The sequence below is a fragment of the Urocitellus parryii genome, chromosome 11, assembly GCF_045843805.1.
Source record: "Urocitellus parryii isolate mUroPar1 chromosome 11, mUroPar1.hap1, whole genome shotgun sequence".
NCBI classification, from domain to species: Eukaryota; Metazoa; Chordata; class Mammalia; order Rodentia; family Sciuridae; genus Urocitellus; species Urocitellus parryii.
In genome coordinates, this window is record NC_135541.1 from 101,853,709 (window position 1) to 102,082,034 (window position 228,326).

Sequence of the window (228,326 nt, forward strand, 5' to 3'; positions counted from 1 at the left end):
CATGTAACAACAAATCCCATCATTATGTACAACTATAATGCACCAATAAAAAAAATGGAAGAGGGGCTGGGGATGTGGCTCAAGTGGTGGCGCGCTCGCCTGGCATGCGTGCGGCCCAGGTTCGATCCTCAGCACCACATACAAACAAAGATGTTGTGTCCACCGAAAACTAACTAACTAAATAAATAAATATTAAAAAATTCTCTCTTAAAAAAAAATGGAAGAGAAAAAAATGAAGCATGAAAGACATGAGTTAAGACCTTGGCTGTCCTCAAACACTGCCCTCAGCGCATAGACTAAATGTAGTTTATAAAGATACATAATAGATAAATAAGTGCAGCAAAGACAAGGAAGCAACAGAGCACAGCCTGGACTGAGGATGAATCACAGAATATGAACACCTACCCCTGGAACAAACTGGTAGAACTTATTCAACTCTGGTTGCTTCTGATTCCACAAAAACTGAGATGGCACCTGGGTCTGTCTTTTTTCTCACAAAGTCAGATGATTCTGGTGGGCAAAAGTGAGACCCGCTTCTCTAAAATGGCCATTATTAAAATAAAAAAAAGTTACACAGTCACAGCCTGGAATTATATTAAGAGCTCAAAAGAAAAGAACGATTTTCTTAAAGTCACACAGGAATTTTGTCAAACACATTAGGTTAAAGCCAGGATTACATTAGTTTCATAAGTTATATATAAGGTATGATATCCTGAATACCATCATTTAAAAAACTGCAGATATGTTTTATGCAGGAGTTTTTTATTAAAGGAAAACTCATTTATCAAAGATGGCATGCCAAACCACAATAATGTAAAAATAAGTGTTTATTGTGTACACAGTGTTTCTTAGACTCTGTAAGCTTTATCAGCTATTCCATTTTTAAAACTGCTTTTAACAGCTATCTACCGCATTCTGATTTTCTTAAAAGCTTGCTACTTCAGACCCTAATTTCAATAACAAATATTGGCTAGTTAATAAAATAAACCTTGTTTCTCCTGTGGTGATAAACTGGCCTTCAATTTGCTTTAATAAAGTCTTCCCTGAACTTCTGTAATCAACAGCAGTAGCATGTTGCTTTGCTGTCAAAGTAGATTTCATCCCCAAATGGATATCTGTAATGAAAGAATACAAAGATGAAATTGTAAATATTTTTTTTTAAAGTATTCCAAGTTTGGATTGATTGAAAGCAGTCAGGAGTGCAAGCACTTACAGTCTATAACCGGAGGTATTCACTTCTCTTCAGAATCAGATCACACTCACCAATCAGGTCTACTCCCCAGAGAGGACTACTTTTTATGCATAGATGTTCATAAATCTATTTGAAACTGCAGGTATTCTTTCACTACTTCACTTGTTACATGCTTGCTATGTTTTTTATTTTTGGCAATGCTAAGGATCAAACCCAGGGCATTATGTATAGTAGTCAAGTGCTCTACCACTGAGCTACAGCCCCACCCTCCTGTGTTAATATAAAATTCTTTTTGTATTTTCTTGCCAAAAAAAAAAAAAAAGACTCCTTTCTGACCATTAGTACTAAAGATGCTTATAATGTTATCTAGAAAATATTAATATATAAAATTAAATTGTTTCATGCAATTTAATTTTTAACATTTTTAGGAGCCAAAAATGGGGTATTCTGCATTTCATGTAAAATTTATAGACTTCTTTGAATATATCTTTTTTCCTGAAATAAATTTTAAGATTTTTTTTTCCTGACTTACCATTTTTGGAAAGCAGCTGAATATAACTTACATGAATATGGTTAAAACAATGAATAGCTGAATATTTGGGAAAACAGAGACATGGACACACTTTATGAACAGCTTTTTAGAAAGATTTAAAATGAAGAATGCTTTTTAAAATCAAGAAAACTAATTTTAGATGTTGACTGAAAAAAATGTTAATTTGAAATGTTGCTTAAAAACAAAATGTTGACTGACCTATCTGTGGTTAAGGAAAACACCCTATTCTACTTATCATAGTGCTCTCCTCTATGTAGAGATCTGTAAAAAATTAGAAATTCATACAACCAAGACAATATGGTTTGCTATAAAATAAACAGACTAGTGTATTATCTAAGAGTGACAAATGCTGGGATTATGAATAAGGAAAATAGGTCTTATAAAGCTTATGTACTTCATTTGGTAGGAAAAGAATAAAGCCATTCTCAAAGACTGCTAATGGTATAAAACTGAGCTTACTGATACAGCGAGCTATGTTATCTAAATTCCCCTGACAATCTTCAGCTCTGTCTTAGTGAAGCATAAAGTCAAAGGTGTGAGGAGGAAGCAGGCCCAGTACTAGGTATAGGAGGGATGAACTCACAAAGTCATACTCATCTGTGGGTGACTTAGAGAAAAACTGAGGTATCAGTAGGACTGACGTTGTTCATGCATACTCTGAGGCTGCATTAAGATGCTGGAGTGCAAAAAGGGTGAACATAAGTGGACTTCCCTTAAAAATAATCTTTTAAAGAACCTATTATATTGGAAACTCTAATGCAGAACTAATAAATTCTGCCAACAAAGTAATATTACAGAATTTCCACTCGGCCACATACACTTTAGTTAGCAGGTTCCTATAAATTCCTAAAACTCTTAAGATTTCTCAATGTCCCCTAAGTCAGTCACCTTAATTATCTAGCACATACTCTTAGCTATAACATTCATTTAAAAATGTAAATTCTATGAGCCCCTGTCCCAAAATTAACACTTCAAAACTTTGTGAGATCTATCTTAACATCAAATAGACGTGGATGAAATTAAACAGAAGTTTATATACATGAATGTGTTTGTTAATTCTGATTGTCACTAAATGTATGAATGATTACATTGGCACTTTTGTTATAATCATCAGAATACTCAGGTGGGAAGAGTTAAGAGCATACTTTACAAAATTCAAGACTTCAGAGCTGTGACCTGTGTCTGTGATTCTCTAGCCACACAGGCTGCCAGAGGGATCCTTTCCACATGCTTCAATCGCAGTTCTTTCTGGGCCATGTGTGCCACCTTCTTGGGGGCTATCTTCAGCTCCAGTCTTCAGCTGAGGCTTGGACACTGCAGGTGAGTCTTCTACAGTCTCTGATACCTCTTGGCCAGACACAGACTTAGCAGAATGACTGCTTCCTGTCAGAGTGCTTTCTCCTGGGATTCCACCAGTTTCTTTTGGCTTTGTATCCAAAATAGGTGATTTATGCTGTAAAGTACCATAGAATCACATTTTAACTATTTAATTAATATAATGTGAAGTTTTAGTAACCAAACATACCAAACAAGTTCTTACTTACAAACGTGGTTTCAGAGCTGAATTCTAATAATATAAAGGTTAAGTAAGCCTCACAGACTGGAAGACTGACATTTATAGGAGTCAAGAGAATTGGTCACCAGTATTGCTAACTCTTCTTATCTGATGAGAATCATTCATTCTAAAATATTTACTGAGCATGTATTAAGTTCTAGGTGCTAGAGATACAGTCAGAATAAGATACTGCTCACAAAAACTGTTCTTACTAGAATTTACCTTTAGGTTAGGGAGAGAATCGGGCAACAAATTAAAAGTATATTATGAGAAATTAGCTATGTGCTAGAAGTGAGGTAGGACAGTAGACTGCAGTTTAAATTTAGATGTTAAGCAGCATGTACAAGGACTTGAGGTTAAAGGAACAGTCAGGAGCTCTTGCGGCTAAGATAGTGTTGAGCATGGAAGGAGAACTGATAACCAGTGTGGCTGTGCACTTGGGGCAGGGCAGGGAGGCCCCTATGCCACTGGGGTAACTGGCTTTCCCTTTAAGTGAGAGGGAATGTCACTGAAGACTTCATTAACTATAAAAGCTGGAAGGAGCATCTTAGGTTTTCTAAATTCATGTAGATATGTATATTTTTATAAAGACCCCTATGGCAAAAGAGATTACAATTTTCTAGTTTCTACTTGGCTTAAAGCTCTCTCAAAGTTTACAACTACAACTTAAACTTTACAAATAACAGTATCAATCCCTTTCTCAAAGAAATGGAAATGTCCTTTTAAATAACTAATAACAATCACCATTCTGCAGACCAAAAAAAAATGTCTAGCCAGCCACCGAAATCAAAGAGTTGGAAAAGTAAGCCTTTTGATTCCTCCCCAGCCTGTTCTTCCACCAGCCAGGCCTTCAGAGCTCTATTGCCAGTTCCCTAGTGCTCTAAGAGGCCTTCTCTTTGATCTCTTCAAAGGCAGAAACTTCAGTCATGCTCACTTGTTGGTTTCCTATGAATTTTCTTATGAACTACCATCTGTCCTAATAAACTACCACTAAATAGTATTTAAGGTAAAAAATAAATCTTATTTATTCTGAGGAAGCTGGACTAATTTACGACCAAAAAAAGGAAGAGAAAGTGACTAATTATATCACTAATGCTATAATTTATAACAACGAAGGGTAAAAACACTACATCAAAAGCTCTATAAGAAGCATTTATGCCTAATATGAAGGGACAGCAAAATAAACAATCACTGACTTACACTGGGTACCACCTCAGGATGCTCTTGTGCCTCTGTGTCTGGTAAATCAAACGCCCGGAGCACTTCAGGGCTCTTGTTGTCAGTCTGAAATCTCAAGTCAACATCTCTCTCTCTCAAAACATCTCTTCTACACTCATATGTTTTGTCATAAGGGCCTTTCTCAATGGAGCCAGCTTGGCCCCTATAATAGAAATCTCCATCACCTGCTGCTCCACCAGGATGTCTATAATCAATTTCCTTCTGCCATCTTCTATCACTTGGATGAAGTGCTCTCGGAGGTTCTCTCTCAGGACCACCTAAATGTCTCAGTACATCAACTGATTTTCCAACACCATAGCAAAAACTCTGTAAGGAAAAGAAATAAATTTTCCTGAGAACCTGATGACTGACTAATGAAGTTATGAGCTATTTTATTCAGGATGCTAACAAAATAATCTAACATTTATAGACAAACATTCATTTCATGTTTTTATTACAGACCTCTTCTTTGTTACAGGCCAGATTAGCCAATAAAATTTCATGAATCATTCAACATTAAGCAGAAATTTTAATCAGCTAGATACATTCTGATTGAATTTGTATCCTACAAGGACAAATTCAGGCCTATAATTTTAAAGAAAGTTCTATTTATCTGATAACTGCTCATGTGTCCATATTCAAATCTGTCACATGACATATGCTGAAAAATATTTAAAATTGTATGTCACTATGTAAACACTCTCTTGTAGGTTTAACATTTACAAATACAAACTCGACACCTAAAATTCAAAAGATTTTGATTTTCATTCCATGAGCAAAACTAGACAGTAGTTTGCAAAGTGTGGCACTTCCTCAGACTTTTTCCAGGGGATCTGTGAAATCAAAACTTTTCATAATAAAAGGACATCATTTGTCTTTTCACTGTTCTCTCATGAATGTACAGTGAAGTCTTCTAGAGGAAATAAAATTGAGATAACTCACAGGATGTGGGCTTGTATTTTTTAAATTTCTCAATTTTATTTCCTAATAAAGGAAATATCAATAAACATAACCCTATAAACAGGAGCTTTTTTCTCATCTTCCGCCTTTAAAAAAACGCAAAAGGAGTCCGAGAACAAAGAATGTGAAAAATCTCTCTACTGGACCTACACTACTATTTGAAGATAGAAGCAATGAAAGTCAGTATAACTTTTCTCAGGGAGCAGATGAAAGAACAAGGAATGATGCAGCTTTTCTCACAGTTTCAGTTGTAGAAACTAAATTACTACTACGGAATTAATGTCTCCTAACTAAACCACACCTATAACCCAAGGAATCCTATAATCACAAGGAAAAAACAAAACCAAAAGAAACAATTTCAAATTGAATATAGCATAGTAAATTTTGTGTCCTTAGGAATAAGAATTTCCCATGGCACTTCTGAACTCTTTTTTTTGTTCTATGTGATAAATGCATTTTGGAGGACAGTGGCTGAAAATCAACCACCAAAAAAAACGAACAGACTGGATGAATGACAAGCAATAAACAAGTGCTCTTAGATTCCCCCAAACTGTTTTCCAGTACACCCGCTTTTTCCACATTCCTAATTTTGTTGCAAGCCCAACGCTCTTCCTTTCTCAATGCTGCAAAAACTCAGACTGAAATAGGCGGCTCCCTTTCTCAAAGAGGAAATAATCAATTTCCTGTATACTAATTCAGACTTTAAAAAACAAAATTAAAGAGGTTCTTATTCTAAGTCACTGCTATGACATTTATAAACCAGAAAACCACTTCCTTGATTAGGGGAATATACATGAAATATAAATAAATATGTATTTAAAAATCACCTCTGATACTATTAAGCATGACTTAGCCTGATTTACATCAAGGATACCTAATAATTTTATAATTACCTTTTTTTCTGCAAATCCTGTTAAATACCAATAGTGCTAACATACTAACCAGGACAGCCAATGTCATAATTATCAGCACAGGAATCTGAAGTATCACTGGAATTTCCTTCATGAGCGCTTTAATAAATTCACCAGTTCCTTTTCCAATGTGTTTTAATGGCTCTGTCACAAAGTTGGTGAATGTAACTGCCAATGCCTAAAATAAAAGATAAAAGCAATAAATTAACCTTTTTCTCAGAGGAATGAGACACATACAATAAGCCAAAATTTACTGTGTACTAAGGCTGACGTTATGTAAATTAAAATGCTGTTATATCCCACCTTTTATTTAATATTTATTTTTTGTAGTTGTACACAATAACTTTATTTATTTTTTGTGGTGCTAATCGAACCCAGGGCCTTGCATGTGCAAGGCGAGTGCTCTACCACTGAGCCATAACCCCAGCCCCATATCCCGCCTTTAATGTGAAAATTACTATGTAATTGGAGTTTTTTTCAAGAACAAAGGCTTATTAACAAGAATGACTAAAAAATACAAATTTTTATAAATATAAGGGATTTTGACATACTTTGTACAAGTAATCTTTACAAAATATATTCTATACCTTTGTTGGTGGAACCAACCAAATAGGGTTGACTAATAAGATCTCATAGTATTTTTGGCATGAGTCATCCTTATAGGTCCATGAACTTCTAAACCATTCTATTTAGAGAAACAGACAAACACTAAATCACTAAAATAAATGAGCAGTTGCATTCCATTCACAAATATTTTGGTTTTGACCCTCCTTGCCCATCAACCAGTCAATGTTCAATTATTTTAAATTGTAAACAAATACCCTATAATACTCATTTAAATTTTTTCATCTTATATCCAAAATCATATTAAGAAATCCATTCAAATTACACAAGTCTTATGGAGACAAAAAATTATACTTTATAAAATTTCTAAAAGGTAAATAACTAGATGGTTTTTATATATACAAATAAGTTCAAGTAATATTAAAGAAGTCTGAATAAGATGATGGACTGTATCAAAGTCAATATCCTGGCTCTGATATTGGATCAGATAATGTTACCATTGGGAGAAAATGGGTAAGGGGTACACAGGCTTTAGTCCTTACAACTACTTGTGAATCTACAATTATCTCAATAAGATTTCAATTTAAAAAGTCAGTTTTTGCTGTTTTTACAAAATAAAACAGAATATTAGTTTTCCCAAAGCAATCTTAGATACACTTGGAAATGAGTCTGCCCTGGAGAAGGCATTTTCTTATCTCCTAAAGCAAGTAAAAGCAATTGAATTGGTTTAGATAACAACATTTTGTTATCTAAACATTAACTGTGGAACCCACTGGTAGAATCTACTGAGATTCTATTCTCTGTCAGTCTTTATGGATTTGCACTTACAAAGTGCCTTTGAACATTAAACCACTCCAAATGCTAGCTATAGACACCTAAAGGTGGTCAACATGATAAGTGAGAGTGTTTAGAAAAATCTGTAAGAATATACTTAATATCAGTAAAGCTTTAATATAAGATTTTGTAAGTCAATATAAGGAGGTTAGAGCTAAGATGGATATTAGTTTATATATACATTCATTCACTTATTCAACAGACTTCTGTTGAAAACCACCTCTGTTGAGGACCTAGAAAGTACTAGACACTGTGCTAAGGACAAGGGGATTTAGTGAACATAAGATCCTTCAGTTTAATGAAGGAAGTCAGATAATATCAGAGCTAACATATATACAATTTCTATTCCTTCCCTGTGACCTATTACATGAGTCCCAAAGTCACTAGATTTAAACCTAAAACCCTCTTGAATGTTTTTTTTGGTATTAAAGATTCAGTCACAGAAAGCCTTCTCTGACTTTTCATCATTTTCATTGTGATGTTTAGTATTTTCCTCTCATTCCCAGAAATTCTATTCAAAATAGGGACAAATGAACAAATACCATACCCCAGAGACTTCCAGTCCAATCCATCTTCTCTGTACACGCATTGTTTGATGGCGCCATCTTGGCAACTTCAGCCTGATGCTGTGCAAAAGCTACCTGAGCAACACCAAAGGGAACCATGAAAGTGAGTGCTATGCTTCCACACCCAATAAACCTTGGTTCAAGGTGTCTTCAACATTCTAAACCAGACTGTTAAAATTTTCTTAATAGGAAAAAAAAATGTTATTTTAAACAACAGCCATTTTCAGCTCATGGAAAAGCAGTCTTAATAAGCAAGGATAAAGAACTATAGCTAGTAGGAATGTAGTTCACTGGATAACACTTGCATAGCATGCTCAAGACCCTGGGTTTGATCCCAGTACTATAAAATTAAAAAAAAAAAAACACATTAAAAAACGTTAAGAAAAAAAAAAGATACCATTGCCTTCTTTGTATGTAAACATGAAGGAAAAAAACTTTATTAAAAAAAAACCTTTACTTAAAAAGATTGTTTTCCCATGCTTGTAATCCCAGTGGGCTCAGGAGGCTGAGGCAGGAGGATCACAAGTTCAAAGCCAGCCTTAGCAACTTAGCGAGGCCCTCCACAACTCAGCAAGACCCTGTCTCTAAATATAATATAAAAAAGGGCTGGGCATGTGGCTCAGTGGTTGAGTGCCCCTGGGTTCAATCCCTGGTACCAAAAGAAAAAAAGTTTTAAAAATTAGTTCAAAAATATTTCATGCCATGTCTGAAAATAAAGCTATCCAAACTAAAAGATTACATCTCCTGTTCTTTTATATTTCATGATAAAATAGTATTTTACTTTAAGGAATTTGATCATCTGCAAATTTTGTTATCTGTGGGGTGTTACAGACCCAACCCCCCACAGATACCTAGATACAGCTGTAGAACTTTCACAAATCAAAACCCATGGGAAATCACTGAAACAATAATACTAAACTCAACAATCTTTCTTGGTACTTAATTTGTAAAAAATTAGTCCTTGGTATTTAATTTATAAATAATTAGTTCTAGATGCTACAGAAATTAGAACAGTTAAGGCAATATATCACATGATTTGATTAGGCTAATTCACTAGAAGTACCTGTTTACCTGACTGATTCTTCCAGAAAGCTCTAAACTTTCCTCCAGTGATTATGCTATTTAAAAAAAAAATTTTTTTTTAGTTGAAGATGGACACAGTACCTTTATTTTATTTATTTATCTTTACGTGGTGCTGAGGATCGAACCTGGTGCTTCACACACAAAATGAGAGCTCTAGAACTGGGGATGTGGCTCAAGCAGTAGCACGCTCGCCTGGCATTCATGGGGCGCAGGGTTCGATCCTCAGCACCACATAAAAATAAAACAAAGATGTTGTGTCCACTGAAAAAAGATGAGAGCTCTACCACTAAGCCACAACCCCAGCCCAATTATGCTGTTTTGATAGCCACAGTAGTGGTTCTTTTAAATTTATATAAATAGTATAATTCCAATTTTGGAATACTATTAAAATTTGAAACAGGATTGGAAATACCTGAAAATATTGAGAGGTTATTTTTAATTCACCTATAATTGTATATACTTATGAATAATTTATCTTTGTATTTTCTAAATTTTCTACCATGAACATTCTGAATACCATTTTCTAATACATAGTTTTTAGTTGTAGTTGGACACAATACCTTTATTTCATTTATTTATTTTTATGTGGTGCTGAGAATCGAACCCAACACCTTGCATGTGCTAGGCAAGTGCTCTACTGCTGAACCACAGCCCCAGCCCCTGAATACTATTTTTATATTCAGAAAATAACCTAACTTTTTACAAATCATGATATTTTGGTATCATTTCTAACAAAGAATAAAAGGATTTACTCCAAATTACCTATATAAGAGTTTTTAAAATATGTTCACCTAGTTCTGTGCTGCTTACTTCTCCAGATGCTACCCAACAGTAACTGGGTTTTCAAAATCAAGACTTTACTTTTTCTGCACTAACCCATCAAGGACCTTCCAAAAAAATAATAAATGCCTAAGAATTGCCAATATAATTCCTCCTCCCATGGCTGACCAGGTCCAATCATTGCCTTTATCCCACATCTGAGGCAAGACTGCTCAAAGTGAATTACATTATGAATTTACACCGAAAAATGTTTAAACTCTCCGCCTATTTAATACCTTATATAAGTACATCCAATTCCATCCCAAACTCAAGAGAAAACTGATGAAAAAAACACGTTTCAATTGGGTATACCAACGCACACGAGTCCACAGCTCAGTAGCTACTAATACCACGATGCAGAGCAGACACAGAAGTACCTTAAAAAAGAGGAAGTGGAAATCAGAATCTGCCAAGCTGTCTTCCCCACCAGAAAATGCTAATATCAGTAAAAGCAAAAGACTTGGACTCAAAAATCACAAAATCCTATGTACAATTTTGGTGCTTGTTCATTTTCTGCAGCATGAGTGGCTAAGTATAGGTACTTCACATAATTACAGTGGCATTTTGAAGGTAATTTTAAAAAGGAAATGTAATTACATCACCCTAAATTCCATCTTACCATGAATACATTATATGGATCCACTCCAAAGGAATCTTCAAATCGCCACTTCCATGTTTCAAAATCATGAAACTTAAAATTAATTAAAATATCACTTAATGCATCATCCAGCGCTCCTGGTTTCCATTCCTCCCCACTGAGAAACTTCTGTATTTCTAATAAGGTTTGTCTCTTAAGGATAATCTCAGCATCATAATGCATGTCATCTTTGTTTTCATCAGGCTGAATTAAACATACCAAAAAAAAATATGAGAATTTTACTATTATATAATATTATTACAGTGCAACTTTAAGATGAATATCAATTTGGAACTAAACTTATAATCAATTTACTTTGATTCCTATCACGCCAAAAAAAACTATAGTGTGCAATATTTCACATATATAAGAAAATAATATCCACTTGTCTGACTCCAAGCCAACAAAAAACAAATATATGTGTAAACTATTTAAAAATTACAGAACTCTAAGTAAAAAAAAATACTATGAATTTTATTAAAGTGCAGTTGATTCTTGTTACCTGCAGTACTTATGTTCTAAAAAGTCACCTTAAACACTAATCAATAATTAATGAACCACTACTCCTATAAGAAATACAGGGCTAGGTGCAAACCTGTGGTCAAAACATTTTCATCAACCAATAAAATATGTTATAAAACTTTGTTTTAGGGCTGGGGATGTGGCTCAAGCGGTAGCGCGCTCGCCTGGCATGCGTGTGGCCTGGGTTCAATCCTCAGCACCACATACCAACAAAGATGTTGTGTCCGCGGAGAACTAAAAAATAAATATTAAAAAAATTCTCTCTCTCTCTCTCCTCTCTCACTCTCTCTTAAAAAAAAAAAAAACTTTGTTTTATATGTTTCTGTGAAACCTCTTTTAGTAAATACTACTGGATCATTACCACTGAACACAGTCAACACTCTAACTCACACCTGAAGGAAACCTCTCCAACATTTTCTCTGTAAGGCATATCACAGCCTTCTTGCATTTAGAAACACTAGACAGCACTTTGACATTATTTTTGAGAGTACATTTTAAACAACAAAATTAACCCTCCATATAGCCATAAGAAGTGCAAAAATTATAGCAAAAAACAGACTACACTAAATATGGGAAGAAAAAAGACAGTGGTTTGCAGTATGAGCGCTAACTTTTGTTGCCTTGTCACCTCAGTTGGGAACGAGCATAACAGACTTCTTGCTACTCTGCACATGTCCAAGAATGATCACAAAAACACCTCAAGTACTGATTTGGGGGTCACACATTTTAGTGAATAGGTAAATTAATAAATATGAAATCTGCAAATAATGAGGATTGACTGTCTTATAATTCAGTTTATGACTTTCCATTTGTTGACAATTATCAGACAGCTTAAAATTTACAATAGTTCAATAAGATAAATAAAAGGGATCTCAAAAAGTAGAAAAATAATAGGTTTCCCTGAATATTTATCACTATATTAATGTGAATTCAGCTTAGCAAAATCACTGTGAACAACATTTTACATTCATTAACCAATTATAATACATACTAGAGTTTGGATGCTAAATGCCTCTCTAAGGGTCCATGTGTGGAGGCTTGGTCTCTGGGGTAAATATAGGGAGAGGGTAGTATCTTTAGGAGGTGGGGCCTAGTGGGAGGAAGTTAGATCACTGGAGATATATCCTTGATGGGGCTTGTGGGACTTGGCCCCTTCCTCTTTCCTTTGCTTTCTGGACATGAGGTGACAGTTTACTTCACCACACTCTCCCAGTCATTATCATCTGGAACATCCACCAGAGCCCCAAATCAATAGATCTATTAGAACCTTCAAAACTATAAGCCAAAATAAATCCTTTCTCTTTATAAGCCAATTATCTTAGATATTTTATAATAAAAATAGAAAGCTAACAATAAGAGCAAATTCCCTTTTCTTTTACAAGAGTAAATACAGATAATAAAAAGTAAATATAAAAAAACCAAATGACATACTATCACAAATCATCAGAAAGTATGAAAAAGCTATCACTAGTTAAAATTAACATTTTTTTAAAATTAGGAACCTAGTATTTCCAAGTATCTCCATCTTAGGTATTTTTTGGCTCCATTTGTTTTCTCATTCTAGGCTGTTCCATAGGAATGAGAATGGTTGCTCTTACACTTCCAAAATAAGGTTTTTAAATTATTCATCTAGTATTCTTTCCCTCTTAACCATTCCTGACTAAACCAGGAGGACAGTGTCTGTCAAGTTTGGTTAGTCTGTCCTATGTTGAAGCAAGAACCCTACATTTTTAGGTGTCTGCCAGTGACCACTTCTGGTGGTTGGAGATGATGGTCAGGCCAAAATAAAAGTCTGACCTACAACTTTCCAGACCAATTCTGATGGTATACACAGTAGGGAAAAATGTCTATGTGCTTGAAATTTAGGCTTGTAAGTGATATAAAAGAATTAAGTTTTGTTGATGTTTTCACTCCTCATTATAATTTGAATATAAGATGCCCCCCAAAAACACCTGTGTTAGTGCAGGATTATTAGGAGATATAGTGATTAGATTGTGAGAGCTGTACTCTAATGGGTGCATTGCAGTTTGAATGGACTGAGTGGTAACTGTGGGCAAGTAGATGTGGTTGGAGAAGGCAGGTCACTGGGTGCATGCCCTGGAAAAGTTAATCTCCCCAACTGCCACTTCTCCTCTCTGCTTCCCAGCTGCCATGAGCTGGATAGCTTTCCTCTGCAGTGCCCTTCTGCCTCACCTCAGGACCACCAGCTGACCATGAATTGAACCTCTGAAATTGTCAGCACAAATAAATTTTTTCTCAACTAAGATGTTGTTCTCTGGTATTTTGGTCACAGCAATGAAAAGTGACATACTCTCCAAAGTAAAAAACAGTGACTCTAAAAACTGGAAATTTCTGGCTGAGGGTGTAGTTCAATGGCAACTCACTTGCCTTGCATGCACAAGGCCTTGCATTCAATCCCCACCACCACCACCACCAAACACAAACAGTAAAAATCTTAACACTACAAATAATATGTGCATGCGCATGATACACAATTTTACAAAGAAATACCTACTACCGTAAATATCAAGGAAAAAAACTACTTAAAATAGATTTTTTATTTCCTCAATATATCTTACATTACTTCACTAAGAAAGCAGGGAAATGGTAGAAAACATTAAGTGGGTCTCTCCACCTCTCACCTCAACTGGTGATACAACAGAGCAGAGTTAGGAAATCCTTATGAGCTCAAAGAAAAATAAAAGTGGTTCTGCACAGCTTACATTCCACCAAACCACTACAAAGCAGGAGTGTACTTTTAATTTTCTTAACAGTTTCTGAGAAAAGGTGAGTGAGGTCTTTATATTTTATGAAATAAATAACATGTCTACTATGCTGAATTAGTAGTATCACACCATCAAATACTCACAAGTCCAAGCTTTCCAGCTTCAATTAAAATCTTATTTAAGTATCTCCTAAAGACAGGATTGCTTTGACTTTCATAGTCTTCCCTCTTTTTCTTTTCACACTCATCAATCTGTAATCATACAATAAATTCAATATTAGCACTAAAATTTAACCTAAGGGTCAAGTTACTAGCCTGGAGATACCATCAAAATCCAAGGAGCTCATTATTTTTATCAAATTTGTATTAATTAGCTGCATTACAGTATAGAGATTGCCTACTTCCTGTGGGCTCTCTTTACAAATGGCAGTAAGCAACAAAGGCACTTTTTTGCTGCCTTTCAGCAATTTTAAAAGCTGAAGATTATGGAATAAGGAAGCAGAGACCCACAAGCACAGTATCTGTACCAATCCACCTCTTTCTAATGTCAAAGAAATGATTTAATGAGAGAGAAGGAAGGAGCAGAGGTAGGAATACATACAAACATATAGATAAAGTGAGTGAGTGAGTAGGAGGGGATAAAGAGACACAAAGAGAGAAACAGGATGAAGCCAAATGAAATGAAGGACATAGCAAAAAATTTACCGAATATACTGGTCAGCAAGTGACCATCCCCATCCTACTACATGAGATATGAAGGAGACAGAAATCACGGCTTTTCCAGGGTATTCTATACATGTCAACCCTTTAATACATAATTCTTCATTAGAACGGACTTCTAAATTTAGCTTAACATCACCACAGTGGATAAGTTGCTGAATGAGGGTAGTGGATATTTTACATTTAACTTTGATAACCAATTTATGTTTTTTAACTGAATGTGGACCATGAGTTCAATAGCTTCCGTTGATAAACTTAATAACTGAGCAACACACACAGAGTTAGGATAGAAATCATGTGGCAGTTTCATTTGCTTTCAAGGCAAGGTTCATAAGCCATTTTATTTTTTAGATCTTAACTTGTTTTTTGCTTAACAAAAACTCAATGGAGTTTGGACTATAGCTTAGTGTTTGAATGTCTGCCTAGCATGCACAAGGCCTTGGGTTTGATCCCCAATTCTACAAAACAAAAACAAAAATAACAAGGACAAAGACTTTATCAATGGTATTTTTACAATGTTTGAGACAAACTCACAAACAATGGAATCAAAATTTTCTTTAAAAAGGAATTTGCATTTCTTATAGTGCAACCAAGCTAGCTTACCACACCACAAAACATACCTAAACTGAAGCAAATTTTATCCAAGCAGCATTCAGAAGAGGCAATATTCACACTTGATAAGAACCACACCAGGTATTTATAGGTCTAAACTGTGATAAATCTGGATCTCAATTAACAAATGCCCCTCAAGCTGGAAACTGTACTCTAGCTCCTCCCTGTTCCTTATTTCCCTTTTACCAACATTTATCTACTTTACCTCATAAGTTTCACACTTGTCTCATCTCTTCACCCTTGTCAATGTAGCATTCTGAGTCTTCAGCAAACCCCCATGATCTCACAACCACCTTCTCCTTCTCCATCTCCATTCCAAGCCCTCTCCACACTGCCAGCTGTTCACTCTGCCTACACAACCAACAGAGGATGGTTCCCACAGCAAATAATGTATACACTCAAACTCCTTAACAATCTTCTTTTCTTTTGTATAAACCCCACTTCAAAAATAAAATCAAATAAACACCACTTCAGAAAGAATAGCTACCCTACACTAAATTATAACAAAATATAACAAAAAAATTTTTAAATTTTTACTCTGAGTAGTTGATTAAATCTATTAATATGTTTGATCAATTCTTGGGCTCACCATTGTTTTTATTCATACCTTTTCTTACTATAGTCAAACTTCTTTAACATTTGTAGTCCATGGGTTATAAATTATTTCAATCTTTTTATGTCTGAAGAAATCTGTATTAGTTTTCTAGGGTTGCCATAACAAAGTATATATTTTTTTTTCTTTGCATTTCTTAGAGTAACTCTCTCATTTATAAAATAGTAATAGGCCAGTTTCTACAACTGTTACATCTGTTGTGCATCTACTATGACTTACCACTATGACAGGTGAAACAGAATTAAGATGGATAAAATGCATTCCTAGTGCCAACAAGTTTATAGTTTGGTGAAGAAATAATTACAACATTATAAATGTTACAATAAAAATTCAATAATACTATTAGAAAAACCAAGACTAAAGGAAAATCTCATACACACAAATTGAAGAGCATTAAAAAAAAACCACGAGAAACACAGGAAAATAGTGACAATAAAAATAATATAAAATTCATGAATAGGAAAAAAATCTAACCTTATGAGTTAAATAATCGAGTCTGCGATAACATTCTGACATTTCATCAGCATATGACAAGTCAGGACTGATGTCCTTTTTTTCTGACATACTATTTTTCACCACCTAAAACCAAGTAGAAAGAGATTTTATTTATAATTCAGTTGTACAAAAAACCTTCATTTAGTGAAGACTAAAATTTTTACTTCATCGTGACTTTGTTCCTCATATTCTTTATTTGTATTGAACTACCAAAAAAGTAAAAGTCTCAAATGTACATACTAAGAACTAAAATCAAATTGGCTTGTTGCTTAATGGGCTTTACAAAAATTTTTTTCAAATTCAAAACAGAAATAAGGTGGGTTTGAAATAATCTTAGATTAAGAGTATGAGGAAGATATTCTGCATGGCTATTAATCATTGATACCCACCTCTAATGGGTCTGTGCAAAACAGCAATAAAAGGGGGCTGGGGATATAGCTCAGTTGGTAGAGTGCTTGTCTCATGTGCACAAGGCCCTGGGTTCAATCCCCAGCACCTCCAAAAAAAAAAAAACAGCAATAAAAGTAGACTATTTCCATCACAGCGCACACACACTTTTTTCATACCTGAGATTTTCTCATTGTTCCTGAAGCAGCATCATAGTTAAGCATGTCTGTAGGGTCAATCCAGTCGTCATCATGAGCATAACCAGTTATCAGCAACAGACATTCACAAAAGAGCAAAGGATACAGCATCTTGTATAAGACTAAAAAAAAAAAAAACTTGTAAAAAAAGATGTAATGAATATAATTATTTTAAAAGTAAATTGTTTTGTAATAAAAGCTACTTCTTTTTAATGTTTAAGATAACATTTTCTGGGGACTGGGGTTGTGGCTCAGTGGTAGAGCGCTCACCTAGCACATGTGACACGCTGGATTGGATCCTCAGCACCACATAAAAATAAATAAATAAAATAAAGGTATTGTGTCCAATTACCAACTAAATATATATATATATATATATATATATATTTTTTTTTTTTTTTTTAAAAAGATAACATTTTCTGGATAGTAACCAAGGAAAGTACAAACATTCTCATTGGGATAAGAAAATAGATATTTTCCATATGGCCCAGCAGTTCCACTCCTAGTAAATACCCAAGAGAAATGAAAAAAAAGAAAAGCCACATTTTCAAGATAGCCAAAAAGTGGAAACAATGGGGCTGGGGATGTGGCTCAAGTGGTAGCACGCTCGCCTGGCATGCGTGCGGCCCGGGGTTCGATCCTCAGCATCACATACAAACAAAGATGTTGTGTCCGCCGAAAACTAAAAAATAAATATTAAAATTCTTTAAAAAAAAAAAAAAGTGGAAACAACACAAACTTCCAGCAACCTGAATGGGTAAATAAAATGAGGAAGAACCATTCGGTAGAATATTGTTTAACTATAAAAAGAAATGAAGTACTTCAATATGATTGAACAATATGCTACAATATGATTGAACCTTGAAAATGTCATGCTATATAAAAACCAGTCATAAAACCACATATTATATAATTCCATTTGTACAAAATGTCCAGAATAGGCAATTACATAGTGACAAAAAGTAGATTAATGGTTGCTTTGTTTTGCAGTGCTGGGGATCCAACTCAGGTGTCACAAGTGCTAGACAATGCTTGACAATGTAACTCTACCACTGAGCAACATCCCCAACCCCAAGAGTAGAAAAATGTGTGCAGAAAGAAACGGTATAAGCAATGAAAAATGTTTTAACATTATGGTGATAGTTGGACATACCTGAATATACTGAAACAACCAACTGAATGATAGGTTTAGAAGGCTAGAGAACACTTATTCTATGGAATGAAGTGTTGCCCAATTTTAGAATAAAAAATAAAGCCTATTAAATGAGTGAACTTTCCTTGGTTACTATTCAGAAAACGTTATCTTAAACATTAACTTAACTTACACAGCTCAAAACAGTTGCTAAAAAGTAAACCAAACCTCTCTCCCCAATTTTTTAAACAAATGATAAGTATGAAATAACCAGCCTCACCTAAGTCTCTGCATAAACAAATAATTTAAACAGTATCTCCTCTGTTTAATACTTTCCAGTAATCATCAGCCACATGTGCCTATAGAACAACTGAAATGTAGCTAGTGTGAATGAAGAACTGAATTTTTCATTTTCATTTTAATTGCCACATTATATTAGACACTGAAGATACAGAACATTTCCATCAGCAAATAAAATTCTATTGGACAGTCTATATATCTGCTCTATGTAAGGTAAGGAACCCCAAGATAAGAAAGGCGTGGGCCCTGGCCATGAACAGCTTATAGACTAGTTATAAAAATAAAAGTAATGCTAGTATGAATTAAATACGCTCCTTTAAATAAAATAAACAAAAAAAACAATAAAATCTTGTTTATTCTTTTAGCATAAAAAAAAATGAATGAAATTATCCCTTTGTTGCCCTGGTTTTTCCATTAGCACAGGTGTTCTCAACAATGGTTATACACTGGAATCACCTGAGGAGCTTCTAAAACTCCTAATGTTCTAGTCACATCCCAGACTAATTAAATAAGAATCTCTCAGGCTGGAGTCATACAACAAAATAAATCTTGAGACATATTTAAAACCCAAAAAGTGGGCTAGGGATGTAGCTCAGTAGGTAGAGTGCTTTCCAAGCAGGCATAAGGCCCTGGGTTCAATCCCTAGCACCAGAAAAACAAAAAATGATATAAAATCCAAAAAGTAAAATTATAAGCCATTTTCACACTAATATTCATTTCAAACCATATAGAAAATAGGATATATTATTCTTTAAAAATTTTCTATTTTTCATATTTTTCATAGGTTTTTAACTCAGAAACAAAAAATAAAATATAAAAATTAAAAATGTTTACAAATTAGAAAAATTTAACAAACATTTCTTAAATAATATGAACAGTGTGCCTGGGTTAGAGGAAGGTAAAAAAATGAATAAAAATAAAGGAAACAAGATCTCTTTCTAGAGTTTAAAATCAAGCAGAGGTAAGGCAGGAACAATGGCACACATCTGTAATCCCAGCAGCTGGGGAGGCTGAGGCAGAAGGATTGAGAGTTCAAAGCCAGCCTCAGAAATGGGGAGGTGCTAAACAACTCAGTGAGACCCTTCTCTAAAAAAAAATACAAAATAGGGCTGGGGATGTGGCTCAGTGGTCCAATGTCCCCGAGTTTAATCCCTGGCACACACACTCCCCTCCCCCCAAAATCTAGTAGATATTTTCATGACTACCCATAAAAAGCCAGGCAAGTATAAGTTATTATAGTCCAGTATAAAGTTCTGAGCCTTAAAGGACTGGGAGAATTTTTACAGAAAAAGATGAAGGCAGAATAGCTTTAGTGAAAACAAGATAGAGTAGGGAGCCTGCAGTAATCCTGCAATCCCAGTTGTAGCAGGAGGATCACCAAATTCAAGCCTCAGCAACTTAACAAGAATCTGTCTGAAAATAAAAACATAAAAAAAAAAAAAGGACTGGAGCTGTAGCTCTGTAATAAAACACTCCTGGGTTCAATCCCCAGTACTATCTACTAAAAAAAAAAAAAAAAAAAAGGAAAGCCAGAAGAACCCACTAGAATTTGCTGGAAATTCAAGATTCTCTCCTGCCAGAATCCCATGGTCCCTAATTTAAGGCTGGAAGTTCTTTTTTTAAAAAAATATTTATTTTTTAGTTATCGGCAGACACAATATCTTTGTATGTGGTGCTGAGGATGGAACCCAGGCTGCACGCATGCCAGGCGAGGGCGCTACCGCTTGAGCCACATCCCCAGCCCAATAGGCTGGAAATTCTTGACAAATATTACAATTCAGCTCACACTTCCCCCCATGAAAGCTGCATCTAAACCCACTGAGGAACTTGTTAAAAGAGAGAGAGAGAGAGAGAGAGAGACAGAGAGACAGAGACTCTGATTCAGTAACACTGAGATGGGTTTGAGATTCTACATTTCTAACAAGCTTCTGGTGATGCCACAGATCAGATGCTGACAGATCACTGTGAATAGCAAAGTATTCAACAAAAGTTGGTTTAGTTTAATGATGGCACATGTGACTTTCCATGGCTCCTTCCCTGCCTCCATTTTTACCATCTGCCTCAGGTTTTGGTATTAATATAAAAAGTATATACAAGTACAATATTACAAGTAGGTAATATTTTGTTAGTATCTGATACATACATTAATTCATTTAATCCTCTATAAAACTCTGGGAAGTATTTCCTACCATCTTCATTTTATGGATTAGGAAAACACATAATTTGCCCAAAGTCACAGGGCTAGTTAAGTAGTCAGGACAAAAATGCTAGTGACCCTAAAAGGGTTTGTTTCTCAGAGAGGTTAGGATCTTGGGGTGGAGTGGAGGAACTGTTGGATCCACATTTCTACATTCCAGAAAACTTTAGGGCCAGCTTTAACAGGAGCCACTAGACTGAAGAGCTACAAGGAAAGCCAGTCACCGAGGGGAAATCTGCACAAGTCTTTAATTTCAACGAGTTTACAGGTGTAATGGGAAAGGCAGGGCCAACTTGGGTATTTCCCAAGTACAGGCAAATTCTGTAATAGCCTAGAAATATCAAGGTATTAAAATCTGGGGGTTGCAATTCACTTCGCGTGTTTTAGTTCCTTGGACTCAGGGCTCTCAAACTTGAGAAGTTGTCTTTCAAAGAAGTTTCCAAACGACGACGAAGCCAGTCTGGGGACCGCGCTTTCATAATCACTGCCAGAGAAAACTTGAATTGCTCTTCACCACCCATAAACATTCAGGCTTATAGCATCTTTAAATTTTTATTCACACTTGAGAGTCTTAAGATATTGACTACAACTAAATCCCCACTATTCTGCAGACAGTGTTGGTTCCAATTGTGCTTCAAGCTTCCAGGAAAACAAACAAACAAAAAAAAACCGACGCCAACAACGTCCGCTCGGGTCTCGCTGTGCACTGGGCCGGTGCCTTCTGCCTAGGCCGCCCAGCCCTCCCGAGGAGCCGGAGAGGGAGATGAGGCACCCCGCTGGCCCGGGAGGTGACAGGCAGGCACTCGCCCAGCCGGGCCCACCCGGAGCTCGGAAGTCACCCCCAGGTCCCAAAGGCGCAGCGGAGGGCGAGGGGCCCCGCCCCGGGGGATGCCTGCGGCCTCCCGGGCGTCCACGCAGCGAGCCCGCAGGACCCGCTAGGAGGAACCCGCAGCCCCACCGGCCGTACAGACATACCCGACCGCGGGGACTCACGTCCCGGGAATCCCACCTGCCTCTCCAGCTTGACACCACCTGCCAGGCCAGCGAGGGAACGAGGCTAACCTTCCCCGCCGCTAAGGGCTTCCGCGCGCCTCCTCATCGACTCACTCGGCCGGCGACTGGGCGTCCCTCCCGCGCGCGCCGCTGATTGGCCCCGCCGAGGGGGCGGGGCGGGCCTCTGCGCTTTGATTTTAGGCCAGGACTTGGCTTTTACCTAGTCCCTTCAACAGATGAAATCCTGCCTGGAAACCCGACATCGAAAACGGATTCGAAGCGTATATTCTTACTATTAGCTTTTTAAAAAATAAGTTCGAATGTATAACATTTGCAATAAAACCGTAAATCAAGTTTGAATGAATATATATATATATATATATATATATATATATATATATATTTGTAATGGGGGATAATAAATGATGATAGTTGTGAGACAAGTGGGAGGTTTGGAAATAAGTTTTGCCTTGAACTGCTGGCTTCACAACATCGGGAAACTCTCCAAAGAGGAGATGACGAGTTTTGAACAAAAAGTGTGTTAAAATCTGGTATGTAATTCACTACCTTTGCACATTGCTTACTATTATAATTTTTTAAATCAAAATTCACATAAAATTTATCGTCTTGGCCATTTTTAAGGGTACAGTTCAGTGGCACTAAGTATATTCACAGTTAACCCAGCCATCAACACCATCCTTCAGAACTCTTTTCATCTTGCAAAACCAACCATGTACCTGTTGTACCCATTCCTCCCTTTCCCCAAACCCTGGAAACCATCATTCTTTGTCTCTATAAATCTAACTACTCTAGGTATCTCATATAAGTGGAATCATACAGTGTTTGTCTTTGTGACTATCTTATTTCACTTAGCATAAATGTTCTCAAGATTCAAACCAGGTTGTAACATATCAGAATTTTCTTTTTTAAGGCTAAATAATATTCTATGCTATGTATATATCACACTTGTATTAGGGTTCTTCAGAGGAACAGAACCAATAGAATGCATATATGAGAGGGAAGTTATTAGACTGGCTTACACAATCAGAGGTTGGATAGTCCCACAATGGCTATTTGCAGTCTGGATAGTCAAGTAAATCAGTAGTTGCTGTTCAGTCCAAAAAGCTCAGAAGCTTCAAAACAAAAGGGACCAAAGATTCAGACTCTGTCTAAGGCTGCCTGGAAGCTCCCTAGAGTTCCCAGTGCAAATCCACACTCAAAGGCTGAAGAACCTGGAAACTGATGTCTGTGATGGCAATAATAAAAAACACAGATACAAGAAGTGTTAAATGTGCATACAAATGTGAGCTCCACCCCTAGCCCCAACATCTTCCACCCCGCCTTTTTTTCCTTCCCTCAGGGATCCCAGCCTACTGATGGTACCATCCACATTCAGGGCCGATTTTCCTATTGGCTGACCTATTTGTTAATCCTCTCTGGAAATACCCTCACAGACAAACCCAGACGTTTACTTTACCAATTTTCCAAAAGTCTTTCAGTCAAGTTCACAACCAAGATTAATAATCACTCAGTTTATCAATTCATCTGCTGATGAACACTTGAGTTTCTTTCACCTTCTGGCAATTGTGGAATTATGCTGCTGTGAACAAGGGTGTATACACAAGTATCTCTTCATTTCCCTGCTTTCAATTCTTTTGGAGTATATACTAAGAAGTGGAATTGCTGGATCATATGGTAATTCTATTTTTAGTTTTTTGAGGAACTACCGCATGGTTTTCCAGAGAGATTGCACCATTTTACATTCCCAGCTGTAAGGGTTTCAATTTCTCCACATCGTCATTGACACTTTTTTTTTTTTTAAGAGAGAGAGAGAGAGAGAGAGTTTTAAATATTTATTTATTTTTTTTTTAGTTCTCGGGGGACACAACATCTTTGTTGGTATGTGGTGCTGAGGATCTAACCCAGTGCCTCCCGAGTGCTAGGTGAGTGTTCTATCCTAAGCCACAACCCCAGTCCGACACTTTTTCTTGATAGCAGGGGTTTTGATTTGCATCTTATGACTAGTGATGTTGAACTTTTTTTTTTTTTTAGATGGGGGTCTTGCTATGTTGTCCAGATTGGCATTGAATTCTTGGGGCTGTCTTCTGAGAATACGGTGTGCACCCATGTCCAACAGGATCTTTTCATGTTTATTGGCCAGTTTATAGATTGATAGATCTTCTTTGGAGAAATCTATTAAAGTCTTTTACTCTTTTTTTAAAAATTTATTATTATTATTATTATTATTATTGGTACTGGCGATTGAACTCAGGGGCACTCAACCACTGAGCCACATCCCCAGCCTAATTTTTGTATTTTATTTAGAGACAGAGTCTCACTGAGTTGCTTAATGCCTCCCCAAATTGCTGAGGCTGGCTTTGAGCTCGTGACCCTCCTGCCTCCCCCTCCAAAGTCGCTGGGATTACAGGCACACGCCACTGTGCCTGGCCCCTTTGCTCATTTAAAAAAAAAAAAAATTGTAGTTGTAAATGGACAGAATGCTTTTATTTTTACGTGAACATGGATGGAGGATGGAACAGTGCCTCACGCATGCTAGGCAAGCGCTCTGCCATTGAGCTACAGCCCCAGCCCCCTTTGCTTATTTTTAATCATTAAAAATCTTTTGGAGGGCTGGGATTGTGGCTCAGCGGTGGAGTGCTCACCTAGCAAGTTGGGGGGGGGGTGGTGGTGGGACACCCGGGTTGGATTCTCAGCACCACATAAAAATAAAGGCATTGTGTTGTGTCCATCTACACCTAAATATATTATATATATATATATATATATATATATATATATATATATATATATATATATTATATTTAAAAAAATCTTTTGGAGTGTATGGAAAAATGGATCAATGCAGAACAGGAGATGGGCTATTGTATCCATGGAGGTGTCCCACTCAGGTCTCCCTTCAGGAGAACCAGCAGCAGGGAGCAGAGCTGACTGACAGTTGACATATTTTGGACTGTAATGTGTTCATGCTAGGCAATACTTGCCTTGGGATGCTCCCACACAATGACTGTTAAGAACTAGCCTATTTATGAACAAAAGAAGATTCCTTTCAATGTCAATTTTTCTTTTAGGAATTTCCTCTTGGCTTGGTACAAAGGAAAATGGAAACACCAAACCCTAGGTATCTCAAAGTCAATTGATAATGGGTCTAATTCATCTATGTTATGTATCAACTTTTATATATCATGGTGAGAAAATTCTGTATTCCTTGAATGTAATTATTTTGATTTCCTGAGATGCATTTTCACTTGGCTTTGGACAAAATCATTTGATGTTCATAAAGAACAACAAAACTAAGTTTGATTTGGAAAAAAAAAGAAGCGGTATTATACTTCCTTGGCTTTTGTTAAAAATAAAACAAATTCAAATTTTTAAAAATTATCCTTTATCCTAGTTTTAAACAACACAAATGACTAGTTATAGTACCTAACATGTGTAAAATTAAGCATAAAAAGGAAATGAGACTGGCCCTATTTTCAGAATTCCCCTTTATGTTTGCTTAAAATTAAGAAAAACTCTACCTATTGAATACCCAAAAGCTAATTAGATTTCATTTCTTTCTATGTTGAAGTACAAATTCAACATATTCAGAGTCACAATTAGAATTTATACATTTTACTAAACTTTTATTGGTTAAAATTCACAATATACTCAGAGTAGAAAGTTCTCTAAATCTTGTGTAACACAGAAGAGACACACAAAAGTTATGCTCTTTCCAAGAGTTAAAAAGTTCTAATTAGTAGAAGAACTTCAGAAATAAATATAAGAAATTGATTATGGGGTTTATCTATTCATCCAGTGGACCCACTTCCTTCCAAGTAAACGGGAAAAATAACATTCTGAATTGAAAAACACAGACTCTGAGGAACAGAGAAAGCTTTAGGTGTCAAGATGTCTTTATTGAAATAATAGCACAGTTACACTTCTAATACCTTTTCCACTTGTGAACAATAGATTAAAATTGCTTGCTACATACAGTACACAGACAGTTCAATAATTAGAACCAATACAACTGCATTTAAAATAAATAAAATAGCCTATTTAATAATTTAAAGTAAAATTACTGTACAGTATGAAAATAAAGATACATAAATGTTAGAATCTACGATGCTGTAGAAATAAAATCATTATTCTGCATTACTCAAAACAGTGCAATAAAAAAATTCAAATAAGCTTTTGGAGTGCAAAGTTTAAATCCCCATTTTAAATTATCATGCAGACATAGCATTTCAAGCCATGCTATGGTCTATGGCAAAGTTTTTAATTTTTAAGAGGAAAAATGCTAGCCAGCACACTCACTGTACCATCAAGTGCTGCATCACATAACTGCTGCTGCTCTGCTTCTGCAGTACAGTTTAGAAGGGAGGTATCTTGTTGCATTCAAAAAGTTGAAATTAACAAGTTTCTGAAGCAAACACATTTACCTTTTTAGCCTGGATCAAAATTATGTGACAAAATAATAACCATATTCCTGGGTTTAAGAAAAAGGAAAAAACTACACCACATAATGAACTAAGAAGCAGCTTTCCATTCATCTTTAAACTCTGTAGTGATCCTTATGTGAACACAACTGTGTAAGTTTTGAGAGACATAAAATTCTGGTCTCTAAAAGACAAGTGATAAATGGGGCTGTGAGAAGAGCAAAGTAATTTCTGAATACCTATGTTTAAACTGGGTAGAACTCAGCTGCATTTGTATGTAATAATATATTTAAAGTATACTTTAATTTCAATGTGTATATAAAACTGTTATTTAGGCAAAGACCAAGGAATGCATTTAATACTAAACTGTAAACACATTGTCCACCATGACTTGGAGTGCACACCAACAACAAAAGAGCTCTTCCACAGACTTTGGCAAAGAGACTACATATAGCAGGTCACAGCAGCATGAGCCCACATGGAAGACTGAAAGCACTGCAGAATAACACTACCCAACATCTCCTATCAATGGGATACATGGTAATAAGGGGTCTCTTCGTGCTAAACCACTTTCTTAGACAGTCTATATTCTTCAGATTTGTAGTTTTCGTAATTCAGTAGTCTTAGTCTCTGTGCTTTCACTGCATAGACTGATACAGGGTGAACTCTAGCCATTGTAAGTCCAAAGGGTTACAGTTCTGTCTGCAGAGGATGACAGGAAGGAAAGATCCTGGGTGTGCCATCGACACTGAATCACTTTGTCCTTGTGCTCCCCTACCACCATAATAGGAAGCTGCTTAGTGAGGTCCCCTAAATTAAAAAAGAAAAAAAGATACTGATTTATAATGCAAAATAAGTATATACATAATTCTAGGTTCCTGTTACTTTATAATATTATAGTATGAAAGGTATACACAGGGATAAATCACATTAGCAGAATTTTGCAACATACATACAGCAAACCTTTGGTAACAATTGACATAGATGCCATTCTCCAGGATATTCAACCCACTTGACTTCTACCTGACTTTGGTGCCACTCCACCTTGGTTTACTTTGCTGGTTTCTCTTCTCACCCTGAAGTTTGCTGAATCTCAAGGAATCAACCCCATAGATTTCTTTTGTTCCCTCTGTACCTCATTTCCTCTGAAATTTCATATTGTACCTTGGCTATTTATATACTTACAATTCACACCCATTTTATCTCCAACCTTGACTTCTCACTGACCTAAGCTCCAGACTCATATTCAAATAGTGGTTTATCCAAGGCCTCACTTGATTCCTCTGGTCATCTTAAATTCAACTCATCTAAAATCAAACTCTTGCTTTTCTTGCCAAACTGTTCCTTCCCCACCCATTTTCCTCATCTCAACTAATGGCACCATCTGGTTGCTTGTGCCAGAAACCTATGAATCATTAATTTCTTATCCCCTCACTCCTTAAATCTAACCAAACAAATTAAAAATATACCCCAAATTCTGTCAATTCTTACCACCTCCACCTCTCCTATCCTAGTCAAGCCATCATCATCTCTCACCTGAACTATTCCAATAGCCTCCTCACTGACACTTCTACTCTTGCCCTACTTATGATTCACTCAAAATTATCTGAAAATGTAATTCAGATCATATTATTCTTCTATTTAAAATCTTCCAAGGCTTCATGTCATACTTTTTCAACTGCCTCTGGCTCATCAACTGTAACAAGTGTATCATTCTGATGGGGGATGCTACTAATTGGGGAGCCCATGCATATGTGATTAGATGGGAAATCTCTTTATCTTCCTCTTAATTTTGCTATTAACTTAGAAGTACCCTTAAAAATAAAGCCTGATATTTTTTGGCGGGGGTGGGGGTGGGGTACCAGGAATTGAACCCAGGGGCACTTGGCCACTGAGCCCCATCCCAGTCCTATTTTGTATTTTATTTAGAGACAGAGTCTCTTAGGCAGACAGAATCTGCTAAGCATCTCACTGTTGCTGAAGCTGGCTTTGAACTCAAGATCCTCCTGTCTCAGCCTCCAGAGCTACCACACCTAGCTAAAGCCTGATTCTTTTTAAAGCCTGTAAATTCCTGCCTCTGACTTAGTCTTTTGTCTCTTTCTCCCTTAGCTGACTAGTTTCTAGCCACCTTGGATTCTAGCAGTGTCACAACTGTGCCAGGTTTACTCCTACCTTAACATCCTTATACTCATTATGCTCTTCTCCTAGGGTCCTGGCATGACTTGTTCCTTCTCATCATTCAGGTCTTTTGTACAAATGGCATTTCTCTTGAGAGACCGACTCTAATTATCCTATCTAAAACAGCCTTCCCTTTCACACCCCACAGTCACTATCTCCTATCATGCTATAGCTTTTAATAGCACTGAACAATATTTAAAATTACATTGTCTATTGGTTTACTTTTTGTTGACCTCTAAGGTATAAGATCCATCAAGGTGAGAGCCATCTGCCTTCTTCATCTCTCTATCTCTAGCTGGTTCACAATAAATATTTGCTTAAGATTTTAAAAAAATAGGTATGATAATATAATTACAGATTATACAATAATTTTGGCAGGAGGCAGTGGGGATTGAACCCAGGGGTGCTTAACCATTGAGCTACATCCCCAGTCCTTTCAATTTTTTGAGACAAGGTCTTGCTAAACTGCTGGGACTGGCTTTGAAATTAAATCCTCCTGCCTCAGCCCCTGTCGCTGGGAGAAGGGGTGTATACCACCATGCCCAGATAAAATATTTTTTTAAAGAATCTAATAAAAATATATAAGTCTGTCATTTATCTCAGAATGATTCACTGTAATAATTAAAACCATTTAACAAAAATAAGATTATTCACTGTTAATTTGCTGTAACATCTTAATGCAGTCTCAGTAATTTACTTAGTAAATACCATAAAATTAAAATTTAAAATGTTTTATAGTCAATCACTTCAACTACAAAAGAAAGACCTCAAACATAATAGGAGAGACTAAAGACAAAGAGAAATGTTAACTTGAATCACCTTGTAGGTCTGTCACCTTTATTTTCATGTCATAAGAGCCTGTTAGCAAGTAGTGAGCTCCAGGGGAGAATCGAACAGAACGAACGTCACTGGAATGAGGATGATAACTTTGTACCATTCTTCCTCCTCTTATGTCATACAACATGCAGCTAGAATCTTCTTGACCAGTAGCTAAGAGACGACCACTGGGATCTACAGCTACAGATGCCACAGCACTGCCTGTAGAGGAGAGAATAAAAGAGAATAAAATCATGGTATTTGCAGGTAAATGGATGGAGTTGGAGAAGATATTGTTCAGTGAAGTTAGCCAATCTCCAAAAAACCAAATGCCAAATGTTTTCTCTGATATAAGGAGGCTGATTCATAGTGGGTTGGGAAGGGGAGCATAGAAAGAATAGATGAACTCTATAGCAGAGGGGTGGGAGGGGAAGGGAAGGGGCATGGGAGTAGAAAAGACGGTGAAATGAGATGGACATCATTACCTTAAGTACATGTATGAAAACATGAATGTGTGAATATACTTTGTATATAACAAGAGATATGAAAAATTGTACTCAATATGTGTAAAATGAATTGTAATGCATTCCGCTGTCACATATAACAAATTAGAATAAAAAATTTAAAATTTTTTAAAAATCTGAATAAGAAAGTAAAAATACTCTGTAATCCCAATTCTTAGGGTTAATAAATACTAGTGACATCTTTAAAAAAAGTTTCAATGTAGAAAATCAATATACCTAAATTGCAATGTTCACTTAACCATATACTAGTGACTTAATATAGCTTATCAATCCTGTTCACTTGTGGAAAAATCCAAGTAAACACTCAACCAATAAACACTTGTATTCTTTATTAGGGCAAGGGATAAAGCAAGATTCTGTAAGGAATGAGAAAAACCATTTTTGTCATTTGAAAGAACTTCTAGAACAGTGTTATTAATAGCCTTGATGAACAAGGCTAAAGAAACCACTTTTTCTATCCAGTGTTTTCACTGCTGGGTAAGTGTCTATAAATACTCTTATACTCAGTTTGGAGTCTAGTTGTGGTAACAAGAAATTTGATAACAAAATATATTTCAGGACATTAATGTAAGAAATGTCCTAAAGCAACCCATAATTTACTACCAACAGAAAGTAAGTCCAGAGTCTACAGGCTTGAGCCCTAACTGTACCATGTATTCTCAATGGTGGCTGTAACACCTCCGATGGGATACATAATGGTTCTCAGGGGTGAAAAAATTATAAACATTAGCAATGATTTGGGGCCCTCCAAAGCTTAACTTGTAAAAAGAATATTACTCCTTAGTATTTATTTTTCTTGTTAGGAAAAGGAAGTCAATTATAAAAATAAAGCTAAAGAACACTGCTCTAGACTAATGCGGTCTGGGACATAAGTTAAATCATATAAACCATAACAGTATATGTGTATATACACATATAAACACACATAATTTAAAATAATCTTCTCTTGAAATTTTGACAGAAGAAAGGTGATTATGGTGAGCAAGAATTACATGAGAAAATGTTCAGAAGAAAAGTATAAAAAAGGCAGGTAGCTTAGGTGGTCTGGCTCAAGTTCCTTGGTTTAATAAAAGTTAACATAAAAGCTGAGATATAAAAGGTAGGTTAGAAGCCAGGTACAGGGTTTGCACACCTGTAACCTAGCAACTTGGAAGACTGAGGCAGAAGGAGGCCAGACTTGACAATCCTCAGCACCAAAAAAGGAAAATCTACACATAAACAATACAAATTGATTTAATCAAATGTGATATCACTACAAATGAAAAGATGTAGAAATAGAATCTATGTGAAAGAGAGATCATAAGAATTGGAAAAGGACATAAAATCCTCATTATACAAATTAGTGCAACCACTCTAGAAAGCAGTATGGAGATTCCTCAGAAAACTTGGAATGGAACCACCATTTGACCCTGCTATCCCACTCCTTGGTATATACCCAAAGGACTTAAAATCAGCATACTACAGTGACACAGCCACCTCAAGTTTATAGCAGCTCAATTCACAATAGCTAAGCTATGGAACCAACTAAAGGCCCTTCAACAGATGAATAGATTAAGAAAATGTGATACACACACACACACACACACACACACACAATGGAATATTACTCAGTCATAAAGAAGAATGAAATTATGGCATTTGCTGGTAAATGGATGGAACTGGACATTATCATGCTAAGTGAAATAAGTCCATCTCCCAAACCAAAGATGGAATGTTCTAATATGTGAATGCTGACACAAAATAAGGGGGGTAGGGACAAAAGTTCATTGGAGTAGATAAAAGGGAAGGAAGGGAAGGTGGGAAGGGAATAAAAAAGAATGAGACAGAACTTGCCTATGTGCATACATGAATACACGACCAGTGAAAATCCTCATCATGTACATCAGCAAGAATGAGATCCTAATTAGAATAAATTAGACTTCATGTATGTATAATATATCAAAATACACTCAAAAAGAGCAAATTAAAAAGAGAAATCCTCATTATAGGATTCATCATTAAAGAAAGTCGATAAATACCTTAAAAACTATTAATATAAATATAGAAGTTAATAAGAAAAACTGCTAAAAAAGTTAAAAATGAACCCAGCACTGTGGTGCGTGTCTATAGTCCCAGCTACTCAGGAGGCTGAAGTGGGAGGTTCACTTGAGTCCAGGGGGTCTGAGACCAGTCTGAGTGACATAACAAGACCTTGACTCAAAAAGAAAATTTAAAATAGTTGTCTCTAAGAAATGGGAAATGAGGTAGACTGAATGGTAGAAGCCAATTCCTAGAGCAATGACATTTTTAAAAAATAAGCCTTATTGAATTGTTTGGTTCCTGAAACTACTATGTATACAACCAGAGATATAAAAAATTGTGCTCTATAGGTGTAATAAGAATTGTAATGCATTCTGCTATCATATATAAATTAAAAAATTTACATAATAAAAAAAGAAAACATGTAGCTAATAAGATTTTAATCTCTTAATGGCTTTAATTTCTTTTATTAACATTAAGGGGAACTTTAGAAAACAGTCTACATTATGATTTTAAAATCTATCATGACTTTAATAATTTTTAGTAATAATATGGACAAGGAACGAAATCTGAAGTTGAGAAATAAAGTTGATTGAAAATTTTTTTAAAAAAGCAAGATTGCATTATATGCTACCATCTGTGTATGTGTGCGCACATGTGCATGTTTACAGGAGAAGTTATGACACTAAAAAACTTTCTGGATATATATCTACAGAATATTCCTAAAAGAATAAGTAAAATACTGATTTGTTAGAGAAAGAGAAGGAGGAATTGGTATGGAGAGAAAACAGTACACTTTTCAATTTAATTTCTGCCATGTGTATGCCATCTTACAAATCTTTCTAAAGGTCTGAATCCTAAAAGTTCCCTGATAACAGAATAATTTGAGACATGATATTTATTCTCCCTGGGCTTTGGTTTCCTGAACTAAATATTATTTCTACAAATAAGGTAAGCGTTTTGAAACAATTGAAAATAACCAATAAAATACGAAGTATTTACTTCATGATCTTTTCTATTGCAAGGGGGAAGAAGTAGGCTAGTATGATTTACAGTTTCTCATGTAAGTTCATTTAAATTAATGGAAAACCCACCAGTTCCATGGAATGTTGTGCCAACAACACGAACACAGCTTGGTACTCGAAGATCCCAGAATCTCACAGTCTTATCTTGGGAACCCGATGCAATCATCCAGCCACTCCAGGTATAAAGTGCTAAGATATGCCCTATAAAAGATCATGTACTTAGTTATTACTGTAGGAGATTATCTTTCCATAACATGTGCAAAGTTAAGTACTCCTCATCATTGCACAAGTTATTATCTGGTGAATTAAGACTCACTATAGATGTTAAAAATATTTAAACTCAGTAAAATGAACATCAACACTGAATATCAAAACCACACGGAACAAAGTCTTTCTTTAGTGACTCTATTAGTAGAGTAGGCTCTTTCTATATTTTAGGACGTCATAATTAGTACTGAAAACAATTATTATTTGAAATCATGGCAATCTTTCCATTGAGGAAGCATAGGATGTCAGGCATGGTGGCACACACTTAAACACGCAACAACTCAAGAAGTTCATAAGTCCAAGGCTAGCCTGGGCAACTTAGTGAAACCCTGCCTCAAATTAAATTTAAAAGGAGCTATGGATATAACTCAGAGAGCACTTGCCTAGAATGTGCAAGGCCCTGAGTTCAACCCCTGGTCCCACTTCATTCCTGCCACCAAAAAAAAGCAAAGGAACCAGGCACGGTGGCACACATCCGTAATCCCATTGGCTCAGGGGGCTGAGACAGAAGAATCACAAGTTTAAAGCCAGCCTCAGCAAAAGCGAGGTACTAAGCAATTCAGTGAGACCCTGTCTCTAAATAAAATACAAAATAGGGCTGACAATGTTGCTCAGTGGTCAAGTGCTCCAGTACCCGCCCCCAAAAAAGCAAATGAAAAATGTTACTCAGCTTTGGAAGAGACAGAGCTGGGGTCATATTAGTTCTGCCACTTACTATCCTGTGATATGGGGCAAAGCGTCTTACCCTTTCAGCCTCACTTTCTTCAGGTATAAAATAGGGATAAAACTTCCTAAATCCTAAGGTTGTTGTAGGATTAAGTTAAGGAATCATAAGAAAATTACTTAGTACACAGGGAAATAGCAATGTTAGTTATCATTACTGTGTTGTTATCCAAAGTTCACAATTTAAAATTAATATATATATATATATATATACACACATACACATATACATATACATATTATATATATATTAGTTATAAAGGAACACAATACCTTTATTTAATTTATTTATTTATTTTTGTGGTGCAGAGGATTGAACCCAGTGCCTCATGCGTGCTAGGCTAGTGCTGTACCCAAGCCACAACTCCAACCCGCAATTTAAAATTTGAAATAAAAATTTCCTGTCTTAAAAAGATCCATTTTGGGGCTGGGGTTGTGGCTCAGTGGTAGAGCACTCACCTAGCACATGCAAGGCCCTGGGTTCGATCCTTAGCACCACATAAAAATAAATAAATAAAATAAAGGTATGTGTCCAACTACAACAATAAAAATTTTTTTAAATAAATATTTTTTAAAAATACATTTTGATGAAATATACCCTATTACGAAAATGCAGAGAGGAAAAATTGCACATGTTGAACAAAAGGAAAAGCAGCTCTTGAGACTGACAGTACATACCAGTATGTCCACTTAAAGCATGGAGGCCTTGTCCTCTTTGACAATCTGTTGTATAAATGTTACAATCCCCTGCTCCAGCACTTATTAAAATAGCTCCACCACTTTCTGGGCCTTCCATGAATGCCAAGTCTCTAATTGTCCCATCATGCATACTAAATTCCAGATCTGGTCCTGAAACAGCAATAAGAATTTAAAAAAAAAAAGATGCTGCTCAACTTACTTTGAAAACTTGAGATTGCTAATGCCTAAAAACTGGCTAAGAACAATGGGGTACTAGTATGGTTTACATTTTAATATAGGAACTGACATTATAATAAATTTCACTTTACTAAGCAAAGAACCAAGAAATCAAAATACTGATTTAGTTATTATCATGCCTAAAACAGAGCTATAATAGATACTTTTTTGTCTTTTATTCCAAAGAAAAAGAAAACAAAATTTCTAGAAAATATCCATTTACACAATTCTTGCAGTTACCTATAAATTATGTTTCTGATAATCACCTGGCTACCTATAAGAATTTACTAAAAAAAAAAAACCTAATTATTAAACACTTAAATATATTATTATATTCTTAGATTTCATTTGAGACAGTAGATATACAACATAGGGAAAATATAAAGAATACTGGCAAGCTAGCTACTGCTTATATACTTGAGCCCTACCTGTTGCATTACAAGTCTCTGCATTGAAGGGCAACACTTTAACATATTTGTCATTTGATCCTGTTGCTAATAACTGTCCACAAGGACTCCAGGCCACGCAGTAAATGGATCCTTTATGATGTTTATTCCTTTTAAAACGCACCACTGGCTGCTTAGGAGTGTCATGTGCACTGAAAAGAAAAAATTACATTAAGATATTTCAGTTTCTTGCCTGCTAAAATTAATTAATATGTAATAAATTAGTTAATTATGGTTATTCTTGAGGGAGGGAGCCAAGAGTATCAACTAATATGTTATTAACAATTTTAAAAACCATAAAAAATAAAGAGTATTGAAAATCTAAAAGATAAAATTACAAGCCATTATCATACTAATATATCATTTCAGATCACAGAGGGAATAGGATATAAGACTCTTAATCTTCACTTTTTTCTAGGAGTGGTGGCACACACCCATAATCCCAGCAACTTGGAAGAATGAAGCAGGAGGATTGCAAGTTTAGGCCTCAGCAATTTAGCAAGGCCCTAAGCAACTCAGCCAGAGCCTGTCTCAAAATTTAAAAAAAAATATATAAAGAGAGCTAGGCAATCGCAGCTCAGTGGTTAAGCAAACACCCTTGGGTTCAAACCCTGGTACCAAAACAAAACAAAACAAAACAAAACAAAAAAAAACTTAGAACTGCATTTTTCATATTTTTCAAGAATTTTTAATTTGAAACAAAAAAGGATACAAGAAAGCAAATAATGTTTTCAAATTAGAAAAATTCAATAAAGGGGCTGGGGATGTGGCTCAAATGGTAGCGCGCTCGCCTGACATGCGCGGGGTGCTGGGTTCGATCCGCAGCACCACATAAAATAAAATAAAGATGTTGTGTCCACCAAAGGTTGAAAAATAAATATTTAAAAAAAAAAGAAAAATTCAATAAACATTTCTTAAATAACATGAAAAATGTGCTGGGTAAAGGGAAGATGCAGAATGGATTAAAAATAAAGGAGGCAAGATCTCTTTCAGAGTTTAAAATTAGTAGGGGCTGATGTTTTCATAACTACCCATAAATATCTAGGCAAGTATAAGTTGTTACAATCCAGTATAAAGTTTGGGCCTGGGTTGGGGACGTAGCTCAGCGGTAGAATGTTTCCCTAACGTATGAGGATACACTGGGTTCAATCCTTGGCACCACATAAAAATAAGTAAATAAAATAAAGATCCATTGACAACTAAAAAATATTTTTAAAAATAAGATAAAAATAAAGTTTGGGACTAAAGGAATGGGAGAATTTTTATAGAAAAAGATGAAGGCAGAACAGCTTCAGTGAAAATAAAATAAAGCGGGGAAAGTACTGGATGCGTATGCTGCATGGGACAGAGTCGGTAGGGCTAAAAGTGATATAAATGAGGTATTCAAATTCAGGAGATGGAGATGGACAGATATAGTGGATGAGATGCCACAGGTTCAGCCATGGAGGGTACTAAACGCCACACTCCACAAGAAGTTGGCCTTTAATTGTAGCCAAACATTGGTTTAGTAAAGGAATAACTTCTGTACTCCAAAATGCAGACTAATATTATGTACCAAAGATTCTTTAATTAAGTATAATGATAAAAAAATAGGCAAGCCTGGTGGCATTCACCTATAATTTCAGCTACTCCGGATGCTAACACAGGAGGATCACAAATTTGAGGCCAGACTGGTCAATTTAGCAGGACCATCTCAAAATAAAAAAATGAAAATAAGATGTTGTTCAGTGATACAGCACCCCTGGCTTTAATCCCTACTAAAACACACACACACACAGACATGAAATTTTATGTTTCTGGAGATTCGTCCTGAAGAAGGAAAGGGTAAAAACACATTATGTCTAAGATTTGCTTTAAAAAGACTTCAGCAAACAAATAAAAAGGATGAATGACACAATATGACAAAAATCTTAACTATTACGTTTTAGTGTACTAATTTCTCTATTTTTGAGTATATGGGAATTTCCATAACTAATAAAATTTTTCAAAAAACATGAAAGAAGGGGGCTGGGAATGTGGCTCAAGTGGTAGCGCGCTCGCCTGGCATGTGTGAGGCCCGGGTTCGATCCTCAGCACCACATACAAACAAAGATGTTGTGTCCGCCGAAAACTAAAAAATAAATATTAATTCTCTCTCTCTCTCTCCTCTCTCTCTCTCTCTCTTTAAAAAAACATGAAATAATATTGATATATCTTCAATATCTATAAGGTGTTTAATATTGATCTAGAGAAAAAGAGCAGGTCAGAAGATTCTCTTTCAGCTGCACAATTTATTACCAAGTCCTACTGATTCTTTCCTTAAATGGATTTAACTTCAAATCCACCCATTTTACTGCATCTACAGTACTGTCACACCAGCTGTCAACTACAACACCTCCTTTCTCCTAGGGCCTACTCTTTTTGTCATCCAATCCACAGTTAGAGTAATCATCTCAAAATATACTTAGATCACAACACTTGTTCTGCTAGGCAGCTTCCCTCTACACTCAACACAAAATCTCAAATGGCTAGAAAGCTCTGTAAAATGTAGTTTATGTCTATTTCTGTAGCCATATCACACTCTAGGCTCAACAAACTCTAACTGAATTTGTTTCAGTTCCTCAAAAAGTCAAGTTCTTTCTCATCTTGTTCTTTCTGTACTGCTCTCTTTTCCCTTCTCTTTTTATGGCTAGGTCTACTCACCCTCAGATTTCAGCTTTAATGCCTTTCCTTAAAGAGTCCTTTCTCTGACTTGCCAGTCTGTCCCTCACTCCATCCCCATTTAACTTTCTTATAGAACCCTGCAATTTTTCTTCATAATACTATCAACATGTATTCATAAGAGTATTTATCTGCATAATGACCCTCTTCCCAATAAACCACAAGTTCCATGAATTCAATAAACATGTTTGTTTTATGAACAACTAGTTCTGAAGCCTACCTAGCATAGTACCAAGCACATTGGAGCTCAAAACATATTTACCAGATATATTAATTTATTTTCATAAAAGTCAGTTCTTTTACAATCTATGAAACATCTGTGCTGGCATGAAAAACCCAACAATGGGAAATAGTTAACTTAAGATCAGATTAACTCTACACAAATAAGTCTTTGGCTCTGCCTCCATAATTATTGCCTTTTTCTACTCCCTGATCTACAATTCTGCCTTCTCTTTTTTTTTCTCTCTCTCATATTTCTACTTAATGATACAGTGAGCACAAATAAATTTTACTATTCTGTCTTAACATGGGCCCTATTACTTCTTTTCTTTAAATTCAGTCTAAGTCAAAATCATCAAAACCAGAGGGTATAGTGGTACATGCCTGTAAGCTAGCAACTAAGGAGATTCAGGCAGGAAGATACCAAATTCTAGGTCAGCCTGGGCAACTCAGTGAGACCCTGTCTCAAATTTTTTAAAAAAGAGCTGGGGATGAAGTGTAGAGGTAGAGTACCACTAGGTTCAATCCTCAGTACCACCAAAAAAAAAGGGGGGGGGTTCAGACACAGAAATAGCCAACTACTCAAATAAATAAAAACCTGAGATTAAGGATATTTTAGTTCAGTGGTAGCGTGCTTGCATATCATGTGCAAGGCTCTGGGTTAGATTCCCTAGCACAGCAAGTAGGGAAAAAAACCCACTGGTTTTCTTGTCTAAAAAAATGTCTAAAACATGCTATAATATGTATTGTTTTTACAATTAAAAAGGTTTATAGTTTGTTTTGTTAGGGTGCTTTTGTTTTGTTTGGTATGAAAACTACTCCTTTTGTGCCATTCATTTCTCTAACCAGAAAATCCATCAAATAGCTCATGATCTTTATAATGCTAGTTTGTTTTGATAGCAAACATTTTATCAAATAAATGGACAAAAAGAGCAATTAATTGAATAGTAAATAGTTAAATTCAGATTTCTATAAGGTAACATCTAAGCTGTTCGTTTTCTTAGTAACATTAAAGAATTCATTTTACACCTAATAGATAAGGTAATGTATCCTTTTTAAATGATGTGTCTTTAAAGACATATGTCTTATTTTCAAGTCCCATAATCTGTTAAAACAATAGGGTAAAACTATTGTTAGATTGATAAAATGAAATTTGAATTGTTGTAGGTTTAAAACAGTCAAATATGAGCAATTTCATATAGGTTAACCTAAGCCCCTTATAAGCTATCATAAGAAATGTGTATTTTCCCAGTGTGTAGCCAGTCTTACTTTATCTTTGGCAATTTAACTAGAATGTAAGAACTTTTCAGATAAAAAGCAAAATATAAAAATCATGGAAATAAAGAAGACTGGAGTAGTAAATTAATAATGGTCTAATCAAAAGCATTTTATGGAAAAGAAAATACTTTTATTTCCTAAACACTGAAAATCTAAAATAAAGCTTAAATACAAGGAAAGGAAGAAAGAATTGAAACACTACTAAATGGCAATTCTGAAAAAAGGACCAATATAGCTAAGTTAAAAACTAATGCAAGGGGTGGAGATGTAGCTCAGACGTAGAACACTTGCCTAACATGCATGAAGCTCTGGGTTTAATCACCAGCACCACCAAAGAAACCAAAAAACAAAACAAAATGAAAACCTAAGGCAAGAATGACAATACAAACCATCTATTCTTACCTTGGATCAATTACTTCTGGATAGGCACATACTCTCAGAGTTTTTGAATTTGAACCAACAGCATATAAACTACCACCTGGATGAAAAGCCACTGCTCTAACAGCTTGTGTATCTTCTAGAGTATTAATACAAACAAACTGCTTTTTTGATTTGTCATCCTACAGAAAGAATGAATATAAAAGTCATCCTGTGGAAAATATGAATTTGAAAGAATTCACCTTTATCAAATTTTAAATTCATTTGAACTATATTATTCCTGTTTGTTCACTTTGCATTTAATACCTATAATTTTTAAGTGAAAAATTCAAATTAGTCCTAATTTTTCTAGTTTTTGCTAATCATTACTAAATCAAAGTCAGTTCATAAACATTCAAGTTTTTCTTGGTGATCAAGACAAAAGGTAAGATTAAAAATGTATTCCTAGCCAGGTGCAATGGTGCATGCCTATAATCCCAGAAGCTCTGGTGGCTGAGGCAAGAGGATTACAAGTTCAAAGCCAGCCTCAGCAAAAGTGAGGCACTAAGTAATTCAGTGAGACCCTGTCTCTAAATAAAATACAAAATAGGGCTGGGGATGTGGCTCAGTGGTTGAGTGCCCCGGAGTTCAATCCCAGTTACCAACCTCCAGAAAAAAAAATGTATTCCCATATTAAGTTTTCTTTATTGTCAAGGAAAAAAATAGTTCACACATATAGAAATCTAACAGAAATCAGAGAGCATCATTTGTGTTTCTGAAAGTACGAAGGAATCAAGTGTTATGGCACATGCCTGCAAGCCCAGCTACTTAGTAAGCTGAGGCAGGAGGATCACCTGAGTCCTGAAGTTCAAGACCAGAGTGGGCAACATTGTGACTATTATTACTATTATTTCCAACAATGAGTATTTCACTAATTCAAAGTGAAATTGCAAAATGTCCTTTTAAATTATAAAAATGATTTTAATTGGAATGTTTAAGTTTCCTTTTTACTTGAAACTGATAATCTCTCTCCATAGCTCTCTTATAAAGAGGCAAGTTAGAGACATTCTGAATAAAAGCTTTGCAGCTGTTGTTACTGTTATCATTTGAAATCACACTATTACCCTGATTAAGACTGATTGGACCTGGGGACCTCAAGAGAGGGTGAGGTCAACAGACTCAACCAAATCCTGTCTTTGGGAAGTATGAACATCAAGTGCACAAATAAAGTCAATCACTCAACTCTGGTTGTATTCTCAAAGTACTAGGACCATAATAACTACTTAAGAGTTTATGCATCCATGAAACACATTCTCAATGGGGGAAGAGGGGACAAAACGGATATCATACTATGCTTGTCTTATATAACTGAATTCTGTTATACATATGAATTTCACTAAAAATGTTATGTTTTCCATTAATACATGTGCAAGGAATGTATCATTTGCTAAGCGAATAGCATATGGAAGATAAGAAAAAAAATAATGACTAATTTATTAAATGGCCTATAGCATGTAAAACCTTAATTACTATGAGCTGTTTTATAGCAGTAGCTACACATAGATTTTATTTTCTTTCTTTCAAGGTGTTTGAATTTTTAAAAATTTGTGACCATTTATAAAATAGGAGATTTCACATAAAAATCTAATTTCAAGCTTTTCTTGAAAATCAAAAGAACCAGAAACACTAGGATTGTATATTTGTTTGTGCAAGGAACAAACATACCAATGTATTTATCATGAAAATGGCTGAGTTTATTAATCTGTTACCTGTTATACCCTTATAAACATATTCATTGTGACATATCCATACATTTGCATAAAATAATTTGGTCAACATCATTCCCCAGTTAACTCCCTAGTATCTCCTCTCCCACTTCCTCCCTCCCTCTAATCCCCTTCCCTCTATTCTGCTGGTCTCCCTTCCATTTTCATGAAAATCTATGGAATTAAAATTTGAACTAAGGAAAATAGAGAGAAAATATATACTAGTTAGGAAAGAATGTCTGATCCAAATCTAAAAACAGAAATATGAATGAGAAGCCAATGAAGATGCCAATAATATCTCAACAAATAAACAAATAGTACAGAGTCCCAATTCATGTGCCAATTTAAGGTCGCTACTGGCATTAATATGAATACTCCAAAATGTGCTAAGATAACCTCTCCACTTAGTCCACTAACAGCTCAACTATGTTGAGATGAATACCAACATTAACAATAATGAACATTTCTAAAAATGGGTTTCTGTGAAGAGAATTCTTTAGCAATATTTGTAAGTGCATATGAAAAAACAAACCACCTTCCCAAAAGTATTACCTCTTCCCCTCTTGACCTTGATATATTCCCTGAAGAATCTCCAAGAGATGGCTTAATGACCGAATGTTCTGATGAGCTGTAGGAGTAGAAATTCAAATATATTTTACTCAGAATATCAAAACAGAAACTAAATTACCTATCTTTTCAATCTTTGATTTTTCTTTTTAGCAAATGACCTCACTGACCCTATTCAAAGTTCCTCTGTGAAGACATTTATTAAGAAGCTGTGGGTTCAGTAATACCAAGAATAGTTGTATGGTATGAAATGCCATGCTGGAAAGATTAAATCAAGTTCATACATTTTATAGTAAGATGTCAAGTGCCTTTATTCTGTTTAGTTTCAAAATCCTGTCTATAATGTTTAAATCCTACCCTAAGCAGAAACCTGGAGATTGCTCTTCAGGAAAATTACCTGGCCCAAAAGAAAAAAAACTAGCCAAAACTGACAGTTGAGAGTCCCTTAATGAAACAATACTTCTGTTAGTCACTTTTATAAGGCCAAAGATAAACAAATCTACCCATTTTGTAGCCTTTCCTTTCAATAAGCAAAACATGCTTAGCCTTTCAATACTTCACTCATTAAGATAGCCAAAGACTTCCTGAAAATTGAAGGAAGCCTCCTACATAAAAGACACTAAAACAAACAGAAAGGGAACTCAAGAAGAGAGGCAATTCAGAGAACAAGTTAAAACCTATAATTATAATCCTTAGAAAGGTAAGAGGAAATAATGAATCTTGGGAAAAGAGCAAGAGATATTTTTTTAAAAGGGAAATTTTAGAGAATAAGAGCTCTTTGAAATTACAGTATGATAGTAGGAAAAGAAAACAGAAAACAGAGGTGAAAAAAATCACTAATTTATACTTTTTAAATTTCTCTAAATTTTGGTTTCCAGCTTAAGAAAGCAATAAAATGAAGGAAAATAGACTCACTCTGAAGTATATCAGCATGAAGTTTCAGAATATCAGAGAAGAACCTGAAAAATTCCAGAACTGAAAAAGCAATAGGCTCTGAGAAAGGATCAAGAATCAAAATGGCACCAGATTTTTAAATAAGAACGCTAAAATTAGAAGATCCTAAGACAATGCCTTTTAAGATACAGGGTCTCACTGAGGAATTTTTCTACTCTAAAATTTGATACTAACTGATTAAATCGTGTGAAATACAATAAAAATATTTATACATGCAAAGTCTCAGAAACTTCACCTCTAATATATCCATTTCTAGGAAACTACATGAGATCTTGAAAACAGGGGGTCCAATACAGGAAAGAGACAAAGCAATCCCCAGAAAAACGGTGAAGAAAGTTCCAGAATTCACTAAGCCTATATAAAGTGGCCAAGAAAAAATGAATATAAAGTGAGGAACAAATGATCCTGGAGGAATATCTCCCAGGGGGAAAAGTGGAATAAAGAATTTATCTGATACTTTTTGCTATCATAAAAGAAGTTTTATGGTTTTATATTTCTGTCAAAAACATTTGCCGAGTTTAGTGATAAATACTAAGACAACTAAGCATGTGTGCATGCATATTTGTACAACAAATTGGGGTAATTACATTTTCCTGTGCCGTAGGAAAATAAAAAGTTGTATAAAAAGGATATGTAATCATCTTACACTATATGATCCAGTTGTAAGTAACATTCACAAGGTTATGTAATGTTAACACTGAATACTCATTTAAACAAAAGTATGTGTATGTGTGTGTATATATACATAAAAAGAAGGGGTAAACAAAGTGAGTGTGTTGTGGGTGGGAAAAATGATAGGGAAATCAATGGATAATAAAAGCATGCTATTCATAAATGTGAAAATCTATAGCAAATTAAACATACAAATAAGTTGGAAAATGACAGCCTACAGGAAATAGAAATCATGGACAAAGATGCTAAGATAGGGCTTTCTGTTTTATTTTTATTTATTTATTTTTGGTATCAGGGATTGAACCCAAGGATGCTTAATCACTGAACCATGTCCCCAATCCTTTTTTTAAAATTTTGAGACAAGGTCTCACTAAGTTGCTTAGGACTTCATTAAGTTGGTGAGGCTGGCTTTGACCTTGCAATCCTCCTGCCTCCAAATCGCTGGGATGGCAGTCATGTGTCACCACGCCCAGCTCTGTTTTATTTTAAGCCTTGAAGTATTATTTGTCTTTTCAAATCACACATACATATTACATTGATCAAAAAAATGAAAATTTGATACTGGAGAATGATATTGGCCAAATTATGTTGTGCACATGTACAAATATGTAACAACAAATACCAATGTCATGTACAACTATAATGCACCAATAAAAAATATGGAAAGTAAAAATGATTTAAAAATTAAATTAAAATTTAAAATTTGTGGAGTAATCAAAACAAGCATTGGAGAATAATAACAAAGAAGCAAATATTAGATACATGTTCTGAAATAAAAGAAGAGCTTGATACTAATTAGAAGGCCAATTTGTATAAGCATCCATGTGCCCAAAGTAAGTTGTAAATTTTTTTTTTTATTGTTGGTCGTTCAAAACATTACATAGTTCTTAATACATCATATTTCACAGTTTGATTCAAGTGGGTTATGAACTCCCAATTTTACCCCATATATATTGCTGTATCACATCAGTTACCCTTCCATTGATTGACATATTGCCTTTCTAGTGTCTGATGTATTCTGCTGTCTGTCCTATTCTCTACTATCCCCCCTCCCCTCCCCTCCCCTCCCCTTTTCTCTCTCTACCCCTTCTACTGTAAATCATTTCTTCCATTTGTATTATCTTGTCTTACCCCTCCTTTCCTCTTATATGTCATTTTGTATAACCCTGAGGATCGCCTTCCATTTCCATGCGATTTCCCTTCTCACTCCCTTTCCCTCCCATCTCTCATCCCTGTTTAATGTAAATCTTCTTCTCAAGCTCTTCGTCCCTACCCTGTCCTTGTTTACTCCCCTTATATCAAAGGAGTCATTTGGTATTTGTTTTTTAAAGATTGACTAGCTTCACTTAGCATAATCTGCTCTAATGCCATCCATTTCCCTCCAAATTTTATGATTTTGTCATTTTTTAATGCAGAGTAATACTCCATTGTGTATAAATGCCACATTTTTTTTATCCATTCATCTATTGAAGGGCATCTAGGCTGATTCCACAATCTTGCTATCGTGAATTGTGCTGCTATGAACATCGATGTGGCAGCACCCCTGTAGCATGCTCTTTTAAGGTCTTTAGGGAATAGACCGAGAAGGGGCATAGCTGGGTCAAATGGTGGTTCCATTCCCAGCTTTCCAAGAAATCTCCATACTGCTTTCCAAATTGGCTGCACCAATTTGCAGTCCCACCAGCAATGAACAAGAGTGCCCTTTTCCCCGCATCCCCTCCAGCACTTATTGCTGTTTGACTTCCTAATGGCTGCCAATCTTACTGGAGTGAGATGGTATCTTAGGGTAGTTTTGATTTGCATTTCTCTGACTGCTAGCGATGGTGAGCATTTTTTCATGTACTTATTGATTGATTGTATGTCCTCCTCTGAGAAGTATCTGTTCAGGTCATTGGCCCATTTATTGATTGGGTTATTTGTTATCTTATTGTCTAATTTTTTGAGTTCTTTGTATATTCTGGTTATTAGGGCTCTATCTGAAGTGTGTGGAGTAAAGATTTGTTCCCAGGATGTAGGCTCCCTATTTATCTCTCTTATTGTTTCTTTTGCTGAGAAAAAACTTTTTAGTTTGAGTAAGTCCCATTTGTTGATTCTAGTTGTTAACTCTTGCGCTATGGGTGTCCTATTGAGGAATTTGGAGCCCGATCCCACAGTATGTAGATCATAACCAACTTTTTCTTCTATCAGATGCCGTGTCTCTGATTTAATATCAAGCTCCTTGATCCATTTTGAGTTAACTTTTGTGCATGGCGAGAGATAGGGATTCAGATTCATTTTGATGCAAATGGATTTCCAGTTTTCCCAGCACCATTTGTTGAAGATGCTATCCTTCCTCCATTGCATGCTTTTAGCCCCTTTATCAAATATAAGATAGTTGTAGTTTTGTGGGTTGGTTTCTGTGTCCTCTATTCTGTACCATTGGTCAACCCGCCTGTTTTGGTACCAGTACCATGCTGTTTTTGTTACTATTGCTCTGTAGTATAGTTTGAAGTCTGATATCGCTATACCGCCTGATTCACACTTCCTGCTTAGCATTGTTTTTGCTATTCTGAGTCTTTTATTATTCCATATGAATTTCATGATTCTTTTATCTATTTCTACAAGAAATGCTGTTGGGATTTTGATTGGCATTGCATTGAACTTATAGAGAACTTTTGGTAATATCGCCATTTTGATGATGTTAGTTCTGCCTATCCATGAGCAGGGTATATTTTTCCATCTTCTAAGGTCTTCTTCTATATCTATCTTTAGGGTTCTGTAATTTTCATTGTATAAATCTTTCACCTCTTTTGTTAGGTTGATTCCCAAGTATTTTATTTTTGGGGGGGATATTGTGAATGGCGTAGTTGTCCTCATTTCCATTTCAGAGGATTTGTGGCTGATATACAGGAATGCCTTTGATTTATGCGTGTTGATCTTATATCCTGCCACTTTGCTGAATTCATTTATTAGCTCTAATAGCATCTTTGTAGACCCTTTTGGGTCTGCTAGGTATAGAATCATATCATCTGCAAATAGTGATAATTTAAGTTCTTCTTTTCCTATTTTTATGCCTTTAATTTCTTTCATCTGTCTAATTGTTCTGGCCAGTGTTTTGAGGACTATGTTGAACAGAAGTGGTGAGAGAGGGCATCCCTGTCTTGTACCAGATCTTAGAGGGAATGCCTTCAATTTTTCTCCATTCAGAATGATGCTGCCCTGTGGCTTATCATAGATTGCTTTTACAATGTTGAAGTATGATCCAGTTATCCCTAATTTTTCTAGAGTTTTGAACATAAAGGGATGCTGTACTTTGTCGAATGCTTTTTCTGCATCTATCGAGATGATCATATGGTTCTTATTTTTAAGTCTATTGATGTGGTGAATAACATTTATTGATTTCCGTATATTGAACCAGCCTTGCATCCCAGGGATGAATCCTACTTGATCATGGTGTATAGTTTTTTTGATATGTATTTGAATCTGATTCGACAGAATTTTATTGAGGATTTTTGCGTCAAGGTTCATTAGAGATATTGGTCTGTAGTTTTCTTTCTTTGAAGTGTCTTTGTCTGGTTTCAGAATCAGGGTGATGTTGGCCTCGTAGAATGAATTTGGAAGCTCTCCCTCTTTTTCTATTTCCTGAAATAGCTTGAAAAGTATTGGTGTTAGTTCCTCTTTAAAGATTTTGTAAAACTCTGCTGTATACCCATCCGGTCCTGGGCTTTTCTTAGTTGGTAATCTTTTTATGGTTTCTTCTATTTCCTCTATTGTTATTGGTCTGTTTAGGTTGTCTATATCCTCCTGACTCAATCTGGGCAGATCATAAGACTTAAGGAATTTATCTATGCCTTCACTATCTTCTATTTTATTGGAGTATAAGGATTCAAAATAATTTCTGATTATCTTCTGTATTTCTGAAGTGTCTGTTGTGTGTGATATTGCCTTTTTCATCCCGGATGCTAGTAATTTGGGTTCTCTCTCCTCTTCGTTAGCATGGCTAAGGGTCTGTCAATTTTATTTATTTTTTCAAAGAACCAACTTTTAGTTTTGTCAATTTTTTCAATTGTTTCTTTTGTTTCAATTTCATTAATTTCAGCTCTGATTTTAATTATTTCTTGCCTTCTACTTCTTTTGATGTTGTTTTGCTCTTCTTTTTCTAGGATTTTGAGATGAAGTATGAGATCATTTATTTGTTGGTTTTTTCTTTTTTTGAGGAATGAACTCCAAGCAATGAATTTTCCTCTTAGAACTGCTTTCAATGTGTCCCATAGATTCCGATATGTTGTGTCTGTGTTTTCATTTGACTCTAGGAAGTTTTTAATTTCCTCCTTGATGTCTTCTAAAACCCATTGATCATTCAGCAACCTATTGTTCATTCTCCAAGTGATGCTTGATTTTTCCTTCCTTCTTTTATCATTGATTTTCAGTTTCATTCCATTATGATCAGATAAGATGCATGGTATTATCTCTACCCCTCTATATTGTCTAAGAGTTGCCCTGTGACATAATATATGGTCTATTTTTGAGAAGGTTCCATGTGCTGCTGAGAAAAAAGTGTAACTACTTGATGTTGGGTGGTATAGTCTATATATGTCAATTAAGTCTAGGTTGTTGATTGTGTTGTTGAGTTCTATAGTTTCCTTATTTAACTTTTGTTTGGAAGATCTGTCCAGTGGTGAGAGAGGTGTGTTGAAGTCTCCCATGATTATTGTATGGTGGTCTATTAGACTCTTGAACTTGAGAAGAGTTTGCTTGATGAACACAGCTGCACCATTATTTGGGGCATATATATTTATGATTGTTATGTCTTGTTGGTGTATGGTTCCCTTGAGCAGTATGAAGTGTCCTTCTTTATCCCTTTTGATTAACTTTGGCTTGAAATCTATTTTATTAGATATGAGTATGGACACTCCTGCTTGTTTCCGCAGTCCATATGAGTGGTATGATTTTTCCCAACCTTTCACCTTCAGTCTATGTATATCTTTTCCTATCAGATGCGTCTCCTGTAGGCAGCATATTGTTGGGTCTTGTTTTGTGACCCATTCTACTAGCCTGTGTCTCTTAATTGGTGAGTTTAAGCCATTAACATTTAGGGTTATTATTGAGATATGGTTTGTTCTTCTAGCCATATTTGTTTATTGATGTTACTAAACCTGATTTGTTATCCTCTTTGACTGCTTTCCCCCCTTTACTATCCTACCTCCAATTGTTGGTTTTCAATGTTATTTTCCATTTCCTCTTCCTGTAATGTTTTGCCAAGGATTTTTTGAAGAGATGGTTTTCTAGCTGCGAATTCTTTTAACTTTTGTTCATCGTGGAAGGTTTTAATTTCATCTTCTATCCTGAAGCTTAATTTCGCCGGATACACGATTCTTGGTTGGAACCCATTTTCTTTCAGTGTTTGAAATATGTTATTCCAGGATCTTCTAGCTTTCAGAGTCTGTGTTGAGAGATCAGCTATTATCCTGATTGGTTTACCCCTAAATGTAATCTGCTTTCTTTCTCTTGCAGCTTTAAAATTCTCTCCTTATTCTGTATGTTGGACATCTTCATTATAATGTGTCTAGGTGTGGATCTCTTATGATTTTGCACATTCGGCGTTCTGTAGGCTTCTAGGATTTGGGATTCTGTCTCATTCTTCAAGTCTGGGAAGTTTTCTCGTATTATTTCACTGAATAGACTGTTTATTCCTTTGGTATGGAGCTCTGTGCCTTCCTGTATCCCAATGTCTCTTAAATTTGGTCTTTTAATATTGTCCCATAATTCTTGGATGTTCTGCTCATGGTTTCTTAGCAGACTTGCTGAGCTGTCTATGTTCTTTTCCAGTTGAAATACTTTGTCTTCATTGTCTGATGTTCTCTCTTCTAAGTGATCTACTCTGCTGGTAGTATTCTCAATTGAGTTTTTAAGTTGGTTTATTGTTTCCTGCATTTCTAGGATTTTTATTTGTTTGTTTTTTATTACCTCTATCTCCCTGTGAAATTGATCTTTTACTTCCTGGATTTGTTTGTCAATGTGATCTTTCATTGTCTGATTTTGCTGTCTCATGTCTTCCTTGAGACTCCAGATCATCTGAAGCATATATATCCTGAACTCTTTATCTGACATTCCATCTGTTGCAGCTATTACCTCTTCTAAAGTTGAGTTGACCTGCATTGCTTGTGGTCCTTTCTTTCCTTGTCTTTTCATACTGCTCGCGTTTCTTTCTGCTTGGTGCAACTGTTGTGTTTTTTAAATTTACCCCCTATTTATTTATATTGCTCTTGTATAGTTGGGAAGTCTCCCTTGCAGGGCGGGTAGTGACCATGCTCCTCCTCTAAATAGGGTGGTCTGTCTACCACGCTGATCGGTCGCAGGTCTGCCCCCCCTGCGGGCACGGGTGGCGGCTCTGCTCTGCCCCCACTCCAATTGTGGTAACGTAACTACCACGCCCTGGGGTCGTTGGTCCTGATCTGGATGTGGGTGGCGGCTCTGCTGGGTCCCCACTCCAATTGGTGTGACGTGTCTACCACGCTGGCAGGCCTCTAGGCCGGTGGGTCGCAGTTCTGCACAGCCCCCACTCCCAATGGGGGTACCTGACTACCTCTCGAATGGGTCGCTGGGCCCCCTCCGGACCCGGGCGGCGACCCTGCTCCACCCCCACTCCAACCAGTGTGACGCGACTGCCTCAGTGTTACGTGTCCACCACGCTGGCAAGCTACCTGGCCTGTCTTGCCAGTGGGCCGCAGGTCTGCCTGCCCTGCTTGCTCAGATGGCAGCTCTGCACAGCCCCTACTCCAAATGAGGTTACTTGGCTACCGCGCCGCGGGGTCGCTGGTCCTATTCTAGGCGTGGGCGGCTACTCTCGTCAGCCCCAGCTGCATTTGGGGTGTCATGATACCACGCCGGCGGGTCACTTGGCCTGCTCTGGGTGCAGGTGGAAGCTCCACTCTGCCCCCACAGCACCCAGCAGGACCCTGAATGAGAAGGAGTCACCGCTGGTTCCCTAGCCTTGGGCCAAGGCAGCTTAGGTAGCCAGAACCCCGCCTCTCCGATCCCGATACACTCTCCGCTGGGAGCTGGCTCCAGCGAGCGACCCCCACGGGTTCCCCAGCCCCAGGCCAAAACTGTTCCGGGAGTCAGAACCCAGTCGCCCCAAGCTCAGCGCACGCTCCACTTGGAGCTGGTCTCCACCGGCAGTCTCCGCAGTTTCCTCAGACCTGGGCCAGGTTAGCCCCGGGAACCAGAATCCAGCTGCTCAGTGCCTGGCGCACGCCTTGCCAGGCACGAGCCTCTAGGAGTATTCTCCACAAGATCCCCAGTCCCGAGCCTGAGCAAGAAATCTGTCTGCTAGAAGAAGGCAAATACCAGCCTGAAATCACCTGTTCCGTAGCTGAATGAGCTGAGATCAGTAGAACATGGGGATGATTACATCATCTCTCCGAAATGGCGGCTGCTGTCCTCCTCTGTGGTCCGACCGGTGTCTGGAACCAAACTGGACCGCTTCTCTCCTCTGTCTCAAAGCCGGAACTCAGCACTAAGTGCTGCCAATGTACCACTGGCGGGAGCCCCCCGAATCCGTATCGCTGCTCCCCTGCTCCGGCACCTTGCCGCTCCCCAGCGCGCGCCACAGACTCCAGCCGTGGGGCGATCGCCTATCAGGCTATGCGACCCTCCGTGCGGAGAAATGGAGCTCCCACAGCCGAACCTCGCACGATGGAAATCTGTCCACTAGATTCTGGAGCACCTCAATTTCACTGGAAATTCCCAACAAGATAGCCTTCAGCCGATTCACATCGTCTTTCTCCCGCTCAGTGACGCGGCGCACTGGGGTGATGCACTCCCTTCGCCGCCCTAAAAACACTCTGGTGGGAGCCGTAGCCGGGAGTTCCGTGCAGTGGGTCCCTCGCCACTCCTGATTCCCCCGTGCGGGCAGGGCTGTTCGAAGTGCCCGGTGGTCGGGGTGCGTTTGTCCGTTTGCCGTGTGGGCGGGGCCCTTTGCAGAGCCCGGTGGGCGGGAGTTGTTCACAGGAGCGGGGTGGGGGTGGGGGGGTCGTGGTTTGCAGCTCCGAACCGGCTGGGGGGGGTGGGGGGGTGAGGGTGTTGTTTGTAGCGCCAAACCGCCAGAGGCAGTTCACAGACTCAGGCCTGCGGGGCCCAGTCCAGCCGCGGCCGTTTGTATGTTCGCTGCAGTTTGGCGACGGCTGGCGGGATTGTGTCCCTGATCCGCGTTGCTCCGAACCGGCTGGGGGTGGGGTGGGGTGGTGGGAGTGTTGTTCCTAGCGCCAAACCGCCAGAGGCAGTTCACAGACTCAGGCCTGCGGGGCCCAGTCCGTTCGTATGTTCGCTGCAGTTCAGCGGCGGCCGGCGGGATTGTGTCCCTGATCCACATTGCCGAGATTCACTCGCCTGAGACAAACTGACCCCTCACACAGACTTACTAGTTATCGGCAGGTCTCCTTTCAGTGGAATATTGTTAGAAGTTCCTCAGCAGGTCCCATGCAAGTGTATTTATGTGTCTCTCTGATCCCGTTACTGCGGAGGTATAGAAAATGCTGCCTGCTCACCGGCCGCCATGTTGGAACCCCAAGTTGTAAATTTTTAAATGAACCATTCTGAAAGTGTTTACATTAGTAAAACAAAATGTTCCATAACTATTCCCATTGCATAAATTAACACTTGTTTACTAATGATAGCAAAAAAATTTTATGAGTAGTGAGATAATATGCAAAGTCATCAATTGCTACAATTATCAGAGCTGCCAACACTGTCCTCCTGCAATCATTCTACCATCTTATAAAGCATTTTCCTGTGCCCTCAAAGACTGAGAATTTTAAGATTATTTGTAGAAAGATGACACAGGCAAGAAAAATGAAAATAAAGAAGATAAAACCTAAAACTATAGGATCTCTGAGTAAAGATGACTTAAACAGAACTGCATTGGTGGTGGAGAGGAAGCAAAAAGAACACCTGAAGGAAAATCAAGATGACAAAGAATCTTATTCAAAAGTTGGTAGAAAAGGAGACAGAAAAATGAAGGCAGACTAGAAAAAACTGGTGAAGCAGTGAGCTCTAAAACTTTCACTTGTAAGTCTCCAAAAAGAATTCAACTTTCTGTTTCTATTCATTAGTATGAAGTTAGTATTTCCCAGTTTTATAAAGAGAAGCACTTACATTTGGCTTCCACAAGAAGGTGATTCCTCGAGAAAAGGGATGTGATTTGTTGATCCAGGATTACGAGGAGTGCTTGTGTGAATATTTGAAGTATCATGTGTTAATCTCTGGCTAGAGTCTTGAGGTGGTGTAGCAAAACTAGTCACAGAAGAATTATTAGATCCATTAGCTTTGCTCCCGTTACATTGCTGGTTTAGCACTGATACCTCATTACCAAGGCTATCCATTCCAATATTTAATTCACCAAGTTTTTGAATGGACCTGTGAAATCAAAAAATGCGAGTAGTTTTTAATTACATTCATAATGTATCAAAGATTAGAGAAAAGTAAATATATGCACATGTAATTGATGGCAAATTTAGTGTTAAAAATTACTATCAATTTAAGACATAACTAAGGTACTAAAAGAAGATCCAAATTTTCCCAGTGCCACATTGTAAAGGAGATAGGCATAACGGGTATAATTGAGTCCTTAAAAGCACCTTTTACTGGGCATGGTGGCGCACACCTGTAATCCCAGTGGCTCAGGAGGCTAAGGCAGAAGGGATTGAGAGTTCAAAGCCATATTCAGCAAAAAACAGTGAGGCACTAAGCAAATTCAGTGAGACCCTGTCTCTAAATAAAATACAAAATAGGGCTAGGGATGCTGGTCAGTGGCTGAGTGTCCCTGAGTTCAATTTGAATGTCTTAAGCTGGTTCCTTGTCTAGGTACTTTGTTAATCTGCATCCTGTCTACATCACAGGAACTTTGCTTCTCCTCTGTTGATTGTTTTTAATTAAATTTTACTTTTGGACAGAGTGAGGTACCAGTGAATTCCTTTTCTACTGGCAAAATAGTAGAACAGTTCAGTCAAATTAAAGGGGCAACGGAGAAAGATTGATGGGGGCATGATGTGATTCTCCAACACATGATAATATTGTTTTAAATTTATTATAGGAGGTCTAGACTTTAAGTAATTTCAAATGTGCTAAATTTTAAAAAAGAAATTGCAAACAACTGTTTAATAATAAACATGCAGAAAACTGAACTTAAATTGTTTAAATTCTATTTATGATTGTCCTTAAAAAAAAAAAGATAACTTAATTCTGAGGAAGCACAACCCTACCACTATTAGGGTCACAGAACCTTGACACTTCAACTTGTAATTAATTCCCTGCTAAATATCTTTCTTCACAGAAAAATAAATTAGAAAGCCAAACTGCAACCACGCTCTTTTTATTTTCAGTGCTAGGGATGGAACCCAGGTCCTATAAATGATAGGCAAGTACTTTACCACTGAGCTATACCCCCCGACTTTAATGAATATAAAGAAAAATTCTAAAAATCAGAAGTGGCACATAAGAATATTTCTGACAAACTACTGACTTCATCAGAAGTAGTAAGAAAATGATCCCCAGATTGAATGTTCAGAGAAGAATCTTAAAGTCACCCAGGGAGGCTAAGACAGAAGGATCTCGAGTTGAAAGCCAGCCTCAACAAGGGCGAGGTGCTAAGCAACTCAGTGAGACCTTGTCTCTAAAATACAAAATAGGGCTGGGGATGTGGCTCAGTGGTTGAGTGCCCCTGAGTTCAATCCCTGGTACTCCCCCCCCGCACCCAGGAAAAAAAGAATCTTGAAGTCATTAATATAAAACACTCCCTGCATGAAGTTTTGGCGTGAGGATCCATTTCAGGTTCACTAGAGTTGCAAGTCACTCAGAGTATCAAGCAGACTGAACCAAGTGAGGATCTAAGGGTCACCACTGAAGTTGCCTAATCATAATCATGAAAGCCAACATTAATAGGACACTTTCTGTGTGTCAGAAATTGCTCTAAGTACTTTTACATATGTAATTCATTTAATCTCCAACAACCCTCATTCACTTAAATACATATATTCATCATTGATTTTTTTTAATATTTATTTTTTAGTTACAGTTGGACACAATACCTTTATTTCACTTATTTTTATGTGGTGTGGAGGATTGAACCCAGGGTCTCGCATGACCACTGAGCCACACCCCAGCCCTCATCATTGATTTTTAAACATAGACATATGCACATATATCCACATAAATATATTCCTGATTAGCAACAATATATTTTATACTGTTTAGCCAAAAATTATAAGAAAAAAATCATGTAAATATGCTGAATCAAAAAGAATCTATAGGTTTTTTGTTTTTGTTTTCTATTTTTTTGTTTGAGATGGCGTGTTGCTATGTTGCCAGGCCGGCCTCAAACTCCAGGGTTCAAGCCATCCTCTTGCCTCAGTTTCTCAAGTAGCTGGCCCACTACTGTGACCAGCTGAATCTGTAGATTTAAGCACTCATTTTAAGTATAAAAATAATAGCTACCAATATTGTGCTTATAATGTGCTAGGTACTGTTCTAAGCAGTTTACATTTAATCTTCATGGTAAACTTGAGAATTAGATAAGAGAATAGGCAAATAGAAACTAAGTAATTTTTTTCTGGTCCTCAGCTACCCTAGATCAGAGCTGGATCCATTTGGCAATCTGCTTCTAACCTATGGGCTGAACCACCACACTCTTCTCAAGTTGCTTAGGGAAGAAGGACAAAACTAGATGAACCCATAGAATTCTGTGACTGGAAGACATTATGTAACTCTTCATTACTTGAAACACTTAAAAATCCTGAAAAGTTCAAAGTGAATGGAAAGTAGCAGTTAGTGCTTGCTTTAAATAACTTTGAAATAATTCCTTATATTTTAAAAAAGTAATTAGGGCTGGAGTTGTAGCTTGGTGGTAGAGAACTTACCCAGCACATGTGAAGCACTGGGTTTGATCCTCAGTATCACATAAAAATAATAAATAAAATAAAAGTATTTTTAAAAAAAAGTAACTAGGTGTGGGGTTGTGGCTCAGTGGTACAGCACTTGCCTAGCATGTGAGAGGCACTGGATTCGATTCTCAGCACCATATATAAATAAAGAAAACAAACGTCCATCAACAACAACAACAAAAGTAACTAGAAGACCAACCTATTAAGGAATTGCTCAGTAAGATTCTGCTGCTGATCAGGACCATCCTCCTGATTCACACCTCCTTCAAGCAACATTTGTTGGTATATCTGTCGCTGCTGCTCCTTCTGTTCTAAATGCTGTTGATAGCGTAATCTTTGCCTGTAATATTCTTGAAATTGTTCAGTGGAATCTCGAAGCTTAAAAATATTAGAAAAAACAATGATTTGAACATACTATGAATATGTGTCTTCCCTCAGCAGTATCCTCTACAATTGCTGAATAAAAGATTCAACTAAATTTAGCAATTACAAAACACCTAACATCATTGCTCTTTGAAAAAGAATATCCACGAGTCTTAATACTCAAAAGATATTAATTTGTTTTATTCCACAGCAACAGACAATCAAAATGGTTGTCCTTCCTTGACTAACCCAAAATAAAAATGCAAATTAAGGTTATAAGGGACATAGAGTAAGAGAATATGTAGATAAAGAATAAAACGAACTTTTGCATTACTTAAATAAAAGTACATATTGAAGAAATGCATTAATACTTAATAAATACAATCTTAACGTGTTATACATGTTTAATTTAAGCATGTAAATGGTCTAATGGGTTTCTACTGAGAGAAACAAAATTTCCTCCAAAAGTAGGTTTCAAGTGTTCTCTCACAAGGAAGAATAGTGGGCATTAAATTTAGCAGTCTCAATATTCCTACTTAATCCTTCTAAAAAACTTATATAGTACTCAAACTTATATGACTGAGATATTTAATGAATTCAAATATTGGCAAAGAAATACAGCCCTGCCAAGATGAAATCAGTCATATTGTATGGATCATGTGTACTGCGATTATCCTAGAATAAATCGATCATCTCCAAAATTGACCATCACTAACAATAATCTTTTTTTTTTAAAAGAGAGAGAGAGAGAGAGAGAGAGAGAGAGAGAGAGAGAGAATTTTTAAATATTTATTTTTTAGTTATTGGCGGACACAACATCTTTGTTTGTATGTGGTGCTGAGGATCGAACCTTGGCCGCACGCATGCCAGGCGAGCACGCTACCGCTTGAGCCACATCCCCAGCCAACTAACGGTAATCTTAACGAAGAGTTATCTAAAGCCAAAACTGTCTCCCTTTTGGGAGAAACAGAAACAACCCTTCCCTATTTTAATAACTTTAGCAATAACTCTGAGATAAAATTACCCATATGGTCTTAAATTCTTAGTATAGTAAAATATAACAAATGTGTCTTCTTAGTTATTTTAAGTGTATAATTCAATGGCATTAATTACATTCACAATGTTATGCAACCATTATCAATATGTCTAATATTTTTTTATCAGGCCAAACAGAAACTGTAACTATTAAGCTATAACTCCCCATTCTTCCCTCCCCTCAGTCCCTGGTAACCTCTATTCTATTTGACATATTTCATATAAATAGATTTAGACGATATTTTTCATTTGTATCTGCTTATTTCACAAAGCATGAGGTTTTCAAGGTTCAGCCATGTTGTGGCATGTATCAGAACTTTCCTTTTATGGATAAATGATATTCCACCTTAATATATACCACATTTTATCTGTTCCTCTGTGGATGGACAAAAGAATTATTCTCATCTTGGATTACCATGAATAATGCTGTAATGAGCATGGGCATACAAACAAAACAGAGACTGTTCCAGTCTCTGCCCTCAATTTTTCAGAGTATACACCTAGGAGTGGAATCTATATGTATGTATGTATTTTATATCTATTTATTTACTTACTTATTTATGAATTACTGGGGACCAAACCCAGGGCCTTATGCTTGCTAGGCAAACAACTCTACCACTGAGCTACTTCCCCCATCCACTTCAACTGTTTTCCACAGTGTCTGTACCATTTTACATTCCAACCAACAATGTACAAGGATTCAAATTTCTCCACATCCTCACTAGCACATATTTTCCACAGTTTTATTCTGATTTACATTTCCCTAATGATTAATGCCATTAGGTATATTTTTCATGTGCTTACTGGCTATTTGTAATGTATTCTTTGAAGAAATATCTATTCAGGACCTTTGCCTATTTTTAAATTGGGTTGTTTTTTGTTGCTAAGTTGTAGGAGTTCTTTATATACTCTGAATATCAAAGCTTAACAGATACAATTTGTTAATAGTTTTCTCATTCTGTAAATTTTTTTTTCACTTTCTTAACAGTCTACTTTGATGCACAAAAGTTTTTAATTTTGATGAAGTCAAATTTACATTTATTTATTTACTTATTTGGTACTAGAGATTGAACCCAGGATTGTTTAACCACTGAGCTACATCCCTAGGCCTTTTTATTTTTTATCTTGAGAGAGGGTTGTGTTAAGTTGCCTAGAGCCTAAGTTGCTGAGGCTGGCTTTAACTTGCAATCCTGCTGCCTCAGCCTCCCCAGTCACAGGGTTATAGGCATGTGACACTGCCGCCCAGCTATATTTTTACTTTTGTTGTTCACACTTTTCATATCATATTTAAGGATGCATTACAAAATCCCAAGGTCATAAAAATTTATATCTGTTTTTAAGAATTTTATGTTTTAGGGCTGGGGATGTGGCTCAAGCGGTAGCACGCTTGCCTGGCATGCGTGCGGCCCGGGTTCGATCCTCAGCACCACATACAAACAAAAATGTTGTGTCCGATGAAAACTAGAAAATAAATATTAAAAAAATTCTCTCTCTCTCTCCCCCCCCAAAAAACTCTCTCTTTAAATAAAAAAAAAAGAATTTTATGTTTTAGTTCTTACAAGATTCATTTTGAGTTAATTTTTGTAACTTCATTCTTTTACACATAGAAATACAGTTATCTCAGCACCATCTGTTAAACAGACTATTGTATCCCTATTAAATGGACTTGGAATCCTTGCTAAAAACCAGTTGGCCATAAATGAATGAGATTTTTGTACTATGAATTTTATCCTCCTGATCGATATGTCTATTCTCATACAAATACCATAAGACTGTAGCTTTGTACCAAACTTTGAATCATGAAGGGTAAGTCCCACAAGTTTGTTCTTTTTCAAGACTGTTTTGGCTAGGTGCAATGGTTCACACCTGTTCCCCCAGCTACTTACCAGGCTGAAGCAGGAGGATCATAAATTCAAGGCCAGCCTGGATAACATAATAAAACTTGTCCCAAAATAAAATTAAAAAGGGCTAGGCATACAGAACTTTGCCAAACATGTGTGAGCCCTGGGTTTAACCCCAAAGGGGGAAGGGGATTGTTGGTTATTTGGACCCCTTACAATTCAATATGAATTTGAGCATCAAGTTTGTCCTCTATTGAAAAAGAAACTACAGAATTTTTATGAGGAATATATTGTACTTGCAGATTTCACTGGGTATTGAAGTCTTTGATTTGGGGTACTTGGGATTGAACCCAGGAGTGCATTTTTAATGAACTACATCCCAAAATTATTATTATTATTATTATTTTTTGAGATAGGGTCTAAGTTGCTGAGGCTGACCTTGAATTTAAAATCCTGTCTCAGCCTCTCAAATTGCTCGGATTACAGGGATTACCTGTAATCCACTGTACAGTTGGTATTGACATCTTAACAATATTAAATCTTCCTGTCTATGAACATGAGATATCTTAGATCTTCTTAAATAGCTTTCAGCAATGTTTTGTTTCTTTGTTTTTGTGGTACAGGGGATTTAACCCAGGGGTGCTCTACCATTGAACTACAATCCCTGACCTTTTTTATTTTAATTTTTTAAAAATTTGAGACAGGGTCTTGCTAAATTGCCAAGCCTGGCCTTGAACTTGCAATCCACCTATCTTAGCCTTCTAAGTCACTGGGATTATAGGCAGGTGCCACCCATGGCTCAACAGTTTTATAGTTTTCAACATATAGCTCTTTAACCTCTTTGGTTTAATTTATTTCCAAGTATTTTATCTTTTTACATGTTTATATAAATAAATAGCTTGCTTTATTTGCTTTTCAAAAAATTCATAGCTTGTATGTAGAAATATAAATGATTTCTCTGTGTGGATCTTCTACTATGCAACTTTGCTCAATTTATTAGCTTCCTTGCTAATTCCTTAGGATTTTTTTAATATTTATTTTTTAGTTGTAGTTGGACGCTATACCTTTATTTATTTTTATGTGGTGCTGAGGATGGAACCCAGGGCCCCAAACATGCTAGGCGAGTGCTCTACTGCTGAGCTACACCTCAGTCCATCCTTAGGATTTTCGATGTATAGGAACATGTCATCAATGAATAGACATAGTTTTACCTCTTCTTTTCCAGTTTGGATGTGTTTTGTTTCTTTTCCTTGTCTAATTGTTCTGGCTAGAACTTCCAATAATATATTTCCAATAGCAGAGTCAAATAGCAGTGATGAAAGAAGGCACTGTTGTTGTTCCTGATCCTAGTGGGAAAGCCCTCAGTCTTTCACTACTAAGCACGTTAGTTGTATTTCATAAATACCCTTTACCATTCTGAGGAAATTCCCTCTAATCCTGGTTTCTTGAAAGTTTTTTTCATGAGAAAGTGTTGAATTTTGCCAAATACATCAACTGAGATAATCATGTGGCTTTTTTCCTTAATTCTATTAGTATATTACATTGATTTTCTTCAATTAGGATAGAAGATTATTATTTTTTTTTGAGAGAGAGAGAGAGAACTTTTTTAATATTTATTTTTTAGTTTTCGGCAGACACAACATCTTTGTTTGTATGTGGTGCTCTGAGGATCAAACCCGGGCCACATGCATGTGCTACCGCTTGAGCCACATCCCCAGCTCAGAAGATTATTATTGATATGTAAATTTATTTATTTATTTATTTATTTTTGGGTACAGGGGATTGAACTCAGGAGTACTCAACCACTGATCCACACCCCCAGCCCTTTTTTTTAAAAAATATTTTTTTAGTTGTTGATGGACCTTTATTTTTTTTAAATTTATTCATATGTGGTGAGGAGATCAAGCCCATATTATGCAAGCATTGTACCAATGAGCTACAACCCCAGGCCTACCAGTCTTTTTTTTTTTTTTTCCAAAGAATGAGAGAGAGAGAGAGAGAGAGAGAGAGAGAGAGAGAGAGAGAGAGAGAGAATTTTAGTATTTATTTTTAAGTTTTCGGCAGACACAACATCTTTGTTTGTATGTGGTGCTGAGGATTGAACCTGGGCCGCACGCATGCCAGGCGAGCACGCTACCGCTTGAGCCACATCCCCAGCCCCCCAGCCCTTTTTTTGTATTTTATTTAGAGACAGGGTCTCACTGAGTTGCTTAGTGCCTTGCAGTTGCTGCGGCTGGCTTTGAACTCTCGATCCTCCTGCCTCAGCCTCAACTGGATTACAGGTGTGCCCTACTGCACCCAGCTTCTTATGATGTCTTTATCTGTCTTTATGGGAGCCTCATGAAATGAGTTTGAAGTATTTCCTTCTTTTCTAATTTTTTGGAAGAATTTGAGAAATACTGGTGACACACATACATACACAAATGTCCAGCTCTTCCTTAAATGTCTAGTAGAACTTACCAGTAGAGCCATCTGAAATTATATTTTTATCTGTTGGGAGGATTTTAATTACTGATCCATCTCTTTACTAGTTATAGGTATGCTGAAATTTTCTACATTTTTTTTCTCAAACCAGTTTAAGTAATTTAACCATTTCATATAGATTATCTGATTGTTTTATATTAGTCAAAATAATTTATAATTATAATCACTTTTATTATTACATGGTCAGTTGTAATGTACATAGCTTCATTTCTGATTGTAGTTGTCTTCTCTTTTTTCTTCAGTCACTCTAGCTAAAGATTTGTCAGTTTTTTAAATTAATATTTTCAAAGAACTAACTTTTGGTTTTATTGATTCTATCTATGATTTTCTCTGCTTTCGTGTGTGTATATGTGTGTGTGTGTGTATGTGGCTGGGGATTGAACCTAGGGCCTCATGCATGCTAGGCAAACACTACCACTGAGCTACATTCCCAGTCCTCTAACTTCATTCTTAACATTTAATAAAAAAAAAATTATTCAACTTATTAAAATCAATTAACAACTGTTTCTAAGTGGCATGCTGTATAAATTCTCTTCTCAAGCTTGGTGTGGTGGTGCGTGTCTATAACTTCAGTGACTTGGGAGGCTGCTGGGATAGGAGGATCAAAAATTCGAGGCCACCCTCAGCTACTCAGGTAGATCCTGTCTCAAAAAATAAAAAGGGGTGGGAATATAGCTAACTGGTAAAACATCTGTGGGTTCAATCCCCAGTGGCACAAAAAGACAAAAAAAAAGAAATAAAATTCGCTTCAAATACAATTTCTTTTCAAAAACACCAAAGAAAAATAACCTGGAACCTTAGACTTAGGACCATGTCAACAATAAATAGAAATCGTTTTACCTCTTCTTTTCCAATTTGCATGTGTTTGTTTCTTTTCCTTAGACTTAGATAAAAGTATTACTCTGAATTATAAATATTTATTTTTTTGTATATTAGATCTTATTATTGACAGGCACGATAGCCCACAGCATGCAATCCCTGCAACTCAGGCTAAGACAGGAGGATTTGCAAATTCAAGGCCAGCTTTAGCAATTTAGTGAGGTCCTAAGCAATTCAGCAAGACCCTGTCTCAAAATGAATAATTAAAAAGGCTGGGGATATGACCCAGTAGTTAAATGTTCCCCCCCACCCCCGGTTCAATCCCTGGTACCAAATAAATAAATAAATGAGAATAGAAGAGCTGAGGGATGTAACTCAGCGGTAAAGTACCCCTGGGTTCAATTCCTAGTACAAAAAAAAAAAAAATTTAGTAAGTAAAATGTAGAGTATATGCCGTTCAAGTGCAAACTAGTGACATTTAAGGTAAATTCAATTATTTGAGTCCTAAAATATATAAGAATAATAGTGACTACAGTATTTTATATTTTTAATAAATTCATCTGTTAAAAACATTATAAAATACACAATGGAAGCTAAATATACCATACATTCTTTGGGAAGAGGAAAGAAAATGAGCCAATAATATGTCTAGATCTCTCTCTCCTTTTCCCAAATAGCAGAAAATTCTTTTAAAATTTATACAAAGAGAATAATTATTTGGTATAGTAAATATTACCTCAGAAATGATAGTTATTAGGTGTAATAAATATTACCTCATTTTTTTCTTGCTTAGCTGGTCCTGGATTCTGTGCTCCATTTGCAGGCTCTTTTTCTGAAACTGAACTCTGGCCCAAGACTTCACCACTGATAGGTTGCTGTGCCTCTACGGGTGTATCACTTCTTTCCAAAAAGATGCGGAGAGGGCGGGGGGAAACACAGATGGGAGTGAAGAAACATAAATTTTAGAGAAATTTTAATTCTTAAAAAAATGAATATTTAATATAAGTGCATAAAAGATAAATTTTTTATCTTACTTTCTTCCCTTAAGTAAACTACAAAAAAAAAAAAAAAGGATTTTAAAAAAAGAATGTGTTTTTAGGGAGGAATATTTTTCTTTTCTTTTTTAGATAGAGTCTCATTGTGTTGCCCGGCTTGTCTCAAATGCCTAAGCTCAAGTGATCTTTCTGCCTTGGCTTCCTGAGTAACTGGAATGATAGGTGCATACCACTTGCTCTGGATAGAACATGTGTTTAATGAAGGAACCCCACTTCATTACACAAGGAGGATAATCAGTTGTATGGTCTTGGGAAAGTTACTTAGATTCTCTGTGGCTGAACTTCATCTCTAAACTGGATAAGATGGATGATCTAATGCCTATATTCTCTTCATGAAATATAAATCTGTGATTTTATTATCCAAGCACATATTCTTTTCCTAGTCTCTACAAAGTTTTAAAAATTTTATTAAAAGGCTTTCTTTGGTCTATTTATGCTTAACATAAAAACAAAACATATTTTTCATCATAAACTTCAGATGTTAGGTTGTCTCTAATATTCTTCCAAAACATTAACAATCTTGAATTTTCATAGCTACTCTGTTTAAAAATTTTAATACTTCATCTAAGGATGAATACCAGTTATTTACACAGATTACCTATTGGTACAAAGCACCAGAGGAACAACTACAAAAGTAAAATTATCTCTGCCTTCAAGGAATGTGATTTTAAAGTAGTCTCATAATGGCCTATCCAGATGGAAGTATGTAAAACAATCAAAATACAGAGTGGGATTAAGAAATCAAAGCTGGATGAGTCAACAGCACAAAGATGGTCTTTAGATAGGAGCCTGTACTCCTGAGTACCTGAACATACAGACAACACACCTCCAGAAAGACCTGGTAAGAATTTTCATTACCAGACTGTGCTGTAAATTCCTAATGATCATAAGTCCCTTTTTAGGTCTATATAATAGAATTTATAAAGAGTTATTAGTTATAAAGAGGATAATTAATGAATCTTCATAAAGTAACACTTCATTTAATTTTCCAATTTATATATAACATCATCTTACTTAACTTGCATAATAACTGTGGCATAGGTTATAACTCCCACAAATTCAAAAAACAAGTGATTTTTCCAAAAATTGCAAAGCTAGTAAATAGGACTAGAACTTGAACTCAGTCTTCAGACTCTAAATCCAGTGCTAGCTCAAGCTGGAAAACACTTCAATTTTGAGACCATAACATTGAATAGCCAAAGCTTACATATTTCAACTGATTTTCTCTGTTTTGAGTTTATTTCTGTTCAAGTGAAAAGATATCCTTACAAAACACCACCGTTCCCTTAAAACCTTTCTTTGCTGTTTTATTTTCTTGTTTACCATAGTAGTTTAATCATCGTATCCCAGGTATGTAGTCTGGGATACGAACCTGGGATGTGTAGTCTGGGTGTCAGCACATATTAAATCCTCAAAATAATTTTTAAATGGATACTAGCTTCAAACAAATATTAACAAAAGTAACACAAGTAGGAGTCTCTTCATATATCAATTTTAACACAAGTAATCTAATCAAGCTTCCCAATATTTTAAAAATTATACCTTAGTTTTATAAATTAACTTGTTTCAAAGTAAATTTTTATACTTTATCCACAGCACAATAGCTCTCCCACATCATTTCATTAGCAGTACTTCTTACACACTGCCATAACAAGACTATGAGCTCTGAAAGGAAGACATTTATATTTATTGAGCACCACTCATATGCCTCCCCCTCTAGGAGGGGGATTTTTCTCATTTTACAAGTCCACATCCTATTATATAGAGGAAGTATTTGGAGACTCAGAGACTAAGTTTCTTCCCCAAGGTCACACAGCTAAATGGCAGAACTCAAACCCAAGTCTGACTTCAAAGGCCATGTTCTATTCGTTATTCCATACCATTTTTTCCTCATAAATTTCCAATTTCAGGGGCATGACAAATATTCTCTGAATTATTGCTACTATTTAGATGATAACATGAATCACTTTTTTTTTTTTTAAAGATAGAGTGAGAGAGGAGAGAGGGAGAGAGAGAGAGAATTTTTTTTTTTAATATTTATTATTTTTAGTTCTCGGCGGACACAACATCTTTGTTGGTATGTGGTGCTGAGGATCGAACCCGGGCCGCACGCATGCCAGGCAAGCGCGCTACCGCTTGAGCCACATCCCCAGCCCATGAATCACTTTTTGACATGTCACATTTTCTCTTTTTATAATGGTCTGGTAACTTATTACAGTATTACTATCTTTTTTTTTTTTTAAAGAGAGAGTGAGAGAGGAGAGAGAGAGAGAGAGAGAGAGAGAGAGAGAGAGAAGTTTTAATATTTATTTATTTTTTTTTTTTAGTTCTCGGCGGACACAACATCTTTGTTGGTATGTGGTGCTGAAGATTGAACCCGGGCCGCACGCATGCCAGGCAAGCGCGCTACCGCTTGAGCCACATCCCCAGCCCCCAGTATTACTATCTTTATTCAGACATTCCTCCATTTCTACTACTTTCTTTATGTAAGAAATATCACACATATAGTCAGATTTTGCTAGATTTTGGTGCATGCTTTCTCTCTATAAAGACAATCCTACTGATGCAAAAATCCAAACACGTCATTGCTTTTCTGACCAAGAAGCTTCTGTCACTTTAAGTACACAGAAGAATATCAGCAATTCCCTCAGAATTGAAGCCCAGCATTCCAGATGATGCAAGTTTTCTCTAAAAGGGAAGGCAGGACAAGTTTAAAATAATCTCTACAAATACTCAAGCCCCAATTCCTTTAGGATTTAAACAGAATATACAAATATAAAATTATTATCATCCATTTTCATCCCTAAATATCATCTTTATTTTTTTTAACTTTATTTTTTTTTTTTTATTGTGGTGCTGAGTATCAAACCCAGGGCCTTGGGCTGGGGATGTGGCTCAAGCGGTAACGCGCTCGCCTGGCATGCGTGCGGCCCGGGTTCGATCCTCCAGCACCACATACAAACAAAGATGTTGTGTCCGCCAATAACTAAAAAATAAATAAATATTTTTTAAAAAATTAAAAAAAAAAAAACCCAGGGCCTCGCATGTGCTAGGCAAGCACTCTACCACTGAGCTACAATCCCAGCCTCATCTTTATCTTTCAAGTATGAAATACAGAGCAGTAAGTTACCAAATCACCCTGGCAATCAGGAAATCCCTCACTTAACTGATCCTAGGTAGATTACTCCTGCCTTTCTTTAAAAAAAAAAAACATTAGAGAAAGTATCGCAACCCTTTCCTCTACAATTTCACAGCTATTAACAGAAAATGCTTTCCTATATATTTACCCTATATGTCTGATGCCTTACCTAAAGATCTCCACTTGCTCTAATAAAACCTTTTTGTTCCATTGTTCTAGATGTGGAACACCTATAAAAACTTAAATAGAACAACAAATATACCACTTAAGGTACATTTACTATGTTTACCAGAACTGAAAACTTTGGACTTACTGGGTTAAACAAATTCTGAGTCCAGTGCTCCTTTCTCCACAAAGAATGTTGCAACTATCCTATGTAATATAAAAAGATTTTTATGCTCTTTTGTGAAATAAATTTGTTGCAGTCAATACTAGTATTTCCACAGTACTAACACTGGGGTAGAGAAAACCAGTAGTTTCCCAGTAAAAACAAGAAAGAAAGTTTCCTAAACCATGAACTAAATAATTTCTCATCAGGAGATGCTAATTCATGCTAGGTACACTGAGTGGTACCTTTAACATTTCTTTCATATGTATGAAGAATCACTAATAGAAAGGCAAAGGGAAATAATCAAAGAGTTTTATGTAGATAGTTATTCACTACAGTAACACTTACGGTAAACAACCAGATGCTCTACAATAAGAAATCAAGGGTTGGAGGTATAGTTCAGCAAGAGAGTATGCCTAGCATGTGTGTGAGGCCCTGGGTTCCATCCCCAGCACCTCCCCCCAAAAAAAACCAATAAGCAATTGTTATGATGTAGTTTTACAATAGAATACTGCATACTTATTAATCACGGATCTCAAAAATGTTTAACAGGCCAGGTACAGTTGTGCAGCCTATAATCCCAGCAGTTCAGGAGGCTGAAGCAGGAGGATCATGAATTCAAAGCCAGCCTCAGCAATGAGGCACTGAGCAACTCAGTGAGACCCTGTCTCTAAATACAATACAAAACAGTGCCAGGGAATGTGGCTCAGTGGTTGAGTGCCCCTGAGTTCAATCTCCAATACCACTTCCCCAAAAAATGTTTAATAATATTAAAAAAAATTCATGATCTTTCAAATGAAAAAAGAAAATTAAATGAAAACATACATTATATTCCCAATCAAAAAAAAGTATTCATAGAAAAATTTAAAAAGAACTGGTCATGGGCTGGGGATGTGGCTCAAGCGGTAGCGCGCTCGCCTAGCGTGCGTGCAGCCCGGGTTCGATCCTCAGCACCACATACAAACGAAGATGTTATGTCTGCCTAGAACTAAGAAAAAATAAATGTTAAAATTCTCTCTCTGTCCCCCTCTCTCTCTCTCACTCTCTCTTTAAAAAAAAAAAAAAAAAAAAGAACTGGTCATCTAAGTGTAAGACTGTAGAATTTTAATCTCAATACTATTACTTCACTGTAGTTTCCAAATTTTCTTCATAACACATATTGCCTTCATAGCCAGTAAAAGAGTAGGTTGAAAATAAAAATTTTTCTCTTATAAAAATTTTCTCTTCTTTTAATTATCTGAATTTTAAACCCTTTCTAAAGTTGTAAGGACTAACTTTCAAGGGACTTGCACATTAAGAAACACACATGAACAAAAAACAATAACACAGAGATTTCCTAATTTTTATGAATAATTGCTTACCGCTCAGGGGATTCCTCATAAATACTGTGACATTCTGTATTCTCAAGCATGAGACTTCTACTGAGGTTTTGTACCCCTGGATAATGGAAGTTAGCAAAGGAGTGTGACATTGGAGAAGTTTTGTTCCCAAGGTCTGAGATCCTCTTATCATGACTAGTTAGTCCACAAGTGAGGCCATCTAAAGCAGGATTCAGAGAGCGGGTCATATAGGCATCAGCTGATTGAGGTCTTCTCATTGGGGATGATGGATATGGAGAAAGTTTGCTGATGAGAGGAGTCAAAAGATCAGCATATGTAGCTTTTGTAGGTTTCAGAAGTTTGTCAACATGAATATTAAGCATTTTCTGTTCAAAAGCACAAGAAAAGACAGAAGAAGGGAGATTCTGAAGCCATGACAATAAACTTAGATCCAAATCATCACAACCATTACCACATAGAAGGTCGATGCCAAGAAGTACTTCACTTTCTGTAATTTCTTCTCCAGTTGCTTTACTCTGACAAAATTCTACACAGCATTCATAAAGCAGGCCCTTCATCACAAGCTGAAATAAACGATTGTTACTTGCTTTAAAACCAGCCTCACTTAGCTTCCTGTCAGCAGGGATGAATTCTGCAACCATGACACAAGCCTCTTCAAAACAGTGAACTCGTGCAGTGCTAGGATTCCAATCCTTAAACTCAGCATGATTTGTCAGACGAGGCAAAGTCAAAAGTAAACAGAGCTTGCTATAGTCATCTTTAGAGGGACAGTACTCTTCTAGAGCATGTAAACACTGCACAGCTTCTTGCATGGTAAATTCCAACTGTAAAAAAAAATATACAAATTTTAAGTATAAAAAGAGGAAATAGATATATGCATATATATAAAATCACCATAAAAAGTAAAATATGAAATCTGAAAAAGAATATAAAAGATAATTTCTGAGGTAATAGAATACACATACAATTTGTAGATGTGTAACCATTTTCAACTAAGGAAACAAAATGTGTTCACAACAAAAATAAAAAGAATAATTTGACTAATTAGCACATCAAACTTTTATCCATAAATTAGTGCTCTAATTCAGGTTTTAAATTATCATTTTCAGGCGGCTGGGGTGTGGCTCAGCGACAGAGCACTTGCCTCCCACATGTGAGGCACTGTGTTCGATCCTCAGCACCACATAAAAGTAAATAAATAAAGATACCGCATCCATGTATAACTAAAAAATGTTTTAAAAAAATTGTCATTTTCAGATGTATAACTTTTTCAAGGTAAGAAAAACTGAGTTTTTTCAGAAGTGAAAACTAAAGCATGCTAATATTTGCTTGTTTAAAAAGCCTTTTATTTGGCTTATCCAAATAACAAAAGGTAAAATAACCATTTTCTTAGTTCCAACTTGCCTTAGGGCAAATTTGCAAGGGGAAAGAAATCAAACCAGAAAAAGGAAACATTTACACAGTTGATTTACTACAAAAAAATAGTAAAGATAGACTAAAAGGAAGCTTAGCTGAGAGATAAATTATGACAGGTATCTCAGAGCTTACCTAGTCCAGTCTCCCAATCTTAGATATAGGAAAAATTAAGATGGAGATTTAATCAAGGTAATTCAGTTGATTAATGACAAAGACAGAATAAAAGTTAGGTCTCCTTTATGCTATGTCCATGTATGAATATACCACAATGAATCATATATATATGTGTATATATATATAAATATTACATACATGATATATATATATCATTATATATGTAAAATTATAATTTACAATTAAAATCCCACTATTACGTACAGTGGGATAATGTATAATTATAATACACCAATTAATAATGAAAGGTAGCAGAATACAACAGTCACTAATACGGCAGTATGTAAAAATGTGGATGTGTAACCGAGGTGATTCTGCAATCTGTATTTGGGGTAAAAATGGGAGTTCATAACCCACTTGATTCTAATGTATGAAATATGATATGTCAAGAGCTTTGTAATGTTGTGAACAACCAATAAAAAAAAAAAAAAAGAGGTCTCTGGGTTAATGTCTCAGTGTCTCCCCCACACACTTTTAAACATCATTATCTGGCAGATGTTTTTCTATTATACATGAAACTTCCATTTTAATATTGCTTGATCTTTGCTTTGGTCTGAATGTCTGTGTCCCCACCAAATTCATTTCTTGAAATCCTAAACCCCAAGGTGATGATATTAAGAGGGTGGAGTCTTTGAGAAAGGATTAGGCCATGAAGGTTCATCCATTACTGATGAGATTAATATCCTTATAAAAAAAACGACCAAGACTAGGAGTATAACTCTATGATAAAGAAGTACTGAATTCAAGCCCCAGCATTACAAGCAAATTGTTTAAAAAGAGCTAGAGAAACCCCAGGAAGAGCAAGTTAGTCTCTTCAACCATGTGAGAATACAGTTAGAAGGTGCTACCTATAAACCAGAGAGCAAGCCTCAACATATGTTGAACTGCCAGCACCTTGATTTTGGAATTCCCAGCTTCCAGAACTGTGAAAAATAAATTTCTGTTGTACATAAGCCACTCAGTTGACTATATTTTGTTTAGCAGCCCAAGTGGACTAAGACAGTTTAATTCAATGAATGCTTACTGGAACTTGATAAAAGTGTACTTGGCTTGCATGTGACAATACTAATATTAAAACTTCAAATTTTGTTTTTTTCTAGTCAAAATGAATTTAATACTGTTGAATTTAAATAGTGTCTCTCTCTCTCTCTCTCTCTCTCTCTCTCACACACACACACACACACACACACACATACACACACACAAACAACATTTTGAAATACTAAAAAGGCAGAAAAAGGAAGTAAACATAACCAATCCACTTCTATAAAAAGAAAAGAAGTGATGACAAGTTATCAAGTCAAACATCTACTGCTATCTAACTTACCTTAAACAAAAGCTCCTCAACTAGTCAGTTGTTCACATATTATCTTGTCTTAAATCATGGAACACATTTAGAAGCACTACAGATTTAAAGTACAGCATTTGCAAAACAGCAAATCTTGACCCATCCCATCTCATAAATACTTTGAAAACCTGTGATAATAATCTTGTTTTAGTAAATAAAATACTTATGACTGAAAACAAGACTATGGAGCAAACCTTCAGGAATAAAAATCTTACATGCTGGGGTTCATCTTCTGCCGACATTGCATTGTTAACACATAAAGCTTCTAAAAACTTCTGTTTTAGGATAATATAACGAAACCTGTGAAAAATAAAAAATGAAATATTAAAATGATTAAAAAGCTGAATGAAGCAATGTCAAAGACTAGGAAAAAAACAACTCCAGTTTCTGAAGCAAAACAGGCCAAGTTTGATTGATTGATCCATGGATTGATCTCTCTATTGATACATGCACATATGCATATAGTGCTGGAGATCAAATCCAGGACCTCCAGCAGGCTAGGCAACTGCTCTACCACTGGGCTACATCACTAAATTTGATTTAAAGGACAACTTTTTTTCTTTTTTTCAAACAGACTTCTTTGGGGCTGGGGTTGTGGCTCAGCAGTAGAGCACTTGCCTAGCATGTGTGAGGCCCTGGGTTCTATCCTCAGCACCACATAAAAATATATTGTGTCCAACTAAAAAATAAATATACTTTTTAAAAAAACAGACTTCCTTAATTGGGTGCAGTGGCACACTCCTAAAAATCCCAGCTACTTGTGAGGTCATTGAGGGAGGGGCATTGCAAGTTTGAAGCCAGCCTGGGCAACTTAGCAAGACCATGTCTGAAAATAAAAAATTAGAAGGGCTGGGAATATAGCTGAATGGTAGAGTGTACTTGGATTCAATCCTCAAGACCATATATTTTTTTTTAAAGAGACTTCTTTAAAAAATTAATTTACTAATGTCTGATAAGTCAATTTACTTTCAGGCTACCATAAGTAACTTTGACTTCAGAAAATTATTAAAATATTTTACTAAGCTTCTTATCCTCTTGAAGTCATAGTAACAAGTAATCAATTCAACAATGAGAGAAAGGACTTTTAAATCAAATATTAATTCTACACAAAAATCCAGTTTTATGGAAGATGTAAAATGTCACCTAATTAAAAATCAAAGTCCTTTATATTCAAAATGTTGTTTTCTTGAAACATTTCCCTTCATTGTAAATTTTTTAAACTTTATTAATTTTTAAAAATGATAATTATAAATATTTATTATGGTACAGTGTTATGTTTTGACATATGTCTATACTGTAGTAAGAACGAAATCAAGCTTTATTTTCCAGCACCAGAAATGTCTAATTAAAAATGAACCAGAAGGGTAGGAGGAAAAAATAACATTTCTGTAAAGTCACAAGTCACAAGTTTAACTACAAGTCTAAAACTCTTTAACAAGGGGTTTTTAGGGAAGGAAATGAGAAGCACTTTAAAGAAAACGTATTTTGAAGAGTTAAAATAAAAAATAATGAACTTTCATTCTTTCAGCCAGTGTTGTATCAGCAAATATCCAATAAAACAAAACACCTAAGCTGGGTGTGGTGGCACACTCCTGTAATTCCAGTGGCTCTAGAGACTAAGACAGGAGGATCACAAACAAGTTCAAAATCAGCCTCAGCAACTCAGTAAGATCCTGTCTCTAAATAAAAAATATAACATACAAAATAGGGCTGGAGATGTGGCTCAATTGTCGAGTGCTCCTGAGTTCAATCCCTGGTTCCAAAAAACAAAACCCAAAACCCCTGCCTTCAAGAAGAGTTATCTAATAAATTGTATGTATAGGATTCAGCAAGGTATCAAGTCGTGCAAAAAAAAAAAAAATTCTATCAGAGGGTGTACAAAGTAAAAGATGTAAGAACTGATTTTAAAAGGTTATCAGGAGTGTGTTAAGTAAAATAAGAGATGGTGAGATGAATAGTATTCCAAATAAATGAAGGTACAAAATCAAAGAGTTATCAAATAGCACTGTATAAATAGAGAATCAAAAAATTAAAGATTAACTTCAACTACTGGTAGAGTAACTTACACCTTACTAATATTTTTGCAAATAACAGTGCTAAATCCTAGATAAAACACACACACACACAAATGCACAATCTGAATGCATCAGAGAACAAATAAAAACTGGCACAACTAGAGGGAAGTCAGTTCTTGGAAAAATAGAACTTGAAGGAGTATAATTCAAGGGCATAAGGCATTCCAGCTGAAGGCATTCTCTAGTCCTTAAAGAGTAAGCCAGAATTCAAGCAGAAAGCTTCAGTTACACAGGCTTGAGTCAGCAAAAACTTTGGTACTACCAGACCAGATGAAAAGCGAAGAGAATTCTTAAAGGAGGAAGATACAGTAAGAAATACACAAAATTCTACTGTGTAAACTCAGTTGCCCAAACCTTTGGCTATCCCCTAAACTGTTAAGATGAAATGGAGGGCTGGAGCTGTGGCTCAGCAGTAGCGCACTTGCCAGGCATGTGTGAAGCATTGAGTTCGATTCTCAGCACCACATATAAATAAATAAAGACCTATTAACAACTAAAAAAATATTAAAAAAAAAAAAAAAGATGCAATGGAGATGCCAAGTAACAGAAGGATCAAACAGAGAAGACTTCAGCTGGGATCCATGAGAGGAGAGACAGAATTTGCTTTTTGAGGTTAATGATGTGTGTGCATAAAATCAACAATTTTTAACAGAAGGCAAACAGAATTCATTTCTCAAGAATGAATATGCAATGGAAGAACACTTTCACAAAATGACTAATTTTTTTATTAAAAAAGAAAAGATGACTTAGGAAAAAAGGCGATAATTAGAAACGGAGCCTGATATGAACAAAAGTTCATACTAGCAAATAAGAACTACACTAGCAAATATGCAGCTATTATAAATATGTTAAAGGACTTAAACGAAAATATAACAATGGCCAGGCTTGGTGGTGCATGCCTCCCAATGACTTGGGAGGCTGAGACAAAAGGAACATAAATTTGAGGCCAGTATGAGCAGCTTAGTAAGACACTGTCTCAAAATATAAACAAATAAATAAAAAGAGCTGGGCAAGTAGTTCAGTGGATGTAGTTCAATGAATGAACAGACAGAAATATTTCAGCAGAAAAATTATAAAAGAAAAATTTGAAACTGAAAAATATAAAATCGGAAACAAAAAATTCACTATCATCAGATGGCTTAGAGAAGAATGAATCAGCAGGGAGAGGTGACACACACCTGTAATCCCAGTGAGCGGCTCAGGAGGCTGAGGCAGAAGGATCACAAGTTCAAAACCAGCCTCTGCAATTTATTGGGGCCCTAAGCAACTCAATGAAACCTTGTCTCTAAATAAAATATAAAAAAGAGCTGAGGATTGTGGCTCAGTGGTTAAGTGCCTTGGTACAAAAAAAAAAAAAATCAGTGGATATTAAATCAATAAAAAACAATATAAAAACAATTCAGACTAAAGAATACAGATAAAAAAATATTTAAAATAATAAAGGGTTTGGAGATATAGTTCATTGGTAAGAGTGTTGCTTAGCATGTCTGAGACCCTATGTTTAATCCCCAGCATTGTGAAAGAATAAATAAATAAAAGCCTCAGTCCTGTGGGACAAAACTCATTTAAAAACCTACAGATTGGGGTTGGGGTTGTGGCTCAGTGGTAGAGCACTTGCCTAGCACGTGCAGGGCGCTGGGTTCGATCCTCAGCACCACATAAAAATAAAATAATTGTGTCCAACTACAACTAAAACAAAATACTAACAACAACAACAACAACAACAAAAACAACCCTACAAATCCAGAATGGGGTTGTAGCTCAGTGGTAGAGTGCTTGCATAGCATGTGTGAGGGACTGGGTTCAATTCTCAGCACCACATATAAATAAAATAAAGGTCTACTGACAACTAAAAAGAATTGTACAGGTTCAAAAGTTCAGCAAATCCCAAGCAGGAAAAATGCAAAACACATAAACTTTTAAACATAACACAATTAAGTACATAATAATCCAATGATAAAGAGAAAAATGGAGGGAAGGAAGAAAGGAGGAAAAAAAGGAGGAGGAAAGAGGAAAGTAAGGAGGGATGGAGATAAAGATTACAAACAATAAAATGAGAATAAAAAGTACAGTAGACTACTCTTCAGAAACAATGGAGGCCAGGGTATAATAGAAAGACATATTTGAAATCTTTATACTATTATAAAGAAACAGTCCTCATGACCTTTTGCATATGGCCACGGTAGGCTAAGTAGATTTGCATATCAAATTTTCAAATACTTCAAGTACAAGTAACTAGTCCTATAGAAGTACTCTAACTCAATGGGATTAAGTGTACTCTGAGTCTTATTTTAAAATTTTTGTTTTATTGTTTCATTTTTTCATTTTCTACCCCTTTAAGACACTAAAAACTTCAAATGAAATCTTACCTTTTTTTGTCAAATTTTTCCATACATTCCAGAGGCTGAATGAATTGAAGAACTTCATCCCATTGACCATCAAGGATTAGCTGCCTACATAAAAACCCAAAATATTATCAAATTCGTGTTATACTAACAGATAACAGAATAAGTGACAAATTAGCATTAAAATTTCACAAAGCACATAGTGAGATTAACATTTGGTTCTTTAAACACTAAAATAAAACGAACTTTTTCACTTTTTTTGGGGGGGGGGTAATGAGGATTGAACCTAGGGATACTTTACCACTAAGCTACATTCCCAGCCCTTTTTACTTTGAGATATGATATGCTGATTTGCCCAGGATAGCCTGGAACTTATGATCCTTCTCCCTCAGCTTCCCAAATTGCTAGGATTATAGGTATTCACCACCAAGCCTGGCTAGTTCACATTTTCAACAACATATGCTATATGATAAGATCTGTGAATCAGCAGCCATTCTTCATATTAATATATTTGTGGGGGTTTTTTAAATCTTTTTTTTTTAGTTGTTAATGGACCTTTATTTTATTTCTTTATATGCAGTGCTGAGAATCCAAACCAATGCCTCATCCGTGCTAGGCAAGCGCTCTGCCACTGAGCTATAACACCAGCCCTATCTGTGGTTTTTGACCTCTGCAAAAACATGGGACTAAGTTTAAATGTTCCTTTATTTCCCCATTCATCTTACGGTTTTAAGACTAGTGTGCATTAATTAAAGACCAGGAACTGTGGATATGGCTCAGTGGTAGAGTGTTTACTTAGCAAGCATGAAACTCTGGGTTCAGTCCCAGTAACACATAAAAACAATCACCATCACCAGTGTGTAGGCATGTTCTGCTCTCACTAAATCAATGGTTCTCAACTGGGGGGGGTGATTCACCTCTTCCCCTGGGGGCATTTTTGGTTGTCACAACTATTATCTAGTGGGTAGAGATCAAAGATGCTGCTAAACATCTTACAATGCACATGACATCTCCCAAAACAAAGATTTGTCTGGCCCAAATGTTAGTAGTGCCAACATTGTGAAATTCTGCTCCAAATTGTGAATTCCACATCTTTAAGGAACTTGAAACTAAAGGTTAGATTCTGAGAAAAAAAAAACAGCAAAGAGCCCAGGACTACAAAAACAAAACTAAAAGGCAGCAAAGAGTAACAACAAGTTTTGTTCTACTCTAAATGGCCTATGGGAACTTACAAAAGTTACACGACATTATTCTCTCTGTTCTTTTACAATAACAATTTCCCAATTTTTGGATTTTTTATGACAGTAAAATTTAAAAAGGAAGGAGGAATGGGCAGGAGAACCTACACAAGACTGCCAACATTTTATTCTGCAAAGAATGACTATACACAATACACATCATAATCATTTTATAAAGGGATATTTTAATATTATAAAAGCAAAAATACACAATTTCCCAGGCCAGCCCTTCAAGATGAATACATTTAATGAAAAACTTGCTATTTTGGAATCTTTTGCATTTCACTTAAGATCAATAAAACTTCACTGCACACCAATAGGCTCCTGTAGGGTACTTATGAACCACTGTGAAATTTCATAAGTAGCAATATTTGAAAGACAGTCCCCCAACAAAAAACAGTGCCCTAGAACTAATTACTAGCTACATCACTAAACTCCCCGGGGCTGGATGATATTCATAACACAAAATATAGGGAAGCATAATGAGTAATCTATTATAAGTTCTTATAATGAGAAATCTTTTTAGTTTTAAAGTTCTTTTTTGCTGGAGTTAGGAACAGTTCATTTTTTCCAAGAATATGCACTCTTTGTCAAGGATATTGAGTATCATATAAAAATAGAATACATCTCTGCCTGAGAATTTGGGATTTTCTTTTTCCATCCAATTCAAGTGTTTAGCTTTCCATTTTGGCAAACATGTTCATTTTCTTTACCTTGCAATCATTCATCTAAAAATAATGTCCTAAGAAAATAATCCAAGATACAAAAAAAAGTCTCATGCATAAAAGCTGTTCAGTAGAGCATTTAAGAAAGTTGGGTAAAATAATCTAAAATTAGAGGAATCATTAGGAAACTAAGTAAACTGAAATTTTTTAATATATAAATTTGAAACCACAGACAATCCTTGTGATACTAATGGGTGAAGCAGAATTCAAAAATAACAACAAAATTGCTATTATTTTAAAAATATACACAGGAATCATAAGTGCTTCTGGGTGGTAGGGTGACTATTTTTCTATACTTTTAAGGAATATATTTCTACAATGACTATGTTTTATTTTTTCCTATGGTTAAAATAATGGCATTTCAGAAATATTTTCCTTATCTTTCCAGAGTCTGATTTCTTAGTCAAGTATATTTTATGTTGATTCCACAAAAACAATAGACTTGTGACTTTTTTTTAAGTGGTCTGGATCATACCTCTGAAAATACTCTACAGAAAATATTAGTGTTATGTAAATGTTCCAAGATAAAAACATTTTTAAAAATCATACTGACCCATCTTCTGTGATTATAAAGTTCTATCTGTATTATAACATGTTACTTTCTTATTTTTTAATATTTCTTTAAAAGAGCTACAAACCTCAAACTAATAATGAATCATACCTCAGGAAAAGCATATCATCTGAAAATAGGCCATTTATGACTCCACTTTCCTTCTCAAGGGCCAACATACTAATATGAAGTTTCTTTGAATTCAGGAAGTCCAAAATTAGCTTAATGATTTCAACCTCTTTTACATTCACTGTTTCTTCAGCCGTCATGTTGGTAGCCTAAATATTAAACAGAATGAAAATAACAAAAAAGTTAGTCCAACTCTTTATATCTATTTTATCTGCCTAGAAATGAAACATAACAGATTTCCTGAGAATACTTAGTAGAGGCGAAGTAAAATTAATTTATCAAAGCCAACTTAATATTTATATTTATTTTAGTTGTAGATGGGCACAATACCCTTTATTTTATTTATTTTAATGAGATGCTGAGGATCAAACCCAGCGCCTCACACATGCCAGACAAGGGCTCTACCACTGAGCCACAACCCAGTCCCACCTTTTTTTTGTTTGTTGGTTGGTTTGTGGTTCTGGGGGTCAAACTGAACTACATCCCCAGTCCTCAAGTCGTCTTCAATGTGTGACAAAGGTATAGCTATAATTTTGTAAAGTACTTATCTTTGAGAGAAAGACATGGGAATAATTATACATTAAATGATGTAAGGTCACTGATTTGCTCCAAAATAATACAGGACAGTGGGAAGAAATGAAGATGAGGGCTGGGGAAGTAGCTCAGTAGTAGAGTGCTTGCCTTGTATGCATGAGGCTCTGGGTTCAATCCTCAACATCACATAAAAATAAATAAATAAAGATATTGTGTTCATGGGGCTGGGGATGTGGCTCAAGCGGTAGCGCGCTCGCCTGGCATGCGTGCAGCCCAGGTTCAATCCTCAGCACCACATACAAACAAAGATGTTGTGTCTGCTGAAAACTAACTAAGTAACTAACGAAATAAATAAATAAATATTAAAAAAACTCTCTCTGTCTCTCACTCTCACACTCTCTCTAAAAAATAAAAAATAAATTAAAAAAAAGATATTGGGTTCATCTACACCTGAAAAAAAAAAGAAAAGAAAAGAAATGAAGATAAGAACAATAGTAACTATTGAAGTGGGCTGATGGGTAAATGGGATTCATTACATATTTTTTTTACTCTTGTACATAGTTAAAATATTTCATAATAAAAAGTATTTTTAAAAGAGCTGGGGGTGTAGCTTAGTGATTGAGTGCTTGCCTAGCATGCATTTGACCTGGGTTCCATCCTCCTTACTGAAAAAAAAAAAAAAAACTTTAAAAAGTCATTAATAACCAAATCATGTTTAGCTATGTCCTAAATGTATCATTTGAGGTATGCCCTAATATATTAATTTGATAAACACTTAACACTTTTGTGATACGCACTATCCTACACTCTGGAGACACTTTCCTTGTCCTTAAGAAGCATATAGTTGGGGCTGGGGTTGTGGCTCAGCAGTAGAGCGCTCCCCTAGCTTGTGCAGGGCCCTGGGTTCGATTCTCAGCACCACATAAAAATAAACAAAATAAAGGTGTTGTGTCCAACTACAAATAAAAAATAAATATTTTTTTTTTAAAAGAAGCATATAGTCTAGCAGCAACATCTAAATGACTCACATACACTGGAGTCAAACAAAATAAGGCTAAATTAAAATGTACAATTTTATTTATGTTGGCCATCTCAATGATTTTTTTGTGGGGAGGGGCACTGGGGATTGAACCTAAGGGCACTTAACCACTAAACTACATCCCTAGGCCTTTTTGTTTGATTTTGAGACAATGTCTGAATAAGTTGCTTAGGGTCTCACTAAATGCTGAGGCTGGCTTTGAACTTGCAATCCTCCTGCCTCAGCCTCCCCAGTTGCTAGGATTACAGGTATGAGCCCCCACCTCTAGTTTCAATGATATTTTAAAACTTTCTTAAATTCCTTTTAATTCTTATTTATAGATCTACAGTGATATAATCAGCACATAAGTTATAATACCATAAAGATTTATTTAGAATTAGGACTGTGAAGATCATTCAGTCAACCTTCTCATTCTACAGATGAAACCATACAAGTTAAATGGCCCAAACTATTGTTGAAAGGGTAAAGTTTCTAAGCTGGAAAGCTTGAATTAAAATGTAAAAGATTAGGTATTATTAAATTCCTCTGTTACACCCAGATTCCTGAGATAGTTAAGACAATGCCCTACTGGCCATTTAGCCTAGGGCCCTATGCAGTTTGTCACAGGGCCCGAACCAATCAGTTTGAATGTGTACCCTGCTTAGGAGTGACCAATCACCCCCGACTGGCTGGTTCCTGCCAATGAATGTGCTAATCATGTCTCAGAGTTGTTGTTCAGTTTTCCCGCGCCTCAGCCTCATGATGATTTGTTCTGATGTATGCAAAGCCTCCCGCCCTCCCCAAAAAGTGTACTTAAACTCTTCTTGAACCTCTGCTCGGGGCTCTGGGCCGCTCTCCCTTCCTGAGTGAGCCTTGAGCCTCAGCGCTGAATTAGGATCCTCTTCAATAAACTCCCTCCTGCCCATTGCATGAAGCTGGTCTCTTGTGGTCTCTTTCTCCAAGGATTCCCTGGATCCTTACATTGTTTTCAAATGTTAAGACCGGGAGCAATGTAAAAGACTACTTATTATAGTGGACTAGCTGCAAAGAAAACTCATCAGATAAAAAAGGACTATAAGTATTACCTCTTTCACAGGATCAACTTATTTTAACCTACCTCACAAAAACATAAACATACACATAGATTCACAGGTTACTTTTTTTCAAGTTGTTTACTTTTTATCAATTTATTTTTTTATAACAATTATCTAACCAACTAGAATGCTCTCCTTGGATAAGTACAATCTCTCATGAAGAGGTGCTATGTAAACAAGGAAACAAGGGGAAGAACCCTGTAAGACAATTATTTAACTCAAATATTTAATTTCTAAGATAATCCCATTCCACAATAAGGATATATGACTAAGATAATCCCATTCCACAATAAGGATATATCCGACTCAGAAAACAGATAAATCACAAACCTCTTCCCTAAAAACCAGCTGCCCAATTCCGTATGCTTTGGGATTCCTTTGCTTTCTTTTCTCCCACGAGCCCCTGCCGCAGTCTGGCTGGGCACAAAATAACCAAGCCGCCACAAGGCACTTCTAGGTTCAAACAGGAACTCCTTTATTGCCCCAACTCCCCCGCACGCACGCCACCCACTGGCACTTCCAGCAATACCACACACCAACCAGAACTCCCTCCCCCAGCTTTCAGGCTTTCATAAACCAACAGGAACTCTCCAGGAATCCCTGCTGTGCTGTGAGAACTCAAAAGTAGTGAGCTCACACCCAAGGGAGCAGGAGCCACCCTATTCCGGAGCCGCCCTATTGCTGGACAGCAGGGGTCCATATACAACTGAATTGTGTACACAGCCTGTTTCAATCCAGCATCATCCAGTCACTGCAATTATACACAGCTTAATTTAATTGTCATCATCTTAATGGCTCCCTGGCGTCACCTCTCAACCACTCCTTCTGGTAATATGCCAGGTGCCATTCCGACTAGGCTGTGGCTCTCAACAACCCCCCACTTTTTTTTTGTACTGGGAATTAAAGTCAGGGGTACTTTACCACCAAGTGAGTTTGTTTGTTTGTTTGTTTTTGTTTGTTTGAGAGAGGAGGCTTATTTTTTATTTTTTTTTTTTTTTTGGCGGTGTGCTGGGGATTGAACCTAGGACCCTGTGCATACTGGGCAAGCACTCTTCCAACTGAGCTAATATCCTTAGCCCCCTTATTCTTATTTTTGACAACTAAGTTGTGCAGGGCCTAAGTTGCTGAGATTGGTCTCAAACTCCTGCCTTAGCCTTCTGAATTGCTGGGATTACAGCTGTGGGACATTGTGCACAGATTCTCTTTGCTATATTCTAAGTTGATCACTATTCCTTTTATAGACTTTATCCAAAGAGGGTACAACAAAATTAATGAGAGTTCTACTCATTAAATTTTGATCACATTTCTGAACTATCTCCCTGAGATTATTCCTAGAGTACACCAGTTAGCAATTTTAGCACTCTTTCAAACCTTCTGATAAGTCTAACTAACAAAAAAAATAGCTTTTACTAATTTAACTCTCAGAAAAACTATTATTCCATTCCTATAGTAGATCTTAGAGGATACTTCATTACATGATCATGAACCAACAAAATTTAGTGCAAAATTAAACCTACAATTTTCTTTTATTGATACTAGGGACTGAACCCAGGGCACTAACAATGAGCTACAACCCTAACCCTAAAAATAAAATTTTCTAATGTAGTTCAATATAAATACGTTACAGGCTTCATATTCAACATTTAATTTAAATATTAGTCAAAATATTAAGTAATTCTAGAGTGAAATTTACAGCAATAGTCTCATTTTAATTCAAATCAGAAGTTCTGGCCTTGCTATACTGCCCACACTAGCCTTGAACTCCTGCTACAAATGATCCTCCTGCTTTAGCCTCCCAAGAAGCTGGGACTACAGGTACACGCCCCTGTCCCTACATGACTACAAATTGAATGCTGCATTCACTTCTGGTCAATAAATCCTAAAAAAAGAAAACACATTAAAAATATGTTTTACACTGGCTTTACAGAAAATGTATGCTAATTAACTTAGAATTGGTTCAGAGTTTTTAAAAAATCTAATTAAAAAGACAAGTTTTAATTCTATATTGTGAAATTCCCACTGGAAAAGTATGGTATTTTAATCACTCAACTAAGAATTTTTTTTTTAGAACCTTTGTTGTTGCTGGACACAACATCAACATGGACATATGCTTGATAATTATACTAATCATTCTTTTCTAAATCTCCTTGTGTAACTGAAACATTTATAGAGGATCCCAAAATCCTAACTATGTAATTTAGAGATGGTATGTTGTACACATATTTAAACATATGAACATATAATTCATGAATATTTCAAAATTGCCTCAAATTATGCATTGCTGAAAAGTTTGAATTCTTCTCCAATTCGGAAAATTCAATGATAAATACTTTTCCCTCTGCCCCAAAGGGAGCTATGAATCCAGAATATCTAACTCACTCAGGAACTACTAAAATTACTTTTTTCCCTTTAAGATGAGTTCTCACTATGCTGCCTAGGTTTAAATTCCTGGTATCAAGTGATCCTTCTATCTCAGCTCCTAGGACTACAGACATGCCCATTATGCCTGGTCCTAAAATTGTTTTAAAATGAGATATGCACACATAGGACATTTTTCAACTTATGTCAGCTGCACAGTTTGAGATACAAAATCACCAAAGACATGTTCTACCACAGAAGTACAGAATAAGGTATAGCAGTGGAGGCCTGACATTTCAACTAATGAGAAGTTGAGGCAGGAGGATCCCAAGTTCCAGGTTGGCCTGAACAACTTAATGAGAAAACCCCTGTCCTTCTAAATAAAATAAAATAAAATAAGCTAGAGATATATCTCAGTAATACAGTGCTTGCCTGTGTGAGGACAATCCCCTCCCCATTACTAAAAGGGGAAAAAAATATACGAAACAGATGTCTTGTTTACAACTGTTCTAAAGACTTTCAAAAAGATTGAGCTCTAGTCCTTGAATCCAACTGTTTAGTCAAAGTCAACTCTGAAAGCATCTTAGGTAGACCTGCCAGTCCATGGTACATTGTGAACATATTTAACATTATTAAAGAATTCACATAGGGACTATGTAAGGTGTAATCCACTGAAAATGCAAAACAAAATGGGAAAAAAAAATGGGTGTCTCAGTATCTCCACGTTAAATGGAAATTTTTTTAAATCACAAAACATATCTATGGATTGGCTGTCAAAAAGTAAATTTTTATTTATATTCAATACCTGGACTAGGTGACATTAAAAAATAAGTTTTCGTTAAAAATAAGGTATCTGCCTGGGTGCGAGGGAGCACATCTGCAATTCCACTGAATCAGGAGGACTGCAAATTTGAGGCGATCCTCAGCAATTTAGCAAGACCCTAAGCAACTCGGCAAGACCCTAGCTCTAAAAAAAAAAAGAAAAGAAAAAAGAAAGAAAAGAGGGAGCTGGGGTTGTAGCTCAGTGGTAAAGTGCCTCTGGGATCAATCCCCCAGTACCAAAAAATAAAAATAAAGGTATCTGGAAATCAGCTGTAAAGTAGTATTTCAGTATTTAGTACTTAGATATAATTGGCATTCACAGAAACTAAATTCTAGATGGGATCTTATATGAACTCCCAGTGCTGTATCAGTAAAAAAAGATTAGAAGTATGTAGCAAGGGGCAAGAAATAAAATTATTTTTTAGAAATATAAGTTTGTAAAATGTTAACAATAGATAAGAATAAAAAACAAATAATGGGGCTGGGGTTGTGGCTCAGTGGTAGAGCACTGGCCTCAGCACCACATAAAAATAAATAATGGGGCTGGGGTTGTGGCTCAGTGGTAGAGCACTCGCCTCAGCACTACATAAAAATAAAAAAATAAAATAAAGGTATTGTGTCCAACTACAACTAAAAAATAAATATTAAAAAACCAAATAATGGTAGTAAAAATATATTAATTAGGCTTATGTTTCTATATATAGATATGGAAAAAGGTTCATGAAAAAAATATATCAGTGCTACCTTTATAATCAAATATAAATGTTCCTTTGCCTGATGTTTCTTACTAAAAACAGAATGGGAAAGAAGGAAAACAAAGAAGGATAAGAATGATTCAGAAGTATAAGATGAAGGGAATTAGGACACTGTCATTACAAATTTTATGGTCATGAAAAAGGTACTTAATGGCTCTAATTTCTATGATCTGCTTTCAAGTTTAAAATTTGCCTTAATTCAGATTTTAATAATAGGAAGAATATATTCTGGAAGTGGGAATATTAAGTATGGGACAATCAGAAGCCTCATATGTATAATGTCAGTTTAATAAGAAGGAAAAAAATTGATTTGCTTTAGATCATTTAAGCAAACAAAAGAAAATGTCTGCTAATCACCTAACATAACAGGATGTAGCATGTGTCCCTTTCTTACTGTTGTCAGCTGTTCTCTATTCATCCATTATTTTTTAAAATTTTTTAGTTATAGGGGCTGGGGATGTGGCTCAAGCGGTAGCACGCTCGCCTGGCATTCGTGCGGAGCGGGTTCGATCCTCAGCACCACATACCAACAAAGATGTTGTGTCCGCCGAGAACTAAAAAATAAATATTAAAAATTCTCTCTCTCTCTCTCCTCTCTCACTCTCTCTTTAAAAAAAAAATTTAGTTATAGATGGACAGAATGTCTTTATTTTATTTGTTTATTTTTATGTGGTACTGAGGATGGAACCCAGTGCCTCACATATGCTAGGCAAGTGCTCTGCCACTGAGCTACAGACCCTGCACTCATCGATTATTTTTAATTAACCTTCTGGAAATGTAAATGACTTTTGGCTTAGAGAAACAAACTATTTCTAAACCAGGTGCAGCTTTATATAACTATAAACTGAATTCAGTGAACATAAATTATATGCTACATATATATGTATAAGTATTTCTGGAAAAAAAGACATCAAAAATTGGCTGTGGGGCTGGGGATGTGGCTCAAGCGGTAGCGCGCTCGCCTGGCATGCATGCGGCCCAGGTTCGATCCTCAGCACCACATACCAACAAAGATGTTGTGTCCGCCGAAAATTGAAAAATAAATATTAAAAAATTCATTCTCTCTCTCTCTCTCTCTCTCTCTCTCTCTCTCTCTCTCTCTCTCTCTCTCATTCTCTCTCTCACTCTTTCTTTAAAAAAAAAAAAAATTGGTTGTGTCCAAGAAGGAAAATCTAGATAAAGAATAGTAATGGGAGCCGGGAATAATCCCAGCCACTTAGGAGGCTGAGGCAGGAGTTCAAAGCCAGCCTCAGCAGATGAGAGAGGCACTTAGCAACTCAGCAAGACTCTGTCTCTAAATAAAATATAAAATGGTTGGGGTGAGGTCTGGGGCTGGGACTCAGCAGTAGTGCACTTGCCTGGCATGTGTGAGGCACTGGGTTCAATTCTCAGCTTCACATATAAATAAATTAAATAAAGGTCTACCAACAACTAAAAAAAATATTTAAAAGGGAGGGTCGTGATGTGGCTCAGTGGTTAACCACCCCTAGGTTCAATCCCTGGTACACCCCCCCACAAAAATAAATAAATATATATTTTAGATGTGGAAAAAGTTTCATGAAAAAATATATCAGTGCTACCTTTATAATCAAATATAAATCATATATATATGATGACTTTTTTATCATTTACCCCTTTAAAAACTTTTGAATTTTGTATTATGTACAATTTAATATTACCTATTCATAAAATTTAAAAAAAAACAAAACATAAGTAACTAGTTACTTGCAAATTACTGGAAGAAATTAGTAACGTATGTAATGAAGTGATGTTTCAGAATGATTTGTATTTTTTCCATAACCCAACACCTCTTTTCAGAACTGATTTATACATTTTTATCAATCTTTATAAGATTAAAGATTTGTTTTCATGTACACACCAATAAATAAATGTGTGTGTGTGTGTGTGTGTGTGTGTGTGTGTGTGTGTGTGTGTATACACACACAATTTTTTTATTGTTTTGGTACTGGGTATTGAATCTAGAGGGGTTTAACCACTTAGCCATAGCCCCAACCCTTTTTATTTTTTTACTTTGAAGCAGGGTCTCACTAAGTTATTTAGAGACTCACTAAATGATGAGTCTGGCTTTGAACTTCGGTCCTCCTGTCTCAGCCTCCAAAGTCACTTACAGGAAGCCCAGTTGAACCCACAAGTATTTTTAAAACAAACTAAAATTTTATAAGAGAAACAAAACCTAGTTTTTGAATCACACTGCTCAATTCAATCAATTACCCAGAAAAGGTAAAAAAGAAAACTGTCATCTTTGACACTGAACATAAAATGTTAACCTTCCATTCAATTAAACTTGCCACAACTTAAGTCAAGGTGGGGAGGGTAGGAAGGGAAAGAAGGATTAAATACAAATAGAGTTAAATCACCTATAACCATTCAAATGGCACCTTCAAATCAAAACTACCACCACCAAAACAAACACACAAAAAAAACCACCACCAACAACAACAAAAAACCCAGTTGAAAAGTGAACAAAGAATACAAACAATTCACAGAACTACAACCAAAAAAAATTTTTTTAAAGTTCAATCTCAATGATACAGGGTTAAGCATCCCTATTCCAAAAATCTGAAAAACTCCCAATTTCAGTTTTGGATTTTGAAGAATTTTGAATTATCAGATTAGGAATGCTAAATCAGTAAAATCTATGCAAATATTCCAAAATCTAAGTAATTCCAAAATCTTAACTATATTTGGTCCCAAGCATTTCAAATAAGAGTTACTCAATCTATAATACTAAAATAAGGTACTATTTATGGTCTACCAATTTTGCAAAAATCAAATCTGATAAATAAGGCATGGTGGCACATAAGCCTATGATCCCAGGTACTAGGGAGGCTAAGACAGGAGAATTATTTAAGTCCAAGGAGTTCAAAGTCACCTGGACAACACAAGGAGTCTCAAAAAAAAAAAAAAAAAAAAAAAAGATAATATCCAGTATTCAAGAGTTTGGGTAAAATGCCTTTCGTAAACTGTTGTTAGTAATGTAAACTGGGCCAGGCGGGGTAACCCGCACATGCCTGTAATCCCAGTGGCTCAAGAGGCTGAGGCAGGAGAATCCTGAGTTCAAAGCCAGCCTCAACAACTCAGCACAGCCCTAAGCAACTCAGCAAGACCCTGTCTCTAAATACAAAAATATAAAGGGCTGGGGATGTGGATCAATGGCCCAGTATACAAAAAAAAAAAAAAAAGAATGTAAACTAGGATAGACTTTGTATGTGTGTGTGTATTTGTGTGTATGTATGTACACACAAACACACACACAAATACACACACACACAATTTTAGTTATAGGTGAACACAATACTTTTATTTTTATGTATTGCTGAGGATCAAACCCAGTGCCTCACACATGCCAGGTGAGCGCTCAACCACCAAACCACAGCCCTATCCCCCAGAACAAACTTTTTGAGAGAGAATTTGACAGTATGACATTTTTTTTTACCTTTATTTATTTATTTATTTGTTTGTTTGTTTGATCTTGGGGAATCAAACCCAGAGCCTCAAACATGCTAGGCAAGCACCCTACCACTGTACCACAACCCCAGCCCGACAGCATGAAATTTTTACCTATAAAAAATATATGCAGAAGCCCAACATGGTGGCACACGCCTGTAATTCCAGCAACTCAGAAGGCTGAGGCAGGATGATCATGGGTTCAAGTTCAAGACCAGTCTCAGCAATTTAGTGATGACCTAAGCAATTCAGCAAGACCCTGTCTCAAAATAAAAAGTAAAAAAGCTGAGGATTTAGTTCAGTGGTTCAATTCCCTCTGTGAACAGGGCATAGGGGCACTCATCTGTAATCCCAGTAGCTCTGGAGGCTGAGGCAAGAGGATTATTATCACAAGTTCAAAGTTCAGTTTAGGAGGCTCTAAGCAATTTAGGGAGACCATCTAAAAATAAAAAAGGTTGGGGGATATGGCTCAGTGGTTAAATGCCCCTGAGTTCAATCTCTGGTACCAAAAAAAAAAAAAAAAAGACATAAAAACTTTGACTCATGGGGCTGGGATTGTGGCTCAGTGGTAGAGTGCTCGCCTAGCATGTGTGAGGCCCTGGGTTCTATCCTCAGCACCACATAAAAATAAAATAAAGATATTGTGTCCAACTACAAATAAAAATAAATAAATATTTAAAAAAAACTTTGACTCACAAATTCCAATTCTATTTATAGGGAACTTAAATAAGCAAAAAAAAATAAAATAAAAAAGAAATTTTAGAATTACATCTCAAAGTTCCTATTTTATATCTAAGTACCAACTAGAAGAGAATCCAAAAACAAGATTAATTACTATGCTTACAATGCAAAAACACTGGGCACTATTCTCATATCTAATGTTGTTTAATGGATCCTTTCAAACACCAGCCTTCACAAAACATAGTTTCCACATCCCATACCATACTGATCATCCTCCACGGTATATTTGTAAATCTCCCTCTTCAAGCACCTAAAATAGAACACAATACTCAACTGTGGCTGATCTGATCAACAACTATAATAGACTGAAACTAACACTTCTCATAATGTGGACATTTACTATGAACACACCTACAGTTGTTTTATATCATTTGTGGTTTTGCATTTTCCAGAATTTCATTTCCAAAGCTTCCCTTAAAGTTGGGGGGAAAAAAGCAATATAATTCTGTTTTTAAGTTTTCAAAATACCATTAAAAATGTTAAGCCAAAAATGGACATTTAGGCTGTAACTATTCGTTCTATAAAACTTTCTCAAAGATTTTAGTCAGGTTGCACTTTATCAACAAATAACAAGAATCATAAAACGTTGTACTTAACCATAAAAAGACACATTTTTAATTAAATGAGTCAAGTATAAACAGTGTAAAAATTATGTCCTTTTTTCATGTAGTACTCTCTCTATATAAAGTAGAATAGTGACTTGTAAAATGAGATAAATCTCCTAGTAGAGTAGTGAGAAAGTGATTAGTGTTCAATAAATGTAAATTTCTTCCCTTCAAAACTCATAGGCTTGACTAAGTTGGACGATGTGTCAAAAGGACCACTAATGAATGCTATGGGAGAGCTACTGTGCTCTGGATAGCAAATATAAAAATTTACTTTGGAATAAGTTGACTTGTTTTTAAAAATATTTTAGGTGTGATTTTTTAAACATTGGGAAGATCAATTAGACCAATTATGTTAAAAATGATAGGTAAAGAGGAAATTTAAAGATTAAACAGATGGCATGAAAAAACTCCTACTTGTGGTAATACCTGTTTAAAGTTAGTATCCATTTTAAAAATATTTGAGTATTTCTTAGTTTCAACACACCTATGAACACACCTACAGTTACCAAGTACAATGTTTAAGCTACTATGCTAAACAAGAAGTCACAAAAGAAGGTTATAAGGAAGGTGTGAAGTATTTTATAAGGATATCTTTATCCTTGAATAGAAATTCAAAAGGAAAAAAATAGTTAAAATATGTAAGAGTTAGCCATTTAATGTGGTGGTCTCAAAAGTGAAATATCCTTGGATGTGGGCCAGCAGGGGATTTAGAGTCTGAAGACCTGGGTTTGAGTCTTGCATATGAAAATAATGTACATAAAATATAAAGTACAGATTAACAAAAGAGAATTACATATAAAATGCCATTGAAAGTTAGGGGGTCGGTGGAATGTGATGGACATCATTATCCAAAGTACATGTATGAAGACTCAAATTGGGTGTCAACATACTTTATATATAAAGAGATATGAAAAATTGTGGTATGTATGTGTAATAAGAATTGTTATGCAAAAAAGAACATGTATAAAGGCATGAACTGGTGTGAACATACTCTATATACAAAGATATGAAAAATTGTACTCTATATGTGTAATAAGAATTGTAATGTATTCCACTATTGTGTATTTAAAAAAATAAAACTAAAAAGAAAGAAAGTTCTTAAAAAAAAAAAAAAAAGAAAGTTAGGGGGTAACAAGATTTCCTGCTAAGAATGAGTTTAAAGGATTTTTAGTATCCTAATATACAGAGATACATACCACATGCCAGACCTTGTGCTAAAAACTTTCAGATAGTATCTATGTAATTCTTATGACTCTATGATTGTCATTTTATGGATGATTACACTAACACTTAGAGATGTTAGGTATTTGCCTCTGAGGCAATTAAATGCAGAGCCAAGAATGGGATGACGGAATGTATCTGACTGAAATCCTATGACCTCTCTACTATAGCACTCTGACTTTAACAGGGATTAAAAAAGGGGAGGGGACATGATTAGGACTCAAGTGATGTTGAACCTAATATCAGTCAAAGTTTTAAAATTGCAATTCAGTTTATTTCTTGTGCTATGTAATGATATGCCATTCATTAGCTGGATTAGTCCAAGGTAAAGTTTCTTAGACTTTCCTTTGAGGACAGAAGAAACTAAACACATCCCCAGGGAGTTCTTAGCATGAAGTTGCTTTTGAAGTCTCGGAATTTTACTTTAGATTAATGGAATATTGCTTTCTCCATATGATCATTTTGCTTTAAAACAAAAATAATATTTTTACCCAAGTCTTCAAGTGAAACTGATAATTCCATAAATGTGTGCTATGTTATGTGAACAAAGGTTTATCTCTCAGCACAATGTTACATGTTTCTAATGGTCCAAATACTCCAGTTTGAAAACCACAGGTCAACAGGATAAAGTTATTTCTTCATTAGTCAAGAACCAATGATCCACATTCAGGATTATTCAGCACCAAATAAAAATTAGGTCAACTATTGATTACAGCTTTATTTGCAAGAAAGCAATTCTGACCTACATTTAGAAACACCCTTTGCTCCACATCACCACAAAAATAAAGAACCTCTGCCAAATGTTTAGGATGCACCTCAACAGTTCCTGTGAGCCCTTTAAAGTCACTGTAAAAAATTGGGCCCTAGACTTAGACATGTGAAATAGATCATGCAGAAATTTTTTCATTATTCTTGCCAATGCTCCTTCTATTAAAAGGTAATCAATAAGCTGGGTGCAGGGTGAGGAACACCTGTAATCCCAGTTACTCGGGAGGCTGAAATAGGAGGATTGTAAATTCAAGGAAGCCTAGGCAATTTAGCATGACACTGTCTCAAAATTTAAAAATGGGCTAAGGATGTAGCCCAGTACAAGAGTCTTGGGTTCAAACTCCAATACTACAGGGGACAGGTAATTAATCAACAGATGCCTTAAAATTTGTCCAAAGTGTTTTCTAATGCATTGTTATTCAACTTTAGAGCCCATTCACTGACTAAAACAATAATAAGTATTATACCATTTTATAGAACAAGAAACCAGAGTCAATAGTCCAGTAAATAGCTCTTCCAAGATTATAATCAGCAGCAAGAGAATTTTAAATACAGCAACCTGATTTCCAGCTTACTGATCTAAAGAAAACTGCACATATTTTTCATTTATCTTGAAGTGTTTTTCAAACTGCAACATAAAACCTATCAATGGTATCATTCAGTAATTGATAAATTCAATTTCACAAACCCAAAAAAAGACTAAACATAATTATATAATTAGAAATACAGGATACTATTCTTGTCTCTTTTGATACATTCCTAGTACTGGTTTTTGTTTGTTTTGTCCTGGTTCTTGGGTTTGAACCCAGGGCCCCACCAATGCTGGGCAAATGCTCTGTATCCCAGTCCCCTACTACTCCTTTTTATTATAAGAAAACAGGGAGGTGAAAAGGTGGGAAATAAACACAGGTTAAAAATCCCCTCATAATAATAATAGACATCCAAATTCAAATGTTCATTTTTTGGTTTTTTACCTTAATATACTGTTATGGCTTTCTTCCTGTGTTTCCCATAATTGTACCTTAATTTCTTTCCTGTTGGAAACAATCTACATCCTCCAAAAAACTATGGTAAAATAATTTGTAACATCTTCTTCCTAAATAAGACCTAGAGAATGTGCCATATAAAGGGAAAATGGTCTTTTGGGCGGTTTTCCTGCTTAGTAAAATGTCAATGCAACACTTGCCAACACTAGAGACAAAAAAATAAAAAAAATATTCTAACTAGATTTGCCGTGAAAAAAAGATTTATAACATTTTTAAAACCTACATGTTAATTTCTGCGGCACTAACTTTTTAAGCATTCTATGAACTTTACAACAAAGGAAAGAAAATAAGTGAGGATCACAGCCTATGAATCTGGGTGGAACAAAGACTTCTCCTTTCATTATGCAAAGAGAACCAAGTTGCCAAAAAAGCCCCTCTCAGAAACCATGCGTGGTTACCAACAGCACGTCTGGGTATAGAAAAGAAAAAAACCATCTGGTCAAAAGCTCTACCTACCTTCGCCCCCGCCCCTTTTATTAAAGGCCTCGCCCCAGAGCTAGAGCCCCCGTCTTTTTCTCCCCAATACAGGGAAGGCTTAACCCTATGAATTCTACAACCTCCCCTTTCTTTTACGCAGGCGCCCTGAGTACAACCCCCCGTTCCAAATCCAGTCTCTGCACCACTCTGAGACCCCCCAAAGCCTACTCTTACTGACCACTGACGTCAGAAAGACCAAACCCGGCCCCGCTCGGCTGCCCCGTGCAGCCGCCCGGCCCCCAGTACCGCCGCTCCCTCTCCGCCTCCAGGCCAAGGCGTGCCCAGAAAGGGACGCTAGCGCTCCCCTCAGTTCTGGCACCCGCTCCGCAGAGCGGCGAGGAAGGAAGCAGCAGCGCAGTCGGTCTGCTTCCCGCCCCTCAGCAGCAGCGTGGTGGCCACGAACGCTGCGGTCGCTAGCTGCTCGTTCCAGGGCGGGGGGCGTCGCTCTGCCCCTAGAACCGCGCTGGCAATGTGGGAAAGGTGTGGTCCGGGAGCGGCGGCCTCGAATGGAGGCCTGGCAGTTCCCAGGTCCCCATCCTGCAGCGCCGGGGCCTCACCCACGACCCGTCTCCACCCAAGCACCACCCAAACCTACCCAAAGCCCCTTCTCATGGGCCTCGAAAGCTACTCTCTGGGCTGAGGGGTCAGAGCCCAGTCAGCGGGAGACAGGTGGCGACGGGTGACCATGGCAACAGAGGTGTGCAGCGGCCCGCCCCCGCCTCCCGTAGTCTCTCACCTGAGGGCTCCGAGATGAGCCCGCAGAAGTGGCGAAAGGGAACGCAGCTGCGAGGCCGGCGGCTGGGGCCCGAAGCTGCCGGCTCCGGGCTGGGGAAGGAGCGCAAGGGCGGCGGTAAGGGGTTGGCGTCGGTCCTCCCTCCAGCCACCCGCGCGTCAGTCCATCAGTTCGTCAGCCCGTCCTTCTCGCCTCCGCCCCTCCCGGGCCGGCGACCGCCCAGTTCAGTCTTTGGCAGACTGCGGTTGTCAAGCGCTGCTGGAGCCGAACTCCAGCCACAAGCTGCAACCAATCGCAGAGTTTCCCCGAGGCGCCTCAGGACCCCGCGCGGGGCGGCCAGGCAGGTGCCTGCACGGAAGAGAGAGCCGGAGAGGCGGGCCCAGGGGCGGGAAGGGGCGTGCTCAGGGGCGTGCTCAGGGGCAGGAGGGTGGGTCCAGGAGGCGGGGCGGGCCTGGAGGGCGCGCTCCAGCGGGCTTGGGGATTGCAGGAGAGGCCAGTATCTCGGGCACAGACCCATAGCTGGCGGGTGACCCTGTGTCCCGAAATAGCGAGGACAGGGTTATCGTTTCCAAATAGAGATGTCTTGCGCCCAAGGATTGACTCTTAATACTTCTGCCGGATAATTTATTAATAAAAGCAATAAACAAGTCTTACCTCCTCTACTTCTCTGCTTTTCCAGGTTCCACTTCCTCGCTGAAAACTTTAGTAGCTTATTTGCCCCCTTCCTGGTTTCTCATTTTGTGAAATTGATCTGCCTTGAAGAAGTTTTCAGTTAAATGTGTTCACCATTTTTGCCTATGCCTTTATTCTCACTCCGTAAGTGCAGTGATATTCCACAAATATATGTGATGCTCAATCGAGCTGAATCAAATATTCAGGGAGTATAACCACATAGAACCACATCCAAAGGCATCAACATGTAAGAACCTGATCCTCACGAAGTCTGAAAGCCAGAGTGAGCTGGGCCTCCCCCCAAGTGGGAAATGGGGTATAAGATATTATTATTAAGAGAATAATCATCAAAAACATTTCTGGAAAGGAAGAATTTTGTCCAATAAGATAAAAGAAGCCATAGCTTTGAGGGAAAGGATCTAAGAGAAATAAGGGAAAACACAAAATCTTACCTGTAATCAATAGCCCAGTTTGACTAAATCTTCGGAAAAAATCATTATGAACCCTCTCGAATGATGCGTAACAGGCAAATAAATACAAAAATTTAATGTTATTTAGGGTCAGCAACTTAAGGAGGTCTGAGCAATTTAGTGAGATCTTGTCTCTAAATAAAAATAAAGGGAGCTGTGGTTGGTGATCAGTGGTAGAGCGCTTGCCTAGCACATGTGAGGCACTGAGTTTGATCCTCAGCACCACATAAAAATAAAATAAAGATGTTGTGTCCACCGAAAACTAAAAAATAAATTCAAAAAAATTCTCTCTCTCAAAAATAAAGAAAGAAAGAAAGATATTGTGTCTATGTGTAAGTAAAAAAAAAATTAAAAATATAAAAATAAAAAAGGGCTGTAGATATGGCTCAGTGATTAAGTGCCCCTGGGATCAATCCCTGGTACAAAAAGAAAGAAAGCAAACAAAAAGTGTTTTACCCAATGTTTAAATTGAAAAGTGAGCAGATACAATAAATCCTTGAAATTATCTCTCCATTATTGTGCCAGTATAATTCACCTAAGAAACTCCCTCTTAATCTTGACTCTCCAACAATAGCAGTTGCAAAAACAAGCATCATTTAAATACATATATCTTCAGTGAAACCTAGAGATACTCATCAGAGACAATAGACAAAAACATCCAAGCACCTACTAGAAGCAGAGGAGTGCTGGCGGGGGGGGGGGGGGGGGGGGGGGGGGGGGGGGGAAGAACCTGATTTTCTGGTATTGGATTGGGTTTGGCATCCATTAAGCACCAAATGAAGTGCTTTGCCTATGTTCTCATTTAAGCCTCACAATCTCCCTTAAGACACTTGCTAAATAATTCCCATATCAGAGATTAAGGAAAATAAATTGCCCAAGGTCATACAACTAATACACAGCAAGTCAGGATTTTAACCATTCTGACTCTTAAAATCATTTTCTTCCCACTCTACTTCACTGTATCAACTGGAAATCTTAGCTTTAAGAAAACAAATCTGTTTTAAATTTATGGGTTCTTCATCTCACTTTAACAATTCCTCTTTTTTGTTTTGGTTGTCTCTTTAAAGTTCCTCATGACATAAATTTTGTTGAGTAAATCCTCTTTAACATATTTTCTCCTATGAATTTTATATAAATTGGTAATTGAATCTAAAGACTTGATTGCATTCAGGTTCTTTTGGGGGATATAGACTACCGTATAAGATGGAGTCTTCCATTAGGAGGCATGTGGTGGCTGTTTGTTTCTTCCTATAATTTACCAACTACTAAAGATATGTGTGATTTTTAAAAATCAGTTATTATGGGGCTGGGGATGTGGCTCAAGCGGTAGCGTGCTTGCCTGGCATGCGTGCGGCCCGGGTTGGATCCTCAGCACCACATACAAAGATGTTGTGTCCGCCGATAACTAAAAAATAAATATAAAATTCTCTCTCTCTCTCTCTCTCTCTCTCTCTCTCTCTCTAAAAAAAAAAAAAAAAAAATCAGTTATTATTATAGATACACTGTCCAGTATGATAGCCACTAGCTCCTGTGGCTATTGAACATTTGATATGTATCTAACCTGAATCCAGATGTGCTGTAAATATAAAAATACATGTTATGTTTCAAGTACTTAGTACAAAACAGAAGAATGTAAAATTTCAGTAATTTGTTTATAAAGATTACGTTTTAAATGATAATATTTTGGACACATAGGATTAAATAAAACAATTTTTAGGGGCTGTGGCTGTGGCTTAGTGGCAGAGCACTTGCCTAGCATGTGTGAGGCACTGAGTTTGATCCTTAGCACCACATAAAATTAAACAAATAGAATAAAGGCATCTACAACTGCAAAAAAAAAAAATTTTAATTTTAATTAATAAAAATAAATAAATCCTGGGCTGGGGTTGTGGCTCAATGGTAAAACACTTGCTTAGCACGTATGAGGCACTGGGTTTGATCCTCAGCACCACATTAAAAAAATAAATGAATAAAATAAAGTTTAAAAAAACTTTAAAAAAAAGAAAATCTTATTCTGATGAGGTAGGGAAGGTTAGAGGTCTTGTTTATACCCCTTACACTCTAGGACATAGTGTTATATACATCCAATTTTTTAATAAATAATAATCAGCCTTATAAGAAGCAAATATATATCCTTTATATTTGGGGGTGGGGTGGGTAAAAGATAGGAAGGGAAGGAAACAGACACTGAAATATAAGACTTCTGGTACACTGTATCACTTGTACACTGACAAATGCATGGACTGTGTATTTGCTTCCTAATGTAACATCAAGTTTTACTCTACAACCTTAATAGCTAGCTGTTAGCCTACATATCACCTTTCCTTCTATACTCAGCCACACTGGTTAAGAATAGATCTTGTCTTTCACTCTAGTTGCTGCAATAGCAGCAAATTGTTCAGAAAGGACAAGGTTTTCTTAGATGAACTGTCCTTAGATCCCAAGGTACTGTCCCAATCATTCAACAAATATTTGCCAAATGCCTATGCTAGGTCAGAAACTAGGTTGAGTACCATTTAGAAATGCAGGTTCTAACATAACAGAATGATTCATGGTGCCTGTAACTTAAATGCCTGCAGGCTAAGGTGGACCCCTTTCATTAGAACTCTCAAGTGACATTTCTAAAAAAGGGAATTGAAAGTTTTGGTTTTCCCAAAACAGTAGAAAGAAATCCAAGCTAGGAAATCTTCGCTTGAGTTCAGGAGGGTTCACTGGGGATAAGAAACTTGTTTTTAAAAAATCCACTCTTGGGGCTGGGGATGTGGCTCAAGCAGTAGCGCGCTCCTGGCATGCTTGCGTCCTGGTTCGATCCTCAGCACCACACACAAACAAAGATGTTGTGTCTGCTGAAAACTAAAAAAATAAAATATTAAAAAAATATATCTCTCTCTTTAAAAAAAAAAAAAGATACTTCTTTATGAAAACATTCTCTGTCCTATCACCTGGCTTAGACTTTCCTTTCTCCTTTAAAAAAAAAAAAATCCACTCTCATTACTAAAACTTACACATATCAATGAATTTTGGGCTTCAGAGCCAGTAATGTCCCAGATTTGGGGGGAAAAAAAATACCTCCTCTGCTATTTCTCCTTAATAATTAAATGATAATGAAGTAGAATTACCTGTGTCTACCAGGGCTTCTATCTGGACTTGTAGACAAAGCATAAATTATACTTGTGATTAAACCTGGTAGAGAAAAACACATTCTTGTCTCAACATAAAAGAGAAGTTTTTCTCTATGTCAAATAATATCTGACACATAAAGTGTTTTGTTTTGCAAAAAAAAAAAAAAATCTCATTTTAATCAAGTCATTGAAATGTTCTAAATTCACAAAAAAGGAAAATTAAATGTTAGAAATCTTTATATAAATGTATATCTTTAAAATAGATGTTTTACAATAGGTTAGTAGTTTCTAGTAACATGTTTGAGGACATTAGTAGAACTTGCTATGAAGATGAAAGAAATTCACCAAAATTAATTCAGATAGGTGTCTTATAGTAAATTCATATGCTCCTAGCCAGATGTGGTGGCCCATGGCTGAGGAAGGAGGATCACAAGTTTCAGGACAGCCTGGACAACTTAGTGAGACCCTGTCTTGAAATAAAAAAATAAAAAAGGTTGGTGATGAAGCTTAGTGCCCTGAGTTCAACTTTCATATCAAAAGCAAAAGTTTACACCCCCCCAAAACTAAAAAAAAAAATCCCATTTCAGAAAATTTAAGCATAGTATTAGCATTTTACAGATTAGTCAGTAAGTACACTCTTTCCTAAAAAAGTCAGTTCTCTGTAATAGTCATGCAAAGGCAAATAGCAAATGATACGTTAGCAACGGTTCTTCCTAGCCTAAAAGCATACATATTCAGGATATAGCTCAGTAGTAGCACTCTATGCTTGCCTAGCACATGTGAAACTCTTTGAGTTCCACCCCCAGCACCACAAACAAAAAAACACCCAAATATTTAGGGGCTGTTTACCAGACTTTCTGTGCAAATAGTAAAATAGAAATATCAGTACTACAAACAACATGCAGGATTTTGTAAAAAAAGTTCAATTTAGGGGCTGGGTTGTGGCTCAGGGTAGAGCACTTGCCCAGCACGTGCAAGATGCTGGGTTCAATTCTCAGCACCACATAAAAATAAATAAAAGTATTGTGTCCAGCTACAACTAAATAAATAAATAAAATAAGTTCAATTTAAAATGCCTACCAATCTATTTGTAACATATAAGAAATATACTTACTTCTCGGGGCTGGGGATGTAGCTCAAGCGGTAGCACGCTCGCCTGGCACGTGTGCGGCCCAGGTTCGATCCTCAGCACCACATACCAACAAAGATGTTATGTCCGCCGAGAACTAAAAAATAAATATTAAAATTCTCTCTCTCTCTCTCTCTCTCTAAAAAAAATAATAATAAAATAAAAAAGCTAATCTTTTTTTTTTTAAAGAGAGAGTGAGAGGAGAGAGAGAGAGAGAGAGAGAGAGAGAGAGAATTTTTAATATTTATTTTTTAGTTCTCGGCGGACACAACATCTTTGTTGGTATGTGGTGCTGAGGATCGAACCCGGGCAGCACGCATGCCAGGCGAGCACGCTACTGCTTGAGCCACATCCCCAGCCCAAAAAAGCTAATCTTATAAAAAAAGAAATATACTTACTTCTATAACTTCATAATTCCATTTTTCCAGATACCATATGGAAAATTATATTTGGGCTATGCCTTAAATATGATAGATGACTAATAAGTACTTATCTGATACTATGTACCAAAACTTTCACCTCCATCCTATTCCATAATTTATGTTTGAATAGCTCATGTAGTAATTTACTAGGACCAGGGAAATGAAGCAACTTTCAATAACACAGCTAACATTTTGCTCACAGATCACCCATTCATACCTTTAGTCTCTCCTGTGGTTAAGAAAGAAGGCACGAGGCCTAGAGAATTGGTAATGTTTGGGGATACAAGCAGAGCTTCAAAACGTTCTTGATTTTTGGGAACAATATTTAGTGTTGTCAGCTATTATGAGCAACTGATTTTTCCCCATAGAACTAGGATGGAAAATTGCCCTTTTTGAATAACTTTTGAGATCAAAGTTCAAATGAACCGGAGATATGTAAAGTCACTTTAAAGTGACAACTGGGCATGGTAGTGAACACTTATAGACTCAAGAGACTCAGGAGGCTGAGACAAGAAGGTAAGTTCAAAGCCAGGCTCAGCAACTTAGGGAAACCCTAAGCAACTTAGCAAGACCCTGACTCAAAATAAAAAATAAAAAAGGGCTGGGTTAAGCACCCCTGGGCTAAATCTGGATGCTAAAAATAAAAGTAAATAAAGTGACAGAGAAAATGCTTGGATGGGGATTAACAATGGTCATTAAAATTCAAAAGTTTCCAGGGTCAATAACAAGACAATACTGAAGGTGGCTCCCTGGGCAACCCACCTTCGGTGTTACTCAGGCCCAGGTGATTTTCTGTTAACCCTATTCTATGTCACCTAGTACTCTAGATAATGCATTTATGTAATTCGAGCCTCATTATGATTCACCCTCATAATTCTGTTTCAGGCCAGGTACAGTGGTGCATACCTGCATTCCCAGAGACTCAGGAGGCTGAGGTAGGAGGATTGAAAATTCGAGGCCAGCTTGGGCAATTAAGCTATCTCAAAAAAAAAAAAAAAAAAAAAAAAGACTGGGAATATAGTTCAGTGACAAAGCACCCTTGGGTTCAATCCCCAGTACTGGGGGAAAAGAAAATTCTGTTTCAGTTTCCTACATGTGTCTGCCTAGAGAAGAAAAGAATGCACTGGTCACATTGTTTAAAATTTATTTCTGTAAATTGATATCCATTTTCTTACATTGGTCTCATAAGCTTGGTTTCTATGAACCCATTCCAGGAGAGATGTGTTCTCCATTTGCTGATGAAATCAGTTTCTGGACCTGCAATGCTGCAAATCAAACTCTGGAGAGTACGTTCATCCAAGTAATGCAACCTCCTGAGGTTAAATGGCCAAATGACTCTCTAGGCATCACCCTCTCCACTGATGAAAGGACATGAAAGATATTTCTCTCATTGTAAAATTTCTACACTTAGAATTAATGTTATAATTTTTACCCAAGAACACCAACTTAGAATAAAATCAACAATTTCAAGTGCAATCATAGATAATATTAGGCTCTCTGCTTAAGCAGCAAATAAACATGCTAAAATATAAAGGTGGTTTTAAAAGAGCTTCACTTAAAACAAAGTGGGGAAGGAATTATAACAGATTTTTTAAAATGCAGACATAGGAAACAAATATAGTTAGTGATATCATGTTTAAATCTTATTTCATGGGGCTGGGGATGTGGCTCAATCGCCTGGCATGCGTGCGGCCCAGGTTCAATCCTCAGCACCACATACAAACACAAAGATGTTGTGTTCGCCAAAAACTAATAAAGTAAAATAAAACACTCTCTCTCTCTCTCAAAATAAATAAATAAATAAATAAATAAATCTTGTTTCATAACAACTGTGGTAGGCAGAATAATAGCATCTCAAAAGACAACCACATCCTAATCCCCAGAACCTGCGTGAATGAATATATTACTTGATGTAAAAGACATTTTGCTGGTGTGATTAAGTTAAGAACCTTGAAATGGGGAGAGTACCTTGAGTTATCCCAGGTGGGTCCAAAATTACAAAGTATCCTTCCCATCTGGCTTCAGATGAAATAGGCGTGACCACAGAAGAGTCAGAGATGTATCACTGCTGGGTTTGAAGAGCAAAGAAGGGGACCATGAGCTAAGAAATAAAGTCTCTAGAAACTGGAAAAGGCAAGTAAACAGGTTCTTTTCTAGAATATCCAGAAAGGAAGATAACCCTGTCGGTTCCTTGATCTAAGCATAGAGGCCAGGGTCAGACTTCTGATCTAGAAAACTGGTAATATAATAAGTTTGTAATAAATGAGCAGTGATTTGTTACAGTAGCAAGAGAAAGCTAATATACAAACTCAAAAAAAGCTATGTTGAGACAAATCAGGAAGATTTAAACATATATTGGACATTAGGGGTAGAATATTAAAGAATTAATAATAATAGCATAAAATACTATTTGGTTACCCTTTTAAACTTTTGTTAGAAATACATGCTGAAGAATTTGCAGATGAAATAATACATCTGGGGTTTGCTTTTAATATTTGCCAAAAAATTTTTGGTTGTTGAAGCTGGAGGTTCATTATTATGTTTATGCTTGAGATTTTCCAAAGTTTTTTCTTTTTTTTCAGTGAGTTAACTTAGGAGAACACCTGTGTACTGTAGGTCAGCACTGTCCAAAAGAATTTTCTGTGATAATGAAAATGTTCTGTATCACCTCTGTTCAGTGCAGTAGTCACTGACCTTGGGGTTATTGAGTACTTGAAATATACCAAGTGCAACTGAGAAACTGAGTATTATTTAACTTTAATTAGGTTTAAGGAGCTACATATGGCTACTGTCTACCATATTACACATTACAGCCCTAGATAACAGAAGACAGCCATGCTGCCGTCCTACCAGAATTCAAAATTAACAAGTTCATCAATCAAATCAGTGGACATTTGGTATTTTTCTGTCCAGCCCCCGTGTCCCCTTTATGCTAATTACCAATATCTAGCTCCCACACCTACCCCAAGCCCTTTTTCACCACAGAAGTAAGGCTTGAGATCCAAGCTTTGGTACAACTTCTTCTTGGACAGAATAATTTAGCCAAGAAGAATGACTAGAGCTGGGATGATCATAATCCTTGCTTGGAACTTTCTGTATTAGGAACAGCTTCCTCAATCTGGAGTTGTAAGAATGGAACCCTAGAACTGCTAACCATCATGTTCCTAGACCACAGAGAGAATAAAACCAAAATTAGGATAAAAAATGGACAGAGCCAGACAAGGTGGCATATGCCTGTAATCTCAACAGCTCGGAGGCTGAGGCAGAAGGATCACAAGTTCAAAGCCAGCCTCAGCAATGGCAAGGCACTAAGCAACTCAGTGAGACCCTGTCTCTAAATAAAATACAAATTAGGGCTGGGGATATGGCTCAGTGGTCAAGTGTCCCTGAGTCCAATCCCCAATATCAAAAAATAAGTAAGTAAAAATAAAATGAGGAGACTATCTTAATTATCCTTAAGTACTTAGATCCAATAAATCCTGAAGTCATTTCCATCCCTTCTTTCCTATGTTTCAGCTATGTAAGCCAATAAATTCCTTTTTTGCAATCTTAAAAAGTCTTACTTGTACGGATCATTAACAGAATAGTAAGGCACTCAAAAAATTAGAGATATGATCTAAGGCAGTGTATATATAGTATCCCTCCACACAAAGTAAATACAGCTAAGGACACTCCAGTAGTGCTGGTTGCTACCACTTCCTTCTTAAGGGTGGAGCAGGCCCTATTAGCAAAAATAGTAATGTAAGAATAGCTTATTATTCCATTCCTATTATTTTTAGCTTTTCAGGTGTGCACTGAAGACCAGTATGAACTGTGATATATTTATTATAAAAAGATAGAAATTATTGAGCTAGAATTATATTACCAATAATAAACATAATATCCTGGGGATAAAAAGATTATAAATCACAGGCAAAATCAAACATTAATCTGTTTAATTTTTTTATACTTTATTCCTTGTATCAATAGGTTAAGAAAGTAAAATTTTTCCCAGGTACTAATTTATAGATACTATTTATAAGTAGAATCAAAAAGCTCAGTTTCACAAACAGTAACATTCAGTGATCTCTTTAAATGCGATTTTAATCCTTATTTTAAGCTAAGGGCAATAATTTAATGCAGTAAGTTAAATTCACACAAAACCTGTATACTGTGAACTACAAAAGTGGTTCTTGTAGCTACATACAGTTTTAGTCAACTACACATTTCCAAAAGTACTTACAAATATGTTAAAAAAACACTACCCCAAATGCTTATCCTACCATTAGCTCATTAAACATTGCCATTCCTGCTCCTGAAAGTAGATGATTGGGAAAATGAGTTCTAAAACTTAAAAAGTAACCTAAGTCCAAAAGATTTTAAATCAAAAAAGTCTTTCAACATGGAAGCATCAACATGAAACTTTTTAAGTTTCTAAAAAAATAAAAAAAATCACTCTTTAGAAAATATTAAAACAAATTATCATTTAAGACACATAAACATTCTTACAAAAACTTGTAGTTTCAAATATCATCTCCTTAAAAGAAAACCAGTTCACTATCTTTAATAACATCTCAGACCACTGTTGTCTAAAAACTTCAGAATATGTAAGGCATATGTCTCAGCTGTCATAGTCAAAATGACACTTAGATTTCACATATTAAACAGCTATAGTATAGCTTATAATGGCACAAATATACCTAACACATAAATACTACTTCATCCTTTAGATAGTCAAAAGTCAGAAGGAACTGCATAATTTGTAAGGTACTTTAACTTACATGTAGTCATTAAACTCAGTAAGTAATTCAAGTATAATCATGTAAAGGCAGGCAATTAAAGGCTCAAGGATCACTTTAAAATCAAAGACATGAAAATAAAGGCTGAAAACTTTGTTTCTCCATCTTTCATTTACATGCCTAGATATTAGGACATTACTAAACAAAATACACAATTATTATATATGATTTCCACAGAATATAATGAAATTTCATGAAGTACAAAAATTATCAAGATCCGTAGTTTGCTTCATCAAATGCTTTTCTAGCTCGTTTCAATTCTTCATTCATGGTAAGCAAGTCTTTAACCCTAGCAAACTTCCTTGGGTCCTTTCGAATCAAGAAGACGATATCTTCAACTTGTACTCGACCTTGTCTTCCAATTGACATTGCCTTGTGAGTCTATTACAAAGAAACATTAAATTCAAAAATTTTAAATCTAATATTTTGTTGTTTCAATTTGTATTTACTGATTGCTGGAGAGGTTGAAAAATTCTAATTACTACGGCTATTCATTTGTGAATTGTCTTTCTATTCATCCCCCCATCTTTTTTTTGGTGTGGTGCTGGGGATTGAATCAAGGGCCTTGTGCGTGCAAGGCAAACACTCTACCAAAAGAGCTATATATCCCAACCCTCTATTCATTCCTTTTGTTAATTTATTACTGGGTAATTGGCAATGTTTCTCTTTATGCTCCGCAGGATCTTTCTTTCTTTATTTTTTTTTAAATTAAGGACAGTAAATCTACCAAAGTTATTAATATTCCCTTTATGTTGTTTTTCCATTGTGGTGCTAGCAATTGAACCCAGGGTCTCACACATGCTAAACATACCCACTGAACTAACTTCAGCTTTGTATATGTAGTTTTTGTTTTCATTGTATAAAATCATTTCCTAATTTCTTTGTAACCACCCGTTTATGCTTCAGTCCTCCTCCATTTTGATAGCCAATAAATATTGGTGGGATTTCTTAAAATCAAATAAACCTCATCCCTATCATTATATACTCATTCTGTACAAAAACAAAGGTTAATCACAGCATTACTTTTTTTTTTTTTTTTTTTGGTAGCAGGGATTGAATCCTGGGGTGCTTAATCACTGAGTCACCTTCCCAGCCCTTTTAAAATTTTTACTTATTTATTTATTTTTGGTACCAGGGATTAAACCCAGAGGTGCTCAAACTCTGAACCACATACCCAGACCTTTTTATTTTGAGACAGGGTCTCACTGGGTTGCTTATAGTTCTCACTAAGTTGCAGAGGCTGACTTTGAACCTGAAATCCTGCCTCAGCCTCCTGAGCTGCTTTGAAATAAGAAAGCTAGGCTTGGTGGCACACACCTGTAATCCCAGCAGCTCCGGAGGCTGAGGCAGGAAGATTGTGAATTCAAAGCCAGGCTCAGGAAAAGTGAGGCGCTAAGCAACTCAGTGATACCCTGTCTCTAAATAAAATACAAAATAAGGCTGGGGATGTGGCTCAGTGATTGACCCTGAGTTCAATCCCCAGAACCTGGCCCCCACCTCCCCAAAAAAGGCTGAGGCAGGAGGATCACAAGTTCAAGGACAGTCTTAGCAACTTAGACTGTCTCAAAATAAAAAAAAAAAAACTTTAAAAAAGTATTTTAAAGGCTAGGGATGGAGCTCAGTGATAAAGCACCCTTGGATTCAATCTTTAGCACATACACAAACACACACACACACACAAAAAGAGAGAGAAACTAAATTTTACTAATAGGCACTGAGTATATTCATTCAATTAGTAGAGTAATTAAAAATATGATGGAATATTATGTAATGACAAGGGGAAAGTCATTGCATAATTGTTCTAGACTTACCTAACAGAAAAAGCTGGTTCTAAGACTGTACATACCATACGATTCCAATTTTATAAAAAGCTTCAAAATACATACAAAAAGGTAAAATGATAATCACCAAAATGTCAGAACTAGTTGTCTCTAGGGAGAAGAGTTACAAGTTTTAATTTTCTTCTTGTGCTTGAATACATTCAAAATCATACTTTATAGTATACTATAATTACCTTTATAGATAGAAAAAAGTTCTTTTTAATGCATACTATTTGTGGGGGAGAGGGGAGATAGACATGGTATAGGACCTTAAGCATTTTAGGCAAGTGCTTAGCCAGTGAGTTATACACCCAGATCTAAGTAATTTTAATTCTATCCTGTAGCAAGAAAATAATCCAAAACACAGCCATACTCAGTAATACCATCCCTGAGAATGTATTCCAAAATATGGGGCAGACAGAGAATTGATCATTCAAAATGTTAGTTTCAGGAATGGGGATTTTGTTCAGTGGTAAACAGTTTTCCTAGCAAGCACAAGGCCCTGTTCAATCCCTAGCACAGAAAAAAAAAAAAAATTTTTTTTTTTTTTTTTTTTTTTTTTTTTAGAGTGGGTAATGTTCCAGGGATTCAACTAAGAGGCACTGGACCACTGAGCCACATCCCTAGCCCTATTTTGTATTTTATTAGAGACAGGGTCTCACTGAGTTGCTTAGTGCCTCGCTAAATTGCTGAGGCTGGCTTTTAACTCAAAATCCTCCTGCCTCTGTCTTCTGAGTCCCTGGGATTACAGGCATGTACCACCACACCCGGCCCAGAAACTTTTTAAAAAGGTCAACCAGTCAGTTAAAAAGAAAACTTATAAATAACCTTTACAATAAGAGAATGGTTAAATAAATTAGAAAACAGGGCTGGGGAATGTAGCTCAAGCAGTATCAGTTCGATCCTCAGCACCACATACAAACAAACATGTTGTGTCTGCCGAAAACTAAAATATTAAAAATTCTCTCTCTTTAAAAATAAATAAATAAATAAATTAGAAAACAATTCAAATAAATTTTATGTAGCTACTAAAGTAATTATTAAAACACAAAAAAATATGTATTACAAAATTTAGAGTACAAAAAATATTACCAAGCTCACTACAGTAAAAAACATTATGTATCTTTATTTTTATTTATTTTTATTTTTAATTTGTTGTTTTTGTTTGGAGTGGGCATCCAGACGGGAACTATAAATTAGTATTTAAATAAACAATAGAAAAGGCAATAAAAAAGATTATGTTGAATAATGAGATTATGGGCAATATTTTTATTTTATTCAAGGATTTTTATGTCTTTATAAATAAAATTCAGGAGGAGGGCATGGAACATATTTATATAATGTCCATCCATAATGATAATTAGAAACCAGTAACTTTTGCAAAACAGGCACTGAATGGATAGTTTGTTTCAAAAGGATAGCATAAGTTTTAGATTTTCAAAAACACTTTAGAATTTTAAACCTATTCTTCAATTAGCTCAGACTAGTTACAAAAACAAAACAAAACAAAACAAAAATTGCCCAAAACCTCTTAAAAGACCAGTTATTAAAGAATCTTACCATTTCAGTGATGAACTCTATGACAAGATCTTCAAGAATATCCACTGACTCAGTGTAAGGATTCTGGTCATCCCCAAACCCATACATCATACATCGTACTGTGAAAGAATAATAATTTTTATTTACTTGACAATTTCGCCAATACTTTTTCATATCAACTAGAAGTGAACAAAATTATACAAAATATTGGTCTAATAACATATTTACACTGTATCTGTTGTCTCCATGTATGGATTTTGGTGTAAAAGATTTGACCATAAACTGGGAATGGTGGTGCATGCCTGTAATCCCTGTGGTTTAGGAGACCGAAGCTGGGGCTGGGGATGTGACTCAAGCAGTAGTGCGCTCGCCTGGCATGTGCACGGCGCTGGGTTCGATCCTCAGCACCACATACAAATAAAGATGTTGTGTCCACCAAAAACTAAAAACAATAAATATTAAAAAATTTTTTTAAAAAAAGGAGACTGAAGCTGGAGAATTGCAAATTCAAAGCCAGCCAAGGCCCCAAGCAACCTGGCATGACCCTGTTTCTAAATAAAATATATAAAGGGCTGAGGATGTGGCTCAGTGGTTAAGCAACCCTACGTTCAATCCCCCAAACCAAAAAAAAAAAAAAGATTTTACCAGTTTTATCACCATAATCTCCAACAAAACTCTGGCTCCCATTCCTTCCTTAAACCACTACTAATGTGTACATTCTTTCCCTAATCTCTATCATCTACTCACCAGCAACCCCCAGAATGTCTCTAGGTGGGAGACTCTATGGTAGGCACAGGACAGCAATGGCTTAGTATTTTCTAGAAGTGTTTTCTGTGTGTGGGTGAGGCAGTGGGGCATTTACCATAGGGGAAAGAACATGACAGAAAATACTCCAATTACCTTCTTATGGAAAGAAACAGGGTAATTAAAAGGAGAAGGCAGAGGGCTTCTACAAAGAATCCTGACATTTTATTTCCTAGATCAACACAACTATCAGCAAAGCCCTTTCAGGAGTCATCTGAAGAAACTACAGAACATGCAAAAGAGAAGAAAAATCTAATGCAGAGTAATAAAAATAACTGCTAATAGCTAAAACGTATATAGCCCTTACTATATGCTAGGTACTTAAGGCTTATATATATATATATATATATATATATATATATATATATATAACTCATCTAATCCTCACAATAATTATTTGATGTATATACTATTATTATGCCCTATCTATGGATGAGAAAACTGAGACACCGAGCTAAGTGACTTACCCAAAGTCACACAGCTAGTAAGAGATATAGCCTAAATCTGAACCTAGCTGATCAGGTTTCAGAGTCATTAATCTGACCCACAACAGTTCTATGCATCACAGTTTAGGACCAATGGGATTCATGCACATTTTTAACCTATATAGTCTATCCCAACTAGTTCACAGACAAAGCTTCAAGAAGGCCTTGAATCTCCCTTGAAATTGTACAGAAAAAAAATTTTTTTAAAGAGAGAGAGAGAGAGAGAGAATTTTAATATTTATTTTTTAGTTTTTGGCGGACACAACATCCCTGTTTTGTATGTGGTGCTGAGGATCGAACCCGGGCCGCATGCATGCCAGGACAGCACGCTACCGCTTGAGCCACATCCCTAGCCCCCAGAAAAATTTTAACACCTGAATTCTTTAACATTTTTCTGAGAAGAATTATAACATCAGATTCTCAAAGAGGAATGTAAATGCTGTCAAATGCTGGAAATATATCTTAATCTGAGTGGCAATTCCAAGGATATACATGTAAAATTCATCAGATAGCTCACTAAGGACTTATACGACTGTTGATAAATTTTACTTTTTTTTTAAAGAAAAAAAGAAACCCTGAAAACACTTCTAAATGAAGGAATAAGTACTTTACAAATAATTACTATTTAGGAGAAGCAAAAACTAGTAGAAATAAAAAGAGAAGAAAGCAGGCCCAGGGAAGAAATGAAAGGGGTGACTTGGAAGCCAGCTCACGATAGAGGTATCATAGCATTTGCACTAACTCAAAGGAACTTGAGTTCCTTTGAGCCACAGGAGCCAAGATTTTCTCTCTCTCTTTTTGGATACTGTAATATTTTTTTGCCTTTTTTTTCAAATGATAATTTTAGACTTACAGATGATCTATAAAAATAGTACAGAGCTCCCATATGCCCTATATCTGGCTTCCTTTTATCATAACATCTTATATAACCATATTTATCAAAACTAAATACATGTATAATAATAATAAATACAAGTATTTATTATTCACATTGTACCAGTTTTCTACTAATGTCCTTCTTTCCAGGCTTTTTTTGCGTTTAGTGATCAGAATTGAACTCGGTGTCTTACACATGCATGGCAAATGCCCTACCACTGAGCTATAACTGCAGGTCATCAATTCTAGGTTCCTATCAAGAATCTACTCTACTTAGATGTCATGCCTCCTTTGTTTTCTCCATTCAATCTGTGACAGCTCCTCAGCTTTTCCCTAACTTTCATGTCCTTGACACTTTTGAACAATGCTGGTTAGTTATCTTGTAAAATGTCTCTCAATTTGGGTTGTCATTTTCTCATGATTAGAATGAAGTTACACACCATTTAAAAGGACACTGAGATGATATGCCCTCACATCAGGGCTTTGTGATATCAATATAAATTACTGGTGATTGTTTTTTTTTTCTTTAATGTTTTGAGGAAGATACTTCATCACTATCTTTTTTTTGTACTGAAGATTGAACACAGGGGTACTTTACCACTGAGCTACATCTCCATCCCCTCTTTCTGTTTTTTAAATATTATTTTAGGTTTTTGATTAACCTATTTCTTTAAAATTTATTTTTATGCAGTGCTGAGAATCAAACCCGATGCCTCACACATGCTGGGCAAGAGCTCTACCACTGGGCTGTGACCCCAGTCCATCCTCACTCCTTTTTATTTTTTATTTAGAGACAGGGTCTCACTTAGAGCCTGGCTAAGTTGCTGAGGCTAGCCTTGAACCTGCCTTGGCCTTCAACTCCTGTCTCTGCCTTCCCACGTTGCTGGGATTACAAGCATGAGCCAGTGCATCTGGCTATCACTAACACTTTGATGGGTAAAATTCTCTAGCAGGAAAACATATTTCACTGTGAAAGAGAAACCTAATAGGAAGTATACACACTTTGTTTGGTTAAAGGATATATAACGACATAAATGAATAGCAATGAATACTTTGAAATTCTATGTTATACTAATAAGAAAAACATTTTAAAATTAGGGTTTAGGAAGACATTTTGGTCAGTAAGACATGTTAGATTCTCCTAACACACACACACACACACACACAAAAAAAGCTGTACAGATTCCAGATTCTTATCACAAAGATACAGTGATCCAAGTAGAAACAAAGGTCTTCACCAACAACCAACTGTGCAAGAATCACACTGAGATGCTCTGGTATAGGGAGATTCCCTACATATGCTGACATAAGTTAAACCAGATATAAATTGAGTAATTAGCATCAGAGAGATGGAATAAGGAGTAGTCAGCTTTAAGTGAGAAATTGAGATATAGAAAATGATTTGAATGGTTAAAAAAAAGAGCATTTGAGGGCTGGGGCTGGGGCTCAGTAGTAGGGCGCCCACCGTGCACGTGAAGCCCTGGGTTCGATCCTCAGCACCACATAAAAATAAATAAAGATATTGTGTCCATCTACAACTAAAAAAATGTTAAAAAAAAAAAGAGTATTTGAGAACTACTCATGTCTAACGCAGCCTAATTAAACCAGATATTCATAAATCTGTATTGCTGCATCTCTCAATACTCAACCATAACTATACATTAAGGACCCAAGACCTGGAGATGGAAAGCACATTCTTATGGTTTCTTTCAGGGGTTGGTCTACACCAACAGTAGTAGCAGCAGTTCTCTCCTTGCTGCTGACAAAAAGGGTCAAATTTATCCACTGAGTGAGTAGGACATTATAATCTCTCAGTCACTGTAATGTCTCACACTGTTCAGCACCTTTCTGCCCTGTTTATTGCCTTTCTTTAAAGTCCCAATTTTCTACATAAGGACATATAAGAGGAAAGGAGGGGTAAGACAAGATAATACAAATCAAAGAAATGATTTACAGTAGAAGGGGTAGAGAGAGAAAAGGGGAGGGGAGGGGAGGGGAGGGGAGGGGAGGGGAGGGGAGGGGAGGGGAGGGGAGGGGAGGGGAGGGGAGGGGGGATAGTAGAGAATAGGACAGACAGCAGAATACATCAGACACTAGAAAGGCAATTTGTCAATCAATGGAAGGGTAACTGATGTGATTCAGCAATCTGTATATGGGGTATAATTGGGAGTTCATAACCCACTTGAATCAAATTGTGAAATATGATGTATTAAGAACTATGTAATGTTTTGAACGACCAACAATTAAAAAAAATAAAAATAAAAATAATTAAAAAAAATAAAAAAAGTCCCAATTTTCAGCACCTGTTCCAGGTTACAGTCAAAGGAGTCCCTGCTTCTTCTCTTCAAAGGTAAGTTACATGAAAACTAATGAAAGTATGTTCTGCCTTGAATTAAAACACCACATTGCATCACTGTGTATGTGTGAGTATAAAAATAATGGGATTAGGATGGTTACTATATATAATTCAAAAGTTATTTAAACAGAATTTGAGACAGATCTGAGAATACTATTCTTAAAGGGAAACACATTCAGAACAATGAATCTACTTTGAAAGGATAGTTTCAAAGGTTTTCACGATTTGTAAAAAAAAATCATTGTTAAATACGACTTACATTCTTTAGAAAAAAGTCTCTTTCTTTTACCCTGTCCACCTTCCGCACCTCCTCCAATTTCTTCATTTTCCTCCTCAAACTAGAAATTAAAATGCATACATAGAAATGTCAAAGACTGCATTGCATTTGATAGACAATAATTAGTATTTCCAACACTGATATCAAGCTAAAAAAAATCTAAATCGGGCAGGAAAAAAAATCATGAAATCTTAGCACCGGGCTGGGGATGTGGCTCAAGCGGTATCGCGCTCCCTGGCATGCGTGCGCCCCGGTTGGACCCTCAGCACCACGTACAAACAAAGATGTTGGGTCCGCCGAGAACTAAAAAATAAATATTAAAATTCTCTCTCTCTCTCTTTTTTTTTAAAAAAAGAAATCTTGGCACCGAAGGTACTTAAAAATGAGCCCAATTTCCAAGTTATGCAGAAATAGTTTCTACAATGCACCTAACAATCCTATTGCCTTTTTACATGTACGAGTTCTAACGAGTGTAGACTGTTAAATAACAGAAAATAAAACACTACACAGCGTTAAAGATTTGATACTGAGTCAGAGTCTACTCCCTACAGTAAAACTAACGTTTACTAAGCACTTGCTTATACAGTGCTAAAACTTTCCTCATGTAACCCTGATTTTATGAAAAGAAAACGATGCTCAAAGTTAAGTAATTTGCTCAGAAAAAAAAAAAAAAAGGAGAGAGAGAGAGAATTTGAGATCTAGGCTTCCTGAATTCCAGTTCATTCTTTTTCCACTACTTCACAGTAAGTACAGTTTAGTTAGCAGTTTGACTGCCAATTCATAATGAGTTTCAGCAAACAATAGCTGTGACCTCTGATAATTCTCTAGTGTTTCAAAGGGTATCTGGCAGATCCAGACCAAAATCAAAGGGAAAGAACCACCCTTCTACTCTTCCTTCGTGTCTTGTCCCACGTACTAAAATGACAAATCCAATGAAAAGGGCAAGCAAAGCGAAGTCCCTGCATTCTCTCGGCTGAATTCGCTAAGGAAAACAGACTCGATTCTCAACTCTGCCTCTGCTAGGGAGCCTAAAGGAATGAGAAAGGCAGAACGTTGAGACCGAGGCGTTCACTCACGGTCGGGTCTTCTTCCTCATCTGCCATCCCACTAGCCCGCCAGCCCACAGCGCCTCGCCGGCTAGCTGCTGGCTGCTTTTACTATTTCCTCTACGTCACTTCCGGTGACGCGTGGGGGTGGGGTGGCGCCAAATATGGTCTGCGCCTGCGCGATTAGGAGGAGTTCGTTCCCTAACGACCGCCTAGACAGTCCCCAGGGGAGGAGGGATGCTCTTTTGCGTCTAATCCCCAAGAAGTAATTAAAAACAGTGCAAAGAAAAGCGAGTGTGGACTCCGGGTCTGAGGCAGGAGCATCTCAAGTTCGAGGCCAGCCTCAGCAACTTAGCGAGACCTTCTCTCAAAATAAAAATTAAAAAGGAATGGGGATGTGGTTCAGTGGTTAAGCGCCCCTGGATTCAATCCCCAGTACCACAACGAAAGAGTGGGGCTAAGCGGCGTGTGGCGTGTATCTCGCTGTCACCCTAAATTTGCCCCTGCACATTCTGCGCTTCCCGATTCGGAACTGCGACGTTGTGCATCCTAGAAAGACCAATCAGCGGTCCTTGGTCTGAAATGTCAACAACTTTAACTTTCCTCCATTTATATCCAAACACTGTTACTTACAGAGAGCATATTGTGTTTACCTACTAGTACCCAAGAGGGATATATTTCCTAGACCAACAGGATTCAAAACTGGGAAGTGTTTGGGGTGGGAAAAATAATCGGAAAAATCATGAGCATTAGAAGGCTTAGAGCTAAGCATGTCGAATAACCTACAATGTAAGAGAACATGTCTCTCGACCAAAAAAAAAATCTTTCTGAATGTCCTGCTGTCCTGCTGAACATTCAGTGAGTGAAAAAGATAATTATCTGAGTCTAGAATCTGTTTTTGTTAAGTAAATACAAAGCCTCTGCTCGTATTTAATTGTACACTCATTTTATAGGAATGTTGCTGCCCAAAATTTGGTATACAGTACTTTGTCTTGCTTAGATCTTACTAAGAGCTGAGAAAATAATGTCATCAAAAACAAGATGTAATTTGAATAGTCAATACTCCCGCCCCAAACAGTCTGCATCTGTAAAGGTACTTCCACATAAGAAATCTTCCACATAAGAAATTGGTACTTCCACATAAGAAATTTCTTCCACATAAGAAATAGCAGGTGCAGTGGCACATTCCTGTAATTCCAGCAACTCAAGGGGCCCAGGCAGGAGGATCTCAAGTTCAAAGCCAGCCTCAGCAATTAGTGAGGCCCTATTTTTTTAAAAAAATAAAGGAGAGAGAGAGCTGGGAATGTCACTCAATGGTTAAGTACCTCAGGATTCAATCCCTGGTGCCAAAAAAAAATCTAAAATCATCCTACCACCCCTAGTGTAGTCCAAAACTGTAAAATAAATAAATAAATAAACCTTTCCTCTTTTAAAGTTGTTTATCTCAGGTATTTTGCTACAATAGTGGAAAGTTGACTAACATAGCATTAATCTCAGCTCAAGATGAAATACAAGCAGAGTTGAAGGATAAATCTCATAAAGTTACAAAAATCTCGTCAGCCTCAGTGGTGCAGGTCTGTAATCCCAGTGACTCCAGAGGCTGAGGCAGGGGATCACAAATTCAAAGCTAGCCTCAGCAATTTAGTGAGGCCCTAAGCAACTTAGCGAAACACTGTCTCAAAATAAAATAAAAAAGAAAGGGCTGGGAATGCAGCTCAGTGGTTAAGCACCCCTGGGTTCAATTCCCAGTACAAGAAGAAGAAAAAAAAGAAATTAAGAGATTAAAGAATTTAGGAAAAGGGCCGGGCACAGTGGCACATGTCTGTAAGCCCAGTCACTGAGGAGGGTGAAAGATCAGGTGAGGAGGGCAGTGACCAAAGGAGGCAGATTTAAAAAGGCAGCTGAACGAGGCTTTATTGAGATATCACTCCCAGGTGGAACTCGATCAGACCCACAGAGTGGACAGGAGAGAAAGGTCTGAGGAGAAACCGCATGGGAGGTGGACCGGACTGGGATTTTATGGGGCTTAGGCAGGAAGGGGAGGGCTTGGGACAGGAAAAGCCCTTGTCTGGCTGGAGTTGGTTGGGGGAACTGGCAGAACTCCAAGATTGACCAGGGGGGGGTCCTGCTGATTGACAGGGGTTAATCAGGAGATCCACTGATTGACAGGCATTTCCATTGGGCCTGATTGGTGTTTCTTTCCCACATATGCTGTTTTGTCCTAAGTGACTGCCACCAGCCTGACAGAGGCTGGGACAGGGGGGATTGAGAGTTCAAAGCCAGCCTTAGCAAAAGTGAGATGATAAGCAACTCAGTGAGACCCTGTCTCTAAATAAAATACAAAATAGAGCTAGGGATGTGGCTCAGTGGTCAAGTGCCCCTAAATTTAATCCCCAATATCCCCCTCAAAAAAGGTTAAAGAATGTGTATATTGTAAGGTCCTTGCTTAGCATCTGGATGGCCATCTTAAGTTACAGTGGCCATTTTAAGAAAAAGTTACCCTTTTTCTCCCAAGGGCCTTTCAGAGAAAGGTTCACCACTCCCTCATACTGTAATGCCAGATTTGTGGGACCCCAACAGAACTCCAGGAGCCGAATCCCATGCAATCTTACAAGAGTTTTTATTGCAAGCTCAAGCCTGGACTCACAATCGTACCCAATGCAGTGGTCCCAGGGAGTGAGTCCTGGTCCTTTGTTCAGTGAGATTTTATAGGTTTGGGGGGATACTCTATGCATCACAACATCACACAGCAAATCATTCCATACTGAGGGAAAATCAAACAACAACTCTTAACATTGATTAGCACATTCACTGGCGGGAATAAGTTGGGTAGGGGTGATTGGTTAGTACAAGAGGGGGATTCCTTTGAACTGATTGGTTTAAGCCACGAGGGGTGTATGTGCTAAACTATATGGCTTTCCAACATGTTATCAACCACCATAAACTACTTGGGGGTCATCTGGCATCCCAGGTATTTTTCCTGTCTCATGCTGATTGGTGGTTGCTAGGGGGGTTGCTATGGGTCCTCACCTAGCCTAACTGAGTCAGAGACACCTGGCGCTGCAAACCTCTCCCGTTATTTACAGATAAACAACTCAGCAGGGTGGGTAGGTGCTTAGGAGTGCTCAGTGGATTTTTCCAAGGACAAGGGTCGCGACCCCTTCCTTGGACAGGCTTTGCTCTGAGGTAGAGGCTGGTTTCTCAAAAATGGAGTCACATTAGTTTCTCAATACCAACCCAACCCAACCCTTCATGCCAGCATTCTATCACCACTCCTTCATACCAACCCCACCCTTAACCACAGGCATTAGAACCACCCTGCTCTGATCCCTGAGCCTGTCCCATAACAGTCACAGAACCCCCCTGTGTTGCCTCTCTCCACCTATGGAGAGATGTGCCTTTGTCAGCTCTGACAAATTCTCATGTGTATCTCTGCCTAGTGTCTGTCGTTCATTTCTCATTAGCTCATCTCCCAGTTCCTTGCTTTCCTTTTAAGTATACACTAAATAAATGTTGTATACTGAAAGGTAGAAAAGCAGAGAGAGGAAAACATCCTTAAAAGGGCAGTAGGATCAAGGACAGTGTACTTACACTAAATGATTACTGAATGAATGCAGCTGTGAGTTGTGCCAGACACTTAGTTAACTGCTCAGAAAAGTCAGGTTTTTGTTATAACCAAAAATGGAGGACTGGGTTTGTGGCTCAGCGGTAGAGTGCTTGCCTACCTTGTGTTTGTTCTTCAGCACCATATAAAAATAAATAAAGGTGTTGTGTCCAATGACAACTAAAAAAATATATATATTAAAAAAAAGTGGAGTGAGTTCTTAAAGAAAAGGTAATAGTAATGATGAGATTTGTTTACAATAGGATTGAATCAGAGAAGCAGAAAAGGGTAATTGATGTGAAGAAGTGTAACTGAGCCTATGTAAGAATAATTTGGGAGGGAAGACAGGGTAGGATTATCAGAAACAGGGAAAGAAGGGTTTTGGGTTTCAGACCTGTGTTGGTGATGGATGGGTTAAAGCAGGAAGGTAGCATCAGACTACAAATCCAGGCAGTAGCTTTGTCTTCCTATGCCACCTCCATTCCTAACCCCACTCCTGGTATAGATCTCTGCAATGCTATTCTCTATTTTTAGGTTTAGTGAGGTAGTATTATTTTTAATATGGCTTTCAAAATTTCCACAACAATCCTTTGCAGTCTTAACCATGTGTTTCCTAGATAGTATCCGTACTCCTTGGTTAAATATCTGGGTTCTGAAGTCAGATGGGTTTGGTCTGAAATCCTAGCGATGTTACCTTTGGACAATTTACTTGACCTCTGATTACATCCATTTCTTCATCTGTCAGATAAGGATAATAATAGTTACTAAGCTTACAGGATTATTTTGAAACTTAGAGGTATTAATATCCATGTGGGGATTTTGACAGTATTTGGCTAAACCAAAAGCTGCTAGCTGTGTCCCCCCCCCCCACCTCCTGGCAAGATCCTGCCTTATAGCTTTGTCTTCTGCTATTCCTTTCATGAACCCCACATTCCAGTTTCACAAAGCCACTTCCAATTATTCATGCAACAGAATTTATGAAGTTCCTGTAAAGTAATCAGCCCTTCCTATGGGACTGTGAATAAAGTGACAGACAATGCAAATGAACTCACAGTATACCAATGGGACATGAAATAGACATTGAATGCTTTGAGAGCTTATGTTGGAGAAAGAGGATCCAAGAATGTCAAAGAAGTTTTCCCTGAGCAAGTAAGGTTTGAGTTGGGACTGAGCAATAGAGTATATTGTTCCCCACACGTACTTGTACTTTCCCTCTCCAGGCCTTGGATTACTGTTTCTTCCCCAGTGGAATATTTTTCTACCTATTGAGATGCAACATGCCTTTCAGGCTCAGCTAAAATGTCTGCTCCTTTATAAAGTCTAACCTGAGACTCCTGATTCAAAGTTTCTCCTTTATACTCCAAAAACACTTGGTTTTCATTTTTCTTTGACACTTCTTTTTTAAAAATTTTTTTTTGTTTATTTAGTTGTAGATGAACATAATACCTTTATTTTATTTATTTATTTTAATGTGGTACTGAGGATCAAACCTAGTGCCTCATACGGGCAAGGCAAGCCCTCTACTACTGAGCTACAGTTCCAGCCCTCTTTGACATTTCTTTCTACCACATATATATTTTTTGTTATTATTATACACAACTTATCTTTTTCTACTAAATCTTAAACTCTGTTTAACAGTAGACTCTGTTTCTCATTCACTTTAGCAAATTCCTTAGATCTAAAAGTCCTGGAACAAATATTTGCCGCATAAATTAAGGCCTGCTAGACATCCCTTTTCAATTATGTTGTAATTCAAATGAAGCTATTGTTGGTGAGCTGTGCCTTTGCAATTGAACTTATTCTTTGGTTAAACCAGAATGCCATAGTCATAGTACCCAAGACTGATTATTGTTCACTACAATGACCGCAAAAACTCTAACAAACAGGCCACTGTTCTTTGACAGGCATTTGGCAACAACTGTCAGTTCTCCAGTGCAGGCTGAAATGAACTGAGGAAGAGCTGTCTGAATGGAGAGCCCCTCAGCCCTGTGGGGCTCTGTTTATTTCTTGCAGTTGGGCTGCTAGAGCCAGTGACCCAGGCTTTGGCCTGATGTGAGACATGCCTTCAGGGGATGGATGGCATTGAGGCTATGGGGTTTTCCAGGGTGACAGAAACATTAATGCTTAGAACAAAATCATCCAGACCAGTTAACAGTGGAAAGCATTGAAATTTGAGGCAGTGGGATAACAACAGAAAGAGAACTTTGAAGTTACACAGATTCGGGTTTGGTCATAACTAGTTACATGATTTCACCCATGTGCCTTTTTTGAACCTCTCATTTTTCTTTAAAGAATATTCTGCAAATATTTTAAAATAATGAAGATAATATATGTATACTATTAAAATTTGTTTATTCGTATTATCTTACCTAATTTATTTTGTTCTGAGAGCAGGGACTTATTTTTTTCTCTCTGCAAATCTAGCAAGCACCCAGCACATAGCAGACATGAGTAAAAAATTTTAAACAAATTAACAACAGCAATAATAGTTAACATTTATGGAGCAATACTTCATGCTAGAAATTGTTTTCAGGGGCTGAGGATGTGGCTCAACTGGTAGCGCGCTCGCCTGGAGTGCGTGCGGCCCGGGTTCCATCCTCAGCACCACATACCAACAAAGATGTTGTGTCCGCCGAGAACTAAAAAAATAAATATTAAAAATAAAATTCTCTCCTCTCTATCTTTAAAAAAAAATTGTTTTCATTTAATCCTCCAACAATCCTAGAAAGAAGCTACCATTATAACCCAATTTTACAAAGGAAAAAAAGTGAACATATTTTTAATTTTTAAAAACTAATGTATTTATTAAATTTTTTTAAATGCTGAGGATAAAACATAGGTGCTCTAGCACTGAACTGCATCCCCAACTCAATTGAACATATTTTTAAAACTGTCCAGTTTTTATTTCTTGTCTGGTAGGATATTCAAATTATGAACTCCCTATAAAGGTGACAGTTGAAGCCATGGAGCCGAACTGGTCACCACAATTAATGATGAAAAGGAAAAAAAAAAAAAGAACAGAACAATCAATTAGAAGGTCAGTGAGGATAGTGCAGTTTCAGAGTAATCAAGAAAGAATTTTTTGAGTTGAAGATGAACTTTATGATTCAGTCTAGATTAGTGAATGTGAATACGTTTAGGAGCTGGTTAGAATGATTTGGGATCTTTATCCAGTTGTGGTACAAAAACTAACTTCAGTTGCTAGTGATGATTCTAGTGCTGCTACTGTTTTAGACAAAAGTTGAAAGTTTTAAAGGCCTAGACAATATGGATTTCTGTTTTGGTTCAGTTTTGAGTGTTCCAGAACAGTTCTTTTGGGAAGGGGGTTTGTGTGTATGTACATGCCTATTTAATCTGAGTGGCTGTCTGGCCAGTCTTAAGTTTCTGTATATTTTCCATTTTTGTTGTTTCTGTGTATTTTCCATCCCCACCACATCCCCACTTCTGTTTTCTCAAGGATTCTATCCTGACTCAAGACTTTTTTGGCTTGCTTCTCTACTTCATCTTCTAGAAGGCCACTGTAGTGACTTTTTTCTTCTATATAACCAAGAAGGCTGTAGCCAGCAGATGGCACTGAAGCAGAGAGGGGCAGAATTCCTTTAGTTCCAGACAAACATTGTGGATCTTTAACCTTATAATTTCAGCTCTAGTATGGTACTTCTAACTGGATCCTAATAAAGTGGGCCAAGTTGTGCACAATCAAAAATTTTGATTTGTATAGTAGAATCTGTAATTTTGTCTCTTTACCCTACTTCCATCATTAGATGATGATGTCTTTCATCATGTTGTCAAAGTGTCTTCAGAGGAAAGCTGTCCGAATGTCCCCAATTTATGGTTACAGTGGCTGAGGTGTATTTTTAAATACAGGAAATAATTGAGACTCTCCTAATAGTTTAAGAAAAAGAAAATTCATTCACAAACATTAATCTGAATGTTTCCAACATGGCAGACCTTTAAGATCTGAAATATGTTATTTTTGCTACAAAGTTCTTTGGTTCATTCCGAAGAATCAGATGCAACTCGACTAGATTTGCATCAGGAATCAGAAAGAGCCAGGCAATAAGGGCAGTTCCAGAGGCAGAGGGGCTGCTTCCCCAGCTCCTCCCCCCAAACCAAAGGCTTTACATATCTATTACTAAACCAGCTTACTAGTGCAGAGCATAGAAACAGAGAAAAATCATATTCCCAAACATGTCCAACACCCAGATACTGGGGATATTTTCATTCAGCTTTTATGGTAAAATATTAGTGACCTTGCTATAGCATACATTTCATGTGCGATTTTTATTGACCCACTTGGTTCTCCTCCAGTGTCTTCTCTTGAAGTTGTACCTGATTTTATTACAAGTTTTCATCTTCTTTGGGGGAATTGGACGATTTGGTTTTGTTTCTTAGTTAGAAAGCTCTTGATCCTGAAAGTCTTGTGAGGAGATAGGCAGCGAACAGAGTCAACCTCATAAACCTAGATGGTGGAGAAAAGGAGAGAAAACGGAACTGTTTCTTAAGCACTGGTGTTGGAGCTCTCTTAAGTGGAAGAACCAGAGGACTGAAACCTTTCTGTTGCAGGTGGGATGCAACAATAAAGGTTGCTTTACAAATACACGAAGAGCAGCCGCCAAGGCACATAACCCCCAGCATTTACTTTCTCAAACACATCGCCGCAGTCCAGCCAAGTTTCGTCCCAACACTAACTCCCCAGTCAGCCTGAAGCGGCTCAGTTACCTTGACCACAAAGGAAGCCTCGCGGGCCCCGCCCCCTCCCGCCCCCCCTCCCCCCTCCCTCCCCCCCTCCCGCCCCCCCCCAACATGCTCTCCTTACCCACGTGAGCGCGCAAGCGCGCAAGCACCACCTATGCAGATCCTCTAACTCGACGATTGGCTAGCAAGTCCTGATTGCGTTCGGTGCTCGCCTCTCGGTCCTTGCGCTTGCGTATTACGGCTTCTGCCTGTCGCCTCGGCCCGGATCGGGAAGTGACAAGCGGGAGTCGGGTTTCCCCGCCTTCGCCGCTACCACCGCTGAACCCGGACCCCTTACCCAGGCCCGAGCCTAGCCGCCATGACTAACGGTGAGGGTCGGTGCCCCGAGCGGAGGGTGGTAGTAAAGGACGCGGGGGAAGCTGGCGGGCGGGGCCGGGACTGACGTGGCCGTTCTCCCCGCCCCCTCCCAGCCCTTCCCCTCTCCGCTTCTCGAAGCCCTTAACTCCTTTCTCGTGTACTTCTCTGCAGGTTCCTTCTTCCTGTGCTCATTTAGGTCTCTCAGTCCCTCTCCTGTCCACACCTCGAGCCTCAGGTCTCTACCCCTCTTTTCCTTTCCAAGAAGTTCGTTTTGGCCCGGAGGAGGGCAGTCTCCGTAGAACTAGTGTTCTTTAACCCCAGGGAGGAGAGAATCCTCCTTCCCAGCCCCCTACTTTCTCATACTTTGGAACTGTAGGCTGGTTAAGAGGATCAAGAAATCACCGAGGATATCAAACCTCACACTTTGGCGGGTCGGGGGAGGTGAACGTAGACCCTCCCCAAAGTTCTTTTTAAAAATGCCGGAAAACCTTCTCTTGTTTAATTCTAAAGTCCTAACTGGCTCATCACATCTGGAAACTCTGGCTAGTGTTGCAAAGGATAGATTTAGACACTACCTTTTCTAAATGATATAATTGTCACCCTGATCTAATTTTCTCGGTTCCTTCAAACACTTTATAGACATGATTTCTGAAATCCAGGAAAAGGCAGGGAGCAGGACTTCTATGGTCTTTACAATCAGCCTTTCAGAAAAGGAAAAGAAAGTGTATTTTAGGCAGAATAACTTGAAGGGCACAGGAAAGCATTTCTCAAAAGTACCTTGTCCATAGGCGTGGCATTGAAGACTATTATTTCACCTCCTTGTGAAATTTTGGCAGCGTCTGCAAATATTTATGGGAGGAAAAGTAGCTCATGAAGGTATCATTCTTCCTAAAAACTGTGTGTGTATAATTTGCTGGACCTAGCTATGAGAGTGTTTTACTGGAGGAGGAGAGACACATAGTGTGGTCCAAAACTGGCAGACATTAGATATACACAATATCAGTTTGGAGCTTCCCGGATAGTCAGAGGTCTCAGGACATTACCCAGAGGAAGAAATAATCCGAACCTGGAAATAAGAGAGCATTCTGGCACATAGTAGTTGCTAAATAATTTGTGTGTGTGTCTGTGTCCCACTTGTGTAGTCCAGTATTATTATTACTTGCAGTAAGGTAATTCATTGTGCTCACCAGTACAATTTGAATATACATATGTAAAATACAGAACTGAGAGCTTAAAGTTTTTTGCTATGTCAAATGATCAGTTTTTTAAAATACAAGAATGTGTTGTGATGGGGCCGGGGATATGGCTCAAGGGGTAGCGCAATCGCCTGGCATACGCAGGGCACTGGGTTCGATCCTCAGCACCACATACAAATAAAATAAAGATGTTGTGTCCTCTGAAAAAAACTAACTAAATAAATAAACAAATATTAAAAAAATGTGTTGTTATTCTGGCAGAAATTTGGTTTGTGAGTAGAGTATCATGCATGAAGTGTAAGCTAATTATAGGAATATGGTATTCACATGAATTCTAACTCTGAAAACTTCCGTGAAGCTTTATTCTTTGCCTCAACATTATATTCTTCACTAACAGATGTAGATCTGACAGACTTGGCTAACCATCTAGTTCTCCTTTATTACATGAGTGGTTTAAAACAAGAACATGTTTAATTCTCTGTGTTCAGGCTCCAAGGATTCTTATGCTTCTCTCAGCCCATTGCCAACACTGGAAGGCTGATTCCACATAAATCTATACACCCTACTCAGGATTCTAGTTTGGGAAAGGTGAGGGGAGGAGGCAGTGAAACTGTTGTAAAGGGGATGTCTACAAGCAATTTTGGTGAGCAGTAAGGTAACATTGTAAGTCTCAGGACCTTGGCTCCCTCTTGTCAAGTGTTGGCACTGCCATTTGAAACTGTTATCTTGATATTATATAACACTCTGTCCTCCTTAGCTGGGACTCACACTCAGCCCTTTCTCAGCTGGTATTACCTGTTTCAAGTTGGATCAGCACTGAAAGTTTCTTTTTTTTGTTTATTACAGTGTACTCCTTGGATGGGATTCTGGTGTTTGGTTTGCTCTTTGTTTGCACCTGTGCCTACTTCAAGAAAGTACCTCGTCTTAAAACCTGGCTGCTATCAGAGAAGAAGGGAGTTTGGGGTGTGTTTTACAAAGGTAAGGTCATGTCTGGACAAAAGGAGGAGATGGCCATCTCTGGACAGTGTGGTGTTACGAATGGGGTGTTGTGAGCTGAGATTATATTTGATTCCACTTTTAGAAAAAAATCTTGAGATGGAGTCTGAGTAAATTTAGAAAACATTCTTATTTTTCACTAATGGAATCTATGAACTGAGATGGAGTCTGGTAAAATTAAGTAATCATTTTACAAAGTTGAAAAAAGAGGTAGCCCAGAACAGTGATGCACACCTGTAATTCCAGCAATTTGGGAGGCAGAGGCAGGAGGATCTCAAGTTCAAGGGCAGCCTCAGCAAGTTAGCAAGGCCCTAAGCAACTCTTGCTGCCTCAAAAGAAAAAAAAAAGGTGGGTGGGGCTGGGGATGTAGCTCAGTTGTTTAGTGCCCCTGGATTCAATCCCCAGTACCAAAAGCAAAGAAAAAAAGAGATGAATTGTGAATTTGCTATTATTTAGACGATAAGTGTTTATTTTAGCATCCAGGAAAGTTCAGTATTCTCTGTGGAGTAAAAGCGTACAAATTAAGCTATTTTTTGACTGGGCTGGAGGGGAGGAATATTTTCCCACTGAAACCTTTCCTGATTTTCTGGAAACAATACAGTGTAAGTTTTGATTTAACTAATGAAGATGTATTTTTACTTTTTATTTTGGGTATCTTCAATTGGAATCCTACCTACCTAAATCTTTTTTCAAAATAAGGTAAAAAATAGAAATAATATATTCATCTAGAACCTAGAGCATAAATGTAGCATTTAAAAACATTCCCAGGTTCTTGAAATTCTTAATAGATCTCTTTGTTTATAACTAGAAATTTTAGAATGTCACCTGGAATGTTAGGATTGTTGTGAAGGGCTGGGAGTGATTTCTTCTTTCTGTTTTTGCCTGCTAGCTGCTGTGATTGGAACCAGGCTGCATGCTGCTGTGGCAATCGCTTGCATCGTAATGGCCTTTTATGTCTTGTTTGTAAAATGAATTACAAAATACCCAACTCATCAACTGCCAACCAAGGGGACGGGGGTGAAGAACCTGTTGGAGGCCTGGACCCAGTGTAGGAGAGTTCAGCCAAAAACATCAATGTCCCCGAGATGACATCACAGCATCTGCCCCTGCCATATGTGAGGAAAACTACTTGTGGTCACGGATGTTATTTATGCTTTAGGGGACTCCAGAAAGCCAACTTCCTTTGATCTGTGTGTAAATTGGCTCTCAGCAGTGAACATATAATGTCCAGTTTAATTATACCCATCAATGATAAGATTACATACCTCCTGCTTTTTAAAAACCTGTCACCTGGGCTGGGGTTGAGCTCAGTGGTACAGAATTTGCTTAGCATGTGTGAGGCCCTGGATTCAATTCTCAGCACTGCAAAAAAACAAAAATAACACCAACATGTCACCTATTTTGTTCTTCAACCCCTCATCAGGATCTTTTCAAACTGAGGCTTATAGGGAAGGACATAGGCTGTGTTCAGACCTCTTGAAAGGAGATAATTTTCAAGACTTGACTTTTTTTTTAACTGTTTAATATGGTTTTGGCAAATTGGGGAGGGAGGGTACCAGGTGGGAAAAAGAAGTTATGAAAGGCCAGGAAATTGCTTGGTTTTAGAAAATTGTCTTTTATATACTTATTTGGGAACATGAGAGAGAGGCATGGCTCTCATTGCAAAAAGAGAATAGATGAAGCAGCTTGGTGTGTGCTGAGAGCTTGAGTTTTGCCAAGAGAATCTGAGCTCATATAAAAATCCAGGAATTAACCATCTGTGATGAGACTAAAGAGCAGTGATTAAGACAAGAAAACACTTCCTGTTCACCTGTATCCCCAAAAGAAGACTTTACTCAATCATATGGTATATGAAAAATGAATCAGCTGTTGCTATTTCCTAAGGTTTTTTTATATTTTCTAACTTAGTGCTAAATACTGTTACTCAGTTTTAAATGCTACCACTAGGGGAAAAAGAAACTGTTGAAGAAATAATTGTTTAATATATTTGCAGTTAGAGGAAAAGATATAAATTAGCATATTAATTCTTATACTAGTGAATTTATCTAGTATAAGAATTTATTGTGATATTATATGGAAGTTTTCTCATGTTATAAAAGATTTATACTTAGTCTTTGTGTTAGGCAATTTTTAGTTGACTACCTGTTTTCTTGGCCAACTGCATTTTCTTTATATCACAGTCTTTTTCATTGTTTCTGGAAATTATTTACTGGGGAAACATGAGAAATTCAAATGAGAATTTGCTGATATTCGTTGGCATGTTTGGACAGTTCATAGACTCCATTAGTGAAATAAGAATGTTTTCTAAAGTAAAGGAGAATAGAACTTTACAATCCAGAGAAAAGAGCTTTTTCATTGACTATGGCAATTCCTGAGCAAATCTTTTCAGATGACAACATTTTCAGGAAAGACTTTTCTGCTCCCTCCTCATATATGCAGAATCAGCTGTTGAATTTGTGAAGCTAAAAACTTCTGTATATGAAAAAAAGTCTAAAACTAAATTATAGTAAGCAAGCATAGATAAAGATCTTCCAGTTGAATTGTCTATTACAGCAAAACTTTACTGTGGACAAAGTTAGTTGTGGATATCTCCTGTGTGGCAATAAATTAAATTGTCTTTTGTCTGTTTTCTATAAAAGATTAAAAGCTGCTAGGAAGTTTAGGTTCTACTATATGCAGTTTCATGCTTTGAGGGATCCTACAAGCACAAACATCATCAAGTAAACACTACATGTCTAATCATCTCAAAGTTGTGGCTGTTATCTCTTCAGGGATTGGTCCACAGGGTAAATTTCAGTTATTCATGTTTCCAATTGTCATTTCTGGAATTTTTCATATGAGAAAGGAATAGAAAAGAAAAGTTACATCTTATGGTGTGAATTTGGAATCTGTTGGTCATAGGGAATGTGTCCCTGGGAACAGGTTCAGCATGTTTTGCACTTGTTATTTGGTAGCTTTAATGACTTGTTTTCTAATAGGGCTAATGTCTCTAAGTTTGGTGCTTAGAGCTGCTTCATATTTTAAACTAGTTCCATTCCACATTGTAGTTCAACCAATTTTTATAACTGCCTGGGTGGGTCATCTTGGCCTAGACTCTTTGAGTGGTGATACTTTGAGATTTTTCATTCCAGAATGTACCAAAAAGTGTACAAGGTAAAGATAATTTACAGCAAGAAACAAATACACAGCCTATTTCATTTCTTGATTTCATATAAACAGAAAAACAGAAACTTTAACTCATTACTTTGGTTGATATGTCAAACATTTTTGGCTAAAAATTATAAAAAAAAAAATTGTTCCTCTGGGGAAGTCTTAGGGGTGGGGGCGTGAGGAGAGCAATATTGCCTCAAATTCAACTTGATATCACCATAAACCCTGTGTACCAGGGTAGAATGAAGTCAGCTCCTTTTTATAATTGAAATACAGTTTTTTATTCATCAATATCTGCACAAATCCTTGAAAATAAAATTTCTTTCCCTACAATATTTGTCCATTTTATTTGACACGTGATGAATTTGTTGAACTTTTTTTTCAGTACTTCCCTTGGATTCTGGTGATAGCTCACCTATTTAGTTCACATTAGTGAATGTCTTCATTCCTGTTATCCACTTGTGAGGGTCATTGAATGTATGATAGAGTTGAGAATATATGATAGCCTAGCTTTCTCCTTTCAGGGGAGATGAGGTTTCATAAAACTTAGGTATATTGAATAAGGTAGAAAGCACTCACCCAATACATTTAACCTACCTCTGCTACTAAAATGTAAGTATTATCTCCCATAATCAATGAAGTAATTTATTCAAATGAAGTTTATCAGGTAAACCAGCCAGGCACCTAAAAAAATCTTTCAGCCAACAGAATCTTGTCTCATACAACAGATATTCCCCTACTCCTATTTGTTTATTCTAAGTGCCTGGCACATATACAGATTATGACTTCAGAAATTATTTCTATTAATCTCTAAAATTATTTTGCTTTATCTTCTCCCTACACTCTAATTTCATTGAAAAAGAAGGGAAGAGGAACTGAGATGTTGAAAGTTGTGATCTCTACTGTGAGAGGTGCCAGTTCTACTTACATAATCACTATTCATTTTTTCTTTTTGGTGGTATTGGGCTGCTATTTTTCACTATACTTGTGGACTTTGAAAGTTAGACATGTTTTAATGGATGTGAATGTAAATGACTGCCACACCATCAAGTTCTGAGCAGCCAGAGGGCTCTGTGAGGCAAGGGATATGCCTTCCTATCTTTACCCATTTCACAGATACCCTGACCACCTAGTTTTTGGATTTAAATATTCCTCGGGTGCTCCAGATGTGGCTCAAGCGGTAGCATGCTCACCTTGCATTCGGGGGCAGGGGCCGCTGGGTTTGATCCTCAACACCACAAAAATAAAGTTATTATGTTCACCTAAAACTAAAAAATAAATATTAAAAAAAATATTCCTGGGGCTGGGAGTGAGTGTGGCTTAGTGGTAGAACATGCCTAGCATGGGTGATGACCTGGTTTTGGTCCCCATTACTCAAAATATGTATCAAGAAAAACAAATCTAGGGCTGTGGTTGTGGCCCAGTACTGGGTTCGATTCTCAGAACCACATAAAAATAAGTAAAATAAAGATATTGTGTCCATCAACCACTAAAAATATTTTTTTAAATGAAAACTCCATTCCTCACCTTTTCTGTGGTGAAATGATGCTTGCCTTTTCCCTTAGAAGAACTCTTGGAGCAGCTGATGCTCTTCTTGGTGGTGACCATCGGTCACTCTGTCCGTGCAAAGTAAACCATTCACCTAAAAATCTGACATTGGATCATCTTATACTCAACATTTTAAAATTGAAGACAAAAATAAAGTCGAAATAAAAGAAAACTATAGATATGCATATGAAGGTTTATATGAATTAATATAAAGATCAAAAGACAACCACCATTCAGTATTAACTCAGTCTCCTCTCCCTAAGGCCTCCAAGCCACACGAGGGCAGCAGGACGTGTCCTGGACAAGATTGTGCTAGGGAGTCACCCGCCTATGGTGGGTGGCTTCTCCCAGAATCCTTCGCTGCGGGGGCGCCGGAGGGTTTAAAAGAGGGTGCGGACTTCCGCTGCCTCACGGGAGGGAGAGCGGCCTGGGTTGAGGCGAATGTGTGTTGTGTGGAAGGTGCGTGTGGGCCCAGTGAGCGAGTGGACGCTCGAGTGTGTGTGCGTGGAGCGTGCAAGGCGAGTGCGTGTGCCCCACCTGCGCCCCTCCCCCCGCCTACACCTTGATCTTATTTGATCGGGTCGTGACCCCAGCCCCGCCGGGCCGCCCCGAAATGAAAAGCTCTCCTCCTGCGAAGCCCCCTCCTCTGGGCGCTGTGCAGTGAGGCCCTTTGGGCGGCGGCAGCGCCGCGGTCCCTGAGGTCCCGGAGCTGGTCCTATGGGCCCGGTGCTCAGAAGTGATGAATTGATCAGATAGACGAGGCCGGGCCTGTCCCGGGCCAGTGATTATCGAGGCGATTCTGATCTGAGCCCAGGCCACAGTCACCGGCTACCGAGCTTCAGGACGTTGGAGCAAGCACGTTACCGATCTGTGGCTGGGGCGGAGAGTGAATGGGCCGAGAGCGGTTTCCCTGCCTCGGAGCTGGAAGGTGACCGAGGCCTTCCCTTTTTCCTTTTAGGATAGGGGTGTCTCTCTCTCTCCTCTCTCTCTCCTCTCTCTCTCCTCTCTCCCTCCTCTCTCTCCCTCCTCTCTCTCCCTCCTCTCTCTCCCTCCTCTCTCTCCCTCCTCTCTCTCCCTCCTCTCTCTCCCTCCTCTCTCTCTCTCCTCTCTCTCTCTCCTCTCTCTCTCTCCTCTCTCTCCTTTTTTTTAAATATCTTTATTTCATTTTTGTGTGATGCTGAGGATTGAACCCAGTGCCTCACGCATACTAGGCGAGCGCACTACCACTGAGCCACAAACCCAGCCCCCCAATAGGCTTCTCTTTTGACTGTGGTACCCACGCTGGTGCCCCCAGAGCTAAAGGCACCCTACAGTCTCTGCCGCTAAGGCGGAAAAAGAAGTTTGTCTTACATAGGTACACATTAAACTTACAGGAATACACATTCCAGGGATTTGTCCAGAATTTAACGAATTAGAATAGAAATCTAGGAATTTAAAACTTTATTTTTTTTTTCCACCAGGGATTGAACTCCGGAACACTCAACCACTGAGCCCATCCCAGCCCTATTTTGTGTTTTATTTAGAGACAGGGTCTCACTGAGTTACTCAGCGCCTCGCTGTTACCGAGGCTGGCTGTGAACTCCTGCTTCAGTCTCCTGAGCTGCTGAGATTACCACTGCGCCCTGCAATTTTTAAAAATTGACATGGAAAAATTGTACATATTTATGAAGTACCATGTAATGTAATGTTTCAATGCACGCATACATTATATAATATACACTTTAGGTAAATATTTCTGTCTGGAAAAAGTATCTTTATGATGAAGACATTCAACATTTGTGTTTCTTCTCTCTCTCTCTCTCTGGCATTGAATCCAGACTTAACCACCGAGCTACATCCCTAGCCTGCTTTTTTTTTTAAGACAGTCTAAATTGCTTAATGTCTGGCTAAGTTTCTGAGACTGGCCTTGGGATTCCCCAACTGTACTCACCAGCATATACAAACCACATTTTATTCCCACTATGAAAGCAACTTTTTTTTTTTTTTTTTTTTTTTTTTTTTAATGTGAACGAGATGCTGTGTATTTGCCTTTCTGTGCCTGGCTTATTTCACTGAATGTAATGTCTTTCAATTCCATCTGTGATGTTGCAAGTGACAGGTTTTCACTCTTTATGGCTGTACAGTATTCCATATTTGTATATCACATTTTCTTTATCCATTCATCCATTAGTGGACATCAGTTGATGGAATTTCTTGCCCTTATGAATAATGCAGCAGCAAACATGGGAGCGAAGATGTTTCTTTAACATACTGGTTTTATTTCCTTTGGATGTATACCTATTAGTGGGATTGCTGAATCATATGGTAGTTCTATTTTTAATTTTTTGAGTAATCCTCCTTACTGTTTTCAATAATGGCCATACTAATTTACATTTCTACCATCAGTGTTCCCTTTTCTCCACATCCTCACCAGCACTTGTTATCTTAGTCTTTTTGATAATTGCCATTTTAACTGGAATGAGATGATATTTCATTGTGGTTTTAATTTGCATTTATCTGATGATTTTGAACTTATTAATACCTGTTGGATTGTCTTTTGATAATTATCTATTTAAGTGTATTGTGCATTTTTTATTTTTTGTTTTTTTGAGTTCCTTACATATTCTGTATATGAATGTCTCTATAGCTTGCAAATATTTTCTCCCATTCTGTAGGTTGTTTTCCTTCACTATGTTGGTTGTTTCTTCTCTGCAGAAGCTTTTCAGTTTGACATAATCCCATTTTGTTTGTCTTTTTGCTTTGTTTCCTGTGTTTTGGGGGTCTTATTTAAAAAAATCCTTGTCCAAACTGGCTGCAGTGGCACATGCCTGTAATCCCAGTGACTTGGAGACTGAGGCATCAGGATCAGAAGTTCAAGGATAGCCTCAGCAACTTAGACCTGTCTCAAGAAGGACTGAGATGTAGCTCTGTAGTACAGTATCCTGGGTTCAATCATCAGTACCCGCTCCCGCAAAATAATCCTTGTTTATTCCAATATCCTGAAACAATTACCTGTTTTCTTCAAGTAATTTCATGTCTTCCATTTAAATCTTTAATCCATCTTGAGTTGATGTGTGTGTGTGATGAAAGGGACCCAATTTCTTTCTGTGTGTGTATATCCAGTTTTCTAACACCACTTGAGACTGTCCTTTCCCTAAAGCATTTTCTTAGCATCTTTGTCAAAGGTCAGTTGGTTGTAGTGTGTGAGTTTACTTCTAGGTTCTCTGTTCTGTTCCATTGGTCTTTTTTTTTTTTTTTTTTTTTAATGCCAATACCATTGCTGTTTTGATTACTGCAGCTTCACAGTGTATTTTAAAGTCAGGTAGTGAAATGTCTCCCACTTTGTTCTTTTTGCACAATGTTGCTTTGGCTATTTGGTTGGGTTTTTTGCTGTTGTTGGTGATGGTAGGTTTTGTTATTCTATAAAAAATTTAGGATTTTTTTAGTTCCATGAAGGATGTCAGTGTTATTTTGGTAAGGGTTGCAGTGAATTTGTAGATTGCATTGGGCAGTATGAACATTTTAACAATATTGATTCTTCCAATTCAAGAACACAGGATGTCAACAATTTTTTTTTTCTTATTTTCGAGATTTTTCACCTCATGGGTTAAAATTTATCCCTTGGTTTTAGTTTTGTTTTTGTGGTACTGGGGATTGAACCAAGGGCCTCAGGCGTGCCAAGCAAATCCTATATCATTGAACCACATCCCAAGCCTCTTGTTTTTTAGTTACTGTAAATGGAATTGCTTTCTTGATTGTTTTTGGATTATTCACTATTGGCATGGAAACACCACTAATTTATGTATTTTGATTTTGAATTCTACAACTTTATTAAACTTGTTTATTAATTCTAGTAGTTTTTTGGTGGAGTATTTGGGGTTTTCTACACATAGCATTGTGTTGTGTTCATACAATGACTTATTATATATGGACTTTATTATGCTGAGGTATTTTCCTTCCACACCTGGTCAGAGGTTTTATCAGGAAGGGATGTTGAATTTTGTCACATGCTTTTTTCTGTATTTATTGAGATGATCACATGATTTTTATCCTTCATTCTGTTGACATAGTGTATCATGTTTATTGATTTATATGTAGTGAATAAACTTTTTAATGTGCTATTGGATTCTACTTGCTAGTATTTTTAAAATATTTATTTCTTATTTGTACACAATACCTTTGTTTATTTTTATGTGGTGCTGAGGATCGAACCCAGGGCCTCGCATGTGCTAGGCGAGCACTCTAACGCTGAGCTACAACTCCAGCCCCAGCCACAACCCCAGCCCCTATTTGCTAGTATTTTGTTGAAGATTTTTACATGTATGCTCATCAGGGATATTGGTCTATAGCTTTGTTTGTTGTGTCCTTGTCTGATTTTGTAAAACAAGTTTGGAAGAATTCATTCCTTTTTAGTTTTTTGGAATAATTTAAGAATAATTTTTAAAAAAGGATTAGTATTCTTTAAATGCTTGGTAGGGATCTATATTTTATCTATCTATCTATCTATCTATCTATCTATCTATCTATCTATTTATCTATCTAGTTATTTATTTATGGTACTGGGGATTGAGCCCAGAGTGCTTAACCACTGAGTCACATCCCTATCCCATTTTAAAATATTGTATTTAGAGACAGTATCTCACTGATTTGTTGAGGCTGGCTTTGAACTCAGGATCCTCTTGCCTCAGCCTCCCAAGCAGCTGTGCTGGGTGGGTTCAATCTATTTATTTTTATAGTCCATAGGCTTTTATTAATTTATTTTTACATTTATTATGTCCAGGAATTCATAGGGAATAGGTTCCAGCAGTTCATGCTCCTTTTGTTCTCACAAAATGTGCTTCTCTAGATGGAGCAGGCTGGTGCTGCAGCTGAATCCAGTTACCTTTCTCTTTGGATTCCTTCTTTTTCTGATCATTTTCCTTCACGTTTCAGGAAGCTGTCTCAGCTCTTGGGGTGCTTAATATGCTCAATACGCACATTAATTCTGTTGGCAGGAATCTTGTCCTTAACTTGATTATTCACAACAATGCCAACAGCATGGTGGATAACATTGTAGACTCTCTCAGTTTTGCCATTAATACTTACATTTGTGGAACATTCCTTTTTAAACAGCACCCATTCCCTTAATGTCTACAATATCACCCTTCCTGTACATTTGCATATATGTGGCCAAAGGAACAACTCCATGTTTTCTAAAAGGCCTAGAGAACAAATATATCAGGTTCCTCTCCTCTTTACCTTTGTTTGTCATTTTGGTGAATTACTGGAAGATAGTGGTTCCAGCCAGAAGTCTTTATTTTTATATTTATTTTTTCCAAAGAAGCCCAATTTATTACTTTCCTCATACAAGTCCTGTTCTTTTCCATGGTGATTGATGTGCCTTTTCCACAAATTCCAACCTTCCTTCTACCCATACTCCCCATGTCTGTTAAAGTGTATATAGAGATAGCAGATACATTTGTTAAGGGTTTTGCCTGATATCAACATTAGATTTCCAATGATTTCTTCTTTCAGGTACAATGTTGCAATCCATTCTTCTTCCAGTCTTTTTTTTTTCTTTTTCTTTTTTTCTTTTTCCAGTCTTGAAGCCATACAGGGCCTAAGTTTAGAGTGGTTTTTGAGTTTCCCAGGACCCCAATTTTGTCATATATTCCAAACATGCTCCTCTTATTCCAACCATGAACCACTTTCCAGAGCAGAAGGGTGAGCCTCATACAGATTAATCCTGGAACACCCAGAGGCCACGGAAATCCAGCCCCACAAGCTCTACCCACCCCCCTAAGAGAACTGCCATTGCTCTGAACTCTCAACAGCATACCTAGCTCAAGAATGAGGGCTAGGCGTGGCTTTTAAGGAGATGACTTCAAGGACCATTCATTGGCCTCACATGGGTACTAAGCTGGAGGTGGCCATCTTGGCCTTATCAGGGTCTGTATTTTTAAAAGCTTCAACATGGACAATAGTAATAAATTCTGTTTTTGTGCTGAGGATCAAACCCAGTGCCTTATACATGCTAGGCAAACATTCTGTCACTGAGCTACATCTCCAGTGGTAATATAATCTGTTAACTGCACATCAGGTGATTGATTATCCAAGGAGTCACCTCTCTACCAACTTTAGTCATTTTAAATAATGAGAACTGAAACTTAATATTGCCATGTGCCAGCAAATACTATCTAAATAGAAGGTCCCACTGGAAGTTTGGTTTAAGGACTACATTTGAGTACCTGGAAGAAACCCTTTCACAACTGAATTAATGCATACGTTGTCTGACAATTAGACAATTAGTGTTATGTTCTTGGTTATCAAAAATACTCATGTAGCTTTGGGATTTTGAATTGGTGAATAATCATGATGCGTGGAAAAGCATGATACACACTACAATCTTAGTTACACAAAATGGGATATTATGTATGTACACGTACAACCTGGAGGGACAAGTCCAGCTAAGTTGCTTGTGACTGGATGACTTTGTTCTTTGCTTGTGTTTTTTATTTTTTTCTGTAACGCACAATTAGCTTTTTTTTTTTTTTTAAAGAGAGAGAGAATTTTTAATATTTATTTTTTTTAGTTCTCGGCGGACACAACATCTTTGTTGGTATGTGGTGCTGAGGATCGAACCCGGGCCGCACGCATGCCAGGCGAGCGCGCTACCGCTGAGCCACATCTCCAGCCCCCACAATTAGCTTTTAACTTAACAAAAAACCCTATTTTTTAAAATGAATATTACGCAATATCTTAAAAGATCCTTGGGCCATTTCTTGTCCAGTCTTTATGAACACAGAAGGTTCTTGGGAGTGACTTATAATTTTAGAAACCACACTAAAGGATTATTTTTTAGACACCTTCAAACTGAAACACCAGATTTATTTATTTATTTATTTATTTTTTTGGTGTGTGGTGCTGGGGATTAAACCCAGGGTCTTGTACATGTGAGCTCTACTAATTGAGCTATATCCCCAGTCAGAGTTTTGAATGATGTTATAAAAGTAAGCACAAGGGGCTGGGGATGTGGCTCAAGTGGTAGCGCGCTCGCCTGGCGTTCGTGCGGCCCGGGTTCGATCCTCAGCACCACATACAAACAAAGATGTTGTGTCCGCCGAGAACTAAAAAATAAATATTAAAAATTCTCTCTCTCTCTCTTTCTCTCCTCTCTCACTCTCTCTTTAAAAAAAAAAAAAGTAAGCACAAGTTATATATTATAGCACAAATTGACAAGGAAAGGGAGTTGACTACCAGGCAAGGAGACAGAAGCAGCGTTAGAGATTGGACAATGGCAAGTAGCCAGAACCAAGGAGATGGAACCCTCCAAGAAAAGTAGAATCTAGCAGATGACTAAACCCAAGAAGTCTGAATGTATAAAGTATGACCTTAGCAGAAATATTAATGCTACTTAGAGCTCTAAAATTACAGTGTTCCATAAGATCCTCAAGAGAGTGGGCTGTTTTGTTTCCTCAAAGATTTGCAAGAAATGTTGAATGGATAGCTCTTTTTTAATATATATATATATTTATTTTTTAGTTTTCGTCGGACACAACATCTTTGTTGGTATGTGGTACTGAGGATCGAACCCGGGCCGCACGCATGCCAGGCAAGCGCGCTACCGCTTGAGCCACATCCCCAGCCCCAAGTGGATAGCTCTTAATGGTTAGATTAACTTCAATTTGCAACATGTGAATACCTGTGTCCGGCCAAAAACAATGTTGTTGTAGTCTAAATCTTTATCTGTTCAGCAAGACTAATTCCAAATTGCAAATATACCCAATAGGATTACTTTCTAGGAGTTGGGAAATTTCTCTCCCATGTTTTAAGAGTAGACGAGAGGCACCTCACAGTAACGGACATTTCATGCTTCATTTTGCACAAATCTGTTTAATGGAAATAGATGGCAGGATGTCCACAGTCCACTGACCTGTCAACACTAGGTGGAGAAGAAACCACCGTCATTCTTTCGGGAGTAACCGCCATTGGTGGCTGCTGTATGAGGAGACACTGGAGAAAAGAGAAGAGGGATGAGCTTGAATTTTTAATCAGCAGTACATTATGGGAACTATAGAATTTTCACAATAGCTGGAAAACTGGCATATGAAGGACTGATGGGAGGTATAGTTCTACTCCCAGGTGTCTTCCCTGCTGAAAATGTTTATTGCTTAAACCTAAGGCTCACCTGAGAGTCTCTGAAAAATCAAATAAATTTCCTAGCTCTATAGTCAACATGTCCCCTGGTATTAGTGTGATATTTACCAATTTAATCACTGCTTTCCAACACCCTCAGTAATCCCTGATCTTCCCTACCAGCCATTAGCCTCAAATCTGATTCTTGGGTCCATTCAGAAAGATTTGTACTATCTCATCTGCCCACTCAATTTTCTAACCCTCACCTATGGATCCCTGGATGCTGTGGATACATTCCTTCTTAGGATTAATCCAGTGTCTGATGGTCCAGGAAGTGATGGGGGGTGGAGCAGGAAGGGGTAAACATTCCCCAGACAGGCACTTGGTTCTAGAAGATGGTGTGGGGCAAACAAAGGAGAGTAATCAGAGAAAGATGAGGAGAGAAAGATAATTGCCAAGACCCCAAAAGTAAAGTAGACAGGACTGGAGCTGTAGCTCAGTGGTAGAGCACTTGCCTAGCATGTGTGAGGCACTGGGTTCGATCCTTAGCACCACATAAAAATAAATAAAATAAAGGTATTCTGTCCGTCTTCAACTACAAAAAATAAATATATGTATTTTTTAAAGTAGACAAAGCGTCTTTTTTCCCTTTGGAATTAATGAAAAGTTTTGCTCATTTATACAGATGAGTACCATCTTGGATGGTTTCTATTCATTTTAGACAATTAAAATACAGATAGATGTAAAAACAGAGAACTTCATGCACAAATTAGTAGCTATCAGTGACATTTCACGTTGTATAACTGGATGGCAATCTACCACAGGGGGTTTCTACCACTTACTTGTGGATGTCCTGGATAGTCTCCTGGTGTAACAGGATCTCACTTTTGTTCTTGAATGCCCCACTGTGGTGGTCATACAAGGTGGTTAAGCGGAAATCCAGGTCATCCTTTGGTATCTACAGGGGAAGTCAGTTCCCCCAGGGTTAACTCGGTCACCTGTGCCTCCATTTTAGCCAAGTTCTGTTGGGTTCGTGACTATTCCCCAGAAATATAATGTTGGGCCTGAAATCTACCAACTCCTTATGACACTAAATTGTCGTGCATGATGACTTCCTAATTTGTAAATAAGAAATTGTCTCCCTTGGGCTGGGGCTGTAGCTCAGTGGCAGAATGCTTGCCTAGCATGTATGAGGCACTGGGTTCAGTCCTCAGCCCTACCTAAAAATAAATAAAGGCATGCTGTCCATCTAAAACTACAAAAAAAAAAAAAAAAAGAAAGAAAGAAAGAAATAGTCTCCCTTATGATTACTTTCAAGGAGTGGTGACATGGCAATATTGTCTTTGAATTTGGCTTAATAAACTTGACCTTATATTCAGTTCTTGTTTTAATAAAAAGAATATAAGAAATCTAGTAAAAATGACTTGTTGCAGATAACTGCCTGGAGCAAAACCCAAGCCTTGTGACTTGATAAATTGGTTTTGGATTTGGTAAGATCTCAGACTGGGGCCAATAGGAAAGATGATGAAGCAGTCAGGTCAGGCTACTACCTGCATTATTAATGGATATTCATGAGTCATAAGTGGACAGAAAGATAAGTAATATTTCAATGCTAAGTACCGTGGGATTAAAAAAATAGGCATCCCGCCTTATGGAGTTGATTGTGGGAGTTGAGCTGAGTCGACTCCAGGGTTCCTGTTGTTGATCAAGGTGAGTTTGGTTCTTGTGTGGCAATTTCTGCAAAAGAGAAAACACCCATGGCCTAGTTATAGAAAGTCTTGTTGATATGGTAGCATCAGGGACATCTGCAAAAAGAAGAATGATGTGGGGTAAGACTCTTAGGTTTTTTTAGAACTGGAAGAAATGGGCCAGGAATACAGAGAAAGGAGTGAAATGGGATAGGGCTGGGTAAAGAGTAGGGAATAGGTAGGGAAAATGATGAGCTCAGGTTTTGGCGTCCTGAGTTTGAAGAAAAGGTGAGACTGCTAATTCATTTGGCAGGAAATCAGAAGTGTGCAACTTGGGAGGACAGCTTAGAACAAAGTAATAAAGATCAGGGTTTGTCTGTATGCCTCAGTAGTTGAAGCCTGCAAGAAGTCTGACCAAAAGGGAGAGCCAGCTCTTGAGGATTGCATAGTATTATAGCTGGGAGTGGGGAAGGTGCCATGAGAAGCAATTAGGGGCAAAATCAGGAGTGCAACATTTAAGTAGGTGAGAAAAGCTTTCAGTAAGCAAGGACGTGTCATTCATTGTGTTAGGTTTGGATCTAGGTATGTCCCTCAAAAAGCTCATGCAGCAATGTTCAGAGTTGACAAGATTGGATTACGAGAGCTGTGACCTCATCAGTGGGTTAGTCTGATGGATTAACAATTTGGATGGACTGCTGGGTGGTAACTGTAGGCAAGCTGGAGGAAGGAGTCTCTGGAGGCGCAGTTTGGCAATTATATCTTGTCCCTGGCTCCTTACTGTCCCTCTGCTGCTCTCTGGCTGCCATGAGCTGAGAAGCTTTCCCCCACCATACCCTTCTGCCATGATGTTCTGACTTACCTCAGGTCCAGAGCAATAGAGTTAGTCAACCATGGACTGAACCTCTGAAACCATGAGCCAAAATATAAATTTCCTCCCCTGAGTTGTTCTTGTCAGTTATTTTTTGTCACAGTGATGGAAAGCTGAATAACACATATTGATTGAAGGCATGTCAGAAAAAAACCCGTTGAACAATAGTACTTTAAATAAGCCCCACAAGCATGAATGTGTAAATCACAAATTGATTTCTCCATTACATATAAAATGCCATATTTTTCACCACTGTATATCCAGGACCTAGCACAGTGACCTAACAAATGGTATTCGAAAAATGATACTGGATGAATCAATGACTGAATTCCACTGAGTATAAACTACAGTGGATTAGAAACATTCAACTTATATCCAATGTTGTAACCTTTATTCCCCTCAATACAGTTGTTTGACTTAGCTCAGTTAGACCTTAATTGAACAGTAGTATTGAGCCCTGTCCTATCATTGACAGATGAAAACTGAAATGAAAAAAAATATAAATATGCAAATATAAAATATGCAAGAATAGGCTCAGATATCCCTTGCTGTACTTTGGACAGCTTTCCTCCCACTCTCTTTGAAGTCTGCAGGAGACTTGTCATCTCTATCAGCCTAAGAATGAGATTGCCTTTCACTGAGAAAGTTGAGACTGTCAAGCACAAAGGCCACCTACATATTCACTTTCCTTCCTTCACAGGGAAAGGGAGCCCATTTTACTCAAGAGTAGCCTCCCTGGACCCAGATCTTCCCTGTGTGTGTGCTTCAGAGACCTGTACCACTTGCATCTTCCCCCGCCCCCCGCCCTGTACAGGGATTGAACCCAGGGACACTTAACCACTAAAACCCAGCCAGTTTTATTTTTTATTTTGAGACAGAGTCTTGCTAAGTTGTTCAGGATCTCACGCTACATTGCTGAGGCTGGTTTTGAACTTGTGATTCTCCTGTCTCAGCCTCCTAGCTATTCGGATTAGTTGTATGCCACTGCACTTGGCCCCTTGTCTTCCATCTTGCCTCCCATTCCTTTATCATGCTCCAGCTACCATTTTGCCACCTTCTCTACAGAGCCAGACTTCTTCAAGAAGATGACTACCTTCACTTCCTCCCCATTCCCATCCCCTCTGCTGTCCCATGCAGTCTGGCTTCTGCCTCCAGCACCCACTGAAACTGCTCTTGGTGATCAAGGATCTTTGTGGCTAGATCAGGAGAATCCTTCCTCATTTTAATTGATTACTGTGGTTTCTGGCACGACCACTCTGAATTTTCTCAAATGTTCTCTCCATCCTGTGAATTCAGCTCCTCTTGGTTTGCTTATGGCTTCTATGTCTCACTTTCCCTCTCTCTGGCCTAGACACAGTGATATTCTCTAAGGTCTAGTGTCTGCTTTTCTTTTTCTCACATTCACTGGATGAGTTGATTCTCTCCCATGGTTTCAACTACCATGTAGATACTGTGTCTCCCAATTACATCTTCAGTCCAGAACTCTCAATTCTGTTGCCTACAACTAATCTCAACAAAAATGTTCCATAGGCACCACAAAAACAATATCTATACAATTGCTTCAATCTTTCTCCCCAAACCTGTTTCCTTAGGACACCTCATTTCAGTGAATGGTAACAAACTATCAAAACCTAGGAGTTATCTTAGATTGGCCTCCTTTCCTTGGACCCATATCCAGTCAGCCACCAAGCCCTATCCTTTACATCTTCCTCAAATCTACACCTTATGGCCACCCCCTACATCACTGCCACAGTGATGTAGGTCCACTGTTTTTCCTCATGGAAATTGCTGACCCTGCTTTCTAGCTGATCCCTCTTGTCTCAGTCCAGTTCTACCCAATCCACTGTCACATGTGTTTTCTAAAACACCATCTGATTGTATCACTCCAGTGCTTTAAAATCCCCCGGTGACTCCCACACATCGAGGATGAAATCCCAATCAATTAGCATTGTGTTCACAGTACCCAAGCCACCAAGGTCACTTCCCCAGCACTGATCACTCGATGCTTCCATTTCACACGTGTACTTCAGCTCTTACAGACTATGAAGTTCCCCTAAACAGGCCAACCTCTCTCTCCTTTCCATATATACATCTGGTACTTTCTTTTCCTTGAATGCCTGATTCTTGTTTCTTTCCTTCTGATTAACATTCTATCTACTCCTTCATCGGCCCAACTAACTCAAAATTGGATGTCAAAATTCACCTGCTCTGGAAAGTGTTCTTTCAAGTTACTGGTTGTCTGGGTACCTTACATATAACTCTGTCACAATACATGTGTCATTGTGCAAGCATTTTTGCTGTTGCTGATCTCTTTTCTTCTAGAGTTTCTTGAGAGCAAAAGCTCTACCTAGTTTATCTATATGCACTAAGTATTTATCAGAGTACCGTACACATCTGGTATTTAATAAATGTTGGATAAGAGGAAGTTCTTTGATATTGTCATTAAGCCTAAGTTACCATTTAATTACCTTTTCACCTCTTCAAATAGCCCAAACACTTCTCCCAGAAAAGATCCTCTAAATTCCCAGATCACTGACCACATCATGCTACACACATGTACACACAGACATATTCTGGCATTAACCAGAAGACAGGCTGTGAAGACAGAAGTAGGAAGCACAACCTGGTGTCTTTCAGAGAACTCTCCTACTTCCTATATCATTTCTCCTCAGAGAACAGCTTTCCAAACAAGGGAAGAGGGTAGCTTGGTGGAACCTGAGCCCCAATTATTTGTACTAATCCCTACTTGGAGCTGCAATAACCCCTTGTTCCTCTAGACTAGAACCGTCTTTCCCTCTGCTCAATGGCACTTTCAAAATGTCAGTCAACCTGAACGTGGGGACCAGGAGACCAGGCCAGAACCGCTTTCTCTGGTACCGAAGAAGTCAGTGGCCTCACCAGAGGTTCTTCATGTTACCATCTCTGTCCCTCACATCAACAGACTTTCGGCAACCCTACTGGGAGTTGGCGCAAGCAACCTTGGAAGCCTTTGCATACGCATTGTACCTTAGAAGCCGGCAGTTTTTCCAAGCGGGAGTCGTCGTTATCTAATGTAGGTTGTTGGAAAGAGTCCCGGGTGGGAGGCATGCTTAAAAGTTGAGTGAGAAGCTCTTACTAGGATGGGAACCGGAGCAAATGCAGTACAGTCTTGCTCGCAGAGGATCCCGGGTCCCAATTGTTTGGAACGCCCAGTTTCGGTTGCCCGGCAACTGCTCCTCCATCTATGACTGAGATGAATTCCTTCGAGAGAGACGCCACCTGGCGGCTGAACTTGGGAGGCCCCTATAGGGGAAGCTGCTGGGAATGCCTAGGGAAGGGGCCGCCGCCGAGCTGCCTGGGAGCCCTACCCGAGATCTGCCCTCCTGAGCCTCAGATGAGGAACGCCGGTATCTCTCCGTACAGGACTTCTGCAAAAGATGTCAGTTGCGAAAAGAAGCCCTAAAAGAGGACCCAGAAGTTTCCTTCTCCCTCTCACTTAATAAATGGCTTCTTATTTTCAAAACAGCGAGAGAATTAGTGATGTCAAGGGACCCAAGAGCCCACGTGTGGTGCTTGGAAAATTGCCGGCTAAGGCAAACTCCTTGCTTGTACTCGGTCTAACTATGCAAACCTCAGGGTTGCTCAAAGAGTCGATTGTAAATACAAGGACGGGTGGATGAAAGATCCCCAGAAGTGGTTTTTGCAGTAGGTCATAGGTATTGGGGCCAGTCTTTTGGGAGATGCCTTTTGGAAGGTAGAGATGGCGTCTCAACCTTCTATGGCTTCACATGCCACGTTTGCAAGACTAAAGTTACTCAGATATAGCCCCTGGCCGGGAAGGGCTGTAGAAAACGTGAATCGTTGGCGGTGGCTTGGAGGATGTTTTCTATCGCAAACGCGAGCCCTGCGCCCGCCTGTTGGGCCGGTGGCGAACCCGCGCGCGTGCATTCTCACCCCGCTCGTGCCAGCGGCTGCGGTTGTCATGGAGACCGGCAGGTGAGCGGCAGAGGCGCGCGTGGTCCCTGCCCCACCCGCGCTGAGCGAGAGAGGATGCGGTTGTCAAGGCGACGTGGATAGGAGGAGAGGACGGAGGGAGGAGGAAGGATGGGCGGCCTTCGCGTAGCCGCAGGGAGGTGACTGAAGCGAGCCCAGCCCCTTGCATCCTCCCCCTGTCTACCTCCCTCCCCTTTTCTTTCCGCCTTCTGCCAGCCGAAGCAGCCGCCGCAGCACCTGAGCCGCTACTGCCGCTCGCTCAGGACAACGCTATGGCTGAGCCCGGTCGCAGCCACCATCCCTCTGCCAGAGGCAGAGGAAGAACTGAGAGGCGCACACTCCGGCTTCTGTGGCTGCTGCTCTGGGCTGGGACCGCCTTCCAGGTGACCCAGGGAACCGGACCGGAGCTTCACGCCTGCAAAGAGGTACTGTCCACCCCTCAACCCGACCCCACTTTTGCTTAGAAAGATCCTGGATCCAGGCAGAGACCTTGGGGACCCAGGCACAGTTTCAGTAGACCACAGAGTTTAGATTTCTTTGGGGATGAGGCATGGGGGAGGGAAGAGCAGCAGGCTGGCATCATGGGGAGGCCAGCCCACTGGAGGACTCACGAAAATAGATCACCCTCACACAGCTTGGGGTGCTGAGATCAACGAGAAAGGGCCCAGCTCCAAGAAGTGGAGTGACCAGGGTCCCTGGACTCAGAATGAGTGAGCAAGAAAACATGAATTGTTTTCCAGATGGGGTGAAGTTGCCTGTAAAGTGGTCAAAAACAAAAGATTATGTACAGAGAGGCAAAATAGAAAGAGGAAAGGCAGCTAGTGGAATAAGAAAGGAGTTAGAAAGGGGTGTGGGGGGAAAGTAGTGGACTGAAGTAGTAATTTTGTGGTTTAATCATACTTTGAAAGGTGGATGTGAAGGTGAAAGATGTGTGAGAGGGACCGTGGGCTCCCACCAACTCTCTGGTGTCATTTTAAACACCCAGCTACTTTTTGGGCTGTTAAATGTATCGTCTTTACAGCCTTGCCGCCCCCAGCATACTTTGTTTAGTGTTTAGGACATTCCACCTTTATCCATATTTTAAGTTTTTGTACATCAGGTTTCTGCCAATCTCTACTCTCCTTCTCTGGACATCTGCTAACATATGTCATAAGTCTTTTTCAAGGTATTTTTCAAATGTTGGCATATTTCAGACAATAGGCAATGAATGTCTTCCAACCAAAAATGACTTCTGAAAATCCTTTGTGGAGAGAAACAAAAAGGCATTAGGAGTAATAATATTCAGTAATTTCTATATTATTGAAATAATAATTTCTATATCATTGAAAGAGCTCTGGGTAGGCTCTTTTTTAAAAAAAAAACCATATGGTAGAGGCAGTGATAAAATATTTACAAGAACAATGTTGGGGAAGGCAAAATAAAAGTTCTGTTATCTCTGTGAAATGTGAAAGACTTCAAAATACATCAGAGTCCAGCCCTGTAAAAATAATCCCAATGTAAGTCTTAACTAAGATTTTAAGAGGTTAAAAAATATTCTTTATAAGTTGTTGGTGTTAACTGATTACCAATGACTGTTCCATCCAGTATGTGTGTGTGTGTGTGTGTGTGTGTGTGTGTGTGTGTGTGTATATATATATATATATAATCAGTTTATATATATATATATAATTATGAAGGTGTTCTGAGCACTAAATTGTCTACCACATAGCAAATCATGAGGAAATGAAAGGGATTTTTGTGTGAATAAAGATATTTGGCTTCAAAGACTCATAAATAGGTCAAACATGACCCCAGTCAGTGGGACTTTTGACAACTTTCATTAGTCCCTATAACGACTTGCCCCAAGCCATATACTTTTCTACCACATCATTTTATGACATGTTGTAAAGATGATTGGGAAGAGGATGATACTGTCAGTGACTAGCTCTCTGGCCTTTCTAGCCTATGGTCTAACCAACTAAAATAGAGTCCAAACAAGCCCACTTGCCTAAGAATAAAACACTATCATTTCCTTTTGTGGAAAATTACCAATTCTTATTGAGATCTTGTTTAACTATGGAGAATATGAAATATTGAAGACATTAAACACTTTGTATCATCTTAGTTTGGAGAGAAGGAAAGATATAGATATTTAAGAACTCTAATTTCTGTGCAGATTTTGCCTTTAGTCCTGTTTAAATAACCAGTATTTGCTTAAGCAAATGGTACTACCACAAAGAGTGAGATTAAGGCAGTAGAAAGGTGTGGAGTTCAACATGCCAGGAGTCCAGTCCTGTTACTTGCCATACCATTTTTGGTTCTGTAGAATGGGCATTACAGTAAGACCTGCCTTAGATTGATTTGAGGATCAAAGGGAAAAAATAACATCTAAAACACAAAATAGTTACTTAACCCTTTTCCCTGCTCAGCTTCTTGGCCAGGAGATTCATACCTCACGCCAGGCTGGAAATTTCTTAGGAGCAAGCTCATTGGCCACAGGCATCAACAAGTTCTGTTTACACTCTCCTTGAGCAAACAGTAGCTGCTGAGCACCCTCCGCGCCAAAATAATAAGGAAGAAAATAAACCCATTATTACAGTATTCTTCATTTGGCAATATGAACTGATCCAACAAGTTTGGGGGCTTCCAACCCCCAAATGGGGAAAAACTAGTCCAATGTAGACTAGCCCATCTCTGTTCTTAATCTTCATATGAATTTCTTGTGAGCTTGTGTTAATGGCAGGGACTCTTTTCAGGCCAAGGCTAACCCTAATGACAATAATGCTATATATAGTCCATCTTCGAAACATCTCTCTGGATCTAATCAGGAAAAAGAGAGGTTTAGCTTGAGGCCTAAACTGAGGTGGCAAAGAACTGGGAATTGTACCCTGCTGGACGTGTGCTGGAGCTTGGCGTTCTTTTCACAGTTTTACAATAATCAGGGTCACCAGTGGAACTAAACATCCTGTATGATGTTTGTCTTCATGAATCATTTCTTTAACCTGTGCTAGCTCAGGCGAAGTGCTAACTAAGAGCCAAAGGTCTGTTTTCCATAGCACAATGAATCTAAATCAAATGAGAGAGGAACAGAAAACTGCCTTTAACATGATCTCCCTTGTCCTGAGGCTTGAGGCTAATTGCCCCCAAAGGGACTTCCCAATCTATATTGAAAAGCTCTTGGGGTTGAGCAATCTGGAAGACATGGATTGGAATAAATTTTTTTGAGTGAGTGATGATTCTGTCCTTTATTAACAACGCAAGTCAATTAACTTTTGACAGTCTTGGATTCCTGATCTGTAAAAGAAGGATGGTGATACCTATCTCACAGGGATGTTGTAAGGATTAAATTAAATTAGAGGACACATGTAAAGAGCCTACTCCATACCTTGACATATCACAGGTGCTCAAGAAATATTGGTAGACAGAAAAGTTAAGCACACAAATAATGACCCATAAATGATGACATAAGTTTAATGTGTGGTCACAATGCAGGGTGGTAGGAGAGAGGCAGATAAGAAAAGAAATAAGAGTTGGGCCCGGCGCCTTCGCACACTCCTCTAATACCAGCAGCTTGGAAGGCTGAGGCAGGAAGATGGCGAGTTCAAAGCCAGCCTCAGCAACTTAGCAAGGCCCTAAGCAACTCAGTGCTCAGTGAGACCCTGTGTCTAAATAAAATATTAAAAAGGGCTGGGGGTGTGGTTCAGTGGTTAAGACAAAAAAAGAAAAAAAAAAGAAAAAGAGAACAGTTAGTACCTTGACCTGCCTCTGTGATAATCAGTAACATTTCAATGGGAAGAGATGGAGAAAGTGTGCTTTCTAACTAGAGGGAGGAGCCTGAGGAATGGTCCACTGGTGAACAGGCAGATGATGCTGGGGATTGCAAGTAGACCGATGCGCTGAAATGTGGAATAACATGGGGAACAATACAAGATGATAAAGTTGGAAAGTGAGAAACTAAGGGGAGAATCCTTGGAGGATTTCTGGCTGAGATAGCAGCCTGCTCAGAGTGAATTTGCATGAATAGAAAATAAATGTGGATGAGGTAGGTTGAAAGGTGAGAGCAGAGATGGGGTAAAGAGGCCAGTTCAGATTTTACTGAGGTCCAGGATGAGGTTAATAAAGGTACTGCACTGGGATGGTGATAGTGGGAAAAATGGAAATGTGTAGATAGGACAAAGGGGCTGATGGGAGGTTAGAAAACTCAACTGATTAGCTGAGGCATAGGGTGCTGGTGAGGGGCAAGTTGAGGATTTTTGTCAGGATTTTAGAGTGAGCAGTTGTTAGTAGGAGTTCCTAGCCCAGATGCAGAAAGAACAGCGTTAGAGAGCAAAGTGATCCTTTTTTTTTTTTTTCCTTCCAGCCTCCCTGGGATCAGCCCCTGTCACAGGTGGTGAAATGCTGAGTCTTTGGCACATCCCTTCACTGTGTGATCTTGGTTTTTAGGTTTTATTTCCTTCTGTTTGGTTCTCACACGTTAACTAAGGCTTGAACTCCACAGGGAAATGGGCAGATCTAGAAAACTTTCAGGGCCCCTGATCTTTCGGGAAATATTTATATAAGATTTAAACTGAGTCTTGTGGTTCGGGACCATCAAGGTTGGATGCTAAAAATACCTGCCATATTTGAAGAAGAGGGAGACCATTTATCATGAAGTACTGATAGGAGCAGGATTTCTGCTTTTGTTCGCCATCAGAGAGGGATAGGGAATAAATACATTCTTGGGCTCTGAAGGCATTTAAGAAGACATTTTGTTTATTTTCCTGACTCAAGGTGAGGGTGTACCAAAACCAAACCAGACTGATAAGTATTAGACTTATTTAAAAATTTAAAAGTTACAAAATGGTGCATTTCATTGGTGCTTTGGAAAATATAGGTTACAAAAGGAAAGATGATAAAAACCGCCTATGATTCCATCACTTGAACTATCATTTTTATGTATATACTTGTGAGAGAGAGGCAGATAATGGTACAGAGTGCGGGGTATGGATAAAACTGGCTGAGCTGAGTTCAGCTTCCAGCTCCTTCTCTTAGCAACTGACCTGGGGAAGTTATTTGATCCCTTCATGCCTCTCTTTCTTCATCTTTAAAATAGGAATATTGGGGGCCAAGTATGTAGCACAAAGGTAGAGCACCTTGAGTAGCATGAATGAGGCCCCTGGGTTATATCCCCAGTACCACACAAAAAAGAAACAATGAATATTAATAACATTTACTTGATTATTATACATGAGAGTTAATACATGCAACGTGCTTGGGACAGTTCTTGGTGCATAGTAAGTGCTCAACAAATGTTAACTATTATTAGATTTTTAGTGGAAGCATAATCAACTTTGTCTTATAATAATAAAAACTATTAATAATTTAAGGGTGATAGGAGTAGGCCTAATAATAAATAGATGTGAAAGATATTCTGAGGAAAATGATGGTGGAACTTGGTAAAGAGAGTCGAGGTGGGGGGGCACAGCACTCTAGCAGTGCTGCTCCACATGGTGGCCTCCAGCCACAGGAGGACAGTGAGCACTTGAAGTGTGGCTAGGACTTCTAAGGAAATGGATTTTTAATTTTATTTTGATTAAGTGAAAGTTCAAATATATTCAATTCAATTATTGAAAACCCTTTAACTGTGTTTGGAACAGCCTGGGTATATGAATCTACTTTCTCAACTGTCAACTTTATGAAATCTAGATAGAGATCGGTATTTCCCATGCCAATTTAGTGTCTAGACTGAGATGTCCTATAAAATTTAAAAAATACAGGTCAGATCTAGAAAACTAAATAAAAAAGAAAGAAAAGGACTGGGACTGTGGCTCAGTGGTAGAGCGCTCACCTAGCACGTGTGAGGCACTGGTTTCGATCCTCAGCACCACATTAAAATAAAATGAAGATGTCCACTTACAACTAAAAAAATAAATATTAAAAAAAGAAAGTAAAATAAGTCAATAATGTTTTATGCTGATTTCATGTCAAAATGATAATGTAGGCATTATCTAAGTAAGATCTATTATTAAAATTAATTTCACCTGTGTCTTTTCACTCTTTAAAATGTGGCTGCCAGAAAATTAAAAGTCCTGAATATGGCTCACATTATTGTGGGACATTGTTGGCCTGGAGGTAATGGCTGTGCACATCTGGCACCTGCCTGATTCTCCCATTTTACATTATCTTAGATAAGATAGTCTCTTATCTAAGCCTTTGCTTTTTATTTATTTATTTATTTATTTATTTTTTTGGCACTGGGGATTGAACCCAGGGGTAATAACCACTGAGTCACATCCCCAGTCCCTTTTAATCTTGAGACAGCTCTTGCTAAGTTGCTGAGGGTCTCCTTCAGTTCTAAATTGGCCTCAAACTTGCAATCCTCCTGCCTCAACCTCCTGATCCACTGGGGTTACAGGTATGCACCACTGAACCCAGACCTCACTGAACCCAGACCTCACATCTGAAAAATGAGAAAGATTTAGTTCTTGTCATTTATGGATCACTGGGAGGATTAAGCAAGGTGATGTTTGGAAAATGCTTGGCAAAATGGCATAGCATGTTTAGCTCAATAAATGTGCCTGTTACTATTTTATGATCTGCTTTTAACAAACTTTATAGGATCATCATTGAATGGTCTTGTACGACACCATTTTAGGGATGAACTGGAAGAACGACCCTGGCTACTCTCTAAGGCTAACCCTTTCACTTTGACCTCTGCCTTAGCTCCATCCCTTCTCACCTTCTCATGCAGGCCAGCAGTTCCTTCCATTCTCTGGGTCCTTCATTCTTCCCCTCTACGGAGTCATTCTTACTCACTTTCACATGTGCTGCTTTTTTTCTCTTATCTTGAAAAATAGAAAATGTAGGGCCAAGGAAGAGTGCTTGCTTAGCATGAGTGAGGCCCTGGGTTGGATCCCCGAGCACTGTAAACATAAACAAACGACATAAATTGACGCCTCTTGATCATTAATATTTTATATTGATTGTCAAAATGATAATGTGGGCATTAAGATATATTATTAAAATTAATCTCCCTCTAGTTGCCATTCTATGAAAGTGTTTCCCAATTAGAGCAAAATTGTGTATAATTACTGAAAATCTTGTGTGTAATTACTGTCTCCAAATCTCCTCCCTCCTTCCTCTTTTGAATACCTTCCCCGTTAACTTCTATCCCTGTGATTTCCCCAAAACTGCTCCTGCTCAGCTCAATGGTAATCGCTCAGTTTCTATTAGACTTCATCTTTCAGTCTTCGATAGAGCTATGATCACTCTCACTTCCTGGGAACACTTTCTTCTCTTGGCTTCCAGGACACCAGAACTGCTTTTTGGATTTATTTTGTTTTACTACCTCCCTCCCTGGTGGCTCTTTTTTTTTCTTCATCCCCTCTATTTTTTTCTTCATTGCCTTGAGCTCTAAAAGCAGCAGTTTGGTGGTGGTGGTGGGGGGTAAGTAACTGAACATCTTTATACCTCTCTTTCCAACCTCTTCTATTTTTATTCCTTTCATCTCGAAAATACATCATGGCTTTGAATATCATCTGTGATGGCTCCCAAATTCCTACTTCCAGGCTGGACCTTGTCCCTGAACCCCAGCCGGGTACAGCTACATCTATGACTTCTCTAAATCACTGTTGGGTTGGCAGCTCAGATTTGCCATGTCCAAACATCTCTTCTCCCCACCACCATCAAACACACCTCGCAGAATGTTCCTCACCTCAGCTAATGGCATTCTCTTCCTTCCAGTTACTGAGACCCCTGAATCCTCATTCCTCTCTCCCTCCTTCCTTCATCCAAATTAATCAGAAAATCTTACTAGCTCTACCTTCAAAATACATCCAGAATTTAACAGCTTCTTATTGCTACCAAGGTGCGGGACACCATCTCCTCTCACCCTCAAGGTGGCAAGAGTTTCCTAACTAGTTTCTTTGCTTCTACCCTATTTATTGTTTAGTGTTTAGCCAGAGTAAACCTATTGAAAATAAAACAAGAATTGTGTTCTTCCTCTTCTCAGAACCTTCCAAAAGCTTCCTGAGTAGGAACGAATCCCTCACAGTGGCCTAGAAGACCCCTTCTCCTTCCCTCCAGTCTTATCCGCTTCCTTGTTATTTCTCAGACAGGAGGTACAACCTCCTGCCTCAGGACCTTGGCAGTTGCTGTTATTTCCATGTGACTTAATTCTCAATCACCTTCAGAGTTTTGTCAAAATGCCATCTGGTTCCCTATCCCATTTTCTATTTTATTTTCTCCAGAATGTCTGTACTCCCTAACATACCGTATGTTTTACTTGTTTCTGTCTTTCCCCATTAGTATATGAGCTCCCTGAAAGCAGAGCTTTTTGTGTTTTATTTAATGGTGTCTCCTGCACCCCCAACAGTATCTGGTATATTGTGTGGCCTCAACAAATGAATCCAATAGATGATAGTATTCTACTGATAGGGGTTACTTAACTGATGCCCTGTTGTTTACACTGAAGTTGTTTTGACATCTGGCTGTTATGAGATGGACCTCTTTTTACACGTCCCTTTCACCACATTTATCATTACTTCCTTGGAGTAAATAAAGTAATGGAATTGCTGGATTTTTGGGCTTCTCTTATCCATTTCTAAATTGCTTTCCAAAAGATTTTTTTAAAGCTGCTTATTTTTACCAATAATGTATGAGAGATTTTTTTTAAGAGAGAGACAGAGAGAGAATTTTTTAATATTTATTTTTTAGTTTTTGGTGGACAGAGAGAGACAGAGAATTTTTTAATATTTATTTTTTAGTTTTCGGTGGACACAACATGTTTGTTTGTGCTGCTGAGGATCGAACCCAGCGCCCTGAGCATGCCAGGCCAGCGCGCTACTGCTTGAGCCACATCCCCAGCCCCCAAGAGAGATATTTTTTTTCTACCACCATCAATATGTATTTTTTCCATCTTTACCAACTTTACAGTGCAAAAACTAATCTCATTGTTATTTAAATATTCTTTCATTTATTCCATTACTTTTGAACACAGCATTCATTTTCTACTTGTCTTCATTCACTGTTTAAGTTATATTTAATTATATAATAATTGATATGTACCAAATATGCACATACATAAGTTTTCAACCCACACCCAATTTAGGAACTAGGATGTAATCCACAATGGCAGAACTTTTTCTCCAGTCCCAGTCCCAGAGGCAACAGCTGCCCTGAAGTTTGATTTTTCTGTTCTTTTAACTTTTTTATGTTTTTCATCTACATATATACTATCCTTCTATCTTATTTAATTTTGTTTAATTTTTACCTTTATAATAATATATCATACTTTATGTAATATTTGATTTTATAGCAAGGCATGGTGACACACACATGTAATTCCAGCAACTCAGGAGGCTAAGGCAGGAGAACCACAAGTTTGAGGCCAGCCTCAGCAACTTGGTGAAGCCCTGTCTTGAAGAAGAAAAAAAAATTGATTTTCTAACTCAGTGTGAAGCTTCTAAACTCATTCATGTTATTGTATGTTAAAATACACACATGCACACACATACACACACATACACACACATATACATATATTTTTTTTCCTTTCTTTTTTTTTTTTTTTTTTTTTGGTACTGGGAATTGAACCCCTGGGCACTTTACAATTGAACTACATTTTCAACCCTTTTTACTTTTTAAGACAGGTTCTCTAAATTACTGAGGCTGGCCTTGAACTTGCAATCCTCCTGCCTCAGCCTCCCCAGTCCCTGGGATTATAGGCATTCACCACGGCATCCAGCTCTACGTTACTATATTTCATTCATTTTCAGTGTTTAAAATATTCCTTTGTGTAAATATTCCACGTATTTTAAATTCATTCTTCTGTTGATAGACACTTGAATTTCCAGTCTTCTGTTATTCCAAACAATACTGAGATGGATATTGTTGAGTCAGTCTCCTGGTGCAAATTTCTTAGGGTCATGAGTCTCAAGGTATCATTATCTTAAGGTAGAATAAATAGAAGTTTTACTAGATAGGAGATAGCTACCACTCGGGCTCTCAGGAAAGAGTCCTATGGGCACATCTAACCCTCTATGCTTCCCCTTAAAGTTTGCCTTTCCATTATAAAAAAAGAGAGGCATAATGCTATCTTAGACACTGGAAGGACTAACTTCTGAAAAAAAGGGCATTACCAAGAACTGTCTTGCCTCTAAGACATTTAGATAACTTCTGCAAATATGGATCTTGTTCATTGCCATTTAACAAGGGAAGTCTTCTTTGCCTGGGAGGTACTTACTTATTTTAAAGGTATTGTTAACTAGAGAACTTTACATTCTTAAACCAGATGTAGCTTCTCCTGCCCAGATAACCTTTCAAATGCAAATTTAAAAAATTATACTGGTTAGCTTTTGCAGTGTAACAAACCTCTCCAAGGCTCAGTGGTTTAAACAATAGCCATTGTTTAGCTCATAATCCTGCAATTTGACTGGGTGTTTCTTCCGGTCTGGCGTAGCATGGCTGATTTCTGCTGGGCTCCCTTATGTGACTGCGGTCACCTGGTGGGTTGACTGAGGTCTAGGTAATCTAGGATGCCCTCTTCAGATTTCAGCCTAGCAGTTAATAGCCTGTTGGTGGGGGTGCCCATGTTTTTTTTCTACATGGTCTCTCATTCTCCAGCAGGCTAGCTTAAACTCACTTACATGATGGTCTCAGAGTTCCAAGGCAATAAGAGCAAATCTCAAAGTGCAAGTTCTTTTCAAATCTATGTCATATTTCCTAATGTCTTAGTCTATGCCTATGTCATATTTCCTAATGTCTCATTAGCCAAAGTAAGTCATATGGACAGACTCCTCTTCCCCTTACTCATCTTATTCCTCCTCTGGTACCAGGAATTTGAACCCAGGGGCATTAAACCACTGAGCCACATCCCAGCCTTTTTTACGTTTTATTTTGAGACAGGGTCTCATTGAGTTTCTTAGGTCCTCACTAAGTTGCTGAGGCTGGCTTTGAGCTTATGATCCTCCTGTCTCAGATCTCCCGAGTTGCTGGGATTACAGGCATATGTCACCATGCCTGGCTCAGACTCTACTTTTGATGGGAGGCCCTGAAAAGTCACACTGTGAATGAGCATACATATAAGGATGGAAAGAATTTGTTACTACTATTATAGTCTATCACTGTGAAACACAGAGTTGATACAAATAACCAAGTGCTCATAGTTACAACTTTGGTTTGGTACTATGAAAAACAAAAAGTGAAGGATATGAGAGATAAGGGAACCTAGTTTATCGTATACTACACATCTTTAATATCTTTCAGCATCTTACTGGAAAGATGGCATCTGAGAACTTTTTTTTCAGTGCTGGGGATTGAACCTTGGGCCTCTGAAAACTTTTAGTTACTATTTCTGTTGGCATAGATCCCTACTTAAGGCAAACAGCAAGAAAATACACTGCATTCATGAAATATCACACACATGGCAAAGCATACAAAGTATTGATTTGGGAATAGGACTGAACTCCAAGTTTCTTGATTCCCTTTTGGTCTATTGAATACTATTTTCAAATAGCTTATTGTTTTTATAACCCTGCTATCTTCTTACTCTAATTCAAAATATATAGACTATAAAAAGGACACAGTACTTACCCAAAATTCCATGTGTGACTACTCTCTCTGTAAACATTTGGTTATATCTTTCAGACTTTGCTTTTCTTATAGGCTTTCTACACATTTATATTTATATGAAAATATATTTACAAAAAAAGAAAATATATTTACACTGGTAGATATAAATATAAAATTATCCACAAGTGGGATCATACCACACATGCTATTTCACAGCTTACTTTTTGTGCAATGATATGCAGGGGACATTGCTATGTATTAAAAATGTAGGTTTAAGCTGGCTGCAGTGGCACACGCCTGTAATCCTAGCAGCTTGGGAGGCAGGGGCAGGAAGATCCCAAGTTCAAAGACAGCTTCAGCAAAAGTGAGGTGCTAAGCAACTCAATGAGACCCCATCTCTAAATAAAATACAAAACAGGTTTGGGATGTGGCTCAGTGGTTGAGGGCCTCTGAGTTTAATCCCCAGTACCAACAAATAAACAAACAAAAAGAATGTAGGTCTAGAGGATGCAGTTGTGGCTCTATGGTGGAGTGCTTGCCTAGCATGTGTGAAGCACTGGGTTCAATTCTCAGCACCACATATAAATAAATAAATAAAAATAAAGGTCCATCAACAACTGAAAATATATACATATAAAAAGTAAGTCTACTTCAAGGCTGCATAGAGTTGTGTAGCATGTATATAATTTAATTTTTATAACCAACTAATTCAGATGGTTTCTAATTTCTCTTAACATAAATAAGACTGAAGTGAATACCTTTGCATACATATTTGTAGCTCCATTTTCTCCAATTTTCTTTCCTTTTCCTTTTTTTTTTTTTCTTTTGGTATCACAGATTGAACTCTGGGAAACTTAACTACTGATTCACATCCCTGGCCCTTTTTAAAATTTTTTAAAATATTGAAACAAGGTCTTACTGAGTTGCTTAGGGCCTCACTAAATTGCTGAGGCTGGCTTTGAACTCTCCATTCTCCTGCCTCAGCCTCCCAAGCTGCTAGGATTATAGGCATGCACCACCACGCCTGGCTTCTATTATTTTTCAGTTAACTATTAAATTATGTTTCTAGATATGGGGATTCTTTGTCTAAAAGGCATATGTATTTTATATTGTTCTATATTACTTAATTTCTTTCTTGGAGAAATTGTCCCGATTTTTACTTTGTTAGTCTTGTACACACTTCCCCCTTTCCCTCATCCTTTGCAATGCTAACAATCCTTTAAAACTTTGATAAATTAACAAGCAACACACACACACACACACACACACACACTTTCATTCTTGCCTAGTTCATAACTGAGGAACTTCACATGTTTCAAAAAGGTATCCACCTAAAACTCCCAAGTGAACTAAGAGCAGTTCTAGAAGTTGTTACTGCAACTGAGAGAGATTTTTCTGGATCCTCATCCTGCTGTTTCTGCCTCCCAGTGTGCAGTTTCTTGCACCAACCTGTATACACAATTTAGTATTTCCTAGGATGCTAAGAATTCATCTACATACCTGCAAACACACCAAGCAACACCAATAACAGTAATACAACCCTCTTGAGCAGTGCATTCTTGACTGATGATTTTTTTTTCAGAAGGAAGGGAATTAATTTGCTCCTCAGCAGCATTATAAAAATCCCTATGTAACCAAACATTATGGTATCACAAAGCCAACAAGCACAACCAGGAGATAAAAAATGAAAAAACCTTTTTGATTTGAAGCAAGTAAGAATGACACTGAGGATAACTTCCCAAAAACAGGAGGCAAGGGGAACTGGGAAGAGTTCTGCATATCCATATTGGAAAGGCACGTCATCACGTGTAAAGATGGGCACATTTCTGAGCATCCTCAGTTTAAGATCATTCTGTTTCAATCATTGTATGTTCAAAAATGGCAGCTGAGAATGCACCTGGGGTGGAGAATTTAGCATTTATAATGAGACCATAATAAGCAAAGTTTATTCCAGGTCACCAAAAAATTGACTCTATGATCTTAACTGCTTAAACTGGTTTCTCGTGGTTTTCTCTGGAGGGTCTTATCTGAAAACAAACAAACAAGTTGAAGAGATGTTAGCAGATGTTAGCTCCTCATTTAGAAGAGCAGCAGCTTCTTTCCCTACAACACAGGTGCTTGACCCTAAAAGTTCCTGCCTAGCAAAGAACACCTATAACTCATTCTTATTTATTTATTTGTTTGTTTATATGTGGTGCTAAGAATCGAACCCAGTGCCTCATACATGCTAGGCAAGCGCTCTACTACTGAGTCACAATCCCAGCCCCTATAACTCATTCTTAACCCTTTCACATTTCTGTCAGCTGCTTCTCTTCCATCCAGCCAGGAGTAGAAACGATCCACCTTGGTCCACACTACACCTCTACTCCCCTCTCTTCTCTCTATCTCCCCACCTTGTTGGTCTTCAGGGAGAAGCTGGTTTGGCCTGAAAAGCAGAGTTGATCATCACATTGATCACTCCAATCTACTTGTAGTAGTTATAAATTTGGTTAAGCACTGTGAAAGAAAACTGAAGGATATGATGAGAGAATATTACAAGGAGAGAATTTAGATGGGGAAGATCAAAGCAGGCCTCTCTGAGAGTGAGTTTTAGCTGTGATCTGAAGGCTGTGGAGGATTTTGACAGGTGAAGATGAGGAAGCAGGCTCCCAGGCAGGAAGCAGTCTGGTGCTTAGGAATGGACAGATGGCCGGTTTGGCCAAACCACATAATCTTACCCTTGAAAAATGAAAACGTATATCCCCAGTTGGAAGTCTCAAACAATTAAAGGAGGATGTGAGATTTTAATATAAGTTTGGAGCATGGATTTTATTTTTAAAATGTTATTTGCTTTTTCATTATAAAAGTAACACATACTCAAAATAATAATTCACACTTATGAATGTTCTAAATGACCTACATTTATTAATAAATAATAAAATGTTAAACACATTTAGCCTGACAATAACTCTATGAGGTAAGCACTATTAATATCTTTCCCCCACTCTACCCCACATTATTCTTTTTCTTTCCTTTTCTATGTTTTTCCATAGCACTGTTTGCCATCCAATATATACTCTACATATACACATATGTATGCATGCACACACATATTTATTTTAATTGTCCATCTGTTCTAACTAGAATATAACTGCATGAGGGCCAATATTATTATATGCTGTCTTAATTTTTGTATTACTGTGCCTGCCGCAATAATGGGTACTTAACATTTTCCCTGAATAAAAACCCCATTGCGTAGATGATGAAACTTAAGAAGTTACAGAGAGACAAGCTTGTTACTCAGCTTTAGCAAAAGGGCAGGAACTCAGGCAGCTGGATTTTTAGCCACTATATAGTTTTCTGCCTGTGCCTGCCAAAGATACAAAGAGTACAAAGGTTATAGTCCCCAAAGTTTCAGCATATATATTCTTTTTGAAATGCTTTATGCCTGAAAAAGTACATCTATGTTTTTAACTTTCCATAAATAGCACGGGAGAATATTTGTCCCATTCTATATTCTGCTGTTTTTATTGTTAGCTCTACCTCTTCATATTTTTTAACATATTTTTTTTTAGTTGTAGATGGATACAATATCTTAATTTTTATTTATTTATCTTTTATATGGTGCTGAGGATCAAACCCAATGCCTCACACGTGCTAGGCCAGCACTCTACCACTGAGCCCCAGCCCCATCTCCCTGCCTCTTTATTTTTAATAACTGAATTGCAATTCATTGTATGTTTGTTCCATAATTTATTGAAGCTGAAACTTTTTGATGAATAGGTTGATTCCGTCACTTACATTATAACAATGCTACAGTGAACATCCTCCTACATATTGATTCAGCCTTGAGTCTATCTATGGAATGAAACATTAAAAGCAGAATTAGTGCCTCAAAGAGTAGAAGTGTTCATTGTTTCCTTAGGAGTGTGTCAGGTTGACAGCATGGAGTTTTAAAGACATCATTAGCTTCTCCCCGTGTAGGCAGCTGACAGGTTCTGGGGAGGCATTGGCTGTGAGGATGTACAGAAGAGCTCATTGTCACCTGGGATGACTGAGACAGGGAGGGCCCAGCAGAAGGCTGAAGAGCCTGTTGGCTTTATCAAGCTGCCAGCTTGTCCGAGTCAGGCAGGCAGTGGCTAATTCTGCCAAATTTCTTGAGAATAAGTTAAACTCATAGTTTTTGCTCCGTCTGTACTGTTCCTCTGGTAAGTGATAAAAATGGTGCGGCTTGTCACATTTCTTTCTTAAGCTCTCCTTCTATGTTATACCAGATAAAGAGCAGAACAGATAATTATAGTTAGTGCTTGACAGCTGCTGGAAAAAAAAGACATTTTTCATACTTCCTAGGATCTTTACTCTTCAAATTCCTTTAAGTGCGAGAAGCCTAATATGGGGTTATCACCTATTTTTTAATCTTCAATTTGTCATGTATCATTAAAAGCATTTTGAAAAGATCCACAAGACTTGCATTGTGAAAAATAGATTGAACTTCACAGGCCTAGAAAATGGTTTTCTAAATCTGCATCTTAGTGCTGTTACGAAAAAAAAGGCAAAAAAATATATATATTGGACACTGCTTGGAATAAGTCTGCATACTAAGCAGAGCATCCCTTTCTCACTCCATGCAAAACAGTTGTTGTTTTTTAAAGCTATTTCTGAATTAGAAAGGAAAGTGAAAATTGGCTTTTTGCTTGAAATTGGTTATTTTGACCTTCAACCCCAACCACATGAAAATAAGAGAGTGAATAGTAAGCCACCAAGAGAAAAGGTATAGACATCAATTATCTGCTCACCTGGCTTCGTACAAATTCTTATAAGAATGGTCTGGCTCTCGATAGCATTTGGGGGAAAGTCAGGCATGTCAAGCCCTCAATTAGTTGCTCAGTAAATTTTTTAAGATGTATTTTTGTTGTAGATGAGCACAATGCATTTATTTATAATTTATTTTTATGTGGTGCTGAGGATTGAACCCAGTGCCTCTTAACTGTGAAGCTAGCACTCTACCCCTGGGCCACAACCCCAGCCCTGCTCAGTAAAATTTTGAATGAATAGGTCAACTTATTTCCATTGGTAAAAATATTTAAAAGATTGGTGTTACAGCCTTCTTTTACAAATATTAATAAAACTGTGTGGACTATCTATTAAGGAAAAGAAGTAAGGAGTAGTGCCCAAACATAAAATTAACAAAGGCTAGCAGGAAGTCAGAAGACAACAAAGAACCATGAAAAGAGAAAAAGCAGATTCTTTAAAATTTTTTATATATATTTTTAGATGTTGATGGACCTTTATTTTATTCATTTATTTATATGCAGTGCTCAGAATAGAACCCAGTGCCTCACACATGGTAGGCAAGTGCTCTGCCATGAGCTGCAGTTCCAGCCCCTATTCAGTTTTTAAAGAACCTAAAAATCGAAGTTTTTAAAAAAGTCATTAATATAATCCCACTTATTAAAAAAATCTTATTTTTTTCATTTATTTTATTATTATTTTTATTAGCTACACATGACATTACAATGATCTTGGCAAAAAAATCTTATTTTATTTTTTTTTTACCCAAAGAGACCAACAGGTTTGTTCAAACTGGGAAATGTCACCAAGATCTAAAACTGTGACTTAATAAAAAGCTTGGGTTAGGGTGGATCTTAGTAGAGATCCACCTCAGTGTGTCCTTGTGCAACACACACACACACACACACACACACACAAATTTTTAATTCACAGACACACATTTTAAACATTTGTAATTGTTAAGTGATTCCTGAATATTTTGAACCAAATGTGTCACCTCCCTCATCTCTAGATTTCACATGCTTCATATTTTCTCCTTAGATCTGAGACCAGAGCCCAAATAAATCCAAGACAGATTTTTTGTACCAGTCTGCAATTTCACTCCCTGCTGTCCAAGACAAGGATATTACCTCCATAGAACTCTACTTCCCAGCTTATGAAACAATAGGAATCAGTTTCTTAAAAGACTTGGTTGGACCAGGAACCTGAACCCTGAAAATTTAAGGAGATCTACCTATGACTTTAAAATCATCTCTCTATTCAGTGGACTTAGTATAAGAAAGTATAAACTTTTTCCTAAGACATTATCGTGAATCATTATGACACACAGGTTGTTAGAGATTAGAAAGGCCTCTGGAAGAAATGATGGACATTTAAAATTGAAACTCCTTTTAAAACATCTCACAGATATCTGTTATCCTCAATTAAGAGGAAGGGGTCACAGGAACCATGGAGGATCTTTGGCATCCAAATATCTGATGTAGGGAAGGGAAACATCTTCTGACACAAGAAATTTCCTATTTACAGTTAAGCAATATAGCCGGTCAACTTGATGGAGGCCACTTTGTCTCCAACATTCGTTTCCTTCACCCTATATACTTTCTATTTTTTATCCTTTAGAATATTGACAAATACTGTCCAGATTTGTACCTGGTTCCAGAGAATAGATATTACCAGAGTACTTGCAGTTTGAAAATATCCATGACAGATTTCCTCTAGAAATCATGTATTATTGTTTTTTTTTTACCCCCCACCAAATACTTATTTTTTCTCTTATATTTAAAAACTTTAATCCTCTGAACTTTATAGCAATTCACTCACCAAGTATTTATTGAACATGATGGATTGATAATGATATAGAAGAATTATGTATGAAACCAATCCCCATGGAGCATACAGGGAACAAGCAGTTAGATGCAGTTAGAAATAGAGACCAAGTGCATGATGGGATGAGGTCAGAGAGGAAGGAGCCGTGAGAGGGCACAGCCTCTGGAGACCCGAGTCATATCCCAGGCGATGCTTCACTGGCTGAGACACTCAGGCAAATCGATGAATCTCAGTGTCTCATTTAACAAAGGAGCACACCATGTTTATTTAATTCAAAAGATTATTGTGGAAATGAGAAATAAGGCATGCACACTGACTATTTGTATTAGTTTCTAAGATTGCTGGAACAAAATGCCCTAAACTAAGTGGCTTAAAACAACTGTAATTTATTCTCTTGCAGTCCCTGAGGCTAAAAGTCAAAGTGTCAGTGGGGCCATACTGTCCCTGACTGCTCTAGAGAAGAATGCTACCTGGCATCCTCCTAGTCTCTGGTGGCTACTAGCAGTCCTTGGTGTTTCTGGCTTGCAGTTGCAAGCATGCAGCCTCTGCCTCCATCATTCCACGGTGTCCTTTCTGTCTCCACAGTGCCTAAGCACACTTGTCATTGCATTTAGGGCCCATCCTAATCAAATATGACCTCATCTTCACATCTGTGAAGACACTGCTTCTTCAGAATTACATTCTGACGTCACGGGTAGCCATGGATTTTGGAGGGACACTATTCAATCCACTATACCAGCCCAAGGTTTATACTCAATAAGTGGAGGCTATGATGGTTATCAAGTGTCATAATGCTAAAGAGTAGAGAACAATTGTGTGGGCTAGAGTGGTTAAGGAGATCCTCACAAGGGAAGCAAGAGTCAATCAGGGCTTTAAAGAAGTGGTAAAACTTAAATAAAAACTGAAGATGTAGCATATCAGTATTTTAACAATAGTTATTAATCTTGTAAAATCAGATATTAGTGAGACAGAAATCTCCCATGGCCCAGTAGGAATTAAAAATATAATCTTTGTATCCATGGATAAATGATTATATCAGTTTTCTATTACTTTGTAATGATTACCCAAAAACTTGGCAGCTTAAAATAACAAATATTAGCTGGGCAGGGGGTACATCTTGTAATTCCAGCAACTTGGAAGACTGATATAGGAGGGTTGCAAGAAGGAGGGAAGGAGAACATGTTTAGAAACAAGGTGGGGGCCGGGTGGGGTGGCGCCCGCCTGTAATACCAGTGGCTCAGGAGGCTGAGCAGGAGGATCACAAGTTCAAAATCAGCCTCAGCAAAAACGACTTAAAATGACAAACTTAAAATGACACAACTTAAAAATACGACTTAAAATGAAAAATGCAGGGGCTGGAGTTGTGGCTCAGGGATAGAGCACTCACCTAGCATGTGTGAGGCCCTGGGTTCCATCCTCAGGACCACATAAAAATAAATAAATAAATAAGGCTATTGTGTCCAACTACAACTAAAAAATAAATATTTTTTTAAAAAATGACAAATGCAGAAAGAATAATTAAATGAATATGTGAATGCTGTATAAGCAACTGGATGGGACATTTGACCCTGAGCTTCCTGGTGGCCTAAGTAAAAGATGAAAACACTATACAACAGGTAGTGCTCAGAGGTTAGGAAAAAAACACATGGGAATTTCATTTAGCGGGCATTTGATACAGAAAAAATGTATTGATGATATTGTTGAGGCATGAAAATGGAAAAAAGATTAGGATCATTAGAAGACCAACTACACAGAGAGTCACTCATTGGTTAGTATGGTCACTAAGAATCTGTAATATCTACCAACATTATTTCCCAGTGTCTATGGACATTATTATTGGACTAGTGACTGTTATTTTTTTATATGTGTAGTACAAATGGAATATATCTTTTTTTTTTTTTTTTAACCAGAGTAATTTCCTTTGGCTTCAATTGAAGTAGCAGGGGATATGACGTTTAATTACTATCTACTAACCATTATAGAAGTTGGCACTGCTCAGAGGGAAAGGAAAAAAACAAGAAGGCTTGTTTATCAGTAGGTATGAAATAAGGAAACTGCAGGATTTCTCCTGTTTCCTCCTGTGACTGCTAAAAAAAAAAAAAAAAAAAAAAAGAAAGAAAAAGAGGCAGGAGCATCCGCGGCCTTACTGAAAGTTAGGAGAATTGGCATTCTGCCTTAATTTCTTCCACCAGATTTCATGCTTGGACCCAGGCCATTTCTGGTCTGGCAAAGCACAAGGTGCTAATTTGCGCTCAGTTCCGGGTGATGTTTTGCTCCCGGTGGCAGAGATACAAGGTTTGCAAGCGCTGCGTGAAGGAGGTGAGGGTGTCTCTCGCGCTGTCAATGCTTGGTCATGGGTGGGAGAGGTGGGAGAGGTAGGAGAGGTAGGAGAGGCAGAGTCGCTCTCTTACCAATTTTAGTACCATATAAAGGAGCACTTCATTTTCTACCTGGAAGCACAAACCACAAAAAAAAAAAAAAAATTGTGGACTTCAGCGAAAGATTTGTAGTTAGGCATTCCGCGTTAGATTCCGTTCTTTTCTAGCACCCCCACCTCCCCCTTTTCACCTTGGACCCTGTTGGAATTTGCAGGAGACAGCGAGGACGAGGCAGTGGCCCTCTCCAGTTGCTTTCCTGACCTCACAGGGCTCCAGCTGCTCCCCACCAGCCGGTGTCTAGCCGCCACCCTCTCCTGCCATCAAGGCCCCCAAGACGAAAACCCAGGTCATATATTTGTTGACCATTTGTGTTTTTTCTTTTGAGAAGTTTCCGTTTAGTTCTTTTGCCCATTTATCCATTTGGCTTTTTGTTTTTTGGTATGTTAATCCCCTATTGGAGAAGTGCTGGCCAAGATTTTCTCCCATTCTGTAGGTTCACTCTTCACACACTGGTTTCCTTTGCTGTGCAGAAGCTTTCTAGTTGGATAGCATCCCACTTATTCATTCTTGGTTTTATTTCTTATGCTTTCGGAAGAAGTCAATGATGTATCACTTCCTATATGATGGAGTGTTTACCCTATGTTTTCTTCTAAGTTATGAGATTTCTGGTCTAATTCCTAAGTCTTTGATCCATTTGGATTTGAGTTTTGGGCAGAGTGAGAGATGGGAGTCTAGGATAAGGACTACATAGGTTCTCAACACCGTTTGTTAAAAAGACTCTCTTTTCTCTAAAATATATTTTTGGCACCTTTTTCAAATATCAGATGACTGTACATATGTCGATTTGTCTCTGTGTCTTTTATTCTGTTCCATTGGTCTTCATGTTTATTTTGATGCCAATACCATGCTGTTTTTGTTACTATAGCTCTGTAATGTAATATCAGATCAGGTATTGTGATGCATCCTTCTTTGTTTTTCTTTATTTTTTTTTCTTTTTAATTTAGTATTGCTTTGGCTATTCTGGGTCTCTTATTCTTCCAGATGAATTTAAGAAATATTTTTTTTCTAATTCTGTGAAGAATATCATTGGTATTTTGCAATCAAGGAAATGCAGATCAAAACTACTCTAAGATTTCATCTCAGCTGGGCATGGTGGCACATGCCTGTAATCCCAGTGGCTTGGGAGGCTGAGTTCAAAGCCAGCCTCAGCAATGGCTAGGCCCTTAGCAACTCAGTGAGACCTTGTCTCTAAATAAAATATAAAATAGGGCTGAGGATGTGGCTCAGTGGTTGAGTGCCCCCGAGTTTAATCCCTGGTACCAAAAAAGAAAAAAAAAACAACTTCTTTCTCCAGTCAGAATGGCAATGATCAAGAATACAAATAATAACTGGGCACAGTGGTGCACTCCTGTAATACCAGCAGCTTAGGAGGCTGAGGCAGGAGGCTCGCAAGTTCAAAGCCAGACTTAGCAAAAAGCGAGGCACTAAGCAACTCAGTGAGACTCTGTCTCTAAATAAAATACAAAATAAGGCTAGGGATGTGGCTCAGTGGTTGAGTGCCCCTGAGTTCAATCCCCGGTACCAAAAAAAAAAAAAAAATACAAACAATAATAAAGGCTGATGAGGTTGAGAGTAAAAAGGTTCAATTATACTTTGTTGCTGGGATTACAGACTAGTTCAACCATTCTGGAAAGCAGCATGGAGATTCCTCAAAAAACTAGGGGGCTGGGGATGTAGCTCAGTTGGTAGAGAGCTTTCCTCTCAATCCCCAGTACCAGACACACACACACACACACACACACACACACACACATCAAAACAAACAAACAAAAACTAGGGATGGAACCACCATATGACCCAGATATTTGGGTATTTTCCCCAAAGATCTAAGATTGGCATACTACAGTGATACATCCACCTCAACATTTATAGCAGCACAATTCACAATAGGTAAATTATGGAATCAACCCAGATGCCCATATATAGATGGATGGATTAAGAAATTGTGGGATATATACACACACACACACACACACACACAATGGAGTTTCACCTATAAAAAAGTGAAATTATGGCATTTGACAGTAAATGGATGGAAATGAAGAATATGATGCTAAGTGGAACTCAAAATCTCAAAGGTCAAATATTTTCTCTCATATGGGGAAGCTAGAGTAAAATAAAGGAAAGGGGGAGGTAAGGATAGGATAACATAAAGATAAAGTAAGGTAGAAGAAAGAGATCGAGAGGCAGAGTGGAGGGATGGGTAAGGGGAGGCAATGCAGAATGAATTTTCAGAAAATCATATTATGTGCATATATAAATAATATTCGATAGGGAACTTCACCTTTATGCATAGGTAAAAAGAACCAATCAAATATAAATTAATAAACAAGGGAAAGGAAGTCTAGTAGGTTAGAGGAAGGGGAAGGGAGAGGGAAGGAGGATAGGAGGAAAAGGGGGGGAATCAAGGACTGGAATAGAATTCTGTGCACATACGAAGTTGTGGGGATGAGTCCAACTACTATGTACAACTATAGATCTCCAGAACAAACAGCAGCAGCAGCAACGACAAAACCCAGGTTGTTCCTGCAAAGGCTTCCTGGGTCCTGGGCATCTGTGTAGCCCAAAGCCAACATCTGGCCAGTGAGCATCCAGCCTGAACGACCGTATCCTGTTGGTTTACTGATAAGGATGGCGGCTAGGTCTGCTCTGCACCTGCCACACTTGGCACTTCTTTCTGGGTGTGTAGATGACACTCTGCGGAGCCTGAGTGTCAGTTCCTCCTTCATTTTTATACCTTTGCTTTCAAAGCATCTTTTCATTCTTATATTAGAGAGAACAACCAGTTGTCTTTTTTCTTTCTTTTTTTAAAAATATCTTTATTTATTTATTTATTTTTATGTGGTACTGAGGACCGAACGCAGGGCCTCGCACGTGCTAGGTGAGGGCTCTACCGCTGAGCCATAGCCCCAGCCCCAACCAGTTGTCTTTTCTAGATGGGAATGCTGACACTGAACTTGGGGATTCTCATTAGGTGTGCTCCACAGAAGGTCTCATCATTTCCAACAGAGGGAAGAAACTCGGAGAGTTCTGATTTAAGTAATTACCTCCAGGCACTTTGCTCTCTTCCCTCCCTTTAAAAAATTGTTTGTATGGTGGGGGTGGCTCCATGGTAGAGCTTGTGCTTAGTGTTCAGTAGGCCCTGTGTTGGATTCCCAGTTCCAAAAATAAGTAAGTAAACATACCTGGTAAAAAGTAAAATAGCAGGGTAATGTATTTTCAGCATAAAATTTGTCAGCATAAAAATTGGCAACAGTGGGCTGGGAATGTGGCTCAAGTGGTAGCCCCCTTGCCTGGCATGCATGCGGCCCCGGTTCGATTCTCAGCACCACATACAAACAAAGATGTTGTGTCCACTGAAAACTGAAAAATAAATAATAAAAAAATTCTCTCTCTCTCTCTCTCTCTCTCTCTCTCTCTCTCTCAAAAAAAAAAAAAATTGGCAACAGTGGTTGGAGAAGCAGGGAGAGTTCTGGAAATCTCATAACTGCATAGGAGGTGACTGCAAAGATAAAAAATGACCAAGCCGATCCGTAATCCTACACCTACTCTTGACTCCAGCCAGGAAGCTTCCTGATTGAGTGCAACCCCACCCTTCACCCCATTCTTCTCACCCTCCTTTCTGCACTTGTTAGATATCCACGTTACACTAGGTTTACTAAAACCCAGGTTGCTGGCCCCACCCCAGAGGTTCTGACCCAGTGGATCAAGGGAAGGGGACTAGGAATTAGAATTTCTAACAGGTTCTCAGGTACTGCTGCTGCCAGTCATGAACCACACTTTGAGGACAACTGGTTTAAGTTTAATGGAAATGACAAGAGCTTTGAAGAAGGGTGGGCTGGAGTTTCAGTACTACATCTGTCCCAGCCCTTTTAACCAGCCTTGCTACTCTGGGCATATGACTGAATGTTCATAACCGACTTCTTCATCCTTAAAATGGGGGAAATAATATCTACCCCACAGAGTTTATTAATTACAAATATTTATTGTATGACATTGTAGTACCAGGTGCTAAGCTAGGCAGTGGGGTTAGGACAATAGATGAGACAGTCTTTGATGTCAAGAAACTTCAGTTATGAAGCTTAAAAATATAAAATTCTCAAAGCTCAAGGGATGCCCAATAAGCCTTGATTTTATTTCCCTCGTAGGAAGTAACACGATTCTGCTTTTGTATTTTTATTTTTCATTTCTTCATCCAAGACATTTTCAAATTTCACAGGCATGGAACCAGGAACCATGCCTCTCTCTTGGTCTAGGTGGAAAATTTGAGGTGTGGGCAACTGCAATGGATCAAATTGTACCTTCCAAAAATTTATACATACTTTAGAGTACCCCCATCTACCTTCCGGTCAGAAAGTGACCTTATTTGGATATAGGGACTTTGCAGGTGTAGTTGAGTTAAGATGAAGTTATTAGGGTGGAACCTACTCCAATGTGACTGATGTCACTGTAATATAGGGGAAATTTGGACATAGAGACACACAGGGAAGATGCCATGTGAAGATTGGAGTCATGCTTGGTTATGTGATAAACCAAGGGATGCCAAGGACTGTCACCAGAAGCCAGGGTAGAAGCATGGAACATATTCTCCTCCTCAACTTCAGAAGGAATCAACCCTGCCAGCTCCTTGATTTCAGACTTGTAGCATCCATAACTGTGAGACACTAATCCCTATTGTTTTAAGCCACCCAATTTAAATTGTTTTGTTATAGAATAGAATAGACCCCCCCCCCAACACCTTTTTTTTTTGTACTGGGTTTTTTTTTTTTTTTTTTTTGGTACCCAGGGGCGTTTAACCACTGAGCCACATCCTCAGCCCTTTTTTGTATTTTATTTAGAGACAGGGTCTCACTGAGTTGCTTAGGGCCTCGCTAAGTTGCTGAGGCTGCTTTGAACTCCTGTCTCAGCCTCCTGAGCTGCTGTGATTGCAGGCATGCATCACTGCACCCAGCTGTAGAGACCCTTTTGTGATAGCAGGCTGTTACAGGCTCTGTGGGGTATAGCATCTCATCACTGGCATAGTGCACTGAGGAGAGGTAGAAGAAGACTTTTACTTTTTAATCCATATGTCTCTCTTTTTTCCCATATATCTCTTTATTGTTTACAATTTTTAACCTTTATTTTATTTATTTATTTTTACATGGTGCTGAGGATCAAACCCAGTGCCTCACATGTGCTAGGCAAGCACTCTACTACTGAGCTTCACCCCCAGCCCTTGTTTGAATTTTTAAATAACAAGCATATTTATTAAAACATTTAAATGTAGGTAAAATTACTGCAAAATACCTTAAAAAGAATGAATTCCTGTGTCTCTAGATGTTTTAGTTTTTATACAGTAATTGTATTATTATTGTTATTCTGTGGTGCTAAGGATGGAACCCAGGGCCTTGCTCATGCTAGGCAAGCACTCTAGCACTCTATTCAACACCAGTCCTCTAATATTTTTAATCTCTCAGTTAAGCAACAGCCATAAACATCTGTCAGTCTATCAGGGAAGTCTGCACAGGGTCAGAGTGTGGATTAGAAGACCTCACTCCAATTCTGAAATCATATGAAACTTTTCAAAATATCTGTGGAGTGTCTTACAGGCAAAGCACCCTTAGACATTCAGGGATTGCCACACAGAAACACAAGTCTTAGAATGTACCATCTAATTGGGACCAGGAGGACTGAGAAGTAAGAACATAGCAAGGCAGCTTGTGATCCATTAGTGTTGTGGAGAAGCGAGCTCTCGCCTTCTAGGTGCATCAGGGCCGGCATCCTTTATGTATATATATGCATATATTAGTTGTAGATGGATAATACCTTATTTTATTTATTTATTTTTTATCTTAAAGAAAAATGGCTTTCTCTTATTCACAGGGGAACTAGGGCAAGTGGTGCTGAGGATCCAATCCAGGATCCTCACATGCGCTAGGCAAGCGCTACAGCCCCAGGGCCACACCTTGGAGGACTGTGGAAGGTGCTTCTGGGGGGACTGGGGGAATGTGAGAGGTGAGGGGATTGGGCAGGCATTCTGCAGAGTGGGGGAGAGGGAACAGTGTGCTCTCTTCTGACACTTAACTTAGACAACCAGTTGTAAACTCGTGTCTCTCTGGAAGGGTAAGTGATAAAGGCAGGGAGACATATTTTAGAAAAATCTTCGATTTTTAATTTCTTTGAACAAGAAATATATCCACATCGTAATAAACTAAAAAATTATTAAACATGAGAAAATAAAATAAACATGAAAAGATCTGTATTCTTCTCTCCTTCACAGTGTACAGACTTTTTCTGATCTCAGCTATTTCTAGAATAAAGGTCAAGTTAGCTAGGGCATGGAAAGATTAGATTCCAGCAGAAACTTGCTCAGCCAATGGGAATCTTTTCTAAACCACCTCCCCAGCTCTGCTCCCGGATCTTGGCCCCAGGCTGCAGTTGCCAGTTTACCTTTGGGATCAGGATGGCCAGAGGAGTTCTGCCATCCTAGGAACAACTGCCCACTCAGCCATCTCCAGTTCTCCCAGTGATTGAAGGAGGTTGGGCCACTTGAGAGTGGCGACACCTGGCAATGTCTGAGGACAAGACTGTCCTGAGGAGTGGCCTGGTGTTTTTACTTTGTACTTCTTTTACAAACACAATACAGACTACACACCTACCCCATTTGCAGTACAGGTCTCATTTTAAAAGATATGAGAAGCTGTTTCTGTCACCCTCTCCCTCATCTACAGCCCAGGTCTGCCAGGTGATTAGGTAGGTGGCAGGCCAAGAAGCCGGTTGTGGTGGCACATGCCTGTAATCCCAGCGGCTTGGGGAACTGAGACAGGAGGATTGCAAGTTCAAAGCCAGCCTCAAAAGCAAGGCACTAAGCAGCTCAGTGAGACCCTGTCTCTAAATAAAATACAAAATAGGGGTGGGGATGTGGTTCAATGGTCAAGTGCCCCTGAGTTCAATCCCTGGTACCATTAAAAAAAAAAAAAAAAAAAGATGGGCTGGGGATGTGGCTCAAGCGGTAGCGCGCTCGCCTGGCATGCGTGCGGCCCGGGTTCGATCCTCAGCACCACATACAAACGAAGATGTTGTGTCCGCCGAAAACTAAAAAATAAATATTAAACAAAAATTTCTCTCTCTCTCTCTCTCTCTCTCTCTCTCTCTCTCTCTCTTTCTCTCTCTAAAAAAAAAAACATTAAAAAAAAAAACGTATAAAGGGTACAGAGTGTAAAGTAAGTATCCCTCCCACCCCCATCTCCAGCCTCTTAATTCTTCCAGAAGTGGCCCCTGCCGCCCTCCAACCAAGCCCTGAAGTTGGTGTGTATTGAACACACACTCCTGAGGCACCCTGTTGACACTGGGGGTACATGGAGGAGGAGATAATGGTACCCCTCTCTGGTAGAATGAAACCAGAGTTTGATGGCTACGATGTCACCAGGCAATAAGAATGTTTCAGCTGTTTGAGGAGGGGGGACCACTATCACATGTGGTCTGTCATGGATTGAAATATTATGTTATACCTGACTTTATTCATGTTGGGGTGAGAGTTGTTGGGTTTTAAGCCAGATGAAGGAAGGTTGTAGATATGGATTACAGGTGACAAGGACACTAGGAGACATTGAGGTAATCACCTTTTAAAATTCTAAAAGCATGGGCTGGGGTTGTAGTAGCTCAGTGGAAGAGCACCTGCCCCAGTGTGCAGAAGGCCCTATGTTTAATCCCCAGCACTGAAAAGAAAAAGCATGTTGTGTTATGCATATTATAACATTTTTATTTTGTATTTATCTTATAGGATAGTTAGTGTCTTATAAATTCACTCCCAGGGGTTGTGCAGTGCACAATCTTCACAGCTGTACATATTGGCCCCATATATGCTGGGATAGTCAGGATCATATTTGTGTCCCCTCACTATCTACATAGTAAATATTTTTAGTTGAACTGCTCTGAGGTGACATGGGAACATCACAAACTGTTATGTATGGGCATAGGGTTGGAATAAAGAAAAAGATTGGAGAAGTAAACACGGAGGAAGAAATGAAGGCCTTGTCAACCTCGCAGGGGAGGAGCCTGGCCCTTGAGCCTGAGGGTCACTGTCCGGCTGTGACAACCTGATTTTCATTTCAGGCCATCTCTCTGGCTGCAGTCCAGAGGGTGGATTGGAAGGAGGTGGACTGATCTGAGAGAGATTTTAGAGGTAGAAAATAGGTCTTGGTGATTATACATGGGGCCAACAGGAGAGGCGTCAAGGATGTGGCTCCTGGCTTGAGCAGGTGACCAACAAAAGGTTTCACTGTCAGAGCGGAAGGAAATTGCCATGACTAGTAATTTATTTATTTATTTTTTCATGTTTAGAATTTTTTTTAAGGAGAAATACACTTCTTCTTTTTTTTTTTTTAAGAGAGAGGGAGAGAGAGAGAGAGAATTTTTTAATATTTATTTTTTTAGTTCTCGGCGGACACAACATCTTTGTTTGTATGTGGTGCTGAGGATCGAACCCGGGCCGCACGCATGCCAAGCGAGCGCGCTACCGCTTGAGCTACATCCTCAGCCCTATGTTTAGAATTTTTGAAAAGCTATAAAGAAATAAGTGAAACTAAATACTTACACAGTTCAAATGCATTTTATGTCTTATAAAACATCAAGTAAATATACATTTATAAAAACATAAACATTACTTATTATTATTCAGATGTAAATTATTGAAAGTATTATTGAAAGACCCTGAAGAACCTGTATCACCACTTCCAAGTGAATAATATTACCATTTCTTTAGATATGGAACACCAGTGGCAAAAGCAGTTGAGAAATATATTTTTTTAAATATTTGTTTTTTTAGTTGGACCCAATATTATCTCTATTTTATTTATTTTTATGTGGTGCTGAGGATCAAACCCAGGGCCTCACACATGCTAGTCGAGCACTCTACCGCTGAGCCACAACCCCAGCCCGAGAAATATTTTTAAATTTAATTAATTTTTGTTTGTTTGTTTGTGTTGCTGGAACCCAGGGCCTGTACATGCTAGGCAATACTCTACTCTGCTGAACTACATTCTCAGGCAGAGAAATATATTTTACATGTGTGTGTGATATCCTTTTTTTTTTTTTTTAAAGTACTAGGGATTGAACCAGGGCCTCATACACACTAGGCAAGTGCTCTACCAGTGAGCTAAATCCCCAGCTAAAGCAAAATTTTTATTTTGAGACTGGCATTCAAATTTACAATCTTCCTATTTTAACCTCCCAAGTACTACTGTGTCCAGCACTGGAAAAGTATATTTCAACTGTTTAGTTTGAGGTACTCCATAAGCAGTTAGAGGAAAGCACTTGGAGCTCAAGATTAAGGGCTGAGCTCATGATACAAACTGGGGATCCTGAGTCCCCACAATTGAAACTGTGACGTAGCTGCGTGTAAGAGAGTTGAATGGAACTTTGTGAAAGTCTAACTGAACTAGAAGATGTACAGGTAGAAGCTGAAGAAAACAGCAAATCCAAGAGAACTTTGGAGTTAGGAGTAAATGGATCCTGCTGTAGAGTGCTGGTAGATATTTAACAGCTGGCTCCCTGGTGAGGTGAAGGGAAGCCCTGCTTTATTGTGTTTGCTCATTTTCAAGGGGTAAATATTCCCATCACAGTTTCAAGTTCTCATGTCACTGAGCGTGGAGTGTGGAAAAGATGAGTACATCAACCCTTGAGAGTGCATACAAGTGGACTCCAGCCCACAGCTGCAGTCCTGAGGGAGTCATGGAGGATATGTTTAAAAGACAAAGTAAACTGTGAGTGTGGCTATAAAGACAGATAAGAAGCTTTGGTGAGGATGCAGAGAAATTGGAACCTCCATATGTTACTGATGGAAATATAAAATGGTGCTGCAGCTAAGGAAAACAGTGGGGAAGTTCCTCAGAAGGTCAAACCCAGAACCACCGTATGACCCAGCAATGCTCTCTAGGTATATTCTCAGGAGAACTGAAAGAATATGTTCACACAAACATTTGTGCATGATTATTCATAGCAGAATTATTTGTAATAGCCAAAAAGTAGAAATAATCCAAATGTCCATTAACTGAAGGATGGTTAAGTAAAAGGTGGTATACTTATACAATGTGATGTTACTTAGCTGTGAAAAGGAATTAAGTATCAATAAATTTTGATGAGGCAAAGGGGAGGGAGAGAAGGCGAGGGGACATGGAAAGATGGTGGAATGAGTTGGACATCAATACCCTAGGTACATGTATGACTGAACATATGGTGCAACTCTACATCTTGTACAGCCGGAGAAATGAAAACTTGTGCTCCATTTATGTACAATGAATCAAAATGCATTCTGCTGTCATGAATAACTAATGAGAACAAATTTTTTTTAAAAAAGAAAAAAATAGTATTGGTACGTGCTATGATATGAACGACTCTTGGAAACATTACACTGAGTATAAGAAGCCAGATGCAAAAGACCACATATTATAGGATTCCATTTATATGAATATCTACAATATGTAAATCCATCAAGACGGAAAATATTTGTGGTTGCTAAGGGCTGTGGGGAGGGTAAAATGGGAGGAACTGCTAATGGTGCTTCATTTTGTGGGGGAGAGGGATAAAAATATTATGGAATCAGATAATGATAATGTTTTACAACTTTGTGATTATACTAAAATCCACTAAATTATACAACTTAAAAGAGTAAATTTTGGAGTTTGTGATTTATGTATCAATTTTTTAAAAAAAATTTTGTAGTTGTAGATGGACAGAATGCCTTTATTTTATTTGTTTATTTTTATGTGGTGCTGAGGATCGAATCCAGTGCCTCACACATGCTAGGCAAGTGCTCTGCCGCTGAGCTACAGCCCCAGCCCTATGTCTCAATTTTTTAAAAAGGTAAAGTGAGGTTCAGTTGTCTGTAAAATTGGAATGTAACTTTTTTTTTTTTTGGTACTGGGGTTTGAACCCAGGGGCACTCTATCACAGCCTTTTTCATTTTTTATTTTGAGACAGGGTCTTGCTAAGTTGCTTAGGGCCGCACTAAGTTGCTAAGGTTGGCTTTGAACTTGCAATCCTCCCGCTTCAGTCTGCAGAGTCACTAGGATTACAGGTGTGCACCATTGCACCTGGCCTGGAATATAATCTTCAGCATTATTGGGAGCCAATATTTTGGGGAGGGAAGATGAATTACCTAAGGTAATGTTTTGAGAAATGGTGGGTAGATTGAAGATGCTAAAGCACAAACTTTGACTTTTTTGCATTCACTCTTGAATAATTTTCTTGGAAATAGATTTCTAGGATTGGTCTTTCTCTATATACTTTGGATGTATTTTCCGTGGTCTTCTGAATACCGTTGCATTGTGGAGAAGTTTCCTGTTAGTATACAGTTGCTCCTTGATTTGCAACATGGTTATGTCCCAATAAACCCTTAATAAGCTGAATATATTGAAAGTTAAAAATGCATTTAATATGCCTAACCTCCCATCATAGTGACACAGCCACTGTAGACCATCAGGTATTCCCCTGTGATAGTGGCTGACCAGGAACCATGATTACTGCACCACTTAGCATAGAAGAGGCTATTTTATCCATATTTCTAATCCAGGAAAAGATAAAAATTCAAAATTTGAAGTGCAGTTTCTACTGAGTGTGTCTTCCTTTCACACTGTTGTGGAGCTGAAATATCATAAGTCAAATCATCATGAAGTCAGGGAATATCTGTAATTTAGTATTTTTATGGGTACTTTGTCTTTTATGGGTACTGCTTGCTTTAAGAATCAATTTCTGGAAAGAAAACATATATATTTTCTATGGTTTGAATGCACTCCCTCCAAAATCCAGTTATTGCCAATGAGATGGTATTAAGAAGTAGGGCCTTTAAGGGGTGATTGGGTCATGAGAGCTCCTCCCTCCTGAATAGATTAGGAAGGGGAGTGATGAAAGTAGTTGGTCCCTTTCTTGCTCTTCTCTCTTCTGCAAAGTTCAGGACAATGAGAAAGCTCTACCACACACCAAATGCTGGTATCTTGATCTTGGACTTATCAGCTTCCACATCTGAGAGAAAATAAATTTCTGTTTTCTTTACAACTTACCTCATCTCAGGTATTGTGTTGTAGCAGCAAAATGGACTAACATGATATTCACTGAAATTTAAAACTCAATACTGAAGTTAAATTTGCAGATCTGACAGAGATGAAGAGATAATTATGAAGTGAAAAAATACAAAATTACTCAGAATGCTGTGCAGAGATAGAAAATAAGAATTTAAGAGGGCCTGGAGTTGTGGCTTAGTGGTAGAGCACTTGTCTGGCATGTGTGAGGCCCTGGGTTTGATCCTCAGCACCGCATATAAATAAATAAATTGTCCATTGACAACTAAAAAGAAAAATTAAAAAAGTAAAGAATTTAGGAGACCTAGAAAATAGAATTAAATGGTCCAACTTACATCTAAGGAGAGAGAGAGAGGGAGGAGAGAGAGAGAGAGAATATATAACAATAGCAGGATAAACAATATTCAGAGATAGACTGTTTAAGAAAATTTCAGAATTAATTAAAAACATTAATCATTAGATTCAAAAATTAAGCACCTCAGGTCAGACAGAAAATGAATCCATGTTTAGATGCATTTCTGTGTGGAAGCCAAGTGACTCTTTACGATCTAGACTTGGAAGTCACATAGTGTCATTTCCACTATATTGTACCAATTGGTCTTTGTCACAATCTTGCCCAGAATCAAGAGTATAAGAGTGGACTCCACTCTTCCACGGGAGGAATGTGAAAGTAGGTGAGACAGCAGATGTCAGCAGCAAGGCCTGGAATCCCACAGCTGTTCTTGAGGGAAGGTAGTCATCCAGATTACTCAGATGTATCCAAATCAATGTTTTTAAATCCTGGGGATGGAACCCAGGGCCTTGGGCATGCTGGGCAGGCACTCTACCACTGAGTTACACACCCAGTGTTTCATTAATTTTTAAGAATAACATCATTGGGCTGGGGATGTGGCTCAAGCGGTAGCGCGCTCACCTGGCATGCTTGTGGCCCGGGTTTGATCCTCAGCCCCACATACAAAGATGTTGTGTCCGCCGAAAACTAAAAAATAAACATTAAAAATTTCTCTCTCTCTCTCTCTCTCTCTCTCTCTCTCTCTCTTTCTCTCTTTAAAAAAATAACAATAATGAATGGATACATGTACTGTAATACATATACACATTAAAAGAGAATAAAATTATGGCACTTTCAGGTAAGTGATGGGGTTGGAGAACATCACGCTAAGTGAAATAAGCCAATCCTCAAAAAACAGGGGCTGAATGTTTTCTCTAATAAGTGGACGCTAATCCATAATGGCTGGGGGATGGGATGAGTGGAGGAACTTTGGATGAGCTGAAGGGGGCGCAGGGGTAGGAAAGATGGTGGAATGAGATGGACATCCTTACCCTAGGTACATGTATGATTGCATGAATGGTGTAACTCTACTTCATGTACAACCAGAGAAGCGAAAAATTCTGCTCCATTTATGTACAGTGAATCAAAGAGCTCTCTACTGTCATGTAAAACTGATTAGAACTTAAAAAAAAAATGAATTACATCAGTGAGCTGGATGCAGTGGTACACATTTACAATCCCAGCAGCTTGGGAGGCTGAGGCAGGAGGATCAGGAGTTCAAAGCCAGCCTCAGCAATTTAGGGAGGCCCTAAGCAACTCAGCAAGACCCTGTGTCTGAATAAAATACAAATAAAGGGCTGGGAATGTGGCTCAGTGTTTAAATACTTCTGGGTTCAATCCCCGGTGCAAAAAAAAAAAAAAAAAATAACATCAATGATAACAGAATTTAAAAATTTCTTTTTTTTCTTTTTTTTTTTTTAAAGAGAGAGTGAGAGAGGAGAGAAAGAGAGAGAGAGAGAATTTTTAATATTTTATTTTTTAGTTCTCGGCAGACACAACATCTTTGTTGGTATGTGGTGCTGAGGATCGAACCCGGGCCGCACGAACGCCAGGCGAGCGCGCTACCGCTTGAGCCACATCCCCAGCCCAGAATTTAAAAATTTCAAAATGAGCTATCCAGCCATGAAAATATGTGAGGGGGAACTTGAATATATACTACCAAGTGAAAGAAGCCAATTTGAAAAGGCAATGTACTATATGACTACTCTGTAGGATACTACAATGGTGGGTTCATGTCATTAGATATCTGTCTAAATCCACAGAGTACACAGTGCCAAGAGTGGTAAATAGTGAACACTGGGTGATAGGATCCATCTGTGTAGGTTCATCAAGTGTGTCTCTCTTGGGGGAATGCTGATATTGGGGAGGCTCTTTGTTGGGGAGGGGATACATGGGAATTCTCTGTACTGTGTGCTGAATTTTGTGGTGCTCTTAAGACTGCTCCAAAAAATAAAATCTTTTTTTTTTTCTTTTTAATTTAGAGAACTTGAGGACTCTTAAGAGCACATATGGGAACTCTCAAGGGTCTAGGGACTCCAGTGTGAGAAACCATATTCTAGGAGATTATGGTGTTGCAGCTGCTCAGAAATATTTGCTCCAGCAGAGTTAAAGAATCCCCTCTGTTGCCCTGGTTGACAGTGTGGAAGTCCATCCTCCAGGCTCATGTTCTCCATCCTAAGCAACTGACACATCCAGGCAAACTGTGTCCTTGGAGAGGTCTGCACTGGTCAGGCCCTTGTTGGCCTCATTCTGACTAGTGTGATTAAAAACTCAGGTGAAAACAATTTAATGGAACATTTTGATCTCATTAAAAAGCAAGAGAAGCACATCTCTGAAACACACTCTCATAAAGCCCAGCCTTGTGGACAGACGTGTGTACCCTACTTCCACCTATCAGGAAGGGATTGGAATTTATAAAGGGGCATTTCGTTTCTTGGTGACAAAGCCTTTTCAATCCCAGGGATATTACAATACTGAAAAACCCTCTGCACCCAATGGTCTAGCTGCAGTTACTGAAGGCCATAAATGTCAGTGACCAGCCTTTGTCTTGAAGAGATTAGCTTTGGGGAGTTGCTGGGAGAGAAGAAATGGAAAAAGAACAGATGTTGTTCCATATGTATGAGAAGATACAGATTAGAGAAGAGGGAGAATCAGGGCAGGCTGGAACGTCAAGCAGAAAATCGAGGAGGGTCTTGCTGCAGAGGGTTGTCTCTGTTAGGCCAGGAATGCCAGTGGGGCTCCTTTCAATCCTGGTCTCTCGCCCAGAAACAGGAGAGTATGCCTGGGTTCCTCTTCAGGCGGTTCTTAGCAGTAGCTGGGTGTTTTGTTTTGTTTCGTTCTGTTTTAAACCACTTCACAAAGAGCTTTCCTAATTATCCTGAGAGATTGATGTTGCTTGCTTGTGGGGGTGGGTGGGGTCTGTCTCAGCATTTTAATAGGGCATTGCATCTCTGATTTATGGAGAGGGGAGGTCTATGACTGACCCATGATCATGTAGTGCTGGTGGAAGGACAAGAAAGGGTCCAGACTTTTGGCTCTAATCCCTGCACCTTGCACAGCTCCGGAGCTGCTCTAGGGCCACGTCCTCTTCCACCATTCAGTCTTTCAGCAAATACTCATGCACGGCAATGGTGTCAGGCACTGTTCTGCCATTTGGGTTACATCCATGAATAAAAACAAAGGTCTGTGTTCATATAGAGCTTACGGTGTCAGATACCTGTGGAGAGCTGTATTCATATAGATCTGGGATGGGGATGGGGCAGAAATGGACAATAAATATGGTAAACAACTAAGTAATAAAGTGTGTTTGAAGGTGGAAAGTGCTGTGGGAGAAAAGTCATTCTGGATTTGAGGGATCATAGTTCAGTGGGACAAAGGAGAGCAGATTGCAGTATGTACAGGGAGGTCAAGGCAATGGGGATAGTATCAGCAAGACTTCAGGGGGTCCTGTGAGGGCTGAAGGAAGAGATGCACATAGTACCATCCCAGAGCCTGGCTTGTGGGCGTTCGAAGCCGCTTATGTGGTGGCTGTGGTTATCACACCAGAGCTGTCTCCCTCACTAGACTGCCCAGTGTCTTCCTAGAGCCTCCAGGCCAATGCTCTGGCCCTAATGGACAGGCAGTTTAAGTTACAGACAGGTTAGACATCAGGGAAAGGGTCTGGCCTGGCCTAGAGTGTGGTGGTGCTACTCATCCCAGCTCTGTGCAGCCCCCAAATCTGCTTTGTGTGATGTGACCACAGGGTGACTGGGAGCCATGTCTGCTGGGTATTGGTCAAAATGGAATTTTGGAATAGAATATGCTGAGAGAAGAGTCAATGTAGACTCCTTAAGTCTGGGAGCCCTAATTTTCCCGGTACCATATTGCTAGGCAAAGTGGAAAACAGAGGAGAGTCATCCAGGGCTGGGCCACTTGGGTCTGTTGCCTGTTTTGCAGGAGAGGAGGTCTTATTTATAGGTAGAGGAAATGATCCTGTGTGGATTGCTTAAAGGAAAGTCCAGAAGGCATCCTTGCCCCTGTCTCAATGCCTGCAGTTCCACCTTTAGCATCTCCTTCATTCAAAACTCTGGCGTCTTAACGTTTTTGGTGTGTGAAACTTTTGGTGTGGTCCAAAAAAAAAATTTTATTTTTATTTATTTTAATTTTTTTAAATTAGTTACACATGACGACAGTACAATGATCTTGACCAATCATACATTTGAATCAAATGGGGTAAAATTTCTCATTTTTCTAATTGTACAGGTTGCAGAATCACATTGGTTATACAGTCATGTATATACATACAGCAATAATTGTTGGGAGTCTCCCTGAGAACTCCCCGGGCCTTTCAAACATGGTGGTGGGCAAATTGCCACTGGGTGGCTAGAACTCCCCGGGCCTTTCAGATAAGGAGCCCCTAATGCAATATGGCGGCAGGCAAGTTGCCAGTGGGCGGATAACAAGTTGTTTTGAAAACCTTCTAATTAGCCCTCCCGTCTTCCGTACTTGTGGAAAGTTCGTGTCCCCCATGAATCTTATGCAGGACGACGTGCGTGCACCTTAGGTGATGACCTGACCTTTACTATGATTGGCCCCGGGAGCTTCCTGGTTTAAGATAACTGACTCTCACTTTTTATATAAGCTAGAACCAGCTTGCAGTAAAATGCTTCATCTTTGTCACTGCTCTCTGTGTGTGTGTTTTAATCTCCGACGTCGAACCTTGGCCTTTCAATAATAATGTCTATTTTATTCTGCTGCCCTTCCTATCCCCCCTTCCCTCCAAAAAAAAATTTTAACTTAGAAACATAAACATGTAAAAGAGATTTGATTTTTTTAATTTGTTCTTTTTAGATATACTGACAGGAGAGTATATTTTGACATACAAACATATGTAAAAGAAATTTGAAAAAAAATGTTACTCCATTAAAAGGATAACTCTCTATTCCTATTCTTTGGGCGGCAGTCTTTCTAAATCCTTGGAGCATAATTTGAAAATCACTGCTTTAACAAGTATTTCAGTTACCTTGTTAAAATGTGAACACTCTTGGGGCTGGGGATGTGGCTCAAGCGGTAGCGCGCTCGCCTGGCATGCGTGCGGCCTGGGTTCGATTCTCAGCACCACATACCAACAAAGATGTTGTATCCGCTGATAACTAAAAAATAAATATTAAAAAAATGTGAACACTCTTGATTTTGTAAAATATTAGGCTATTTTAAAATTACTAATCCATTATGGCACATTTTGCTGTGTGTGTGTGTGTGTGTGTGTGTGTGTGTAGGGAAGAGGGAGATAACAGACTTCTTAGAGAATATAATGAAAACTATGGACCTGCTGTCCAAAAATACGTACATGCCTAAAACTCTGCATCCTGTTGCATGGGGGAAGTGGTTTGTGGACCATAAGTTAAGGATCTGGTTTTATAAGAAGTTTGTCTATTGGATTTACTTCCAAATGGAATATAAGCTTGAGCCATATAAAACTGAGTTTCAATGAGGGAGTAAGGGAAGAAGATGTAGAGGAGAATCAGAGTTTTGAGGGTAGAGCCAAGGAATGTGTGCTTTTAACATGACCTCCAGGCAGTTCTGATGATCAGACAGATCATCTGTCAACATCATCAGAGGGCTGGAGTTGGTATGTCAGGCCATAGGACCCAGGGGACATAGCTCTAGGCCAGTAGTTCTCAGAGGGTGAGGAGGAGGGAGGGAGACTGCAGGAAGCTGGCTGCCCACAGGCTGGGCTGTGGTCTGACCAGCTGAAGAACAATAGGAAAGGTCTTCCTCCTGCCCCTTCCCTTCACAATGGACAAGTCAGGTCAGGTCGCTGTGCCTCAGAGTATGTACCCAGTCCCAAGTTGGGACCTACTAATGCAAAAAAGAACAAAGAACAGGAGTTTGGGAAACTCTGATAGGACTGTTTGGACTGTTTGAAAGTCTTACCTGGGGGACTGATGTTTCATACTCTGACATTTCTCTGCAGTTTTCATGTTCCCAGTGCCAAGTGGATCTCGTTCCTACTTTGCAACAAAGGCTAGTCTCTCCCCGGCAGTGGGGGGACTCTGGGGAGAATTCCAAAAATAACAAAGAAGCACTTGCTACTGAGTCAGCTACTACCTATTGACCTGCTGTCCCCAGCTCAGTGGCATTTGCCCCTACCTCCATATTCTTCCAGAAGGATCTTCTGGCAAGGGACTGTGAGAGGAGAAGGGAGATGAGACTGAGGATAGGAGACGAGCTGGAGGTGGCCTGCCCCAGCTCCCCAGGCCTCTAGTCACGGTTGGCTCTTGTCAAAACCTGGGTTTATTTAAGAACCTGTTTCTTGAACACCCAGCCAAGATAAACCCAAGCCAGTGTCGACCTGCTTCTCTGGGTGGTTGTGACTTTATGCAGCCATGGTTCTGTGGTTTGAAGACTCAGAGTGGGTGACACCTGTCTGGCTCTGGATTCTCCCTGGGGGATAGTAGAAACAGAGTCACCCCCTCCTCTGCCAAGTCTCTGGGTGGCTACTCTGAGCCCTATTAATGTTTTAAAAGCATTTCCATCCTTTTCGGGTCATGAGCAAGATGACCGGGTGCTCACACTGTTGTGTGGGATGCGCTTCCCTCTGAACCTTGTTACCACGTGGCATATTACCTGCCTGACGTGAAAAAAAGTGTTTCCATTCCTTAAAATTGTATGTTAAGATTTGTGCATTTCAATGTATCTCAACTTTACCTGAGAAGAAAAATGAGAACTACTTAATATTAAATTATATTGTATTTAAAATAATAATTATTTAAAATAATTTCAAGGGGAGGAGAGTGAGTGAGAATTAATGGGGAGTCTGTAAAGTGGATGAAATAAGAACAGAAATGGGTAAATATTAAAGCTGGGTGATGTGTCTGTGGGGCTTATTATGCTATTTTGTTTTTTAAAAAATATGTATTTGAAATTCACCATAATAAAAAGTTATATCCCTAAAGACTTGGGGATGTCTGTTTTCTCTTATAAATCCCCCTTCCTGACAAAGAGTCTTAAAGAAACTCATACTTTAAAACCCAGTAATTCCATTTCTGGGATTCTGTCCAAAGGAAACAATCACAGACACAGAGGGAGTGTCACTGGAGTACAATTTAAAATAAGGAAAACTGAGTGTTCATCAATAGGAGAATGATTTAAAAAAAAAAAGAAACAAAAAAACTATGGCGCAACCATTAAAGACATGGGAAAGTGTATTGTGGGTTTTTGTTTTGTTTGGTTGGTACTGGGGATTGAACCTAGGGGTGCTTTACCACTGAGCCACATCCCCAGCCCTGTTTAATATTTTATTTTGAGACAGGGTCTTTCTAAGTTCTCGAACTGGCCTTGAACTTGCAATCCTCCTGCCTTGGCCTCCTGACTAACTTGGATTTCAGGTGTGCACCACCTCTCTGAGCTCTCATTTAATTTTAAATCTAAAATTAAATGAGAAAGAATCAGAATAAAAAACTATATGCCATATGATCTTTACTTTGTTTTATTTATTTATTTATGATGGTAGAGATCAAACCCAGGGTCTTGTACATGCCAATCACATGCTCCACCACTGAGCTACATCCCCAGCCTTTCAATTTGCTTTTAAGGAGACACATGCAAGGTTGGAGTGGTAGCTCAGTGGTAGAACACTTGCCTAGCACATGCAGGGCCCTGGGTTCCATCCCCAGCACTGCAAAAAAATAAAATATTAAAATGCATCTGTACAGAGAAATAATCAAGATCTTAAAAGTAGTTATCTGAGGCAGTCCCTCACCCAGCACACAATACACATTTATGGGGAACCTGGCATTAAAACATTGGAAAAACTGGGCACAGTGGCGCATGCCTGTAATCCCAGTGGCTTTGGAGGCTGAGGCAGGAGGATTGTGGGTTCAAACCAGCCTCAGCAACAGCAAGGCACTAAGCAGCTCAGTGAGACCCTGTCTCTAAATAAAATACAAAAAAGGGCTGGGGATGTGGCTCAGTGGTTAAGTGCCCTGAGGTTAAATCCCTTATACCAAAACAACAACAACAACAACAAAATCACATCATTGGAGATGATCTACTTCTGGGTCAGGGTTACTTTCCTCCCTGCTACTTACTACATAAATTTCAATTCTCAGGGCTGTGTTTGTGTCTTAGTGGTTGAGCACTCGCCTAGCACAAGGTTCAAAATTCATTTTTTGCCTTCCCATTCCACATTGCCTTGGGCTTGAGTCTTTAACCATTGGGCCTTGTTTGCAAAAAAAAAAAAAAAAAAAAATACACACACACACACACACACACACACACACACATGCTTGGCTTTCATTGTAATATTTCTAGCAGTTTGAGAGCCAGAATTTAATCCCAGACACACTCTGTGAGAGTAATACAGGCCTATGCTGGCTGTTTTCAAATACCAGCACGCTTGAACAAAGACCCTGATGACTTGGGTCCAATAACCTGGGTCCAATCCTGGCTTGGCAATCCCATGACTATGTGACCTTGAGCAAGTGATTTAATTTCTCAAGGTCTCAGCTTTCTTATCTATAAAATTGTAAAATAAGGAGCTGGAGTGTAACCCACAGTAGAGTGCTTGCCTAGTACATGTGAGGTCCTGGATTCAATGCCCAGCAACACACACACACACACACAGAGTACAATAATAGTATTTATCTCATTGAGTTGTTTTGAAAATTAAAAAACCTGTTGTGCTAAGTGCTTGACCTATCTCATCCTAATTATGCTTACAGCTAATCTAGTGCACATGGAGAAAAAGACAACCCTGTCTAGGCAGGTGCAATCCCACAGTGAGGCACACCACAACCTGGACTTATGCCCTGAGCTAGGAAACCTTGGGAATAGCCCTTACAACTGTGTACAGCAGTTCTGCCTATGGAGCAGTTATTCGTATATTTCTTTTTTCCCAAGAGGCAACTGTGGCTTAGAGAAGTTGAGCACATTTAATGGTAATGGGGTAGCGGGGTCACTTCTAACTTTCCTGTTTACTTAGGACACACCAAAAAGGCATCCCCAGTCCTTATGGCCATCCACCACCTCTATTGTGGACCATAAGACTTTGTCACCAGCTCACTAGTTTAAACCTCAAACATCCACAGTGATGGCAACCAAATCCTCTCTAGCATCTAACTCTTATAGATTACTGTCAATCTCTACTCTCTTCTCCATTACTTTGATAATCTTTTTTTTTTTAAACTAAGACACGTTATTTTGAAATAATTGGGGTGGTAGAAAGAAGGACAGAATTCCATTTACGTATCATCCTGACTTACCAGTTTTATTTTTCCATGGTCCATTTAATACCTAGATAGGAAGGACTAAAAATATTGTGGGTCTGAATAATTCTTCTAAAGCTGTAAGATTAGTGTTACCAACAGATAGCTCAGTATTAGGCAAAGCAGATTCCAACTTCAGGATTTTTTCCTCCTCTTTATTAGGTGCCCATGAGTTTTACGTGGCTAGATGATGCTAGAGGAGTATGGATTAACTAAAGGTTCCCACCTTTCATTTCTAAATCCTTCTATTATTTCTCTGATGAACAGGCAGCACCCACTGCCTGCTGTGTCTCACACTGTGATTTGGACATGTGTCATTCTACTTGTGCACAGTGGGGAAGAAGTTACTGTGTGCTATATATGCACACTGAATGTGTATCTCCTACATGAATCTGTGAAGTATGCTGATTGTTTTCTTTCAAAGGTGAATCACTGGGTAAATTGAGGTACTGTCAAGGAATTGATTTGTTCATAGAACACTGAATATAACTGCAGAAGCTTTCCAGTTATTCCCTGATTGAATGTAAGTTTCTGTTTTAAATGGTACGATTTCAAAGCATAGTTCAGATTTGAAACAGCTGCAGCAAGCCAGCAACCTTGGATGGTGTGCACATCCCCAAGTGGCATAAAAAAATTAGCACACATTGAAATGGAAATTTTCTAAGTCTCAGAACCATCATTTCCCCAGCAAACCTCCCACCCAAGTGGCACCCAAATGACACCAAATGAAAGCCAATGAAAAGGAATGAACTTGGCCCATGCACCTTCAAAGGCCTAACTCAGTGCAGTTAGAGTGAACTAAAATTATTAGTTCAGGTTAGATATTCTAACACCAATTCTCAGGTCTCAGAAGCCAGCCTAGCCTTGCTGCTGGCAGATAACCAACAGAGTCATATTTAATGTTTTAGACATGACTGTTAAATTTGGCCCAGTGTGAGTTTGTGTTTGACCAGACCTATGAAAGTGGAGAAGGATTCCTGTTGGGAGGTCTGGGTTCTAGCCCAGGGACTTATGGGCTGTGTGACGCTGGACAAGCTAATCACCCATCAAGAATTGTTTTTCTCGAAGGAGTCAAACCCTGTTCTGCTTGCCTTTTGGGAGGTGTGAAGATCAGATAGGATGGTGTTTGGGAACTATGAAAGCACTAGAAACAACCAGGACAATTATGTTCTCGGACAGAACACCAAATTCTTTCTGCCTTCACTTAATTGTCCATTCAACTTACATACTGTGAGTTTTACCTATTCTTCATTCTTGCAGCAAGACCCTTTGAAAGTATTGTTAGAACTAGAATCGATATCTGTTTAGTTCCCCCTTTTAACCTTCACATCCTCTGAGATGAGGAACGTACTGAAATTAAGAGGAAAAAGGAGTTGGGAGCCCAAAGGTACAAAGCATTCCCATCGTGATGTCCTGTCTTTCTTCTGTTACAGCAACATCTAAATCCAAAGCCAGCGAGGTATGGTGGTACACCACTGTGATCCCAGAGATTTGGGGGTTTGAGGCAAGAGGATTACAAGTTCAAGTTCAGCCTCAACAGTTTAGCGAGACCTATCTTGAAATGAAAAATGTAAAGGGCTTGGGATGTGGCTCAGTGGTACAGTGCACCTGGGTTCAATCCTCAGTTCCAAAATACATACATACATACATAAATCCATACATAAATTCAAAACCAAAGGTTCTGGCTGAATGTTAGGCCCCAGTTCTTCCTGTACCCCTCCTCTGGTCCCCAATCTCCTGAGTTCACCTCAAAGGTCAATTAGTTCATGTGTTGTTGTCCCAAGCCACTGAACACAGCTCAGAATTCTACATATTAGCCATACAGTATGTATTTGGTGAATATTTATAAGACAGGAAAATAAAAATGGAGGCTGAAATTGTTTTCTCCTCATCCTAAGGTTCTGCCAACACAAAATGAGAAAACAAAACATCTGAGATGCCACTGCTTATGAGGCAAACCACTTTTTATGTATCAAAAAAAAAAAAAGGAAAGACTCTATCCATTAAAATATGACAGTGCTTCCTTACTGTATCTATTAATAAGACACACTTTGATTTCATAGATGTAAAATGTGAAAAAAAATGTTAATCGTAGAACAGAAGAAATGCAATATTCCTATGTTTTACAAAAAGCAAAGTTTTCTTCGTTTGGACCTGATACAATAGATTAGCAAACTTCAAACCATCTCTCTTTTTTTTAATATTTATTTTTTAGGTGTAGATGGTCACAACACAATGCCTTTATTTTTTATGTGGTGCTGAGGATCGAACCTGGGTCCTGCCCGTGCTAGGTGAGAGCTCTACCACTGAGCCACAATCCCAGCCCAAACCGTCTCATTTTTTGTCTCAATTTCTTACATCTATACATGTTATACAATCATGCTTTCATGTGGGTGGAAAGAGGTCATTCATTCTATTTTTGTCATGGGTACAGTAGTACAAAGTATGGCTGTGTGGGGTTGGGGCTGGGGCTCAGTGGTAGAGTGCCTGCCTTGCACGTGTGAGGCACTGGGTTCAATCCTCAGCGCCACATAAAAAAATAAATAAATAAAGATATTGTGTCCAGGGCTGGGGCTGAGGCTCAGTGGTAGCATACTTGCCTGGCACATGTGAGGCACTGGGTTCAATTCTCAGCACTGTGTATAAATAAATAAAATAAAGATCTATCAACAACTAAAAAAAAAATTAAAAATTGTGTCTATCTACAACTAAAAAAATGTAAAAACAAAACAAAACCAAGTATGGCTGTGAGTATAGTTTGGGGTAAGGTAAGTGCAGACTATAAAATACTTATCTGAACAAAAGTCATCATTAATTCTGTGGACCATGGTTTGTTTCTTTGCAAGATTTTTAAAAAGTAAGAAATGTTTAATGGCCTTTGGCACGTTGATTATATGCTTTTTTGTTGTTTTATTTTAATGCTTGGTTTGACTGTTTTGTTATTACTATTGAGTTAATTCTACTTCAGGTAAAGCAACCGAACAGGGAGTTCCTCTTACACAGAGAAATTAAGCATGAAGAGGCTCACATGCTGAAAGCACATCACCTGCCTGGGCCAAATATGACATTTTCGTTATGCAAGTGGGAATTCATAGTCTTTCTAGGCCGGGGCGGGGGGAGAGAGAAACACAGGGAACTAGAAATACAGCTTGTGTAACAATCCCTTGTAAATTTTTTTTGGACAGCCCTTGCATTTAGAATGTCCTTGCTCATAAATTCTACAGTTTGGGATGAGAAAAAACCCACCTGTTTCTAGCCTGTTCTGTTACCTTGTTCCTCTGCTCCATCAGGATATTTTATACACAATAGCAAAGAGAGTGCAAATAAACACACACAAAAAATGTATTTTTAGGACCAGATCATGACCGGGTGGAAAGAAATGATCCCACATTATTGTAGTTCTCTTAGGAGCTTTGTCATCATTTGGGCACCACAGTGCCTTGGCTCCTGCCAGCAATTCCCAGGCTGTTACTGTGATGGTGAGTGTCAGCAACCCTCGTGCTGGGCAGAAAATTGTTAATATTTGATTACTGCTAATGCACTTTTGCCCACTGTTCTCTCTCCTGCAGTCGGAGTACCACTATGAGTACACCGCATGTGACAGCACAGGTTCCAGGTGGAGGGTCGCCGTGCCGCACACCCCAGGCCTGTGCACCAGTCTCCCTGACCCCGTCAAGGGCACCGAGTGCTGTAAGCAACCTTCCTGTTTCAGGGCCTCCCTCCTGCTCAGCTGTAACCTTCTTGTCCCAAGCCTCCTGTATCCAAGCTAGGCTCCTCCTGATAGTGCAATTGCCTTAAGGAATCAGATCTGTCCCCTAGTTAGTCCCCGTCCTTAACGCTGTTGAAATTGGTACAGAACTGTTATTTCATGGATGCAAACTGGGCATCTGAATTTCTTTTATTATTATTTTTTAAATCAGTCCCAGCTCCTCGAGAGGCTGAGGTAGGAGGATCTCAAGTTCAAGACCAGCCTGGGAAACTTAGGTAGACCCTATACAAAATATAGAAAAGGGGGCTGGGTTGTGGCTCAGTGGTACAGCACTCGCCTAGTATATGTGAATAAAAATAGGTAATTAAAGGTATTGTGTCCATCTACAACTAAAAAAAAAAAAAAGGTATTTAAAAAAATATATAGAAAGGGCTGGAAATGTAGCTCAGTGGTAGAGTGTCCCTGGGTTCAATTCCCAGAATCATAAATAAATAGATAGATAAATAGAATACCATCAGTGGACACAGCGTGAGCAATTCCAGCCATGTGCCACCCAGATACTTGGTTTTCGTCAGCATTCATTTTCTTTTTGCCTGTGCATTTCTCTTCAATCTATACTCACCAGCCCAAATCAGGCATTTAGGGAAACTTGATTGCTTTCATTCTTGAAAAGGAAGCCAGAGACAATAAATTTCTGCAGAGACAGACCTTAAAAATGCACTGGGCATCACTTCTGGGAAAAAAGACTCTTCCTGACTGTGGATCTGACTATGTAATCAGGAAGGCAGTGGCTTGCCGCAACTCCTGGCCCTGGCTCTGTAGTGACAACTTCCCTACAATTGGTTGCTGTTTCTCCTCAACTGTTCTTTTAGGAATACAAAGGAAATAACAATAAAACTTAAGAAATTTTTAGAACTAAGGAATTATTCAAAGAGTTGGAAAGGAGACTGAGGGTGTTTAAATTAAAAAATCAGTTTAGCTCATTGGCTGGTTCAGCAGGTAAACAACTTGTTAAATTTATGAAGGGATATTGCTGAGATCTGAGCAAAAGTGTGGTGTAATTAACAGAAACAAGTGAACCATCTTCAGTTAACTCAGGTTACCTCAGTGAGCTCCTACCATGTGTAAGCCCTACGACATTCCAGTGTTGTGTGAACCACAAAGATGAATAAGGCACGTCCCTGCCTACAGGAGCTCACAGCAGACAGTCATTCATCCAGTCATTGTTTGGGCAAACCTTCATGAAGCTCCTGCGATGTCTGTGCCAATACTGAGCCAGCCAACCCCCATCAGCCCAGAGCCCAGCGGCTGGCAGAAAAATGCAATGAGTTAATACAGTGTGAGGAAGAATGGGGATTATGAATGTTTAGTGATGAGGAACAGCTGGGAGGACCATTGAAGCAAAAGTTTGGAGGTGGAATCAGCAATATGCTCAAGGTAGAGCCTGGGACCCAGGGTGGAGGCCACACAGAGGTGGTGACAGAGAGGGTGAGGTGGAGAAAGGTCTGTAGTGAGAGATCAGGCTGGAACAATAGATTGTGGGGAAACTGGAGGAGAAGATTCTGAGTGCCAGGCTGAGAGCTTAATTCTATAATCAGTGTAGGAAGAGTACCTGATTATTTTAAAAAAGAAAACAGGCCAGGCACAGTGGCACACACCTCTCATCTCAGCAATTCCTAAGGCTGAGACAGGAGGACCCCAAGTTTGAGACCAGCCTCAGGAACTTAGTGAGACCCTGTCTCAAAATAAATAAAAAGGGCTGAGGATGTAGTTCAGTGGTCAAACACCCCTGGGTTCAATCCCCAGTACAAAAGAGAGAGAGAACAAAGTACAAAAACAACATTTTAGGAAGATACCCTTGACCCCAGAATAAGCAAAAATATGAAACAGGGGCCTAGTCAGGAGGGAATTGCAATGACTGAGTTAACAGGTCTCAAGAATCTTAATTAACAGGGGAGCAGGAGAACCAGAAAGGAAAAGACAGAGGACAGAGGCTGAAGGGGGTAATTCACATATTACCATCAGGGGCCGGCATCCTCCTTCTGAAGCATGCTCAGAATGGCTGAGGTGTCTCTCCAGAGGAATCAAGATGATCAGGAATGAGCCCAAAGTCCTGCAGCAAGTCAGAGCCTGCCCAACCCTAATTCTTTTTTATTTTTAAAATAACATCTTTATTGAGATACAATTCACACACCATAAAATTGATCCCTTATAGGGTAAATTTCAGTGGCTTTTAGAATATTTGTGACAACCATCCGCACCCTAATTTTGGAACATTTTAATCATGAAAAGAAAACTCATCTCATGGACAATCTCTCCTCAGGCCCCTTCTCCTTCCCCCACCCCCAAACAACCATAAGTCCACTTTCTGTCTCTATTACTTTGCCTCTTCTGGATTGCATATAAATAGTATCATACAGTATGTGCCATGTCCCTAGATCTTAAGTGAGCCAAACTCCAGGATCCCAACCCTGCGCTGCTCCCTTTAGAATATCCTCAGCCCATCCACCCCTCCAGGGGCCACAGTGACCTCACCACCCCTCCTTTGTCCCTGCCCTGCTTTCCAGCCTTCTCTTGCAATGCCGGGGAGTTTCTGGATATGAAGGACCAGTCCTGCAAGCCGTGCGCTGAGGGCCGCTACTCCCTTGGCACGGGCATCCGGTTCGACGAGTGGGATGAGCTGCCCCATGGCTTTGCCAGCCTCTCAGCCAACTTGGAGATGGATGAGAGCAGCGCAGAGTCCACTGAGAACTGCACTTTGTGAGTTTGCACACACCCTATGCCCTTTGGGGAAGAGGCTGATGGGCACCCTAGGCCCAGCAGGAAGGAAGGAGGAGGAGGAAGCCAGGCTGCCAGGGGAAAGGCAGCAGTAGGTCCCCACAGGACTGTTGGAGGTGACTGCCACCTTAGTCTACTCTTAAGCTTACCTGTGACTGGCAGGCATTTGTGACAATGAGAAACATGAAGAAATAAAGGGGATAGTAAGGGGACAGGGTCAAATGGTCCAGTCTATTTAAAACAAAAACCTAATCAGATTTCCACTATGGAAGTTTGGATCAGCCAGTAAACTTCCTTGACTTGACTGGAACACAATGTGCAGCATATTGGATACCTTCCTGGCTTTTATGCTAACTTCTAAAACTGGTTCTGCCTAATCTGAGTTAATGAATTTGAGGGGAATAGAGTAGGACTAGAGCTTTGGTTCATGGTGGCTGAGACTTCCAAACCACTGGAGAGACCCCAATGACCAGAAAATTTTCTAACTCAGATGAAGCTATTGACCAGTAGTTGAAGAGTCAGCTCAGGATACTTGGACAGCTAGGTGTTTATTTCAGGTAGGCCTTTATTGTGCCAGACGCTGTGCTGGATGCTTCACATACATTATTTTCTATAATCCTCACAGGTATCCCGTGAAATAGGTATTATGGTTCCCATTACAGAGATGAGAAACTGGAGGCCCAATGAGGTTAAGTGATCCACCTGTGCTACCTAGCTCACAACTGGCAAAACTGTAACTCAAGCCCATTCTCAAATTGTTGACTACCCCTTCCTGCCAACTCCAAGTAATATTTATGATGTGCAAGTGGGTACTAGGGAGTAAAAGGAGCAGGTGTTGCAAAGATGCAAAAAGCAATCATACGTTATTTTTAAAAAAATATTGACAAGGACAGCTGCATGTGGTGGTACATGTGTGTAATCCCAGAGACTTGGGAGGCTGAAGCAAGAGGATTGCAAGTTCAGGGCCAGGCTCGGCAATTTAGTGAGGCCCTGCTTCAAAATAAAAAGAATAAAAAGAGCTAGGGATGTAGCTCAGAGATAAAGTGCCCCCTGGGTTCAATTCCCAGTACCAAAATAACTAACTAAATAAATAATAAATAAAATTTTAAAAATATATTGACAATAAATGTGGGAGGAAAGAAAAGGAAAGTTTCTTGTACCCAGGAAATGAATAAAAGGGACTGAAGAACTGTGTTGCAGTTAAGTTTCTAAAACTGGGAGCAATGCTTCCCATGCCTGTATTTAAATCTCCCAGAAGAAATAATGTCTGAGCCACAGGGTGGACATTCAAAAGTCCAATTTTGGTTATTTCAAAGTTCAGTTTTATGTGTTAAAATTATAAGCATGATAATAAGAGCCAGAGCCAGAGAGGATACAAGCCAGAAAAAGAGAGGGAACGTGTGGGATTCAGAAGACCAATGCCTATCTGAATCCCAAGACTGAATGTCATTTGATCCTGGACAAGGTACAAACCTGGCTCAGTCAGTTCCTACCCATGCAAACGAAGCGTTTCTCCTCTCTCTGGGGACTGCGCTGAGAATCCAGAAATCATTATCTCCTAGCAAGGCAGAATGTGGGCCGGTCAATACCAACTTGTGGTTGCAAGGTTCAGAGCCAGGATCTTAAGGCATCCCCCAACATTCCTGGGAGGAAGGGAAAGGTTGTTTCTCCTCTGGATAAATGGAGAGGAAATGGCCACCTGGAGAGGTTTTGAAAGGCAACAATTGAGCTGGTAGCAAAAACCCTAGTGGCTGTCCTGTTCAACCTGAATTCGGTCCCCTTGCCTACAGCCTAACCCAAGCCAGCATCACCTCCTGCTCCACTGCCTCCAGCCTAACCCAAGCCAGAGTTAGTCAACTCCTGCTGCTCTGCCTCAACACCTCACAGCTAGTCTCCTGCTTCCACTCCTTGCCTTCTCCAGGCCACATCCATCCAGCAGCCAGATTGATTTTAACACACAAATCTAACTACAGCATTTTCCTGCTCAAAACCCTGGCGTCTGTGTAACCTTTGCTCTTGGGGCGCTGTCCATCTGGCTTCTGCCCTCTGCCTTCTGCCTTCTGCCCATTTCCCCAGCCTCTCTCAAGTACTCTCCCTCTCTTTTGCAAACTGGCAGCCTGGCTCCTCCCCTCCTCTGGGCCTTTGAACAGCTTCTCCACCTCCTGTCCCTTAGTTGACTCCTCCTTACCCCTCATGTCTCTGCCTAAAACTCACTTTCCTCAAAGAACCAATCCCTTCCTATTACATATTCTTGCATCACCTTGTAATTCTTATGACATCTAGTACAGTATGATTAGTTAAGTTTCTCTCCTCAGCTTGGAAGAGAATATAAGTTTCAAGTGGGAGAGGATGTGGTCTGCTTGGTTGTTGCTGTGTCTCTTCAGCATCTAACCCTGTCTGGCACAAAGTAGACACAAAATAAATCATTGGGAACAAAAGAGACCAACTGAACAGGGTCTCCATGGCAGGCCTGAGATTTGTGGGGAGGCTACAGGGTTCCTGGGTAGATGTCTCCTGGCTGCAATGCTGGGAACTGCCTGACATGAGCGGCCAGGAAGGCAAGAGGGAGCAGGAGTTAGGGGGAGTAATAAAAGGGGTGTTATATGTGGTTAAGAAGGAGACAGAAGACCAAATACTGAGAGAAAGACAGATGTAGACATTAAAAAGATAGCTGGGGTTGTAGCTCAGTGGTAGAGCACTTACCTCACGCACGTGAGGTCCTGGGTTCGATCCTCAGCACCGCATAAAAATAAATAAATAAAAATAAAGATATGTGTCCATCTACAACTAAACAAATATTTTTAAAAAAGATAAACAAATTGGGCATGCTAGTGCATGCCTATTATCCCAGCTACTCAGGAGGCTGAGGCAGGAAAATTACAAGTTCAAAGTCAGTCTCAGTAATTTAGAGAGACCCTGTCTCAAAACGAAAAATATAAAGAGCTGAGATGTAGCTCAGCACCCCTGGGTTCAATCCCCAGTACCAAAAACAAACAAACAAATAAACAAAACCCCATAAACATTAAAAATGAAAAACATGTGCAGATGGCAGATAAATGACCTAAGGCAAGTTTCCTGATCACCTCTGCCCTCAGTTTTCTCTTCCTAAAAACTATGATAAAAATAGTACTCTTCTTAAAGAATATGGTAAGAATGAAATGATATATGTAAAAGAATTTAGAGCAATGCCTCTGGCTCTAGAAATCAATCAAAACATGTTGTTATTATTGAATGTGAGATATCTTCACCAGGGACCACTCAGACAAAAATCAGAATTGTGATGCATTTTGCAAATGTAACCCACTTATGGCATCCTTTTAATTATTCATTAAACCTCAGGAGTTATTTATAGCTGATGCTGTGGAATACATTAAATATCTCTTTCAACAAGGAGAATCAATGCCATTTGGTTAGCTGGGGCATTTTGAATGAGCTCAGTTTCTGTTTCTGTTTTGAGAGTAATACTGATCACGGAAGAGCCTGATATGCCCTGTTATTATGGCAGACACAGGGGAACCCTGTGGATTAGTTTAAGGTTCCTTTAACTGGCCATTATTAAGCAGTTGGAGACTTGGGCTAGTCTCAGACAAAGCAGTGAAACAGTGGGATTGTCTTTGATCACCCTTCCCTCATATCCTCTGTTTAATCCCCCCTAGTCCTCCCTAGGTGCCAGGCCCAGCGCTTGATGCTGGGGATACATTAGTGTACAGGTAAGTTTGGTCACTGCCCTCAGAGAATCTACAGGCCAACTAGGAAGACAGACAATTGAAGAGGAATTAAAAGTATGAGCAGAAGAGGAAATGTGGATTGCAAATAAACTTCAGAAAAGATGCTCAACTTCATTAGTAATCAAGAAAGTAAGAGTTAAAGCCCAGTTAGGCACTCATTTCCTACGACATCATATTGGCAACAATTTTAGTCTGACAGGTCCAAATTGGAGAGGATGTGAAGCAGCAGGGACTCTTTTACACTTCTGGTGGGTGTAAATTGATCAACCATTTTGGAGAACAATGTGGCAGTAGCTGGGAAAGTTGGAGGCTCTACCCTCAAGCATCCCACTCAGACATGTATCTAAGGACACAGAAAAAAGAATGTTCATAGTAGAGTGTACACAAGAACAAAAGATTGGAAACAATCTAAATGTCCATTAGCGAGTAATAAATATGGTAAGGAAATAAATATATATGGTAGAATCATATAAGGGATTATTGTATGGTAATGAAAATGAAAAGAAGGGCCAGGAGCATAGCTCAGTGGTAGAATGCATGCTAGGGAGGGCTGGGGTTGTGGCTCAGTGGTAGAGCACTTGCCTAGTACATGTCAGGCACTGGGTTTAATCCTCAGCACCACATTAAATAAATAAATTAAATTAATATAAAAATTATTTTTAAAAAAGAATGCATGCGTAGGATGTACAAGGCTCTGAGCTCAATTTCCAACCTCACCCCCCCACCACACACACAAAGTGGGGGAGAGTTTCACTTTAAAACTCTCCCCTCAAAAAGTACATTTCAGATCATAGAGGTATGATGCCATTTATGTGAAGTTTAAAACCAGGCCAAATACTATCATATGATATATCGTTAAGAGACACATATAGAGAACTCCATGGGATGTTAAGTACCACATTCGGGAGAGTGGTCTTTTGGCAGTGGGGAAGGGATATGTTAGAGGAAAAGGGATGAGACTGGCCAGGGCTACCCAGAGGCTTCTGCTGTGTATATTACTTAAGCAAGGTGCTGTACTTGTGTGCTTATTATACCTTTATATAGGCCTTAAATAGTTGATGATATATTACAGATAACTGAAGTGGAAGGGGATTATGGCTATGGAGAAGGGAAATAGAAAATTAAGGCATGTGTAGCAGAAACAGAATCAAGAAAGACTTCTTAGACTAAGTGGCATTTATTCTAAATCAGCAGGAGACATTAAGTAGAGGGAGGAAGGGAGGAAGAAGGGAGGAGGAAGGAGGGAGGAGGAAGTTCGTTCCAGGAAGAGGGCAAGAGAAAATTTGGCAGAGGAATTGAGAGAAATTCTGTGAGCTGAAATATAAGGAGTGGGGCAGGAATGTACACCCTGTCCTAAGGGCAACGAGGAGTCAGTCACAGGGGAGTGTTTGAGCAATGGTGTGGTCATATTCTCATTTTAGGGAATGTCTCCTGCCATGGTGTGGAGAGGGATTGGAGAGGCAGGACAGGATGTGGATGAGTTTGGAGGCTGGCTCAGAGAGGGTATGGTGGGAAGCAGGAGGGTTAACACAGATTTAGGAGACAAAAACAGACCTGACAAGACTAATTTTCTTTGGGGTTCTCTGCCTTCCCCTTCCAATAAAAACCATTCACATGTAGCATCTTAAAGTGGATGTTTCCAGAACAGCAGCTGGACTAGACTGGATGAACTTCTGGGTTCGAAGACTATACGCGTCTACTGACTTACCTTGACAGATTCAGGGTTAGGCCAACCTGGGTTTGAATCCCAGCCTTCCCACTTGATGGCTTTGTGATATTGGGCAAAATACTCACCAAGCCTCAGTTTCCCCATCTGATAAATGGGAAAAAACAGCTCTTCCTCTTATTGACAAAAAGAAATCATGACTATAGAGCATGTCGTTCCCAGACCTGGGTGATAGTAAGCAACTAATAAAGGTTTCCCATCCCTCGCCTCACCTGCCATCCACCTTTGCATAGTACTGCATACTGTGAAGCTGCACCTGTCTATCTTCCTCTTGTTGGTTGTACCCCAGGTTCCTTGATCTACCTCAGAGTTCCTTTTATCACCCTCCAATGAACATTTTTAGATCTAAGCTTTGGTTTGTGAAGCACAAGTCTGGAATTCCCCAGAGACCCAGCAGCATGTGATACCTGTACATGGCCGGAAGTCTGGTGGGTTGTGCTTCTGCCAGTGAACTTGGTTCTTGTTCCCTCTCAGGTCCAAGTGGGTTCCACGGGGTGATTACATCGCCTCCAACACGGACGAGTGCACAGCCACACTGATGTACGCTGTCAACCTGAAGCAGTCCGGCACTGTTAACTTTGAGTACTACTACCCAGATTCCAGCATCATCTTTGAGTTTTTTGTAAGCCCCTGGCCGAGGGTGGGGGTGGGGGTGTTGGGGGGAGGTGCTGGGAGGGAGGGAGGTAAAGCCTCTGAGGCTCAGAGTCATTTGCAGGAATCAGTCACAAGTGTAGTCATGCTTGGGAAATCACAGTTATTTCCCCTCTGGAGAGGACTGTGGGCAAATGAGTGGAGGCCTCAGGAGGCAAGGAGAAAAGGCAAAAGTCAAAAGACTCTGAGGGGAAAGAATGGAATCTGTGAATTTTCTAGGTGCTTCGCCCTGCCCAGACATGAAAACAGCATACAAATGGCTGAACTGCAAATTATTTTTCTGGTGTCAATGTCCCGATGTTCTCTTTGTATAGCTAGACCCTACCCCACTTCAAGGCTCATGTCCCTAACTCAATCCTAAAGAAAACTGGCAACTTTTCTTCCATCAGAAGGGCCCTCTGAAGGGCTCTGCAGCACGGGGCAAGGCCCTTCATTTCTTAGAAAGCTGAACTCTGACCCCAAACTCCTGCTGCTTCAGGTCCAGAACGACCAGTGCCAGCCCAATGCAGATGACTCCAGGTGGATGAAAACCACGGAGAAAGGATGGGAATTCCACAGCGTGAGTACCTCACCAGCCTTCTCCTGGAGAGCCCAGAGGAGGGAGCAAGGCCTTTCCTCAAGGAGGGCTTCCTCCACACTGAGCCTCCACCCTTGTGTCCCTGGAGGGAGTGGTCTGATGAGGAAGCCTGGTTGCTTTCCTCTTGAGTGGTGGAATATGCATGTGGGATGGCTTGTTGCTTCTATGGCTTCACCTCAAGGACCAGCAGCTTTCCAGCTTTGATACTGAAGAACCAGAGAAGAATGAAGGGATGCCAGTCACCCTCCCACCAGGACCCTTGGGTCCCTTTATTGGCCTTGCCATAGGTGATGCTCATGGTATATGCAATGCAAGGAAGAGTGAGCATGAGGGGTTGCAAGGGGAGGCTTACGAAAGGGGAGCTGAGCCAGGCTGAGAAGTGCAAAGCTGGGGGAGGACAGGGTCAGAACAGGCACTGCCTATCAGGTGAGAGGCTAAACCAGCAAGTTGGCAATGCTTGTCTCTGCGATGAACTAAGGCCTCCTTTTGGTCATTTTTAGGTCGAACTAAATCGAGGTAATAATGTCCTCTATTGGAGAACCACAGCCTTCTCAGTGTGGTCCAAAGTTTCCAAGCCTGTGCTTGTGAGAAATATTGCCATAACAGGTACTGAGACCAGGGTTGGAAATGGGTCTGTTGCTGACTTCCTGGGGGGGGGGGTGGGAGTTGGTCTCCAGGGTCTCAGTGCCCAGGCTCAATTCTTGCTTTTCTGTTCCATCCTTCCTCCCTAGGGGTAGCCTACACTTCAGAATGCTTCCCCTGCAAACCTGGCACATATGCAGACAAGCAGGGCTCCTCTTTCTGCAAACTTTGCCCAGCCAATTCTTACTCAAATAAAGGAGAAACCTCTTGCCACCCATGTGATCCTGACAAATACTCAGGTAATGTTTCTGAGGGTGGGAAAAATTAGGGTGGGGATACCCCCAAACACACAGGGAGAAGAGCCATCCTTCTGGCCAAGCGGAAGATGATAATTCTTAAGCCCTTCCTTTCTGGAACCTGGATGATTCTTGCCAATCCATATCTCCACCAACTGCACCATAGGGAAAGATATTGCAATCCTTTCTTTGTAAGCAGTAAAATCTCCTTTATTTAATGAAGATTATATAAGATTATAATTATAAACCATCAGAACTGGAGATGTAGCTCAGTGGAAGGGTGTTTACCTAACATGTGTGAGGCCCTGGGTTCAATTCCCAGCACCACACACACAAAAATTATAATTATGAACTATAGATACAGTAGATAAAAGGGGCATATAAATTTATGTCTTTTAATGTCTAACAATTATCATCAAAGTTAATTTATAGGAACCATGAGGCTATATTGATGAGCACAAACTTTAAGTTGTATTTTACTTTTAGATGATTAATAAGAATTGTATATATTTATGAGATAGAATGTGATAGTACATGCATGCTTTATGGATCAAATCAGGCTAAGAGCACAACCACTTTAATAACAAGGTCTAAAGATGGAAGTTAGGATATTTTGTGAGACTAAATCTCCATTGAATTCAAAACAGACTTTTTTTTTTCTTTGAGTTGGGATGTTGCTATTGTTGTCCAGGCTGGCCTTGAACTCTTGGGCTCAAGTGATCTTCTTGCTTAGCCTCCTGAGTAGCTGGGACTGTAAGTGTGCACTACCATACTGATTTTTATCCAAATTAGGCACTTTTGAGAAATGCAGTCCTTGGAACACAGTTTGGAAACCATTGGTCTAAGGGAAATTGAGGGATGGCTGGAAGCAGCCTATTTTTACAGTTACTGGATAGCTTCCTAAAGCACCCAATATGAGAAACAGGGCCTGGTCATTTGAGGTGCCAGGGAGCATCAAAGCACTGATGGGCAGTGCCACCAGAGGGCTCTCTGCCCAGGCAGCCAGTGATTGGTATTGGAGGTCCAATCTGCAAGGCAGGTCCTGTTTTTGCCCCTGAAAATATTCATCACAATTCTTTTTCCTTTCTTACGCAAAACTATGTGCAAACCCAGCACAAGGCCCTCTCTTGAGCAGACCCCTATATTCCTACAGAGAAATACCCATACTTGGCATTATGGTGTGTTTGCTTGGCCAAGACTAGCCACTGACCTTGTGAATTACTTCTTTCTACACTACTCCTAAAACAATAGTCCTATTTATTGACACAGGTCTTGCCAAATACGTGTAGTTTTCAGTGAAAACAGGAAAGTTTAGATCTTGGGGGAAGTTTTTAACTCTAAGTCTAAATTCCTGTTTTTCCACTTGAATTTCTTATTCCTCTTCACTGCTCTGCATCTATCAATGGTGGCCTTTGTTAGTATGTCTCCGGTTCCTTTTTAAGCTCAGCAATTGTGCAAGGGTTTGAATGGCAAGGTGGTTTTAGAAAACCAGCCCAGAAGTGTTTTCATAAACTCTACATAAACTGATTTTTATAGAGAGCTATTATGAAAGTGTTAAGTTTGGAACCTGAATTCTTGGAGTCTATTCTTCTGCCACCAGTTTTTCAGTCTGCACCTTTGACTGGGAAGTAAGTTTTTACTCTGAAGAATGTGGTCACATTCTGATCACCTCACCAGCTTGTGGTGCAAAGAGAGTCACATTTCTTTGAGACCCAACTCTTCCAAAGGGTCAGTGAAAGGCTGGGAAAAATGCAGAGAGTCTGATAAGAGCCTGTGATGGAACATTCATGAAGAGCTTGACAGAAGACCCATCTGAATACAAGTGCATTCTGAGTGCCTGCAAGGACTGGCTTGGTGCTACAGTTGGAGATGGTATCTGCCCTCCAACCTGTCAAAAAGCAGAAACGTGGTTATAAAACATCTAAGTATAGTAACTCTTGATAGTGCAGTAGGGGTTGGGATAGGAATGCTGGGTGTAGTGTGCAGGGGAGGCAGAAAAGGAGGGGTGTTTAGGTCTCTCTGAGAAAGAAAGAGAGGCTGCACTGGCTGAAATCTTGAAAGATGAATTGGTGATATAATGGGAGCAGGATATTTGGAATAGGAGGAGTGTAAGCTAGGGCCACAGGCTTGGGGAACAATTCAGCACGGCTGGTGATTGAGTAGAGGGAAGCAGCATTCAAGGCTAAGAGGCAGGTGAGAGACAAATTAAGAAAAATTGGGGCTAGGGATGTGGCTCAGTAATTAAGCACCCCTGGGCTCAATTCCTGGTGCAAAAAATAAAATAAAATAAAATTAGGATTTGCTAAAAAGTTGTTTTTAAAAAGTCTATCAGAGAGGGTTGGGGATGTAACTCAATTGGTAGAGTGCTTCCCTTGCATGCACAAGGCCCTGGGTTCAATCCCCAGCACCACCAAAAAAAAAAAAAAAAAAAAGTCCACTTGAATGTAGAATAGTGATTACTAGAGATTGGGAAGAGTGCAGCAGAGGGATTGGGGATGTGGCAGAGAGATTGGGGAAGGTTGAATAACAGGTATCAAAACACACTTAGATAGGAGGAATGAGTTTTACCCTACAGCAGGGTGAGATAACTATAGTTCCCAATAACCTATTATGTATTTTATGAAGAATGTAGATGAGAGGTTCTCAGATGTTCCAAAAACAAAGAAATGATAAGGAGATGGAAGTGCTGATTATCCTGGTTTGATGGATACACATGGTATATGTATTAAAATATCGCACTGTGCTCTATAGTAGTGCAATTAGTCCATGGTAGTTAATTTTAAAAAAATTAAGATTTGATCCTATCAGCAGTGGAGACTATTAAAGGACTTTAAGCCAGGGGTTGGGGGGTGGGTCACTTGACCCTTTTGAAAGACCACTCAGGCTGCCATGTGGAGGAGGAAGAGAATGGCTGGAAGCAGAGGCCACCATTGGGAGCTTCTGCAGCAGCTGCAGTTGCTGGTATCCAGAACATAAACTAAGGTGGAGCTTATAGGGCTGAAGACTGGAGAACTCACAAGAGAGATGTTAAGGGCAAAAGTTGGACTTGAAGCATCTTTCTCATCTAAACCTAAGAGTTGACCGTTAGGATTAATTCCTCTGTGCCATGTTGAATGTCAGCAATCCATTTCCTAATAAGAATGTGGAGCTGATGAGTATGGACTCCAGAGCTAAGTGGCTAGGTTCAACCCCTGCTCCACCCCTTACTGCCTGTGACAGCTTGGGCATAATATTTGTCTGTGTCCCAGTTGATCTTACCCTTGATCTTAACCAAAAGGCCAAGAAGTGATTGTGTCTCAATTTCTTTTTCTCTAAAATGGGAACAAAAATAATTATATCTACCTCATAGTGTTATTATGGGGATTGATTAGTGCAGATAAAGTATTTAGAAAGGGGCCTGGAATGTAGTAAGCACTGATTTTTATTAATTCCTTTTCATTAAGGCTTATTTGGATACTCCACTTTTAATATGAAAATACTCTTAGTATAGGTTACAATAATAAGTCATATGTATAGAACTTTACAATTGACACATTATCTAATTTATTATTCAGGGCATAGTGAGGGAGTAAAGAAAAGTTCAGAGAGGTTAAGGGGGTTGCCAAGTCTGAGCTGGTACCCAAGCTGGACCTTGTGTCATCAGGTCCTTGAATCCTTAGTTTTCCTTTGATAAAATGGGTCCAAGTGAGAGCATCGTACTTGTGGAAATGGGGAGAAGATACTGAAAGGAGGAAGGATATTGTGAAGAGCTGGGGCCCTCTGAGATAAACTTTGTCTTCTTACAGTTTTTCCCAGGGCCAACTCTATCCAAATCACATTGCTCCCTTAGCCAAAAAGCATCTAGGCTGATCTTTCAAACTTGATGAGTGTACCCGTTAAACATCTTGATGAAACCTGAGCTGGCAAAGTGAGGCTTATCTCAGCATTTGGGTTAATAATTTATGAAAACCATTTTAACAGTGGCTAGTGTGTAAACAGCTGGACCATTTTTGTTAAAGCCCAGAGTTAGGGCGTCAGGTTAAGCAAATATTTGACAAGCAGAGCAGGGTCTTTGTGCAGAATGCATTTTCTAACACACACCTTGTACTTTGCTAGACCCAATACACAAGATCCTGGGAACTGGAACGTTTTCAGCGTCTCCCCTCAAATCTCTTCTGGCAGTCCCTGGATCCCTTATGCTAAATTGGGCCTCTTGCTTGTTAACCAAATAAATGAGCTGAGAAGACTCCAGCTGTCTCCACCAGTGGTTCCCTTCTGCACCCCCCTAATAAGACAGGGACTGAAGAGACCAGGAAATGCGCAGTTGAGGAAACTCCCCAGTGCAGGGCAACCAGTCTGCAATTAGGAGGGTCTCTGATCTAGGAAGTCATTTGGCAAAAAGAAGGTATCAGTGGAGAAATAAGCTCTTCTCTGAAAGGGAGGAAAAGAGACTTTTAATCTTTATTAAATCTCCTGTGACAGTTTCCAAATAAAAAATAATTTGCAAACATGCGGGTAATAATCATTACTGCCATCTAATGAGTACCTACTTCCAAAGTACCAGGCACATGCTGGCTCCAGCAAGGAAGACAGTGTTGTTCAGATGAGAGGGCTGAGGCTCAGAGAGAGAAAGAAATGTCACCATCATTAAGTGTTCACCTGCAGGGGACATAATATTCATATTAGAAGTAGTGGTAACAGCTAGGAGTATTATAATATATACTTTAAAAATATTTATTTTTTAGTTGCAGATAAACACAATACCTTTATTTTATTTATTTTTATGTAATGGTAAGGATCTAACCCAGTGCCTCACACATGCTAGGCAAACGTTCTACTACCAAGCCACAACCCCAGCTCCTGTAATGTGTACTTTATAAAGCAGTGGTTTTTATTCTGGAGAAAGCAAATTCGCTGGAAAAAATTAATTTTCATTTGCATGAATTATGCATATTTTTCTAGATAGAAAAAGCTGTTCTTTTTTCTCATATTTCCAAAAAAAAAGGGTTTTAAGTTCAAAAGAGGTGAAATAGATTGCTTTAAATAAAGAAAGATTCATAAAATAGTTGTTCATTTCCAGGGGTTCACAGGGCTGGAGCAGAACTAACAAGACAAATGGAAAATGTACAGAATAGGGTAAAGCTGGTAGCTTTTCTCACTGAGTGTGGGTCAAGATTAAGGACAGTACTAGGATGCCTGGGTTGAGGAAAGTGGAAGGAACCTTCTGTTTTAAGTGGAATCCAAGGAAATTGCAACCTTGTTTTTGAAGGACAGTGGAACTGAGAGGGGGAGATTTCAAAGGTGAAAGGCCTTCATGTTAGGCAAATGTTAAGAGAATATTCAGGGGAAGATTTTAAATAGAAGTCTAAAAGCACTGCCCTAAGCTTTACCACGTTTTACTTCAGTCCTTCAGGAGTAGAAAAACAACACCGACAGTTGGGACACTAAGGCATCTGGATTGTAGCGGGTTTCAGGGAACTTGGGCCGGTGGTGGTTAACCTGCAGGATGCCATTTCCAGCTACTTCCCTCCTTGCTGGCCTGTGACCCAGTCACTTGACCCACTGCCCCACAGTGTGGGGCCAGAGGCTTCTCATAACACCTAGGAGAAGTGCAAAGGGTATCCAAGCAGGGCTTGGGAAATTGGAAACAATGCTATTGAGGCAAAGGGAAGGGTGGGCGTGCAGGATTTTCAACTTTGCACAATGTCTGTGTGGTAACGTACCCCAGGGGCTTGAGAGTTACAGGGTCATGAACAAGTGGTGGAAGGGTTTTGCTTTCTTATGCAACTTCAAATATTTTTCTTATTTCGGCAAATTAGAAAAAGGATCCTCTTCCTGCAAGGTGCGCCCGGCCTGCACAGACAAAGATTATTTCTACACACACACCGCCTGTGATGCCAATGGAGAGGTGGGTTGCACAGCCTTGGAGCCCCTTAGCCCCAGGTAGACCACCTGCTGCTCCCTAGGCTTTATCAGTGTTTGAAGTTCCCATGGTCAGTGAAGCTGGTACCAGCTGAAACTCTGCAGACCTGTGCAGTGACCCCAGGGACAATCAGGGGGCAAAGCAAGACAGCTTTATTCACTTTCAGGCCAGAAACTGTTTTCGCTTCATTCATTTCACGGTTTATTCCCATATGCTCTGTTTCACAAACCATTTCATTTCCTTTTGCTTGGTTTCTCCCATTTGCTTCCCCCCTCTGGGCATGCCTGCCTGTCAATGCCCGCTTACTTCCTCATGGATCCTGTCAGGCTGACTCCCCAGCGCTGCTCCTGCAGGTTGGCACTGGGAATTGGTTCTCACTCCCAGGCTTGCTGGAGAATGGTTTGACTGGTTCCCTCTCTGTTGTTTCTCTTTCTCCCAGGCCTTCTGTCTCGAAAAATTCCTTTGTGCTCTGGTTGGCACTGAATCAACAAACACTTGTTGCATGCTAACTGATGTGCAGGTGGGGAATCACAGAGGACTGAGAATGGGCTCCTGCTCTCACAGAACTCATAGTCTTGTGTGGGAGGCTGAAGAGAGGAAAAAGAGAGCCTAGACAAAGACACTGGGGGAGCCCAGAAGTGGGACAACCAGGCCTGAAGGGCCAGATAAGCCACCCTCATGGAGGAGGCTGTTTGTTCATTTCAACAGCCAACAAATATTTATTGAGCAGCTACTGTGTGCTGGGACATTGTGCTAGGCACTAGGTACAACAAAACCAAGGCAATATCTATCTCTTATGGGGCTTAATTCTTGTTGAAGAAGGAGATAACAGGTAGACTACAATGGGTATATAATACATCAAATGGGAATAAGTGGTAGAAAGAAATAAAACTGGATAAGGAGACAGAGAATGAAAGAGGGTTGAGATGCTATTTCAGAAGAGGTAAGGATGGCCTAGGAGTGACTGAGCAGAGCTGAATGAGATGAGGGAGGACCCGTGGAGCTTTGCAGGCAGAGGGTGCAGTCTGTGTGGAGGAGGCTGCTTGTGCTTGGTGAATCTGAGGACCAGCATCAGTGAGGAGGGATGGACTGGAAGGTGAAACTGGGTCCATCTTAGGCTAGACATTCTAGAAAAATTGTCTGTATCCCTAAGCCAGAGCCCCTTAAGGAGATAGAATTAGGAGTCAGGAATTCTGCAGGCAGCACGAAGCATAATGCTTAGCTATTAGAATGCATCAATGTTTGCTGGCTGAAAGACAACTCTCTCTGCTAATTAAGCATGAAATAGTTTGGTCCTTAACTGAGACTGTTTTCCCGCAGTCATCTCTTACCACAAACCCTCCTCCCCATATTTGGAGCACCATTCCCTTCCCCAGAAGCCAAAAGAGAATGTCAGTCTTTGTCAGTTGAACTCTGTTCTGCTATGTCTGGTGTTCTGCATGGCTGTATAAAAACCACTTTCATATTCTTGGTACCAGCCTGGCACAGTGGTACATACCTATAATCTTAGCAGCTTGGAAGGCTGAGGCAGGAGGATCATAAGTTCAAAGCCGGTCTCAGCAACTTAGCACGGCCCTAAGCTTTAGTGAGACCCTGCTTCTAAATAAAATATAAAAAAGGCTGGGGATGTGGTCCAGTGGTAAGCACCCCTGGGTTCAATTCCTAATCCTCCCACCCAATAAAGGACATTTTCTTAGTATCAATTGATTCACTTATAAAATGAGCACAATTAATCCTGATCCTCTTCTCCCCACTAGGCATAACAAGTGACTATGTGGCTGTCCTTTTTTTCCTCCTGCTCCATGCTTGCCTCTCGTGGGCTCAGACCAAGGCCTTCCAGATCTATAGCACACTGTGCTGCCTGGAGCCTGGTGTCTGCCCTTGCCTGACCACCACTGGACCTCTAGGTGCTGGGGTCAGGCCAAAGTCTGTGCTCCTGCTGCACAGCACAGCCCAAGCGTGGCATCAAGGGATTGCAGAGGCATGAGCTTTAAGGAGTGCGCATGAATATAGTGCACATCAACACAACACATGAATATTCATTCACCAGAACGCCTAACAGAAGTCTCCTGCATGCCTCACACCCACATTTATTCTGCTCTGTCTGGTGGTTTTAGTTTGTCCTCTAAATTATATTTTAAAATCCAGGGACATACCTCAAGCTGGTTCCTATGATTGCCCTAGTGATTTTTGCTGTGCTTCAGTGGTTTCTCAGGGACCAGGATGGCCAATCTCTTTGGGCCACTAAATGTGCTGCTCCAAGAGATAACCCACGTCAGTTCTCCTGCCCAAACCCACCTCTCCCTGAAACTCACAGGAGAAGTGCGGGGAAGGGTAAGGTTAAGATACAGCCTGGGGTTCATGCAGCTCTTCACAGGGAGGAGGCCTGAGCTGAGCCCAGGAAAGAAGGAAGAGTCCCAGGGGTCTGCACCAATGAAGACACCGGAAGCTCCTCCTTATATATATATATAGATATAGATATATATAGATTTTTTTTTTTTTTTTTGGTACTGGGGATTGAACCCAGGGCCTTGGTGCACACTAAGCAAGCACTCTACTCTGAGCTACACCCTCAGCCCAAGACTTTGACCCTTCTTATCTTGAACAAAAGGGTCAGAGGCCTTATTCGCCCACCTTTTCACAGGGATGGTCATTTTCATCATCCCCCAGTACCATCCATCAGGGCACTATTTTGTCTGACTCTATCTGAGGGCCATGGGAAGAATGGAGCTGCCCACTTCCCCCTAACTCACCAGAAGTCTCCTGCACCCAGTGCTTCTATGAAAAGACAAGGGATGGCCTTAGTGAGTGGCAGAACACGGCTTCTTGGTCCACTGACCTGTTGACTGGCTGTTCCTTTTGCTTTGACATCCCATCAACACAATGTCCATCCTTCCCACCTGGATTGTTATGTCATCACTGCCCTTGCTAGACAGTAAGCTCGTGGAGGCCAGGAGCCATGTTTCATGCATCATGGAGACACCAGGTCTGGCACAGAGATGTCTCAGACTTTCTACAGATGTTTACTGAATAAGAGAAAGAGCAAAGGTGGCCAGTGGTACATGTGCATACTCTCAGTGACTTGGGAGGCTGAAGCAGGAGGAGGCCAGCCTTGGCACCACAGTGAGATCCTATCTCAAAATAAAAACTAAAAAGGGACAGGGTTGTAGCTCAGTGGCAGAGCACCCCGGGGTTCTATCCGCTATTGCACATACACACAAAGGCAAAGAATGTACCACTTGGAAAACAAATTGGGACATCTCAATCACCCCCTTTTTACCTAGACCTTATGTAAGTCCCTGTACTCCATGTGCCTTTGTGTTCTGGGATTTTTACCAGCTGTTTTTCCTGTGGCCAGGAATCTCACAGTAGTGAGATTCTGCAGTGGAATCAGAGCTTTTTAAAAAGACAACTGGTCCCCCATTCCTTCTGTCACAAAATCCTTATTAGACACAACCCACTTCATCCAGTCAACATTCTTCTAGCAGTTATTGAACACAAACCTGTGTCAGGCCCCGAGCTAGGTGCTTAGGATAAATCCAACCAACTTTCCCCACCCTGGTGGAGCATTAGTTCTCACCCAGAATCCCACCCCCTCCCCCTCACCCCCACTCCTGGATCCTCAAGTTAAAGTCCTAAACACCTGCTAAACCCCACACATGCTGAGCCACTCTTAATCCATCTCTGCAGACACAGCTCATGTACAAATGGGCCAAGCCGAAAATCTGTGGCGAGGACCTGGAGGGGGCGGTAAAGCTCCCTGCATCTGGTGTGAAGACCCGCTGCCCACCCTGCAACCCAGGCTTCTTCAAAACCAACAACAGCACCTGCGAGCCCTGTCCTTATGGCTCCTACTCCAACGGCTCTGGTAACCTTCTTACTGCCCTGTGTCCTATCCATTCTTATGTCTTCTGTGTGGGTGCACTGCGTGGATGCTCAGAGTAGCCAAACGCAGACTCTGCTCTTCCAAGAGAGGGAGTGAGGAGCAGGTTGCCTCTGCAGACTACGTTCAGAAAAAGAGAGGTCAGGGCTGGACCTGTCTGTAGGTCAGAGTCAGAATTAACATTGTATCTGTGAATCCCACTCACGCCTGAAGGGACCCAATTCTCATGACAGAAGCTTCCAGCATGTGGCAGAGATGCTAACTAGAAGGCTTGGTGCGGGGGGATGAACTTATATGCCACAGTGAAAAAAAGGAATTGTGGGGATTTGTGTATCAATTGTGAGGTAGCTGGTGATCACATATATACAGCTGTTGGCGCTTCAGACAATGACTTCATTATTTCGAAGTAGTAATGTGACAGTGACAGTGATGTATGTGAACTACTGAAAGGTGCATATGCATTTTTGTGCATATGAGTTTTTTTGAAATGAAAATTTTGGTGCACAAGGAAGATGGCTGGGATGTTGGAGGTATCAGAGGGAAGGGTCAGCATTTACATCTGAAGCTTCTTAAAGGCGTTGTCAATATGTGGTTGAGTCAGTTTGAATTAACTTTGTGCAACAGTACTTAGCAGTTGCCTTTGTCCGGCTGCCACTTGTCTGTGTGGCAGCAGCTCAGGCAGGGTGGCTGCAGTCTTCTGATGAGTGATGGATCTTGTGGCTCTCCCAGATTGTGTCCACTGCCCAGCTGGGACTGAACCTGCTGTGGGATTTGAATACAAATGGTGGAACACGCTGCCTGCAAACATGGAAACAACTGTTCTCAGTGGGATCAACTTTGAGTACAAGGGCCTGACAGGTAATTAACTCTCTCCTCACCATGAGCTGTCACTTCCTGCTCTCCCATAGGGTTTCTTCTAAGTTCATATTTCTTCATAATAATGAGGTCTGAGAAAAATAAGCCAATCAGGACAAGTATTCCCTTCAAAGTTCCCACTCCTTGTGGGCATATATTCCGTCAAAACTTAGGTTTCAGAGGCAGAAACAGCATGTACATATCCCAAAGATCTTGATGTGAGGGCTTCAGAGTCTTTACCAAAGTATCTGTATAAGCACTTTGGTTCTGGATGCCTCAAAGGACAGTGCGCCATTTCTCCCTTTCCCTGTCACCTGGTGCATATTTGCCCTGCACCTGAGATCTCAGGGCATTAACTCTCTCCTCTCATTTTCCAGGCTGGGAGGTAGCTGGTGATCACATATATACAGCTGTTGGCGCTTCAGACAATGACTTCATGATTCTCACTCTGGTTGTGCCAGGATTTAGGTGAGGACCACAAAGCCAAGAGGAAGCACCAGCCAACATGGCCACATCCGGAACCACATTCCTCAGCATGTTGTAGCTGAGAGGGCTTCTGAAGTTGAACTTCATTTCATCTTAGACATCAGTCCAGGACAGAGGGGGGCACAGAGATGGTTGGGCCAGGCTGACCTGGATGCCAACACAATTTCTTAGTTACCACCTACGCTGATTTATCTACTACTCTCTCATCTCACCTAGCTTCTCCCACCGATTGGCCACATGCTACTTGAAAATTTCTCCTCCTCACATCAGAGAGGACTTTAAAAGTCTTTTTTTTTTTTTTTTAATGGGGCCAGAAGTTCTCATATACAATTCATCTTTATTTGGGGCAAGAAGATTGAGAGGGATTTTTCTTGTTGTTGTATTACCCTACATCCCAAAAGGAATTAGGACAATGAGCAATGTGTTTGCCATTAAGGAACAGAAGCAAAAGCTCGGCAGTGTGGTATGGTATAAAGAGCACTGAACTGGAAGATAGGGCACTTGAACCCTTGAACTGTATCAGTTGGTAGCTTTGTGAACTTGGGAAAGTCACTTTGCGTCTCCAGGCTTTAGGCTTCTGGTCTATAACATAGGCCTGTGTTGCAGGACTCACTCAGGCTGCGTTGATTCTTCCAGTCCCTTAGTCAACACAACTATGTAGAAGGAGCTGGGAACCAGAGTTGCTTAGAATCCAGGCCAATGGCTGAAGCCTAAAGAAAAGTCATAAATGGGTTTTCAAAGCCAAAGTGAACTCTTCTGCCCATGAGTGCTTCAAAGTTGAGGTGGAATCATTGAATGGACCCCCCTATTGCCAATTTGACTTCTCCATCCCTCCTTGGAAGCCTCTGCTTTCCATTCCTGGGATGAAGTTAAGCCAATGGCAATTGCTCAAAGGATATTAGTTTCACTTCTTTTAACCCACAGTATCCAGATATATCTTGTGTTTGTAAGATGAGCAAACTTAAAGCTTGGTAGGATAACATTCTAAAAAGTATTTTCCAATTTGAAACTCCAATTATAATATGTTAATAAACTTTGTTACTATAACAAAATACCTGACATAATAAACTTCAAAAAAAGGAAGGATCTATTTTGGCTCACAATGCCAGAGGTTCTAGTCTATGAATCAGTTGGCCCTGTTGTTTTGGATTTGTGATAAGGCAGCATATCATGTTGGGGATTGTGTGGTGGAGCAACCTGCTCACCTCATGGTGGCTGTGAAGCAAAAAGAAAGAGAAAAGGGGGCTAGGATACCAATATCCCTATCAAGGGCATGTCCCCAGTGATCTAACTCCTTCCCACTAGACCCTACCTCTTAAAGGGTCCACTGTCTCCCAATAGCACCATAGGGAAGGAACCTAGCCTTTGGAGATGTGTATCATAGTAGGTGCTTCCTCATCTTCAACCCCAGACCACTTGAGCATGGCTCTTGCTTTCCCCAAAGAAGAACGAGCTTGAGAACTTTACTGAAGAGCTCAAATTCTGCTCATTTAAGCCAGGCAAAGCTGAGTAAATGTAGACAGCTTAGACCTTATGATAGTGGCACTTCTCAAACTTTAACATGCTTTCAAACCATCTGGGAATCCTGTTAACATGCTGATTCTGATTAAGTGGGCCCAGGGAGGGGCCTGATGAGGTTCTGCTATTGATTCTAATGAACTCTCTGAGCTGGTGATGCTCCTGATCTACAGATCACCTCTGCATTTCATAAGGGACATCTGCATTTGTTATGCCTTTGGAAGTCACTACAATGATGAGAGGTAGATAAGAAAGATATTATCACTCCACTTTACAGTGGAGGAAATGACAATTTGGCTAAGTCAAGGTCACAAAGCTTGGGTGGCAAAACAGTTCAAGCTCTTTCCAGCACACTCAGAACCTAATCCTGTCCCTTGGTTGATCCCTTGCTGCTTCCTGAGCCTTCAGTAAGTACTGCCTGGCCTCTGGAACTGACCTTTGATTTCTGCCCCCACAGATCTCCACAGTCAGTAATGGCAGACACAGAGAATAAAGAGGTGGCCAGGATCACATTTGTCTTTGAGACCATCTGTTCCGTGAACTGTGAGCTCTACTTTATGGTGGTACGTTTTCCTTTCTGTGGGGCTTCCAGGGCAGGGTTGACCCCCATCTGTCCCAGTTAACATAATGGACACGTGCTCAGAGTGATCCCACAAGAGGAAGGGCCCAGAATGACCATCAGGGTTTGGCCAACTGTGATTGGCTCTGGGGTGGCAGTGGTAGGAGCACCCTCTTCTGCTCTAGCCAGCACGTCCTCCTCACTTTTATGCCCTGGGCTCAGGGCATGAATTCTAGAACCAACACTCCTGTGGAAACGTGGAAAGGCTCCAAAGGCAAACAGTCCTACACCTACACCATCGAGGAGAATGCCACCATGAGCTTCACCTGGGCCTTCCAGAGGACCACTCTCCATGAGACTGTGAGTCCCACCCCTTCCACCTACCCCCGCATCCCAGAAGAGACCTCTGAACCCAGGGGGATTCCTGGCACGTGCTCCATATGAGTCTGAGGTTCAGAATCCAAGGCTGATGGCCTAGTGCAGGCCTCTGAGGATCGGGTGGCCTATGTAAATGATTTTTCAGAGAAAATGACCAGTGAGCACCTTCAATCACCTATTTGTCCTCCAGCCCCTGCCCAGGGTAGAGCCAGGGTGGTGTTTTTAATAATAACAACTTTGGTTTATTTTCTTAATTAAAAGTAATATAGTGGGGCTGGATTGTAGCTCAGTGGTAGAGTGCTTACCTCACACACATAAGGCCCTGGGTTCGTTCCTCAGTACCACATAAAAATAAACAAATCAAAATAAAGATATTGTGTCCATTTATAACTAAAAAAAAATTTTAAGTAATACAGTAATGCAGAAAACTTAGAAAATAGAAATCAGCATGAAGAAGAAATAAGATCAATCAAAATCCTACTACTCAGAGATAACTCAGTTAACATCTAAAATATCTCCTATAATCTTTTTTTCAGATTTAAATTTTTTATTTCTATCATCTAAAGTTTTCAAATTACCAAAGAAAACTTTAATTTTCTAAGTCAAGAAAGTCTGCTAATAGGGGCCGGGGCTGTGGCTCAGTTAGCATGCGTGAGGCACTGGGTTTGATCCCTGGCACTACATATAATAAACAAATAAAAAAAGGTATTGTGTCCATCTACAACTACAAAAATAGTTTTAGAAAATAAGAAGAAAGTCTGCTAATATATTTTAAAAGCATTTTCAATCATGCTTTGTTTATCAGAAAACCATATTTCCAATGTTGCCTGATTAGTAAACATATTAATAGAATACTTTTTTATACCAAAGCTTTTTGGTTAGAAACACATTCAGATGTAATTTCCATTGCTTTTACAAAACCAAATTAGGTTCTTCTTCTTCTTCTTTTTTTTTTTTTTTTTTGCACTAGGGATTGAACTCAGGGGCACTCAACTGGTGAGCCACATCCCCAGCCCTATTTTGTATTTTCATTAGAGACAGGGTCTCACTGAATTGCTTAGCATCTCGCCTTTACTGAGGCTGGCTTTGAACTCACCATCCTCCTGCCTCAGCCTCCTGAGCTGCTGGGATTATAGGCGTGTGCCACCATGCCTGGCTTGAGTTTTTTAATTGGTTCTTTTTAGATATACATGACACTAGATTGCTATATAGTATTTATTTCTCTACAACATTTTTTAAATAAAGAACAGCCATTTTCATATAACAATATCTATTGTGTATTTCCCCAATGGTATTCAGTATTCTTTCACATAACTTAAAATGGGTCAGTCTTGTTTTAAAATGACACAAAATTCACTTAAGCACCACAACCAAGTGAATGAAAAGAACAGATTGCTTTTAAGAGTTTTCCCAAGCATTATAGGATAAGACATCAAGAAATACTTGGCTATCCATTGTTGCTACTGTCTTCATCCTTCACCCTTTCCCCTCTTATTTCCTTGTCTCCAGGGCAGAAAGTACACCAATGACGTTGCCAAGATCTACTCCATCAATATCACCAATGTCATGGATGGGGTGGCCTCCTACTGCCGCCCCTGTGCCCTAGAAGCCTCTGACATAGGCTCCTCCTGCACCTCTTGTCCTGCTGGTTACTATATTGACCGAGATTCTGGAACCTGCCATTCCTGCCCCACAAACACAATCCTGAAAGTCCACCAGCCTTATGGTGCCCAGGCCTGCATGTCCTGTGGTCCAGGGACCAAGAGCAATCAGGTGCATGCAGTCCTCCATGCATTCTAATCTTGGGCCTCTGGTTAGATGACCTCAGAGGGTGCTGGGTCCTGGATGGGGTTCTAGTGGGTCTAATACCCAAGTGCTCCTCTTAACACATTCCCAGGTTGGAGTCCTGGTTGTGGCTGTAGGTGGTGAGTTCTTGGTAGTAGGGCTGATTTCCCTCAGTCATGGACAAGTTTTGTCTTCAGTTGATGGGTAAAGAAGATGGGTGACTATCTCATTCAGAGAGTTATTTCATATGTGCAGAGACCAGAAGGAAGAGCAATAGTAGGGCCTGGAGCCTAGTCCAATCCAGCCTGTTTTCATGGGAGGTTGTCCCCTCTCTCCTGGGAAGGTAACCCAACCTTTCCTGGGACAAATAGTTAATTGGCTTTATTAACTCCTATCCCAGTGGCTTCTCAGCTTTACAAGTGTAAAGATTCCTCTCAAACATATCAAAACAGTGCTATTGCCTATATGTACTTTCTGCATCCAAGAAAGTAATACAACTAAAAGTTCTTAGATAATCATTAATGCTTTTAAATGAATTTTTGTATTTTACTAATCACAACCTCACAGACATACATCCATAAGATGTTATTTATCTGTTCTGTAAACATCACTTGGTTTAGTTGCAAAGTAAGTACAAAGAGTCTAAGGGCCCTCGTGACATCTTTTTGTACCCAGGACTTTTATCATAACTTTCTTTCCTTGGAGTTTCCTCTGTGGCTGTGAGAGGGAATGACAGTATGTAAGGCCGTGACTGAATGAGAGCAAGGATTAGGAAGTAATTCCCTCTTCTGAGTTTAATTTCCTACAGAGGAACAGGAAGCAGGGTTCAGTGAGTTTTAAATGTATAGGAGGGTGTTATGTATCAGGGGAAGAATTACAGTTTCTTTCTTGCCATCCTGAACACCCTATTCTAGTTAGTACTGCATTGCAGGGCTGGGGCTATAGCTCAGAGGTAGATTGCTTGCCCAGCACGTGTGATGTCCTGGATTCAACCCCCAGTGTTGAAAAAAAAAAAAAAAACAGAGAGATTGTCCAAGAAATACTGATATTTGTTTGAGAATAGCAGAGAATCATAATGGGGATATGCTATAATAAACTATGGACAAAGACAAAGAATTTGAGACAAAGCGAAAATTTTAAAGACAAAAATGAGAAGGATTACATCATATTTTTTGGATCAGTAATCTTTGACTATAATGATGAGTAACAACAGTGGCATCAGTCCAAGGTTGAACAGACAGTTGCAGGACAGATGTCCTTGTACATTTTGAACAAGTTTGTGGTGCAAGCTGGTGGTTCTGGCCGAGTGCTTTGTGAAAACTAATATCAGGCAATCATGCATAAGAACCTTCCTTCAGGCTTATATCATCATATATGATTGAGTAGAAAGATGTATGTAAATCTCACGAGTATCAGTTTTGTTTGCCTCTTTTAATATCTGCCCCAAATCCTTTCTTCCTTCTCTTTCACCCTATTTGAGCTGGACCAGTCTGGGGGAAAGTCTGCTCTTCCCCACTGGGGCCACTCAAAGGGGTGATACTGCATGACCAACCAGCCTGACCCCTTCCTTCTCCCCACCAGATCCATTCTCTCTGCTACAATGATTGTACCTTCTCACGCACCACTCCATCCAGGATTTTCAACTACAACTTCTCAGATTTGGCAAACACCCTCTCCCTGTCTGGAGGGCCAAGCTTCACTTCAAAGGGGTTGAAATATTTTCATCACTTTACCCTGAGTATCTGTGGAAACCAGGTATGGTATGCAAGTTGACAGTGTGAGAATTGAAAAAGGGAAACTAGTGATAGGAGGCCAGAGACAGGACACAGGAGAAAAGCTAGAAAACCTTCAGGCAGCAAGAGATTGAGGAGGTAAAAAGGGTCTAAATAATTATAACTTCCCCTTTTATCTCTGAAATTAAATCATCTGGATGATAAACATTTAGGAAAATAAAAAAATGTTTTAAGTAAGGTGTTTATTGACTGACCTGATCTTGTTTTTCCCTCAGAGTGAGTACAAGTTGAGCATTCCTAAACATATTGAGAAAGTATTAAGATTCTGGAACATTTTAGTTGCTGGATTTTCAGATTAGGGATGCTCAACTGATAAAGTCTATGAAAATATTCTAAAATCTGAAAAACTCTAGAAACAGAAACAGTTCTGGCCTCAAACCCAAGGTAAGCTGAGGTGGGAGGATCACTTGAGCCCAGGAGTTCAAGGTTAGATGGGTAACATAGCAAGACCAAAAGAGAGAGAGAGAGAGAGAGAGAGAGAGAGAGAGAGAGAGAGAGAGGAAGGAGAGAAAGGAAGGCAGGGAGGAGAGAAAGGAAGGGAAGGAGGAGAGAGAGGAAGGGAGGGAGGGAGGGAGGGAGGGAGAGAAGGAAAAAAAAGAAGGAAAAAAGAAAGAGAAAGGGGGCTGGGGATATGACTTAATGGTAGAGTGCATGCCAGCTTACTCAAAGCCCTGGATTCAATCCCCAGCATCACCAGGAAAAAAATCAGTCTTTGATCCCCAGCATCAAAAAGAAAAAGAAAAATCTTCATTAATTATTGCATTTGTCACTTGTTTTCTAGAGACTGGAAAATAAGCTGTCCCTAGTTCATCTACATATATCTTTGCTGACAGTACAAAAGAAAATAACATGAAAGCTTTTATAAATAAAGAATGGGACCTTCAGTCATTTCATGCTGCTGCAAATATTTTGGATCCAAAATCCAAAGTCAGAAAGAAATGTAAAGGGAGAGCCCACCACTACTGCCCTTGACTAATTACATACAAGCCATGATTAGCAGTGGGAAGTTCAGAAAGCTCATTCCAATATCATAAAATAGAAAGCATCCAGGACACTGAGGCTACGACTGTGGTGGGGAGGCCTTTGCATCTCACAGCTGATACTCTTTCTGTGCACCATGCAGAAGAGCATGTGTGTGTCTGCAAAGGGCATGTCAAAATAAAGGAATCTATGAAAGATTAGAGATGGGTATCTGTCCCGGTTTTAGAAATCTTTGAAGAGTTAAAGTGAAGCCTCAGAAATAACAGGTAGTAGAAACTCAGCAAATGAGACTGATGAAAGCAAACCCCATGTAGCAAAAGTTTCAGTCCACGGGGTGGGGGAGTGGGGAATTTGAAGAAGTATGTCTTTTTTTCTTCCTTGACTCCTTTGTTCTTTTCAAAAATGCTATGTACAGTGACACTATAGATCTTCACTTCAAGGAAAAAGTAACTCTGTTTTATTATAATGTAAAGGTTGCTTTCTGTTTTAAAGCCTTCATCTATTTCTTATAATCTAGAAAACAAAAGATGCCAGATTTAGCTCTATTTGTAATAAAACTTACAACATTGAAAATGTTATGTTCTAAATATTTAGTCCACTTAATTTAAAACACTGAGTAAATGATTTCACATTAGCAAATAGGTTATCTGTTGATATTCCATAAACTTAATATCCTCAGAAGAATATTTCAGTATTTCCTCTAAAATCCCAATAACAGAATCTCAACTCCTATCCTCTTTCAGATTTCTACAGAGGGAGGTGTTTTTTTGTTCGTTCGTTTGTTTGTTTGTTTTAGTCACCGATGGACCTTTTATTTTTATTTATTTATATTTGGTGCTAAGAATTGAACCTAGTACCTTGTACATGCTAGACAAGTACTCTTCCACTGAGCTACAACCCCAGCCCCAGAGTGATGTTCTTAAACACTGAAAGTGAAGCAAACTTCCTTCTCTTGGGACATGTTTTCTTGGAAAAATGGAAGGGGTTCTGCTTAGCAGGTTGTCAGGCACAGTGGCACACACCTGTAATCTCAGGGAATTGGGTGGCAGAGGCAGAAGGATTACAAGTTTGAGACCAACCTGGGCAACTTAGTGAGACCCTGTTGATAAATCAATAAATAGGACTGGGGATGTAGCTCAGTTGTAGAGAGCCCATGGGTTCAATTCCCAGTACCAGGGCAGAAGGGAGAGGCGAAGGAAGGGATACTAACTGTCCTCAGATACCCTGCCTCAAGGAAGGAAGGGAGCTGGTTGTGGAGTCTGATTTAATACCTGGGAGACTCTGGAAAGTGCTTCTAAGACAAACATGAGACAAACCACAGCAGCATAGGAGAGCTAGAAGGAATGTGAACCAGAAAAAACAGTCAAATAAATTTCTCTGGCTTTCAGGACCAGTTATATATTTCAGTTTCTGTCTAGAAAATGGATAAGGAAGACCGACCCTTCATTAATGGGCTGGTAGGTTAGAACTCCAAATCATCCTGTCTTGCTCATGTAGTTCCTCCCTATAGTGACTCCAAGGAAATAAAAAGCTGGGGACCCCCTGGGCCAGGGTTCAAAAAATGGGACACAAAAGCCCTATTTTTAGCTTTTTTTTTTCTTTCTTCTTAGTCTGTCTTGTTACTAGACCTGGGATGAATCATCCACTGCAAAGTACCACTGGAAGCCTGAACTTTTAGATGTCAAAAACTGTTCCCTGTTCTTTTTGGGGAATTTCTCTGTGACCATTAGCTTTTTCCCATCTTACTCCCTGTATCCCACACACCAGGGTAAAAAAATGTCTGTGTGCACTGACAATGTCACTGACCTCCGAATTCCTGAGGGCGAGTCAGGTTTCTCCAAATCCATCACAGCCTACATCTGCCAAGCAGTCATCATTCCTCCAGAGGTGACAGGTTATAAGGCCGGGGTGTCCTCACAGCCTGTCAGTCTTGCTGATCGACTTGTTGGTGAGTAATTCAGCTGCTCCAGGCTTGCTTGAGTGTGTATGTGTGTGCACGCGCAATTGCATGCATGTTTGAAGTTGCCAAGCTAGAAGATAAATGTCCCCATGCGAAGAGCCCAACTTCCTGACCTCTCTATTCCATCCTGTGTGCCAAGTGCCACTGGGAACTCTGATAAACCTTTAGGTCACTTTTTCATGAGCTACTTGGGGATGCTATGAGATGGAGTAAATTTGGATGTTGACAGGTATTGAAAGTGAAGTGTTTGCTAGCTAATGCTACTAGTGAGAACTAATTAGGAACTCTAATCTGGCAGGAGTGTCAACAGATATGACAATGGATGGAATCACCTCCCCAGCTGAACTTTTCCACCCGGAAACTTCAGGAATACCGGATGTGATCTTCTTTTTTAGGTGAAGATGAAAGACCAGGCTAATACAAGTGAACCTAGGAGTTGTCCACAATTCCTGTTGTAACCCTCTAGCTACCTCCTACTTAACAAACCAGAACTTGTCTGAGATCTAGCAGATCTGCATAGTCATGGAATAAAGGCTGGTTGTTCTCTGGTCCCAGCTTCTTGGGTATTATTAGGGGATCTGCCCTAGAAGCAGGGAAAAATACTGGAAGATTCGCAGCAAACTTCTCTTCTAGCCTAAGGAGGCCCCAGTGACTGCTAGCCTTCCCTCTCTTAGCTGGTGCATTTCCACATAGACTAGATCCTCCTGGTTCCCTTTTTCACCATATATAGCCCAATGCCTATGCACTCCCTTTGTGTTAGGCCTGAGCCCAAGTCATGACTTGCCCAGCCAGGGACTCATTCCCTGTTGATTTCACTTAATGGCTCTCTAATAACACGGTGGAGTGACTCTTTCCCCTATGGGGGCTGGCTTTCTTTGCAGGTCCAATGATGTCACCCAGTCTTGCAGTTCTGGAAGATCAACCACTATCCGCATCAGATGCAATCCATCGAAACCTTCCTCTGGAAGCCTGTTACTGCCAAGGTAATCCCGACAAAGGGATGTAACAAAGGCTACAGCCTCCCTTCCTTGGACTCATTCCATCTCAAGAGCCAGAGACTACTGAAAAAGGAGAAAATAGTTTGAGACCCATTAATGGACTTTGGGGGGGCATAAACATAGGCCCTACTCCTCAATCTTTAAATCACAAGAATGGGGCAGAAGGAAGAGTCAAAGCTACCCTCACATTCCTAGACCATTATGGTGGCAGCTACATATATAGTACAGCAGCTAACACCTCTTTGAGAACTAGATTTGAATGAGTAACTCTACTTACTAGTTATATAACATAAATGAATACATTTCTTATCATCTCTAGGCCTGTTTTTCCTTATCTGTAAAATGGACATACTGAATTCCCTCAGGGAGTTGTTTGAGGATTAATCAAAGCAATGAGACTTTAGGACTTCTCTTAAAGTCTGGTCATGATTAAGAATAGTAAAAGTTTAGCTCAGTTGTAGAGTGCTTGCCTAGCACATGTGAGGCCCTGGGTTCAATCCTCAGAAGCACATAAAGATAAATAAATAAAAAATAAAGTATTGTGTCCATCTACAACTATAAAAATAAAAAATAAAAAGTTTAGGAATCCTAGGAATCTCTCTCAACCAAAAGACACAATTCTGAGTTTAATAGCTGAATACACTGGATGATGAACTTCCAAACTAATATGACCACAGGATACCACTCCCTCCTTTTATTCCCCTACATATTGCCAACTAATGTCTTGGTGGGTATTGGTGTCTTGAGGAGCACAGTGGGGAAATGTTGCTCCAAAATCACTGATCACGTAGCTGAAGAGCAAAGCAGAACAGCTTGATCCACCAATGGTGTTAGAGTGTGAAATCACTGTTCTTGCCATTGTAGACATCATTGTAAAGTACAAAGCAGATATCCATTCCCAAACTCCACCCCAACTCTGACCCCCAGCCCCCAGGAAGCTGCATCAAAGTGGCTATTGCAAAATTTCCCCTGTTCATAGGGAAGACAGGAGCCATGGAGAAATTGATGGGGCAACCATGCTAGAGCTCAGACAAGTTAAATTATATCTGATGTCAGCAGAAACATGAATGGGCAGAGAATGGGGAGCCCAGTGGAGGCCTGGGAGGCCTCTTATTATCAGGGAAATTGAAGATCAAAACCTTAGTTAAGGTTGGGTGTGGTGGTGCATGCCTGTAATCCCAAGGACTCTGGAGGCTGAGGCAGGAAGATCACAAGTTTGATCCTTAGCAACTTAGTGAGGCCCTCAGTAACTTATGAGACCCCGACTCAAAATAAAAAATAAAAAGGGGTGGGGATGTAGCTCAGTGGTAAAGCACCCCTGGGTTCAATCTCTGTAACATACAAACAAACAAACAAAAAATCTGAGTTAAGAACCAGTGGGGAGGGGGCTGGGGTTGTGGCTCAGTAGAGGGCACTTGCCTCACATGTATGATCCTCAGCACCATATAAAAATAAACAAACAAAATAAAGATAGTGTGTCCATCTATAACAAAAAACCAAAACAACAACTACAAAAAAAAAAAAAAAAAAAAAACCAATGGGAAGGATTCTGGAGGCAGTTTGTGCAGAGAGAGGATAAGAATTGGGCAAATGACAGAACAGGCCACCAGAGCAGCAAGCAAGAGCTCAGGTCTCCTTTCTGCTTTGCTAGCATGTGTTCTGATGGGACCTGCGATGGCTGTAACTTCCACTTCCTGTGGGAGAGTGTGGCTGCTTGTCCACTATGCTCGGCTGCCGACTATCACACTTTCGTCAGCAGCTGTGTCGCTGGGATCCAGGTAGGTTGCCCTCTGACTGGGAACTTCCCAGGAGTGAAAGGAATGTGGGATCTGAGAGCCTTGCCTTGCTTTTCTCCCCAACAGAAGACTACTTACATGTGGCGAGAACCAAAGTTATGCTTCCGTGGCATCTCCCTGCCTGAGCAGAGAGTCACCATCTGCAAAACAATAGATTTCTGGCTGAAAGTGGGCATCTCTGCAGGCACTTGTACTGCCATCCTACTGACTGTCTTAACTTGCTACTTTTGGAAAAAGAATCAAAAGTAAGCGATGGGGTATTGGAGCTTGAGACTGGGCAGGGTCGGATCACTGAGCAGAGCATAAGTTAATTGGGGCTTTCTTTGAAGTTGGCCATAGACCCTGTGACTCTATCCAGAGACGATCAAGCCACCTATCCAGTGTATTCCTTGCTTATCTTCACTTCTAAATAGGGACAGTACCATCTGGCAGTCTATAAATGACTGCAGGATTCTCAAAAAAAAAAAAAAAAAGCAAAGAGTGTCCCTTGGGCTGGGGGTGTTAGCTCAATGGTAGAGCAGTTGCCGAACCTGCAAGAGAACCTGGGTTTGATCCCCAGCACCAAGGAGAGAGAGAGAGAGAGTCTTAAATTTGTTTTTATTAAAAATAATACACATAATGACTTGATGGCTTCAATATACCCATTAAGCTTTGAGATCCAAAGAACAGCCACCCTTAAAGAAAAAAGGTCACTGAACTAATAATGAGCCAAGACTCCTTCCGTACACCCAGCCCTGACACTATTTTGCCATGTTTCCATCTACATGTCATGGGGAGTAACTGTTTACAGCCGAGCCTCTCTCCTTTCTTCCCCCTTATTCACACATTCTGGTATCTTGCCTCCCCCACCCCCGTTTCATAGGCTAGAATACAAGTACTCCAAACTGGTGATGAACACTACCCTCAAGGACTGTGACCTGCCAGCAGCTGACAGCTGTGCCATCATGGAAGGCGAGGATGTAGAAGATGACCTTATCTTTACCAGCAAGAAGTCACTCTTTGGGAAGATCAAATCGTTTACCTCCAAGGTAGGGGACCAGTGCACTAAGGCCAGCCTGAAGGGCTGGAGAAGACACCACTCTTATTGACCCTGCAGGGACCACTACTCTGCTCCCAGCTCCCTCTACCATTCTATTCCCCACTCAAAAACCCTGCCTTCTGCCTCCTGTGTTTGATACCAGTACTCTTTTCCCTGGTGCCCAAGTCTACTGTTGACCAGGCTCCTTCTCCCACAACATGTACTCCAGTTGGTGAATTGTTTGGGCCTTTGAACTTCCAGAAGGAGTACTGAACCATCCATATTTTAAGAATCATCCCCCAACCATTTTTTTTTGGAGGGGAGAAGAGTCCATCTCTAGGACTAGTTTCTGACAGAAGCGAGGCTCTCCTCTAACCAGAGGAGGGTGCTGTCCCCCAGGTGTCTGGGCCCAGTCCTGTAGGGGCTGAGTCATAGCTAAGTCTGAGCTGTTCACCACCCAGCAGTTCTGAGCTGGGAGGGTTGACACTGTGTGGGCGGGTGAGTGAGTGTGGAGCTCATAAATGCAATACAGACACCACTGTCGCTGGGCATGGGGCCAGCAGAAAGCATCCAAGCAACTCCTTCAGGGAGTGCTACTGCAGCCCCACTCTGCGAGAAAGCACACCTGAACACTGCTCAGAACCAGTTCATCCAAACATGTGTGGGCGGGGAGAGTGGTAAGGGGGAGGAGAGGACAGGCAGGATGGTGAAGAAAGATGGCAAGTGTTTAGATTGCTGAATCCTGATCCCATTGTGCTGATCTGCCATAGTGATGCCCTTGGTCTCCTTAGACCTTGATTTTTTTTTTTTAAACCAATGGGAGAACAGTTCCACCAAGATTCCTTGAGTCAATCTGAGACTATTAGAATTCAGCAAAGATGTAAAGTGGGGAGCCATGTAATTCCAGCAAGGTGGGAAGCAGAAGCAAGAGGATCACAAGTTCAAGGCCAGCCCAGGCAACTTGGCAAGACCGTGTCTCAAAAAAAAAAATTGGAAAGGGCTGGGGATATAGTCAGTGGTAGAGCCCCACTGGGTTCAATCCCCAATATAGGGCTGAGTGGGTAGTGCAGAAGCAGGGGATTTTAAAGGTTTTTCTTATTCGCTGAGCCTGATTGGAGCAAAAACAGGGGGTATCTCATCTCTATATTTCCACAAAATCACCGAAAACAGGAGTTCCATAAGGGTTCCTTCTGTCACCTATTTTCCATTTCTCTCCTTTGTCCTCTAAACTTGCCCCCAACCTATGCAGCAGCCAGCTCCTGTCACCATCTCTCTTTCAGAGGACTCCTGACGGATTTGACTCAGTGCCATTGAAGACATCCTCAGGAGGCCCAGACATGGACCTGTGAGGGGTGTCACCCTGCCTCACCTGCCTCCTCACTTTGGCACATCACCTAGCAAGCCTGAGGCAATTTGGGTGCCAGCATCCTGCAATATCCACTGCTGGAAATCTCTTCATTGTGGCCTTATCAGAAAAGTTTGAATTTCAGATCTTTGTTGTTTTTTTTTTTTTTTTTTTTATAGAGTACCCAAACCTTCCTTTCTGCTTGCCTCAAACCTGCCAAATATACCCACACTTTGTTTGTATATTATTCCCTTGCTTGCATCTTGTTTCCTAAACCGGCACAGCCAAGGAAGCTGTCATAGCCTCATCTGCCCATCATTCTTGTAACTCTAGAGTGAAAAGATTTCTCCTCTTCTTAAGTATAAGAATGACTCCTTCTGTCCTCTTAAGGGCAGAGACAGCTGGGAGTCTTCCTGATCATGCCCTCAGCTCATGATCTCTTTAGGGGAGAGGCTGAGTAGGGAGGGTGTCTAGGTTCTCTGGTGGATGATCTTCATGGTAGCCTGAATCCATTTTTTCCTGAATAACCAGCTCAGAATGAGGGTAATGGATAGTCCTAGGCCAAGGTGAGTAAGGCCTGCATAAGAAGAGGCTTGAGAAGCACAAAGAGAGGCAGTAAGGAAGGGTTTTGTTTTGTTTTGTTTTATAACCAGGTACCTCATTTTCTTTAGTAATAAATATTCTCACAGAAGCCAAAGGAAAAAAGTTTATCAAGTAAATACCCAGAGCCCTCATGGATCTATTCTCTGCCCTCCCTCTTTTTTTCTTTTTTTCTTTACACACACACACACACACACACACACACACACACACACACACATACACACACACACACACACACACACACACACACACATCCCACCATCTCCTTATGACACTAAAGAGAACCAGGTAAGCCCCAAACCCCTATGTCTAGCCTTATCCTCTATTGGCTTTTATCGCCATAGCAAACTCTTGACAGTGAGGACAGTTTCCATCCTTGGGCACCCTATCCTTGGGGCCATATTCCAGGACAGGTAAAAGAATATAGGTGGCTAAGGTGTTAATGTGGCATCCCAGGGATTACATCCCACAATGGCATGGACATGAGGTGGCCATAATGTGTGCTTCTGACTTATCTGCTCAGCCACAAAATCCAGTAACTCCTAGGCTAGCCAGAAAGGGAATCAGAACCCCCACAATAGAACCAGACTGGTCTTTAAGGAGGGAAGACTAGGGGAGTCTAAAAAAAGATGTGCACCAAACTGGAATGCTTCTCATTTCTTTTATTCAATAAAAAGCTAAAAGGACTTTTGGCAACACACCCTTTGAACAGTTAATAGAGTGGATGAACTCTGCCCAGTTCCCACTTTTATACAACTATAATCAATGAACTTGAATGGTAAAACCAGAGCAAAACTTTCAATTATCTTTTTCTTTCTACAACTTTCCTCCTGACAATTCTCCCTCCCTTACAATCAGGCCTGCACAACCATCCCAAGCCTCAGTTGCCCATGATTTGTACCTGTGCCCTTTCTGCAGTGGTCATGTGGTGAACAGATAGTATTAGAATGGAGTGTTTTGTGTGCTACTAAGTAGTTTGCTCATTTTATTAGCCACAGCCTCCCTGACAATAGTCTAATGAGAGTCTGTGAGAAGTGGAGCTAGGCCGTTGATAGCATCTGTGGTGGCAGGGAGTCCCTTTGACTCAATATATCTAGCTTTTCTTGGGCAGAGCCACAGTCTCCCTCCTGTTGTGGGAGTCAGGCTTTCAGAACCTGAAGCCATACTAGAAGTCCCCCATGGATGCACATAGACTCCAGTCTTCTGTAGCTTCAGCAGCAGCAACTGGGCATCTTTGCTTCCCACTGAATAACTGCCTCTTGTAACAGGGGCCACAGTTGGTCCTCCAGCTGTTCTGTAAGGACTGCAAAAAAGTACACCCCTTTGACTTCTTTATTGTGGCCTACTGACACCGGATGCCCTCAGAGTAACCTCAAACTCCACTCATTTAGTTATAGCACTTTAAGGATCTCCTTTTTACTTCCCATTACTGGGCTGATTTCCACCGGAAGGGGTCACCTTTTGCTCCCCTGGCAACATAGATACTCCAGATATTTTAAATACAGATTTATTGAGATTTAATCTACATATTTTATAATTTGCCCATTTAAAATATACAGTTCTGTGGCTTTTTGTATATTCATAGAGTTGCATGTATTTTTTTTTCCTGCAGTTCTGGGGATGGAACCCAGGGCCTCTCACATATGGGGCAAGTGAGTGACACCCCAGCCTTGTACATTCATTTCAGAACAGACACATAGTAGATCTGTTATGAGGGGAAAGGCTTTAGTCCTTGACCCAGAGTGGTTTTCACAAGCTATTGGGGGAGAGTGTGTGGCTCAGGAGATAACATATTTAGATCCTGTTTGGTCACCTAGAGTCCTGGCACCCATAACTAACTTTCATCCTGTAGCTATCACCTGTATTTATTTAGCTGGGAATACCAATGAAGATTGTGGTGTATCCAAGGACCAGGGGATTTCTTATGCCAACAAAAGAAAAATTTTTTTTAGTCTGACTCTACATTAAAGATAAGACTGACTATATTTATACAGCAGAGACTTTGTAACAGATTTTTCAGCTTTGTGAAATCAAATTTTTGTCTCATCAGGAATGGTTGGATTTCCTTTTTATTCTGTACTCTAAGCATTTATAGTTTGTTAGGGGATGGGTAATGCATGTCACATTTTTTTTGGTGTGAAATAAAAACATGCCTTTTGAGTTGTTTTTCTAGAACATAGATGGGGTGGTTGGATGGTTGAAGGGGAAGTGGTAAGTGTCCTAAACAGAAGAGGAGAAGGAGACAGAAATGAGCACAGACTTCAGAGCACCACAGACCCAATTTAGAAGCCTCTTATTACCTGTTTAGGAATCAGTCAATATGCAAGGCCTCACTTTCCACAACAATAAAATGTATCTAAATACTAAGAATGGATGAGGAGCAAAATGGTAACAGGTAAAATACTCAGCATGTGAGTTTCCTGCCAGCCCAATTCAGATTGTCTCAGGTGGCACAAAGCCAACCACATAATAACATATCTACAAAGATAAAATTAGCTTTTGGGGTAGGAGATGGATTATTATAGACTAAATGAGAAGAAAATCCTAGAGGATATCAAGGACCTACCATTTCTAAGAGTAGCTGGATTGTCCTGCTGCTACCTTCCTTCATTCTAATTGAGGGCACTTGACTCCCCAA

The 228,326-nt window shown here is 39.1% G+C and overlaps 6 protein-coding genes and 3 non-coding genes across 21 annotated transcripts; 5 read left to right on the top strand and 4 right to left on the bottom strand.

The window, feature by feature from the left end:
* Nucleotides 1–809: 809 nt before the first annotated feature.
* Clcc1 (chloride channel CLIC like 1) lies at nucleotides 810–21,899 on the bottom strand. 5 transcript variants are annotated; one of them, XM_026402771.2, is made up of 12 exons: nucleotides 21,802–21,899; nucleotides 17,146–17,285; nucleotides 16,559–16,663; nucleotides 14,284–14,391; nucleotides 10,875–11,096; nucleotides 10,492–10,632; nucleotides 8,335–8,428; nucleotides 6,977–7,074; nucleotides 6,421–6,567; nucleotides 4,501–4,845; nucleotides 2,922–3,198; nucleotides 810–1,115 (listed from the first exon to the last, which is right to left on the bottom strand). In XM_026402771.2, exons 2-11 carry the CDS (start codon nucleotides 17,272–17,274, stop codon nucleotides 2,938–2,940), a joined length of 1,650 nt encoding a protein of 549 aa, XP_026258556.1. In that variant the 5' UTR covers nucleotides 17,275–17,285; nucleotides 21,802–21,899; the 3' UTR covers nucleotides 810–1,115; nucleotides 2,922–2,937. The 5 variants fall into 5 exon arrangements, with proteins under 5 accessions (XP_026258556.1, XP_026258557.1, XP_077647087.1 ...); XM_026402772.2 differs by having other exon boundaries at nucleotides 2,891–3,198; XM_077790961.1 differs by having other exon boundaries at nucleotides 810–3,198.
* Nucleotides 17,008–17,080, top strand: Trnam-cau (transfer RNA methionine (anticodon CAU)). The gene has a single exon. It is a non-coding gene; the product is annotated as a tRNA-Met (tRNA).
* Nucleotides 21,900–25,590: 3,691 nt separating the features above from the next.
* Wdr47 (WD repeat domain 47) lies at nucleotides 25,591–93,843 on the bottom strand. 4 transcript variants are annotated; one of them, XM_026402820.2, is made up of 15 exons: nucleotides 93,619–93,843; nucleotides 77,955–78,121; nucleotides 75,355–75,438; nucleotides 71,126–71,210; nucleotides 67,994–68,796; nucleotides 62,884–63,007; nucleotides 55,768–55,946; nucleotides 52,786–53,046; nucleotides 42,010–42,085; nucleotides 39,737–39,894; nucleotides 35,120–35,289; nucleotides 34,455–34,625; nucleotides 32,856–32,987; nucleotides 29,222–29,440; nucleotides 25,591–27,034 (listed from the first exon to the last, which is right to left on the bottom strand). In XM_026402820.2, the coding sequence occupies exons 2-15, from the start codon at nucleotides 78,110–78,112 to the stop codon at nucleotides 26,892–26,894; spliced, it is 2,763 nt and encodes a 920-aa protein (XP_026258605.2). In that variant the 5' UTR covers nucleotides 78,113–78,121; nucleotides 93,619–93,843; the 3' UTR covers nucleotides 25,591–26,891. The 4 variants fall into 4 exon arrangements, with proteins under 4 accessions (XP_026258605.2, XP_026258604.2, XP_026258603.2 ...); XM_026402819.2 differs by having other exon boundaries at nucleotides 62,884–63,010; XM_026402818.2 differs by having other exon boundaries at nucleotides 71,105–71,210.
* A 9,522-nt stretch (nucleotides 93,844–103,365) lies between these two features.
* On the bottom strand, nucleotides 103,366–113,517 carry Taf13 (TATA-box binding protein associated factor 13). The gene is made up of 4 exons (XM_026402807.2): nucleotides 113,442–113,517; nucleotides 112,348–112,426; nucleotides 107,589–107,686; nucleotides 103,366–104,589 (listed from the first exon to the last, which is right to left on the bottom strand). The coding sequence occupies exons 1-4, from the start codon at nucleotides 113,466–113,468 to the stop codon at nucleotides 104,419–104,421; spliced, it is 375 nt and encodes a 124-aa protein (XP_026258592.2). The 5' UTR covers nucleotides 113,469–113,517; the 3' UTR covers nucleotides 103,366–104,418.
* An 8,428-nt stretch (nucleotides 113,518–121,945) lies between these two features.
* On the top strand, nucleotides 121,946–127,734 carry Tmem167b (transmembrane protein 167B). Of its 2 annotated transcripts, none has more exons than XM_026402777.2 (3): nucleotides 121,946–122,081; nucleotides 124,113–124,311; nucleotides 125,152–127,734. In XM_026402777.2, exons 1-3 carry the CDS (start codon nucleotides 122,072–122,074, stop codon nucleotides 125,312–125,314), a joined length of 372 nt encoding a protein of 123 aa, XP_026258562.2. In that variant the 5' UTR covers nucleotides 121,946–122,071; the 3' UTR covers nucleotides 125,315–127,734. The 2 variants fall into 2 exon arrangements, with proteins under 2 accessions (XP_026258562.2, XP_026258561.2); XM_026402776.2 differs by having other exon boundaries at nucleotides 121,951–122,081; nucleotides 124,113–124,244; nucleotides 125,152–125,314.
* Nucleotides 127,735–129,366: 1,632 nt separating this feature from the next.
* Nucleotides 129,367–129,768, top strand: LOC113192679 (small Cajal body-specific RNA 2). Its single transcript, XR_003302047.1, has one exon.
* A 7,078-nt stretch (nucleotides 129,769–136,846) lies between these two features.
* Nucleotides 136,847–142,697, bottom strand: Cfap276 (cilia and flagella associated protein 276). Of its 2 annotated transcripts, XM_026402784.1 has the most exons (5): nucleotides 142,617–142,697; nucleotides 138,675–138,791; nucleotides 137,897–138,012; nucleotides 137,321–137,442; nucleotides 136,847–136,931 (listed from the first exon to the last, which is right to left on the bottom strand). In XM_026402784.1, exons 1-5 carry the CDS (start codon nucleotides 142,695–142,697, stop codon nucleotides 136,861–136,863), a joined length of 507 nt encoding a protein of 168 aa, XP_026258569.1. In that variant the 3' UTR covers nucleotides 136,847–136,860. The 2 variants fall into 2 exon arrangements, with proteins under 2 accessions (XP_026258569.1, XP_077647665.1); XM_077791539.1 differs by lacking the exon at nucleotides 138,675–138,791.
* A 1,157-nt stretch (nucleotides 142,698–143,854) lies between these two features.
* Elapor1 (endosome-lysosome associated apoptosis and autophagy regulator 1) lies at nucleotides 143,855–225,089 on the top strand. 4 transcript variants are annotated; one of them, XM_026402825.2, is made up of 22 exons: nucleotides 143,855–144,007; nucleotides 189,351–189,471; nucleotides 192,058–192,250; nucleotides 198,197–198,344; nucleotides 198,852–198,932; nucleotides 199,451–199,556; nucleotides 199,682–199,831; nucleotides 205,627–205,715; nucleotides 209,421–209,598; nucleotides 210,343–210,471; nucleotides 210,846–210,936; nucleotides 212,930–213,035; nucleotides 213,254–213,391; nucleotides 214,919–215,182; nucleotides 216,776–216,949; nucleotides 219,736–219,916; nucleotides 220,227–220,323; nucleotides 220,810–220,911; nucleotides 222,578–222,704; nucleotides 222,789–222,967; nucleotides 223,585–223,750; nucleotides 225,021–225,089. In XM_026402825.2, exons 1-22 carry the CDS (start codon nucleotides 143,855–143,857, stop codon nucleotides 225,087–225,089), a joined length of 3,042 nt encoding a protein of 1,013 aa, XP_026258610.2. The 4 variants fall into 4 exon arrangements, with proteins under 4 accessions (XP_026258610.2, XP_026258611.2, XP_026258612.2 ...); XM_026402826.2 differs by having other exon boundaries at nucleotides 224,990–225,031; XM_026402827.2 differs by lacking the exons at nucleotides 199,682–199,831; nucleotides 205,627–205,715 and having other exon boundaries at nucleotides 199,451–199,534.
* Nucleotides 183,050–183,152, top strand: LOC113192678 (small nucleolar RNA U13). Its single transcript, XR_003302046.2, has one exon. It is a non-coding gene; the product is annotated as a small nucleolar RNA U13 (small nucleolar RNA).
* Nucleotides 225,090–228,326: the final 3,237 nt, after the last annotated feature.

Bases quoted from the DNA above. Each gene is read 5' to 3' on its own strand.
- Clcc1 (XM_026402771.2), bottom strand. From the start codon at position 17,274: ATGCTGTATCCTTTGCTCTTTTGTGAATGTCTGTTGCTGATAACTGGT. The intron at 16,664-17,145 runs GTATGAAAAAAG...ACTTGGTTTTAG, and splicing joins GAACAATGAGAAAATCTCAG to GTGGTGAAAAATAGTATGTC. The intron at 6,568-6,976 runs GTATAGAATATA...CTTTTATTTTAG, and splicing joins GGTTGGTTCCACCAACAAAG to GCATTGGCAGTTACATTCAC.
- Wdr47 (XM_026402817.2), bottom strand. From the start codon at position 78,112: ATGACGGCTGAAGAAACAGTGAATGTAAAAGAGGTTGAAATCATTAAG. The intron at 42,086-52,785 runs GTAAGTGCTTCT...CTACTCCTACAG, and splicing joins CCTTCTTGTGGAAGCCAAAT to CTCATCAGAACATTCGGTCA. The intron at 34,626-35,119 runs GTAGGGCTCAAG...TTGCTGTTTCAG, and splicing joins AGAGACTTGTAATGCAACAG to GACCAGATCTGGAATTTAGT.
- Taf13 (XM_026402807.2), bottom strand. From the start codon at position 113,468: ATGGCAGATGAGGAAGAAGACCCGACC. The intron at 112,427-113,441 runs GTGAGTGAACGC...TTTAATTTCTAG, and splicing joins ATGAGGAAGAAGACCCGACC to TTTGAGGAGGAAAATGAAGA. The intron at 104,590-107,588 runs GTAAGATTCTTT...TCTTTGTAATAG, and splicing joins TAGAGTTCATCACTGAAATG to ACTCACAAGGCAATGTCAAT.
- Tmem167b (XM_026402777.2), top strand. The intron at 124,312-125,151 runs GTTGTGAGCTGA...TTTGCCTGCTAG, and splicing joins TGTGGTGTTACGAATGGGGT to CTGCTGTGATTGGAACCAGG.
- Cfap276 (XM_026402784.1), bottom strand. From the start codon at position 142,697: ATGCCTCCCACCCGGGACTCTTTCCAACAACCTACATTAGATAACGAC. The intron at 138,792-142,616 runs GTACAATGCGTA...TCTCTTTTGCAG, and splicing joins AAAAACTGCCGGCTTCTAAG to AAATTGCCACACAAGAACCA. The intron at 137,443-137,896 runs GTAAGTGGTAGA...ACCATCTTCTAG, and splicing joins ACTATCCAGGACATCCACAA to AACCAAGTGCCTGTCTGGGG.
- Elapor1 (XM_026402825.2), top strand. From the start codon at position 143,855: ATGGCTGAGCCCGGTCGCAGCCACCATCCCTCTGCCAGAGGCAGAGGA. The intron at 216,950-219,735 runs GTATGGTATGCA...CCCACACACCAG, and splicing joins TGAGTATCTGTGGAAACCAG to GGTAAAAAAATGTCTGTGTG. The intron at 219,917-220,226 runs GTGAGTAATTCA...CTAATCTGGCAG, and splicing joins TCTTGCTGATCGACTTGTTG to GAGTGTCAACAGATATGACA.